Genomic DNA, 288,358 nt, shown 5'->3' with positions numbered 1-288,358 from the left:
TAGCCTTCTTTACATCTGTACTCAACGTATGATTGGTTGGCTAAGATGAGACCATTAACTTCTCTATGGACAGTGACATTCGGGTTGCTTCCATTTTGTATTGGCTGATCACAGAATTGCTCTGGCAAAGAGAAGAAAGGTTCATTTTTCAACTGAAGATTCTATACAGTATCCAAAATCAGATGTAAAATATACCGGTTATGTTGCCTACATGCGGATACTCAACCATACTATTTGCAGGTACAATAAATACCTATGCAGTAGGGAAGGCCGTCATCATTAGTCAACACTGGCTGACTAAGACAGTAACCATCGTCATCCTGTTCACAAGAGCAGTTTGAGATCACAGTTCCATTGTTATAGTAGCCTTCTTTACATCTGTACTCAACATATGATTGGTTGGCTAAGATGAGACCGTTAACTTCTCTATGGACAGTGACATTCGGGTTGCTTCCATTTTGTATTGGCTGATCACAGAATTGCTCTGGCAAAGAGAAGAAAGGTTCATTTTTCAACTGAAGTTTCTATACAGTATCCAAAATCAGATGTAAAATATACCGGTTATGTTGCCTACATGCGGATACTCAACCATACTATTTGCAGGTACAATAAATACCTATGCAGTAGGGAAGGCCGTCATCATCAGTCAACACTGGCTGACTAAGACAGTAACCATCATCATCCTGTTCACAAGAGCAGTTTGAGATCACAGTTCCATTGTTATGGTAACCTTCTTTACATCTGTACTCAACATATGATTGGTTGGCTAAGATGAGACCGTTAACTTCTCTGTGGACAGTAACATTCAGGTTGCTTCCATTCTGTATTGGCTGATCGCAGAATTGCTCTGGCAAAGAGAAGAAAGGTTCATTTTTCAACTGAAGATTCTATACAGTATCCAAAATCCGATGTAAAATATACTGGCTATGTTGCCTACATACGGATACTCAACCATACTATTTGCAGGTACAATAAATACCTATGCAGTAGGGAAGGCCGTCATCATCAGTCAACACTGGCTGACTAAGACAGTAACCATCATCATTATCATCATCCTGTCGACAAGCGCAGTTTGAGATCACAGTTCCATTGTTATGGTAGCCTTCTTTACATCTGTACTCAACATATGATTGGTTGGCTAAGATGAGACCGTTAACTTCTCTATGGACAGTAACATTCAGGTTGCTTCCATTCTGTATTGGCTGATCGCAGAATTGCTCTGGCAAAGAGAAGAAAGGTTCATTTTTCAACTGAAGATTCTATACAGTATCCAAAATCAGATGTAAAATATATCGGCTATGTTGCCCACATGCGGGTATTCGACTTTACCATTTGTAGTTGCAATAAATACCTATGCAGTAGGGACGGCCGTCATCATCAGTCAACATTGGTTGACTAAGACAGTAACCATCATCATTATCATCATCCTGTCGACAAGCGCAGTTTGAGATCACAGTTCCATTGTTATGGTAGCCTTCTTTACATCTGTACTCAACATATGATTGGTTGGCTAAGATGAGACCGTTAACTTCTCTATGGACAGTGACATTCAGGTTGCTTCCATTTTGGATTGGCTGATCACAGAATTGCTCTGGCAAAAAAGATTATAATTTTCTATGTCGAAGTTTTTGGGAGTACCTTTTTGTCTAGGAAACTTCCTCAAAGTATAGAAGATGGAAATGGGAATGAAACACTGTCAGCATGATCAAAAATGAAAATCACTCAAAGCTAAAAAATTACAGTCTTTCTTGTAAGACGCCGTGAAAAATTTCACATCAGTGCCAGTTCTAAAGAGATCCTAACTTACTTGTTTGCACCATATTATACTTTGGAAAATCTGTCTACAAAATGCTGGTTGTTGGGAGGCAGATTAACTTATATACAAAGTAACTGATATGGCGACTCTTTTTAAAAGGAGTGATGCAAAGTTTTTCAGTATTTCAAAAGCGAAATCTCTCATCACCTCAGCTTTTGAGAATTATGAAACATGGACATCTATATAACAATAAATCAAAAGACCAGGTTTAAGTTTGATTGATTAGGCATTTGACTACGCTAACAAATTTGTTAAACTTCAAGAAAGCTTGCAAGTGAAAGTAGGCTGACTGAAACAAATTTTCATTAGGCAGATCAGTTTTTAAACATATCCATCTTCACTATTCAATTGAACAAACCACTTTGGCCATCATGTTTTGCTAATTAGAGAAGATGTACTAGAAAGTTGATGTAGCCCACTGGCAGGAAATTGTTGAAAGTATTATGCGGTGCTAAAACAACAAGAACCGCTTCACATCTTGCTTCCGTTAGCAGAATTTGAATTTGTAAAGACTAATGGATATGTCTAAAACTACAAGTAGTTATATGCTCAAAGTAAATCATTTCAGAACTCTGAGCAAAGGTTTATATATATTTTAAAGTTATAATAAAGCTTCCATTTGCTAATGACATTTAATGGTAATCAGTCGTTAGCATAGAGCCTCAAAGTAGTTCATGGTAATTAACAGTAAAAACTGTCGATAGGCCGAAAACGATATTCAAGAGTTTTCCAAATTTCTTAGGCTTATCAGAAGCAGGAATAAAATATGTGCAAGAGAAGTTTGATAATTATCATTAAAAAATTGTAACTTACCAACACACTGAAACTGTGGCAGTTCCCAAACAAGTTGTGTAACCCTTCCACTTTCATCTACCTCCTCGACGCATGACACACTTAAGCTGTTATCTGTTTGGTTTGGATAATAGAATGGATGACAATTATAATAGACCGCTGTGTCCAAAGAAAATCTCCCTTCATGATGTTTTTTGAATAAGGCATTTGTAACATTCACTGTATAGTTGCTATTAGCAACTGTGGGAACTTCATCATTGCAGTAGCCATCTGTAAAAAAATTTTCTTACCCATTAATAATTGAGCACTATTTTACTTTCTTGATATACTTGACAATCCTGTTTTAATTGATAGCTGCTGAACATTTTAAGACTCATTGATACATACTCAAACAGTGAGGCTCAACAGCTGGCAATTGACTCCAAACTCCAGATGGTCCTTCGCACTCTCTGATCGCTGAGTTTGCTACATATAAATGATATGGACAGCGGTATGACGCTAGACTTCCTATGATGAGCAAGTTCTCAAATCCTTCTTGAGGCCAAAAAGAGGAATAGTTTACCGTGAGATTGTTATTGGACATGATGTCAGTGGCACAGTATGAGGCTGTAAATGTAATGAGTGCAAATTGAATTACAAGAACAGACACTTTTTTAACATCAATATTTGGGACTACTCAGGTCCGAAATAAGCTAGTTTATGACTTTTAAGTCATACTAAGGGGAGAATGGCAAGCTGTTTAAACACCTCCGAGTTGGATGGCTCAACACGTATTCTAACATTCATCTGCAATATGCTGCGATAAGGATGTTGTTTGCTGAGGGGCATTGCGACAAGAAGTGTTTGGTAAGGACATAGTGGCAATGCTTTAGTGGCTACACATGCCAACCATGCACGCTGAGGCTTTCCTTGCAATGTTTTTTTGCAAGCTTACTACTTTCAATAATGCCCACGCTGAAATGTTGCAAAAAAGTTTTGAGTTCAAGGTCATTTTTATAAATCCTTGCTTGTTTCATTGGTCACAAAAAATTATCACCATGACAGACTTGCCAGTTCTGGTAGTTTCATCACTAACGAATTAAGTGACACAAGAAGGCTATGAACAAGTATTGATATGCCAATGTTTTGCCTTGAGAAAACCAAACAAAATTTGTGGCTAATTTCAGAATATGAAGTTCGGAAAAGAATTTTTAACAAGCCTAACAATTTTGATTTGTTGAAAATTATGAACTTTTTTTATACCTAGATATTATGCAATGTTAGGATGTGAGACAAAAAGGGACATGCATGTATAGTACCGCTAACTTTTGAGGGCTGGGGTATTTAGGGGTATTTAGTTGGTAGATTTGGGAAGAATTAGTTTTTAGAAAATGAAGTATACAAATTCATGCGCCATTACAATAAACGCCTTTAAAACAAAAATATTATATTCCAAGAACGTTTACGTTACATGGATTTTATATATACATCATAAAAGACTCGAATATATGTAAATAACCTAATCCAATCCAAGATCTTTTCTAGCTCACCCCTTTGGCCCTTCAAAAAGAAAAAGATTAAACTCAGCTTGTCCGTCTGTCCAAAGCGAGGGTAAAAAGTTAAGATTAAAAGATTGCTTTCAACAAAACTCCAACTCATGAAATTCTCCTTGGTAGACAGACATCTAACACGTGCACAAATCGACTGCTTTTTGATATTTCTTATTAATTGAGCAACTGCTTAATCTCTGACCTTTATCATGACAGTCTCTCATGACACACTAGACTGCCAAGGTAATGGTGTGTATAATAGATAAAGCTGAATTCATACTAGCCAATTTCATTTAGATTGTCTGGATGATGTGGCCTAGATGTGGTATGATGTGGCCAAACCAACCCTAGACCTATTTGGTCTAAAGATAAATTTTATCAGACTGTGCCTGAATGGTGAAAGATTCTAAACCAATTTTCAATTTTAATTCTCAATGAAATTACTTTAATGGAGAACCACACATCGTTATTTAAAGTGAATGCCATATTTATTTTTACATTTGTGCACATTTTTTGGCACAGCTTCAAACACAAGTAACAATTCTATTGATTGATTGATCTTAATTTCTTACAGCCAATAAAAATTGGGAGCACTCTTGTAGCTAGGAACCCAGCTTACTTTAATTGCTCTGAATGAATGCCCAAACTTTGCTCTGGTTGCTTAGAAACAATACATAAATCTTAGTCCACAGATAGGAGATAAATGAGAATCACACAAAGAATTCACAACGTTTCCATGCTTAAAACATATCCTTAGCAGGAATCATTCCTTCAAAGCGATAATGCTGATGAATTCCTCATACATGTAGGAAGAGAAAATATTGGGTAGACCAACATTATAAACTATAATTGACTGCCATGCTGAAGCCCAATTTGTTACCCTAATCAATAATCCAGCGAGCTCAATTTGAGTTTTTAACCTATTCCAAATGTTCAATAAAATATTACATCAGCTTGTGTAAAATTATTAATACTTAAAGATTTGGTAGCGATGTGCTTCTGTTAAAACCAATTAATTGTAAATATTTTCAGTGGAAAACTGAAATGAATCGCTACCATAAAGATTACAACACGACAGTTAGTATGACAAACCAAATACCACTCATTGCGGTTTAAATCTGTAGACTGTCATATGCATTAAGCATTGAATCTTAGTAAAAACCAATCTTCGAGTCATGAAAACACAGCGATTGGAAATGTATTTGAAATAGAATTAGCAGTTATCTTTCGATTTAGCAATCCATGCTTTTACATTGCAAAACAGACTAAGAACCAACTTTAATGATCCTGAAAACTAACTCTACTCTATTACCCGAGCTCGTCAACAGCTTGGAACTGCTCTAAGTTAAAAATTGGTTTAAATACACAAAATAAATATTAAATTTAAACAAAAAGCACTACAATGTAAAGAACAAAAAATCGACAAACAGACATGGAAAAATACTTTGAATAAATGAATGAATTGTCTCATACCTTGACAAAACTCTGGTTCGCCTTCTCCTTTGTAAGTATAGCCATGCTCATCGTACTTACAAGTGAATGAAGCTGCAAAAGAGTCATAGATCGCTTCAGAGAAATCTAGCATTGAAAAGGTGAAACAGATCTACCATGAGTATTTGGTTTAGCCACCAATCAAAGATTATTGTCTCAGGATGGCTTTGCATTTCATTGTTGTTATAGCTTAAATTTAACACGCCAGCAATGCATTATAATTTTTATGCTTTTTTTTAAAGATTTTTGTGCCAAATTCATTTTCATATTGCGTCGCCAATGTCAACCAACAGTAGGCTATCGCACATTTAATTGTCTAGTTGCCCAAGAAACTAGCAGTTTGTCTAATTATACGCATTCTTGAAATAAAATAGAAATTATCAGCTTTGCCCTAGGTTTTTGCAAACGAACTATGATGCTTGTAAATTTGTGTAACTGCTGAAAGAGAAAAGCTTTAGCAGTTTAACAAAAAAAATGTTGACATCATATTACTATCACAAGCGATGCTCATTTTTATGAGCCTCCATAAGGGTTGCTTGCTTAATTTCACCCATTAAACAAGCTCCGATTTATATGCAGTCCTCCTAAAATTATAAATGTGGGAAATGCTGACGAGACTAATTATGTACGCTATAACACACAAAACATAAGCATAGCACAAGACATAATGGCACTAGGATCTCTATGAGTTATTCAAGTTTTAACAAATATCCACAAAAACTTTAACTGCACGTAGTGTACATTTAGATGTATAAAAGTTCATTTTCTGTGAACAATTTTATAAGACCGATTTAGAACTTCTGATGATGCGAATGTCAAATTCTGAAGAAGCACAATCTGGCAACAGGAAATTATGAAACTTTCAACAACTATTATAAATTTAATTCAGATAATATTTGTTTTGGCTAATACTTGAAAAAGCTATCATTTTAAATTTCTGTTGTCCTAAGTAGCCTAGAGCTATGCATTGAAAATTAACAATCTTTTTAGCAAAATAAAACAATATTTTTGCAATGCCAGCACATATTATGTTTTTAATAGCATTGACAAGTTGTGGGACGTTAGATTTTTGAAATATTCGGTGCCATAATAATAGTTAAATCTAGTATCAAAAGCTCGCAGCTAAAGCATTATAGCAACCTCTACTAGACACAATTCAGCTTTAAAACTGATTGATGACATGAACTCTTGTTAAAACATCATTTTGAATTTTGTTTAAAATCAATAAAGTGTAAACAACGTTGCAGAGCGCATATTAATGTATCATTTCGTTCAGAAAATATATTATAGTGCTTCTAGAATAAGTTAGTAAAACAAGGTCATACATACAATAGCGTTAGGCATGAAACTTTTTTCCGACAGGCTACTAGATAAGGCTCGCATCCTCATTATCTATTGGTTAAGAAATGAAACTCACTTGAAAAATGTGTTTCCTCACAACGAGGTATGTCGCATTTACTTAGTGATATTTCATTCAGATTGCCAACAGTATTATTAGTTAGACACATCGGATCTTCATGGCTGTCCCATTCTTTGATGTTACGACAGGCATTATCTGTAAGCAAGCAAACCATATGAGTTGATCAGAGCCTATACCTACTGAATAGTACACACCTGGCTATTTGTCATCAGAAGAGAACATAAAATATGTTTGTATTTGAAGCTCAAAAGCTAGGCCACAGGTGTCTAACGCGATATACCGTAAAACCTCTAATTGAATGCTGTTGTGCTCTATTTTGCAACCTTTCCCTATAGCGGCGGTCAATTGGAGGCGGCGTTCAAATAGAAGCTGGTGGTCTGTTTTTCAAATGGCTCGTCAGATTTTTGGAAGAAGAATTTAGCCTTATTACTGGCAAAGTGAATGTCGCCTATATTTTGCTCTCTTTTTTCAGCGGAGTGATTTTGAGCATTTTGGATAAAATAAATCTGCTAACTTACCTCCAACTTTTCAAAGACCTCTGAATAAATGTGCATCAAGAAATATCTCTACCAGTTGATATCTATTGCTTGCAATTGACCTGCGATGATATTATAGCCTGTGTCATTCTTTGCTATTTGTTGGCATTTTAAATTTTTATTTTATTCTAAGTTTGAAGACATATTTTTATTTAATATGTAAATTTAACATTGTTGAATAAAAAGCTCATTGCACTCACTGATATGTATGTTTCCTACAGTTTGCAGTCAAAACTAGCTTTTTATGTGCAATTGAAGTGGAGTTATGAGCATTGATCCATTGTAAGCCTTGTTAAGATAGCTGCAAGGATGCTATTAAATAACATGCTATAAATCTGCATAGTCATAAGGTATATAATAATAATCTATCAAATGATACAAATATATATTCATGAACAAGTGACATGAAGAGATCATATTACAAGCAGAAACAAAAATTTACGTTGTTAAAACAAAAATATTTCTATTGTTTGTTTGGATAGCTGCGTTCTGACTGCTGCTTTCCATGGAATGAACATCTTCTAGTTGTCCAATACTTTCCGCAATATCTTCTGGTCTCAACTATTCTTCTGTACTGCTGAACTAGTTGATAATAGCGTCTAAACAACTTTTTGGTAGAGCCAAACTTTCTCGGCATAATGCATTAATGCAACGCAAAAAAGTGTGCTCAGTAAACGTAGCCTTTGGTCCAAAACTTGTAAACCGGTTTTTATTTGCCCGTCCTTTGAATTATTAGGACCGTGTTAAACAAGGAACTACTATTAGCCTGAGACAGCTAGTAGTTATTTCTATGGCCTTGCTTTCATAGTTCTATCTACCATCGTAAATTTAAACTGGTTTTTAGATAAGCACATGTACTTCGAAGCAGAAAGACCGTGTTAAACAAGGAATCACCATTAGCCTGAGACAGTTATCATTTCTAAAGCGTTTCTCTGGAAGTTCATCTACCATCGTAAAATTAGGTCATTTTTTATATATGTGGGTTACTTAGAAGCAGATAGACCGCATCAAACAGAGCATTACTACTAGCCTGACATGGTTATTCATTTTTGCTATGGTGTTGCTTTCGAAGCTTTAATGAAAAAATCGGAAAGTTTTGGAATTGGACAACAAGAGAATTAATTGTTATTGATATAAACGTTATTCATTATTAATATGATTTTGTGGACACTTTTCTCCTGATCTGTTCATGTTATGGGCACGTAAAGATCAAATAATGTCAAAGTGGTCATCAATCGGAGGTGGTGTTCAATTGGAAAGTAGTGGTGTATTTTTCAACCCTTCTCTCCGTGTGGCGGTCAATTGAAGGTGGCGTTCAAACAAAGATGGTGTTCGATTAGAGGTTTTATGGTATATCCATTGCGATTAAATTTAAAATAACATACATGTACTTTAGTTATTAAAAAGCTTTATAAAGAATAATATTTAATATTTAGCCCCATCAGAGTTGGTCTCACAAATTTGAACATGGTTATTACATATTTCTAGTTGCCTTTACAGCAACAGAATAATTTTAATGAGCTTGAAGTCATCAAAATCTGCAATTTTCATGTGTGCTACAACCTTGACATATGACATTTTGAAACTAAACAAAAAAGGCATACATAATATTTTATAACTAAATCAACATTTTTATAAAGGTGTTATATGAAACATGGGCAGAACAGCTAATTATTTTACGCATAAAACTGCAAACTATGAAGATATTTAAAAATCGATTCTATGGCCTGCATTTAGCAGGAATATTGCTGTTTTACTCTTCGTTTTTGAAACTGACATAACGCTGGAATTGACCCTGTAAAACCGATCAAATGTAAAGAGGTGGAATGAAAGCCATTACTGAGGCTAAATTTGATCTCTTGTTACTAGCATTTTGGGAAACATGTGATGCTGATTTAAGAGGAATGAAGTATCACAGAGTTTATGATGCATAATACGGTCAGTGATGTTAGCAATAAGTTGAGGTGGGATAAAGCACTGTTATTGTAAATGGGTTCGATTTGTTTCCTTTATAATGCATTTATTCATGCAGTAACAAGGTCATGGTTGGTTACATGTGGTGAGTTATCAATTCTCGGCAATTGTTGTACCACTGGTTATGTATAATCTTCTTACACAATAACTATAATGAATTAAGTAAGCTACACCCAACTGCAAACAGACATACAAAAATTAATGTTGGGTTTCTGCTTTTATGATTCCTTGCATGAATGTGATTATCTCTTCAGAGTTTCATGCGAGTTGCTTATGGATTGGTTCGCATAGGTAAAGCATTTCGTAATTACTAATAACACTTTTTAGGTCATTTACAAAAGATTACGGTTTTATTCTATGGTCAGCCTGTAGAAAATACATTAATCAAAAGGAAAAAGTAACTTGATGTTTCTTATCTCTGCATCGTATATCAGAAAAGGTACAGGAGCATGATATGAGAAAACTTCACTTTAACATTCATGCATTTATAGTTCAGGGTTTACTTTTTCCAAGCAGCCAGAGCCTCCTTTGCTGTCCAGGCACTCCTGGCCAAGGCGATGAAGTTGGAGTTGCCCCGGCTCCTCACTCTACTGACTAACAAGAGCCAGCCGAAGAGGTTTGTGCATACCATTTGAAAATTGTGTGACCACGACAAATGATGGCATAGCGGCTTCACTAAAAGGTCGCAAGGATCAGTACGGCATTTGCTGGTTTACCACCATCAACCTGTGTTCTAGGCATGATGTGATGAAGCATTTTGTAATTTTTGTCTGCCCAGGTGCATTACAACAGGTATAATGAGATCACGTGCTACAACACCAGGGAAGCCACGAGACAAAAAATACCGAGCCAGTCATTTATTTGATAAACGGTCAAAATGGAGTCAATTCCAGGCGGACTGAAGTTTGGAGTTTGCTATTTACAAATATGAATTCTTAACAGAATTTCAGTAGTACAATATTACCGAGAGAAAAGTACATACAAAAAAACGTGTGAGTAAACATTGATACTACATACGGTTATCAGGTTCAGGAGGAGAATCTTGAAGGATTTCCTTGCAGATTGGTACACCACAGCAACTTTTTGTTATATATGGGCCAATTGTATCCGACACATCTTTATCCCACACATAGCACCAGGGCTCTGTGAAACTGGAGTTCTCGTAGTTTCTACAGTAATTGTTGTCTTCTTCAACTTGCCTAAAATTCATGTGCTATTTGTTGAAAGACAAGCCAACATGATTTGCATTGCACAACAGAGAATTCACAAATTTGGTCAGCACAAAAATATTGCCACAGTTGACTTAACACTTTGAGCAGCTTTGTCCATTATGTTGCTTATATTTAAAACTCTTCCAATGGCAGAGCGACATTAATGTCATCAGCGTCAGCATTACTTGTTTTTAAAGTTTGTTTTATATAGTTCAAGGTATCAGAGTGAGTCAAACAAAGGACTACTTCAATTTAAACATCATACTGATAGAATTATTACTTATGTAAATCCTGGTACTTTGAGAGTTGTAAGAAAAAAATTGAATTACTTTGGAGTTTGAAGACGACATGCCATAACAATATTGTCTCTAGACGTTAGTACATCATGCGCTGCTCCTGAAGAGCATTCTAATTTAGTTGTCCATCTAAACACTTTGAAGTCTACAGATTTGGCTGCAAACCCCTTTATGAATGGATCTGATTACCTTAAGTCACATGCAGACCTTAGTGTTTTCAAATGAGAGTGTAGCTCTGATGATTTTGATGACCAATATTTTCACTCGTCTCTGATAACAACAAAGAAATGTTTATATAGGTTTATGTAATCTAGTCGTTATTAGAAGCTTTCTGTAGAGAATTTTCAGCTGATCAATTTTTATCCAGGGTTCATAAATATCAAATGAACTGTTTTTTAAATTATGACCAAAATAGTGAATGTTAAATATATTGATGATTGTTTTAAATGTATTCATTCACAGAGAGAGTAAAAGCTGCCAACAAAAGGGTTAACAGTAGCAGCAGTAGTTAAAACGAGTTAGGTATTAAATTATAGAAAGTAACTCGCCTGTTAATGATATCGTCTAAGTCGGGATCCGTGAGCCAGTTCAGACACTCATTGTTGGATACGCTAGCATTTGCATTGCCAATATACTTTACTCCAAGATTATCATTTTCATAGCACTGTCTGTTTAATTTTGGTGAGCCTAAAAAGTATATACACATGTACAACCATAAACAGCTCACTAATGCAAAGGCAGCTCATGAGAAAGATCACCTCCTTATTTTAGTCTTGAAGCAATACAAAGGTGTTAAAATTATTCATCTTATGCTCTAACCTACTTGGTGCCAAACTACTTACTTCAGATACTCATTAAAATACAACTGCAAAGTAATGCAGCCTAAAATATTCTTATCACACTTTTTGCAAAAAACTGGTTTTTGAATTGAAATTTTGTAGCTAAACTTTATTATGCCTAACACTTGCTTCATCAGCGAGTTTAAGCAATACTCCTGCTTATCAATGCAATCGTAGCACACGCATATTTAGATAACTACATAAAAACATGACAGAATAGGTGAGATTACAAATGCTAATAAGATTCATAAGTCAGGTTTCACTAATGAATCTTAGCGTTTTACAGTATTTTACAAGGTCTAGTGAAAAGCGAAAAGGTGTCCGATGCAGGCCAAAGCCTTTGTGTTTTTAAACTCATTTCACAATAAAATATTATCCTGCAGAGCTTGGAAGGTGTGGTGTCAAGCCAAGGAGTACTTGAATCTGTTGATAATTATTTTCAATTATCTGCATGATCTTCATCGTAAGAGAGTGACTTATGGGGCCATTTTTTAGATCGCTATATTTTAGTTACCCATACAGACTTTGGCTGTATAGTACTGAACAATTGTGGATCCTTCAAAGTTGGGAATAAAACATTTTTAGTGAAGGTAAGAACAAGGTCTTTGGGCGGTTAATTGCAAACTGTTTTATCTTGGCTAGACAGTCTTGCGCAGTGGCCACCAACAACTGACTTATTACTAATACTTAGAGTGTCTAAATGCTTTATGGTTCTAAGCTGTCAAAAATTCTGAGTGTGTTGAACTGTGATTAGATATGTAGTTACCCGCTCTCAAAACTGTGTATAAGGTGAAGAAAGTTACAAGATTACCCACCTTGAGAAATAAAAGAAAAGGAATGAGAAGCATTGAGCTGTACATCATAGCCTTGAGACCAGGGAAGACAGGATTCATCATGGCTCATGCTCATATTGCCTGTGTAGAAGCGCTCAGACCCCATATGACAGTTTTCTGTGCCTGTAGAAAAACTATCAACCATTGTGCAATGTCATGAGATATTGATGGATGCTGCTGAGTAAGAACTTACTTGTAGCACAGTTCTATAACAATTATTACGGAACACTGTAGACACTCAATACTGCCACCACTGTGATACTCCAAAGCTAAGCTGTCTTTTGTTTATTATCATTGTAATAGATACATGTGAACACGCGCCTTGGCTTTTAAAACTCCCCCTAAATGCTCACCTGACCAGATAGGTAGTTAGGAGCTTTTGGGCAAACCAAAAAGGTCTCTTGTTAATGTTGAGCTAGGGTTGCATGTATTTTTATAACTAGCCACGTGTTTTGGTGTGCAGCTATCTGCAACCTTAGCTGGCAGAGGCGCCGGCAGAGCGGTCTGGTCCATTATTTAAGCGTGTTACTTGCTGAACATGCTTTTCAACAGCAAGTCAGGTTTATTAACAACTTGACAGTTATTGAATTTATGAAAATAGGCGTGTGTGGCAATTTATTGCGCATTTTCCGTTACCAACAACAGCATATTCAACCAAAGCTATTTTACGCAACAGAGCAAGATCAGCTTTCATTTGCAGCTTTTCAATGCAGCTAGCCGGTTATCTACTCTGTCAAAAGAATGGAAAATTCTGGCGGTCAAAGAAGCAAATACCATGACTAAGCAGTGGTTGGGGCCCCGTCACTTGCAAGAGTGCCAAGTCTAGCGCTTCTAACACGTTATTTGGCATATGCTACATGTTCGGGTATCAACTCTTATCAGACCAAATAAAAAACTGATTCGCTAACAAGTTTTATTTTGCTAAGTCCAACATCTAATAATAAACTAGCGTCATAGTCTTACAAGAACATTCAATACAGAACAGTAATTATATTGACTGCACAAGATAGAAACTTACCAACTTAGTATACTAGTACATCATGTATATTAAGGTAGGCAGGACTCACTCAACGGTAAGCAAACGGCTGGTTTCCCTGTCCAGCTTGAGTTCGCGAGACACGTTCTATTTCTGCTTCCAGCAATTATGCTGTAACCTTTAGCACAGCTGTAGGTAATTACATCATCCATGTTATACACTGTCTGTTTTGGACTAATTACAACGTCAATGCCCGGTTCTAGGTCCTTGCATTCTGGCACTAAAAAGAGAGACATCATACAAAAGACTGCTATGTGAAAGTAGGTTTATCAGGCAGTGAGAAAAATGGCCCAAACTTTAAACAAAATCAAAGTTGCGGTTATTTATCCACCTAGATTGTCAAACATTCTTGGAATAACACTGCTAATGTTTGGCCATGTATTGATTATTGATATTGAATACTGTCTGGCCCCCGTATTGGTCATTGGCAATGCTTATTAACAAGCCTATTTTTTGCAGTTGGAAAAACTAGTCAACATCGTCTCGACGTTCAAAACGGTACAATAAAAATTCATTTGATCTTGTGATCGTTAGTGATTTTTTTTCTGATCAGTATAAAAATAATTCAGATGATAGAAGTGAATTAAACTTTTAAGACTTTTGAATATACAGAGAAAAGTGATCGTTATGGTTGCTCGCACGGCTAAGCTGTAGCGTTAGACTCTACCGAAAGGAATGCTTTCAAACATTTCATACAGAGACAACTGTACATAGTTGTAGTTTTTTTTGTAGTTGTACATATGTAAATGAATGTTTATGTACAACAAAATTTTTAATAGAAATAACTTTAAGTTTGAGCTATGCGTGTTCATAAAATACCAATTTTATTGAATTTTAAAAAATAAATACACGACTTTCGGGTGTTTTTGCAAGACTTTAACCCAGCCAGAAAGTTAAACCAAACACTCTTTTAAAAATTACAGCAAAGACAGCTATCTGATAAATTTTTCTGCATTAGTCTGACGCCATTGCGATGAAAAAATGTATACTGAAAACATTTCTGCCTAAATTTCTATACATATCTGAAAACATGGTCTTTTTGGCAGACCTGAGCAGTACAGTGGACCCCGCCATACGACGTTAATTTGCTTCAGTGTTGGTATCGAAAGGCGAAAAGGTCATATAGAGGAGTATAGAAACACATAATAAATATAAAATACAAACTCCACCTGTTAAGTCATCAAAAGTTTATATAAATACTGTACATATTCATCTTTATTACCTGTTTTCGGTTTTGTTTTTGTTATAACTTATAACGAATAATGCTGAACTGAGAGAGAAAGCGAGCATCGTATCCGTTTCAGGCGCTGTAAGAGATTTAGGTACATAGCATATCGGCATCTATGTTATTCCAATATACTCAGCCCACAGACTGCCAAACTTGAATATCAAAAGATTTTTTGTTGATGTTGTATGACAAACTAAATTCTGTATGGAGGGAATGGAAAAACATCAGGCTTCACATTGTGAGGTGAAAAACCATAAAACGGGGACGCCGTCACCCGGGGGTGCATTGCATATGACTGTTTACACATTTAGATGACATACAGTTGTTAATATGACAGCGGTTGAATCATATTAACCCTTACAAATGAGTTCATCTTAAACAGCAGATCTGTGTAGGATATAATACTGAGCATGACTATGTATAAATACTCACCTCGGCACGGGGTCTCTGGTTCGCTCCACTCACCATTACTAAGGCAGGTCACATTATAGATTCCTGAAAGTGGGTGTACGCAATTATATTGAGCTAAAGTCCCAAAAAGGACAAACCCATCTTCTCCTTCATTTTGGTACAGTTGAAGATAAGTGCTGTATTCATCGACACACTTTCCATCTAATAAAATGAAGGACACATTTAATATTGCTATTGGCATATACAGGTAATCAATAATATGTAATAACTAGCTGTGGTACCCGGCGTTGCCCGGGTAATAAAAAAGTCTTTGGCCAGAAAATTGATTTGTATTTAACATATAACAAACTTTGCCATTCTAACTTTCAAACTACATATCATGAGAGAAATGTTTTGTGTAGTTGAAATAAATTAAAAGACAAAATGAAAACCCCTGTAAAGGTTTTCAATTTTTGTCAAACAACTGTAACTTTCAAACTTCATACCATGAAGAAAAGGTTTTTGTGCAGGACAACTAAATTAAAAAAAATAAAAGAACAGTAAAGGTTTTCAAACAACTGTAAGTTTAAAATTTCATAATTTTAACACCCCTGACCAATATGCCGTTCTAGCTCAGTGGTTTTGCGTCTGGATAAGAAGCTTGTCATTGCATTCTTCATGAGATCTAATTAATCAAAGTACAGAATTTTAATATCAAGATTTTAATAGTTATAGCTAGAATGCAGACAGACGACAGACATACGACATGCTCTGATAAATATATATAGAAATAGAAATATAGGCTAAGATTATCTTTACCTACCTCAAGCAAACTTTTCATTGACAAACATGTATGACATAAATAATTGAATAATGGTTGGAACACTACTACCAATCTATATATATATATATATATTTATATATATATATATATATATACATTTCCCAAACTTTGTCGTCATATGTGTATTCATAGGTTTGATTGTCCGGCTATAGTAATTATTTTAGAATTGCGCCCACCGTTACCAACACCTGATTAGAAAATTTCCCTCTATGGCGTTATCATATTTGATATATCATAACCACACGCTGATCATTTTAGCAAAGCGACCTCACATTACGAAGCTGCGAAGAAGAAATATTTTGGGACTTATGTATATGCAGCCTGATGCTTCTTCGTCTTTATTTTGTTAAGGCTAATTTGTTCAGCCCTACGATATTGACAATAATTTATCTACAAACTTAAAATTTGGCGAATTGCGAACTGATTATATACATTATTAAGAAGTTCAGTTTTTCGCAATGGCGAGTTCAGGGTTATTCATTACGGTAAAACACTTTCGAAAACATAAAATCATTTAATGATAACATTTCAGCTAAATCACGTATTTATTGAAACAATGCCCTCACAGGTCATTGTGTTCCCATAAAACACGATGCTTTTTGCCAGACTGTATCAACAAACATTTCTCTCTCGAAATAAATATTTGGCGACTGTTGTAGTGCTTTTCATTTGGTCATAACGATTTTTGTTTTTGAACTTTGTATTAATTGTATCATTACCAAATAATATGTTTCGTAGTTTACAAACTTGCTATTTATTTCACATCTTCATTTAGTTCTCTACTTATTTATTCCAGCTGCTTAGAATATTTATTTCCAGCTACAGTATGTCTTTTGGATCCTGATTTGGTACCTTACGCTCCACAAGCATAAATAGGAATAAATATTTTGTTCGTGTAAACATTCTTTTTACGTTAATTCTTTTAGTTCAAATTAAAACATATCTGTTTGTATGTTCCTATCAACGCTCGCTTCGTGTATTAGCTTTTACATCCTTCATTTTAAACTTTACCAATTAGTAATTGGTAATAGCTTTCACATTTTACAACAATCATTTGCAAGATTACCTGCTAGATTATCCGCGAGATTTATTGTAAAACTTATCGTGTAAGATTACAAGCATCAGTTATTCCTCACTCTCTTATATTCACACAAATTTACATACTTTGAGGAGTGTATATATAGATAGATCGATTTAATATATCTTACTACATTTATAAACTGTGTAACTTCTGAAGTTTATATTATAAGGCTTCAAAGTTTGTTGCAATATCTTTTTTATTTCAACTTGCATTTTTTAAACATAGTTGGAGTATAATGTCGTGTTTGAAGTTTAAACATTATTCATTTTCCTATCACTGTTTTCCTATCCTATTGCATAGTTTCCAATCTTTATTATTAATATTAATTTTTTATTCAACCATTTTTGGCCGACGTTGTTCTAATAAAATTTTAACTACAAAATACTACTATATTTTGTCATATTTTTATTAATCTTTTAAACATATGTATTCTCAGAAGTTACAAATTGTCTGATGCATCCAAATAAAGAACCTGTTTTGCACAAAATCATTTCCTCATGATATAGAGTTTGAAAGTTACAATTGTTTGACAAAGTTTGAAATTAATTAATCTATTAATTCATTTAGACTACACAAAACACTTCTCTCATGTTATGTTATTTGAAAGTTAAAATGGCAAATTTTGTTATATATGTTAAATGCGAATCAATTTTCTGTCCATTGACTTTTTTATTACCCGGGCAATGTCGGGTAGCACAGCTAGTAGTAGCTAGAGCATCAACCATTTATTGAAGCAAATATCTGTGCAAAAAATAATGAATGCCCAATAATACATTACTGCGCCTTACAAAAAGCATGCATTCCAGACTTGAAGCCAACACTATTGTCGATTATTCTTGGACTTCCAATACTGGATACAATACCATTAAATATTGGAAATTATATTCGAGCTTTAAGGTGCCTGTATTGATGTTGGATATTGTAATATCAAAAATTCAAATACAGTAGGCCCTCCCACAACATAAATGATTTGTTCTAGGAAAGTTTACGTTTTTAGGATTTTAAGTAATCAAAACAGTAAAACTCATGTGAAATTCCCAATCTGTTTCAAGATCCACAAATAAAATCATTTACAATAGAAGCAATTTTTACCACTACCATTATCTAAATTCAAAATTAAGGTTACATACAGTAAAGCCTCTATTTAAACACCATGGAACAGTATTTGTCAACCCTTCCCCTTTAGTAGCGTTTTCAGCTCGTCAAAATTTTGAGAAAACATATTTAACCTTTATACGGGTGAAGGAAAGCTAATGTTGCCTATATTTTTCACTCTTTTTTTCGGGAGAAGCAACATTAAGGCCGGCAGCCTCAACAATTTTGTTTAACTAGTCTTCATATATGTCAAAGTATCAGACCGACTTAAACATGGAACTACTGTGAGTAAAGCATTTTACCGGATACAATTATTAATTATTTCGACAGTCTCGCTTTCAAAGCTTTAAAGAAAAGGTTGTAGTACAGCTTAGGAGTTAGAAAATGAACTTCGATGTGCCATAACAATGGCTGCTATTGCATCATACAGTGTTCCTAAAGAGTAATCTCATTGTTTATCAAGATGCTCTAAGGTCATAAGGTCAGTTTGTAACCCACATTATGAATGAATCTGATGATGGATCGAATTTAAACTTTACTGACTTTCAATCGGAGTCTAGCTGCGACAATCGATGAGTGTGACGACCGATCTGCTTAGGTGAACCATCACTAAAACCATAGCAACCACTTTAGCACAAACGAACAGATTAATTGCTATTGATGTAACCGAGCCATAATTAGTACAATTTTCAGACACCTTTCTACCGATCACTTCCTGTAACGGGTTCGGAAAGATCTAAGAATGTCAAAATGGCGGCCAAATAAAGGCGGCATTCAATTACAAGGTGTTGCTGTTTTTTCAGCATTTCTCCTATAGTGGCGATCTATTAGAGGCGGCAGTTGAAATAAAGGTGGTGTTCAAATAGACGCTTTAGGATATTTATAATCTTTCAACCAGTTTGAAATGAAGAAATGAGTAATGGTCATTACAAAAAAGTAGAGAAGAGATTTAATTCTTTTGATATATACATGTACTTTGAAGTCTATGCTCTAACCATTTCTTTATAGTATGAGCACTCCCCGAAAAGAATTACAGTCCAATATAGTATTGTGATTCTAAGGAGATTACTGACATCACGCTTACAAACTTGTAAACCAGCTATAGTAAAGGTAATTTCACTTATCTTAATATAGCATATTGTCATAATTCAAAACCAAGGGTGTACTTAAGACATGTTCGAATATATGTTTGTTTAGATGTTTTGATTTGGTTATTTCAAAACACTAAGGAAACACTTCTTTACCATCTTTTAATGGGAAGTTTGAAGTCATATATAAAATCAGCATCTTCAGAATTACTCGTCTGAATACTGTACAATATTGCTATGGCTAGGAAAGATTGTGTAATGACAAACCAGTTTTCAGAGTATTATATAGTTCAAGAAAATTTATCAAATTTTTACAAAGCTCATTTCAAGTTATGTTCCAGTGGTATTTATTTGTCAAATTACATTTTCTGCCTGCTGTTCTTCAACTAATAACTAAGAAATATAATCAATCAAGTATTATATCCAAACGAGTAACTGCTTACAGGTTGACTTGCAACTATATTCACATTACAGTTATTTGGTACCAAAAGATTCACCTTGTCTTACTCTGCTGTCTTTTAAGTTCAAAATACATGGAAATGTGATTACAAGCTCTTAAAAGCTCAAAAGCGAACAGCTAATCGCCGCCATCACAAAACTGCCATGGGTTGGAATTAGTTTCTTTATCTGACGTAGTTAATCAATGTGGTTATTGCTTTTACACGTCATGTTCTCACGTAAATTGAGACGCTAATAAAAGGCTCAGTATAAAACTTATCGTAGCACTAGTTTATGACAAACACTTCAGGTTTTACGGAGATGCCTGTATCAAATGTAGATGCTCGCTACTTTAAAGTTTGGTTTCGGATTGGTCTAATCGTCTAGTCGTAATCTGATTATGGAACCCATACTTCCTGCCAAACAGCGCGATTAATTTCTGCAGCCTTTTTCGATTATCACAGGTGACCTACAGGCTCGCCATGTTTATCAGACAAGGATTCGTAGTCCTTCGAGCTAAGGTTAAATTAAACGAATTTTCACGATAGGTTATAAGATATCAGTGCTGAAAGTGACAGCATCACAATGATGGTGAAATAGACGCATATGGACAATAGACATTGTTTTATTGAATGCGTGAAGTATATTTGTAAAAATATTTTCACGAAGGAGGTTGCATGTAAGTGTAAACGGAAGCCATCTTGTTCAATTAGGTCCCATTTGAGCCATTTTGAAAAGAGATTCTAATCTACGGCGGTTTCGTGATGGCTGCGATTAGCTATTCGTTTTTGAGCTTTCAAGAGCTTGTAATCACATTTCCACATATTTTGCACCTACAACACAGCACAGTAAGACATGGTGAATGTATTGATACCAAATAACTGTAATGTGAATTTTGTTGCAAGTAAACCTTTAGGCATTACCATTGGCACTGCGCATGAAATTCTGAAAGAGGATTTCTTGCTCAGTAAGTGTCATGCAGAGAGCTTCAACAGTTGAGGAATGCTTACAAAAAGCGTCATTCTCCAGCATGAAAATGCCACACCACACAGCCAAAACCACTAAAGAAAAGATCACAAGTTTTAACTATGAGACTCGCGGACATCCACTTTACAAGCCGGATTTACATGTAGTCCCCGATGACCATCAACTGTTTGGTCACAGGAAGGATGCTCTGCATAGACATCACTTGTCAATTATAGAAGAAACGGAAGAGCGCGTGTAAAACTAGCCGCGCATTACTCAAAAATCTGTTCATTTAAACTTGAAATTTGAAACTTCTATTCTATTCAGAAAGCTAGTAAAATGTTAGAACAAGTGTATTAAGATGTAGGGTGCCTATGTAGAAAAATGAGGTACTGTACAATGCGATATTTTCAAGTAAAAACTTATAGATTAAAAAGTGTCTTTACTTATTGAATCACCCTCGTATGCACATGTTGTACATGGTAAAGACTATTATTTATACTCAATATATTTTTAGAAGTATGCAAAGAATGCTGGTTGGAATTACTTCATCAACGTTATAATTCACCCTCTTTTATTTTTACCCCAGCATGGTCTTTTACTGTGAAATTACAATGGCTGATTGAATATAGAGGTTTGCATCATGCACATACTTTAAAGGTTGCTTCAAGGTAACATTCAGTATCACTATATGGTTAGTGATAACGCATGAGTAGGTCCAGCAATATTATTGAATATTGATAGCGAAATATCGCTGATCATAGTATTGGACATTGTCAAATAATAAAGGATTGTAGATTGATATTGAGTGTTTTCATGTGGAGTATTGGATATCGGCATTGAGTATTAGATACTCTCACATAAAGTATTGAATCCTGTCAGACAGAATATCATATATTTGTACTGGACATTGTCAGATAAAATATTGGATATTGTGTACTGGATATTGTCAGATAACAATATTGGATATCGGTACTGATTGTTAGAATACAAAAGTAGAGATAATGGAAATATTTGTATTGAGATGGTGTTTAAGCATTCGCAAGAAACACAAAGAAGTTTCAGAATTTAAGAATTTTTCTGGGCATTTAATGTAATGAGAAGCCTATCACACACATCAGCTAATTACAGTCCAATACCACATATCTACTTCGGCAGCTGTGAAAGGCTATATTTAATAGCTTGAGATGGAGAGTTGAGCATGAACCTCTACAACACCCTTATTACACCGTACAGCTTCTTTGTCTATAATAACATAATACCTGAAGTTTAAGAATTAGCGAAGCCTTACTGTGACATTGGAAAACTTCTTCGTCTTCGCATTGGAATGTTAAGCTACCATTACTACAGTGCATTAAATTCTCGCTTCCGCTGCCGACAAAAGAGTTACTCTGACTTGAATTGCACGAGACAGACACTAAATCGTTGGCAAAAATAAAACCTCCATTTTTGTCTGCAGTGCTGGTGATGTGAGCTGCGACAGCGTAAGGTTGACTGCTGTTCATTGGACAGAATGTGTCTACAACAGGAAATATCGAATACTTACAATATAAACTGTTGCATGATCACGAGACCTATCTAAGCTTGCTAAGTGGTTTGTTTTGAACAAATGAACTTAATTTAGTTGAGTATGACATGAGAAGTTAAGGAAATTGGATGCGAATACGCAAAAACAATGCTTTCAGTAAAATTATTGAAAGCTACAATTGATAGTCGATAGGGTAAAATTACAACTGACACAGCATTTAAGTTTGCTGAAAAGAACTGTGGAGTCAAAAATCAAAAGTGGAATGAAACCAGCCGTGCAAACTGCAAACTAAATGATGCACTCAGATATTTTAGTAAAATGGCTGGATGCAAGACACGCTCTCTCTGTCTTGCATAGAATGAAATAGCTAGAAACTGGAAACATTTTTGATATGTTCTATTCAGTGAAGAGCCTAATCAATATTTAATAGTCAATTTTGAATATTTACATTAGCTTTCAATAAAACCTGCAAAAACAAATCAACATCATTGCTCATTTGTAACCAAAATCTAATGAAGTTTCTTAATTATCTCCGTGTTGAGGCTAATAACAATTATCATTGCAGAATAAATTTAGATCAAAGAACCTTTCAAACTATTATTGCAGCGGTGAAAGCTGCTTTCTTCACAACTATTAAAAGATTAATACTCAGAAAGATGCAAAAACATGATAACGATGCAACACAAGTGGTGAAACTAGCATCAACTTTTGATAAAATGTCATTGGCAGTATGCCAAATGTTTTCCTACTTCAATCACACTGACAGTATTTCTACAGTACTCTATTTAAATTGAACAATACAAATGCAATGATAAAGCAGTATTACACGATTTGAAAAGCATTAAAACATACCCCTGTATCGGATAATCTCCACATCAGCTAAATAGTTGTAACCGGCTTCAAGCTGCGATACCTGGATGTGTCGGCCAACCACAGGTAGACTACATTCCACTCGTTGAACAGAATCTCTTCCGTTAAGATAGTTTGCACAAAGGGTGCTTGCATCCTCTAGGTGACCAATCTCTAACGCAACATTCACTTGAAGTTGCACAACCTCCCCATCTAAACAATAGAGCCAACTAACAAGTTCATAAATACTAGAAATCCAGGCTAACTGTAAATATATGTAGAGTGACTTAAATTGTTGAATAAAAAATACATTAACTAATTTAGTAGATCTCATTTGCTTTTTACAACAGTAAAAATAAAACTGATGCATATGTGATTGGCTGATAATGAAACTGATGCATATGTGATTGGCTGATAATGAAACTGATGCATATGTGATTGGCTGATAATGAAGTATTTTGTTACAATTAACTTATCATAATCTCGATATCATTTTACTCCTTTTCGGATCATCCTGGTTTTCTATTTTAAGAATCGTGTTCACTTGTCATACATATGGCAACTGAAAATGTTAATGAAGACTTTCTTTTGATCATCACATCTGTTAAAACCAACTTGTATTTTGTAGTTCAATTAGTGTCATGAACCCAAAGTATTTTTCTACTAGGTTGTTCTCATTAGCTACGTGTAATTTAGTTTGCTCGAGGAAACATATTGCATAGGAAATAACTGCACAAATTTTATTGCAAACATAAACCATTGAGTGTTCATATCAGATAAATAAGTTTGCTGATAATGGTTAAACAACTGTTATTGAAAATTCAGTTGGTCTTTAAAATTCAATATGAGAATTGGTCTCAGCCTTCAGATGGCTGAGACCAATTCTCATATTTATCAGCGCGACGGATCATTAGTGGTGTGTGTGGGTGGCCACAAAAATATCTTGACTTGAATGAAGCTCAGCAGCCTTGTTTGAAAGCAAATCTCAATTAAACTTAGCTTGTAGAGAATGGATTCAGCAATTTCCAAATACACCATTGCTGGTCCATTTTTCAGGTTTTGGCTCATATTTTATCAAGCCCAGGCCTTCTGATGTTTTTCAAATTCTTTATTGCTTTTCCCACTTCTTGTGTGAAGACCTCTGTCATTTTCTTAAAGGTTTACTTGCAACAAAATTCACATTACAGTTATTTGGTATCAAAAGATTCACCATGCCTAACTCTGCTGTGTTGTAGGTGCAAAATATGTGGAAGACCTCCGTCATCTTCTTAAGTAAAATATTTTTGATCTCTTTGGTGTTTCTATCTGTGAACATCTTCTTGAAGAAAGCTGTCTCTATTTATGTTTGTTTCTGAGAGTCGAAGAGGGCTTTTTTTCATTCATTTTGGATTTCTTTTAGCTGTAAACATCTTGTTGGAGTTATTATTTCTTGCATCAATCGCCTATATTTTATTTTGTATCTTATCTTTTCCGATATTTATATTTCTTTGTGTATAGTATTTATCAACAGATTTTTCTCCTTGTTTGGTTTAGTTTGCTCTTCCCTGTCTCATGTTGTGTTTATCCGATTATGTAGCTGTTTCTGCTGATAAGATAGTACCTGAATAGTATCACTGCAATCTCTTCTTTTGATTTTATTTTCAGATTTTCTTCTGCTGCCTGATGATTAGCTTGAACAATCATGTCCCACACTTCCTGCACATTTGCTGCTTGTTTTTTCTCACAATTGTCTTCTGAAGCTATGATCTCCATTTCCACAACTACAGCAAATTTTATATCAATTTCTTGGTTTTGCAATTGTTTGATAGTAATAGTTCTTTTTATCCTGCTTCTTTCAATGCAGTCTCCTCATTTAGATCTTGGCTTTCACAAGGCGATGATCTGTGAAATTCATCAAGCCATAGTGAGATTGGAAGTCTATAATGGTAGGTCGTTTGCTCTTTCTAGTGATGATGTGGTCTAACTGGTTTTTATAGGGGTTTCTACAGTCATCAGTGCTGATAATTGGGTTAATCTCAAGTTTTTTAGTGAGCCATTTTGGTCTAAACAGTGTGTTTGTGAGTATCAATCAGACTGTGCATATTCCAGAACTGTGGTAGTTTCCTCTCGTTGCTGTTTAGCTTTACTTTTTCATATTTTCTCATGCTCTTAATAATCTTTCTACGCTTCACCTGTTTTGGAGATGAAATCACCTAGAATTATAAGCGATCTCTGTTGCTTACACTTCTGATCAGTCCTTCCAGTTTCTTATAAAAATCTTCTTTACTTCAGGTTTTCTTGTCTTACTGGTAATGTAAGAACATGGGCATCGATGACCGTGATTTCGTAGTTATTGCTTAGTTTGATCTTTATTTAGATTTGATTAAAAATTGGCTTGAATGTCATGCCGGTACCTTTTCCCACAATGATTATTGTTTCTGCTCGAGTTCTCGAATCTTTCGTATTATTGGTTGAATGGTAGACTATATCTCTCCACTGTCAATATCGATTTTTCTTTTGGAGGTTCATCTCCAATATGAGTCTTTTGCAAGCTAAGCATGTTTATGCTGTAGCTCCTCATATCTTCTGCAATTTAATGTCCCTTGGTGTTACCACTGCTTTTAGATTTCAGCCCTCGTCAGTCAGATGTTCCCACTTTTAGTTGACTGGGTTACTTTTTGAGTAGTATGAGTACAATTTGTGGTAGCCTGTGCTTTATAAAGTGCCAGTAAAGATTTTGTTAATTATTAATCAAATTTTAGAGTATCACAAACTTACGTTTCTTTTTCCCAATGTAGAACAATATATACACTTGACACATTTCTCTGGTGCGCGAATTAAGATTGTGTATTTTGCCCTCTCTTCGGTGGCTAAAAATTGTAGCCATGGGTAACAAAGAAAGACATTTAATATACTTACAACAACAGCTTTGAGGCCTCCAAAGGATGACACCAGTTATAGTCATCTGCTCAATGAGATTAAACCTTATCCATGCTGGCTCGTTAGATATTTCAATGGATTCATCTGAGAATGTAGCTGGGTCTTTATCAACTAGTAATGAGAGATCACCAGTGAAAAACCGGCTAGACTCTGGTGTGGCTGTTGCTGCAATGGATGGGATAAGAGGAATTTGACAACCGCATAAAAATTATGATAAAGTATATAACAATAATTAAAAGACATAAAGGTAATATGAATCATATCTCCGCATTTAAGCCAATTCTAAAACAAAAAAATTTTGCTAAACAAAGGGGTCCGGCCTATATACCCGTAACTCTGATTGAAAGCAAATGAAATCACTTCATGCTAACTTAATTATAACAACTACAACTCAAACCTTTATTAACTTATTTTTATTATTAAAAGTACAACATGACAATAATGGTTACTACTACCATTAACTCTTTTGCTACCAATTTACTTGTTTTATGAAAACAATTAAATATTCTATAAAACCGAATATTTGACATTGGTGCATATAAGTTGTCATAACATTTGACCAAATCAATTAGCATAAAATTTCACATCATCAGGTGCCATAAAAAGGCAATACAATTGTTGCAGAATTAGTTTAGACGTTTAAACATTTTTAGACACTTGAGCGTGTTTCGAATCAGACCAGTTACCACAATTACTAATACTTTGGCGTTATGGTTACTGTTAAAAATAAATACTCACTCACCTACTACTATTGTTCAATAGATAACCATCAAAGGTTTATTAATCTACTACTTGTGAAACCTACATAGCTACAATGCATCTGACCATTGGGAAGAAAAATAGCCATAAAATTGCGCCTTTACAAAGCAAACATAAAGACAGCGTGAGATGCAAAAATGTTTTCCATTGGCTCAACATGAACAGACAATTGTTTCTTTTTGATTGAGCAGAGATGCTATAATGGACTAATTATACAACTACTCGCCAAGTACAAACGTCTTGTATTAAGCCCACAAAAGCTGCTCTATGGCTGCAACCTTTTGCTTTGACTGGTATGTACGGTGTGTTATGATTTACAAGGTTGACTTATATGCGAGTTCAAATACAGTCATTGCTCGCCATACAAGCTTAATGCTTTCTGGGAGTAAGCTTGTTTGTCAATTTACTCGTGTCTCATGGCTTTATATCTGTTATAAAATAACTAAATACAAATTAATCATACAATGAAAGAAAACATAGAACAGGATATTATGATGGAAACTGTTGTAACTTAGCACATGCGCTATAAAAAAGTTAGCTTTTTAGTTATTAAAAATATGCAGTAAAATGTAAGATGACTATGAACACTAATATAAGTTTTTACCTTCGAGACAAAAGTAGTGGTTAACGGCAATCTGAGAGACTTGACAGCAACGAGCTCGGTAAACTAAACTTTTTCGACTCTGCGTAACAGAAACTTTAAATTTAATTTAAATAAATTTAGCTCAGATTATTCACACTTAGAGTTTTAATCTTTTACTAAACCTACTTTAATTTTGTCATCTTAATTTTTTATTATCTGTTTCAGGTTTGGCACCTTTTGCCTCGCGTTCACTATAAATTTTACCCAAACTTTTAAACACTTTTTTACAAACTGATTCGAGGAGAATGACCGAGTGATGTTGCTCTCAAAAGCGGTCTCTTGCGTACTTGGCCATATGGTGGCCATCGAGAACTTGCCCGTATGCTATTATTTTAAATACTACTTGTATCTCAAAAAGAAACTTTCTCAAAATGCTGCTCGTATTTTGATTTTTTCGTATGTTGGGGCACTTATATTTCAATAGATATATCAATATTATATAAGTTTCAGGCCTGCTTTTCTAGTCAGTTTATATGCAAGAGAGACTGATATGCTCAAATATATAGTAGTTGTTTCACCATATCTCAGCAGCTTATGGTTTGGTCTTTTGACAAATAAAAGGTATTCACGACAGTCATAAGTAGCATAAGCAGCAACAAGCATAGGTTTTCTTTCGTACCATCAACAGCTTTTGAAACCATCCAATAGATCAATAGCATTGAACCAATATTTCGGAGCAGAACACAACTCTTATGTAAACATTAGATCATCCAAGAGAAATATATATCAACAAAATAGTTTCAAACAACATTTTATGTTAAACTAAAGTGATGCAGTAATCATTTTTAATAACCATTTGCTAGTCTTTAACACTTTTGCTCTCCAACGGTTGGCCACATCTTTTCCTACACCACCGCCAACAATTTAGCTCATCCTACTTTAAAGATCATGAGCTTGTTTTATTGAACAGCAAGCAAATTGCTCCTTTAGGCAACTTAAATTTCATGTTTCAGTTACCTAACATAATTATAAATGCCATGAAATGCTAAGTTGTTATAACTGAAGTCAAATAACACACCAATGTTCAAATAGCTAAATGTATCTAACTTGAAATTCATACAACGGCTTCAAGGCGAAAAGCGTCTCAACAATGGTATCTGTCTAATATGCAATTACAATCCATTATATAATCCATATATTGAATTATGTAATATTATTATATTGATTAATACCTATATAAATGAGTTATCAACTGGTCAGAATTTTGTAATCTGATCACTAATTAGTAATTTTCTATTACAAAATACAATTCTAAGTTGTTGAACTACTACCAGAGTTTATAAAGGCTACCATTCAATAGCTTTTGATCTCAGCTTCAAATTCATCATGAACATGACCACCTTGCTACTTACTGTATAAACACAATGTCAAACTACTAAATATGGCAGTATTCAAACCAAAAATCTTTATCATTTTTTTCAGTTTTCAAAAGCAGAATGCATAAATATAATAATATGTTTTAATGTTTGCTTTGCTATATCATTATTTACCAAGAAAGTAACAAGTCACACAAATATCTCAACAGCACATGAACTTACTTATTAGTGTAAGACAAGAATCTTGTAAACAGTATATTATAGAAAACCTTTATTTTAAATGAAAATGTATAACCAGTCTAGGTATCCGATCACATTGCAAATCATTCAAGGAAATATAGTTGTACATTAAATAATGGTGACTGTGGTGATTGCCATTGTTAATGCATAATCTATATATATAAATCTAAAAGTTTGTCAATGTTGTCATTGTTAGTTCAGATGTCTGTCTATCTAGTTATAGGTATTAAAATCTTGGAATGAAAAACTTGTTGTGTGCTAAATTTGAACTCATAGAGATTGCAACAGCAAGTTTCAAACAACACGTTTAACCACTGAACTAATACAATCCTTAGCATTTAATTGTTCTTATCACATACTGTATACCGTATTCCCACGCTAAATGTGCACTTCTGATTATTAACTAATAAAACCTTTTGCATTTTTTATTTTTTGAAATTGTTTAAAAGCTAATTTTTTGCTACCATTACCTATTGTTTTAGTTTGTAGTTTTTAAATGTGCCGTTTAAATTCGAAATGTGCCTTTACACGTCTATTTCCTGTTTTTCACAAGGTTCAATTGCTAACTCAGTAAAGGCTAATAATTTTGACGCAGGCAATTGTATTATCTGAAGGAGGAATAGCCTGGACATTCTCTCTCTCTGTTTGGTCAGGCAAAGTACCAAATAAAGACAGTCCGGTATGTCATTATTGCTTTTGTACAAGTATAAGGAGGTTTCAGTATAGCTGTATTCAAAGTTGTGCTGTTGCTCAAACCTTTGCTGGGGTGATAACCATTTTTATACACACACTTCTATGCACAAAGTTTTATTCAGGAGTTATATGTTGTTTTCTCAGTTCGAATTGCAATTCTCAATCGAGGGTGCATTCCATTTAGAATGCAGTAAAGCAAGCAAAAGCATATGAAAACACCTCAGAAATATGCAGACTATTTTTGTTAAAAAAATATTAATATGTTTATGGTAATTATGTTTTAATTCTATAGTGGGGTTGTTCAAGGTACATCTTAACTGCTTGTCACTAGTAAATGAGTTTTATTTGAGGACTGTACATTTAACTATGTATATGAAACGAATAGTAATGAAGCTTGTTTAGTCAACTCTCACTTTGCTATATAAATATATATATATATATATATATATATATATATATATACAGGCTTACAATATCTCTTCCGTACAAATACCATCGCTAACTATATGAGATGTTAAGAGGTCAAGTCATGCCAATGTGCCGAAATTGTGCCGCCGGCTTTACAAGTCTGATGCTTTAATCGCATAGACGGAAGAGAACAACTCCCTTATATAGCAGCTGATGCATAAAGTGCAGTGAGTCTTGCGACAAGCTGCTGTTTTGCTCGCCCGCTCTACAAAGGGACAACTCTGCAAAAACAACAGTTTGTCAAGACAGGCTAACCACTCAGGCAGTGTACCACTATTCTACTAAGGCACACTACCACTATACCATTCAGGCACGCAACCACTACACCACTCAGGCACACTACCACTACACCACTCAGGCACACTACCACTACACCACTCAGGAACACTACCACTACACCACTCAGGCACACAACCACTACACCACTCAGGCACACTACCACTACACCACTCAGGACCGCTACCACTACACCACTCAGGCACACTACCACTACACTACTCAGGAACACTACCACTACACCACTCAGGACCACTACCACTATACCTCTCAGGTACATTACCACTACACCACTCAATTACACTACCACTATACCACTCAGGCACACTACCGCTACTTCACTCAGGCACACTACCACTACACCACTCAGTTAGACTACCACTACACCACTCAGACACACTACCACTATACCACTCAGGTACACTACCACTATACCACTCAGGTACACTACCACTATACCCTTCAGGTACACTACCACTATACCACTCAGGAACACTACCACTACACAACTCAGACACACTACCACTATACCACTCAAGTACACTACCACTACACCACTCAGGTACACTACCACCACACCACTCTGGTACACTACCACTATTCTACTCAGGTACATTACCACTACACCACTCGGTTACACTACCACTACACCACTCAGACACACTACCACTATACCACTCAGGTACACTACCACTATACCACTCAGGTACACTACCACTATACCCTTCAGGTACACTACCACTATACCACTCAGGAACACTACCACTACACAACTCAGACACACTACCACTATACCACTCAAGTACACTACCACTACACCACTCAGGTACACTACCACCACACCACTCTGGTACACTACCACTATTCTACTCAGGTACATTACCACTACACCACTCAGTTACACTACCACTACACCACTCAGACACACTACCACTATACCACTCAGGTACACTACCACTACACCACTCAGGTACACTACCACCACACCACTCTGGTACACTACCACTACACCACTCAGGAACACTACCACTACACAACTCAGTTACACTACCACTACACCAATCAGGCACACTACCACTATACCAATCAGGTACACTACCACTATACCCCTCAGTTACACAACCGCTACACCACTCAGTTACACTACCACTATACCCCTCAAGTACACTACCACCACACCACTCAGGTACACAATCACTACACCACTCAGGTATACTACCACTGCACTACTCAGGTACATTACCACCACACCATTCAGGTACACTACCACTATACCACCCAGGCACACTACCACTGTACCACTCAGGTACACTACCATTACACCACTCAGGTACACAACCGCTACACCACTCAGGTACACTACCACTATACCACTCAAGTACCACTATACCACTGCACCACTCAGGATCATTACCACTACACCACTCAGGTATACTACCACTGCACTACTCAGGTACATTACCACTACACCATTCAGGTACACTACCACTACACCAATCAGGCACATTACCACTTCACCATTTGTGCACACTACACAAAAAGATATAGTTTTCCACATATTGACCACTCATGACGATGTCTCACAGTGCACAGGACTGGCAGGCATATTAGTTTTATATAATAAAAAACGGGTTCATCGAGTCTGTGTCATTTAAACCAAGAGAGGGCAATTCACAATCTTTTCGGCAATTTTCTGTACCTCGATATACAAGTGCCCAACATACAAAATAATCGAGATAAGAGCCAAAACTTCAAGGAAGTTTCTTCAAGATACAGTCAACCTTTGAGATACAAGTATATGAGCTGGTACTCAAATGGCAATGCATGAGACCGTCTTTGTGAAAAACATCGCTTGGTCTTTGTTGTAAAATTAACTTGAAAAACTTATTATAAAGGTTAGTTAAAAATTATGGCAAGAGCGAGGCAAAATACACCAAGCAAAAAACAGATAATAAAAAATTAATATGAAGACAAAATCCAAATAAGCTTTAGTGGAATATTAAAACTCAGCTTTAACCCCACCATCCCAAACTAAAGATTAATTAAGATACTTAATCTTTCACTGCTATATACATCTATCTATACTTACATTTTATATTTTAAAAATTAAAGTTGTGGTTCTATATTATTACTAAGACAGCTTTTTATCATGTGTTATATATTAACATCTAATGAATGATGTCTCAAGCTAGATAGTTCTGGTGTTTTTAACATGTTACTTACAGTTTGGAGCGACTCAATAAAAAGTGCCCCTATGCATATGACTTGTTGTAAACCCACTAATTTCAGTATCATTTTGTAGGTAAAAGGTTAATGTTTCTGAAATAAGTGAAAGTTTTCCAACTAAATGTATGTTAATGGTAGGACAACTCTACAAAACTGTTTTACATGTATGCCACATGTGGTACAGTGGGTCAAGATTGTCTTCAGTAGGCTTAATTCATTTATAGTTAAATTCAAAGTTTAAGTTATATTACATAGTGCCACAAAAGTCTAGTATACTGAACACATTGCTGTCAAGTCTCTCACACTGCTGTTAGCAAATACGCCAGTATTGACGGTAAAAACTCTAGACGGTACTGCACAAAGTAATGTTACAGTGCATTTTATTGCAGATCATACTTGCTAGATAGTTATTTGTCACTTTGCAAGCATAGGTGGTAAATTAGAACAATCAAAAGCACATTTCTCTATCATTATATTCTGTTTTAGGTAGTTTTTTCACAGTAGGAGAACAGATTAACGTATTTAGTATAATGTTTTTAGTTATTTTATATAGGAAATTTTGCATTGAGATATCAAAACATTGACATGTGAGCTCAGTCCCAAAACACATTAAGCTTGTATGTTGAGGTATGACTCTTCAGTCTATTTTTATAATGAAACATATAACACTTTTTTCATTGTTGAAGTTGGAGACCTTGAACATTTTAAATTAGCGCTGCTGACTTGATAACCATAGTTGAACAAGAATTTCATGTTCACGATGTAAAGTTGTTGCACTGATGGTGTTTCGACTCGATGTATTATTTATCAAAAATTGTTAGAAGTGTGAATTTCCTATTTTGCTGAAAGTTTGTTTGGATGGAATAGTGAGGTAATTTATGTATTAAAGTGTCAGTGTTTGTCTGTCATTTTTGCGTTCATTTATAACAATAAAGTTTTGAAAAATAAAATTTACTTTGAAATAAAATTTGATTTACACTAAAATTTAACTCAGTCCTTCTACCTTTCTGCAAACAGGTGTGCTATCCACTAAGCTAAGCGGCTGCAGGGCCGTATCCTCCTATACTGCAGCTACTGCCATGGCAGTACCATTTTTTGAGGCTCAAAATCCCGGAATTCACGTCATTTGTGCTTGATTTTAACACTTTGGCTGGGGAAATGACCAAAATGTTGTTTACTGGTTGCGTGGGGAAGCGGCACTTATGTCGCTTTCGGTAGATGTTTATAAAGCTGCCATCTCGTAACGTTAAACAAAGGATATGAATGCTAGTAAGTTTTAAATATCATCAACAAGATATTAGCTGATAAATTCAAATATGAAACGATTATCCGAAAGGCTTTCCTTCTTGTTAAAGAAATCGCGCATTCTTGGAAAAAAATAAAAGCTGGAAATACCAGTCAACATCGGCTCGACTTTCAAAACGGTAAAATAAAATATTATTTGAACCTCCGACCGTAAGTGATTTTTGGTGTGATTAGAATAACAATAATTCAGATGATAGACGTGATGTAAACTTTTTAGACTTTTATTATACTTGGAATATACAGAGAAAAACGATCGTTATGGTAGCTCACACGGCAATATTATAGCGTCGGACTCTACCAAAAGGAATGCTTCCAAGCATTTCATACAGAGACAATTGTACATGGTTGTATTTTTTGTAGTAGAAGATATGTAAATTTATCAAATTAAATTATTAAAAGATTTTGTTCATAAAAATAAATTTAATTTTGAGCTGTGCATGTAACATGCATAGCTAAAACTTAAATCTACTACTACTTGCTCAGTATTATAGACTACAGTATAAGGGCATTATTTTTAACATGGTGCTCTATCAATTTTACTTTTTAACTCTACAATATTATTTAATTGAATTATTTCATAGGAGACTACTCCTCTCCTACACCATTCAGCATTGTACCCAGTGATAATTCTACCTCATGCTAGCTGTGGCCAACCCCTTTAGCAGTTCTCATTCACATTATATTTTTAATAAGCGTTGTTAAAGACAATCTCAATAAACAGTTTTATATTTAGAAAACTGGATTATAATGTCAAATTTGCTGTTAGAACATGTGCCCCATCAGGAGCCAATTGTGCTAGATTTGCACCATTTTGACTAGTTATACTAAAAAATTTTCCAGGGGAGAACCCCTGAACCCCCCTCCCGTCCCCCCCACCGAAAGGGCGCTTCTCTTGGACTCTCCCTGCAGTACCATTTTCAAACAGGTGGATACTGCCCTGAGCAGCTGCCTTGCTATTCAGTTGAAAAATTCTGGTCATACTTATTACACCTGCCAATATTTAACGCCGAATAGTTAAAATAAAAAGTTTCACACTTCTGCTAAAATGCTTGAAGATCATGGTAGCATGAGAGAACATGACGCAATTTTTTTCCTAACAAAGGGATAGACATGGCTCTTATTATACTAAAGATGCAGACGAGCTTACGTTACTCAATGTTACTCCAAGTTACTCGAATTCCTTAGGTAAAAATATTCAGCCAATCAAAAATAAATCCTTTATGCTCAACTTTGATATTACCTGTGCAACATTTGGCATTCGCCTAGTCTTCATTATAATAAAAACAGTTTTGTCTGTTTGTTGGCCGGTCCAAAAACCAAATAAGAAAAAAATTGGCTCGAACAGGAATTGAACTCGAGTATTCCTATTTACAGTCTGTCAAAGTAATTCCTACACCACTCAGTTGCCTTGCCACCAAACAAATCAATTATGTATATATAGTGATTACTCATTACGATCTCTCACAGTGCACAAAACTGCCAAGCATACTAATTATAATAATTTTACAAACGAACCTATTACTATCGTGGAGATTTTCAATGGCAAGCAAGAAGGTGTATTGCAGGTATTAATAACTGTAAAAAATTAGTGCTTGGAGATTAAAACGCTTGTGAATTATATTTAAACTTTAATAAAGGTTGTAACACTTTACATTCACTGTGTTTTTATGCATCGAATGTATTCAAAGTTTCTTCTACTATAGAATTTCTATAGAATTATAGAAATTGTAAAATCCGAACGGATTTAATTAACACCATTTAGGCAGAAGCATTTGCATTGAGAGTACTATTGAAAATCACACAAATTCTCACTTTTGGATGGACTTGAATCGATAATACCCAGTCAAGTTCTCCACAAAAGAGGTAAACAAATTCAGTGCATTTTATCACACTACCACGCAGGCGTATTATAACCACTATTGCCAACGATAGGCTGATCATGTAACAATGGTAATATAATTACCTTTTTATTTATTTCATTACCTTATTTATTAAATATCCTAACCCATTAATTGTAGATTCTCATTGCACTGGTGCCGACCTTTTCTTAGGCTTAACTTTTCTAGCATAGAAAAAGCTTTTTACTAAAAGAAATTGTCACTTCTGCAATCTTTGAAGCTGTAATTGTATAGCAATGTAGGAAATTATGTTGCTGTTTTGTAATATAGAGGGATATTAATATATTATCAATAATAAACAAATTTCTGATGAGGTAACCAGGCTGAGTTAGTGCAACAAGTACACAAAGCGAAATTGAGAAGTAACTGTGACCCGAAAACAAGTCTACTTTAACCAAATGTTTTGAGGAATACATCGCTAGTTTTGGAAAAATTAAAAAAGTACAACTCTGAATCGTTGAAACGGTAGGGTACTAGTTTGTCATCAAAGATCAACTCTGATTTCATGCGAATTATCCAAATCAAGTGTTTGAAAAATTTTTGAATTTATATTTTATTTTCATACAAAGTACAACAATGGTAACAGTTGATGATACCTCTGGATGCATTGCCATCACCACCTCAACGACCAATAAAACATTTATATAAATTTTATTTTTACGTTAATGTTTATTATATTATACAATGTATTATAGAATAAAATGTTGAGATTACGAAAATAAAGCATTTTTCTGTAAACTTACATGTTAAAGTAGTTTTATGTCAATTGTGAATAAGGTTCCAAAATCTGGTGATTGGCACACTAAAAATCTTACCTATAATCGAATGGTATTTTGTGAAGCACTAGAAAACAAGTCCAGCAACACACTGCAAATGTCACAAAATCAAAAAAATATTTTGACATTTTTTGGCTGAAACCATTAAAATCTATACAATTTTAACAAATTCTGAAAGTGTTTGCAGTATCATAATTATCCATCGAGCACAAGTCAATGATTGTTTTCTGATTCAGTCATCAAAAAAATTATTTTTAGTATCACACAATTTTTCATGTGCATCGCTATCATCTATCACATAAAACAAATGAGTCATATAAAATTTTGTACATCTAACTTTGTTTTTTCACATTTAGGTTGTTACATAGTTCTATATAATGCCTTTATTTAAATGATGTAAGTGATTACCTGAAGGATTCACCAATAAGTTTTTTGAGCAATCGAATTAATTAATTAAATACAACTTTTATAAAATATATTTGATTCATCGTGCAGTAGTTTCAACGTAAGAAGCGCATATTGAAAGTATATATTAGGTACATCAAAAATTGACTGTGTTTAAATAATTAGCCTAAAGTTGCTAACAAAAACCTCAACTCGACATGTTGATAAAAAATAAAGTGTGGTTGGTATATTTGATTGCTACAATTTCAAAGGTAAAAAAGGAGGCATGCCATTTAAATTTGTGTAAACTAATGAATGGGAATCGATAACATTTTCTGTATTTATAAAGATAAAGCCAATGCAGGAATCTCATTTTACGTAATAATTCATCGCTGAATGTTATGGTTTAACGAATTGAGATGTACCAGTCTCTAAAATATACATTTGCAAGTCATGTTTTTTTCCAAGAGACTGTATAGCTAGCAGAATTTTTTAAAGCTATTGATATTTATATGTAATTTTAGTACATAAAGATGGAACACAAACTACGTACCTTCAGGTCCGGTAAAGCAATCAGTGGCAGCACTTAGCATGAGCTCTTCAAATGATAAAGCAACATCAAACAGCTTAAAGCAGTGTAGCCCAAAACTGAGACCATTTGACTTGTCGATGTGTTGCCACCCAAGCTTAATTTGTCCTTTTGAGTCCCAGACATTTTCTAATCTGGCACTATAAAAAGTGTAACAGAGTCATTGTAAAATTTCAAAAACACAAACTATAAAACTTTTTTTAGATAACAATGCTGCAGCTTGCATGAAACCTGAATATTTTGGACGGACAAAAACTAACGAACAGATGCAGCTCACACATGTATATACAATATAGATCTATACACGCAATATAGATATATATATATGTTACATATATATTATATAGATATATATGCCATTTCAAAGAAATTGAGCTAAAAAGACAAATTCTAAGCTCAGTGAGATGAGTATATTAAAATTGGACGACTTTTGATTAAAAATTCGCTGCAGCTACAATGTGGTTTTGCGCTTAGCGCTTGTCAGGCTGTCAATTGCCAAACGCAAAACAACTTTGTAACTGATGCAAGAAAATTTTAGTCAAAAATAGTTTAATTTTATCTCTCATTAGTAAGCTTACTCAAATTTTTCATTGGCATTGTGCCAGGCTAATAGCGTGTGGCAGGCAACACTCATTACTTCTCATTGTTTATAAGCTACCTTTTAAAACCCAGCAACGCCAGGAAGCACAGCTAGTATATATATATATATATATATATATATATATATATATATATATATATATATATATATATATATATATATACACACATATTTATATATACATATATATATATACACACATATTTATATATACATATATATATATATATAGATATACCTTCCACTTCCATACAACAAGCCATGGTTGCTACTATAAACTTCCAACTCTCCGCTATCTAGCAAGACACTTATCATTGTCCAATCACCAACAGCCAATTTGAACCAACGAGACATTAAGTATTCTCCCATGTATATGTGCACACGAGCCAAATTGTCACCAGCTCCAACCAGGGCAATACTAAATGGTTGCCTAAAATAGAGAGAATAACATATGAAGATGGCTGACTTTGAGCTTTTAGATTGTTATACTAACACAATATCAAAATCAATATTGTTTCTGTTCAGAAATTCAAGAAACTGGTCACGCAGTATAATCACATCAGAATGCAGTTAAAACTTAAAATACAAAGGTAATCTGTGCTAATATTTGCTCTGTATGTCAACATCATCATATTTTGGAACAATTTTTCTTAATAAAATACATTTTCATAATTAATCAAACGTGGAACTTAAATAATTGATGATATTTTAAACAAAAACATGTAGAAAAAAAGCAAAATAATGTTACACAAATATATGTAAAAATCATACACAAAAACTTATTATCATGTAATAACCTAAACAAAAGTTAGAGACTGTTGGAAAGTGGTTCATATTGCCACATTGTAATTACATAAAAATAGACAAAATAAGTTGTAGGCTTGGCCATAAAGGAGACATGATGGTGTAAGTAGAGGTCGGAATAGTTATAGTGTTCAGCAAGCTTAAAATAAGTGAATTTTAAATTACTGTAACTAATTTTGATGTTGTTGATGTTTTATTTAATGTTTGTAAAATTCTATTATTATACCAGTCACTCTTCTTATTGTCACCCATTTTAGGTTTTCTATTTTGCGTTATTTTTTCATAATACCTACTAGAAATCGTTTTTAAAGAACTTTCAAAGAATTTATACAAAGGTGTTTGCTGAAGTTCCTTTTTAACATTTGTTGTGCAATGCTAAGAAAAGGGTTGCCTCCTCCTTTTTCTATCATTGCTATCATGCGCACAATGATTTTAAAATTAAATAAGAAAGTAGGGAGTTCTGCTTAACGCTGCTTAAAAAATGTAGAACATAACTAGGTAAAATAGTCTGCATTGATTTATCGAGTTACAAAACAGCAAGGTTTCAAGAAATTTCAAAACTGCTTCATATTCTCATGCAAATATTGGACAAAACTTTGTTAAATATTAAAAAGATTGTGACCAAAGTTACGGTTTGACTGTACTAACCCACCATACTTGTGAAACTAAGTTGAATTAATAGTTTTGTTGCTATATGGAGGTTCTTTAACCTTTTGGCTGGGTTAAAGCTCCATAAAAATACCCAAAAGTCGTGTAATGTATTTTTTAAAACTCAATAAAATCGGTATTTTATGAACATGCATAGCGAAAACTAAATTTTATTTTTATTAAAAAATTTTTTGTACATGAACATTCATTTACATATGTACTACTACAAAAAAAGCTACAATTATGTACAGTTGTGCCTTTATGAAATGCTTGAAAGCATTCCTTTCGGTAGAGTCCAACGCTACATCGTAGCCGTTCAAGCTACCATAATCATCACTTTTCCCTGTATATTCAAAAGTCCTAAAAGTTTACATCACTTCTATCATCTGAATAATTTTTTAAACTGATCAGACAAAAAATCACTAGCAATCGCAGAATCAAATAAATTTATATTTTACTGTTTTGAACGTCAAGCCGATGTTGACTAGTTTTTCCAACTTCCATTTTTTTTCCAAGGAGGCGCGATTTCTTTAGCTTTTAGCACAAGGCAATGCTTCTCAGATAATCGTTTCATGTTGTAATTTATCGACTAATATCTTGTTGATGATATTTAAATTTTACTAGCGTTTGTATCCTTTGTTTAATGTTACTAGGCAACAGCTTTATAAACGTCTACCAAAAGCGACATAAAAGTCATTCCCCACGCGACTGATAAACGACATTTTTGTTGTTTCCCCAGCAAAGGGTTAAGAATGGTCTGCAATAAATTAGGTGTAAGACATTTTAGCAGAAATAATCACAAAAAATCAAGTTCAAGTTATTTACTTGAAGTAAAGCTCAATAAAGATGCTATCCTTTGAAATTTGCTACTGCGGTATATTCATGTAGCAAGTTTCATCGGTGTCCTAGTTGGAAGCAATGTACACGTAACAATGATTGTGGTTTATTCTATGAAAAAGCTTTCTTTTATAATTGCATTTAATACCATTAAAAATGTTATTATTTTAAAAAAAAAAGCAATGAGTCAAGTTGTGTCACATAGATATGCAGTACTTATGTTATAATTTAAAATGCTTTCGCTATTTAGGAACTTTTATTTTTACTACATAAGGTCCTACTTTTACTCATTTAAGGATTAAGGTTCTTTATATTTTTGCTTTATATATATAAAACCAAGACTCTGATGTACTGAAATATATGATTAAAGTACTTATGTAATTGATGTGCTTTAAGGATTATGGTTCTTTATATTTTTGCTTACCTGTTAGAATTATCAGATGCTATCCATTTGATGATGGGGAGTCTGGTTGCTGAGGACAAGGGAGAATGAGTTGTAATAAATACGCTTATCGTGAATGTGTTTCCAACAGAGAAATACCCATACGGTAAAACAGAAATATAGTTTTCATTAACTTTAAATGTCATATGGGTGTGCGGTGCGGTGTGTGCTATGGTAATGTTATTGTGAAATATCGTTTTTGCATATCTGCCTACATTCACTCCAGCTGAGAGCAGCACTCTAGGATATGGAATGTCATTATGGTCGCAAGTAATGTTTTCCCTCAGAGTGCTGATGTTGTTACAACCAAAAACATTAGACAGTGTTGAGCTTATGCGAGAAGGTTTTCTGCCATCACCGCATACTACGGAAATTAAGTTGCTGTCATGTATCGCACCGGCCGTCAGCCTAACATTTAAATCTTGGTCATCTGCAGAGTATATATGAAACCCTTCTGTATGAAGAAAAGAAATGTCACAGTATTCCGAGCATACCGGATGTTTTCCAAGCCACACGCCATTTACACAGGATCTATTGAAATCACCTGAAACCAGGGAAGAATTTCTTAGGCAATGATAGCTATGGATAAGAAGATTTGAATAGCGCGTTTCTGTAACCACTTCTGCACCGACTGGAGCTTCTTCATAAGAGTAGTTTTTGTAGCACTCACTCTGAGCTAAAACAAAATCTTTAGGTTTTTAAATTGGTCAACATCTCATAAATAAAACTCAGAGTAGCAATAGCATGCACTTTTGAAGCTTACCATGCAAGAATTAACATAATAGATTCTACACAATACATAGCATTTTACACTTGAATTAGCGAAACTTACCTCTACAGTGACTGAATATCACGTTAATGTCTTCCGCTTCATCATAAGCTTCTTCAAAGTACTGCACGCATTGGAACGCAAGAGACGTACCAAATGTCACATAATTTGATTCATTCATCTCCAGTTGATTCAATTTGGTTGATATCTAAAGAACACAGCAGCAAATACTCTCAATGTGATACATAGCAAAAACTTAATTGACTATTTGAAATACTTAAACAGGCTTCTATGCGCTTGAAAACTGAAAGTTTAACCGGTGCTTTCAAAAGATTGTTGAAAGAACTTTCATTGCTGTAGTAAGATAGAACACCCCAGCCACCATCAATTCTATAGTGAGATCCAATTTGAAAACATGCTAATAACAGTCAACAACAGCTATATTTTCATCTAATAAATCAGCTTAAAGTGATTTGGAAACTCCAGCATAGTTATTTACATTTTATAAACTATTGGCAAAACTATTTACATAACTGCTCTGGATAAATTTCATTTGCAAGCATAAAAACAAAATGTGACAAACTTTAATCATTAGGCTATGAAAACTACATATCTCACCTGAGATCAACTAATGTACTAATTCTATTTTATCTAAACACCCCCTTTATTTGTACGCCACCTCTAATAGAAGATGAGTTAGAAAATACAATGCTGTCCTTTGATTGAATGTCTTCTATTTGCCCGCCACTTGTTTGACTTGCTTTGATGTTACGACCCCAGAGGCCTAATCAAAAGTAATGAATACTGACAATATTGCTGAACCGTTCAACACTGCTGCTGGATACAATGTATTACGCAAACCTAAATGTAACACGGCTCCTTTAAACAAAAGGTGTACATTTGTTTTAACATTTAGACACCATAGACCTAATAACTATACTAACAGGTAATATATATAGTTTAATATTTAGACACCATAGACCTAATACTTATACTAACAGGTAATAGGTTTAGTTTAACATTTAGACACCATAGACCTAATAACTATACTAACAGGTAATAAGTATAGTTAATAGATGGTAGTCAGGCTAGCAAATTTCCTTTTTGAGCAATTTTAAAACAAAATAACTTTCAAACACCTAAATTATTAATCCGTATCTCATTCACTGGGTTTTCAAGCTTCATAAGGATTCGGAGTTGGCCCATGCTGATCAATTCACATCCTAACGTTTTAAGGATTCAAAACTGCTCTTTATCGATTTTACATAACTAGTGGCATACTCCTCAGAACAGAACTTGTTAAAGTAGACTCGTTTTCCGGTCTCGGTAATTTTGCAATTCAAGCTTAGTGCATTTTTTGCAATAACTCAGCCTAAATACCTGATGAGAAATTTCTTTTTTATTAACAATATTAATAACCTTCTATATTACAGAACAGCAACAGAATTTACTACTTGTTATACAGTTGTTACTTCAAAGGGCACAAGAACTACCAACACTTTCAGTAAAAAATACTTTGTCTATGTTGGAAGAGTTAAGCCGAGAAAGAGGTTGGCATCAGTGCAGTGGGAATCTTTACAATCAATAGGTTCAGTTATATAATGAATAAGGTAATAGAATAAAAAGGTAATTATTTCATTATTGTTGAATCAGCAACCTATTGTTAGCAATGGCAGTTATAATATACCCGAGTGGTAGTGTGATGAAAGGCGCTGAATTTTTTACCTCCGCTGGAGAAAGCTTAACTTGGTGTTATCGGTTCGATTGATCTACATTGAGCGTTTCTGCGACGTCAAATGTATAGCTGCAAATGCGTTTGCACAAAATCTGTGAAGCGAAATGGCATCAAATTTGTTTGTATTTTACCGTTTCTATGACTTGAAGTGGAAGAAACTCTGAACCCTCATGGAAAATTAGTAACTATATCATTATACATTGTGCATATTTATTGCTAACTTGTCAAAGATCTCTAAATAGAATTGGCATTGGGAAGCTGAGAAATACCATTGGTTATCTATTGTTTGCAAATAATCTGCAATGATATTATAGCCTGTGCCTTGCGTTGATATTTGTTAGAGTTCTCAATTTTTTTTAATTCGAAGGCATAACTTTATTTTATAACTAAAATTTAACTGTGTTTCACAAATGCTCATTGCAATCATTGATATTTTTGCTACAGTTTTGCAGCCAAAACTGGATTTTTATGTGCAGTAGAAGAGGAGTCTCAAGCATCAATCGATTGTAAACCGCGATAAGATAACCGCAAGGATGCTATCAAATCATATGCTATAAATCTGCAAACTTACATGTTAAGTGATGATAATCGATCAAATGCTACAAATATATCTACACATGAACACGTGAAATAAACAAACTATACTTATATTACATGCAGAAGCCAAATTTAACAATTTTAAAGGAAAATATTTGCATCATTTGCTTGGATAGCTATGTTCTTATTGTTGCTTTTGATGGGACCAGCTTTTTCTGGTTGTTCAATACTTTCCATAATGTCTTTTGACCTCAACTCTTTTTTGGTAATGTCAAACTAATCGATATTAGCAATCAAACAATTTTTTTGGCAAAGCGATGCTTTTCCGTGTAGCATTTAGTACAAATGCAAAGGTATTTAGTACAAATGCAAAGGTATTTAGTACAAATGCAAAGGTATTTAGTACAAATGCAAAGGCATTTAGTACAAATGCAAAGGTATTTAGTACAAATGCAAAGGTATTTAGTACAAATGCAAAGGTATTTAGTACAAATGCAAAGGTATTTAGTACAAATGCAAAGGTATTTAGTACAAATTCAAAGGTATTTAGTACAAATGCAAAGGCATTTAGTACAAATGCAAAGGCATTTAGTACAAATGCAAAGGTATTTAGTACAAACGCAAAGGCATTTAGTACAAATGCAAAGGCATTAAGTACAAATGCAAAGGTATTTAGTACAAATGCAAAGGCATTTAGTACAAATGCAAAGGTATTTAGTACAAATGCAAAGGTATTTAGTACAAATGCAAAGGTATTTAGTACAAATGCAAAGGCATTTAGTACAAATGCAAAGGTATTTAGTACAAATGCAAAGGCATTTAGTACAAATGCAAAGGCATTTAGTACAAATGCAAAGGCATTTAGTACAAATGCAAAGGCATTTAGTACAAATGCAAAGGTATTTAGTACAAATGCAAAGGTATTTAGTACAAATGCAATGTGTGAAGGTTTTGCTCGCTAAACGCAGCCTTAACCCTAAAATAGTCGCTCATCTACCATCGTAAATGTAAACCATATGTCTATACATTTACTTGGAGGTATCAAGACCGCATTAAACCAGGAACTCCTATCAGCCTAAGGCAATTATTAATTATTTCTGTAGCAGTACTTTCAAAGTTTTAACGAAAAAAATGAAAAGTTGGGAATAGGACAATGAGAGACATAATTGTTATTGATGTAAACGATTCATTATTAATATGATTTTGTTGAAACTTTTCTACTGATCAATTGATAGTATGGGCTAGCAAAGATCAATTAATGGCGGTCCAATGTAGGTGACGTTCAACTAGAGAGTAACGTTCTATTTGTCAACCGTCGCAAAGAGTGGCAGTCAAATAGAGGTGGCGTGCAAATAGAGGTGGCATTCAATTAGAGGTTTTACAGTATACAGACATATATATATATATATATACATACATATACATATAAGTAAAAGACTAAGATCTGAGCAGAGTGCTCAATGATAAAATCAGAGCAAGTTAAAATCAATAAAACAGACTATAACTGTAGATAAAACACTTTATTACTATTAGTTTCATTCTTGGTAAGAGCCATCTTCAAATGTAATGTTAGCACCAGTTTTTGTTACTTATATACAGCTAAAACTATTAAAATTGCTAAAGCTTCATAGCTGGAAGATTATCGACTAATAAAAGCATTAGGTTTCAAAATTGGACAGTAGAAACTTGCTAGCATGTCTGCATGCGCTGACGAGTTCAGTGCGTTTGTTCAATGAACCAAGGTGTGGCCTGTATAGAATATAAAATTTTTCTTGTAGACACAAGGTACAGTTTTTAGAGGCATTGGCCAGCGGTATGGACTGCTCCTATATTCTCCAATTGATGAAATAGTTAGTGTTTGAATCCTTCAACTGCCATATGCGCTTGCTGAGTTCAGTGGCAGTTATTTTATTTCGTTGTGTAAATGATGCTTTGTGATTGTTATAGCGTGTTTTAAATGAAGTTTATGTTAAGCCAATGTAGTTAGATTCACCATCGCGGGAGGTAACATTGGCTTGGTAAATTATAGCAGACTGCAAACATTTCCCCTAAAGTGGGAAGTTGGCTTTTACACGACAGTTGCCAGCATTTGCTAGTGACTTTTTCCTGGTAGATTCTTTGCTCTTCAAGAGTTTTAGGTTGTGCGAGTCGATGAAGATTTTTACGTTTTTACTGTAGCTGATTTTTAGAGTGTTCTTGTTGAATATGATGTGCAGTGGGTGGTTCTCAGGAAATTCTTTTCTGACGATTCGTAAGAATTGACTGCCAATGTTGGTTGCGAATTGTTTGCTGAATGGGGGGTTATACCAAGTAGTGTTACACGCTCGGTTTTATCTGAAGATTGCTCTTACCAAGCATGAAACTAATAGTAATAAAGTGTTTTATCTTAAATTATAGTCTGTTTTATTGATTATACATGTATATGTATATATGTGTATATATATATAAATAAATATATATATATATATATATATATATATATATATATATATATATATATATGTATATATATATATATATATATATATATATATATATATATATATATATGTGTGTGTGTGTGTGTGTGTGTGTGTGTATATTGGTGCACTCTTGTAATGCAACTACTTGGAACCTAATTTTAGTATATATACAATGTATATATATATAGTGATGAGTATGGCCTTAATAAACCACAACACTGGTGGGAAGCTCCTGGTAAGGTCAATGAAAATGGCCGCGCTAAGATCCTCTGGGACTTCTACATCCAGACTGACAAGCATGTTCTAGCAAACCAACAAGATATGGTGGTGGTCGACAAAGAGAACAAGAGGGCTACTATATAATAGATATAGCAGTACCCAATGACTACAATATAGCCCGTAAAGAAAAAGAAAAGGTAGAGAAATATCTCACTCTTGGAGAAGAGATTGAAAAATGCTGGGATTTAAGAACAGCTGTAATTCCAGTAGTCATTGGGGCACTGGGCGCAATAACACCGGCGAATAAGATGTGGCTTGCCCAGATACCGACAGCAATCAACTCAGGTGAGTTGCAGAAAAGTGCGCTATTGGGAACAGCTAAGATCTTGAGGTGAGGGCTCAAACTCCCAGGTCTCTGGTAGGAGACCTGAGTTAGAGCAGAAGTTACTACCCATATGGGTTAACCGGGGTGAGGAAACAATTTTTTTTATATCTATATCTATCTATATAAATGTTTGCCGATCAAAAATATCTCACCTTCCCTCCTTTTGTAAGCACTTGCAATATGTGTTGTGCATAGTCAAATGTTACACCTAATAGAAACCAGTCAGGTGACAGCCAGTCAACTCTCCAGTCCAGCAGTCCTGAGTCAATTATTGTCCAATTGTTGTTGATTAGCTGTGTTATCTTAAACTCGCTGTCCTGTATAACAATGCAATATGATATTCATGTCCATGAATCTCAAATGAGCCGGAAGTATTTGGTAAGACGAATGGGTAGCACTAACACCTCATTTCGTTAATCCCATTTCTATAAGTAATTGTTAATGGGAACAGATATTATTAAACTAGAAATTCCACTGTCATACAGCCCACGACCAAAGTAATAATGGAAAAAATAAATGGTACTGTTGGTTGTTGAAAAAGTAGTTCTCAGCAGGAATTGACAGAGTATAATGTAAATGAGGTTTAGACCTGTAGACTGTAAAGCTGTAGACCTAAACTACTGTACGTAATTTAAATAACAACAGCAATAATGGAATATGTTTACTATATCTCTGAAATGCAATATTAAAAGTAAAATATATTGTAATATACAGTTTGAAAGTTGGTTGTGTTGAATGTAGAACGGTTTTGACAGCGATATGTAACAGAAATAAGTATTAATAAAATAAATATTTAACTATCTCAAACTTATGTATTACAATAATAAAATAAATATTAATTCAAGGTGTAGACCTAACCTACTGTACGTAAATTAACTAACAACAACATTGCCAACAATAAAGAAATATGTTTATTATATCTCTGAAATACAATATTAAAAGTTAAACGGCAAGCTGGTGTGTAATATACAGTTTGAAAGTTGGTTGTGTTGTAAATGTAGAATGGTTTTGACAGCGATATGTAACAGAAAGCAAGCGTTGGCATGTATGCGTCTGGAAGTTTTATGCAAACTGGAGTGAAATAAAGAAATATTCTTGTCATAAAAAGGCGTTGTAGTAACGCCCTACCTTGTAGATAAGATGTAAAGAAATCTGGCTGATGTTCTAGATAATTTGAAAAACCTTCGGTAATTGGACAAAAACGTAGGCTGATAAACTGTGTACCACATTTTCGTACCTGTAAATCGGTCTACACCTCAAACAGTACACAAACCTTCTTGGCAATTAAACAATGCCATAGACTGGTGAAATGAGCACGTTTTTCTCGTGCGGAATTGCACACTGCTAAATAGTTCGACTATCTGTCGCACTGCTTTATTGGCGTTTCGTAGGTCGGTCGAAACTATTAATAAACCAAGCTGTTCAAGCATTTTGTGGCGATTTTTGGCAGAATTAATCTGTCTATTTATGCATAATCCGATCAGATGGGTTAGTTTTAGAAATTTGCGGTAACCTTTCAAAGGCTTGGTAACATATTTAAATAGATTTATATGCTTTTTGTATTATTATTATACTTAAACAACTTTGCTGAAAAATAGTTAAATTTGATGATAGGATTTTGTAACAAGGGTTGGGTGACGGCCGTTAACGGATAATTTTTCGGGAGTTGTGTGCACATGTGCATTTATCATAAATCTCCCAATCAATCGCTTCGCTCTCGTTTGGTCGTGGGAATACTTCAGCGTATAAAAATTAAAAATACTATCAGCCTTTTTCAAATCTTCTTGGTTGTCATGGTAATTACACAAATCTATTCTATCCCCAACTACACTCATATCTGCACACAAGTGAAGCTGACAATATAGTCACTTTGACATTTATATAAAATATCACATATTCCTGTCATATATAAATACCTTATTAGTTTGAATGCAGAGCTTGGCATTCAGACACAGAAGCTCTTCAATATTCACAGCTTTGATAAACTTGGCAATGATATATATTGAGCCTTTTGCGTTCACTTGCCTCGGATCTATGAATACAGATGACACAGCTAGTGAGTTTATAGGCAAAAGTAAACTTGCAGCTGTTTATATCATATCACACAAACTTCCTAGATCGCATCGTTCTCCAACAACGGTTAATGTGGTAATGATGGACAGGGTACCAATCATTCAAACAATCAATTAAACAGAATCAAATTAACGACCAATGAAGCAATCAATTTTGAATGCTAATGTCACAAACGCACAAAGAGCTATTCTGTGACTTCCATGATGAGTAAGGGTTTTGAAGAAGTTTATGGAAAACCAATTTTAGAAACTAACAATTTCGCAAAAGATTTTAATTGCAGGTTTTATTTTTTACCAAACTACAATTTTTCAAAATTTTGTATCATGCTCAAAAGGCTTCTTTTAAAATGAAACAAATGCTTCATTGGGTGACTGACAGAATGGAATGCAAATGAAGATGTTGTAACAGCTCATGCATGTAGCCAAGACCAACTGCAAAAATAATTGATTTTCCAATAAAAACCAAAATCTATTAAACAATTTTGAGATCAATTGCTATTTCAATATTGATATTGTGAGCTGCATGCGCACTAATCTCTATTTGAGCAGTTTTCACTAAAAACTAAATCAGCTATTCATTCAGAGTAATTATTTTATTGTCGGCATACGAGATACATGTCAAATAATCACTCCAAATTTGGTCTCTATATATTATACATACTAAATATTTAGATAATTTTGTCATTACAATCAATTAGAAAAAACTCCAAAGCCCATTGAGCAGTTCCATTTAACAACGATCAGTTGAATTTGAAAACAAGTTTATCTATAGTCCTTTTTCATCACTGAGATATTATAAAAAGCTCACTATATTTGCACTTTTACATAGGACAAACTAGCCATCTCGATTTTTTAAAACACTGCAAACCATTCAGTTGCATATAATCGAAAATACAAAAATTATTATAGAGGCAAAAGTTACATGAACTAAATTATCACTACATGAAATCGGTTAAACTCTGTAGTCGACAGGTTAGCTTGGCAAAGTAAGTATAAGTAATGATTGTTCTTTATCGAGTTTTTATTACATAAACCGTAAAACCTCTAATTGAGCACCACGGCGCTCTATTTTCAATCCTTCTATTATAGTGACGATAAATTGGAGATGGAACTCGTATAGAGGGTGGCGTTGTATTTCTCAAATGGCTCGTCAGAGTTTTGAGAAGACAAATTTAACCCTTTATTGGGCGAAGCGAATGTCGCCTATAATTTGCCTACTTTTTCCGGTGGAGCGACATTAAACCTTTTGGATGCAATAAATCTGCGAACTTACTTTTAACTTGTCAATTATCTCTAAATAAAATTTGCATTGAGAAGCTGAGAGATATCTCTACTAGTTGTTATCTATTGCTTGCAATTAACATGCAACGATATTATAGCCTGTGCCAAATTGCTTTACCATTTGTTAAAGCTTTCCATTTTTTATTTCATTTTAAATTTGTAGGCACATTTTTATTTTGCATCTATATTTAACCAAGTTGAATAGAAGTTAATTGCCATCATTGATATGTTTGCTACAATTTGCAGCAAAAACTAGCGTTTTATGTGCGATGGAAGGGGAGTTATAAGCGCCGATTCATTGTAAGCCCTTTTAAGATAACTGCAAGGCTGCTATTAAATGATACACTATAAATCTGCAAATTTATAAGTTATATAATAATAATCAATCAAATTCTAAAAATAATGCAAAACCTCCAATTGAACACCATGGCGCTCTATTTTTAAACCCTTCTCTCAGGGTGGCAGTCAATTGGAGGTGGCAGTAAAATAGAGGTGGTTTTCAATTAGAGGTTTTACTGTATATCTATGAGTTAAAAAAACACTATGCAAATAAACATAACTACATTAAAAATTAAATTGTATTGCAGTATTTTTAAAATTTTACAGACAGCTATAGTATTTGAAACTTTAAATATCTATAAATAGCCTATACTTGGCTAACTTTAGATATTTGAGCATACCTTCAAGAGCTTAAAGGTTGACAATTACATAGCAGCACTCATCATTATAAAAATCATGCTGGCCTCTGTTGAAATCAACTGTCACTAGACAAAATTTTAAAAAGCTGCACATCTTTGACCTCAAATTGAATAAAATTAATGCTCTGAACATGCTCCTATTACATATTAAAATCAAGAAAAATTATGAGTTTAAAGAACAGTGTCTGTATTATCAACCAAACTGACCTTTTAATTTATAAAATGTTTTTGGCCAAAATCTTTAACAGCAGATTAGCGAGTGTTGTACACACAGTTTACGAATAATCAAAACGGAGAACTTTTTTATACATGTAGGTTCTAAAATGATTATCTATATTGGCTACTCTATAAGGAGAAACCAAGCATTCTATTTTAGTGTTTAAAGTTTGACCAATCTGTCTAACTGACTTTGCAATATAGTCTCGTGTGCCATGAGAGATCATCAGATATGCCAATAAAGCAAAGGTAATAAGTAGCTGCACAATTATTCAGAAATACTTAAACGTGGCAAATTTGCGCAGGTGTCAATGTGTCTGACTACCAATCTGAATGTCACAAATTGGAGTCTCATTGAAATTATTCTTTCATCTTAACCTTTAATCCTGGCTTCACTAAACCTGACACACAGGCAGGTACGGCTCTTACGATAGTAAACATACATTTTTTTAACTTTATTTTAGACAAAACACAATATTACACAATTTTATCTTTTTTCTACTAGAGACGTCACTGTTTAGCCAAAAGTGTAAAACATCAATTTAAACTGGCATTAAAGATGTGCGCTACCCTGACTTGACGTAAAATTACTGTAATCATGGAACATGAGCCAAGTGTAAGTGATCTAAATAAAGATGAAAGTTGTTGATACAAACCAATAACATGACAGTTACTGCGCAGTTATTAAGTTAAAACATTAAAATGAGTTTTTTTCTATTTGAAGGGACAAAAGGGTGAGTTCTAGACCACTACGCAATGGAATAGGCAAATTACATGTATTTTACTGTTCCTATGACGTAAAATCCCTAGAACATAACTGTGCTCGGACAGATTATTTATGTTGTAAGAGCATCTACTGTACTTTTCTACAAAATGAGAAATGCATGATTACTTACAGTAAAGCCTTGGAATACAAATATCTCTTGACATTCTTATTTGACCATCACTAATTATAAGTTCACACTCCAAAGCAGGTTGGAAGAGATTTAAACCAAATCTTTTTGCTTCAGTTTCGCCAGTCGAGTTCACAATAGCAGCTAGCAGAGCTCGAGGCCTTGGGTACCTTAGCACAGGACCTGCAACATTTAGAGGCTTCAAAAAGTGAGTTGGTTACAATTACCTATCAAATGATTGTCAAACTCATATTTATTATTGCCAAGACATCCACATTTTTCAGAATGTTGGTGAACTTCTATCAAATATTGGATTCTACACTTGAAGCAATTTCCAAGATATGAACAATGGTCGGTGTTTTTGAAACATCCAACTTTTAAAAGTGCTAGGGAAAATTGAATAGATAAAGAAAAGCAAAAATGCAGACGCTTTAAACTAAGTTAGGTTAAACCGCCCCTATCACAAGTTGTCGTAAATTATCCCGCACTTTGAGATTTTGCTGGCTTTGAGATATCAGTGCTCAAAGTGACAGCATTACAATGTTGATGAAATAGACGCGTAAGGACAATAAACATGGTTTTATTGAATGCATGAAGTATATTAATGAAATATTTCGACGAATGAGGTTGCATGAAAGTGTAATCAAAAGCCATCGTGTTCAACTACTTCCCCATTTGAGCCATTTTAGAAAGGGATTCCAACCTATGGCGTTTTTGTGATGGGTGTGATTAACTGTTCGTTTATGAGCTTTCAAAAACCTGTAATCACTTTTCTACATATTTCACACCTGCAACACAGTAGAGTTACACATGGTGAATCTTTCGATACCAAATAACTGTAATGCGAATTTTGTTGCGAGTCAACCTTTAAACAGTATTGTTGACGACCACATGCCATTGTCATTGATAATCACAACCGAAAAACTGAAAGGAAGAACATACAAATTTGCACTACATTTTTACCATTTGAAAACAAGCTAACATATATCAACCTTTACTGTCTAAGAATTACAATCGGGATAGTGCCATGGGCTAAAAATAGCTAAAAATGGCATACTGGAATAAAAATTATTAGTGACTCAGCTAAGCATTTGCTAGCTAGTTGGCACAGCCCATAGCAAACCTTGTAAAATGTTAACTCAATGATCACAAAACAGAAATAAAATCATCAAATAAAATGGGTTCAAGAAATACATGTAAAACTTTAATTTACTGACTACAAATATAAACATCTAGAATTCTAGACTATAATGACTAAGGCCCGGCCAAGGTCAAATCTAAAGCCACAACCAAAGCTAAAGTTGAGGCCAACGACTCGATCTTGTTTCGTTATCTCCTGCAGTAGCCAAAAAGTGTCTTTCTTGCTAGAATTTTCAATCTACAGGAGTGGCATTTATAAATATGTGTTTGTTTGTCTGTCGTCTGTCATCTGCCATTCCTGTGTCCAGTTATAGCGATAAAGTTGTAACAATGAAAAAACACTTTGTACTAAAATTAAACTCAGAACCTAGTTCTGCAGACAGGTGTGTATATCCACTACACGGCTTATTTGCAACCCAATGGAAAATATGTTCTCATACTTATTGCATCGGTTAAAATACGTAAACTTAACCCATTAAATCCTGGTCATTCTTGTTAATGTGTGACGGTAACCCTGAGAAATTTGTTCAATGATTCAAAGTTTTTAAACTTATTAAATATATCTACATGTAAATGTGCTCATAATACAATGATATTTGGTAAAACACTAGTAAAAAAAGTCAGGTAACCCATGTCAAATGTCAACAAACAAAAAACAGTGCTTCACCATTATTAGGGTTAAAACTACAAAAAATCTTACGAATTTAAAAACTCGTAAAAATATTTACAGTAATATCATATCTATCGAGCACACGCTCATCATCATGATTTCATGACTCAAAATAAACTGAAAAATTATAGTTAGTATCATAAAATTCTTCATTTGCATCGCAACCATCCATAACTTACCTACAGAAGAAGTAGATAAAAATATTTGAAAACTGTTACAAATGGAAGTGAAATTTGTGCTCTAACATCCTGTGCAAGAATAAATGTGATTAGTTTATGCTGTTGCTTAAAAACAGTTTTTGTTAACAAAACCATGTGAATACTGGTTTTCCGGCTGCTAGGGTTTCTGACACACCTTACGCAATGCCGAAATAACGGCCGTTACAGTTCAAAGTATTAAAGCGCTTGCCAAAATACTAATGGTTACTACAAGTACGCTTGAATATCATGATTGCATGAGAGATCATGATTGCTTGAGATCATGAAACGTAACGACTAATAACCAAAATTATTCCAAAATCCTTTTGTGGCTGTGTAGCTTAAAGGTTGACTTGCAACAAAATTCGCATTACAGTTATTTGATGTCAAAAGATTCACCATGTCTTACTCTGTTGTGTTGTAGATGCCAAATATGTGGAAATGTGATTACAAGCTCTTAAAAACTCGAAAACGAAAAGCCGCCGTAGATTGGAATCTCTTTATTTCTCTGATGTAGTCATGATAGTTTGGTTATTGTCTTGTCACGTGATGTTCTAACGAAAATTGAAAGGCCAATAAAAAGCTCAATATAAACTCATCGTAGCACTAGTTCATGATAAACACTTCGGGTTTTACCGAAGAACCCGTATCAAATATAGATGCTCACTATTTTACAGTTTTGTTTCGGCTTGATATAATCGTCAAGTCGTAATCTGATCATGTGACCTAATACTTCGCCAATAATATTTGCAGCACTTTTCGATTATCACAGGTGACCAACAGGCTTGTCACTATTATCAGACAATGATATGTACTCCTTCAAGGTAAGGTTGAAAGATGAATTTTTACGGTAAGTTATAAGATATCACTGCTAAAAGTGACAGAATTGCAATGACGATAAAACAGACGCGTAAAACAATAGACATAGTTTTATTGAATGCGTGAAGTATATTTGTAAAAATATTTTGACGAATAAGGTTGCATGAAAGTGTAAACAGAAACCATCTACCACATCTACGTCACATTTGAGCCGTTTTGAAAAGAAAATCCAAACTACAGCGGTCCTGTGTGGCTGCGATTAACTGTTCCTTTTGGAGCTTTTAAAAGCTTGTAATCACATTCCCACATATTTGGCACCTACAACACAACAGAGTAATCCATGGTGAATCTTTTGATATCAAATAACTGTAATGTGAATTTTGTTGCAAGTCAACCTTTAGTGGTTAGTGAGCTTGGCTTCACATCTCGGCTTTACGGTTTCAATTCTTGTGCGATTCAATCTTAACGCTCGCGGCAGGCACTTGGCTTGCATGTCAGTCATTAAATACAAATAAAATTTTGCCTCTTTTCTTCATTTACAATTTTAGCGTTATTTCTTTATTTATTTTAGTTGAAAATAATTTTATTTATACTTAACTAGCTTTAATTAATTTTATTTCAGAGATTGTCGTTTGCAAGAATATTGTCTATTTTTAGTTTAATACGAATATAGTACATTAACGTGTGCCATTTCCTTTCTTCAACAGACCAATATGATTTTATTAAGCATTTTCAGCATGAAAGTTTATTATAGTATTTGCTTTGTGTACTAGCTCACACATTTTTTTCGTTGATTTCCACAAATTCGTAATTCAGGATTTAATCAACCATATTTTAAAACAAACATAGCTACTGCGTATGGTATAATTATGAGTTATTCTTTACTATTTTATAATTGTTAAAGAATCACTACGTACATATAGACCAATAATGTTATTATTATATCAGAAATAGGTTTTTTTAAACATGTGAATACAGTTTTTCAAGTTTAAACGCTCCTAACTTTCCAATCACTGTCATTACGCTTGGTTGACTTTCAATCTCTTGCTATTGCTAAGTAGATAAAAAATTACAAATTCAATTACAAAATTACATCTTTATTCAATTTCATATGAAATTTTGGTGGTTGAAATGCCGAATGGGAAAACCCTCCTCTCTAGAAATGGGTTATGCACCATTTGTTTACATCTTGGTGGTGTGGAAATGACAAAAGTTTGTGTCATTCAGCCCAAACACACCGGCATAATATAAAATTAATCAAATAGATACCTGAAGAAACACATTCATTTAAAAGTTTGAATGGTAAATGTTGTGTTAAATAAAAAGGAATGTTCTGTGCAAACACTGTTTTATTACCGATGTAACCAGTCACGTATTCAACTAGTAGAATGCTATACAAGCATATGCTGAGAGTGGGCACTGCCTTTTGTATGTGTGAGCATTCCTCGGAGATTAAATATGATGTCTGTTCAGTTTACTGCAAGCAGAAGCTGATTGGGTTTTTTAAAGAATGTTTTTATACAAACAATGGTTCTGTGATCTTAGCTGGACTTGAGACATTGGCAAGGAAACCTTGATGACTGGAAACACGCTAAGTTACATAAAGCAATTTAAGGTTGTATGCCATTTTTGTTGGAACTCCAACCTGTTGTGTGCAAGTCAGGCGGTCTAGACCACCAGGCTGCATGGCCTGTTAAAAGTTAGCACAAATGTGTATGGAGTTAGTAGCAGAAGATACTTAACATTACAAATTGAGGTTTCACCATTTTTGGTCTAATTTGGATCAAATGCCAAGTTTTATTAACTTTTTTGAGATATAAAAATGGACTGAACGATTCACGAATTTTGCAAAATAACGACCGAAAACAGCTGCATATTATATAATTACACTGAGAAACTGCTCATTTTTTAACTAGATAATATAAAAATTGTCTGTTCAAAATCCTTATTCATGAAAGCAGAACACGCGTTGTTAGGTTTTAAACAGACATAGCTGTAGATTTTGATAATACATGTAGCTAAATTTTACAGACAAATTTTCAAATTTACTATTTGTGTGAAAGAAGTATTTTTTGCTGGCGCACTCCAAATGATGTATGAACAAGCCGATTGTGTATTTCTATATCCACAATTAGAAAATGAATGCAGGACGTATAAATCTGCTTCGCCCTTGTAGTTATTATTTGCCATGTTTGTTTGCTATAATCTCGAAACGTGGCGACTAAATGGGAAATTTTTTTCACGATGGCAGCCAAAAAGTGCTCTTGTCTCATGTTCAGGCATTGGCTGATTGCTGGCATTTACATCGTTTCGGCATATGGTATATTTACTTTATGCAGCTTGCATCAGGAGTCTTTTTGTCACCAAAACTGGTTCATCGTTTTTCTAACATCAAAATCACTGGTAAAACGAAATCTCTTTATTATATACGTTGGTGTGAATAAATATAATTTTAAAATGCTGTCAGTAAACCTTTAATGATCAACTAGCCTTTAGATGTTATTGCGCTGCAGTACTGTTAGTGATGAGCATATTGGGCAGCATATTTTTAAGTTTTGTGAATTTTTAAACTACCGATGAGAAGAAGTACGCACCTGGTGGTCTGATGAATATAGTAACCTGAAGCACTGATCGTGAAACATTAGTAGTCCAAGAGTTAATTTGAATGCGAATTGAACTCGTTGAGTTTGATGACTCTTGGAACACTTCATAAATCGGTTGCGTCTCTCCATTCAGAAAGAATATCTGTTGAAGATATAAAGCAAACATGGTTAAAACCAATGTGATAATTTAAATTATGGCTAGTGGTAATTAAGTAAAAATATAGATCTTTAAAAATAGTTATTACTTTTTATTTAAAAAATGAAAAGACCTAAAAAATTCCGATAAAACTGAAATTATTACAATAGAACAAAGCAATAAACAACTGGAAACCATTAACGACTACCGTGAAACATGTAATTGGTTGCCATGGCGCTTCATTTTTCAACCCTTCCCCTGTAGTGGCACTTGATTAGAGGTGACGTTTAAATATTGGGTGGCATTGTATTTTTCAAACACCTTGTCAGAATTTTGATAAGATAAACTTACTCCTTTCACGAGCAAATCTATGTCGACTGTATTTTGTGCTCTTCTCTAGACGGAGCTACACTAACCCTTTTAGATGCAAGAAATTTGCCAACTTAATTCCAACTTGTCATAGATCTGTAAATGTATACACTCGGGGAAGCTGATACACGTTTATACCAGTTGATATATATATATTACTTGCATTCAACATACAAATATATTATAGGCTGTGTTTCAATTCGTTGGGGCTTTCAAGTTTTTTTTATTCTGTTCTAAACTTGAACACATCTTCATTCTGTAACTAACTATATTTAAAAATATTGCATAAAAAATCATTGCACTCGTTGATGTTTGCTAAAGTTTGCACTCAAAACTGGCTTTTTATGTGCAGTAGAAGAAGAGTAACAAGCATCGATTCATTGTAAGCAAGTTCAGATTACCGCAATGGTGCTATCAAATAGCGTACTATAAATATGCATATTTATAAGTTATATAATAATAATTTGTCTAGTGCTACAAATATATATTCTTATACAAGTAGCATAAACAAACCAAATGAAACATTCAGAAAAAATCAAATTTTTGAAACAAAGATATTAGCATCGTTTGCTCAGCCTGTTGTATTCTGATTGTTGCTTTCATTTGGAACCATTTCACATTCTTCTGGCTGTTCAATACCTTCAACAATGTCTTGCAGGTTATAATCTTCCTCTGCACAGCTGAGCTAGTCGGTATTACCATCCAAACAATTTTCTTGCAAAGCAAAACTTTTACGCGAGGCCATTTAGAATAAACACTTCTTGCACAAATAAAAAGAAACCGTGTGTAATCCAAATAGCCTCAAATTTTTAGCCCTAAAATATGTAGTAGTAGTAGTAGATTCCTTTGTAAATGCTAAAAACTTTTTTATATACAGTGGTGCGCCCTCGCCCTCGTAAAGCTTTCAAGTCGGAATATGGACTTCAATATTGGCAGAAACAACAAACAATTTATAAATGTAAGTACTTTACTTACCACACAATGGATACTATCGTATGAGTAGCAAGTAGGCTCATCATTGATGGAGACAGCCGACCGACGGACAGGGATAGATGAGGAGATGCTAGAGATGATAGAGGAAGATGCTCCTGTTTGCTGAAAATGAAAGATAAAGCGTATCTTAACGGTTTTACCAAGGCCTATTAAAGCTGATGCTTTTAGATAAATTAAATAATTTACTATTCAAAGGATCGCTTATTTACAACCGAAAAAATGATGCAAACTGGATGTAATCAAGTCATTATTAGTACAGTTTTGTGGACACTTTTTTAATGATCTCTTGCTATAATTGGTTTTTAAAGGTCAAGAATGTCAAATAGTGTCAAAGGTCAAATCAAAGTGGCATTCAATTAACCGGTGGCACTCTATATTTTAACCATTCTCCCACAGCGATATTCATCTAGAGGTGGCGCTCCAATAAAGGTGGCATGCAAACATAAGTTTTACGATATGTGCAATCACTGGCCAGGTTATTAGTTTGCAAAACTATTTTAGTACCGGTACAGTAATCCACTAAAATTTGCGCAACTACGCTATCTAAGATCTTTTCTGGTGGTATGATAACTTGCCTAGATTTTTTATATAATATTAGCTGATATGAATAATATCTTTGAAGCATTGATATGAAATGATTGTGAGATTGCATACTGCGTATAGAATACTATTCATCAAATACGTGGAATACGATTGGTCACCAAAAATATCTAAGAAGAACTAGTTTCTATGAAGCATGATTTCATGAGCGTGAGTATGGCCCAGAAAACATACTGAATATTATCAAACCGATATTAGTAACTAATATATATTTTACTTACCATATCATTGTTACCATCGCATGTGGAGCAAGTAGGCTCATTATTTTTGTACATAGTCAACTGGAAAGCGTCAATGGAAGAGTTTTCTGTTTGCTGAAATTGAAAGATAAATCGTGTATAAATGGTTTTCCCAAAGTCTGTTAAAGCTGATGCTATAAGATAATTTAAATAATTTACAATTCATGAGATTGTTTTTATTTATAACTGAACAAATGAAAAATCTTTGCAAACTTAAAACAGACATAGTTCTTATCTTGAATTACACTAGTATAAAGTGTAAAATAAGTAGTGATAACAAAAAATTGCATCAAAAGGTATGTTGTAGACCTCTTAAAGGGTGATACTAGATGCCAAAGTCAGCATTGGTGAATATTTAGAAAAAGCCATAAAATTTATCATATTTAATTAGCTGAGGCCACAAGGTATATGTAAGAAACAAATTTATGTACTTATTGTGATCCTGGGTGCCAAAGAGGCATGAAAAGTGCCAATAGATTCAAATGTTAATTTAGAGTCGTAGCTTTTAGGAAAGAAACTTAAAAACAACATCAGTTGTTTTTACTTCATGTTGCAGAAAATTTGTAAATATAATCGGAAATTAAGAAAAACTTACAAAATAATATATTTTATTCAGAAAATCAGTTGAAAGGGTAACTTTATGCAAGAAACTGATTGTCTACATCAAAAAAGTTCCAATTGTTCTCGGGTTGTCACAAAACCTCTAATGTGGCGACAGTACCAGATTAAAAAAGTCTAAAAGTTATACACCTATCTGGATGGTTGACTAGTAGCTTTGAGCAAAAGATTTTCTTTTAACCTAGTAGTACAGCGTATGAAATCTGCATCAACAGCAACTCAAGCGTGTGTGAAAAATGATGCACCTACAGCGCATAAGAAATTTGGCCTTTGAAAAGCTTCATGTAAATAAAGCCATCGACAATTTCTGTGTCTTCCTTTTGTACATACCATAAAAATTGAACATGGCTTTCGGTTCAGTTTTGTGAGCTAAAATTGCAATATAAACATAGCAAATAGTTTAATTTAGCTGCTATTTGAGTATGTGTGTAACTAAATAGACTAATGAACTCAATTTTAAGCTATTCTTGTATGTTTTATATTTATGGCTACATTATGTAAGAAAAAGCATGTATGCATTATTAAAAATCTAATCACTATTAAACATCGGCTTGAGAGAGTAAACATAAAAAATTAGCGCCTGTCGTGCAGCACAATAATAGCAAATGCACGGAGTCCAAATATAATGATTAGTAAAAAGATATTGAATGATGTAGATGGCTGCCTCTCTAATTAGTCAGCCACTCATTATAGTTATTAATCACTGCCTCACTTAGATGATATGCTTTGTAGCAACTACCAAAACAGTAGAACAGGACTTACTTTGTCAAATAAAATTTAACACGCTGCACATAGAAGGCATCAAATTTAACAGAATCACATTGTAGTAGAAAGCTAACAAAAGAAACAACTAACATATATACATTAAACAGACTTATGCAATTGTATAGAAGTGTTAGAATAAACATTAATCAGTAAAGAATAAATTTTTAAGCAGACTTCCAAAAATCTGGTATTAAATCAAATTGGTAGCATCATTTTCTGTCTCCTCATTTGGAGGCAATAAATGGCAAAAATTGTATTTACATCTATGGTTGACATAAAATATAAATGTTTCATACTTTGATGGCCAGGGCAGTGATTTGTAAACCCTCCAAACCATAGATATGCAGCCAGCTGTCAGAGTTTGCATCGGATAATATCTCCCAGCCTGAAATAGAGAACAGGTTGTTGTATAACAATAAAAGGTTTTGTGTAGTTCAACCCATACACTACTAAATATGTTGCAAGTTCACTAGAAGCAAACTATGTTTAAATACTAACAAAGTGTTTTGCAAGTAACACCAATTGTCAAAGCAAACAACAAACTTAACCTACAATAAACTTCACCATACAATAAACTTGTTATAACAAACTAACAGCAGAAAACATTCAAGACTGATTGAAAATTCTTTTATGGATATAAAACTAATCATTTCTAATCTAGAACTTATAACAATGCAATAAACTGGTAAGAAGTTTGAGAAGGATAACTTGCCCTGAAACTTACGAGTAGTATACTAACAAAATTATTAACAATTTAGTTTTAATGAAACAACTTGAATGTAAATAGTTTAAAGTATTTCTTTGGAAATTAAATATTTTACCATAATGGTAGAAACCCGCTGACATCTCAGTATGTTGGTTAACTGGTACCAGAGTTATATTTGGGGAAGAAGAGTTGACACTGAATGGAGGTTCCTCATAAAACCAGTGAATAGGAAGTCCATATACTAGGGAACCTAAATGAGAAATAGCATTTTTGATGATGAGCAATCATTTAACAGCATAGTGAAATATATCAGCTTTAACCTAAGGCAATGTATAAATTAGAGTGACTAAAATATAGCTGCTGTCTATGGTTACATCTATTGAATTTAAAATTATTTATAAAACATTGAGTGAAATTTATAATCATAATCACGTCAAGGCTGAACGTATGATCATCTCAACACTTAGACTTTTTTGGCAAATGGCATGAACCTTAATTAAATATTGAGCCAGCATCTCAAGTCATTTCCAACATACAATGTTCAAAGGGAAAGTGATGCTAAGAAAACAAAGCCTGAATAGAAAGAGTAGAGAGTGTAGATAACTGTTGAACAAATTGAACAAAATGCAGTGTATTCTTATAGCAAATTAGGTGCTCAAACATACAATGGCTGCGACGTGAAAGGAAAACCTTTGAATGAACTAACTTTGTATATCAAGGTTTTACTATAACAAAGATATGATAGCAGACTTTGCTAATGTGAAAAGCAATGGTCCTTAGATGTCACTGCTAAGTTACTGTTTTTTCATGCAATGCCAACAACATAGAATTTGATTTTGTTTGCCTAGCTACCTACCATGGTAACCCATAGAAACAACCTATTCTTATTATTTTCATGTATCTTCTCTAGCAAAACCTTAGGATTTGGTGTCACAGTGAACGTGCAATGCCTTAGTTGGAAGGAATCTAGAGATAAAGCGATACTGTACCCGAATTGACGAAATTGTCAACCTTTTGACAATAGTAGTTGGCCGTTTCATTACACGATACTGCAATCGATGATTGAGAGATGGAGTTCCACTGTTCGCATGAATTACAACTTTGCGAAAGACACCCAATACCTGTGCATCAAGTAATAAACAGAACAGTGACACAGTTAAGGTTCGATAGATGATTCTAAAAAGTAGGTGATTTCATTTATAAATATGTATATATATATATATATATCTATATATATAAATGAAATCACCAACTTTTTAGAACACTGTATGTTCTAAAAGGTTTGCTCTGCTACTGTATGTATATATACACTGTATATACATACAGTGTATATACCATATATACAGTATATATATACCGTATATATAGTATATATGTATACGTATATACAGTCAAACATGGATAGCTCGCCCTCGGATAGCTCGAACACATGGTTAACTCGAACAGTTTTTTGGTCTGCTCCCACGTAATGATAAATTGCTATAGATAACTCGACCTCAACACTGTTAACTCGAACAGGTTTTTGCCCAGCGGCAACCAAAACAGTTTTTATCGCTTTAGAAAATCACTTTATTCCTAGCCATAGAGGTGAACCTCAACTTTTCGTAGTTCATAGGCTTCGTTATTACCTCCATCGGCAAAATATTTTTGTCAACGACTTTTCTAAAGGTTTGGTGAAATTTGAATTTTACCAAACATCCGCTTAGCGATGGCCCTTCGGAAGCAAGGAAAAGTGAGGTAACCTTCGCATAAACTTCAAGAAAAATGGGCAAAATTGATCTTGGTTAAAACGCTCGGTAGAAAAATACGTATGTATTTTTTCTGAGCGTTTTAACCGCGATCAAGTTTTGCTAATTTTAATCTGAGAACGTCCTAGCAGTCACATCACTTAAAACAACAAACAAATCTCAAGTGATAGAAAAATATCTATACTTTCTGATTAAAAATATTTAAAACTTCACACGAGAGATCCTTTAACTTGCAACAAGTAATCTATGCTTTTGATTGATATATAGTTTGTATATATAGATGAATCTACTGATAAATACGTGCACTTATGACTGTCCTGATAACTTGAACGCTCTAATAACTCGAACACTTTTGCTCGGTCCCTTGAAGTTTGAGTTATCCAAGTTTCACTGTATATATAAATATATATATATACGGTATATATACTGTATGTATATATATATATATATATATGTATATATATATATGCGGTATATATACTATATGTATACATAGTATATATATAGTATATATAGATATACCGTATATATACGATATATATATGGTGTATATTTACATATATATAATGTAAAAAACTGTATTTATAAAAACCATATACATACCGTACATATCTATATACAGTCAAACATGGATAACTCGCTCACGGATAGCTCGAACACATGGTTAATTTAAACGGTTTCTTTGGTCCGTTCCCACTTAATGATAAATTGCTATAGATAACTCGAACTCAACACTGTTAACTCGAACTCAACACTGTTAACTCGAACTGTTTTTTGCCCCAACGGCTACCGAAACGGTTGTTATCGCTTTAGAAAATCACTTTATTCCAAGCCATAGAGGTGAACCTCAACTTTTCGTAATTCATAAGCGTCGTTATTACCACCATCGGCAAAATATTTTTGTCAACGACTTTTCTAAAGGTTTGGTGAAATTTGATTTATACCAAACATCCGCTTAGCGATCGCCCTTCGGAAGCAAGGTAAAGTTTGTTTGTTTGTGAATATTTTTTATTGAGGTTTTCATGAGAAAATAGTGTTCTGTTGACCTCATAGTTAAAAGTGAGGTAATCTTTGCATAAACTTCAAGAAAAATCGGCAAAATTGATCGTGGGTAAAATGCTCAAAAGAAAAAGATGTCTTTTCTTTTGAGCATTTCAACAAAGATCAAGTTTTGCCAATGTCAATCTAAAAAACCTCCTGGCATAACATCACCTCAAACAACAAACTAATCTCAAGTGATAGAAAAATCACTATACTTTTTGATAAAAAACGTTTTAAACTTTACATTAGAAGCATTCAATTTGAAACAAGCCATTTGTGCTTTTGATTTCTATTATAGTTTGTATATGTACATGTATCTACTAATAAATAAGTAAATACATGGACTTGTGACAGTGCTCTGATAACTTGAACGCTCTGATAATTCGAACACATTCGCTCGATCCCGTGAAGTTCGAGTTATCCATTTTTGACTGTATATATAAATCTCCAAGTTTGTGTGTATGTGTGTACCTTGGTTTGTCCAGCCATAGCTATTAAAATCTTAGAATGAAAAGCTGACATCCTATTGGATTTGATCTCAGAACCTCCTATTCACAAAGCAAATATCTTACCAATTAGCTAATCTTACCGAGATTGATGGATTCATTGAGCAATAGAAATCGCTATGTGGGGGAAAGTAAGCATACCGCTCTGCATGATGTAACATGATTTATGCTTGCTCTCACAGCTTTTATTAGGTCGCGCAACACTGGGCGTTTTGCTGGTACCGCATACATATACCATATATATTCATATACTAGCGGAATGCCCGGCGTTCCACAGGTATTAATAATCAGCTTATAAAGAGTGATGCAATGCCACACTTATAAACTCAGCTTATAAACAATGTCACTTGCCATTAGCCTGACACATTGCCAATGGCTAATTTAAGTAAGCTCTTACTATTACAAAGAATGACGTTGCATCGTAATGGAGAGCAGTAGAGTATTTGCACCCACATAGCGACATATATCACTCATTGAATCCATCAATCTCGTGTAGCCAAATTGGTAAGGCATTTGCTTGGCAAACAGGAGGTTCTGAGATCAGATCCAGTGATATTCAATAAGAGGCATTTTCAGACTTTTACAAAGTGTATAAAGAAATGATGTTAGTAATGGCTTGTTAAAAGGCTCAGCATGACTTACCACTTTGATATAGCAGGCCACCAGACCAGACATCCGCATTAACAAATGGGAAAACAGAATCTGATATCCATGTATACATGACCATTCCTTTATTCTCGCATGCAAGGCTTGCTTTTCTCCATGACATAGGAGTAGATGAAGCTTCCAAACACTCAGATTTCAGGGATCCTTGGATAAGGACCTCAGCCTCAGAGCAAGGTGAGTTAGCCTCTGTAATTACTATGCATCATGAGCATTGGGTAAAAGCACTAGGCAAAAAGTCACTCTACTTGTGCTTGACCCTTTGACTGCCCCATTACTCATTGCTCACCAAGTGAGTCTCCAACAAAACGATCTTGTTGCCAAGCACGTGCAACTCATCAAAAATCCTGTTGCTGAGCAATTTCATTTCTACTTAATTTTTAAAATGGGAAAACCAGATTTCTATCGTCATGGCAATAAGAAATTCACCGCGTTCGTTCAATGCAGAGGAAGCGTCAGAAATGATGCGAGAGTGGGATTCACTAAAGATTTGTAGTCACTTCGTGTAAATTTTGTTCTGATTAAGAAGCAATTTGCAGTATCTGCATTGATTGTAACAATATCTGCATTTATTCTCAAGATATTGCATAAATACTAGCGGTATATAAAACTTCAAAAAATTTGAATTTTGAATTAATTTTGGTCAGCCTAGCGGTTTTTGTGCAGTAACGAGTTTGTAGTCAGTTTTATACCACCCTACTTTTAGTATGTCCTTCTTTTAGAGCCAGATATGGACTATGCTGCCAGTCAAACTACTATTACTGGTGGTTTGTACATTTGATTAAATATTTATTCCTTTGTAATAAAATCGAGAGTTGAATTGAAGATCACATACTTGATGTAGAAATCAAATCGAAATGATTTTAGTTGAAACCACCATGCAGCTCGGAAATGGTGCTCTGAAAAATATAAGCTTGACTAACAAATGAAGTTGTTACAAACAAAAAGTTGTTGAAACAAAATTTAATTATTGATAGCAGAACTCCCCCCACCTAAAATAAACGCCAATGAGTCCTTCTAAAAAGGTTTCGAGTTTAAACTAAAAGACATTGTAACAACATTAGACAAAAAATACCATACAAAAACGTAAGTCTTGGTTATAGCAGTGAAAGGGTTTGAATCATTGACTTTTGCAAAACATCATTTTTTCTATTGTCTAATTAAGCAATTACCAACAAATATAGCCTTTTTTTTAATATTTTATAGATGTATAGATGTTTATAGTGTGATGGAACTAGGGTTAAGGGAGATGTCATGAAGTTTTGAGAGTCTTGATAAATATTTCAAAAGCATTTGCAGCATCATAATAAAATAAGTGATATTTTGTTGTTATTCATTTCTTTTACTACTATCAATTAAATACTCGTCATAACTGTTTAAAACTACTTCATAGGAAATTTAAATTTAATTCTACTGTGAATATATTAGGATTGTCTATATTTATTGAACATCTAGTCGTTCACCAGTCATAAAATTTCATCGATTTTTAGCCACTGCAGATTCACAGAAATTCAAAAATGGCACTTGGGTCACAGTAAGCGCTTGTACAGACGTGCGAAAATGGCACCAAAAGGTTTAAAGCCACTGGCAAAGACCAAACAAAGTTATTTTTTCTTGTAGTAGCTAACTAAAATGGTTAAGTTTTTGAGAGCTGTTGAAAATTTTGCTCTTTGATGCACTAACTACGTGCAATGAATTAGCTCAAATATTAATTTAGGTTGATTTTGTCTGCAATCCGCAAGCACTGAAATTAGGTTAGGTTTATCAAGTTGTATCTACAGACAAAACGGTAGCCTAACAAGCTGCTATTTAGCACCAATGAATTAGATAACCATGCAAAAACCATTGTTAGAAATATATTTACATCAAATCACATTCACAATTTTGAGACATATATATAAATTGATAAAAGCATAGATGCCAAATTTAGTTACTTGGAGTCTGTTTATATATGGCTTCCAAATTATTGGTCTGCAATTGGTATTGTGGGAAATCATAGAAAAAAACAACAATGATCCCAGTATAAATTTTGTTTGTAGACAACTTTTTATAAACATTCTGATCGTTTTGTTAATTTTATATTACAAACAACACACTTAGTAGATGAGTGAAAATTCATGAAATATATAACATTTTACTACATAAAATGTATTGACTGTGTATTGGGTAATCCAGCATCAAGTAAAAAAGCCAGATGACGTTTAATTAAGACAAATTAATACACACACATTCAATATTTTTGGGAGATGTGCGTGACATGACTATTTCAGATTATTTATAAGAACGAAATACCGGTATACGGTGAAGGGGATAATTGCTATTGCTATTAATTTCTATTAATTGCTATTACCTGCTGCGGCAAAGCAGCTCAATTTTTAAATATTCTACATTTCCAACTTCTTGTTTGTGTGAAACCTTTTTAACAACTTGTCTAAAGGTATACCAAAAAGTTAGAAACAGAAGCTAGATCAGCATAACTGCCACTAAACTTGATGAAAGCATCATCAGCTCCTAGTTCCACCATGCTTTTGCCATTCAAAACCTTATCTGGTTTGCTATAAATTAGACATGAAATCAAACAAGTCATGCCACACAATCACCAAGGACCTTTGCATACAAAAGTTGTTAAAGCACCAAATATTTTTTTTATAAAAAAGAAGCATAAATAGCCTTGCTGTAGTTACTGTCCAATCTAAAAGCTGCCCATATTAAGCTCTTAAACAGAATAGATATTCAGCTATTTTTGGTGCCGAGTTCATGAGCTAAATTTATTTCATGATATAGTTTAATTTATGATTTTAATGCTAGTGTTTTATTAACTCTTTCGCTGAATAAAAGTCCTCTAAAAACGTTCGAAAATGCAATTTTTGTTGACAGTTCAATAAAGCCGGTATTCTATGAGCATACATGGCTTGAGCTGATATTTACTGAATGGTTTTGGATGTGCTGCTTTCTATTAAAGTGAGTTACTTTGTTTGAAGCTTTTTTTAAACCCTTGTTCAGAAACAGACCTATAACTTCTCTTCATCGCTATATTGTAGCACTTTCCCATAAATGCAGTTTGAACTGTGGCTGCATAACTCCAATCTTTGCATGGGCATACTTGTAATACTTATTGGATTCTGTTACTATAAGCTTCTACACATTACTTCCACCTCGCTCAGTAGGAAGGAAGAAATAATCAAATTATTTTAACAGTGGAGTCACAGCAAGTGGTGTGACGTTGGATCCTGAGTGAGAGAAAATTTTGTAGAGCGATGAAGGCTTGTCACCACTTTAGCCAGTAACATTTTTCTAAACATTAAAAGCCTGTGTGATTATATATGCTTCATCTTCTGATTCTTCAGTAGTAGTAAACGTTGTATTAGAGCTAGTAGCAGAGGTGTTGCTTGTATTGGAGTTGCTTGTATTGGAGTTGCTATTATGAGGCACTTTTCTAGTATTCACAACAACACAAGTGGATATAGCATTATCATGGTCCAAGCTACCATTACTATGACCTTTCTCTATATATTTCAACTGTTTATGAGTTGACACCACTATTTTCATGTGAAATATTATTGTATTGATCAGTCAAACGATCACTGACCAACACAGGATCAAATAAATTTTTATTCTTTTGTTTCAAAATCCTAATCGCTTGCTGACTGGCATTCCATTTTACACCTTTGCGATGGAATCGCAACTTTATATTTTTTCGATTTGTAGCAAAAAGAAATGCCTTCCAGATAATTGTTTCATATCGTAATTTATAGATAAATATCGTAAAGACAATATTTCAAACTTAACCACATTCATATGCTTTTTTATTGTTACTAGGCGATGGCTTTATAAACTTCTACCAAAAACGATACTTATGTGGTTTCCACAGAGCCGATAAACGACGTTTCTGTTAATTTCCCAACGAAAGTCTCAAGTAATGAAAGTAGATCAAAATTATAACTTCTCATACAATCAAAATTCTATTTCTGAAATCCGGAGGTTTCAAACTTTAAAATATTGTCGAGAAATTAGGAAAAACTTATACTTGCATTGAAATTTCTCTTAAACTAATTTTAACTTGAGTATAGCTTTAAAATGTTGTTCTGTTTTATAGCTGCATACCTTTTACCATAGTAACAAATAATTTAGGGCTGCCTCTTTTGCAATATATAACCTATTCATCGCTATCATTAAAAAACTCTATATCACGATGTTCTAAAAATACCTGCATCTACATTTTTCATACAAAAAGAGGGGCATGCAAAAATCCATGTAACTATATAGAACAGGTAACAGTCAGGGTCTCTAATCTAAATCATTGTGCCAAGAAGGGCAAATTAAACAAAAAATGGCATAAAGCGGGTTGTTTGACAATGCTCTGATAAGTACTAATTAAATTTTGAGATGCAACACATCACTTAGATTGAAGTGAAAATGAATGAATAGACATAGTAGGTGTGACATAGCAGATACATAGCAGACGTGAAATAGACATAGCAGCTACATGCAGTTTTACATAGTTGGGTCTTTTTGTAGCGATAGAAAAATTTCAGCTCATCAGTTAAAATAATTTTAACGGGTGCCAAATAAAGTAAGGTAAAACATTATTTTTGGGAAGCTATGATAGACAACAAATGTTTAAGACTAACAGGTTCTCCAACAACTCATCTGATGTTTAGCAGCTGTGACACACTGCCACCTCTGTGTAGAGTGACAAGCATGCATCAATTTTGTTGGATGTATTGACTTGGTAACTTACGTTGGAGGACAGTAGACCAATAAGCCTCTAATGGATAGTCAGAAGCCACTTGAGCATCTCTGGCATAGTAGACGATAGTCAGCGAACTTCCAGTAGAAATGATGGTTCTTGGAGAATTTGCATCACAAAAGTTCACTGGAAACACATAAAAAGAAAAAGACTAGAAACACTATAAAAACCATGCATTGATTCTCTCATTTCTTAACAGATCTTGAGTTGCTGAGCCTATTTGTCAATTCTAGTCTTCTTTCACGATTGACCAAACATTAGGAACTAACCATTTGCAATCCCAAAACTAAAATAGTCAATTGTAATCAAATAGTATACAAGGCTTTGTCACTCATCACTTCAACATTCAGCTCATTGTACTAAAATTTCTCAACATAGCCAAAACTTTTAGTAAATAATATAAAACCGGTATTTCAAGGATATAAAACATAAGTGGCATATAGGAACAATTTAAAACAATTCTGTACAGCATGTCAATCAAATTTAAATTTGGAAAAAATAAAAATGTTTTTGACAATTGCAAAAAATACCTGAACAGGTGTAAAAAAGGGTTCTTTAATTATAACATTCTCCACAAACATACTTTCAAACTATTTTAGATGCTATAAAGGCAGATTAGATCATTTTAGCATATATAGGCCTACATCTCAATTTTTGTCTGTTGGTCTGTCATTCATAATGTCCAGTTATAGCAATAGTTTTAGGAATGACAAATCTTCTTCGCACTAGATTTAAACTCAGCACATCCAGTTCTGCAGGCAGGCAAGCTAACCTACTAAGCCACACCGACTATTTTCGCTGCAGTTGAATAATTGTGCACATAGTTGTTACATTGGTTAAAATATGCATAACGGCGTTGCGTGACGCATAACGTCACCGAGCTAGATGGCTTCACAGCTTTCATTATAGTAGGTTAAGTAGTATAACCAAACCTAAGTTACTAGGTGAAGTTACTCAAATTAGCCAGTTTGCTAATTTTCATATTCGTTAATCAGTCATCTTGGCCAATGGTGACTGCATTGCCTGCCACTGTTTAAAAGCTCATGTCACCCATTGATATATTTGCTACAGTTTGCAGCCAAAACAGGCTTTCTATGTGCAATAGAACAGGAGTTTTGAGTGTCGATTCATTGTAAGCAGAGTTCAGGTTACTGCATTGATTCTATCAAATAATATGCTATAAATCTGAAAATTTACGAGTTAAATAATAATTTATCAAATGCTACAAATATATATTGAAGATTAAGTGACATAAACAAGCTATATTTATAATATGTTCAGAAGCAAAAATTAACATTTTTCAAACGAAAAGGTTAGCATCGTTTGCTCGACCGATTGCGTTCTGATTGTTGTTTTCCTTTGGAACCATTTTATATGCTTCTGGGTGTTTAATACCTTCCACAGTGTCTTCTGATCTCAAATCCTCTTTGCCCCAGCTGAGCTAGCCAATAGTTAGTGCTACTTCCATACTTCCATACTTTGGTACGAACAGAAACAATGAGCAAATTATTGTTATTGGTAAGATCGAGTCATTATTAGTACGTCGGTGTGGACACTTGTCTACTGATCACTTGTTATTATGGCTTCATAAAGATCAAGAGTGTCAAATTGTGGCGATCAAATAGAAGTGGCGTTCAATTAAAGGGTGCTGCTCTATTCTTCAACCCTTCTCCAATTGTAGTGATCAAATAATGGTGGCATTCAAATACAGGCTTTGAGGTATATTGTTTCAAAGACTGAAGAATGGTTTCTTGAAAACTAAATGATGACTTTTTATAAAAAAGCAAAACCTTTATAATTTGCTAAGACTTTTTTTAATGAGTTGTAGATTTGAATCTATAGAACGCATATGGTGAACTACTTTTAATACATGACTGTAGAATTCTTTGAAATGAAAAAAAGTTTTAAGATTTTAGTAGAGATTTTTTTGAAAGTTTCAGTCATAATTTACTGTACAAGTTTAGTTGGACAATATCAATATTTTTGGTTGCCAAACCTGACCGATAAAAATAAATATTCAAATCATTGGCATGCTTGTCAAACTTTTAAAAGAAAAGGGATTCAGTAAATATTTATCTGCTTGGATCTTTTATACATTCCAACAATAAAAGATAATGCAGCAGGCGCTCCTACAATAAAATAATCCTTCCTAAGAACAATTACATTATAGGGAGTTTACGTTATACGGACAGTAAATTATCCAATTCATTCCAAGATCATATCAAATTTACCCCTTTGGCTGCAAATAAGAAAAAAACTAAACCTATCTTTTGATTTAAAAACTGCACAGTAACTATGGTATTATTGGTTAGTGTTGACAACTTTTTCCTTTTTTCTCATCAATTTCACTTGATTCAGGGTTTCAGTGATTTGGTGCCGTAATTGGGGACACAAAAGTAGGCAGTGAGGTATACATAACTAAATTGTGTATTGGCTATTCATGGTGTATAATAAGTATGAGTGTTCGTGTTCGGTTCGAGACCTTGATAAATGGTCTTTTGTAAGCTACAATAGCTGAATGCTAGTCTTATAACAAACTCAGTGTACGATAAAACGCCTGTTTTGATTCATATGTAGGCTGCATGAGTGGCATTTCACTGAAAAAGGCTTATAGAAGTCTGCTCCAGGGATATATAAAAGTATAGGATTAGTCGAATGCATATCGCTTACATCTGTGAGTGACGTGTCTGTACAGAATCCGAAAGCACTTTGGATCACATAACATACAGATGTCGAACTAGTAAAATAGGAACATACACTTACCAGGGTCTGCTTGACTGCTTGTACCATGATAAGCTGTAAGCCACCTGTCTTGACAATTTGAGCCTTCCTGCCATCGATTATAGTCAATGATATGTAGCTTAATTCTCTGCAAGAGTTTTAGAGGTATCAACGCTCATTGTTAAATCAGTTTTATAAACTAAAACGATTAAAGGAGGACAGTTAGCATAAGTGTCATAATTTCAAAAAACATGCATGTATTGTTTATGCTGCTTCCAAAATTTAGATTTACTAACATGCAGAGGATAATACAACTTTCTAATGAAAACTGCAGACATTTTTTTAGCGAAACATCATTACAGATATTTTAAAAAATAGAATTTTCAAAACTTATTATGCAATAGTGTAGCGCATTTTACAATGTTTGCTGACTTCAACAATTTCATAAAAATTTATTTTTTAGCAACAGTGATATCCCATTTCCCAGTCCATATTTTAAAACTTTCAAAGCTCGGTGCTGTCTATATTGCAGAAAAAAGCTGGAGAACAAAACTTTTTTATTCAAACAATGGATGATACCGTCATGAGCAAAATTATATGGCACCAAGTTAACTAATGCCAGAAAATGGTAGGTATAATAATACAGAAAGTTACATCATTTTATATTGAACATGTTTATTAATGAACAAAGACATATTTGACACAGAATTAAAACCAGCCGTCATCAATTAAATTTATTAAGTAGTTCCATTAAAAAGAACAAAACCAAATTAGGTTGTTGACACTTGTACACTCTTTTCAAAGTCCGGTTTAATCAGTTTTTAATGATTTTGAACAAAGTTACGTTAAAGTAGAACGTAATTAATTTGGGTCAGACTCAACGCAGTTGAACAGAAATTATGACAAGGTGTTGATATGGTGGGATTCTGTTATTCCAGCCAATATTGCCGTTTGATTATATTTTAGACATGCTATTGGCAATTGATGAAATACCAACTATTCCCGAAATTTTTCTTTCAACTTCAGTACGGCTCACTAGGATCAGTTCTCATAGGTATTATTTAGTTTTTTATTTGCACACACATTTAAAATTGTGGCAGAATCCTCATCAAAAACGATCCTTAAAAAGAGAGATATGATATGGAGCTTTCATTTTTTATCCCCGCTCAACCAAACTAGTTTACAGTAACAGTAGTATAATAGAAATAGCAATTCAACACATAATAAACAAAACAGTGGATATTCCTGCATTCATAATTTTAGTTCGCCAATTAATCACATTTCACAACGAAATATAATCTTTTAATGTGAATGGTATGTAGTGAACAGAATAGCTAATAGCCAACAATCAAGCTATCAAAACTTCAACACTAAATGAAAATTAAACCAACTTGCTCAGGAATTCCGGTATGCTAGATCAGCATACCACAAAATATTTGTAAAGCATTAATCCAAACCTCGCCAGGTACAGCGTCAATCACCCAAATGCATGTAAGTGGGTAGGTAACATCAGAAATATTGTGTGTTCCAAAGGTACCTTCGTAACCACCTAGCAAAGCTTGGCCTCCACAACCTGATGGTTCTTCTAAAATTAACGCAATTAGAAGTCATACAACAATGTTTGGCATACAACAAGGGTGGCTGTTTCAACCACCCTTAAGTAATAGAGAACTGGAAATGTTGAAACTAGCTTTACTGAAGGAAGCGGCTAGTTTTTATACCAAATGCGACTCAAACAGCTAATAAAAAAATTAAGCACGGTAACAGTTTTCAAGAACCCAATGTAATTACATCATGAGCATTTTTAAAGTTGAGCAAATATCTAGCATAAAATAACCATTACGAAACTATTCACATTTTCCACCACTGTTTTGATGAAAATACTATTTTGGTTACCAGTGAAAAACGAGTCTTGCATGACAATATAAAATTCCAACTCAACCAAATATAAATTTTTGCTTACAAACAGTAAATCTTCAGAAATTTATTAAATAGAGTTTTCTTTCAAAAAGCTGTTTCAAGTCAAGAGGTAACATCGGTGCTTTAGTTTAATGTAGTAACAAGCTTTTCTTTAAATGCTCAAGATAATATAAAAATGTTCCTACCTGAAAGCAGTCCCCAGTTTATAGAGTTAGTCATTAAACTGATATATACTTCATGACCAGAAGATACGTATACTGGAAAAGCAGGGAAGGCCTTGTTGAAGTAAAATGAATCTAAAAGGAATAGCCAAGAACCTGTTAGATACAAAAAAATCCAAAATCATGAACTTATACATGTACTTCCAATTACGCGCATGACAAATGGATTGTTGGCAACTGCAATCTTTTGACATAGCCACCAGACGCGGCTTGCAATTCCCTGACTTGGTCAACTATCGAATGGGCTAGTGAGTTATTGAGCGATGAAGGAATTTAGTGACTGGGGTACAGGAGCAATCATGGCAGACACCTATAACAGCCTATTTGAGGCAGATGTTTAAACTAAGATAGTGTTCAAGTGTGTCAAGTAATTGGCACAGGTGTTGCCAGTTTCAACACTAAATTTAATAATCAGTTCAAGTAGGATAAATGCATGGATATTGACAAGTAATTTTTGATATGAATATTTTCAAGTACGCGTACTTCAATTAATCAACAATGAACAACAAATAGGAGTTACGAAACAATATCATGATTTTTATTCTGGAGCCTGGGCAATTTATGAAATAATGAACAAGAGTATGAAAAAATTTCATGTTGTTTGAGACAAGTTTGACAAAAACACATTCCATAAACTTCTAATTAACTTACCTCCAACTTGCCAAATATCTCATAATAAATACGCATTGTGTAACCAAAAAATATCTCTACCAGTTGAAATCTATTGCTTGCAATTAACCTATGATGGTGTTATAGCCTGTTTCCTGCTTTGCCATTTGGTCAAGCTTTCAATTTTTCTATTTTTCTAATTTTTCATTCTAAGTTTGAAGACATATTTTTATTTTATAATTTTATTTAACAATGGTAAAAAAGTCACAATGCATTCACTGATATGTTTGCTACAGTTTGCAGCCATAACTAGCTTTTTATGTGCAATAGAAGTGGAGTTATGAGCATCGATCCACTCTAAGTTGTGTTAAGATAGCCACGAGGATATTATGAAATAACATGCTATAAATCTATGTTTATAAGTTATATAATGATAATCTATTAAATGCTACAAATATATTCTCATGAGCAAGTGACATAAACGTACCATACTTATAATACATGCAGAAACAAACATTTTTATTTTTAAAACAAAAATATTTTCACCCTTTGCTTGGTTAACTGCTTTCGGATAGTTCCTTTTGATGTAATGAACATCTCCTAGTCGCTCAATACCTTCTGGCCTCAAATCTTCTTCTGCACTGTTGAGCTAGTCGATGTTATTGTCCAAACAATTTTTTTGGCCTAAGCAAAACTTTCAGGCGCTGAACTTTCAGGCACTAATGCAACGCGTAAAAGTTCGTTTGTTGAAAGTTTGCTGAAAGTTTGATTGCGTAACCTTTGGTCTAAGACCGGCGAGCTGGTTTTTATATGCATGTCCTTCAAACTAATAGGACTGCGTTAAACAAATAACTACTATTAGCCTGAGACAGTTAATAGGTATTTCTATAGCGTTGCTTATAAAATTCTATCTATTATCGTAAGTTTAAACGATTTTTATATATGTACATGTACTTTGAAGTATTAGGACCGCGTTAAACAAGGAACCACTATTAGCCTGAGTCAGTAATTATTTCTATAGCATTGCTTTGAAATTTCATCTACCATCATAAGTGCATGTCGTTTTTTATATAGTTGTAGGTTACTTTGAAGTAGAAAGACCGCATTAAACAGAGAGCTACTACTAGCCTGAGACCGTTATTGATTATTGCTTTCAAAGTTTTATCGGAAAAACAAAAAGCTCTAGAATTTGACAAGAGAATTAATGGATATTGATATAAACAATTAATTATTCATACCATTTTGTGGCCACTTTTCTACTGATCAACTGATATTACAGGCTCGAAAAGACCAAATAATGTAATAGTTTGTGGAGGTGGTGTCAAAAGAAGGTGTCGTTCAATTAGAGGTTTTCCAGAAAGTCATATTAATTGCACCTTGATTTTTTAATTAAGGGTGTTTGCTGTATCTTAGAGCAAAAACTCTTGTATATTTCCAAACTTACTTCACTACTCTACAAATAACAAGGTTATCTGCAAACTGAGCACAGCAGTTATTAAATTCAATAAGCCTATATTTCTCCTGAGACCATCTGAGAAAACAACTGAACTTAGAGCAAAAACTCTTGGATTTTTCCAAACTTACTCTACAGTTAACTGAGCACAGCAGTTATAAAATTCAAGAAGCCCATGGTTCTCTTGAAGTCATCTGAGAAATCAACCAAACTCAACCAGTGAAAATACAAAGCCTAGTTGGCAGCATTTGAATGTACTTTCACAAAAGGAAAACTGACAAATTCAAGTAAAGATGTAGTTTTGCAAACTAAAAACATATATCACTGCAAAAATCTACTCTATTTTTTAGCTCTTTCATAGTGGGGTTCTATTAGGGGGGTGGTCAAATAAAAATGGAGTTTAAATGGAGGTTTTGCGGTAGTTACAGGTTGTTTCTGGGCATCAACCCTGGTCATAATAAATGCAATTAAGATGCAGTCATGTGTAAACTGTTTTTAGTATATATGATGAATTAAATTTTGAATTTTATTGGTAATAAAGCAATTGAATTTAAGCTGTTTTAATAAATGTAATCATCTAATTACATGTATGATTGCAATAACAGATTAAAAACCTCAAATTAAATACACAGTGAAATTTATGCAAATGAATTTAATTGATTCTTGGACTTGCTTCAAATTTTTAAGACCATTTCATGTTGGATCAGATTATCTCTTAAGAATACACAATAATTTGCTGGATTCTTTGTGCAGTTCCAAAACCTACCTTTGGAGCTTTTCAATCAAAATATACGCAGAAATAAAACAAATGCATTATACAAGAGGTGAAGAGAACTTCATTAATAAAGAAGTAATCTAAAATCCAATCAAAACTATCCCTCAATTTGAAAATATTTTAGCTAAAAAATGAAGGCGCTCTTTAAAATCTTTAGGTAACAAATTGAAGCTTATGGCATCCAACCTAATTATCTTATTAAGTCATTTTCATGGTTTACATTTGTTATTTTTTCCATTTTCAGTTTTAGAATTTTAATTATCATAAAATTACAATGCTTCTAGAAACATGAGAAGCGTGCACTGGTTGGGAATGATTTCGAGTGTGAAGTTAATTACTCTCTTAATAAGTAAATTTGAAATGCAAGGTGATTCCAATCAATCAGTTCAATTAATGTTCATCAATTAGACCATAGCAAGAAGGTTAAGCATTTACATAGGTCAAACATAGGTCAAACATAGGTCAAACATAGGTCAAACATAGGTCAAACATAGGTCATAAATGCATGGCACCAACTTCTTTATGACAGTCTGTATGGCTTTTTCTTGAGGCAGTCACCATTGTTAATAATAGCCAATATATTATCCGCTGTAGTTATGGATTGAAAAAAATTTTTGCAGTAATTCATTCCTAGTTATAACCACAGAAAAAATTATTCTACAGACAAACTTATTAATTGAAGTAACATCACTGTCCAAAAAAGGCAACTAACAGTAACATAATCAGTAAAAGATATTGAAATGATGTTAAAATGCCATCTGACTGTAGGAAACACCCCAATACCTATGCAGCACCCCCAAACATCAGTCTCTGTACCCGAGGCTTATATCATGAGGTTATATATAGAAAGAAATGGCACCTTCATTTAATGTTAGCTGCACGTTTCAATAGATTATTTATTTTCATAAATGCAGTGACTTCATCGATAGCACTCTTGGTGTTAATTCAAAAATTTACACAAATATGCTGTTTACTTACCAGAACCCTCTCGTAAAAAGCTGCCATTATGGTTAAACGCTTCTGTAGAATGGAGAATTATTCGCTAAAACATGATACAACATGAATAAACAAATTTTAAGTTGCTTAGAAAGCAATTCGCACATGCACTCACAAGATACGGAAATAAAATCTCTAGACCTTCAACATCAGATTCTCACACCAAGCAAAGCAGACGTGCACTTGTTAGTTTTTCCAAAACGGAAACAAATAAATTTAGGTGCACAAATCACGGCAGTTCTGATATGATGATGCTTGTGAAATTTTTCCATCCTTGCACATAATCATGAAAACTCTGATCCATAGACAAAGGCCTACACATTCAACAATATGTTACCTTTTATAATCATTTGTAATGCTGTGAGGCTGTCTATGTCTATTACACGTATTTATGCCCATACAGCAGTAAAAATGTACAATAAATGTTTCTATCACTAATGATGCATTATGGGAGTTAAGTTTGATGAATTCAATAGCTAAGTGAATTCTCACCTTAGAAATTTGAATATGAAGTTCGCACCATAAGTGAGGGTGATGATGCAACAGCATTCCTGAACTGTCTGTTGAATTAGAATCGCAAACTGGTCGTGTTCTTGAGGCTGCAATTAATAAAACTGGTTTACTAATGTTGCACAACAGCATAATTTCTACGTTGCATGCATGGCAATTTATTGTAAAGTTTTTTAAGATGAAAACATATCACATATTCCATCTTTTGTTCTAAGCTAATCAAAATAGCAGCACACAACACTAACATTTTTAACCCTTTCACAATGGATACCGCCAAAATTGATAGTTCATTCATACAGTCAAGACGAATACTAAAAAGGTTCAGGAATAGATAGACCATTTTAAAATCATTTTATTTTAAACATTTGTATTATAGTGTAAAGTACAATAAAGAGACTTCAGAGGCATCTGTACAACATCTCCACCAGAGAGAGATCTGCCTGTAAAAACTTTGATAGTACTGTAGGCGCTCCTACAATGTGAACAATCCGTTCCAGGAACGTTTATGTTATAGAGATTTTACGTTATATGAACAGTAAAATACATGTGAATTGCCTAATCAGTTCCAAGATTTTCCCAAACTTACCTTTTTCGTCCTTCAAAAAAGGAAATAGTGTCGATTTAGCTTTTTAACATAATGATTGTACCCTAGCTGTAAAATTATTGTTTGTATCAACAACTTTTCTCCTTTTGCTTATCACTTCTATACTCGATTTGTGGTTCATGATTACAATAATTGTGCAATGTGTTATGAAAAACAAAGACTTTCAATGTCAGTTTACTTTCTTACTTTCTTTACTTTCATAAGTTTTTATTTTATCCTAGACAGCAACGCCTATTTTGCAAAATTAAAACAATAACAATGTGTACTAAGTCTAAAATAATGTAAAACAAAAACATAACTATACTATAATAAGAGCGGTGTCTATCTGTTCATCTGTCTATCCGTCAAAGAGGTTCAATTTTATGTTAAAATAGCTGTTGACGATAATCCAACTCTTGACATTCAGATCGCTACACCTAGACCAACCAATTGCATAGCTACTTATTTCCTAGTTTTGTCGACAGGCCTGACAATTTCTCACAGCGAACTAATAGAGATAATAAGGTAATAACATAATAGATAATAGAGATATTCCTATTTGTTGTTTCTTCGCTCAAGTGCAGCAAGGGAGGAGATACTTTAAAGGCCGACAACGATATGCCCGTTATGCAAATCGAATTTGAGATCTTGCGCCTACTTCAAACTTTACATTATATGAAATTTTTTACATAGTACAAAGTCAAAACTTTACATATATTCTTTACATAAATTCTTCACATTATATGGAGTTTACTTTATAGGATGTATACATTATAGAAATGTGAATAGTAATGGTTATTTTATGCTAGATATTTGCTAAACTTTAAAGAATGCTCATGATTTAATTACATTGGCTGTTTTCATAACCAGCTTCTCGCATACTAGAACACCTTGCGGCAGCATCGGGAGCTTCCTCCTAAGCTTTTATCTCAAACTTGTCTCGTATCTCATAGCAAAACTGCTCAGAACTTTTCTCTATTCTCAAATTTAGTGTATGTCGGAACACTGGTATTTCAAGGTATAAGTTTATATTTCAGTATGAAGTAAAGGAAGAAGCTTGAAAAAGGCCTTTCTTCAGCTGTAGGTCACTGTTATAATATGATTTTGGATCTCAAAATCATCTTTTAAGATTCCTGTGATTTCATCGACAACAAATTTTCTATACTTTTAATAGTTTTGCTTGAATGCCCTCATTGTGATAAATTCCTGGCTGTAGTGAATTTGCAAAACTGTATAAAAAACTTGTATAAAAGCTAACCATTTGATAGCTCGCACTGAGAAACCATATCTGGGCAGCAGCTGGAATAGCAAGGTCTTGTACATTTGCAAAGGTGAGAATCATCAGAACCACATCGTCCTGCACAGGAACCTGTCAACACAGGTTATTATTGGCAAATAAGCAATGCATTGTTTCAGTTCTGCTGAAGTCTGCATAATATAAATCAAAAACTCTCAAAGTGCATAGTTTTACCAACGGCATAAATTTGCATTTTACTGCGCATGGTTGTTATTATATGGCAAAAAGCCAAGTGTCAACTACTAGGTACCTAGTCCCTATTGTCATCCTTTCTCTTCTTTCTGGTGGTGGAAAAATAGCTTGCAAACTATTATTAAGCTATTGGACACGTAGATGCTATCAACTATTTCTCTTAAAAAACCTAACTTTGTCAACACAAAGTTAGGTTGTGTTGACAAAGATTTACATAAGTTTATATAAAGGTTTTTGGGTGTAAAGTAGTTGTTTGAACTAAAAAAAACCATGAGGTAGGCTACTACCTGTAGAGTGAAATTAATTCAACCTAAAAACCTGAGACTCAATAAAGACCATTTTAAGTAATTGTGAATGTACAAAATGGCAGAGTGAAGACGAGCTATGCAAAATACAGCATAATGGTATAGGCTTTAAGATGCAGGAATAGCTTTAAATTTGTAAAGACACAAGCTCCCTACCAATATCATCCTGAACATGATAAATAGATGCTGTAGAGTTCTCAACGCCACCACAGAAAAGAAGATTCTTGCTGTCGCAGCTGACATCACAATTGGTTTCATCGGTCTGTCTTAAATGTCCGTCAAAGCCATCAGAGCAATTACACATACCACCAAGATGGATTACTGCAAAGCGCCAGTTCCCTATAGGTAAAGAAATAGCATTTAGGTTAAAGCTGCCAGGCCTGTATTCTCTGGGGCGGCTAGGCGGCTGAGTCGTACCAACTTTTTATTAATATTCGGCAGCTGAGTACTAAGAATTGCAGCCTTAGCTCATTCACTTAGAACTTCCAACTACTAATTATTGGCGCCGTAGCGCTAGTTGCGCAGCTAGCAATGAAATGGAGAGGCTCACTAATCTAGTATCGGTTTTACCTGCCACTAATGCAATGAGTGAGAGATCTTTTTAACTTTTTTTGCATTGAAGCAAATCAAAACATCGATGAGGAGCACTATGGGGCAGGCTCGCCAAAATAGTCTTCTAATATTACACATATATAAAGATTTTGAAATAGATACAGAATCAGTTGTGAAAGATTTCTGCCATGAACACATTGACAGAACAAAAGCTATTGCAATAAAGAAGTAGGGGCTTTTGTTCTGTCAATGTTTCTTGCAGAAATCTGTAGTGTCATGAATTTTGTATTGTTCATTGAATAAAGACAAAGTTTTGCCTACCATGAACCAAAAGCAATATATTTATGTAAATTTTGACACTTTCAGTTGATTGCATTTGTGCATACTTTGAGGGTTGTTGATGCTTAAAGTTCCAGAGCTTCGGGACGCTGCCCCGAACCCCGTTGGGGGGCCTTCGCCGACCCTACCTAAACCTTCAGGTGTTCATAACTAGCCGCCTAACATTTGCAGCCCCAACTTGCAACCAGGGAATGCAGGCCAGAGAGCTGCCACAAAAAGGCAGTACACCACAACAACGTCTGAGCTGTCTGGGGTGTGGCTATATGCATCAGTGATTGCTCCTCATTAAAAGGATTATCATCATTAGCCTGTAAAGAGTTATTAGAAGGACTCATCCTCATACTATTATAGTCAATAACATCTGTTTGTAAATGCAAAATTACTACAGCAGCAAAATATACAACATACTATGCATGCTCCTACAACGCAACTAATTTGTTCCAAAAACATTTACGTAATAAGGATTCTACGTTATACAATCAATAAAATACATGTAAATTGCCTAATCCATTCTAAAATCTACCCAAACTCACTCCTTTGATTTTTAAAATAGAGAAAAAAATTTTACGTATCTTTTTTAATTTAATGACTGTACAGTAACTGCGGTACTACTGATTTGTACTGACAACTTTTCTCTTTTATCTTATTAATTTCACTGATTTAGAATTAATGATTACGGCAACTTTATGTTAAAGGTTGACTTGCAACAAAATTCACATTATAGTTATTTGGTATCAAAAAGTTCAACATGTCTTACTCTGCTGTGTTGTAGGTGCAAAATAGGTAGAAATGTGATCAGAAACTCTTAAAAGCGTAAAAACGAACAGTTAATCGCAGCTCTCACAAAAACGCCGTAGATTGTAATCCCTTTCCAAAACAGCTCAAATGGAATGTAGTTGAACACAATGGCTTCTTTTTACATTGTCATGCAACCTTTATCGTCGAAATATTTTCTCAAATATATTTCACGCATTCAATAAAACCATGTCTATAGTCCTTGCGCGTCTGTTTCATCATCATTGTAATGCTGTCACTTTGATCATTGATTTTTTTAAACTTACCATAAAAATTCGTTTAATTTCTTAACCGTAGCTCAGACGAGTGCATATCATCCTCTGATAAACATGAGGAGCCTGTTGTCATCTGTTATGGTCGAAAAAAACTGTAAAATCTTTCCGCACCATTTGGCAGGAGGTATGGGTCACATGATCAAATTACGAGTAGGTGAGTAGACCAAGCTGAAACGAAACTGTAAACTAGCGAGCATCTATATTTGATACGGGATCTTCGGTAGAACTCGAAGTGTTTGTCATAAACTAGTGCTACGAGTCATTCTATATTGTGTCTTTTATTGGCCTTTCAATTCATGTGATAACATCACGTGTCAAAATAATAGCCACAATGGTTGAGTATGTCATTGAAATAAAAGGATTTCAGCCTGCAGCGTTTTCATAATGGCTGCGATTAACTGTTTGTTTTTTAAGCTTTTAAGAACTTGTAATCACATTTCCACATATTTTGCACCTACTACACAACAGTGTAAGACATGGTGAATCTTTTCATACCAAATAACTGTAATGTGAATTTTGTTGCAAGGCAACCTTTATGCTAAAGGGATCATACACCTTCAATGTCACTTTGAATCAATTTTTTCACTTGTTTCCACACAAAAAGGTCCGCAAAGAAAAGAGAGTTTACATACCGTAAAACCTCTAATTGAGAGCCAAGGCGCTATATTTTTTAACCTTTCTTCTATAATAGCGGTCAATTGGAGGTGCCAATCAAATAGAGACTGGCGTAGTATTTTTCATCTGCCTTTCGGGAAGACAAATGTAGCCCTTTTATGGGCGAAGCAAATGTCGCCTATATTTTGTTCAATTTTTTGGTGGAGCAATATTAAACCTTTTGTATGCCATAAATCTGTTAACCTACCTGCAAATTGTCAAAGATGGAATCACATAATTATTAAAACAACGCGTGGCCTCAGGAATTTGTACAGAATCAAACAGATCACAAGTACAACACTAGCTACGTATCTCATATATTCCATAATAATCTAAAGTAAATTGTCAATGACACCATTTGAATACTGCGACGTTGACATACACAAATAAATTAATTATTCAATCACAAGTATTGTAATAGTCTTAGAAAAGATATGCGAGCACTGTTGGGGTGGGTCGTAGCTTGAATATTACCAGCTGACAGGAAATCGACAGAGCACCACAAATTTATTGCTACTTCTCTAACTAAAAGCATTTCAGCTTCTCCGCTGCTAGAAAATATAAATGCAATCAGATTTATTCTTTCTTGTACCAGATATTTGTTTACATTGTCAATTTCACTGTATGGAGTGTCAGCTTGCCTGCAAATATTCATCAGCGCAGCCACATATTTTATTACTACCATGAACAATTTTTTTAAGATATTAGATTTTTCATGTGGTGAAATAATTGCAAGATAGACTTAGATAATCAGCAACTTCTAATTATCAAATATGTCTGCATTTAATCACTAATATCGTAATCATGGCAATGCTTGAATAATGCAATAGCTCTAAAATAATGTCTACATGATGAGTACTCAGATTACCTACGCAAGATAAACATGATGCCAGGAATAGGTGGGTCAGCGCATTTCCTTCGATGGCAAGACCTGGGGTATGTATATGGAATCTGAAAGTCACCTTAGTCGCTGATATTGTATTTTGGGCAACTAATTATTGCCACATGCTGTCAATCTGTAAAAATGTCCTACATACTTGAATCATTTTATATTATTACTACCTGAACACTCCGAAATGCACTCATCTGGAGTCAAGATTCCTCTGTATGATCCATTAGACGACTGAACTTCTTCAAAGCATCCCAAATACTTCTCCAGTATAGAATCTAAAAAGTTTAGTATAGTCATTATTACTGTGTGTAGAGGTGAGCAGGCCTTAACAACTGTCTTACAATTCTAGTTACAGTTAAACTATAATTTATGATCAACTCCGGTAAACATTTTTTAAATACAACATAATTTTGTAGCGCATACTTGCCTTTAAATATTTAGTAATTTCCGACCTTAGACATCCAAAATTAAATTAAAAGTGTATTTAACAGTAACAAAAATATTTAGTATCAAAAAACATATAAATACATCGTCAAATATATCTTTGTAATAATACGCAGGTAATATTCCATATAATGTTCCCAGACAAACTAGGTACGAAACATCACAAATATTATTATTTTTGAACGAAGTAATAGCTCACCTCCAGCTTTACACGTTATCAGGCTTAGATCTACCTTTACATCTTCTAAATTCCCTTCCAGCTGAAATAGATAAACATTCTCAATTGGCAAAAAAGCTCCATCTGTTATAGTTATTGTGTCAACTCCAGGTTCACCAGCCAAAGACCAGAGGTTGCAAGGTCTTCTTTCATCTAAAAATAAGGAAAGCAGACCATAACTAAAACAAACATAATTCTAAAGTTAGCGGAAAAAGATGCATATTGAGGATGGGTTACAATCAAAATCTTTTCATATTTACATCTTCCCCTTTTTGTTTTGCTACAAATCGAGAAGCACAATGCTCTAAAGAATGTGACTATTGAATTAACAAAGGAAGTATTTCTAAATCTAGCTTGATCTGAAAGTAAAATGCATAAATTTAATTCATGCAAGTAAACAATTAACTCATTCCCAACCATCGCGAGTTAACTCGCGAATTTATATCATAGCTAGGCTACCAAAGCGAGTTACCTCGCCTTGGAAATTTACCCATTCTATGTACAGTTATTTCTAAGTTATAAAAGAAAATTTTTGATTAGTTAAGAAAAATTTCTGGCAGTCAAAAATATTCACAAATATTCCTCAATAATATCTCTGGCAAAAGTTATAACCAAAATTCTAGACCAATATCAACGTCTACATAAACCGGGAATCATCATGGTGACTTAAAATTTTATCACAATTCTGATAAATCTTTACCAACTCTAGAAGTAAATATGCGGATTCAGAAGTGGTAAGACAGTGAAAGACTGCGCAAATCCAATTAAAACATTATTTTTACTGTTTTAAAGCTTTTAATAACTTTTAATTTTGCCAAATAGAATCGTTATGATCGAATAAAAATGCACATTTTAGGCAGTCAGCCGTAATCAGACTAAAGTTATCATTCACTTTTGATAGGATCATATCAATTTTTAAAACTTTCTATGAAGTCCGAAACGTCAAAAACAGAATGATTGAACATACTTAGATTATTTGAAACATATTTATGAAAGTTTAGTTATATTGGCATGTAAATTTGCTATGTTTTGGTTTGAAGGATGATACTCGTGAGGAAAAGTTTTAATTTAGAGTTTCATAATTTCTACATTCATGACTAACTGTTATTTATAAAAGAATTATTTATAACTGTGTATTGTATGTAGCCAAACAATAATTTTAGCTGAACTAATGTTATTTTTGAAAATCCTTTTTGTAAAATTCCCACTTTGTTTCAGCAAGTAAAGGTTTTTGAAAATCTGATATGTTCAAAGACTACCTTCTTTGAGACACATGTCTACAGGTAAGTAATATAGATTCTCTATCTAAATCTTATACCATTTAAAAAAGGAGGCTTGGATGGTTATTTTGAAAATAGAATGGGTAACTTATTTCAATTCAGTTTCTTGTAGTAGTAAGTTAAATTATAGCATTTCTCTGAGAAATGACTGGTATTTGAGGTAGATCGCATGAAAGTTAGTCGGTTGCGAATGAGCTAAACTGATGAGTCCAAAATTATGAAGCGAATGATCCGATATTCTAGACATAGAAAAGTGTATTATCTACATTATGCTAGCTATCTATTCACTTTGTAAATAGGCGTCTAGGTGGCTACCGCAAAAAGGAAATGGCATATACTGGAAATTATCAATTGAAAAGAATTCAGCTGCCAACAGAGCAATCATATCTGATACAAACCCAATTAGAGTACAGTGGAACCTCGGTTCTCGAACACAATCCGTTCCAGAAGGTTGGTCGAAAACGAGTTGTTTGAGATCCGAAACAGGTTTTCCCATTAGAATTAATATACATAAGTTTTAATCCGTTCCAACACCCGGAATGTTTACCTTTTTAGTATTTTATACATTATTTTATGCATGAAATTGCACATTAAAATGCTGACCAACACATAAAAAGCAATGTATATCTCAAAAAATGTTAAGCAAAATGGCAAAGACACAAATCACATAAATGTAACCCAGGCTAATCGTACGTTCGCGTTGTCGTAATCTTCCAAACAAAAGATTACGCTAACATGAACGTGTAAAAATTAAAAAAAAGGATAAAGAAAAGAATTATGAATAGGATTTTTTACTCGGCTACAGGATGTTCTTTTCTTTTAAAATATCTATCCAATGACACTTGCTTCTGCCTTCTTTTTAGCACTTTTCGGAAGTGGTTCATGATAGTGTCGTTAAAGTCATTGATGACTCTGGTGGCTGCAGCTTTATCGGGGTGGTGGAGTTCGACGAAATTCTGTAACTCTGCACATTTGTTTAATCTCGGACAATGCGACAACAGTTGGTCACGGAGAGAGCGATCTACACCCGTACGCCGCTCAGCATCCCACCCTACATACGCACTCACGCGTCGTACCGGCGTTCGAACTCTGATTTTTGTTCGAACTACGAAGCAAGAATTTCTCAAATTTTTTGTTCGGACTCCTGATTTGTTCGAACTGCGAGTCGTTCGAAAACCGAGGTTCCACTGTAGTCAAAATCGGCTAGTGTGTAGCCAAGCGATATCCCACGCAACTCAATGCAAGCTGATCTATGTATGTCATCAAACAAATACTCTAGTAATTATGAATATAATTTTTTATCAGCAATTGTAAACTGCATTTTAATACTGTCAAGTCTTGCTTTACAATTACATCTTCATAAATCTTTTTACAAAATTTTTACTGCGCATTTTTATTACTGATTCAACTACCAGGTACGCATTGCTGAGTCAACAGGTTTATTTGACTGTCTCTAGAGTAAAGACACAAAAATCTTGTTTAACGGAGAAATACTTCATTACTTCAGTTTTAGGTTTCTAAATAAGTTTTAATATCATTTCATATAATGAATTCGTTTTTATGCTTTTTGTAATTATGTAGAATATTAATTGTTGTTTGTTAATCTCTGGAATGAATTAACTAAAATGAAACGTATTCTTAGAAGATTGTTTGCTCTAGCATCTGGCAATTTCAACATACAAAGCAAATACAGCAATGGATCAACATCGTTTGTCAAAGGTTAGAGAGCAATTTGTAATCAGAAGCGTATCTAGGGAGTTTTTAAAAATATGCTTAATACGTTTGAATTACAATTGCTTAACTTTCATAATTGTATAAGAATTACTATGAAGCCTTATAGTGCCCGTGTTCCATGATCTCAACCCGAGTTGTTGAACCTATTGAAGTTTTACAGTACATACATACATAGTTTAACTTCTACTAGCTAACGGGTGCCTGTCAGTGTACCATCGGGTGCCTGTCAGTGTACCATCGGTAATATAACCAGATCTACACTTATGCTACCGTAATACCAGTATATTGCACCTAATATTTACAACCCAGGGAAAAAGATTTTCCCCAGTTTGCAGTCAAATTGGTGTATAACCGGTGCGGTGCGGTGCGTTGTAAACTCGAGTTCCTGGCAAAGGCAATAAGTTCTAGTTTTACAGTACATACACACATAGTTTAATTTATATTAGCTAATGAGTGTTTGTCGGTGTGCCATTGTTAATATAACCAGTTCTATGGTTATGCTACCGTAATACCAGTATTATATTACACCATACTTTTAAAAAATTGAGTTTGTAAATATAACTCGGTTTATCAACCCTGGTTGCAAACTAGGGGCGCTCTAATCAGCCATAAATTACTGTAGTTTTCGCGATGATTTTGGTACACAATAACACGCAATTATTAATCCATTAACATCCATTGCTTTATGGTGCTTTGCTAATCCAACAACCATCCATTGCTTTATGGTGATAGGTAAGTAAATATACACCTTGGAAGCGGTAATGCGTGTGATCTTTATAAATAACTCATAGGCCTACTTGTGCAACAACAAATGAAGTTAGGATATTTTGCTTTATAAAACTATCATGCGATAGAAAACATATTCATATAGGAATACAATGTGTTGTTATGACAAAGCGGTGTGACTAGAGCTAACGAGACTGATTCCAGGGTCACCGGCATAGCAGGGCCAAGCATTCTTATTATAGGAGACTCGGTCGCCGGCAAGCTGGCTCAGGTGACCCGAGACAAAACAAAGAAGAAAGAGGCAAGGCCTACTATGAAGATACAGTATATAATGTGACCATCTCGATTGTTAAAGCAGAGTCGTACTGCGCACACGCCCTCTCCATGTTCATTTGTTGTATATGTATATGGCATTGACATTCATGTATATTTATATATTTTGTACAAATATATATTTTAGTGGTGCACTTAGTGTGCCGCTAAAATATAATAAACACACTCAGTGTGTTTATTATATTTAGCGGCATTATATATCATTTATTGTTGATATTATACATTAGCTATAGAAATACTCGGTGTGTTTATTGCTCATCGATCTTGTAAAAAGTCAAGGGCCGGGCAGAGTTATTTACAGTATTTGTTTAATTTGTCCAAACTGTCCAAACTGTCCAAACTGACTCTAACGCAGATATACTCTAGCTATATCTGGAATTGCCTCAGTCGGCCTATATATATTTTCATTATTTTTGTTTTATTATTATATCCAGCCATACTTTAATGTTTTAAAAAGTACAGTTGTAAGTTTAGGCATGAATGTAGTCAAATTGTGTGTAATGTGTCGAAAAAAGTTCAACGGATAACTAAATGAAGTCGATGTTTGGCTGTATGTTAAAAACACCAATGCTTTGCTGTGAAAACACCAGAGCTTTGTTTGCTTTGCAACAAACCAACAGTTTGTTAGTTCGTTAAAATACAATTTCTACAAAACAGTTTCTACAAAAAATTCAACAAATTATTCGCTTGATACCAATGATATACAGCCCAAAGGATAGCCGACGGCGCTCATATGGGCGGGGTTTAATGATGAAGCTCTGTTGGGATTAACCCGAACACGGCACCCGAACAAACAAATATGCTGAATAAAGCACCTTGTAAATTTATGAATATTATGTGGTTATTTTACTTATCTGTTGAATTCATTTTGTTGTCAAATAAATATAGTATCCCAATATTGTCACCGTTATGATCAGTCAGTTGCCATTCACAAGCATTCGTGATATTAATAGTCACAATCGTAAAATAGCTCAAATTCGGTTTTGCATTTAGATTTTGAGTATGAAAACTACACTGCACAGCTTTGCCTGCTGTCCCATCTTATTGGCAAGGTAAAACAATGTGAAACCGATGAAAGACTTTGTCATTTTATATTAGGGGTGGCAAAATATTAATCAAAAACTAGAAAAAAAATGCCGTTGTTCGGGTAATTATATTCAACTTTAGGCATATACTACAACCTTTACTAATTTTAAAATTACTAAAAGTAGGTAATTTGAAATGTTTTATTTTGAATAGATACATTATTTTGGTTAGATATTACCCCTACATTGCAGAAATTCAATGTTTGCTATTGTGACCCGCGGGGTCTACTGGCTGAATAAGCTAATGAAACGATAACAGCGATTCGTGTTTTCTAAAACCTAACAAGGCAACGCGACCGCCCCGCGAGAGTTGTGTTTGCTTTGAAACCCAGGCTAGCACAATCCTAATAGAGCGCCATCATTAAACCCCGCCCATATGATAGCAGTCGGCTATCCTTTTGGGCTGTATATCATTGTTGAAACGCAACCAACTTTTTCATCAAAACTAAAATGATTTCTTGCTAACAGGCAGGAGTATTTGCTAAAACAGCTAATTCTGTTTTAGCAAATGCAGATGAAACAAACGGCTTTTGAATTAAAACCGAAGAAGTGATGGCAAAAATAACGACTAATTGTTTGAAGTTTTTTACTCGCAGGAGGGGCAAACTTTAAAAATAGACTTGCCAGACAAATGGCAATGTTTCCCACATCACCGCTTTTGCTGTAGGGACGCAGGTAAAGGGCTAATAAACGCTATGCTATAACAATCGGCAAAGGAGAATAGGTAAAATACATTTGAGTGCGAATAAAATTTTTGCTTACCTGAAACATAACATAATTTAACCTAACAACGCATCTACGTGTATCAGTGTAAGAGTGCGCGTAACTTACCGCAGTCCGAGGCGTTGAAGCAGTCACATGTAACCAAAATGTTTGGACCTCCTATGTTGATTTCAGCAGTTGACAGAGATAGGCTACCAGAATGTTTAGATCGTATGTATAACGTCTGACTGCAAGCCCTTGAATATTTCATTCTAGTAGACAATATACTAGAGTCTTCATAGGAACAGTCAAGGCTTATCATACCATCTGCAAATATGAACTACATCATATCACGCTGTAGTTTTAATTCAAAATGGCGCCGAAGTCGTCTGCTTTATTGGCAACTCGCCAGCTGGAAGCTTGCCAGGGAACGGTATACCAGCAATTTGAGGGGCAAAAACGTAGCATAGATTTTGTGGAGTGCGTCACTACATACCTTAGGGTAGCGCTGAGCCGTATATAGCTTAACAAAGTCCCGCGACCAAAACCGGAAACAAAAACGTTTGTTTCCAAACAAACCCGATCGACACACATTTACTTATCTCTAATGGAATATTCTTACCTCGCTATCAATATCTCCCTTTTTTGCATTTACTTTACATTCTTACAAAATATATTGGTAGTTTGCTGTAGGAAATTTTGTTTTCATTCAAATGATTTATAATACAAAAATCAGTTTCAAAGTGCCTGCCAATAGAAGTGGTTTTTGTTGGTTAATGTTGCGGCCTCTTCATTATAACTTGGGTACATAAACAAATAGTGGGCGTGGCCAATTTGTTTGGAACCGAGCGAGCTCTTATATACGCTTCCGTTAGTCACGAGACTAGGAAACTATACAGCTCTACCGTCAGAGTCGTATTGCTCTACAAAGCATCAAGATAAAAACCAGAAACAAAAACTCCTGTTTCCAAACAAAAAAAACCGATCGACATACTGATCTCTAATGGAATATTCATACCTCAATCTCAATACCTCCTTTTTTTGCACTTAATTTACGTTTTTACAAAAATGTTATTAGTAGTGTTTTGTAGGAAATTGTGTTCTCTTTCAAATGGTGTCTGATACAACAATCAATTTTAAAGCGACTGCCAATGGGAGTAATTTTTGTTGATTAATGTTGCGGCCTCACCGTTATAACTTATATAAAAATAGTAGGCGTGGCTTGTTTGTTTGAAAATGAGCGAGATCCCATATACGCTTCCATTGGTCGCGGCATTCTGTAAAGCTCTATGGCTCTGGGGTACCTCAGAGCCATATGGTTTTACAGCTGTGAAGCTATATGGCTCTGGGGTAGCTAGGCTTGTAAGTGGTGCACACGTGGAAAGGCATGAGCAACTTGCTGGATGAGCCACCACAACTGTTCACAATGTATCAATATTATGTGTTTATTTGCCCCACACAGCTTACATAGGTAATGTCCAAGTATTCGCGATATAAGGAATTTTTTATGAGATGTATAAACTTGTACCGTCAAAATAAAAATACAATATTTCTCAAAAATTCTGTCTTTACAACTAGTTGACAATGTATAAGACAGCTCTCTCAATGCAGCCACAACATAGTCATTTGATGTTTTATGTATTTTCCAAAGCGATTAAGCAGTGTATAAAGCAAAGCTATGTAGAATATGAAAAACAAGACCAAGTCACTGTAAATGGGCACTCACAAATATTGAGCGGACAACTCCTAGCTGTTGTACAATAATCATTGCAATCAATAATCATTAGCTATTGTTACATAAATAATCATTTCTGCTGCTGAGATGACCTAGGTGATGCTAAGATATGAAATGATTTGGTGTTCAAAACAATAACGACGAAAAAACTTACAGGTTCCAGATGAAACTTGTTGGTCGCAAATGACTCTTTCTGCTACAAAAAAATGGAATTCCATCAAGTATGTTCTGCAAGTTCACCCTTCATACAGCAAGTTATTCATAAAAAAGCAAAAGAAAGTAAGAGAAAGTTAAAGTCAAAAAGAAGCAAGTTGTAATTGGCCAACTCTAATAATACTCAAGAAAGACATTGCTCTATAGCAGTGTTTTTACTAAATATTGATAAAGATTCTTTAGTAGATACCTTCAGAGTTTTTTGAGTTCAAAGCAAGAGTGTACAACAAGAAGGTTAGAGCTTTCACCCCTTCCATGGCTGCACGTAAAATGATCAATTACACACACCCAAGCTTGTCCATGAACGTCAAATGGTGACACGGTGCAACTGTCACAAACCATAAAATATTTACAAGTTGTCTGTCCATGCATAGGGTATGTTATACCCAGATGACTAGAGGCAACTGTTCATTATTTGAATCAATAATTTGTTTAATATTAATAGAGTTTCTATTTAAACAGTTGCTAAGTAAACCAAATATTGCTTTGTGTAGACTAGAAAACTGTCAAATCACTTTCATTGTTAATCTGTGAGTGCAGCGCTTCACGGATTGTTCTAGAACTTTTGAAAAAAAGTAAGCCTTTTGTTCCCCTGTCAAAGCTTGCTCACAATGCGAAAATATACATATAGTGTCAGAGGTGTGCCAAAGTGTTTTTCAGATACTTTAAATAAAATAGAAAGAAGAATTTTATGCCACTTTTTGAAATGAAAGGAGTACCTGGTGGTAAACCTTCACTGATATGGAGAGCCCTTTGGGCAATTGGGCAGCTTCAATGCATTAGTACATGCTTTTGTCCAAACATTTGGCACATAATTATGTTTGTAGGCTACAGTGATCAACCTTTGCCAATTGACGAATGTTTTTGGCAAATGCTCAAAATGTTGTTATTGGATCTGTTAGCAGGTTATCTTCTAATCAATTAATTTGCATGCACACAAGGCATTGAAATAGGCATGGAGAAGACAACTGCAAAATTATTCATATGCTACATAACCCTAAAGATATGCTAAAACAGACACACCAAAGGTTATACAGATTGGTTGACGTGTCACATCACCAACTTAGACACAACCTCGTAGCATCAGTGCTAGGTCCAGTCTGTCAATCGCTTTTTAGTAGCCTCTCCTTCCAACGTATTTCATTGGTAAGTTTGTTAGCGAAGGGCATATTTTTTGTTTTTCAGAATGTGACTAGAAATGATAAAACAGCATCGCAGTAGTTCTACTGACTATATGAGTAAAATATCATTGGGCAGTATACAGCCAGCACCTCATTTGAAAATCACTGATGTCAAAAACCGCCATTTACCAAAACTCAGTACCATATGACATCAGTGTGTCTTGGCATCAGTTTATGCAGGTAGAAATATAAATACTGTAATAGAGTTAATATTACCTACCTGCAACCATGGAAGGTCACATTAGTTCTATTTTATCAAGAATATATTGATGCTTTACTACTAGCTCAAGTACTTCAGAGAAACATCAGGTGAATCCATAAGTATTGGAACTGTAGAAAGGGTGGTCGTGAACTATAGCAAGTTGGAAGTACTCAATTGTATGATTATTCTGTTATTACTGTTATCAGTGTTACCGTATTATTAATTATGTCTATCGACTGCATTATTATTGTTATTATTAATGTTATTGTTTTTTATTATTTGTATTTTAATATCACAATTCTTTCTAATAAATGGTTTGTCTTTTTAGTCTCATTAGCATATTTTTCTTTTATTTTCAGATTAGATGATAATCCCTGAGCATATTATATGAGCTCTGCTCATACCAAGTCTTTTAACAGATTTCACCTATCATATATCCTCACATATGAGCCTATCTCGCCCACAAGCTGACCCTATACAACACGGTTGTATGTACCTACCAAAACAAAAAGCTGCAGAAGTGGAGTGACCTTTGTTGGCTTAGTACAAACAGTTTCTTTTTGGAAAGTAGTTCTATAATTCGCCTATCATGCCTGAGCTTAATCGAAAGTAATATAAGTAGTAATCAAAAGTTCATGTAAGTAACTCAATATCTACTTATACGTTTTACAATATTAAAAGTTATATACAAGTTAAACAGCTCCAACTACACTTTGACTTTATAAATGGAGGTTAAACTTACTGACTGCTGATGCAAGCTCAAAGTCCTTAAGTATCATCTCCAACGCATTCTCTGGGTTTGCAAGGCTGAGGTCAAGAGGTTTCTTTCTTAAAATACAAACAGTTCAAGTACATGTAAGTATCAGGATATCTATTTATACTTGCGACAATATAGAAAGTTTGTGTAGAGAGCTACATGCATGTCCTTCTACAATGTTATACACTTTTTCAATATTCAATTTTTTTCTATGTTTAACAGTTCTATCCGCAGTTTTATTTTGTAAATGTAGATTAAACTTACCTACTGTTGAGGACATTTTAAAATCTTTGAAGACCATTTCTAATGCATTGGCTGGATTGGCAAGACTAAGATCAAGTGGTTCCTCTCTTTTCATATAACAGTGCAAGTTATTAACATGATGTCTACTTACACTCGTTACAATATAGAAAGCTAATAATGAAGAGATTTGCAGGTATGTCCTTGCATAATATTAGGGCCTATATACTTCTTTACTCTTCAGAAAATGCCTGTTTCTTAACAAGTTTCAGGTAGAGTTACCAAGTTATACATTCATCCTTATGGCACTCCAACCAATAGAGTGCTCAATCAGCCATATATAAACCTTCCTGGTAGTCTTTAGTTGAGAAGATTTGGATAGCAATAGCATCAACTAAAATAAAAAAGGGAGATCTAAGTGAGGTAAAAAAATACAAATGTATAATGGTTTTTACATACTATAAATCTTATTCATACTGTGCGTAATTTTTTTTTAAGCGGGTTCTATAATATTGGCTAAAAACTATTAAAAAAGAATATCTTTGAGAAGCCCATGACAAACAATAGTATCTATTGCAATGTAGTTGGTGAAAAGGAGTGCTTTACAAAAGTTATTAAAAAATTTAAAACAAGTATTTTTTACATTCTTATGAACAGCTAGTCTGCTATTGACCTAAAACAAAGTTTAATAAATTATTTTAAAAAGTTTTAAAATTTTAAAAGTTTTATAAATTACTTTAAAATAAAACTGATAATACCATTAGCTGCTATATCATACGGATTGCGTAAACTAATCTTTTATAAAAAAATTATTTAGCACAAACAAGGTTTATATTACATTGCTTGATTGGTTTCATTATCATCTGTCTCAACACCCTTACGTAAATCATTTAAAGTTTGGTCTAGTTGTGAAAACCATCTGAAGATGTTTTAAGAAAATTCTTCATCTCTTTCAAAAACCTAATAGATTAGGACAAGCCTATCAAAAAAACTAATTTTTTTGGTTTCTGTACAAATAATTATTAGCAAGATCAAAAAATGTAAGGTATAAAATAAGCTCAATTTGGTAAAAATACTAAAGAATATTGATCTGAGTTTTATATAGTAAACATACAATAAATATAGACTTACTGCTCCTCAGCTTGGAATGTTTGCCTCTACTTCATCTCTCTTATGAGAATATAGTAGTTTATTTGTTGTAGGATTCTTAACCAACATTTATAATATCACAAAATATGACGGAGTAAAGAATACTGTTTGAAGGTCAGAAGCCTACTCAAGCAAGGAACAGTATTGTTGAGTCTGGTGTAACTTTTCCAGTCTTTTATACTTTTACAAACTTTTATCCTTCATTTAAACGTCAATAAAATCACAACCACCTCGTTCGCTAACAATGTTGTTTTTTTATAAAAAAAATACATATTTTAGAGCGTCAATTAAATATTGCCAAAATATGTTCAGAAAAACAAGCATGCAGCCAGTAATAAGTCACAAGAGACCAACATATTTGTCTTGCTTAAATATACAGTTAATTCTGATTAGTATATACATACAGCTCTATATCTATATATATAGGAGTATACTCTTTTTTGAAGCAGCTTGTTTTGGCATGCATACATGTCTCCACTTCAGCAGTCTTAAATTATATGTTGAATTGTTTGCTTCATCTAATAATCACAATAATTTCATAGTGTATACAAGTTAAAAGTATAGAAACTATGTGCATGTAAATTACATTTAAATGGGTTCATCCAAAGGTTATTTACATTAACGATACCATTTTTCCAACAGTGGAGAGTTCACACACTACCACACCCATGAGTATCCCATATTGTTTTTTAAATGGCTTTCATTTCTTTAAAAAAATCTGAAATCATATTTTTGTTGACAAAAATAGAAAATAGTTTCAATGGCTTCAGTGACATTTTATTTATTTATTTGTTTCGGTAAACTGCTGATCTAAGAAGCCTACTGCTGGGTCAGAAGCCTACTCAAGCAAGGAACAGTATTGTTGAGTCTGGTGTAACTTTTCCAGTCTTTTATACTTTTATAAACTTTTATCCTTCATTTAAACGTCAATAAAATCACAACCACCTCGTTTGCTAACAATGAGGTGGTTGTGATGGTCCCTTTTTTATTTTTGTAACCAAAATACATATTTTGTAGCATCAATAAAATATTGCCAAAAAGATGTTCAGAAAAACAAGCATGCAGCAGCCAGTAATAAGTCACAAGGGCCCAACATATTTGTCTTGCTTAAATATACAGTTAATTCTGATTAGTATATACATACAGTTCCCTCGAGTATACACTTTTTTGAAGCTGCTTGTTTTAGCATGCGTACAAGTCTCCACTTCAGTACTCTTAAATTATATGTTGAATTGCTTGCTTCATCAAATAATCTCAATAATTTCATAGTGTATACAAGTTAAAAGTTTACAAATTACATGCATGTAAATTACATTTAAACAGGTTCACCCTAAGTTTTTTACATTAACGATCCCATTTTTCCAACAGTGGAGAGTTCACACACTACCACACCCATGAGTATTACATAATTTGTTTTAAATGGCTTTCATTTCTTTTGAAAAATCTGAAATTATATTTTTGTTGACAAAAAGTAGAAATAAGTTTCAATGGCTTTAGAGTTACACTTTATTTATTTATTTGTTTCGGTAAACCGCTGACCATTGATGCCTTTTTGAAAAGCTTGGATATGCTTTAGCATTATATTGCACCCTCAATCTAATGCTCAAGGCTGATAATAGAGGATCCAACCATAGAGTGTGCGTACGGATGCGTATGCGTGTGTGTCAGACTATTTATATGGTTCGAACGAAACTACTAATCAATAAAGCTCTGGTATAAGTTAAATCTGAGGCAAGCATACGATTCATTTCTAAAGCCAACAATCTAGAACAAGCATAAATAAGCTAACGAGAACAGAAACAAGGCTAAAATAGGAGAGAAAAATGTAAACGTCTTTCACAGCCATGAGGGAATATTCACCTTAACACACCTGTTAATAATTCGGCCATATTGATTGACATACTGTGGCTCAAAATTATGTGACAAACAAACATAATTATGATGTGTTTTACCCACTTATGTAGGTAGACAGCTAGATAAAACTTACTAGGCGCTATGTGCTACCAATTCGTAATTGGAGTTGGTAAAAGATAGCGCAGCCATAGAAAAGCAAACAAAAATAACGGCAAAGACCAAAAACAACAAAACAAATGCATTATTTTTGTGCTGCATTTTAAACTGTGATTCAGGACAGAGTGTAATTGAATATAGCCAATTATAGCAATCATTTGGTTAATAAATAACCCATTGCTACCCGTGTACATGTTTTATTTCTGATATATGCAATAACTAAAATATTGATCTGAAAAAACGGTTGTTTTCAAATTCAAATATTCGATTCAAAATATAATAATGGAAGAACAGAAAACAACTGTGTAACATTTTAACAAAATATAAAAGATGGCAATATATATTGAGCTGTACAACATCAGAACCACTTACTTCTGGGTTGCCTTATACATGTAATAATAGTCTTGTGGCATGACTGAGGCTAATATTAATAACTCTGTGGTTTAGAAAAAGTCGAATGGAAACTAAATACATATGAATCATGGCCAGGCAGAATAAGAGTAAACAAGAGTGTACAAGAAGGATACTGAGGTTTTGTGAATGCGTTTTTAGAAACTATGTAATTTGAAGATTTTCGTAAACGTATAAAATAATGGTTTAACCATCAAATCAATTGCGTGAAATATAATAAACTGTTGCCTAGATATCTGTTATTGCACATATTCAATGCAATACATCGAACCCTAAGTCTATATTTAAGTTAATAGAGAAGTCAGCGATCAGCTAAGAATTTCCTCCTCAAGGCATCATGCAGCAGCCTTTATTCTGGACATCCTTCCTATAGTATCAACCAGTTATAATATAACAAAAATGCATCTGCCAAAATTTTCATAAGTAAAAAGTATCTGGGTTATAATCACATGCTTTGAGGAGACTAGTAAATGTACTAGATGATCAGCTGCAGATGCGCTGGGCTGACTTTGGGTCATAACGCGCTGGAGTGAACTTTGACTTCAACTCAGCAATGTTGCTTCTAGTCCTACAGAGGCTGCTGTTTAGTCCCATTTCCTGTCACAAAAACAACCTAGTTAAGAGTACTACAAAATCCAAGGCTGTCAGAAGAAAACTGCAAGAAAAACCAGGCAAGAAAGGCAATTTGATAATGAACATTTTGCAAACGCTAAACTTCGTCAAAATGTTAAGCATTTGTTTACAACAATTTTGTTTTTGATATGGTACTTTAATTAATATCTGCCTTTCAATAATACTAATAATAACAATAATAATATCAATAATAATACTATTATAATGATGACAATAATAATAATAACACTAATAATAACCATTTGCAATTAAGTCTTACAATAACTACAGCTTATAGTTTTATATATGAATAATAATTGAAAAATTTAGAGGGATGGAAAATAATGATAAATTACTTTATGCTTTCTGATAAAGTTATCATCCAGTTACTAGTTTCTATCAAAGGCTAATTTCAGCCGTTTGATATTATTTAGTGACAACTAGGAGACCTGTGAGTCATAGTGCAGATTGCTGGGAGACTCAGAGCAGATATGGAATTATCCTATCAGCAGTTTGGACTCTTACAATAGTAATCCCACCCTTTAGTATCCCACAAGCTCGTATAATAGGGTGAAAATAATTGTGATTCAGATTTGTACTTTTATTTAGCAAACAACTCAATCTTATTTTGGGTATGTCTTTCAAAAATTTTACTAATTGCGAGCAAAACTATTTATTTGAGCCAAATTTTGGCAAATCTTCTTTCAGCATTTTAACCAAGTTACTTAGCTGAACAAACAAGAATTCTAACAACTCGAAATGGTTGGTCTACTATTTTGTTTTGTTGGAGTCACAGAAGTTATGAGAGCAAGCTGTCTCTGAGAAGCTGTTTTTATATAATACGTTTTCCGTAAATATTTCTGCTTAAGCCACTTAAATAGTGTTTCTATAGATGGTTTGTAGAGCTTGTGTAAAAGCTACCAAAAGTTGTGTCATGCCATCAACTACTTACACTAGGCAACTGACAGTATCCGCAGAAGACGGCCTATATTCAATCATTAATAGTTCTGGGATTTACAACCAAAACCTCAAAAAGTGACACCAAAACCATGAAATGCAATATTAATAGTATAACTTGTTTATTCGTAGTAAATCTTTCACAACTAAACTATTATTTGCTGGATTTTTTAAGGTAATAATTATGTTTGGTTTTTGTGGTTCTGATAGCTGGTGTGGCTCTTCATTTGTTGATCTCGATGCAACTAACTTACATTCTATTTGTAATGAAAATAAGTATATATACACAATAACAACACACTAACTCAGGGATAGCACACAAACCAACAATATACAAACAACATTTAATCAACACTCTTGCAACACTTTAAAACACTCAAAAAACACTCTAAAATGCTCTAACAACACTCTAACAACACTCTAACAACACTCTAACAACATTCTAACAACACTCTAAAACACTAACAACACTCTAACAACACTCTAACAACACTCTAACAACACTCTAACAACATTCTAACAACACTCTAACAACATTCTAACAACACTCTAACAACACTGTAACAATACACTAGTAGCACTTCAACAACTTACAGCTATCCTCTGGTGTTTACGATGCACCTTGACATATATAAAATTATTGAAAGTATTTGTATAGCTCTATTAGAATTATAATTACTGTATGTCACAGCAATGAAGCTCACACCACCGCATATAAACTAACATGAAATGTTATTTATTTTCTTTTATATGTGGATTTTGACTAGCTAATTATTCTACATTGTGATGGGGAGTGATCAATGTCTAGGGCCAACCACTAGCTGGTTTAGAATGTTTACAACTACTCTACATACCGGTTGGTAAGACTTTGGCCTCTGCTGCCTTCTTTGTACAGCTGCATTTGACTGTGTAGCAAACTCTTCTATTCGAGTCTTTACTATAGATGGTGTCCGCACCGCCGCTGTCTGGAATGCAAGAAACTATCAGTTCATAACAAAACTGAGTAGTTGTGCATTATTATATCATATCTCAATTTTATAATCACTGTTATATTTTCAATTATACTTTAAACTTACTCGTGTGAGACTTCTTCTCATAACTACTGGCTGGCTGGTTTCATCAGAAGTACTCATATCTGAATGAGGTTCAAGCGAAGCTCGGCGGCTGATGGGTGTGGAATGAGGATCTTTGGTAGCAGCGACGTAATGATCATCCCAGTGCTTTACAAGCAGAGATGTCACTCTGTTGAGGCTAGACCGCTGCAACATATATGTAATGTAAATCTCAATTCATTTCAGCTAGTGTAAACTTAATCTTTCAGTGTAAAAAGATTATGATAGTCACTCTCTAGTTTCATAGGGAAGATAACTCTAAATAACAATGACTAGGCTAAAGTAACTCCAGTCTTTACAACCCTTGTAGCAGTGATCAGTAAAATCCATGATTTACCTGAAAACTTTGTGTTACTTAACTTCCTACTTTGAGTAGAATTTTCATATAAAAAGATAAATATTTCCTTTATAATTGTTTCCTTTATAATACTTTCATTGTTAGTGTTACAGTTTTGTATAGATATTCCTGTAGCATAGCGTTTTTACTTTTCCGTAATGAGAGTTGGTTTCTTCGGATGTAATCCTTCGTCGCGGCATAGAATAGTGGCGGTTCCATTTGTGTACCAACTCAGTCATTCGCTCATCTCCAGCAGCACTTGATCGAGGACATAAGCTCGTCTGTCAGACAAATGAATTGAGTACTGATAAAATATCATAAAGGCTTATCTATGACGCTATAAAATGACATATTGATAAGGAAGTTAGATAAAATGTCAGCTCCCAAATAGGTCATACAGAACAGCTGAACAACTCTCATTGGTGTATGTAATCCTTGAACCGAGCCAACAGCATGAAGTGCTAATGTGCATATATTTTTTTAAACGTGGGAAAGAGACAAACTACACATTTGCAAACATTTATAGGATGTTTATATTTATTTCTTTAATTGAAAAATTTGGTTTAATTTGTAGCGACATGCAAGTTGATGGACTTGTAATTAGTAATCCTGCTCGGAGCTCAGCACAGTTTTCTGCTCAATTCTTTATAAAGCTTTCTTTGTAGATGCTAAACAAGTTTCAAGTATGTACTAGTTAGAATGTTACTAAAGTGTTACCAGTGTGAGTATATTGCCAAATTATTTAAGCTGAATGTTTTTGTATCATTGCAAAACATACTATGTCTCCATTGCGACATTTGCAAGAGCTTATCTATAATACACTAAAGCAATTGAATTTTTGAAGGTTTTCGTACCATCAGATAACAGAGTATTGCGAAGGGCACAATCAGAGCAGATTGTTGTCATTACTTAATGTACCAGCAAGGCCTAAGAAGGTCAAACAAAGTGGAAGTACGATTTTTAAATTAAAAATTAACTTACACAACAAAGAATTGCCGTAGATTTTATCAGGTATTAACAGTTTATGTTATGCGTCTCTATTCTGTTTGACTTTCAAAAACTATAGGCAACATAATCACACTTTTGCTTGACCTGAGTGTGACCTTGACCTTAATGTTCCAACTACAATCAAGTTTTGGCAATTTTAATCTCAAAACATTTTGCCAGTCAGATCACCTCAAACAACGAAAACAATCTCAAATGTGAAAAAATATTTATACTTTCTGATAAAATTTACAAAGATTTTGTGTAAATTCATCTTCAAGTCATCTTCAAGTCATCTTCAAGTCATCTTCAAGTCATGATCAAAAATCAAGCTTTGTTAAAATTTGTCAAGTGCCTCATCGTATTCCTTTAAAAAATGTCAAAGATTTTAGGGCAGATATCTTAACATAATTATAATTATGATGAAATGTACCTGTGGCCTTTCTCGATGCTCTCTTTTCGAAGGATGGTAGAACAACTCCCACTTGTTAACTTTCTCCGTCAAATCTATGGAGTTTTCATCAATCTGCAGAATGTTATGTCTATTGAAATAATTAGTTATTCATCTACCTAAACTCATATGGCAATAAATTTCCAAAACACTCTGCGTACGTAATCCTTAATGGCTGAACAAATCATTAGCGTGATTGTATTCTAGTTCTTAGAGTGGGAAATACATTTACCGTTTTAAGATCTGTTACTCTTTTCTCTCCTGAACTCTGATTGGCCAAGCAGTGACCACTAGATTTATAGTGTTGATTCCATTCCATAACTTTTTGATTGATATCTATCTGAAAATAACAACAATTGCAACATTAACAAGTCATTGCTAATTTAAATGTACAATGTACAATGTACAATGTACAATGTACAATGTACAATGGTGTATAAATTGAAGTCATGGAGTAGTCAACACACTTTCAAATAGAAAAGGTTATTTATTTGCGAGCCATTTCTTTATGTCCTTCATTTCAATTCCTAATCATACATTCAGAGTTGCCGAGGGCAAAGTAACAACTGTAAAGTCAGATTGAGGTCGACGTTGAAAGACATTTAGAAATATAGAGAGATAGTAGAGATTGGATTTGTTAAGCTCAATTCCTCGACGCCACATCTGCGCAGTTACAGCTACATGAATGCTTTGGAGAAGTACCTCATCTACAGACAAGTGACAAGTGACATCTACAGACAAGTGACAAGTGACATCTACAGACAAGTGACCATTCATTTTGAAACAGAAGTTCTTTTAATCAATTTTTTTTTTCTCATCAAATATGACAATCGCTAAAAATACATCATAAAAATAATTGATGAATGCTCTCTATATGCACAATAGCTCTGTTAATCAAAGTACAAAGCCCAGTTAGCAAGCAGTGGGCAGGCAGTGAGCAGGCAGTGAGCAGGCAGTGGGCAGGGTATGGCTCACATGAATAATAAATTATTGTAGTCTAAAGGAAAAAAAATGTGAAGGCTCTTGAGTAATGTGTATAAGGAAAAAAACAGTGATTTGCTGATTTATTAAGGTTCATCATGATAAAGGAATATACTATTGATGGTATATTGATTGATTGGTACCATTCGTGATTGATCCCATATTGCAATTTATAGAACCAAAATTAAAAACGGCCAACGGCAATCAGCTGTGATCAGCTGCCATCCATGAAATAGTAAAAAATTAGAATGGTGAGAAATAACTATCACCACAAAACAGATGAACTGGGTCCTTTAACGTTTCCGCATAATACTTTTGTTGACATTACTAGCTGTAGTGGTAGTATTAGTGTGGTACTGTGAGTTTAGAGTACTTTAGCAGTACTAGCTGTGTGGTAGTATCAGTGTGGTACTTCAAGTTTAAAGTACTTTTGCAGTACTAGCTGTAGCAGTAGTATCAGTGTACTGCGAGTTTAGAGTACTTTAGCAGTACTAGCTGTAGTGGTAGTATCAGTGTGGTACTGCAAGTTTAGAATACTTTAGCAGTACTAGCTGTGTGGTAGTATCAGTGTGGTACTGCAAGTTTAAAGTACTTTAGCAGTACTAGCTGTAGTGGTAGTATCAGTGTGGTACTGCGAGTTTAGAGTACTTTAGCAGTACTAGCTGTAGTGGTAGTATCAGTGTGGTACTGTGAGTTTAGGGTACTTTAGCAGTACTAGCTGTAGTGGTAGTATTAATGTGGTACTTCGAGTTTAAAATACATTAGCAGTACTATCGCATCTGAAGGTGGCAACACTCAACAGGGCCATGAGTGAAGACACAACCCTCTGCAACTGGCTCAATGGCTTGAGCAGCTGGTACTGTGACTCAGCACATGCTGATGCAATGCATAATTCAACCCATCTCTCACATGTTCTGCCAGAGCAATCGAGGCAAAAAATGTTTAGTGACGATATCAAAGGATAGCCTGTCAAAATAAATATTCTTTATTGCATCATTTCTAACTAACCTGGGCGGATTCGTGTTGTAATCTATTCGCTTCTGCGGATTCAGCCTACAACAATGATGAGGCACTATGATCATTTGGTAGGGTCTTGAGGCTTGGTAACAGTCAAGAATCCAAAAAGGACAAATCAATGTAAAATAGATAAATTAAAACGCAGTATTCTAAAGCTCCGCACACAAATATGCTTGAATATAAGCAGCTGCAAGCCGATAAAGGTACAACATATATGAGGTATCCATTAAGCGCCTCAATTTAAAGCCTTCAGAACAAAAGTGTAACGACAGTCATGTTCCTTTTGTCTTCGGTATATCATAGAAATGTATCATAGACATAGAAATGTATCATAGACTTGGGTTAATAGCCTATTGAGCTAAAAGTGGTAGAAATTAAAGGTATAATTACATTTTGTTGCTCTTCCTCTTCTTCCTCTGGCAGTTTCTTTCCCTTCCTGTAGTGCTGGTTCCATTCATAAACTTGTTTAGAGAAGGATTTCTGTAAAGTGGCCATAGTTGAAGTTTGAGATATGAACCACATACAGTATGAAACTTTGAACAGTTAACATTTCAATAGCTATAAATATGACTAACTCTGAATCATAAGCTACAGTATTAGCCACTCAAGTTGAAACCCAAATCACTTTTATGGACTTGCAAGGTAACTCAAAGTTGCTGTATGAAATGTTCGAGGTTGGTATTCCGTTCTTAATATTATTGCATACTTCTCATTAGACTATGTTCCTAGTGTACATAAAATGGCTTAGTTCGGGCAGTTCATAAATTACATAATTCTACAAGATTTTTACTAAGTTTTCATACAGTGAAGAGGCGTAGTGACACACCCTTAAATGGGGCTACAATGCCATCATAAAACAGCCATGTCATTCTCATTGCGTGGTGAAAATGACATGTCGTTTTGGAACAGAGCACTGTTCCAGCGCTAGAAGCAAAACAGTGCGATGTTTCAGTGTTGCTGTTTAGAAGCGAAACTTCTGTGCTATGCGCCATCTTTGTGCCATGGGAACAGCCTTGGCAACCAACGGCGCCACACTTGATGCAGTAGCAACACAAGCGCTTGATTAACTAGTGTCAAGGGCATAACACCTTAAGTAGTAGTAGCTTTTTCTTTTCAACGTTCATGGCTTGTTTTGTCCTTCACCTCTTAAAAATACAACCTTGGCATCGTACAACATGATCTGCTTGTCGGCTCAGTTGACTTATTCACATAAGCAGTGTCGGCTCACACCTGTTGCAGACAACCTTTTTTTGGAGATAACCTTTCCTGTGGAAAGCTAATTCCGATATGCAAATGTTATGATTTTTGCCAATTGGAATCAATTCACATATCAAAGGCAAGTTGGCTATTTGTAAGACCAACCTGTATGTTTCGGAATAATTAAGCTATCGAACATCCTGCTATTGAAACGTTGGCATTTGCATGTTTACTCAATGTTGATTTTTCGATATTTGCAAATATCGCTCCATCCCAGTGGTGAAGGCCATACTGAGATAATGGGAGCCGTAGTGGAGGCTGGCTGGTACAGAGGAAGTACAAAAACTAATCCTTGAGCCGGCCATTTGCAAAATGTCAGCGATTATCGCAAGCCAGCAACACACTTGGACAAGGGAAGACAATTCTCACCTATGGAATAAGATTTAAAGATGAACTCATACAAAATTTTAGTGGGTTTAATCAGAAAGTATTGGTGTTTTTTTATCATTTGCAATTGTTTTTGATGTTTGAGTTAGTCTTACTGCCAGGATTGTTTAAGATTAAAATCGACAAAATTGGTTAAAATGCTCAAGTCAAGCGAAAGTGCGATTTTGACGTCACTAGTTTTAAGTTGCCAAGAGACCGACAGAATAGAGATTTGTAAAGCATCAACTTGAACGCAATAGCTGATACCAACTATGGCAATAATAACAACTAGTGATGTCATTTTGCACGTATTTTTCTTCTGAGCGTTCTAACCGCGATCAAGTTTTGTCGGTATTAATCTTTAAACATCCTGACAGTCAGATCACTTGAAACATAAAAAAACAGGTAAATGGTAGAAAAATGTCGATAATTTGACATAAAATCTACAAAAACTTTGTTTAAGTCCATCTTTAAAGAAACACTTCAATATTAAATTCATGTATTATCAGCAGTTGTGTTGAACTTCAATCAGCGATGTGAAAGTACATTAAATGCACATCATAACCATGAGCAAGGGCTCTGTAATTGATCAAAAGTTACTTCTCTAGTTTTATACAGCAGTTCGCCAGTGTCTATTCTCAACTCATCTAAAAGGTGAACTTACACACAATCTTGCATTTTTATAGTTTGAACAGGAATATGCTGTTTGTGACTTATGACATTTTTAAAGTTTAGAATAATCAGTGCGCGACCTTTTCAATAAGCCACTTTTAGTATTATTAGCACTAGGGTTATTGTTATCTTAACAATGCCTTCAGACTGCTCAGTATGCCCTTGAAAGCTTACCTTGGATTTGGGTACATCACAATCTGATTTGGCACTGGCTTCCTTCTCTACCTGCAATCATAAGGTTGAGTGCCAGACAACTTATCTCTAGGACATATTTATGACAGGCAGATAGGAATTGACAAGAAATATTGACAGTCGCTCTAGGGGTTATTAATAGGGCAACTCGCACGATACATGTATTTAACATCTATTTATAACCCCCTACCTTAGCTTCCTTCCTAGCCTTGTTTTTCTTGTTCCAACTTTCTAACTTTTTCGCAAAATCTTTCTAAAATCAAAAACAATTTTAGCTAATTATACAGTTCGCAGCAAAACCATAATAAGCGTACAAAATAATACAAAACCATAATAAGCTTACAGAAATAATACAAAACCACAATAAGCTCACAGAAATAATACAAAACCATAATAAGCTTACAGAAATAATACAAAAAAAGAAGTTAATTACTTGTATCTACGGTAGGTACTTCAAAGAGTAAGCTAGCCAAGGCGAGCGTTGTAAAAACACAGTAAGCTAGTCCGTGGAACCATATTCTGTCAGACATTACTTTGTAAATTAATTACCTTCATCGTGATCTTGCGAGCTTCTTACCGCTACTTCTTTCACAATGTGCACCTAACAACAAAACAACCGGTTCTCCCTTTTAACATGTTTATTTAAAGATAAACTTACGCAAAATTTCTGTACGTTGATATTAGAAAGTATCAGCATTTTTCTAACATTTGAAATTGTTGTTGATGTTTGAGGTGATCTGACTGCCAGGATGTTTCAAGATTAACATTGACAAAACTTTATTATGGTTAAAACGATCAGAAGAAAAATATGTGCAAAATGATGTGACTAGTTGTTATCGTTGCTATAGTTGATATCGGCTATTGCGTTTAAGTTGCAGCGTTACGGTATGTGTTTCTGTTCTGTCAGTCTCTTTGCAACTATAGACGTCGTAATCACACTTTTGTTTGTTGTGAGCATTTCAATCATAACCAAGTTTTGACGATTTTAATCTTGAAACATCCTGGCAGCCAGATCACCTCAAACACCAAAAAAAATGCAAATGATAGAAAAATACTGATATTTTTTGATAAAATCTAAAATTTTGTGTAAATTTTTCTGAAGATCATTCAAGCCATTGGTGAATATTATTGCCTAAGTAAGTAAGAGTCCAGCACGCATAACGGTATTTAGACCGAACTGAATGGCAGTATAAAAGTTGTCCACCACAAAGAACGATCAGGGCAACTCAACTAATGATGTAATGATTTAATGTAAGCCACTACCTTGGTTAAAATCAGATAGACTTCTTGCTATTAATTGAATGAGGCTATCTTATAGGTATTTGCCTTTCCAAGGCCATAAATACATCACCTGCACAGCCATAAATACTGTGAGTAATGACATGTCTTGCAGGTGCTATTTATATCATTTCCCATGGATCAACTTGAGGGTAAAATATAGAGACGGGAAGTCAGCTCACGGTGGTGTGTTAGAAGTTTCCTTAGTATTAAAGTTGGGCTAGTGGCATTGTAGCTTGGTTCTGACTCCCATTTAGCCTAGCAGTTGGTTTTAAGTAGCATTTAGCCTAACACTTACTTGGTATTAACTAGCACTAAGCCTCGCAGTTACTTGGTATTAACTAGCACTTAGCCTAGCAGTTACTTGGTATTGACTAGCACTTAGCGTAGCAGCTACTTGGTTTTGACTAGCACTTAGCCTAACAGTTACTTGGTTTTAACTAGCACTCGGACTAGCAGTTACTTGGTATTGACTAGCACTTAGCCTAGCAGCTACTTGGTTTTGACTAGCACTTAGCCTAACAGTTACTTGGTTTTAACTAGCACTCGGACTAGTAGTTACATGGTATTGACTAGCACTTAGCCTAGCAGCTACTTGGTTTTGACTAGCACTTAGCCTAACAGTTACTTGGTATTAACTAGCACTTAGCCTAGCAGTTACTTGGTATTGACTAGCACTTAGCGTAGCAGGTACTTGGTTTTGACTAGCACTTAGCCTAACAGTTACTTGGTATTAACTAGCACTTAGTTTAGCAGTTACTTGGTATTGACTAGCACTTAGCGTAGCGGGTACTTGGTTTTGACTAGCACTTAGCCTAAAAGTTACTTGGTTTTAACTAGCACTCGGACTAGCAGTTACTTGGAATTGACTAGCACTTAGCGTAGCAGGTACTTGGTTTTGACTAGCACTTAGCCTAACAGTTACTTGGTATTAACTAGCACTTAGTTTAGCAGTTACTTGGTATTGACTAGCACTTAGCGTAGCAGGTACTTGGTTTTGACTAGCACTTAGCCTAAAAGTTACTTGGTTTTAACTAGCACTCGGACTAGCAGTTACTTGGAATTGACTAGCACTTAGCGTAGCAGCTACTTGGTATTAACTAGCACTCACCAGCAGTTACTTGGTAGTGACGAGGGTCACATAGATAGATATATCGCGAAATAAAATTTTGTATATATATAGTCCGACCACAGTTTCCGTATGCAATCCATCCAAAAAGACTGGCCAAAATGTGAGTAGTTGGAATTCCAAAACAATTTTTTCTATTTCAAATAATGCAAAAAGTTTACATTCCTTACAACACTAAAAAGCAACACTTTGAAGTGTTTTTACATTATTTTGTCCTGTAAACTGTATACTTAAAATGAATGTAATATATAACATACGCTGAATTTCTCATATATGCTCTATTAATAGCTTGAGAATGTAGCCTACTACTGTATCTGCAGCAACTCATCTCTAGCCTTCCTCTCTTGTTCGTGTTTCGAAATGACTTGCGCTTTTTACTTTGGTAAAAGATAAAATGAAATAAAACACTAACTCACTACACAAAACACCAAATACAAAATACAGTATTTCATGAATGACACCGAACACATCTGCACACAATGGCTGAATATCGAAGATAGCAAAAGCGAAAGTAAGGGAGAAAGATAGAGAATAAGGGAAAAAGAGAGAAAATAAGGGAGAAAGAGAGAAAATAAGGGAGAAAGAGAGAAATACAAGAAGAGAAAGACAAACAGAAAGAGAATGAGAAAAAGGAAAGACGGTTGGTAACTGAACTGCTTCTTCTCGTTTCCTTCCCTCACCTCGAAGGTATACAAGTTTAAAGGTTTAGTTTAATCTCAGATTTGTTCAGGTCTGAGACTTTTAAAACTGTTGTTAGGCTGCTCTAACATAAATATATACATAAAGGATAAGCATAGCTGTCTTCTCAACCAGCTTAAAGTGCCCCATTGGCTGTATAGCGCCTACTTTTATTATCATTTTTAACTTTAAATTCACTTATTCATATTATTAGTAAAGCCTTAGTGTTTTATATATTTTATATGTATTATTATGATGGATTCTATTTTGCATGTTAAAACAATAGCTTCACTATTTGCTACTACTAGTTGCACGACATTGTTCGTGTACCAAAACGATTAGCTGCATTACCTGAGATACTGAGAAATGTCCTGATAGTGCAAGTTAAGTCAGAGTGCCAGAGAGCAAATGCTCAGCAATCACCCAGCATTGTTGTGTAGTTACATGATTGCATGGCTTTGTTTACAACGCGGCAGGATAATTACTGCCCGATAGCGTTGACTGCATTTATCAAGCTTTGCTGAAGTTAAGAAACATGCCCTGATGTAAGGGCCGACATACATGCTGGTACGTAAACAGATTGCTATAATCATAACTATAAACAACCACAAGCCAGCATACCTATAGAGTTATGAATGTATGATGAGCCGAATTATGATTAAACTCCTTGACAACTTACTGAAAATAGGACAAAAACTTGCTTTGACAGTTGAAGTGCGTCCATTTGTCCAAACTTGTCATTACAATGTAGCTACTCTAGCCTAAGCTTTTAATTAGACTAGACAAATTGTAATTGAATTTTACTTCAGTTGGCAGTTTTAGTCGAATTTTAGTTGACTTTTAGCCGAGTTTTAGCCAACTTTTAGCAAATCTTTCACACCTGTATGGCTGAATTCTTTAAAAAACCAACCGTACAGATGGGAGAAAGATTTGCTGCGAGAGATTTGCTGTGAAAATTTAACAGTAGCAACAAGACGATTAATGTTTGGCTGTTAATATAACATTAGTTTTACTCCAACATCCTCTTGGCGGTGGTTATGAACTTTTCGAAACAGTTATTGTTAGACTTCAGATATCTATGTGACCTCTGTGACCCCTATAAAGCTACCTACTAAATTTGTTGCGTTGCGTTGCGTTAATAAATTTTTCACGAAATAGCTCACTCAAGCAAAACCAGAGAAAAACACTTTATAATTTATATATGCAGTTTTTGTGATTTACAGTCTAGTAAAAATATAGCCTTTTTCTGACAGTTTAAAGAATAATCAGTTAACCAAAAATATGTGTGACTAGTCAAGAGAGGAACAACAATGAGACAAATATGGACTGAAACTAGACTAGAACTACCAAACGGTTTTTTTATATTACACAAAAATGTTAGCTACAAACCAACACATTTTAACAACATTCGGTTAACAATCAACCATTTTGTTGTCCGATTATAAAACGCACTATCCTTAACCTTTTAGGGTCTTTCCAAATATAAAAATATTGTAAGGGTCATCTAAATACTTGCCCGTTTTTGTCATGCGCTAGTAAAATAGTGCTTTTTATCTGAGTACAGCTTTTTTTGTGGCTACTGCATATGGTCAAAAGTTCAACCACCACCATTTCGTTGTAATTTTTATTGATATTTTTATGCACATTTGTCAGTCAGTATAACATCACCTTTCTATATGTAAACCAGTCAGTATAACATCACCTCTCTATATGTAAACCAGTCAGTATAACATCACCTCTCTATATGTAAACCAGTCAGTATAACATCACCTCTCTATATGTAAACCAGTCAGTATAACATCACCTTTCTATATGTAAACCAGTCAGTATAACATCACCTTTCTATATGTAAACCAGTCAGTATAACATCACATTTCTATATGTAAACCAGTCAGTATAACATCACCTTTCTATATGTAAACCAGTCGGTATAACATCATCTTTCTATATGTAAACCAGTCGGTATAACATCACCTTTTTATATGTAAACCAGTCAGTATAACATCACCTTTCTATATGTAAACCAGTCAGTATAACATCACCTCTCTATATGTAAACCAGTCGGTATAACATCACCTTTCTATATGTAAACCAGTCAGTATAACATCACCTCACTATATGTAAACCTAAAATGTGAACCAGTGAGTCAACAAATAATTCTAAAGTTAAAACCTACTAAAAACGATATCGCCGCTACTAACACAGCGAGTAAAAAACACAGCGTTTGTATTTTTAAATTAATCTATGCGCAAATGCAACCAAACTGACAACGCTGGTGATGCGCATCAACACACTCTGGGGGTATGCTATAATTTATTCATCTATCAATCAGAAATTTCAAGCTTCTTATCAGTTATGGTTTGACTGTGTACGGTTGTATGAAGGGCTGATCTGTATAATGAGTCAGGCGATTGCGTATAGTGGAGTGACAATCTGTCCGTATTCATACAGATGCCTTTCTATCACCATTAGTACCACTCTTTCCTAGTACTTCTATTGAAAAGTATACCTTTCTATAATTTACCATTGTGACAGAATGCTTTCAGACACCCTCCATAATCTACCATTGTGATATAACGCTTTCAAACACCCTCCATAATCTACCATTGTGATATAATGCTTTCAAACACCCTCCATAATCTACCATTGTATTATAATGCTTTCAGAAACTTCATAATTTACCATTGTGAGAGAATGCTTTCGGGCACCCTCCATATGCTACCATTGTGAGAGGATGCTTTTAGACAGACCTCCATAAGTTACCTTTGTGAGATGATGCTTTCAGACACCCTCTATAAGTTATCATTGTGAGAGAATGCTTTAAAACATCTCTTCTCACAAGAATTACGCTACTTTCCACATGACTCTCGCTTTAGACTCCTCAAAAAATTTGTTCTGGCTTTTTAGACCAAGCAAGTCCTTGGCAGCTAAAATTGGCCCCAATAACCAAAACACTATATTTGTTATCAGGCAGCTGCTCAGCCATGGAATATCTGCTGACATGGTATATAAGACAATTTCTTACCCGTTATGTTTGTTTAGATAAACCTTCTTTCAAATGCATGATGCACCGAAGCACGCCTCATTTTGAAAACGCTCATCTGGGTAGTCTAACCCTCATTCCCTAGGGTTAAACCACTCAACCTGGTTGCATATTTTTTGCAACGTGTCAACCCTGGTTTAATCTTCATGGAGATCTGCCTCTCACTCAACTCACATCATCATAGTTTAACTTTTCACCCTGGCCATACTTACCTTTACATTTATTACAATTGGGGTAGTCGTGTTGTCTAGAGTCTGCATAACATAGTGAAAGGAACGCTCTGTGTACCGCCCACAGAATACTCATCAATGCCCTGGCTACCAGGTTGACTACCTACATGACAACACACTCGAGATCATTGGCTCGGCTAAACCCAAATCCGTGTGAATAACTTGCTGAACCTGAGTAAGCCAGACAGACCAGGTCAGTGCAATATGCTTAACTCCTCTCGTGGCTATTACTAGCCCATTCGTCAGGAGTAAGAAGAAATCCGCTGGTTAGATTATGTTCATGTCTTCAAACTTTGAATCAAATCGATCGCCCAAGTAGCCCAAATTCAGATCATTGCCGTATCAACCAGTTCAAGTTTGAATTGCTACTAAAATTATATAATTTTAACTATATATATTTAGTTACTGTTACTACTACTAGTTACTATTACCAGTTACTAATACTAGCAGTAGTAACAGGTGATAGTACTATTAATAATAGTTACTATAACCAGTTACTACTACTAGTTACTATTACCAGTTACTAATACTAGCAGTAGTAACAGGTGATAGTACTATTAATAATAGTTACTATAACCAGTTACTACTACTAGTTACTATTACCAGTTACTATTACTATTACGAGCAGTAGTAACTGGTAAGGCCTAATAGTAAATACTACTAATAATAGTTACTATAACCAATTACTACAACTAGTTACTATTATCAGTTAGCTATAACAACCAGGCGCTGGTATTAGGTCTTTGTTAAGAGACAGAAGGTTGTTATTGCGTTCATCATAGTTATATAATAATAGTATTATCAATATTATTAATGCTATTATTACTGTTTTTACCGTGGAAGTTTCCCAGCTTGTGTTAATAATTATTCTGCTATCCTTGGATTTAGAACGGCAGCTCTTTTTTATTGAGTTTGTCAATTCAGTTACGATAGTTGGCTAGATGTTGTTTAGCCGTGTCGGGTTAATGTTGTTCATATTACTATTATCATTGTTATTGTCATTGTAGCAAGAAAGTTTTAATCACAATGCTAGTATTAGTGAATTGAATTGATCAGATTTTAGCTAAAAATGAAAGCAGCTATTTACTACTGAAACTACGTGTATTATTATTACTATCACTTAGACAAAATTTGCACATTTGTGCCGCCGATGTAGTAACTAAAAAACCAGAAAAAGTGTTTTCTTATATATCAGACTGTAATGGGGTGATGTTACTAATTTGAAACTAACTTTCATTCAGCTTGTTTAATTGACAAAATTATTTATATGACCAATCTGTGACTAGCAGCTGATCCAACACCTTGGGAAAATTGTTAACAACATAAAACACTACATTTAAGCCAAAGAGCAGTAACTTACTTGGAGGCCCCTATAACAGAACTTGAAGATCAACAATCTCCTTTGCCACGATGCTCTCTTAACGTCTCTCAAGATATGCCGCTTCTGGAAGTAGTGGTTTAATCAGATATGTTGTATCACCATAGCAACCCCCTACCAATATATTTCTCTCTGCCAATTGACGCTTCAATTATGATTGTGTATGAGAAAAGAAGTGACGACAATATGTTGCCCCATCGAAAGATAAAATAAATGAGACCAAAGCAAAATTGTTGAGATTTAGATAGAGATATGTAGCACGCCCCTTATAAATAGAAACTGGGTAGGATTCCGCAAGACTCTGTGAAGTGTCACGAAGAGGCTATCTTATCAGTTGGAGTAACATGGATGTCAGTGTCATCCCTGGCATGGGAGGGCAGGTGACTAAAATACCTACACTATTCGGAAGTATGTCACCGCGGAATTGCTTGCTGATAAAGTGACGACAGTTAAATGGATTTTCGTTTGCTTGTTTGACGATGTGGTTTGAATCAGCTGTTTGTTTAGGCTTCTTTTATCGTCACTTCTGTGTACGACAACAAAAAACATTATAGCTATTGTTGTAGATATTACATTTCCGTGGAAATTTAAACGGAGTGCAAGTAGACTAATCTCTGGACAGATAACAAGACTGTTGTACACAGTAATCAAAGTTAGAGTATAAACATCATGTCTGACTCATCAGCTGTCAAACGTGATGAAGTTCATGTAGCGGGCTATAAGCTTGACTCACACCAAGGACACCCTGTTGAGATTTCATCTAGGTTAAAATCATACTAAACTACCATTTATATGGACTCAATTATGAACTCAATTTTTAATAATTAAATTGCAACTTAACCCTGTGCAAAAAAAACCTTAAATGGTGTTGCAATGCCCAGCACCCTCGGCCTACCCCTGGCTGGCTCTTACTAAGGTTGCCCAATGAGTGCAGGTGGTGAAGGGAAACCTTAGAGAGATAAATAATCAGCCAATGATATTATTAAAAAGCGTTCTATCACGTCACGCAAACCATTAATAAATTTAACAAAGATATATAATTAATGAGCAAATAAGTCCAGTCTCTGCTCAGCTACAGCACGAGGAATACAAAAAAATTCCACTGCACATTCTATGCATGAATATATGAGATCGAGAGCGGTTTAGCATAATGCATGAGCAAATCTAACATGTAGTGTATGAAGAAGTGTACTATGTAGTGTATGAAGAAGTGTTCTATGTAGTGTATGAAGAAGTGTACCATGTAGTGTATGAAGAAGTGTACCATGTAGTGTATGAAGAAGTGTACTATGTAGTGTATGAAGAAGTGTACCATGTAGTGTATGAAGAAGTGTTCTATGTAGTGTATGAAGAAGTGTACTATGTAGTGTATGAAGAAGTGTACTATGTAGTGTATGAAGAAGTGTACCATGTAGTGTATGAAGAAGTGTACCATGTAGTGTATGAAGAAGTGTTCTATGTAGTGTATGAAGAAGTGTACCATGTAGTGTATGAAGAAGTGTACCATGTAGTGTATGAAGAAGTGTTCTATGTAGTGTATGAAGAAGTGTACCATGTAGTGTATGAAGAAGTGTACCATGTAGTGTATGAAGAAGTGTACCATGTAGTGTATGAAGAAGTGTTCTATGTAGTGTATGAAGAAGTGTACCATGTAGTGTATGAAGAAGTGTACCATGTAGTGTATGCAGAAGTGTACTATGTAGTGTATGAAGAAGTGTTCTATGTAGTGTATGAAGAAGTGTACCATGTAGTGTATGAAGAAGTGTTCTATGTAGTGTATGAAGAAGTGTACCATGTAGTGTATGAAGAAGTGTACCATGTAGTGTATGAAGAAGTGTTCTATGTAGTGTATGAAGAAGTGTACCATGTAGTGTATGAAGAAGTGTACCATGTAGTGTATGAAGAAGTGTACCATGTAGTGTATGAAGAAGTGTACCATGTAGTGTATGAAGAAGTGTTCTATGTAGTGTATGAAGAAGTGTACCATGTAGTGTATGAAGAAGTGTACCATGTAGTGTATGAAGAAGTGTACCATGTAGTGTATGAAAAAGTGTACCATGTAGTGTATGAAGAAGTGTACCATGTAGTGTATGCAGAATTGTCTAGTGCATATACAAAAAACTATGATTTCTTATGAGAATAACTGTATGTGTACTGTACTAATGGCTATAACATATACTGTATAATAGTTGTTTAGCGTATCATTTGGACTTTGGAGCCATATATCATATTGTGTCAATTGCTGTGTAGGTAGAGTACACCATTTAGAACTGTGTAGGATGTTGCACATCTTACTGAACTAGATGCTGTTCAGTATACTAAGGCAGAGATATATACTTGTTTACAAATGAAGCTGTGTAAAAGGTTCGTGACATACTATTTTTAGTACCAGACACTTCGCTGCGTTTGCTCAAAGATCAATAGTGTAGTTTTACATGAATGTTAGATCATTTCTTAACCGAACCGCAATACTCATACTTTTACAAATCTAGAACCAAGGAATAAATGGAAACTTTAGTATACTCATCCATCTAGGCCAGTGGTTCATAGACTTCGTTCATAACCCAATCAAACCCTGTGGAGTTGGTGTGTCTGTCTAAGAAAGGTGGAGGTCTATTAACGGCAACCGCAGAAGTCGCACTGACTTGCAAGGTCGTGTCTTTATGAAAAAATATGTATTTTGTTGTGAATTCATGCATTATATTAGTTTTGCCTATTGAATACAGTGATATTGATACACAGTTCATCGTGTGCATCAATAAAACATACATATGTATTGAATGTGAAGAAAGACATATTTATTTTATTAATAAAGAATGGTTTGGTAAAAGTGCATATGAAACCGGTGTGATTCAATATGTCTAACAAGGTTGAGAACCACTGATCTAGACCTAAGTTCATCGCTATGGTGCCCCACTTTAAATATGACCAGCAACTCATGGTGTTGTGTCGCCAAGGATATTTATTAAGAATTAATTTTTAAGCAACTCATAACTGAGAGTGTCTGAAAATTGTATTATCTTGTTCTAAAAAGAAAGGAAATGAAAATATGAAACAATAAGTGATATGATGTATTGTATCTGTTGACTAGAATCTCACCCTATATGAGCTACTACATTATATTCAAGTTTCCCGTTACTCCTTCCAAGAGTTGACAATCTGTTTAGGATAATCTGCTTTTAATCCAGGTCGTGTCTGCCGCAATGTTGGCTGATAAAAAATATGTTACTCACTAAAGTTGGTAAGTTCAGAAAGCTTTAAGTGATAAACTTTGCTCATTGCTAGCAACTAGCTAGTCATTTAGACCTATCTAGCTAGTCATCTATCAAGAAAAGCATGAGAAAATGTCGACGCATTGTCTAGGCTTGTATCAGAGCTTATGAATGCTAAATCAGTCGCTTTACAGGTATGACCAATTGTAAAAGCTTTTACAGTTAGAAATATAGTTTTTGATCGAATCTGACCTTATTGATGGTATACACCTAATGACCTTGTCTTTCAATAGCAAATATGTTACTATTTGTAGTAATTTTACTACTGTAGTATTTAATACTACAGTCATGAGTGAAATAAACTGAACCCCTTTGTTGGAAAACTAGAATTCTAATTTACAAGGTTGCTACTCATTGTGAACTTAATCAATAGTCATAAATTATATATTAAATTAATTCCCATTTTGTCCTGATTTAAAATATGTAAACCAAACATCTGTAAGATTATGCTTTTGAATAATTATGTAGTGTAAATTCTGAAGATTCCATGTGTTTAATGGTTGAAAATAATCTATAAAGATATGATCACACCACATATATTTTTACTTGCTTATTGCTAGTCATATGTGTGGATAGAGTTTTTGAGACTATATGAAGGGTTAGATAATTCACAAGGTCATAGGGAATATGCTAAGTGAGCTTTCCGTACCTCAAACCAAATTTTTCAAATACCTGTAATAGACCCACTGCTGAAGTAATAACTTCTTTAACAGTTTTCTAATCGTCAAAGAACCCAAATCATCACAACTGACTTTGGAATTTTTGATTTGGAGATAATGTAGTTGAGAGTAGATGTAGATCATTGAACAGAATTAGTCTACTTCTAGGTGCAACATTTATAATATTGCAACATTTTATGTTACTCTTTCCATATCATTGTAATCAGAAATCTGTGACAGGCTTATCAAATTGCAGCAATTTTTACTACCGTGTGGCAGGTTGGACAACCGCCAACTAAGGTTTTGTAATGTTTTGCATAAAACCATAAGCTATTCGAAGAATAAGGAAGCAATGTGTCATATACTGTAAGAGCAAAAGAGATAGATAACAATTCCTGCAATTTGAGAGATATTTCATGCTTGCTAAGAAAATCACAATACTAAGAAACGTTGTAGGTGTGACAGCACAATATTGAGGAGCGAAAAACAATCTTTAGTTATTACAAGAATGATCAGGGAGTAGCAGCAGTAGAGCTGTCAGAGAGTATGCAAATAGAGCAACAATGAAGAGAAGATGTAAACGAAGCAGGAAGATTAACAATGGAACATACATGTACACTAAAATAAAAATGAGCTGATGTAAGAGAGTATAGCGGCAGCAATGAACGTAGCGACGGCGACAAACGTAGCGGCGGCGACGAACGTAGCAGCGGCGACGAATGTAGCGGCGGCGATGAACGTAGCGGCAGCACTGAACATAGCGGTAGCACTGAACATAGTGGCAGCAATGAACATAGCGGCAGCAATGAACGTATTGGCAGCGATGAACGTAGCGGCAGCGATGAACTTAGCGGCAACGATAAACGTAGCGGCAGCGATGAACGTAGCGGCAACGATGAACATAGCGGCAGCGATGAACGTAGTGGCAGCGATGAACGTAGCAGCAGCGATGAACGTAGCGGCAGCATTGAATGTAGCGGCAGGGTTGAACATAACGGTAACATTGAACATAATGGCAGCAATCAATGTAGTGGCAGCAATGAACATGGTGGCAGCGATGAACATAACGGCAGCATTGCTAAAGCCTGGTTCCCATATAGATTGCGAGACTCCGCTGGTGATATTGCGCAGCAAGACGCTTGCGACGCTAGGCTCGGCGGCTAATGTTCACATAATGCTGCATCGCTGCTAATAACGGCATAAAAATTTTTGCTCACCATGGCGTTTCTATAATGCTGACCTTCACCTGTACAGTGCATTTCGGGAAGGTTTTGCCTGCGGCTCTTCGCAAAATTTGAACAGCGCTAAACTCTTGCGTTGTCACCGACAACTTTCGGTATCCTTGGTGGAATGCGTAGGTTCTCATTTCACAGCTAATAGCCTCCAGTGTTGTCGCCGGTGCTTTTCGACGTATTTGGGAACCAGGCTTTAGTCCCGCTTTAGTGTCCTCATTCAAACTTTCCGGTAAAAATGGCCTTTGAATATGATCAGCACTACTGATCTACAGACCAAGAATATGTGTATTTATTGCTTGCCCACAACAGCGACAACAGCTATGTAAAGTGTAGCGATTATAAAAACAATTACTAACCCTTACAGTGAACGCATTAACTATTACATTTTCAACCAAGAATCACAAATATGAAACACCTAGTTACACAACAAAATTATGCAGATTCTGGTTTTTATATCTGGTGCTAGATGTACGAGGAGTAAATCTTTTTCAAAATGGTTGTTGAAGTCCTACTGATTACAGGTTGCACTGCAATATTAGGGGCTGTAATCTCTTATTGAACTCTATGAATGCCAGTCTGTCACTCAACGCTTCATATCGCCCTGATACCCTAGGACACTTAAGTATTCGCGGCATCTAACTTTCGCGTTTTCGCGGAGTCATCATCACGCGAAAAATTCATGCGCGAAACTAAACTATCATAACGAACTAGCGAAAATTCGAAATTAAATAGCTATGTTCTACACAGGCCTGTATTCACTGGTTGCAAGTCGGGGGCTAATGTTAGACGACTAGTTATGAACATCTGGGGTGTGGAGAAGGAGGGGGGGTGCTGTAAGCTCCCAACAGGTTTCTCTTATGTAAGGCCTCAGCCGGGCCTCTCACGTGAAGTTTTAAAAAATTTTATTGGCAAGTATCAACATTTTTCTATTTTTTGAGATTTGCTTTGTTTTAGCTGATGTGACTGACAAAACGTTTTAAAATTAAAACAGGCAAAACTTGTATGCAGTTAAAAAGCTCAGAAAGAAGACATCTTTTTTTTTAAGCGTTTTAACAAAGATCATTTTTGCCGATTTTATTTCAAGTTCATTAAGTAGGATATGGGCAAGCAGATGTTTGCTAAAACTTGATATTTTGCAAACCTTTATAAAAGTCGTTAACAAGAATATTTTGCCGCTGATGAAGATAATAATGACGCCTAAGAACTACTAAAAGTTGATGTTTGTATCTATGGCTTCGAATAAAGTGATATTCTACAGCGATAAAAACCTTTCTATAGCCGTTGGACTATGAAATTCCTAAAAAGTTGGGGCGTCTTAGCCGGCCAGCTGTCCAAGGGAATACGGCCCTGTAGTTCATTGATATCCACAACAAAATCGTGATATTAGAAATGCAGATAATTTTGTGTGTGATTGAGCTCATTGGGAAATTTCTAGTAAATTCGTTAATACACCGAATGAGCAGCATGGCAAAGCAAATTAAGATAACAATTTTTTTTGGAAAAGCCAAGACAAACGAAGAAGATGATGATATCAGTTTAGTCACCGAATTTGTAACTGATGAGGATGAAAGTTTGGTAGGTGAAGTCATACAATTAAATAATACTTATTGTAGTGATGAATTTTACTGCCAACCAAAACCTATAACAACCCTCACCAGGTCCAACCATGTTATACAGTTCTGGTTGTGATGTTGGTTGTTATCTATTTTCTTTTTTATGAGACATGTACTGTATTTGATTTTTTTTAAATTTGAAATATTGTGAACTCAAAACGTGCCATGGCCATCGCTTGCTATAAATACTTGAGATCTAATATTGGTACTATATCGGTCACGACGGAAAGGACCGAGACGTCATTGATAGTCCAAGAAACAAATGGCAGCAAGCGATCACGTTGAATTATCGATTTCTGCCATACATTTATACCTGCGGGTTACAAATACAAACTAGTCGCAAATATAAAAACTTTTTTTACTAGAGGACCGGACCTGAGGAATCTAATTTGTTTGTTCCACTGTATTTATTTTCACATCACTATATTTTCGCACTCTTCAGAGCTGCGAAAATAAGTTGCAGCGAAATTTTACTCTGTGTGCTACTCACGAAACTAAATACTAGCGAAATATAAGTGTCCTAGGGTAAATCCTAACATTACCGCAGACACAAAGGTATCACCAGTAAACATGCGGATAACAAACAGTAACAACTCATTAACCAATAGTATTCAAGCAATTAGCAAGACATGTAATGCTAACCAAAAGGTAAACGACGCACTTACGTAGAAACACAAATATTCCTAGCAACAAGCTTTAGCAGTTGGAAAACAAAATCAAAAAATTTACTTCTGGAACAGTTTTATTTTAAAATTCGTTACAAGTGGTAGAAGCTGAAAACTACAATATTTTGTGGAAGACGAAACAGTGTGAGTGCTTACAACTTATCACAGATCTTACGCAATTAAACTCTTTTAAGCAGATTTTATACAGCAAGGCTCTTTTAAGCAACTCCTATTATACAGTTAAACATTTTTAAGTAGCTCTTGTGCGGTTAGATCCTCGCAAGCAGCTCTTATACAATTAGACACTTTTTAACAGCTTCTGTACAGTTAAACCCTTTTAAATAGCCTGGTACAGTTAAACCCTTTTAAGCAACTTTTATACAGATGCACACTTTTTAACAGTTTATGTACAGCTTCTCAATTAGACTTTTTAGGCAGCTTGGGTACAGTTAGGCTTTTTTAGGCAGCTTGGGCACAGTTGGACACTCTTTAGCTGGAGTTATTTGAGTTTTTGCCTATAATCTTGCATGGTATTAACTCAACTAGACGCATATATCAGATAGTCTCAAAAACTATAAAGATATCGCTCAAAGCTCCATTTTTTATGATTAAATGGAACATTATCTCTATCTTTAACATGGAAAAACTGATGAAGACAGTTTACATCTAAAATTTATGTAGCTGTTTTTAAAAATTATGTTCGCTAGTTTAAATAACATACATTATTTATGGTGAAAAATTAACATCAGACAAAATGCCATTTATAGCTTTACGCCTCATCAACACTCCTGTAACTGTCAGAAAACTCTAAGTAAGCTGTTGGAAGGTTGCTAGTGAGATTCTAAACCAGCTATTAAAGATGTGAGTTGAAATGATACCACCCTTACTTACAGTATGGAACTACGTCTATACTCACAGTGAAGTGTTGTAGTTCCTGTTTAGTCAGCTTCAAATGTAGTGCATCAAATATAAATTTTCAAACACAAGTCGTTCCGATCAATTCTGTGAGTGAAGGAGGCTTCAATAATCCTTATGCAATAACTCCGTGTCTAGCGCAAAGAGGAAGCGGGCAGGAAATCCTTCGAGGCGATGTGACCTTTAAGTGTGTAGTGAACAGACTGTCACTCACGGTCAACTGTCGACTCAATCTAACAACTATAGAGTCATAAATATAACTTGTTAGCGATAAGTAGAATTAATAGCTATAGCCTGTAGCCATATACAACAATGACAACTCATTCTGGCCACCGCAAAACAAATATTTATGTTCATTCTATAATACGTTAGCTTGCAGTGTTGGATTATATCAAATACTGCTACAATTGTAATAAACAAAGGGCCTCATTCAGTCTATTCAGCAGGTGTCCATTAGAGGAAAAGTCAATGAAGCTGCCAGCAGCCCAGCATATCTCAATTCACTGTAGCAGCCAGCAAGGGAATTCAGGGTTTGAAATTATATTATTAACGAAATACCAGCAAAAAATCTGTAGTTATGGTCAATAATCAAACCTACGCTACCTTGTTTGTGTCCAAGTTTCTATACTCATGCTTCAAGTAATGTGTTCACACTAAATTCTAGTCCTTGATATAGACTTATTTGTCCCACTAAATTCTAGTCCTTGATATGGATTTATTTGTCACACTAAATTCTAATCCTTGATACGGACTTATTTGTCCCACTAAATTCTAGTCCTTGATATGGATTTATTTGTCACACTAAATTCTAGTCCTTGATATGGATTTATTTGTCACACTAAATTCTAATCCTTGATATGGACCTATTTGCCACACTAAATACTCATCCTTGATATGGATTTATTTGTCACACTAAATTCTAGTCCTTGACATGGACTTATTTGTCCCACTAAATTCTAGTCCTTGATATAGACTTATTTGTCACACTAAATTCTAGTCCTTGATATAGACTTATTTGTCCCACTAAATTCTAATCCTTGATATGGATTTATTTGTCACACTAAATTCTAATCCTTGATACGGACTTACTTGTCCCACAAAATTCTAGTCCTTGATATGGACTTATTTGTCCCTCTAAATTCTAATCCTTGATATAGACTTATTTGTCACACTAAATTCTAGTCCTTGATAGAGACTTATTTGTCCCACTAAATTCTAATCCTTGATACGGATTTATTTGTCACACTAAATTCTAATCCTTGATATGGATTTATTTGTCACACTAAACTCTAATCCTTGATACGGACTTATTTGTCCCACTAAATTCTAATCCTTGATATGGATTTATTTGTCCCACTAAATTCTAATCCTTGATACGGACTTATTTGTCCCACTAAATTCTAATCCTTGATATGGACTTATTTGTCAAATTGAACACACATTGAGGCTCTTTATTTTATTTTATGTTATTATTATGTTTACGCTGAACTGTGATGTAATTAAATAAGATGTTTCTCAAAGTTTAATCCAGTTTAGAGCTGTGTACTCACATTGAATTCTCTTTGTCCACTAAATATCACCCACCTGCTTGTATTTACTTTGACAACAAAACAAATTTGCCTCACAGTAGCCCGTAGGCACTATATTCAGAGTAAGTCAATTCATGCATGTAAGAGACAGCCATGCCACCTACAGTGGCCATTCATTCAGCTCACGGTCTCAAATACCACTTAGTTTCATGACTATGTTACAGCTTATAAAAGAATGTTTATATGTTTATTCGTTAAATTGACTGCTCATTGGAATGAGTTTTATGTCGTGTCTAATTAGTTTTAAGTAATGCAGAGATAGTGTGGGTGTACTGAGCCAGATGTTGGTGGCAATAGTGATCAGCTTTGGTAAGTTGGGGTGTTGATGTTTAAAAAAAGTACTGATATAATACCATGAAAGATGTAAGCGGATACTCTCTGGAACAAAAGACATAACTGCAGTTATAATGATTACGAAACTAATATAAAACACTTAGCTAAACGTGCCAACTGAACTCACTAACAGTCATGCGCAACTTTTCACTTGTGTTAGTATATTCCATTTGACCTCACATCTGTCAGGGAATATCTATAAATAATCTACTGAGGTATAGCGATTTCGTAGATACTGGAAACAGATTTTGCCATGAAACACGCTGTAGGCAAATACAAAACATACAGGATTTGCTGCATTGGGGAAAAGGCAGCTGTTGCCCATCTGAGTCAGGTGAACAATATTTTATGATAGTAGCATCAAGGCGGACATGTACTCAAGCAAGTCATGATTAATGGCTTAGTATAGGCAGGAGGGGATGCCTGTTGCACATGTCAAGTCTTTGCCTAACTGTTGGTTACTGGAGAAAACTCAGTTACTTCCTGTGTATTCTTGTTGGTAATTAAAAAGAGCCTGCAAGGCGATGGTATCTATGTGCCCATAACTGTTTGTAGAGGCCACAGACCATCACAGTATAAAGTAGCATCAACTGCTCTGTGTGCAATGTCAAGGTTGGCTAATCTTTCAATACATTTTCATCAATGGGATGTTCCACATACACATGGGTTAATAAATGTTATTTTGCATACCAAGAGAATTATCAGTCATGAGTTGACCAACAAAGGGCGTACAACTGCTGATTTTAAATGTGTTAGTCCGAGGTTTTGACAACTTTACTGACTATTTGTCTCAGAGACGCGTATCTAAATATTCATGCTGTCAATACAGAAGTCAATATATAATCCTGCAAGTTACAGCGAAATTAGAGCTATTTTATTGATTATTATCAAAGACAACCAGTGGAACAATTAACTACCAGACAACATACAAATCAAACTAAAATCCTGAAAGTTGAGACACACAGACCCCGAGTAGGCATTTAATATGACAAATAGAACCATATATGCTACCACAAAACCATTCTTATAACCTGCCATCGAAAGGGTCGCACCTGCGGAAAGCTTAATAAATCAAAAGCTAGGAGCGTGTGTCCTTGAATGTTTCTGTTTGCAGGGAAAAATGCAAGCACATAAATCAAAAGGAACACTTGGCTGCAGCCTACGAAATTAACACTTTTGTGTCACTCACAATTTCAGCTGGCAACATAGAACAACACAAATATCACTCACTACACACTCTACTGGGAAATAAAGTTAATGCTTATACTGCAATACTATGTGTCTTCAAGTATCCACCAGCCGGCAGATAATCCATTGAAATGGTTTTATCCAAGTTTAGAACAGGTGAGAGCGACTCCCCTCTCATAGAAGTTGTGTCCCTTGACAGGCACATCCACACTGAATTTGAGGGTAAAGAGCAGCTGAGCTCTACTTGGGTTTAGGTAGACAGGTAAGGTAACCTTTTCACCAGCAGTTTCCTCACCTTGTAGCCTGAATCACATACATGAAATGATACATACCACTAGTCAGATTATAAGCTAACACAAACAGCAAGTAACCTTTGCAGACAACAAGACAAAAGCTAAAAAATGCAAAAAAAAAACGAACAACTAGCCAAATCTATAAGATGGCAAACATTTGTCCAAGTTATCTTCCATAGAGTGAGGCATCACACATCAAGCCTATTATGATTGCATAGCCATATGAAATAACAGCTTTTGCATTTGCTCCTTGGAGTGTTTGTTGTACTATAGCAGATTAATAGATCTGGCTGATCCAACAACTCCTATTCAGTTATCCAATCAAGTATGCACTCTTATTCAGTTATCCAATCAAGTACGCACTCTTATTCAGTTATTCAATAAAGTACGCACTCTTATTCAGTTATCCAATCAAGTATTCAAATAGTTACTTCTAATGAATTCAGAACAGTTGGCGGACCTAGAAGGTCTGTTCACACCCTAAATGCTTCCTTTGAAACTATATGCGGCTAAGTAGCTATACCAACCAACATGTGGCATTCTACTGAGCAGGTAGTAAATCCCAAAAAATGAAATCACTAGGCCTTACTAAAATGAGAGAATAAAAATTCAAAAATCTTAACAAATATATTTTGTGTGAAATACAATACATGTAATGTACATGGTAAGAGGGAGACAATTTCAAAAGGCTATAAAGTTGGTGAATATAAAAGGAGGCCTTACCTGACCCAGCTGAGTAGGGCGAGTGGCAGTTCCGATTGGATGGTGCTTGACACAGAGAGCACGTTCTTATCACATGTAGCTCCGTGCAATGAAAGGCCTACAAACACATACATGTAAATAGCTAGAGGCAAGGAAATATGATGAAGCAGTGCAGTGATGAAGGAGGCATCCGTAGACATCCTACATATCGACATACCCAACAAGCATCGAATGACCGGAACAAGTAAACAACATGAAATGAATTACGTAGGTAACAATGACAGCTTCTCAAATGACTGCCTGTAGAAATGAAAGGGACCGACTCGACCAGTGAACCAAGTATCTCATGTATATACCGCACAGACACTTAATGACACGGAGCTAAAACAAACAAAAGATCATGTTGCTGTAAACATATAGGCAATGGAGTAAGTTGCACATACCAGTCACTCCAAAGCTCCTATCGTCCAGCGTAACCTTCTGTTGGCTTGGCTCTGTGACAGTCACCTGAAGAGACAACTCTTCAAGAGACCAATTGTTAGCCTGAGCCACATACTGTCTTGTAGCAGTGATGTAGGCCTCGGGTATAAACAGGCCTCCCAACCAAACATTCAAGTTCTGTAAATTGAAACACAGAGTTGGATAAACGTAATTATGAAACATCCACATACCTTGCAGACCACTTACAGTAAGGATAACAACCACTAATAAGAAAATCAAAGGGTGGTCCAATACAAAAGCTGGCTGGTGTAGAAAGACACCCGCTACCTTGAGCATCATAAATGGTAAGGAGAATTAAAAAGGTTGACGTAAGACATTCTCAGGGGTTAGGTGAGGGCTAACAGCGAGGCATAAATTCAAACAAGTTATAGCAAGTGTCAAATGGGGAGTAGGGATGGCATTTGTAGTTTGGAAAGGTGTGATCGACTATCGTTGGAGTTGTCCCGCCAATAGCGATAGCTATCGGCGGGACAATAGCGATAGAGAATTATCAATGAGCAGACAGAGTTCACAGATAGTTAGGCCATCGCGTGATTTGGCAGCTGGTAAAACTATCCTATTATGGTATTATCGAGAAGATAACTTCACTAGCCAGATGACCACATGTGCCTGAAAAGATCAAGGATTGTGGGAAGCGATGGAAAAAGGAAAAGCTGCAAAAAAAATCTGCAGAAAAAAACAACAACTATCTGCAAAACTATCGGGTTATATTCTTTTTTGTTACTCGATAACGATATATAAGTTTCGGATGTTTTGATAGGCTAAAAATAGTCAACATATTCCTGTCGAGAAGACAACTACCAACTATCACAGTCGACTATCGAGCAACCCTAATGGGGGAGTAATAGCGAATTGTAAGTAGCGGCAATACTAAATAATGGATAGAAACAAACGCAGACGATACCATCTACCATGTAGTTGGATAGAGACAAACGCAGACGATACTATCTACCATGTAGTTGGATAGAGACAAACGCAGACGATACCATCTACCCTGTAGTTGGATAGAGACAAACGCAGACGATACCATCTACCCTGTAGTTGGATAGAGACAAACGCAGACGATACTATCTACCATGTAGTTGGATAGAGACAAACGCAGAGAATACCATCTACCATGTAGTTGGATAGAGACAAACGCAGACAATACCATCTACCATGTAGTTGGATAGAGACAAACGCAGACGATACCATCTACCATGTAGTTGGATAGAGACAAACGCAGACGATACTATCTACCATGTAGTTGGATAGAGACAAACGCAGACGATACCATCTACCATGTAGTTGGATAGAGACAAACGCAGACGGTACCATCTACCCTGTAGTTGGATAGAGACAAACGCAGACGATACCATCTACCATGTAGTTGGATAGAGACAAACGCAGACAATACCATCTACCATGTAGTTGGATAGAGACAAACGCAGACGATACCATCTACCATGTAGTTGGATAGAGACAAACGCAGACGATACCATCTACCATGTAGTTGGATAGAGACAAACGCAGACGATACTATCTACCATGTAGTTGGATAGAGACAAACGCAGACGATACCATCTACCATGTAGTTGGATAGAGACAAACGCAGACGGTACCATCTACCCTGTAGTTGGATAGAGACAAACGCAGACGATACCATCTACCATGTAGTTGGATAGAGACAAACGCAGACAATACCATCTACCATGTAGTTGGATAGAGACAAACGCAGACGATACCATCTACCATGTAGTTGGATAGAGACAAACGCAGACGATACTATCTACCATGTAGTTGGATAGAGACAAACGCAGACGATACCATCTACCATGTAGTTGGATAGAGACAAACGCAGACGGTACCATCTACCCTGTAGTTGGATAGAGACAAACGCAGACGATACCATCTACCATGTAGTTGGATAGAGACAAACGCAGACGATACTATCTACCATGTAGTTGGATAGAGACAAACGCAGAGAATACCATCTACCATGTAGTTGGATAAAGACAAACGCAGACGATACCATCTACCATGTAGTTGGATAGAGACAAACGCAGACAATACCATCTACCATGTAGTTGGATAGAGACAAACGCAGAGAATACCATCTACCATGTAGTTGGATAGAGACAAACGCAGACGATACCATCTACCATGTAGTTGGATAGAGACAAACGCAGACGATACTATCTACCATGTAGTTGGATAGAGACAAACGCAGACGATACCATCTACCATGTAGTTGGATAGAGACAAACGCAGACGGTACCATCTACCCTGTAGTTGGATAGAGACAAACGCAGACGATACCATCTACCATGTAGTTGGATAGAGACAAACGCAGACGGTACCATCTACCATGTAGTTGGATGGAGACAAACACAGACGGTACCATCTACCATGTAGTTGGATAGAGACAAACGCAGACGATACCATCTACCATGTAGTTGGATAGAGACAAACGCAGACGATACTATCTACCATGTAGTTGGATAGAGACAAACGCAGACGATACTATCTACCATGTAGTTGGATAGAGACAAACGCAGACGGTACCATCTACCATGTAGTTGGATGGAGACAAACGCAGACGATACTATCTACCATGTAGTTGGATGGAGACAAACACAGACGGTACCATCTGCCATGTAGATAAACATTAAGATAAATTAAATGAATAACCAGAATAACAAAATGCGTGAAAAGTAAAAGCAAGTTTTAAACAAAACCAAATGATTGAATGGAAATCATATCACGACGAAACTGGGACAATATAAAAAAATAGACAAGTAACACCTTGACGATAAAAATAACATTGAATGATAAATAGAGAGAAAATGAAGGGGTTGATAGAGATAATTTGCAAGAGAAGTGTACAGAGCAGAAGATATACCTTGAGTGCGAGAGGACCTCCAGTCTGTGAGGCTTTGCTCAGACCTTGGAACTGTTTAATCCTTTCAGTAAAGTCAGTGATCCATTGAATGACAGTGATGTCAGCCGGTATGGTGTAGCGCTTCCACGACGAAGGTATGATACCTGCATCAGACAGACTGATTCCAACAAGCTGACTCAACTGACATGTGTATTAAGTATATAGCGGATAGAATTAGCTGCGAGTAGTGCTGAATTTAGCGACAGCATTATGTTCCAGAGAAGTACTTCACTTCTCTGGAACATAATGCTTTCAGAGAATATTCCTGTGTGAGTATAATGAACCCAAACAGGATAGCAACAAACATAGTTGACATTTAACCTCATGAGACATCAAATACCCTCCCAATACCCTACTATTGATGCTGTACATGTATGCTCAGGGTGACAGACAGTCAAGAGCCCTACAGAAACACAAATAATGCTACATTGTGCCATTGATATGATTCGTGCTTTAGAAATGACAGCATATTACAAACACTTTCACTGTAAGCTTGAACACAGGGCTGATGAGCCACGGTGTTGAACCTCCCAAAGGTGAGATTAAAACTTAAAGAAAAGCGTATGACAACTACAAGTAATGCAGCTCATAGAAACCTTTGGTAAGATCCGAGTTCATCTGCCGAAGATAATTGGTGGCTTTCTTCTCGCCTTGACAAACAAGAATCACGTCCTGCATATCCCTACGCACATCAGCGAGCAACTTTGCTCCACTGTACACTTCCCGTTCAAAAAACCGGAATAAGGGGTCTTTAATGTTTTCTGCTGTACGCCTAAGTAAGGTCAGACTCTGAAATATCAGAATGAAAAGAAACATAAAAATTAATGAAAACAAACCTAAAGCAAAAACTTGCAAGGAATGTGGTCTAGCCAAACAAAAGACCTCTTGTAACTTTGGCTGTTGCAAAGAGCAGACTTGTTACAACAAACAATGAAGTCTACCTGAGGAACCATCTTCAGCCAGTCAGACACACTCCTAAGAAGTTGTCTCATCCATGCAGGCCGTGCATCTGGTATAGAAACCTGTCTGTGTGCCATCTTCTCCTTCTTGCTTTGGTAGGCCAACTCCTCCTCATCTTCCAATAGTTGCATCTTCAAAAGCTGACTACAAAAGATAGTGACCAACCAACACTGAGTACACAGGATAGTGACCAATCAATACTGAATATACATGATAGCGACCAATCAATACTGAATATACAAGATACCGACCAATCAATACTGAATATACATGATAGCGACCAATCAATACTGAATATACAAGATACTGACCAATCAATACTGAGTACACAGGATAGTGACCAATCAATACTGAATCTAAAGGATAGGGACCAATCAATATTGAATATACAGGATAGTGACCAATCAGCTGAAAACAATAGACCGTGACTGTATGATGTGAAAAGTTGTCAGAAAATTAAAAACAATTTTTAAAACCTACTCCCAAGCAGCCAACTACATCTAGCAGTTCCAAGCAAATATAGATCATCCGAAGCGTCTTGAAAACTGTTGAACTAATCAAAATGCTCTCACAAGATTTTTTGAATGCACATTGGTGTGTGCATTAAAGCTGGAGGCTGTAGATTTGGCTGTTGCAACCACACTCCAACATACACACCAGTAATATAATCTTAGCGGAGTTCCGAGTCCCTAAAAGGCAATATTGAGGGTAGACGAGCCACGCCTTCCACCTACCTAACAAGATAAGCGCCCTGATTGGTGAGCAACAGCTTCTCAGCATTGTTCGGGAGTCCAAGCCAGGCTGGAGTCTGGGTATCTGTCAGGTTGTCAGCCCATTGTACAAATTGTTCCCTCCTGTAAACAAAGGGAGGCAACTTATTGCCAAGAGTTACTGCAAGCGCAGTAGATTATGACGTGCGCTACAATGAGCCAATATTGGAAACCGCTTAATTGCTTATTGCCTTTTATCGGCAAGACTAACAGATCATAGCTATTTTATATTTACAACCTGAGTGTAGTGCCCTGAGTGTAGCATATCAAATGTGATGCTACTGAGTGTAGCATACCAAATATGATGCTACTGAGTGTAGCATACCAAATGTGATGCTTTTGAGTGTAGCATACCAAATGTGATGCTACTGAGTGTAGCATACCATATGTGATGCTTTTGAGTGTAGCATACCAAATGTGATGCTACTGAGTGTAGCATACCATATGTGATGCTACTGAGTGTAGCATACCAAATGTGATGCCACGGAGTGTAGCATACCAAATGTGATGCCACTGAGTGTAGCATACCAAATGTGATGCCACTGAGTGTAGCATACCAAATGTGATGCTACTGAGTGTAGCATACCAAATGTGATGCCACTGAGTGTAGCATACCAAATGTGATGCCACTGAGTGTAGCGTACCAAATGTGATGCTACCAAGTGTAGCGTACCAAATGTGATACCACTGAGTGTAGCATACCAAATGTGATGCCAGTGAGTGTAGCATACCAAATGTGATGCCACTGAGTGTAGCATACCAAATGTGATGCCACTGAGTGTAGCATACCAAATGTGATGCTACTGAGTGTAACATACCAAATGTGATGCCACTGAGTGTAGCATCACATTTGGTATGTTTAAAATTCTGGATATTTTACTAGCAATCATCAACAAAATGACATTTTTCCTTACATGACAAAACAGAAACATAAAAACAAAATCAGGAATTAATGAGTGAGTTGAATAATTTAGTACTTTAAAAGTTAGTAATCTAATAGTAAAGCGGAGGAGTCGGGATAGTGGATTGAAGCTTGTAGTAACAGAAAGTTTAAAAACTGAAACATACGATGGTGGGTGTAGTATGTTGGTGTCATAGTTGAAAGTTTGTAAGCAAATTGGAAGATGAAACTAGTTGTGAAGCTTGTGATGGTTGTACATCAACATTATGGTGCCGGTCATACTATTAACAAAAATCTCTCATAAATTATCTTTAATGTTTCCAGGATTCACCCAAGCTGTAACCAGAGTGAGCCCTTGTACAGAGCTAGTCCCACGTTGTTACAAGAAACAGGAGTGAAGGTATTAAAGGCACCTGATGGCATCTGGAATAGCGATACCCTTAGTAACTCCATTGCCTTGAGGAACAAGGGTGAAATCTGAGCTGTACGTCTCTGCTGTGAAAACCTTGTCGATGAAGGAGTCAAGCAGTCTCTGGTCGAATTCGTTGTCAATTCTACCTCCATAGATGGACATCCCTAGCAGAGATCTAAGCGCATCCCATGGCACTTTCTCTGGAGGCAGGTTGCTGCGTCCCTGAATTGTGAAGAGAATACAATTAACCAATAAGTAATGGTAATAAATCACAAAGGGGATAAAATTAACCAACAAGTAATGGTAATAAAATTAACAACTAGCAAATGATAGCGCATTTCCAGCCATTTCATTAATTACTGAACAACCACAGTGAGTACAAGTACCTCAACAGTTTATGAGATCAGAACTGTGAACACTAAATCTATAGATAGCATCTCCAACAACATACAATAAACATTTTGTGCTCCACAATAGTACGTTCTTCATATAGCATCAACCGCTATAGCAACATCTCATCTATAGCATAACAGTAACATGTAAGAGAGTGCTAAGATAAACTTAACCTACAATAATGACAGCCTTCATTTACTAACACCTCAGTGACAACCACAGCAGGTACCTTAGCTGTATCATCTATCCATGTGTCCAGGGTGTCGCAGGCGCATTTCAAGTCAGATTCATTAAACTCGTACTTCTTACTCCAACCAAGCGGAGTGTATGTCAGACGTTCCTGTACTATGGCATGGAACCAGGCTAAGAGGAAGTAGAGCCGGGCTCTCTCATTAGGTGCCTGAAGTGGTACAGCTATGCAATTAGTACAAAAAATACTTGTAAACAAACAGAAGCGCAGATTAATAACAAACATGAACTATAGTTGTTATGGCTATGTAGCAGATTATCCATTTGACTAACTAAAAGACGCATGGGAATGCATTATTGCTCAATCATTTTATTTTATTCCATGCTTTAGTTAATCTATGTTCAAGATTAACTAATAATCGCAATGAAAGAAAATCTTATCACTGAAGGCGCAAACACATTAGGCGATTTTATTGCCTGCATCATGAGTGCGGGGATATCGCTGGCGTGAGGATGCTGGACATTTGGTCGATTCACCACGAGCGATAACGGGGCACGCCCGCAAGCAACCAATAAAATTCTGTATCAGCAGTTTATTTGGAGTTGTTAATAAAATTAAAAAATATGGCGCGTTCTAGACAATGACATAAACAACTTCTGCTTTTGTTAGGCCTATCTCCCTTTCACGAATTGCACACTACAAGAAAACATAAGAAAAAACGATTCTTATATTTTTTACGATAATATTTAATGATTTTTATATATAATTTACTTTATAGTAGTTTGGAATTTTTAATATAATAAATATTTACCATTCTTAAGATGGTCAATCCGCGCAACTGTCGACTCCCAAATGTTGGTTTTTAACTGGGGATATTTGTAATTCTTGTGTGCTGTGCCGCACAGAACTAGGTTTGCTATTATTAAATCTATGAACAATTCAGTGTTCATTTTAATGATGTTTCAATAGTAACAAAATAGCAATATCTTGTTGCTGTACGTTGGTAAACCTTGAAACAAACAAATTAGCAGCTAGAGCATTGCATTCGGGAGAAAAATGACCAATCAAAATTCACCTTGTGAACCATGAAGTCCTGATAGAGCAAGTCTAGCGTTATCGCTCAGCATCGACTCACTAGGTGGGTCCAAGCGCAGATTGGCTCCATGCGATATCGGACTGCATATCACCTAATGTGTTTGAGCCTTAACCCTTTCGCAGGCAAGTTGTTTTGGAAAATTTTGGACCCCTAGGCAGTTTAATTTTTCACGAAATTGATTTAAAAAAAAATCATTGATACACTTTTATTTAAGATATTGTATATGCGTAGTGTGTTTTTATTATACAGGTAAATACAAATAAACATTTATAAGTCCAATTCTTATATAAGTGTTTCTAAATTAACATCGTAACAATCAGGAAAAAGGTTTTATTATCAATGTAACCTAATGACATGTTGACAGAAGCGCAGACTCAACAATGCTGAGATGTTTGATGGTAGAGAGTGACAAAAATAAACGGGGTAACTCGATAAATATAGCCTAAATTACTTTAATTTGCATAGCATTTATAAATTTTAAATTGTACTAACGTTGTTACTTTTACTAACCAACATGCATCATTTAAAAAAATTAAATTATCATATGTTGGAGATTAGTATGAATCTCAAGGTGATTAAAAGCCAAGGTTTGCCTTCACATACTGTCAAGGAAGCTAAAGTTACCAATACCATGTGCCACTGCCTCATTATTACAATCAGTATTTTATCATTACTGCATTACTTCAAAAGCCAGCAATTTGTTACTACTTCACTTCTAGTTTTGCTTGTATCAAACCTGTTCAAGTACTATAAGAATAGTTAATGTAAAATGTTCATTAGTATTCCGTATGACTAATTCTTTACTGGTTTGCTATATGAAGCAGTGTGCAGGCAGCAAAGGAAAAACATAGTAACATATGAATGCACCATTGCTCAAAAGGGCAGATAAAGTAAAACACATCTGACTGATATATACATCATGTGTTGATGATACATATGATATATACATGCATCATATGTTGACACATACATGTATGTATCAACATAGGAAACAGTTATTATTGTATTCAGTTTGTAAAATTCTCATGCCCCACACCTTCTACAAGGACTGATTCTTCAGTTATGGCAAACAGCTTGGGTTTTTGCTTTAAATATTTCGTTTAGTTAATATAGTAACATAATTTGAGTCTGTGACAGATGTGCAACTGATCCAATCAGATTTACTGTAATTCAAATCCTACCCTGGCCATTCTTTGAGCAGGTACTTGGCTGAAGGTTCGCAGAAGATTGGCGCGAACACCGGGTGGTGGTTCAAAGACAAACACCCTCCCGGCTCTGAGCAAGTTGGTTGGTAGTTTAGGATTGATCTCCATGGTAAGGAAGAGCCTGAATGCTGGAGAGGGTTGCAGACTGAAATCAGTAGGAAATTATTGAATGAACAAGAGAGAAAATATTTATAAATTGTGTTTAAGATGATGTTTCACGAAACTAGACCATTGGCTATACATTTACTGGTTTCATTATAAGCAAGAATGAGCTTCTGACAGACCGAAATCTAAAAATGGCTATACGAAAGACTGCCAGAGCACTGCTAAACCACAAGTTAATCAAATTTGGACCAAGCAACACCATGTCTCTCCTGCCTATTATAGATGCGAACACAACTGCGGGTTTAAGCTGTCAGCAATTTGTTGCATTAAGGTAATTTTCAGAATTAATGAGATTAAGAGCCAATAAAAAGCCATTATATAGAAAATAAGCCAATGAAACACTCAAAATTATTTTCAAATAAGCTGACAAACAATAATTATTCCACAAAGCCAACATTGTTGATGTGTATGAAAAGTCATCCTATGACCTACCTTCGTCCTTGAGAAAATGCCCTGTTAGTTAACAGTGAACATAGTGTTTAGGCAAGTTGTATGAACTTAAGACAAAACAGGCCTGACACCACAGAACACTTGAAAAACCTGACTCAACATCTGTTCACCAAATATACATTTCAAGTCCGTACACAACTTACTGCACTTGTATTTTTTAAAATACAGGACATGATAAGGAGAAGTTATCATGAAACTTATCAGATACTTATCACGAAAAGTAAAAAAAGATTCAGCAAAGGAAGACATATCGTGGTAATGAACCCAATAAACAACAAACCTATGAAGCTTTTTCTCTAACTGAACGAGCCAAGAAGGTGCGAGATGCACATTTTTCAACATGACCCAGCGGCCAGTCTTTATGGCAGAGTTAATGGCCTTGTCCGCTTGACTGAAACCTTCTGCTGAGCCTGTGAACGGAATACAATAAAACATCAGAGTAGGCGGGCACAGAATCTGAGCGAACATTACTGAATACGTAACGCAAAAGATGAAAACCTAAAAATAATCAGTACAGATTCTGCTATACAATGGGAGAACTTCCAGTACATTGACAGCCAATAAGAGAACAGGACAGTACAGATTCTGCTATACAATGGGAGAACTTCCAGTACATTGACAGCCAATAAGAGAACAGGACAGTTCATGATAATCTAATAAGTTGTGAAACTGTTTTTAATTGATTATCAGTTATGATCCAATAAACAACAGATAAAATCCAATAGATTTGCTGACAATGTTAAGATAATGATCAGCTGAAATGATGTTTGCTGATAATCCAGTAAATAACAGTAAACAGAAGAGAGCTCCGAGGATAATCTGGGCAACTAAAAGAAGAGCATCAGCCATGTCGAGAAAGAACACAAGGGCCTTGGCAATGCTGATGCTCTCTCCCAACAATAGCCCGTTATTGATACCTATAAATATCACATTACAGTTGTTGATGACCTGTAAAACAAGGCATGTAAACTGTAAGGCATATACCTATAGCGATATCTGTTAGTTGCCTTCCTAACTCCGCTGCCAAGTCCATGACACGGCCAGAGGCATCATAGCCAGGCACTGAGCACATAAGGATGGGGGTTCCACACTTTATCTCATTCTCAACGATATCTGCGAGGTTTAGCTCTCGCTCTATGTCATGAAGGAATTGTGGACCAAGGGAGGTGGAGACATACGAGTGACACATGCTCACCAGCCTATCTGGTCGGAGAGCCTGCAAGAATAACACGCCACATACAATGAGAACAGTAAAAAGGCACAGAGAATGGCAGGCAAATTGACTGAAAAGAAAATGAAAATTTCATAACAAACACACGAACACTGTCTAACATCAACTCAGCATGCTATGAGTTACTGGTTTACAGAGCAGTCACAGCGCAGTTGCAAGCTCGGCCACACAGATGAAAGTTGCGTGTGAAATGGACGCAATGAAACCGTAAGCATTGCGTGGAACAGCAAGATGCTGCCATCCTTGACAAGTACCAAGCCTTACTTCAGTTTTAAGGATGAACTTTGAGTGATTTCTGTTTTGATTAGCACCATATGACAAAAGTTTATCGCTATCACATGACAGAAGTTTATGACTATCACATGACAAAAGTTTATCGCTATCACATGACAAAAGTTTATCGTTATCACATGACAAAAGTTTATCGCTATCACATGACAAAGGTTTATCGCTATCACATGACAAAAGTTTATCGCTATTACATGACAGAAGTTTATGACTATCACATGACAACAGTTTATCGCTATCAAATGACAAAAGTTTATCGCTATCACATGACAAAAGTTTATCGCTATTACATGACAGAAGTTTATGACTATCACATGACAACAGTTTATCGCTATCAAATGACAAAAGTTTATCACTATCACATGACAAAATGTTTTTCGCTATTACATGAGACGACTTCATCCGTATTCCATCACCTTTAAAGCAGCCACTGCACCACTAGCATTTCTATCTCTGGATAGGGATGCTATTGGTGCACCAAAATAAATTTTTAAAGGGCTTGACACCAAAATGAAGTTAACATCGAATCATTAAATAAAATACAATAAAAATGCCTTTGCACTGCCATCTCCAAGTAAACAGCTTTACAAGCATAAAACCTACTAACGTTACTAAACCATTATAAAAGTTATAAAACCTCTATTGCAGAGCAATAGATGTAAACCACAATAGAGACTCACTTGTATGATAAGAAGTCTATGAATAGACTCGCCGACAGAGGTAAGAGTCGTGGCCACATCCCAAAGAGCAGGCACATTAATTTCTGGAGCATCAGTCTGGAGCCAAGCTTGCGCGTCAGGAGAGGACAACCTCTGTATAATACCCTTGAAGACAGGCAAGCTAGCGAGCTGGGTCACTCCCTTGAACTGGGTGGTTGTGAGACCTGCTGGAGGTTTCTGACTGCTGTCTACCATTGCACTCTGTCAACAACAATTATTGAAATGCTAAAGTTTTAGGATTTACGCCACCAGTCTCCAGCAAAATGTTTTTTTTTCTTCAAATCAATTGAGGCCAGCATTGCGATAATTCCAGATGGTTAGATCAGACCAGACCACCACAGACTACCACTGACGCGTACATGTACAAATTGCAAAGGGTTATAAAAGGTTTAAATTAGAAACAGTTAGACATTGCTGGTGAGTGGATGGATGGGTAAGGATTATCCAACCATCACCACTCAGAACTGCACCGGTGGCTAATCATTTACCACCAACCCTAGCTGCACGGACAAACAGTAATTTGTAAATCACCGGAGCGCTTATAATTATAACCAGATACATGCATTGTATTACAGAAATCAATTAAATATCCGGCAAAGATACACTTACCGAGGAAACCTAAAGAGAAAAGATAGAGAGTTAGTAATCATTAACTACTTGCATTGGTTAAACTAGTGACTAACATGAAACACCAGTTAAAAGAAACATGTCAACATGAAACATTAGTTAAGAGAAAGACGTTGTCAACAAAAACTCTAAATTAAATGAAAGTAAACTCTAAATTAAACTCAAGAAGCTACTGGTTAATATAAACTACCGCCATATGCAAGTGTGAAGCCACTTTGAGTGATATAATATTTTAAAAATAACCCAATTTTAAATTGTTTTGAAAAACAGAAATATAAAAACAAATGTGGTATCATTGTGAAAAGTCCAGGATGTTCTCTATCATTATGTTATATCCACTAGCCCTGGAGTGATATTCTGGCGAGTATATCAATAAGCGGTGTCTAGTATCAATATTTTTACTAAATGCAACTAGCATTTACGATTGCTTAAAACGCATAGTATTCTTGAAATAATGGTGAGAAACAGAAACTTCAAACAGTTGAGAAAACTAAAAGAAATCTTAATATGACATCCTGAAGGCAAAAATGAATTCCAATTAAAGCAATTATACTTATGCTGCTATAACACTGAATGGACCTTAAAAGTATTGTAGAATTGGAAAAAGTAATATTACAACTCACCAAAACAATGACATCACGACAAGAACTTATAATATTAATAATATGATATATTGTTGTGTTTCAGTCAATCTTATTAGGTATCACTAGTATCAAAGTTCATGCATTCAACAACAGCTATGAGGTGGCTTCATACTTTAGCACAGGTCTACAGTCAAACCTTGACTTACGAGCAGCCTGATGTACGAGTGTTGTTGATGCATTAGCTCGGCTCATGCTAATTTTTTATACGAGCCAAAATTTGAGACATGACCTGTTTCAGAGAAGTTGCCACAAAGTATATGGCACGCACGATGAACAAGACCTGGAGTACGTCACATTTTTATTCTGCATCGAATACTCTGCTATTTTGTCTACTTCAATAATGTAATTAAGTGTCCTTTTTGTGACACGATAAGGTGACAGGATAGGATGCCACGATAGGGTGACACGATAGGGTGACACGGTAGGATGACACGATAGGGTGACACGATAGGGTGACACGATAGGGTGAAATGATAGGTCCAGAAAACGCAGTGGTGTGAAGAACAGCGGTTGTGAAGAACAGCGGTTGTGAAGAACAGCGGTGACGCATCAAATAGTATCAATTAAAATGGTATAGAAATAACCAAAACCTGGCCATGGTATATGAGTCAGTTATATATATATGAGTCAGTTATATACGCATAACTGACTCGTATATATGAAGCTTGTGAGCCAGTCCAACTGAAGTACTTCTATAATTTGTACTTGATGATGATCAAATAAAAAATATTAATTTAGTGTTAGCAAAACCATGTTTTTTTTCTTCTGCAAATACGTATATGTAGAAGCTTTTGTTCATTCATGCAATGAAAAATTCATTGCTATCATCATGGTTTTAGACATCTAAAAAACTGGCCTTGATATTTATTGTTACGAAAATGTTCTTTCTCAGCCATGCTGATACCACTAGGCCACATTCATCAGTCACTAGAGTAACACTGGGTCACATTCAACAGTCACCAGAGTACACTGGGTCACATTCATCAGTCATCAGAATAACACTGGGCCACACTCATCAGTCACCAGAGTAACACTGGGTCACATTCATCAGTCATCAGAGTAACACTGGGTAACATTCATCAGTCATCAGAGTAACACTGGGCCACATTCATCAGTCACCAGGGTAACAATGGGTCACATTCATCAGTCATCAGAGTAACACTGGGTCACATTCATCAGTCACCAGGGTAACAATGGGTCACATTCATCAGAGTAACATTGGGTCACATTCATCAGTCACCAGGGTAACAAAAATTAAATGAAATGTTTCTTTTATTTAAATTTTTATTCGCTTTTATTCTGCATCAGTAAAGCATACACAAGTATTTATAATTTTATTATAACTTGTATTATCAAAAATATACTTATTTTGTTTTAATAATTTACAGTGATAACAACATACTTTATAGGTTTGAAATGCATTTATTCCATTGTTGTTACTTGACACTATAATTAAATTATTTAGTTGACTGACGCATGAATGGGTTGATACACGAACTCTATTTCAATCTCGTACCTCAAGGTTTGACTGTAGATACATTGACTAACTTGATAGAGCAGTAAACAGAGGTTATTGATTGACAAGTTGAGAAATGCAACTACAATGTAGTTATTTCTTCTATGATAGAAGCTCACATACTCTAACATACCACCTCGACTAGCACTCGGGCTACAACAAGGGCTGCGATCATGGCGCCAAAACACAACTTAAGACGTAGCCTTAGTTACCTGAGCCCTGAGGAAATGTTGAAACTCATTCTCGTACAGCTGCCCAGCTGAGGGAGCATTCTGCTTGAGTTCTATTCTGCTAAAGTGAACAGCGAGCCCTATCTGGTCATTGTGCAGCATGCCACGAGCCACCCGATTAAATGCTGCCTGGAAGAGTGTGTTGCTGATCACCTACAAGATTAGTACCATCTTATCAGGATTGATATGAAAGAGGCTTTCAACTTTTATCGATATAATGCTTAAAAATGAAAGAACACACCAGACACTTGCTCATCTAGTAGTAAAGTCAAGATTCTCTGTCCAGAATGCTTAACAATTTTCTAAAAGTATTTTTCTGTCAAACTTGGCAAAAAATATGAAAATTTGCTTAAAGGTTTAATAGCCATATTTAGCTGCAAACTACTAGCAGCGACAAAATGTGGAAAAAACATCATTGATCACTTCTCTAAAAGAAAAACGTTTGGTAACTTGACACAAAAGTGTAAGAGATAGACCGTAGGCATTATTCATTTGAATTTTTTGAAAAGTAGGGGAATGCATACATGCTGCTGCTACCATAGGGAAATGAAATCCTATATATGCTGCCGATACCATAGAGCAATCCTATATATGCTGCCGATACCATAGGGAAATCCTATATATGCTGCCGATACCATAGGGAAATTCTACACATGCTGCCGATACCATAGGGAAATCCTATATGCTGCCGATACCATAGAGAAGTTCTATATATGCTGCCGATAACACTGGGAAATCCTGAACAGCGTATTTATTAGCCGATGGTGTCTAAAGTGCTAACAATCATATCTTCAACTCTGCTAGTAACACATTTAGTTGGATTATATATCAAAGAGTTAATAGGCCCATCTTTAGCAACAGTAATGGAAATTATTCTTTACCCTCAACCGCTCCTGGTGCCCCTTGATACCAATAAGCTGGTCACTGGTGAGAGAGGAGTCGAATATATCGAGGAAGAATTGCAGAGAGTACTGGTATAGGAAGTGAACCTGGAACAGACAAAGACGTAAAAATACACTCAGTTAACTCAGACAAACAACGTAATGCAGAGTCAGATACGCAATGGAATGCAGGCTGACCTGCAATTGTATAAAATTTCAACTTGAGTCATAAGCTACATTTTCAAGATTACAAAAAAATCCCTTTGAAGCCGCTTTGCCAAAGGATAAATGCCTCTTTAAAACGCTAGGGGGCTAATCAACAGACTTCATCTAGTCTTACAAGTTTGGAACCAGACACTGCCAGCACAAATTACCTGGTTGAGAGACTCGAGTGTAAAGTAGATACTGCTGCAACTGTTAGCCAGAGGTATGTACTGCTGTGAAACAGACTCTACTTCTGCCATAACAGTGTCTGTCTCTTCTACTTTAGTTGCTACCTGTAAAGACAAGACGATTGTTCATACTTAACCGTTTTAGCATACAACTGAAAATGATAAGTTTTAAATTGTTATACAGTTTATTCAGAAGTGCAAAAACAAACGATTAGGCTAGCGACAGTCAAGGTCTAGGAACAAAATTTATATTTCGAACTACTTTTCGCTTTTGACAGTAAATCCTGGTGCAAAGTGAGATATCAGATATCCACACTCACCTCTCGTGCCTCTGTCTTCAGGGTCTCCAGATGGGTTATGATGCTGTCATCATCCAGAATTCTACCTTTGACATCATTGAGAGCTTGCAAGAGTGACTTCTCAAGCTGTCTAAGTCTCAGCTGGAACTCTCCCTGCAGGATGGATAAGAGTGAGTCAGTTATGTTTACATAGCTGAACAACAACTGATACCAATTCTGAACTCACCAAACTGTATATTATTGGCTAGCTAACAGCCAACAGGTCTAAAGAAAGGAAAACAGTAAGAAAAATCGAGAGTGATTATCAATGTGCAACTCAAAGAAAGACCACATTTCGAGCTGCGTTATCTGAGAAATAAAGTTCATGCAGTTAAAGTAGCGTTTTCATATATTTAAATTTTTATAAAAAAAACTTAAAATGACATACTAATGATATGCATTAATAATACATATTAAAATAAAATTATATTAATAAGTTTAAGAAAGCTGGTGCAAAACAGACAGCATAATAGCTAAGGAGTTAAGTATGTCTTCAGTTTAACTGCTTAGATTTGAACATGAGGAGACTATTTACCGTGTCTTACCATTCATTTTAATAGATTAAACTGCTTCGAGATGAAATGTGCTAATGATTAGCCAGTCGTACTTTATACATATGAAGCTACTAGGTTTACTCGAGTCTATATTAATAGCATAACAATTAATGCCAACTATCAGTGAGGTTAGCTAGTGCTCTTGGTTAACATGCCCAGAGAAGATAACTGCAGAAATGCTACCTACGATGAGCTGTGATGGAAAGCTGGTATTACACTTAGATTACCTGGAGTTTGAGGAGGTCGGCCTTCTTCTGGTCAACATCTGGTCTCTCAGACTTGAGCACCTTGTTTAGACACTGTGACTGCAGACTAGCTCTCGTCACCGTAAAGTTAACAAAGCAGACTCTCGAGGCGATATCTGGTGGAAACTCAACCTGAAGTAAGCAGAAGCAGAGCATGATCATCACTAAACCCTCAGCCTGTTGACAATAGCAACTTGGATGCTTGCATTATGATGCAAAGAAAGACCTGAGGTTGATTTTACTTAAAAACTTCAGCTAGATTATGACTGAAAAGCAAAAAGTAGTTTCACTGATAATTACATGTCATAGCTAAATGTAATAGTGCTCAACCAATCGTTATCAAGTGTATAAATTGGCTCAACCAATCATCATGAGAGCTGTAAGGGAGGTACACACCGTGGGGTCTCTTGTGGTAAGGAAGATGGTAAACGTGGGACTAAAGTCAATATCTTGGTCACCGAGAGTTATCAGCACTCTCCCACCAGTTCTACGCAGCTCATGGTTCAGAACTGGGTTAAGGATGGGGTCATAATTCTCTACATCCTGTACGAGCAGTGGGTTGCCAAATCTTAGCGCTGACTCGAGATTCTTACGGAACGAGTCATCCAAGAAACTGGAAGAAACAAGAAAATATACTATTTGCGTCCTACAAGCAGTTTATCATGCAATATGAACTATCTGATAAACTGATGACATTGCTAAGGAACCGACTTGTATATTTCAGAACAATATAATACCATTGCTCTGAGGCTATTTTATTAACCTACTAAAACGCTGTCAATTCTATTAGCAATAAATAGGATCAATCAAATTAAAAGCATAGTCAGATATATCTTAAAAAGGCAATAAGTAAAATATCTTCCACCAGAAATATGTTGCGCCTTATCATTTTTATAGGGCTTTTTCTCACAACTCAGATGACTCACCTGGTCTTTGTGATCTTCCTCTCTCGGAATTCATTTTCGATAAATGTTGTTGCCTGACCTGAGGGGTCAATGATGAGAGGGAACCTGTTGAACCTCTTCAGCATGATAGCATTCTCGACACAGAGGTCATCAGTAGGCAGGGCATTGGCTGTCCACCGAAGCCTCTCGTCAGGATTACACAGGTACTACAAGAGAGATGAGTACACCATGTATGGCTGCCACACATAAACCCAAATGAGACTAGCGGAGTCCTTGAGATGACGATGTGTTTTTCATTATCGAGTAGCGCTGTCTATGTCGTCTATATGGTTTAAGCAGACTATGTCAGTGTTTCACTGTAGGACAAAGGCCTCAGCTATACTAGAATACAGGTGAACACTTTCATGTCGAGGAATGTGGGTTAACAGAGGATGTTCAAGTTCGAATTCCCCACGGATAAAGGATAGACAAATGTGTACACGTGAGGCATTCATATTTTGATCCCATACCCCTTACAACGGTAGAGAAAAATATGGTAGCTTTTGGCTTGATTATGAAGTCAAAAAATTTACATTGAAATTAGATAAGCACATACTTAGAGATGACTTAGAAAAAGTCATAGCCTGAGATCTTTATAAATAAGTTTATGGATACGCTTGTGACTAAACAAATGCTTTACGCATAGCCCCTAGATATTTTTTCAACATATTGTCATGTGTACCACTCTATGGTATGCATAAAGAATTTGAAAGTGCCCTTAAAGTGACACAATAGAACTAGAAAGCTGAGGCATAAACACCAGAAAAGCCTGAAAATTGGCACAGGAGAGAATATACAGGAGACAAACAGCAATGCAGGCAACGGGCGCTATTTGAATGACAACACAACCTTAGGAGAATAAGTTTAGGCTAGCTGAAACTACCACAAGAACAGTAATAATGCAAATATAGAAACATAATTACACTTTTTGTCTGATAGATTTTTTAAAAACAATTGATTTGACAACTATAAACCCTTGCAATATGATTGAGCATATTTAAGCTGATCAGACACTCAAAATTAATGAAAAAATATTATGTAATATTATGTATTCATGGAGGCTTTTCATTGCAATGCATTCATTGTATTTTGATTTAATTTAGCTCTAAAATTTAATGAAAACTATTATATTGGACTGACACCAATACATAATTTTTTGGCAAAAGTTATTTCAATACAAAAGTAGCTATAGAGCCTAATTTTGTGTTTCACAACTATCACTTGTAAATGATCCAAGCTAAGTTAATTCTCAAACGCCTGAGCTAATACTAGAGCTAACACTAGAGCTAACACTAAAGCTAACACTAGAGCTAACACTAAAGCTAACACTAGAGCTAACACTAGAGCTAACACTAAATCTCACACTAAAGCTAATACTAGAGCTAACACTGATGTGAGGCACACCTCGATTCTAGCAATGTCATCTCTATACTTGAGCCGAGCAAGGTGGAGGTGGTTGAGCCAGGAGGTGAAAAGACTGTCCCTCATATGCTGGTCGTAATAGCCTGCATAGGCGAGGAATGCTGCTGATATTAGACAGTCAGATAGGATTGTGGACATTTGTTGCTTGAACCCCTCGCTACCTTCATCCCAACGCTCCTTCTCCTGACTCAGCGAATCGAGGAGAGCCACAGACCGCATCACCTGTTGCGGATATGTACATGTATATACGCATTGCATATCATAAGGTAAGATAACCCAGTGAGAAACCTTCTGAAAAGTTGAATTTCTAACTGTGCTAAATTAAGCAAAGGCTTCCGCAAGGCGATTGACCGATACCATTGCTAAACAAATTCTGCACAAGCACAAAGTGGAAGGCTCTGTTAAGAGAGCCACGATTTTACCTTCTTTTCAACAGAGGCTAGGTCAGACTTGATGGCTTGTACATCTGCAATGAGTATAGCATACTCTTCTTTATACCTGGCTATGCTTCTCTCCAGCTCAGAGATAACCTGCAATAACAGATCACATCTGCACAACCTGTCTCTAGCTCAGAGATAACCTGCAATAACAGATCACATCTGCACAACCTGTCTCTAGCTCAGAGATAACCTGCAATAACAGATCACATCTGCACAACCTGTCTCTAGCTCAGAGATAACCTGCAATAACAGATCACATCTGCACAACCTGTCTCTAGCTCAGAGATAACCTGCAATAACAGATCACATCTGCACAACCTGTCTCTAGCTCAGAGATAACCTGCAATAACAGATCACATCTGCACAACCTGTTGCTCCGGAGATGTATGTAACAGCGAGATATCAAACACAATAAGTAAGGTTTTTGGTGAAATAGCCGAGTATATGAGAAAAAATACGCATCGAAACAATTTAATAGTAAGCAAACATTAGTATTTGAATACTACCGGCTTTAAAAAAGTAAAAAGATGTTTTCCTGGTTGGCATGAAATCCTTTGCAATAAATGAGTTAAAGCTCTTTACTTCTAGTGACAAATGATCATAAAGCAATGTTATTACTATAGAAGCCTGTATTCAGTCCAGTCTCTGCTCATGAGTATGTCCCATACCTTGTCAACTTCCTGACTCTTGAGCTTGGCTATTTTTTCAGATTTTTCTAATGACCTCATCTCCAAGCGGAGGGGCTCAACTCTTCTGATCATGTCAGCGTAGCCGAGCTGAGCGATAGCCCACTTGACCATAGGACCACAGGCTAGACTAGCCCTGTTCACCTTCTCGTATGTAAAGTCTGGGTTTGTCAGATACTGATTCCTCATCTTTGCTGCCACCTCATCGCTACAAACACAACAAGTACATACGGAAAATGAGCACAAGAAACAACTGGCTGAAGTACGTGTCAACCAGTACTGGCTAAAAACACGAGTCACATAAAAGTCAGATAATAACATAAGGTTGTGAAAAGCTGGAACTAACAGAGTTTGTCATCATATTATTGAAGCAAAGCTCAAGGGTTCTGTTATCACCCTGTATACTGTTACTAAAAGATATGTGGCGGCGAATAAACGAATATCAACATCAAGTAGTTTGTATATGCCTAGATAAAGGCAGTGACTACGTCAGCCCACCTCATTTGCTCAGTGTCAAAGTTGACTATAGTGGAGATGAACGTCTCCCTCATCATGAGCTGTCGAAGGGCCTTCCAGCCAAGATCAGTCTCACCAAGCATCACTGCAATGGCCTCGACTGCCAACTTGATTACAGGAGGTGGATTGGGCAATGTACGCACCTCTGTTAGTTGCTGCTTCTTTATAGATTTCACAGCTAAAGAATATACATGTAGAATGATGTATCAGAAGCAGATTGCTGTGACGGTCTTAGACAAGCATTCTACACTAAAGTATGTCTCCAAAAACAAACATTATTTGTTTGTGGGATTCTGAAAATGACACAAAATTGATATAGACACTGCCCAGAAAAATAAACACAATACTTACCTTGTTGAGCTTCTTGTACAGCGGGTTCGACTTTGGCGAGGTCCTGCATAACTTCTGTTTGTTTCTGAGCGATCTTTCGTTGTTGTTCCTGAAGATCTCGATGCAACTCTTGAGATGTCACCTTTCTCTTTTCTGCCTCTTGCTGATCGGCCACCATCTGCCTCAACTTTTGATTGGCTAGAAAAACATGAAACAAGTGTGGCTATTGGTTGTTAATGCATGTATGTTAGATGTCCAGCATATTTATACAAGATCTTAGCAATTCTTTATATTGTTTTCTTTCGACAAGCTGATGTTCTTCAAACTCATTAAAGTTTGTGATTTGTATACTAAAAGCCTGAAGCAAGGAAGGAATTAGCATTCAGCGTGTTGAAGATGAAGAATAATTGTGCAGCAACCAGTATCAACACTGGACTGCGCGAGAAGAGCTCATTTTATGAAGACAACAAAGTTTTACTAACCAAGTTCATCCTTCTCCTTCAACTGTCCTCTCTTCACACTCAGAGATTTTTGCAACTCCTCCACTTGACTGAATGTGTCACGAATTTTTGCGAGGCCAACATTCAAATGCAGCTGCTGCTCTTCCAGTTCTGACCTCTTCTCGTTGTAGAGCTTCACCTGCACAAGACAGACAAACAGGAATTAGCATGTCTATTAACGTATCCGAATCAACTGTACAACAGAGCAACAAGTAAGCTCTTCAATATCGCGAACAAAAATATGTCTCTCCATTGAAGGCTTTGACATGCGTCTTTAACAAGATGTAACAATTCGCGTGTTCAACGGTCACAACAATGATTTAACAGTGAAGATAAACCGGGTATGTTCAGAATGATTGTATATAAAAACCTCCAGACTTATTTACATACATATTGGTTGATGAAATCAAGGTAGTGTCGCGGGGTAATGGCAGTTGTCCGACCTCCCTTTTTAACAATCCTCTCATTGGCTGCAAACAGAGTCTGGTGGACATAGACCATAGCATTGATGATAGCATGACGGTGTGTGGGATTAGCTGGCAGCTCCTCATAAGCAGTTGGAAAGTCATCAGGAGCGACATACTAAAATGATGCACACCAATTTTATCGGTTTAGAGCTAGACAGTAAATCGTCTTTGACTATCAGTATGATAACAACAATATGGGTCGCGATCACAGAAACCATGGTTATGTCGCGATCACAGAAACCATGGTTATGTCGCAAATCACGAAGTTGAGTTATCCGACTTTGAAGCTGCACTAACTGAATTTATAATATTGGTAACGATTTTTGTAACACGTGCAACTGGACTAATCAAAAAGTGATCTTTCTGAATCTGAAGTCTTTAATCATCGGAAAAACCCCCTTAAAGCCGTTGCTATGCTAAACAGGAAGTACTGAAAAATAGCGTCCGATAAAAGTAATCGTTTCTTTTTTGCTGATTTTAAAGATAACTCTTACAATTTGGACACTTATAATGAGTAATTTGGTATTCTAACTGATGTCAAAAGCAGTAAAAGTAAAGAGAATGGCGATGATATTTTTTAACGATTCTTATAAGATTATTACAATATTTAATTACAAGGATAATTATTCGATTTTATAAGATTATTATAAGATTTTATTATAAGAATAATTATTCAAATTTACAAGATCGAAGTATATAGTGACCGATGGTGTACAATATGTTACTGTTATTATTTTTCTAAAGATTTTGTTGATGATACTACAACTGTGCCCAATATCGCGGTACTGCCAAGCTGTTTTTAATATCTGCAAAATTAAGTAATACTTTTTATTATATAGATATACAGCTATTTCTTTGACAACCAGCTAAATTTGTTTAGATTTTTAAATTCAGCATAATTTTTGGATATAAATACATAAATCTAGATAAATATCACAACTTCTTGATATTGGTTGCTATGACGTTTTGAAATGTAAACAAAATTGTGCATTGGTTTTCGTTTCTCAAACTTTAACACCAGTTTTCTCAGAACTATGTTTTCGCAATGATGGTAAATATGCATTCAGTTTATCGATCATAAAATCTGCTGTAATTAAGCTAGAATCAAAAAATTTTTGTACATTAACTGTGAGAGTTTTCTCCTTCTGCTAGTGTAGATAACTCCAAATCGCACACACCCGACTTAACCATGGCTCCTGTGATCATGACCCATATCTATTGTATCGTCAATACAATCTAACAATATGATTGGTTGACTGTATTGAGTGTTACTATTGATTACCTTTATCTGCACAAATGTCCACTGACCCCGGAGCAGTGATGGCAAGCATGCCATACTGCACAGTAAGGTCAGTGATACATTCTGCCAAGCAATACACAATCCATAACCCTCCTGAGATCATAAACTGTTTCTGAGCTGGCATAGTATTTGGAACTAGACTGCGCATTCATAGTAGTGACATGTATGCCAAGTGCAGTGCCAAATCATTTTAATAAGGTTGATGGAAATATGATTCAATGCAGGCTAGGGTGCCTTCTACCAGACAACAACAAAATTTAATTGAAAATAAAAATAACACAGAACTAAGATTTTTGCAAGCATTATTTAAGATTAAACATCAATTTGCATTAACAAGGGAGACAATTACAAATATTTACCATTTCCCACAAACTTATGTACAATATACATGTACTTTTAGCTATGTAATAATACATAACAACGTACATTACTGTTTTCGAGGTCAATTCTGTTGGTGAACTCGCGCGCCACTTGATAGAAGGCCCCAGTGCTCCAGTCTCCAAACCAGTTGAGCACACACCTGTTGAAGAGTGCCGGTGAGGTAGATGCCCTGTCCTTGAGACCCTCTGTAGAAGGGTTCATCGTGAAGACCACATGAAGATTAGATATGACCTAGATAAAGAAGAACGAATGAGCAACAGACAAGTATTAGGTTTAGGTAGTCGCTATGAAGAAACTGCAGAATGACCTGAAAGCTCTTACTTGACTGGTGAACCATTTGTAAAGCTCTTCCGAGCTATCCAGCATCAGGCCACTCCTTTGCGCTCCCTCCTTACATTGTGTCATAAGAGTCGTATACTCATCTCCCTCAAACAGTCCAGGCACCTCACCATTGGCCAAAAGTGTGTTCATGCGCTCCAAAAATCCCGCATCCTTGATGTTCGACTCATCCATGATGAAGGCTATCTTCTCACCCTACCAGAACAGCATATAGATATACTTACCAATTGTTTACACGCGTAGGAATCAGCTACACGTTCATGGACCTTTATGAGAAGCATACGAGTTACGAGCGAGAGAAAGGTGAAAAAGAGGACTGACCCGACAGCCAGACCGGCGCAGCACAGCCCTCAAGTCATCATCGAAATCAGCACCAGTGTATTTGTTGTGCATCTTTATCTGGAAGACACTTAACCCATTCATCCAGGCTACAAAGCGTGAGAGAGTTGTCTTTCCGGCTCCACTACAATACAATATATGCATACAGTATATCCTCCTACAATGTAAACAATCCGTTCCACGAACGTGTATGTTATAGAGATTTTACATTATACGAACTGTAAAATACATGTGAATTGCCTTATCTGTTCCAAGATCTTCCCAATCTCACCCCCTTGGCCTTTCAAATAGGAAAAGAATTAGACATAACTTTTTAATTTAATGACTGTATAGTAGCTGCAGTATTAATGGTTTGTATCAACAACTGTTCTCTTTTTTATCGCTTTCCCTTGGTTTAGGGTTAATGATTACAGTAATGTTAAATTAAATATAACCCACATCCGTGTCTATTTTGCAGGAGTCACAGTAACCACCATCATAAAAAATACATGCAGAGATTTATGAATATAGCTACAAGCTGACAGCAGGAATGACATGTAAAAAGGTTAGTGACAAGACTTACATGAGCTCACACTGACAGCTACTAGTGTTAGCTAAGAACATAAGTCCCAATAGGAAGTAGCAATACTGACTGCCAACACTAAGCAAGCATCTGTCCATAATCTCACCTGACACCAATCAACAGCAAGTGTCCCTGAGGCTGCCTGAATATCCGGTCAATCCTGAGCACATGATCCAGCACCTCATTGAACAGCACAAGTGGAACATCCAGTTCTTCCTCGTAAAACACCTTTGAAAGCAAACATCAAGGCTGATTAATGGAGACTGTTCAATTTTAAAGGCAAATCAAGATAAATTTTTATTGTTTTCACAATTGATTCCCTTGCAAAAATGTTATTACCTTCAATCTGGCCTTGACATAGTCTCTCAGCTCCTCCCTGTCAACTGGTACATAGTCCTTACTCAGCCAGTTAGAGTAGAGGATAGGCCGAGAGAGAGCCTTCTCAAAGGCTATGTTAGGGAAGTGCTTCATGCCCACCTTATCAATGTTAGCATCAGTCCATCTCCTCTCATCATCTGTCACCAGCCTGTAGCAAGGCACACAACAATGGTCTCAGAGCCTCTGATACAACTCAACTAAGTACCATGCATTTGGCTTCATATAAGGAGCTTGGTAACTACTGGCGCCAGCAAACTAATCACTCCCAAGTCAGGAACACCTATAAACAACTATACTACAGTACGCCCTCGCCATTAAATTATTACCGCTGTTCACACAGAAAATGCGGAGCTGAGAGATCGGTCATCGCATCTCTTTCTGGTGTTGTGAGAAAGTTTTCGACGAACAGCATATCGGCATATTTGTCATTTCCACGTAATAAGAACACCAACTGCCGAATTGGGATTTCAAGCGAAATCTTTGGTTGAATTCGAATGGCGAAATAGGATTCAAATGGCAAGTACGAGAAATTGTGTTTCACGTTGTAAGGCAATAAACTTGTATAGCAGGGACATCATAACCCGAGGGCGCACTGTACTATAGGGTTCCTGATTTCCCGTCTGCACATCCAACCATAGACCTTAGTTACAACTTCGATGTTATATCAACATTTTCGTTCTATTCTTATAAAGCAACGATGAGTTATTACATTCCCTACTTTCTGGTAAACAAAAACAGCAAAACGCTTAAAGTCTTGATGTACAAACCTGTCTTGGAAGAGTCTGAGACCTTCGTGTGCCCAGATTCTCACCAAACCCTCGACGGAGAGACTCTCCATTGGTTTGAGGGCCTCATGGATGCCCCTAACCCAGCGTGTCATCTCACGAGGCGAGTAGATGTAATGAGGCTGCATATCCTGGGTGAAGTTCTCCTAGACAGCAGAGAACCAAAACATGTGATGATAAATAAAGATGCTAGCATATTTTGCAGTGGTGAAAACTACCATCTCAGTGTTTCAGCTGAGATGCAAGAATAATTGAAGTATGAGGTGCAAGGATAGCTTGCGAAAAGTGAGAGCCAACCTGAGACATCATGTAGAAGTCGACCATAGCATTAGTCAGGGGGTCTGCATAGGCCCTCAGCTCTGGTATGAGTCTCATCATGGCTCGGTTGAATGTGCCATAGATCTGCTTCAGCGATGGGGCTCCAGGGTAGTCAACATAAATGACGGGCACGTGTCGTAGAAACCTATCACATACCAGTACCAACTGAGACTTGCCAAGACATGTCACCTAATGGGTCGCAAGTTATTCACACTAATAGATTAAGAAGCTGTAAAATTCTGCATCCCATAGATGGAACATATAGCTGGGCTGAAACTGACACTTATCTAGATATAGCATGGCTTCTGCAGCTACTAAAAATGGTCAATAAAGCAGAAACCTGCAATGCTGAAACCTGTAATAGTGCAGAAACCTGCAGTAGCGAAAAAACCTGCTGTAGGGCAAAAACCTGCCAATCGCATGCTATGAACTATTAAAGGTCCATCAATACCCAAATTTTAACACTAAGCGCGATATTAACTAGAAGTTGAGTCACAGACCAACCCAACAACATTTTAGATTCAACCGAGCATGGCTGTTATATCACAGCCTACAAGTATTAATATTGACAGAGATATCAGGTGGTGATTTTAAGGTGAAGTGCCGCAGAGGCCCATATTCATAGCAATATTTGAATCCACAAACTGACTAGAGTCTCAAGTACAAGTGTATAATATTAATTATTAATTGAACTGCTGTAATTCTGAAGGGTACACAATGGGAATCTAAATATCACATACATGTACATCCAACAATGCACTGAAATGCTGGAAGCACAGTAATAGTAAACAGAATTTCGCTGAAGCCCACTGATTACATTCGACCACCTTAGACACAACATTAAAAAAACAGGCATGCGGACGGTTGATACGTAGCTGAAATGCATCATGACACATTTATGACGGACTAAGCAGGTTTTTAATATACAATCTAAACACTTAACTACTGTGAACTATATGTTACCCCGCTTACCTGTGGGTCATTGGCACTCGACCAGGGTCTGTTGGAGGATTGCAGGCACCCACGAACTGAATTCTCTCCAGCTTGACAAATGTCTGGTCAGAGGTTCTGTAGAATCCACCGTACTCCAACATTTGGCGGAGAAAACTGATGACCCTCTGAGTGCCATACTACAAGAGGATTAATAAGGAGGTGAGTGCGGATGTCAAACAATTTATCTAAAAATAGCTGGTTATTGCCCTAACAACAATTACCGGTAAATTGCCGAGATGAGAAATGTGTTTTAAAATAAGGTCATGCCAAAATAATTATTCAGTTTATGATGTTGTAATAGTTTTCATATCATACCACAAATTTTCAATTTTAGCCGGTATACTAACAAGTAAATCCAGATGTGAAATGTAAAAAATAACATTTGTAAGGCAGAGATAAAACCAATGGATGTATGCATAGTTGACTAATGAGCAGTCAGGAAAAACAATGTTATTTTTATGTAAAGCTGTTCAATGCAAACAGCATACAACCTAAAGAAACGCTTTTACACATGAAGTCAAATTTACTTGTAGCTACAACCAAAGCAGTCATTGAAATCAATCTGTGTATATTGTAGAAAACAGTTTAATATCTAAGCAGTGATTGGCCTCCATTTTAACACACATTCCCAGTACTTTGACTAGCAGTAATTTAGTGACTACATATCAGACTCAACTACTAATACATGATCCATAATGATAATAGTAATAATAACAATAACAACAAGAGTCATGGTCTTATATAATGTGTACACAAATCATATAACAAGGCTGATCAATAGCCGCTCTAACCAAAGTGTCGGAAATTCGGGTGAAGGTCATTATGATTAGCTGAACTCCGTACATAGGCAATCCTACAAGTTCACAACTTTCCCTACACAATGCCGGAAGCAACCAGAAAATAGATCATTTGGTTCCCGATACTAGTAACTACCCCAGCTTCCTTGTGATGACCGACTTCAACTGCATAATTCACTCACCAAATGACTCATAACTAGCATTATCAACTATATAATATTAAGCATTATTATTAGGCATGCGAGTTGAGATGCAGTTGAAGAATGAAAAATGAGTACCTTGTCAAGAGATGGCAAGTTGATTTCATCACAGAATACTATGAGCCACTTGTTCAGCTGTACCGGAGAGAGCACAACTCCATTAGGAGTTCTCCTATACTCGCAGTAGTGATCAAAAGTTTTGAGCATCAGTTCTGGAGTCGTTGCACTAGAGAAATTGAGGCCCACAACCTGTCAACAAGAATAATAAGGTTATTTCGAGCCTGCCCAGAGGTCTGCCCAGAGGTCTGCCCAGAGGTCAGTCAATACAATAGAAAACTGAGGAATTAGTCTTGTTCCAACAACTTTTTTAGACTAAAAATATTTTTCTAATTCAAACAAAACAACATGTGAAGCCTTTGGAGTGAATTGGACTTTTCCTATGATCATAATTTTAGCCTCACAAAACCTAAATGGTTTACAAGATTACAAGCTCTAGGGAACATAAAACCCTGTGAAACCATACAGTGTCACATTTTGTAGCTTTTTGCAGGAAAAATACCGCAATGTTAATAATGTTTACAGTGTAACCGACAAACAATGTGAGCAGCAAGCGCTCTGAGTAAAATACTTATAGCAAAGCAAACATAGTGTATATTTGCAACTATATTTCAAAATCATTCTGATTGGTAATGTTGAAAAAATGGCTGTGCTTGGCTGACTACCAACCGAATAAGCAGACAATTTCGACTAGATAAAGCTAGAGTGGATACATAGAATGTCTGACCAACCTCCATGTCAGGCAGGCTCCTAAGAGCAGAGAAGAGTGTCATTGTCTTGCCAGATCCAGGAGGACCACAAAGAACTATAGGCTTATGCTCGGCGAGCCAGCTGTAAAGGAGGTGCTCGTGTCTCACTGTGTCTACCGTAGGCACGACAAGGTCAGTTGCAGCCACTCTGTGTGTTTCTATTTCAATCTGAGGCACGCGTGATGACCATGCCATCCACTTGCCCTCAAGCGTCACCTGTCAGTCACAAGTCATTTAACATTGAAAATGATATTTTTGGTGGGATATGAGAAAATAGAAAACAATGTGCTTACAAAGTCACCAAATGGCGAGTAAGCAGACGAGGTTTACATATTTTTGGACGCATGTATACAATTATGAGTGAGAGAGAGCCTTAGCGCCTGCACCCACCTCATGACAAGGTATCGAAGCGATTTGCTCACCTCACTGGCAGCAAGGTGAGCAAATCGCGTTGATGCCTTGTGATCACAAAACAGGAATATAACGCACCTCATGCTATCAGGCCTAAATGAACATTTATTACAACGCCACTTTCTGTCCTATGAGCCACACATAGATATAATAAACCCTTTATTATATCTATTATTATATCTATGGGTTTATTATATCTATGCAGCCACATAACAAACCTTTGAATTAGTCTTAGCATCTGCACCCACCTCATAGTCTATGATGTCTGTGTTGGCTGGAGGCAAGGCTATAGTCGTTGAACTCCTAATGAAGTCACTGAGTTCATTTCGCACTTTGAACTTGCCATCACCGGTAAAGGACCAAATCAGGGAGAAGACGAGCCACTTGCTCATGTATTGTTCAAGCACATCCTACAGCCATAGACAAGTGAATTACTCCATTTAATCATACATAGATCGATGCTCTAATAAATATCTAAGCTCACATATGTGCAGCTGGTTTAGTCTATTACTAGTACAACTTATAGGCATGAAAGATGACAACTAGCTGGCTAAATTACTAAATACTGTCGGCGCAAGGCTAACCAAACAGCACAGAATATTGAAATCCAATTTGACCAGCTTGCCACTCTAGCTAGAGATTAAGGGTAACGATAACTCCTTACAGTAGGGCACACCTAGATGAGCCTCAAGAATAGTGTCAGAGGGAGAGAAGATTTTTTGACAACAGTACAATTTATTCAGAAAGTCAGCATGTGGGTAATAAAAACAGAGGCAGACAACCCATAGGTTTGAGTTACTTACCTGGCTCATAGGAAAGTCACTGTGGGTCGAGTTATAGTTAAGAATACTCCGCACCCCATCATTGACCATAGAGAACAAAGAAGTGAGAGCTCTCAGCCTGGTGAAGTCCATAATATGCTCCAGGTTGGCAGCGAAAGAAAGGCAGCGGTCCACGAGACAATCAGGCTGTAGAAAAGGCTCCAACACGGTAGCTGCATCTCGTTGAGTCTGTGAAAAGGAAAACAGAAAGACATGTGGTGATATGTGTAACCATCAACATGTTCGAGCACAGGCGCAGTTCAATGTATCTTCTCAAGTCTCCACTGACTTAAAAATTCATGTATAGTAAAACCTTTTGCCATAAAGAGTGCGATAACCAGAGAAGAGCTGTGAACCCACAAAAGTACCTTGTTTTAGTAATATGTTACCAGAACAACTAGAGAATTACTAGAAAGTTGATGTAGAAGAAAAGGGTGAGAATTATAAGCTGCATATGAGATAGTTAAGAATTGAGGTCAAGTTAAAATTGATGTGAATAAAAATAACACACTAGACCGCATGTAACAATAGTGACAGATTAGCCCAATGGTTACTGAACCAGAAATCCATACGATGGAAGTACTACGTGGACGTACATCCAAACTAACATAAGCCCAAAAAGCTTGCAACCAACAAGCTTTGATCATGCAATTTGGTCAAATGGAACCAAGGCTTGCATTTGATTGGACAGCTTAGCATTAGCAAATCAAATATTCACATTATTTCTTCACATACGGCTTATTCAATTGTAATTTAGGATGCAAAAATAGGAAATATTTTTCTTATGTAGTTTCAGTAGAGGTATTCACACTTCGGTGCGACTACCAACTGGGCACCACTTGATAATACACAATATTTGCTATTTCACAACGGTCAATGCTGAAGAGCTCGTGTTATCACTGAAAGCAGACAATGAAATGTCAATTCATAGCCTCATATTAGCAATTTAAACGTGAACTCACTGAGAGGGTAGGAGAGACCTGCTCGTCACCCTTTTCCGACTGGTGAGACTTGCTCCTTACATCCTCTTCAGTCTCTTCCATGGGACTGTTGCGCAGCTTCAGTAGGAAGTTATCAAATATCATCTGGTTGGAGAGGACCTCCTCGGAGAACCATACCATACCGCAACGAGAAACAGTGGCAAGGGTTGCATAGCGCAGGTCTTGTACTTCAAACATTATTCTCACCTAAAGAATAACATGCGAGAGCTATCAACAAAGCATTTAACATTCAGTTTTCATGCTTTCAAATAGCACTACCTCACAAGCTTACAGAAACATGTTTGGATAAAGTGAGAGAGGTGGGAGTTCATTTAAGAGCAAATGTGCGCGCGCGTGTGTTTACTATTGTCACAACGAGCTGAAATGATTCATCTTTCCATGGCAACGTCATACCATATTGCAAGACAAACTTGCTTATTTGGAATCATAAATAACTATACACCTATCAGCCAACTATGTGAAAGAGAAGCACTTGCTCAATGTGCTGTCGCAGCAGAGAAGAATAAACTGGCGTAGATCTAACAAATGTCGCCCTGACAGTGGAAACCAGCTGATGATACAACCACACATAATGCACAAAAATACGCACATTGGGTGGAATTGCCAGTCTTTCTCCATTCGGCAGTGTCAGCAGCTTGTTGTCATCCAGAACTGAGTTGAGGTTCTCCACCCATTCGGGGTCCACATCACCATCAAATATTATCCACTGTAAATGAACGAAATAATATATATTATAATCATTCAAAAAAAATAGATGAAGCTTTCGCGAGAATCCTGAAACTTCCCAATTTCATGTATCTACCAGTAATTTCCATGACAGCCTGATCATTGGACATCACTATATTTATCAGCACACCCATATGATATATATGGCTCACCTGTCTCTTGTTGATCTCTCCTCTCACATTGTCTATGATACGTCTGAGAATGTGAGTGAAGAGACCGTCTGTCCACTCCCTAGTGTTGGGATCCATGCTACCATACAGGTGATCTTTGCTGATCGATTTAGGGTCTAAACAGAGTACAACAACAGTAATGATGCTGAAACGCACAAGATACGCTGAGAGACAGTGGAGAAGCAAAACTAGCTATATAAATCATTAAAAGGGTTTGAGCCATCTCACAACCTTCAAGTAAGCAAGGATTAGACAACTCCAAAGGAGGAATGTGAAATAACCAAACACATACAGCAAGGAATGAAGAACTAACCAATCACATGAGAAACACCCTCGACCCCCTCTAGTCTTTGCAGAGCCTTAAGAAGAACTCTCCAGGCGCTTGACTTGCCGGAGCCACTTGGTCCGACCATCATAAGACCATGGTGGAGTTGAGTTATTTGGAAGAGTTGCAGTACCTTCTCCATCCACTGCTGGCCTGATTCACCACAGACCTGCAATACGGTACACATGAAATAATTATGTTGTGCAACGCGGTAAGCGCATGAAATAATTATATGTTGTGCAACATAGTACGCACATAAGATAAATTACATGTTCTCCTAGCAGACAGTATCAAATTATACACACGAGGTTAATTTCATCAGCCAAAGATATGCTCAAGGGAGTAAATTTCATTTTAATGCTACAACGCTTTGCTACTTAGCTTTAATAAAAACCCTCCAACTCCTTGGTTCCACCACAGGAGCGTAGGTTTCAGCTATCTAAAATAATGGTTGGCTAGGGCTACTTCTAGCCAATGCTATCAGCATGTAACTAGTGCCTCAATACGATGATAACATATGTTTATAATGACATCTTCCAAATGTGACCTCGTCATCTCAATACACACTGACCAGATGCTCTTCAGCGCAGACTTTAGCGATCTCTGCTCTTAAGGCCTGCATAGCTGCTGGAGCGTATTGGATTCCGGGGAAGACATCGGTAAGGAGGCTGTGCAAGAGAGGGATATCGTCTGCTACGAGCTTAGGCACCACCGTTTCCATTACAGACTGTATAAGTATTTCCTGCTCAGGCAGTCGCTCAGCTGTAATCAGTTGCCGATACAATAGAGTTGTGTAAATAAAAGTAATCACACAGAAAGCAATAGAGTCGTGCCATTAGACAATCGGATAGTAGACCGAGTACTACCAATAAACCTGTGACATTGAGCTACAGCGGTCTCCTTTAGTAAAACTAAAGTTTATGGCAACTCAGCATGACGTATTGATAGGAAATGAGGAGACGACCTACCAATGTCCTGCTCATTGATGGTCTCGCCTCTGATAGAGGCCTGCTCCTTGATAGTTTGAATTCGTTCTCTCTTCACATTGCCGGCAGAGATGAGGACAGACTTGAGAGCTCGCAAGCCAAAGTCATAGTGCGACTGAGAGCTAAGCTGTTCCAGGCACAGCCTGTATTGTTTTACAAAATCTTATATTGCATCTCATTCCACACAGGAGATTACAAGACAAGCAACACAACTCATTGTCTGCTTATTATAAGAAATGTAAAGCGCTATAATGTGCGTTTTCAATACACAATAAAGATTGCGGTGAGTGGGATACACTGAAGCGCGTGTTAAACAGACATCTATCAATGTTGACATGATCTTTTTATAAAGACTTATCTGTGTGGCCATAAACATGTATTGTTGTATACTGTATGCACGCGTATAATCCATAAACTATGCTTCGCTACTTAAAGTATAGTTAAATTTATCAGATTCATTGGAACCATTCTTTTAATAGATTTAATTAAGAAGTCAAAAAGCTAAACTACTGCCATCAGAACTGTAAAATACAACTACTAAAATGATATAAAATAGTGAGATGTGGACACTATGTACTGGACTATTAATTGACCATGACGAACTAAGTGTTTTAATGTAAAACACATAATCATGGCAGAACCACAGAAGTTCTCACACTGAAGCATTTTCAAATGATGCAGGACAACAAACCGCTGCAGGTACAAATTGTTAAGAGAAGTCAATTTCAGTGGTAGGAATTTATAGGATTCCGGTGCAAGCATGACTTGTAAAAATAATAAGCGCCCAGCTAACCACAGCTGCAGGCATGACTTGTAGAGGCATGAATGAAGAGGAATGAGACTCACTTGAAGAAGGGAACAATCTTGCTAGCGAGCCTCTCAGCAGTCTTAAAGCCCTGAGAGTAGAGCATGACCTGAGCGATGAGCTGCCTGTCAGGTTGTGTCATCGCAAGACTTCGGAAGAGCTTTTTCAGATTGTCTGGTAGGTTTGACCGACCGATGTAGCCAGGGTTCATGGTAATGAAGATGGCCATGTCAGGATTGACTTTCACCTGCTTCCCTACCAGCTCAATCACTATCTGAGAACCTAGGTTACAAAATTTTGCGGGGATAAAATATTCAAAGATACACGTATGTAGAGTAAAAGGTTTAGGACTAAATGGATTTGCACCAATATGTCTCCAGCCTGCATCCCTTCAACCTCCAACGTAAACCGCCTCAAAATACACTTTTTACACCAATCTACTTCTGATTATTCAGCACCTCTTGAATTGACTTACACTGTCCTACAATCCTCGAGTGCTTTCAGAAAAGCTCATAATGTAGCAGTTACAAACATATGACCCACGCCGAGCATTTAGCGTGAAACTAACAACAGTTTCATTTCATACGTCAGCTATGTTTGACATTCTGTTAACACAGCCCCAGTTCAACGGAAAAGGCGAAAGACTGGGGACACAGGCTAAAAACGGTCCAATGCAAACCTGGTTTAAAATACAAATTACGTCTTCATTATTTACCATCAGAGTTGATTGTAAAGGATCAGATGATTAAACAAAAAATTCGTACAAATTCTAGTAGGAGTCAACGACAGAGCGTAGCCTCTATGGAAAAAGCAACACAACATAAAGTCACATCTGCAAACTAATGTCAACAGGTGGCACTCGGGTGAACATGGGTAAACCACACAGCAAGCTCGGAAAGTATCTTCTTTTACCGAACACGAATTCCTGCACACACACAGTACAGACGATGAGAATATGAACAATAGTTTTTACAGGTCCTCATGGATGCTAGCCCTCTACTAGCCGTTTTCTTGATAAGCATGTTGTAAACTACTAGTCTTAAGGGATAACTAGCCGTCTATGTTAATAAGCCTTGCTTCAACTACACACCTCTACGGAACTCAACACACCTCTACGGAACTCAACACGCCTCTACGGAACTCAACACGCCTCCACGGAACTCAACACGCCTCTACGGAACTCAACACACCTCTATAGAACTCAACACACTTCTATGGAACTCAACACACCTCTATGGAACTCAACACACCTCATTTGAACTCAACACGCTTCTACGGAACTCAACACGCCTCTACGGAACTCAACACACCTCCACGGAACTCAACACGCCTCTATGGAACTCAACACACCTCTACGGAACTCAACACCCCTACTACGGAACTCAACACACCTCTATGGAACTCACCCTCTAAATTATCTCGCATGTACACTAATAGCGGTAGGGTGACTTGTATCACCAACCATTGTATCATTAACTTCCTTCCTCTCCAACCTTCCACATTACAATTCTAAAGTACTATGAAGCGTGAAACAAAATGGAAGCAACTCTCAAACTACAAGAAATACTTACTAGCAGAGTTCTCTCCATTTTCTACAGGGTGACAAGCATACCGAGTATGAAGATAAATCAACATGCTTCATGCCAGCAAACCAATGTACAGTTGAACACTAGTAAGTGACACTAGTAAGTCACGAGCAAGACTTAATCGTGAAATTACTAAATAAACAAAACAATTAAAATTCCAACAAACATTTGATGAAGGTTTAGTGATTCCAACAAAATATCTAACTCGTCGTGGTTTTTAGAAAAATTAGTAGCTGAGTGAAACTCGAGTAGGTAAATCTCAGGTAACTCATGAGACATAAAACTCATGTTTGTATTTGTGGAGCCCAAATTTACATAGATATACAATCTATTACCGATAATACCAGAAGACACCGTCTATTATCAGAGAAAGGCAATGCATGCCGATAGGAGCCATGTGGCAATGCTTACCCTTGCTCTTAGGGATGAGGTTAGAAGCGGCCTGAGTAGTGAGAGCTTCTTGGATAGTCTGAATCTGCTGACTGCAGGCAGACAGCATCCTTTCTTCCAACCTATTAAACTCATCGAAGCATCCCCAAGCTCCAACCTGCGCAGCATATAGGGTGTAATATGACATTTGGTAGATAGACAAGAATCAAAGGCACTAAAAAATAACTAAAACCGAATTTCTCAAATATAAAACAGCCACACCATCTTATCGAAAAACCAGGAGAGATGGTGGTACCTGACAGAGTCCAACAAAGATTCGTCCCATCGCTTGAAAGTCAAACGTCTCATCACAGTTAAAAACAAGAACGAATCGACCAAGGTTGTTGCCGAGAGCTTTAACAGACTCGGTCTTTCCTGTGCCAGCGGGTCCAAAGGGAGAACCACCGAGTCTGGCATGCAAAGCCTGGGTCATCGTCAGATAACACCTTCAAGGAAGAACAAACTTACTGAGTGGATTGAACTCGGGCATTGAGGAAAAGTCCCAATGAACCACCACAAATACAAATGTGTGTCAACTTTTCTGAAACCATCTTTGAATGCTGATTGCAAACAAGAAACATGCATTGCGCAAGGCTTGATATGTCAGGATGTCATGTGTAAAGCTTGAACAAAAAATTAAAAGAGCAATAAAAACTCGGCAGCGTTAAAGAATTATTAACTAGCTGTCTACAAGGTGACAGCACAAGATTACCAAAACAAAGTAGCAAAAAACAATTGGTAGGTAGCCTGAGTGTCATCAGACCAAACAAACCTGTCAGTAAGGGGCGTCTGCACAAGCTTCTCCTGAACACCGAGGTATTCAAATCCATAATTGAATTTAGCATTCGCCATCTGTATGCTCAGCTGCTCAAGCACATCGGGGTTTTTTGGGTCAAAGTAGAATCGCATTTGGGCAAGCCACTCGAAAGACTTGTTTGAATTGACCTTGTTTTTAATGAGAGTTCTTGTCACATCCCGATGGTGCACAGACTCGATTATCTGTAGTGAAAATCAGAGTCCTATGATTAGCAAGTAATTACCACAATGCCATAAACAACTGCTGAAATCTATAAACAACAGAAAAATATAGGTCCTGCGAGTGCCTCAGGCTACACGCATGAGGGAGCTAGTTCTATTAGGAGATAACTGTGGACAGGCTACAAATTCTAATCTACAAATGTTGATGCTACAATTCTAGCAAACTAAATGGTTTAGTCATTTAGATGCCAGTTCAGAGTGTCATTTAACAAACATATGCATGAAAAATATTGTTAAATAAGCCCTCCTACACAACAAATAACCTACAATAATGTTAAATAAGCCCTCCTACACAACAAATAATCTACAATAATGTTAAATAAGCCCTCCTACACAAAAAATAACCTACAATAATGTTAAATAAGCCCTCCTACACAACAAATAACCTACAATAATGTTAAATAAGCCCTCCTACACAACAAATAACCTACGATAATGTTAAATAAGCCCTCCTACACAACAAATAACCTACAATAATGTTAAATAAGCCCTCCTACACAACAAATAACCTACAATAATGTTAAATAAGCCCTCCTACACAACAAATAATCTACAATAATGTTAAATAAGCCCTCCTACACAACAAATAACCTACAATAGTGTTAAATAAGCCCTCCTACACAACAAATAACCTACAATATTGAAAATAAACAAGAACCAAAGCTCAACCGCAACATTTTGTTAGCAACTCTTCCAGTTGATCCAGGGTCAAGGGTCAAGTTTACACTACAACATTTTTAAAAGTTTTTGGCAGAGGTTACCTTTTAAACAAGTGGAAAAGACTGACTAAAGTTTTAAAATAATAAAAACTATAGACATCACTAAGAAAAGACGAAAGTAAAGTACAGACCAGTTGACGAACAATGACCGCTCAAGACAGCTAATCAGTGCACATTCTGAGTAGAAGTGAATACATTGCTTTTCTTTATTATCATTGCATTAAGGTTGTTTATTATTTCACATTTCATTTTATACTTCAGATTTCACATTTCATATATCTTTTTATATATTTCATACACAAAAAGGTGCATTGCTAATGACACAAACTGAAGCGACTCAAAACAAACCCCAAAATTCGCAAAGATCGGTGAACATACACTATAGCTTGAAGAGACAATTGAAGAGCGGATAACTAACATGTCAACACGAGGCAGATAGCTGTCAGCAGCTAACATGTCTTACCAGGTGCTCTAGCTTTCTTCTTCTTACAGGGGGCTGCTCGTGAAGCACAGAGTCAGCAAGGACATTGAGCATGCTCTGCACAGAGTCAAGAACACTTTCAAGGGGAGAAAAATCACTGGAGCCAGGAGAAGCAGCGACTTTAGCCAAAGCGCCATCACATTTCTCACTCCAAAGTATTTGAAGACTGAGTACGATCAGTTGAGACTACAAACACATGGAAGTTGTGGAAAGATGAAATTAACCTATCATGATAGCGGGAGTGCGGAAACAATCTATCACACCTTCTTGCCTTAATACTCACAACGCAAAATCATCTATGCCATTATGTCCGTCATATTTCTACGAAAATCACCTAAAAATGAGCATTTTATCCTTAAAAGAATAAAGGAAGCTAAAGTTTGCTGTTTTGAAGGTATTAACTACATAAAACAGAATTACCTTTGTGAGCCATTGTAAATCTGAAATAAGAACCGCATAAGAGTGAGAGAAGACAATCACCAAAAGGTTTGTACCTGATATGCATCGAGCCATTTGTTAAAAACATTCGTGTCTATCTTCTCTTGCAGGAAGGTAGCACAGTCCTGAACAGACTGTGCGAGGTACCTTGCTAGAGAGTTTCTCATTTCTTTCTCCACCAGAGTCAGCCATTCGTTGATCTTAGGGTTTTCTGTGATGGACACAGGCTTGTGAAAGAGTACCTACATTAAAATCGGCCAGCTTAAAACAATGTTTTGTCAATTGCAGCAAACTTACAGGTCCAAAACAGCCAAGCTTTATAATAGCACACACATTTATAAATGGCTCATTAATCTTTACAAGTTACATTACAAGAACAATAACAATTACATTAGAAAAAAGTTCCTTTACGACGTAAAGTGTCGAGCTAGCACGAGGTTATGCAAAAGAACCTTCAACATATGACCTAGGCATGTGTTAAAACAGTTTCATTACATGCCACAGACATATAAAAAAGGCTTATACTGAGTTGCTACAAGCTGGTTAAGAAAGATATTCGTTACAGAACTCAGACTACTAGTGAAAGGGGTTTCAAATCCACTAAATATTTTATTTGGTCTACAAAAAACTATTTTGGTCAACAGTTGATTGAAGTTTATCAAAAATCTTCCATCGCAACCAAATCTGGGATACTATGCAAATGATGCACTGGCATGAAACCAAACCAGTATTTAAAAGCTATCTATATCAAAACCAGTTAATAAAACAAGCAGGAAAACCAGTACTTAAGTGTAAGGATGTGTACACATGAACAACGTTTAATTTATATTACTGATGGTGTAAAGTTGATGCTAGAAGATAAGGCATGGGAAAGAGCAGATGAGGGAGCAAACAAAAGTGAAAGGAATTATTAACTAGCAGGGCTACTACCACAAAGTCATAAACAACATATAATTCTAAGATGCTGGTGTTAGTCCTAGCTTTAACCGTCATCGCAACTGTTCAGGCAGATGTTGATTCGCTTAGCTCTACGAAATCAAAGCTTTATGTCTTTCGTAGACGAGTCGAGTTTTTACGCATCGCCTTAGAGAGAAGCTGTCCAGAATATGCATCAGCATCAGCAAAACTGTCAACCAAAAGAGAACTGGAAGACTCTTTTCTTCTTACCACCAGCCTCGAGGTAGAAAAGGAGACTTACAACCACATGCTACAGTTGCTAGCGAAGTGTCGGCTTTCACTTGCTAATGTTGTAAAGACAACAAAGGCCATCGGTAAGACAACAACAGTGCCATGGACCACAAAGAAGCAAGCGAAAACTCCTTTTCCAATAAAACTAACTACTAAATGGACAAGTCAAGGTATAAAACCGACAAAACCTCCAACTGACGTGACATTGGCTACCAGACTGTACCAATGCTTCTCACCTACAACCCTGAACCTGACTGACAGCTGGAGAAATAATCTAAAAACTGTACTATCAAAAGATGCGAGACATGATGATACTAAGCTTCTTAACAAAAATGTTTGGTTCCGAATTACTGGAGCTGCAGGAAATCTCATCAAAAACACATGTCCCTTATGGTACACATGCGGATCATCTGCTGGTTATTGGAGCGATGCTAAGATGCCAGAGAAAGTTGGGGAGATGCAGGAATTTCAGCTATATGAGAGCTGGTCCAAGAATGGACATTCAGCAGGCTGCAAGATTGAAAACAGAACTTTCAGCGCTGTTGCAAAAAGGTGCTCAAATAAACATGGCGATTTAATCTATAAATTGACAACATCTCTGAGTGGAGGAGCTGATACTGTATGTGGAATGAGCTAGACCTTTCTTTTTATCTATTGTTCTTGTAGTAGAGGGACAAACAGCTCAATTATTCTTGCTAGTATTACTGTACAACTAAAAATATTGTTAACTCATAAATACTTTGATTTGGCTCATCTAGAAATTGGCCTTTTTTATCACTGGTTATCAGGGAGGCTAGTAGAGCACACTTTTAGCTTTCAGGGATGGGTCACAGTCACCAAATTGACAAGAGATCGAGAGATATTAAGGTAGGAATATGAAACTAACAAGAATGAAATAGATGGAGAATAAGCATAACATGAAGATCAAATGTAGGTTCAAATGAAGATACTGTCAAACTTCTTTAAAATATGGTCCAGCCTCTACTTATAACTTTTATACATAAAAATGTTCTAAAATAAGAGTAAAACTCCAGTGCATATTAGATTCTATACTCAAAGTGGTTTCCAACATTCAAAGTTTATCAAAGATTTTAATTAACTAGAAATTCCACTGTCATACAGCCCACGACCAAAGTAATAATGGAAAAAAGAAAGGGTACTGTTGGTTGTTGAAAAAGTAGTTCTCAGCAGGAATTGACAGAGTATAATGTAAATGAGACTTGTTTGAGATGACATAAAATAAATTTGAGGGAGCACGACTCTAAAAAGGCGCAACAGAAATGTAACAGAAATAAATATTAATAAAATAAATAATTAACTATCTCAAACTTATGTTTTACAATAATAAAATAAATGTTAATTCAAGCTGTAGACCTAAACTACTGTACGTAATTTAAATAACAACAGTAATAATGAAATATGTTTATTATATCTCTTATTATATTGAAATGCAATATTAAAAGTAAAATGGCAAGCTGCCGTGTAATACACAATTCGAAAGTTGGTTGTTGGTTAAAATAAATATTAATTCAAGCTGTAGACCTAAACTACTGTACGTAATTTAACTAACTACAGCAATAATGAAATATGTTTATTATAGCTCTGAAATGCAATATTACAAGTAAAATATATTGTAATATACAGTTTGAAAGTTGGTTGTGTTGAATGCAGAACAGTTTTGACAACGATATGTAACAGAAATAAATATTAATAAAATAAATATTTAACTATCTCAAACTTATGTTTTACAATAATAAAATAAATATTAATTCAAGCTGTAGACCTAACCTACTGTACGTAATTTAACTAACAACAACAATGCCAACAATAAAGAAATATGTTTATTATATCTCTGAAATGCAATATTAAAAGTTAAACGGCAAACTGATGTGTAATATACAGTTTGAAAGTTGGTTGTGTTGTGATGAATGTAGAATGGTTTTGACAGCGATATGTAACAGATAGCAAGCATTGGCATTTACGCGTCTGGAAGTTTTATGCAAACTGGAGTGAAATAAAGAAATATTCTTGTCATAAAAGGGCGTTGTAGTAACGCCCTACCTTGTAGATAAGACGTAAAGAAATCTGGCTGATGTTATAGATAATTTGAAAAACCTTGGGTAATTGGACAAAAACGTAGGCTGATAAACTGTGTACCACATTTTCGTACCTGTATATCGGTCTACGCCTCAAACAGTACACAGTAAACAGTTCTACTATCTGTCGCACGGCTTTATTGGCGTTTCACAGGTCGGTCGAAACTATTAATAAACCAAGCTGTTCAAGCGTTTTGTGGCGATTTGTGGCAAGACTTTATCGTTCTATTCTCTGTCGCTCGGCGTTTCAAATTCCGGTCTTAACTTTTATTAAACGAAGCTTTTCAAGCGTTTTGTGACAATTTTCGTCCTAATAAATCTGTCTATTTATGTATAATCCGATCAGATGGGTTAGTTTTAGGAATTTGTGGTAACCTTTCAAAGGCTTGGTAACATATTTAAATAGGTTTAAACGCGTTTTGTATCATTATTATACTTAAACGACTTTACTGAAAAATAGTTAAATTTGTTGATAGGATTTCGTTGCAAGGGTTTGGTGATGGCCGTTAACGGATAATTTTTCAGGAGTTGTGTGCACATGTGCATTTATCATAATTCTCCCAATCAATCGTTTCACTCTTGTTTGGTCGTGGGAAAATTATGAGATTGCTAAATCTATACAACTAAAAAAACTATATAGGCTAATTTAGTTTTTACTTCACCTAGTCTAAGTTAGAGTAAGTTAGGTTATGTATCTCTACTAATGCCTCTATCTTCAAAGCTATGCATTTCCAAACCTAAACTCAAGTTTAAGAGCCTCTAAGATATGGTAAAAATAAATTATATATACCTTCTTTTACTAAAAGGAAACTTGCTCCAACATAAGATGGTTTCAAAATATGAAACATATTTCACAATCAATTAATGAAAATGTGTGTTTATCTGAAAAATATAGATTGAAGCATACTAAATTGTATAGAAAGAGTCTGTTATGTTCTGTTACATTCGTAATTATACATTTCATGTAGACAAAATAACTTTATTCCAATTTTTGAGCCCAGTATGACAGATTTGTGTCATACTGTGTCAAAAAAATTAATTTTTTGCAAAGATGATTAAAAGGTATGCTTGAGAGGTGAGATGAGTATTAAAATACCAGATGAAGCAGCTATTAAATATCAAAATTTGTAGCGTAACAGCAACTTTATGGCACAGCTAATCACAACTAGCTGACCGAGGAAGACAATTTCAACAAATTGCATGAGCGTAATCATGTCAAAATCTTAGACAATTTTAGACAAGACTTTTCATTAACACCAGGACACTTTACTTCCTATGTACACACATGGATCAAACCTCAATGGAAATTGTTGAAAAAGCGACGATCATTGCTAAAGAATCTAACAATGATCAACGCTCTTGTTAACGATCATTAACCATTGTTTTAGTAGGCTTGTTAGCTTCACATTGTATACACTATACAGCCATAAAAATTTAATGTATTGAAAAGACGTTGTTTTAGCTGGTTTCAAAACTAGTTAAAACCAAAATATGCTAGGTATATTAAATTTTATGGCAGCATATAATTACGACTCAAAGGGCAACCCAAATCTAAAAACTCAACTGGGCAAAAAGAAGATTTCAGTGGATTTTTCAAGTACGTTTACTAGGTCATTAGTTAGCTGCACAATGCGACAGACCAGGAGGTATTTGGGAAGGAGCACTGACTACTAGCAACCTGATCACGGATGGACACACATGGGAACAAACAGATGTGGGACGCTTATCTTTAACAAAATTTCAAATCCAACACGGGTGAGGAGCTAACGACCCATATCAACAAGAATGGCAAGATTGTTCATACAAATGCTGTTACTAGTAGCGATCACTTTTGGTACACCCCTAGTATCATTTGGTGACCAACATTCCAAACTTTACTCAATACACAAGCTAGTAACATCTCTCCGATTACAGATCACAGAAAAATGTCCTCAGCTGATCACGGAAACAGCACTGTTTGTAACAAGGGAGCTAGATGAGAAGTCTGTGCTAGAAACCATTCAAATCGACACCGAAAGACAATTGTACGATCTACTAAAACGCCTCTATGACAGATGTGAACAGTTAGTTGGGACGACTTCAAGCAATAAAACCCTTCCTAAACAATGTACATCAGAGAAAACCAAGAACCTGACAGAAGGTTGGAGAAACTCATATCCCGCTAAAACTGGCATACACAGCGACCACGGACTGTTAGATAATGGAAAGATCTGGTTCAGATTTGCTGGAGAAGCGGGAAGGCGATTAAAGGACACATGTCCAACCCAGTTCAGTTGTGGATCAACAGGCGCCTACTGGAGTGACGAGAAGATGCCGGTTAGTGCGGGTGAGACCATCAGTTTTACAATGTACGAAAGTTGGGCGAAAACCGTCAAGACAAGTAGTTGCAAAGCACGGCAGTTTCGTGCCACAGTAACCAGATGTTCACAAGATGGTGACTTTGTTTACAGACTAGATGAGAGAATGAGTGGAGGGTTAGACACAGTATGTGGAATGGCATAAAATAAATGTGTCTACTCAAACTAAATCATAAAAAGAAATTTTGTGATTTGATTTCTTCTGTATACATGTCTGACTAGAAGTTATGGTTGAATCAAAAGTTCATTTGGGGGCTGTGTATTACTGGCGTTTAAGAGCGAAAATGTATGCATATTAAGAGGTATATAGTACAGAGTTTTGATCCGCATTAGATGACAAACAGAGGTAGATTCACTTAAGATTCACTTATTAACAAATAAGGCTTACACACAATCACTCACTTGATTAGTAATCTACCTTTGCGGATTCTATCATGAGAAATATACGACGGCAGCAAGAACAAGATTAAAACAAATAAAAGCCCATAAATGCATGAGATAACAATTCTGTAGTCTGCTGAAATACAGTAGAAAAAGTAATCATTCAGTCATTTAGAGTAAAATTAAAGATAATATATTACGATTAAATAACCTGCAAATGCTAACTTTTCAAGAATTCAGTGATTTTAACAGCAAATACCAACAAGGATGCAGCACAAATTTGCAGCCAAGATAGAATTTCTAAAATAGATGTCCAGCACCTTTGATATTATATAAATTCCACTTGACTAACCTACATGTGCACTTTGTCTATCAGAACAGCTAGAAATACTTACTGGTAACCAGGCTTACCATATAATACAGGCTCATTGATATAATTTTATGATTCTAACAAGACAAGGGTTGACAGGAATAATTCATGTGTCTAATTTGCACCAAAATTATTTGATTTTTGAAAAGTAATAACGATTTGTTAACAGCTCATCAGTGTTCACTTTGTGCCACCTTGAATATTCACGAAACACGAGGAGTATCTCTGTCATACCAGCGAAAGGACTGTAATAATAAATAGGATCTTATCTAGATGATGATGCTAACCGTATGATCTATCAATTCTGCACACTAGATTAAATAAAAGAGTGCGAGTGAAATACACGTTCTCTGTAGATTCAATGTATGATCTGATTGTTTAGGCTAATTGTAATTGTTAGCCTGATCATTTTTTGATCTCAAAATTATGGAAGACTTCAACAACGCAACGATTTAGATAATAAAGAATGGTATCTAACAGAATACAGTCATAGTGATCAGTAGCCTACAGAATTCACATTTTAAATAAAAAAGATCAAAGAACTCAGAAGTTTTCAACTCTGACTACAAGATTAGATATTACAATTTGGGCATGTTTGGGCATTTAATAGCCCTTCCAGCCTAGTATCCCAGCAATATCACTGAAGGCAGTAGACCTTTTTAATAGTGACATGTGGCATCATAGGAGTAATTAACAATACGAATAATAACAATGAACACATTTGGATCTTGCAAATAAATACTATAAAATATTATAAATAATAAAAGTAAATAGGTACACTACTAGTAGAATACCTTATAAATGCAATATTTGCCAGGATTTCTATTCTGGGCTGATAGCTTTCAATTACCATTAACTGTTACCATACCTGGAACTGTTATAACAATGAAAATGGGGAGAAGAAAGGACAACTACCAATTGAAGCTTTACTATCATGACCACAGGAACTGCCAACTATGAGCAGTGGTTAGAAGTAGAGTTATGTAACCTGGGAAAAAGCAGCTGCAGAAAAAGACAAGCCCTGAGCTGGCCCCAGTTATCACAGAGAATTCGCCATGACTCGGCTACACCTTCTACTGCTCTTCCTAACTTTGCAAACTCATGTCGCCACTGATATCACTGATGATCAACGAGTCAAATCAGATTTTTTTCTATCTAAACAGCGAGTAGAGATCTTGCGGACGATGTTGGAGAAGACATGCGCACACATGCTTGTAACCGACCCGTGGCAGACAAAAAGAGACACGGAATCGGATCTTCTTCCACATAAAGTGAGTAACGATGTTGAAAAAGAACTCTACAACCGGCTTTTACGGTTATACATTACTTGTCATATGTCGCAACCAATAACAACCGATTTACCGAAAGTAACTACCGTGATGAACAACGCTCTCCCACCAGAATGTACATCTCCTATGACGTTGAACCTCACAGAATACTGGCGAAACAACTACTTTAGGTCTGATTTAAGAAACAGTGATATCAACATTTTGGGAAAAGGTCAAGTATGGTTTCGCTTTGTAGGAAAGGCTGGTAAACAGTTAAGAAACACATGTCCAACATGGTACCGCTGTGGATCCTCTGGTGCTTACTGGAGTGACAGCGTGATGCCGTCTAAGCTAGGCCAGACGGTCAGCATAACAATGTATGAGAGCACTACGAGTGATAGAGGAAGTTCATGCAAGATGGCTAGCTATAATGCATTTGCTACAAAATGCTCAGACATTCCTGGTGGCTTTGTTTATCGAATGAGTGATTACATGAGCGGTGCCAATGATACTGTGTGTGGGATGTAGACTTCTCCAATACCAACTCATTGTCATAATCTCAAAATAAAAAATTTCAATAAACTGTCCATCTTTCTTGAGGTCTAACCATTAGGAAGTAAAGATTTTGTCATCAAAGAACTATTCATAAGCGTGCATTGCGACGTAAATGTGAAATTTTAAATGATCATTGTGAATGTGAAATGATCGTAAATGTGAAATGATCGTAAATGTGAAATGACCATAAATGTGAAATGACCATAAATATGAAAGGATCATAAATATGAAAGGATCATAAATATGAAAGGATCATAAATATGAAATGATGATCATATATGTGAAATGAAGATTGTTAATGTGAAAAGATGATCGCATTGAGCTCATAGACAAGTAGAGCAAACTATTTGCTTATGCCGCAAAAAGTTGCTCAGGCAGTTTAATGATTAGACTCAGATCTGGATGCTACAACCAGCAGATTCAAAAGCACTTAGGAGTGTACATGTTTATGAGATTATTTTCACCAAGCTCCTGATAATTAAATTAGCAATGTATTCAATGTTCACTAAATAAAATAGTGAAAACCCAAACAACCCTAATAAGATGTCCCTTTGTGATGGCAAATGAAAGCAGGAAAAAGGCACATATGCAAGCTCTATTTAATTAGGATGTATATTGGTGATAAGCAGTCTAGTACTTAATCATAGAGAGCTCCTAACTGACCAACAGAACAACCTACTAAACACTACTTGATATTGGAGCCACAATGTCAGGGTGAACACAAAAATAAAATTTGACATACACTAATCAATTTGAAAGCTACAAATCGAATGCGCACTGCTAACTAATCCTTTATAGTTGCTGAGGATGCTATTAAACAGGCTCAATAAAAATTGTTGAGGTTCTCTACATGAAAAAACAATATTTAAACCGTTTTCACATTTATGAAAGCAAACAAAACCTTTTTTTTCATATTTTCAAGAATGGCCAATGATCTATCTTTAGCCTGAGTTTGAAGTTAGACCAGTGTAAAGATACTTGCAGAATTATAGCAGTAACTTAATGGAGAACAGCGAACCATTAGGCAATTCAATATTTCTACAGCCTAGCTAGTTTATATATCTGAAGGTTCAGAATATATATATGTATAAATGTGTCTGGAGTGTTATTATCCCACGACCAAACGAGCGGAGCGAATGTTTAAGAGTTTTATGATAAATGCATGTGCACACAACTCACGAAAATTATTCATCAAAAACGTCGCAAACCCTTGTACTGAAATCTCATCAATAAATTTAACCATTTTTGTGTAGAGTCGTTTAAGTATAATAACGATACAAAACACATAAAAACATATTTAAATATGTTACCAAGTCTTTGAAAATTGTCGACATATTCCTAAACCTTACCCATCTGATCGGATTATACACAAATAGACAGATTAATTTGGCCGCATATCGTTATTAAAACTTGCCAAGCCTTGCTTTTATCAAAATTAAGACCGGCAAACGAACCGCCGAGCGACAGAGAATAGAACCATTAAGTCGTGCGCATTTCACGAAAGAATAACGTGCACATTTCACCAGTCTATAGCATTGGCGAATTGCCGAAGGTTTCTGTAATTAACGTAGAAGTACTGAAATCGTTTCTTTTTTGCCGATTTCAAAGTAACTGACATTTTGGAAACTTTTGAGTACTTTGGTTTTCTAACTGATGTCCAAAGCAGTAAAAGTAAAGGAAATGACGATGATATGTTTTTCGATTTTTACGATTACGATTTTTATGAGATTATTACAATATTTAATTATAAGTTTGGATGACTATTGAAGTGTTATAGTCACACTAACAACATCGATGATGGGCAATATTTTACTGTTATTATTTTTTCTAAATAGTTTTGTTAAATAGATTTTCTAAAAATCTATATAAATATCACAACTTCTTGATATTGTTAGCTATGACGTTTTGAAATGTAAACAAAATTGTGCATTGGTTTTCTATTATTACTATATTATTAATGTTGGTTATTTTAATAATATCAGTGCATTTTACTTCTAATATTGGCCGATATTGCATTTTTACTATTGCAGGGGGAGAGATATAAACATATAATCTTTTCCTTTCATTATTGCTGGTTGTTGTATATAATAACACCCACACCCAGTACATTACAGCTACCATTGCAGTTATCCTATTGCACTGCAGTGCCATTTGACTGCTAATATTGAATTTCTCAACCATCAGTAAGGACCCTTTCTTTTTTTCCAAAATCACTTGGCCATGGGCTGTATGACAGGGGAATTTCTAGTCATTATTACACCTACAAATTTAGAGCTGTAACCATTTCAGAATAGTTTTTTTTAAATAGCTAATATCTTTTCCACTCATATAACGATTACAGCACTTAATCTTCATGAGGTGCTTGTATAATGATGTTGATATGTATAAATATGTCAAGAAGCTAACACACGGATTTTAGGCTATTAGCAGCATTAATATATGTGGTAACAACAAACAGTATAGCTTTTTATGCTCTGGCAGTAAAATAGTAATATATTTAATTTGTTCAGGCTTATTTTAAACTTGACAAACTTTCGTTTGCTGCACACCTGGCAAGACCGGTCTGTAAATTACTTGATATGAAACCCACATGATAAAAAAACCCTCACAACCGAAAAATAGTAATTTTTCAATGAGATTTGTTTTAGTAATAGTTTTTACCTTTCAACACTGACTTATAAATACATACATGTATATTACAAAGTTAAATGCTGGTACATGTATGCATTTAAGGGTATGCTTACAAAGATTTAGTCATTTCAAAAAGTAGGTAAGCGCTACTAATATAGCCATATGGTCTGATTGTAATTGCAAGCGATAGCTCCAAACATATCCGGAGTTAGGTCCTCTTGATTGTGTGAAATAACATCTGCACAAGCAGCTGGCAGATAATTTAGATCAGAATCTTTTACATCATCACATACACCATGACCGGTCTGCTGCTAATAACTGTCTTTTTATCGTCGATAGTTAGCGTGCAGGCGGATGCAGTCTCTGATAGCAATGATTCATCTAATCTTCTCTTAATTGAACAAAGAGTTGAGCGACTGAGAGAAAAACTAGTAAAAAAATGCCCAAACATGCTTGCTGCGAATTCGTGGCAAGTAAAAAGGGCAACAGATGTTGAACAATTACTTATTGGAGTAAAAATTCGTGTTGAAGTCGAGCTCTACAATCAACTGTTGAAACTCTATGAAGAATGTGAAAGACAAGCCTCAAGTTTCACTGCCACACTAAGCAAGCCGACAGTCCCTGGAGCTTCTACAGATACAAAGACTCCCCTGGCTACATCGTCGGTGTCTCCTATCTCCACAAGGAATATATTAAATACCGTTTCTGTAACTTATTCTTCCGCCATCACTCCAGGTTTCAATCCTCAGGTATCTAACAGGTATTCAACTTCAAGAGCTGAACCAACAGCTTCCATTGTTTCAACATCTCAGACAACAAGCATACCAATTACTTCATCAACACCACAAACAAAAGATACTTTAGCAGCTTCTGCAAGTGCGAAAACCGAGCTGACCACATCTACCGCATCCAGAGCCATTTCCTCCCCTTCTACACAAGACACAACTAAGCCAATGACTTATACAAGCTCTATGAAAGTTTCCTTGCCTTCCCAGAGTACTTCGCTCAAAACAACTGCTTTGGACTCTCTGGATAATTTGGGAGGGTTGACAACTTCAACTATAATCACAACTAAAGCTTCAGCAGTCACTTTACAGTCACATGAGGTAACAAGTTCAAAGGAGCATGTGTATCTTCCACCGCAATGTACCTCACCATTGACATTAAACCTCACAGAGCACTGGAGAAACAACTACAAAGGACCACCTTTAAAACATAAAGACATTGACATTGTGGGAAAAGGGCAAACCTGGTTTCGATTTGTAGATCAAGCTGGAAATCAATTGAGAAACACATGCCCTAATTGGGACAGCTGTGGATCATCAGGCACCTATTGGAGTGATGATAACATGCCTTCCAGAGTAGGACAAACAATTGATTTTATCCTATATGAAGCATTTTCCAGTGATGGGAGAGGCTCTTGTAAAATAGCCACTTATCATGCATATGTTACAAAGTGCTCTGCTGAAAGAGGGAGCTTTGTGTACAAAATGAAGGATGAAATGAGTGGAGGAAAAGACACACTGTGTGGGATGGATATATGAACTACTGCTTAAAACTACAAATTCAACATTTCAAAAAATTATCTGTTTAAAGACACCAGATAAGAAAAAAATATCGTGAGTCGGCCAAAACCATTCATTAGATGTATTTGGCCAAATGAAACTGCTGATCAATATGTGAACTAATAAATGATGGGCACATTTTCACAATCCAAATAGAATTCCTGATGACTTTATGTCTTATTGAATGCTGACTTCATCATCTAACAAGATACAGTACCTGTTTCTCATCAACTGAATGGTTGAAAGCCCCAATGGGCAAAATTAAATAAATGGTAGCTTGGCATAAAAACTGTTAACATTGCCGCCTTTTAAAATACAGTGCACCCAGAGTTACGATCACACGTTATATGGTTTTCACCTTACGACGTGGAACACAATGTTTTTTCGCCCCCCCCCATACGATATCAACAGAAATTTCTCTCGAAAGTGAAACTTGGCAGTAACTATGTAGCAGTAACTAACAGTAAATATGCCGGAATAACGAAAATGCCAAATTGCAATTCGCCAAAATCCCTTTCACTACGCTTCAAAGAGATACGATGTCAGCTCTCTCTCAGTTCAGTATTATTTGTTATAATTTATAGTGAAAACGAAACCGGAAACAGATAGATGATAACATTTTAGCTGATGAAAAAGTTGAAGTTCAGTAAAATAGTTAAAAATACATACTAAAATTTAGCTTTAAGTATGCGTTTATTCATTCATTTATATTCTGAATTCATTAAAGTTAAATTCAATGTTCTGTTATAATTCTGCCTTGAAGGTAAGAGCTCCCTACGGTATGTACTGCACATAGGACATTGTAATGTTACATTTATTGCATATTATATCCACTAAATACACTCAAGTTACTGTAGTTAACTATGGTTACTAAGATTAGCATATTATTTTGTTACTAATTTTTAATATAAACAATACGTTTATAAAATTTTGATGTTTTAGCAGAAGGTGTTTGCATTAGATAATTACTATGGGTTTCTATAACCCTCTATACAAAATTTTCGCCTTACGATGCCAACACTGGAACGAATTATAACCGTATGACGAAGGTTCATTGTCCAAGTTTTCTCCATGTAAAACTTGTGGATGTCAAGTGGATGATTCTCTATATCGCTGATTAAACTTATATTACATTGATCTAACATCTTAACAACATCTACAAGTCATCCTAAACAGTGTATCAAAACATCTTATGGGTAGATTGCAAATAATTTCATGGTATGAGAAACAGCAGCGCTCGGTCGCGAATCACGAAAAGAACTCTGCAAAGTATGGTTAATTAATATGGAATACTACTCCATCCAAAGTTAACCATCAAAACCATCCTCAACTAATCAGAAAAGCATTTTGTGTGGTTTAGAAAGCTCTATCCCACAGTTGAAGGCTAAGCGAAACCACAAAAATTAAATGGCTAATAATGACAGATAACAGATTTTGTAATTTCAACCAAATTTTGGTTTAGCAATATTACCAAGTCATAATAATGGACAGAAGAACTGAAACATTTTCAGTGTATCAATCAGAAACAGCTGTGACACTATAAAATCATACCAAAATCAGAAAGTTTTTGAGTGAGAATATCTAAAAACTGTCAATTCGAAATGATTATGTATGGAAGTGGAGCATGTATTCACTGGTTCTGAAAATAACTTTTGATGATTTTTAATTTGATTTGTGTAGATGAGGAGTTTGCTAATCACTCATTCCAAAAAGATAAGGTAATCAAGTGGATTGAGCAAATTAGATTTTGGTTCACAGGAAACTTAGCATCAAAAAGATGTTTTAGAGGATTTCATATTGATTGTTTACAAAATTATTTTCACAAAAATTCTGTGTCTACAGTAAGTAAAAACAAAAACACAAATGGCTAAGTTTGGCTGTATTCTCATCTTCTGTTCTTGTACAAACTGACGAGGAGTATATATTGTTACTAGTGATACAGGGAGGAATGAATACAAACTGGCGAGGAGTATATATTGTTACTAGTGATACAGGGAGGAATGAATACAAACTGACGAGTATATATTGTTACTAGTGATACAGGGAGGAATGAATACAAACTGGCGAGGAGTATATATTGTTACTAGTGATACAGGGAGGAATGAATACAAACTGACGAGGAGTATATATTGTTACTAGTAATACAGGGAGGAATGAATACAAACTGACGAGGAGTATATATTGTTACTAGTGATACAGGGAGGAATGAATACAAACTGACGAGGAGTATATATTGTTACTAGTGATACAGGGAGGAATGAATACAAACTGACGAGGAGTATGTATTGTTACTAGTGATACAGGGAGGAATGAATACAAACTGACGAGGAGTATATATTGTTACTAGTGATACAGGGAGGAATGAATACAAACTGACGAAAAGTATATTTTGTTACTAGTGATACAGGGAGGAATGAATACAAACTGACGAGGAGTATATATTGTTACTAGTAATACAGGGAGGAATGAATACAAACTGACGAGGAGTATATATTGTTACTAGTGATACAGGGAGGAATAAATACAAACTGACGAGGAGTATATATTGTTACTAGTGATACAGGGAGGAATGAATACAAACTGACGAGGAGTATATATTGTTACTAGTGATACAGGGAGGAATGAATACACTCATTTCTAAAACCTCACTTTCTAATTGTCTATAATTTCAGACTTAGTACACCAATTTTTTAGTCACCAACAATGCCTGATAACTGTCCATTGAACTAACATGTGACGCTTCCTCTAAGCTCAGTGATAGCCAAACAACTAGCTGTCAAATTTCAGTAGCTCACAGTTTTCAAGGGTCTGGGAAATAATTTGCAGTACTAAAACTATAAATAAAATTCGTTCCACTCAATGATAGTAGCGCCAACGTTTATGTTGTTGATAGAATATGTGTCGATTTATTTAGAGGAAAATCAACCTGTTACATATATCAGCGATGCACAGAAGCAAATCATGGCAATCGATGAGACAGATTAATGCGCAGGTCTTGTAGACATCCTTGCGGTAAACACGCTAGAGATCCCTTAGCATTGGTTGAACTAGAGGTAACCGAATCTACCGCCAGTTCCGAGCAATGACATATGTATATAGCGTTATCAGACAATCCAACTGTCACTTACCTCTTCTCCCTCCTTGCTAGCAATCCCTGTCACAACCGTGTTGTCGTCATTGAGTAGAATCATTGCCACACCAGCAAACATCTTCTTAAAGTGCTTCTGAAGACGAGGGATATTTTTGCTATTACCAATGATCTCCAGAAGATCCTCATCACCAACAAAGTAGAACCTGTAACATTTTACAGAGAGAACTAAAGATCCAACTTGTCTCCAATGATTCACTTAAAATACACTAAAGTTCCAAACACAGTAATAAAATTACAATAATAGTGAAGCATTCTTTATATGAAAACATATTTTACTTCTTTGATGACACTAGGCATATTGTTAGTGTATTTTTAGAACTAATTTGATTTATCTCGTGCACATTTATCAACATACCAGAAAGAAGTGCACCACGCTAGTTATCTTCTCTTGTTTGTAGTTGTAAAACTGCTGAACACAATAATGAGAAGTTACGCCGGGGTCATGCACTGATGGTACCTGCATTAGTAATCTCCAACCAAAACACCCTTTCGATCAGAGAACCAGGTGCATATTTGAGTGATAAAATTTCCAACAAATTAGAGCGCAGAGCTGTACTAAGGGGAGCAGATGGAATGTTATGCAGGAAGGGGAGATAACCGCTGACCTTGGAAAGGAAGCTCTCTCCCTCTCAAGATATTCTCCAAGGGCTTTTTGTATCTTATTGAGAAGCTCGGAGAGTCTGTCAAGCTGCTTCTGCACATTTGGTATGTTTACAACCTCTAGCACAGCCGAGTTCTTCGCCACTTTCTTCATGAGCCCAAGAAACTCCGTGCCAACTCTATAGCGGATTTACATAATCAGAAACACTGACAGATAAACGGTAAAAGCAGACAATGTAAGACTGGGTCCAACATGTATAGTTAATTAACTAAATGGTCTACTGATGTGCAATACCTGCAAGCACCACGCAGTTGTTGTCAAATACTCCTTTATAACAGCATGAGATGATACAGCCATCCCAGGGTGGTTTACACCTAAAACTCAGTGAATGATTGAAATAGACATGCACCTGAAGATGTGAATACAGTCAAAATAGCTGTAACTCTTTACTTTTTTTATTCTTGCTATTTGTAATGTTTTAAACTCTAGCGGTTTAGGTTAATCCACTTACACTTGGAAGCGGGAAGTCTCGACAGGAAGAAGGTTTTTAATGTCAGCACTGCCGCTGAAAATACCCTCAAGATATACCCAGCGACGCTGAACATCTATCCAGATATCAAAGCAATCATGGATACGATTGAGCTTGTCAGACCAGCTAACCGCCTCCTCCTCAAACTCCTAAAAGTAAAAATAAACTTATTTTAAATAATCTCCGTCTAAATAATTAGAGAAGGAATTAATCTAACTATCTGAGACAGTTACGACTTCTAGAGGTAAAACAAAAACAAATCTTGCACCACACAATCAACTCTACACGCATATGACCTGCAGAGAATGATCAACCCTACACATATACGACATGCAGAGAATGATCAACTCTACACATATATGACCTGCAGAGAATGATCAACTCTACACGCATATGACCTGCAGAGAATGATCAACTCTACACATATACGACCTGCAGAGAATGATCAACTCTACACATATACGACCTGCAGAGAATGATCAACTCTACACGTATACGACTTGCAGAGAATGATCAACTCTACACGTATACGACCTGCAGAGAATGTTAGAATAAAATAAACAGCACCTTATAGTAAGGAGAGAGTTTCATCGCTGTGACTGAGTTGATATGCTCTTTGACCTTCTCGAACAGCTCATCCCATCCCTTGATGAGTTTGCATTTGTTCTGGTAGTTGATAAGGTCCAGGTTGTATGTCCGCCAGCACTCACTCACCTACCATTTGATTAAAATTAAAGGTAGGTTGAGGATACATCTGTCATCGCACAACAAACATGTAGATTAAACGAAAAGTACATCTTTGAAAGGCGAGTATTATTTGGTTAATGAAATGCCATACTAAAAATATATAAAATAAAAATATAAAATCGAGATAAAATGAGTTGAAATGTCCGACCTGTCTAAGAAACTCCTCGAGAGCTCTCTCTCCCTGAGCAACAAGGAGCACATCTCTGATTATCTTCTCATTCCTCTCAACATCTACATCCCAGACGTGACCGAGGGTCAGCTCTGAGAGTGTCCATCTCACCCTCAATTGTTTCATGAGGGACTTCCAGTGCCGATCCTTGACAGCATCTGACTTCAGCTCCGTTATGATAGAGTTTACCTGTATAAAAACATCCATGTTGGTCACCATGGCAGAATAAACGGAACTTTTGTAAACAGCAATTCATGGGCAGAAATTAGAGCAGTTTTATTAATGATCAGAATTATTGCACAATAACCCCCTCGCTACTTTGGGTCTTACCTTTTAAGGCTTCAGTACTTCACGAGGTGAAAAACATTCATGAAAAATTAACGAAAATGGTGAAAAATAAAATACATGAATGACTCACATACTCTGACCTAGTTAGATCCCTCCGCAAGTATCGTTGTAATAGCAGCCGTCAAAGTTCACTATTTCTATGTTACATTTTGTGAAGTGTAAAAGTGCCATGTGCTTCTGACGACCTTCAACATGCTTCTTAACCGCTCACGACTTAAAATTATCTAATGAACTTAAGAAAAAGAAGATGCTTACGATTAATAAAACAGCGACTTCATTAGACAGGAGTTTGTCAGTTTCTATTCACAGATTCTAACTTATCGCGAGGAGTTGTCAGTCCTAATTAACGCACAAAGTGAAGGATTATTGTAGCGACAAGAAAGACTGGTTACTCTAGTCCTGATATAGGCTAAGAACATGAAGGTGTCACGCCACCGTGGAAATTACAAAACATTGTAGACAAGCACTAGATGAAAGCACAATACTTAACCTTGGCATAGCTTTGGAGGACCTTCTTAACGAACTCGTACGAAGGATAGTGCCGAAGTCGGGCAGGCATGTCTCTCAACTGACTAAGAAGTGCATCAAGTTGAGTGCGAAGCTTTCTCGGGGCTACAGAAAGCCAAGTCTTCTCCTTCATTTCATCTATCTGGTCCCAGACCTTTGATAGCTCCGACCAAACTCCCTGAAAATCATATTTGGCTGAAACTGAGAATAGGAGGCTTTCGAGGCGTGTCTCAAATATAGCAGTCAAGTAGAAACTAACCAATAAGACAGGATTTGCAAATTTAAAAGCATTAAAAGTTTAATGAAACTACACAACAAAACTTTATTTTTTAGTTTGAATTTAACAAAAGGATCAAGATGAAAACCGCTGCAACTGAGTTTAAGATGTCAGCGATCTGACATAAAATTTCTACCGCCAGTAGTAATACATGTAATTATATAACCAGCATAATGGCCTGTCTATCACAGTTCCTATAACATAGCCTCAGTATCATATCTTGGTAAAGGGTAATAATCAAAATAACAGACCTTCAGATCATGCAGCTCCTCAAGGCCAACTTGCATTCTCTCATCACTGCTAGAAAACTGGTCAGGTTGAGACAATTCTAAAGCCTCTTTCGCTTTCCTCAAGTTTTCCCTCTCCTCTTTGAGACGGCCCATGCGGCCCTCGAATACCGCCAGAACTTTCGACGCTTCATCAGGCTTCAGGTTACCCTTGACAACCACAGAAGCTATGGTAAGTTATCGAGGCTCAGAGGAAGAACAGTTTATAAATGCTAGTTACACTTTAGTAAGAGTCGCAGATAGCCTGGAGAAAAGCAAAAAACTGAGACTAGCTAGCGTTAGTCAGATGGCAGTAAATCATTGGCGGTAAACAATATAGTGGTACAGAATAGAAGACAGTCTATGGGGGTGCCATATATCCCAGTTATTGTATTTTAAAGACGCGACTATCTCAAAATCCACCAATAAAACTATCAGCGATTCGGTCATAAACTTCTATTCTGTACACAGCATGATGAGCAAGCTTAGACGCTAAACCAAAAGCTTGACTGGCAGGAGTGATCTCTCATCTCCCCCTTTCTTGTCTAACTGAGCTGGTTTAAGCCTCAACTATCTTACACTCTTATCTCGTCTCCACACTGACTGCAAGAGTGATATCCATATTTTGACACTGCCTCATCAAACTAGCCTATCAATCACCCGCTGGTTTATGTCTATCTCATTTGTGGCTACACAATACGAAGCTTTTAAAAATCCATAAAAGGTCCAAATACATGTGTCGTAAACCACTCATCCTTGTACATATTACTGCATATTACATATCACATATTTTACTATGATCATTATATGATAATATATGATACATTATAATAATTTTTTTACGATTCATTCCCGTTCTGTTTGCACTAATGAAGATGGCAGTATGCTTCAAATGAAACCTTGGAGCATATATTATATGGTATTACATAAAACAATCTATGTTATTCAACAAAGTTTATATGTATCACAACATATTATGAAACAAAGGCGGTGCCTTATAGTCAAAAGGTATCACAGCAATGTAAACACTAGTGATACATATAACAACAACCGACCATGTTATTATAGGTAATAGTGTGCTTAAAAGCGTAGGCAAGTGTCTAACATAAAATGAAAAGCATGAGAAACATCTCAGTCTACGATGAGCATAAATCGCTAACTTATTGCAAGAGAAAAGTAGACTCCAAAACAAAGATAGACAAAGGTAACTTACCTGTACCGGCCGCTGTACGTCCCACTCAGACAATAAGCTAGCAGTCTTCTCCTCCACCACCTTGTCTTCAGCGATAATTTTACTTTGAAGTGCAGCGATTTGTGTCTACAAGAGCAGATACTCCGGTGTCAAACCTCAACCTATTGGTGTTGATTGAGTGCGTTGAACAAAACATGTGCAGAAACAGCAAGCACCAGCTTTAGGGCATACTGTAAAACCTTTATTTGAACGCCACTTCTATTTGTCTGCATCTTTGACATTCTTTGATCTTTACGTACCCATAACAGAAAACTATCTGTAGCAAAGTGCCCACAAAAAGGTACTAATAATGACTTGGTTACATCAATAACATTTAATCATTTCATTGTTGTTGTTTTGGGTGCCATGATTTTAGTGACGGCATACCTGAGAAAAACTATGGCCACAGTCATCAGAACTCCACTCCGATTCAAAATCGTTAAGGCCTAAATCATATTCATTGTTTTCAGATTCATGCCTAATGTGGTTTACAATCTTACCTCTACTAAAGCGTTTCGATGAACGATGAGAATACTCTCCAGGAACACCGTACAACATAATAGCAACAATTGTTTTGATGTATTTTAGCTTTAAATATTGAAAATGATTTTAAAACTTAAAAACATTTTGTCCGTTTTCTAACTCCAAAGCTTGATGGCTTTTCTTTAAAACTTTAAAAGTGACACCATCAAAATAATTAATAACGATATATCCTGCTACAATTTATAATCAAAGTAGTTCATTGTTTAACTGGGCCTGATACTTCGACATATATGAAAAAGATGCTGAGGGAGGCAGCATCAAATGCTGAGGCCGTCAGGGTCAGCTGATTCTGATGCGCCCGAAAGAAGGGTGCAAAATGTACATGTAGGTGAAATTAGGGTCGCTTCACATGTAAAAATGTTAAATTTACCTTTTCAAAAATCTGACAAGCTAGTCAAAAAATACAGTGCCATCCTCTATTTAAACGTCACCTCTAATAAAACCTCACTGTCAAGAAAAGGTTGTAAAATGAAGCACTATGGTGTTGAAATAGAGGTTTTACGTTATATTAAGGTGTGAATTAGGACTTATTTTTAACCTTCAATCTTGAAAATCATTGATACATCGCAAAAATATTGCCTGATTATTATTTATTATATATATTGCGTGTATATACATTGCGTATATATATACAGTCAAACATGGATAACTCGAACTTCAAGGGACCGAGCAAAAGTGTTCGAATTATCAGAGCGTTCAAGTTATCAGAGCACTGTCACAAGTCCATATATTTGCTTATTTATTAGTAGATACATGTACATATACAAACTATAATATAAATCAAAAGCACAAATGGCTTGTTTCAAATTAAATGCTTCTAATGTAAAGTTTAAAACGTTTTCATGAAAAAGTATAGAGATTTTTCTATCACTTGAGATTGGTTTGTTGTTTGAGGTGATGTTATTGCCAGGACGTTTTTCAGATTGACATTGGCAAAACTTGATCGTTGTTGAAATGCTCAAAAGAAAAGACATTTTTTTCTTTTGGGGTTTTACCCACGATCAATTTTGCCGTTTTTTCTTGAAGTTTATGCAGATTACCTTACTTTACCTGGGATTCGTTAAGAGCAACACTCCGAGGCAGTTCAATTAGAAGTTTTACGAGGTTTTACGGTACATTCTATATCACTCACGCTTTTTTAATAGATACTTATTGAATGTACACACGTATTCTGTGTTTAGGTCAAACGATGAATAGTTTTTTGTAGCTCAGACAACGTATACGTTTAATTACAACATTTTTTAAGACGTTTTAAACATTCAACATTCCGACGTTGATTCAACACGGAATCAACATCGGAAAACTATTCATCACGGGCTAGCCGGGTCACGCACTCAAGGATTTTCGCCACGCACATACAAAACAACATGCGATTTTTGTTTTGTATGTGCGTGGCGAAAATCCTTGGGCGCGTGACCCGGCTAACCCGTGCTATTCATCGTATCGCAGTATAAATCAAATTTCACCAAACTTTTAGAAAAGTCGTTGACAAAAATATTTTGCCAATGGTGGTAATAACGACGCTTATGAATTACGAAAAGATGAAGTTTACCTCTATGGCTTTGAATAAAGTGATTTTCTAAAGCGATAACAACCGTTTCGGTAGCCGTTGGGCAAAAAAACAGTTCGAATTAACAGTGTTGAGTTCGAGTTATCTATAGCAATTTATCATTACGTGGGAACGGACCAAAGGAAATGTTTGAATTAACCATGTGTTCGAGCTATCCGTGGACGAGTTATCCATGTTTGACTGTATATCCTTATAGCAAACATGAACATAACTGTTTTGCTTGCTCTGCTCTACAGTAAGGAAAGCAGTCATTTTTAATGTTAATAAGACAAGTAACTGTACATGATAAGAAACCTCTGGTGCAAATTGATTAATATAATGGAACTCGCCTTGAGGTGCAGTTGCATTTCTACATACCACTACATGTTAGGCAAGTATCCAGTCAGCGAGCAAACCCAAAACTGCACATTTTTTTGACTGCCCAAAAGTCTGGATACAACATTAGAGCTATAGATGTAATGCTATCAGCACTTAGAGCTATAGATGTAATGCTATCAGCACTTAGAGCTATAGATGTAATGCTATCAGCACACATTCACAGGAAAAGCTCTAACTGCTTGTCAGTCGTAATATGTTGTATGACATTATATAGCACTAGCTATATTCAAAGTGACTACCTAATAATAAATCTTCATGTCATGCCGGAACTGCAGACACACGTTTCTTTGCGCACATTTGCCATAGCTCCGATTTCTTTGAATGGTAACTTTATGTCCGTGGACAAACACACTGAGAACCACACGGAATCTAAACCATTCAAACTCGTCACAGGGCTACTATATTAAATATAAGATAAGTTAGACCATTAGCACTGTTCGCCTTACACTATTATTTGCTAAAACTATGTGGAATATCCTACCATTTTCAAGAAAAATACCTCAAGAATTGAGAGCTAACCTGAATATTGGCCTCCTTTCTCTTCATTATGTCGGAGAAAGCACCCCACTCTCCGGCTACATTCTCAGCGTAGAGCCACTCAGAAGGAAAGGCATACCGGTGTCGCTCAAGCACCTGTTGCCCATTGCCATAAACCTGGAACGGAAAACCCGATGCTCGATGACAATAACAGATACCCATCTACTAGAGAGATGAGATATATTTGAAATATTACGACTGCTAATGAAACAGACAATAGAATAACAGAATTTATTTAGAGATTAGAAGTGGTTTGTAAAAACAATGTTTCAGCATGTTTCTTATGTTTTGAAAAGAAAAGGGAAAATACCTGGATGAGCTGAGATAATAAAGTATATATATTGGTAAACTGTTATCCAAGCCAACATCGAATAAAGAAACTACTAACCGAGACAAGCTGATCCCAGACAGTGTGCTTCCTCTTGAGATTCTGTACGAATGTGATGAGATGAACTGCATCAGAAGTGTTTGATGTCTCCAATGTTTGCGACTCCAAGTCAGTCCTCGACTATAAATATGAATTATTCCTCAAAAACCAGCAGAGTAATATAAAACTGCGGTCTTAGCAGTAAAAAAGTAGATATGTATCATTCATCCAGCGGCAACCAAACACAGCAAAATACACAAATGACGAAATACTTTGGTTAAGTTTTCCGTTTAAGCTTGTCAGAATTGTGTCAGGGAGGTATCGGCATTCGAGGAACATCTCAACGCAAATCAATAAGTCACAAGTCAATTGTTTCAAACTTGACCAGCAGAGAAATATGGAGAAAGATAGAACTGCAAACCTTGGCTATCTCTCTGTGGAAACCAATCATCTGCTCGTTGAGAAGTTTTCCAAAGTTGTTCAGCACCTCTTTGTGCCAGTTATCAAACTTGAGCATCACCTTGCTCTGTACCTTACCAAACTCAATAACGACAGGCCCAAAGCACCTCCGTACATCCGAAGAGTCAAGCATCTTACGGGAATCGCTGGCAAAATGAAAAATAGCAATCAATTAATTAAGATGCAAAACGTTTCTTTGATGAGAGTAAACCAACTATGATGTCAGTTCACAGGTTTGTTATGACCATAGGAATTAGTGAATATTCTTTACAGAATATCAAACTTTAATCTCAAGAGTTGAACGATCTGCTTCTACCTTTGAGATCAAAGGATCAAAGCTGTATGAGTACCAGTTTCAGATATCTAAATTGGCAATCATCATTTCTTATACTTATAAAAGAGATATATATTATTAGACTTATATACTTATAAAGAGATGTTACTAAAGCCGAAGAGATATTTACAGATGTCAGAAGTTCACAGCCACCATCACTAATAATCACAGAAAAATGCTATCAATGAGAAATAGATATTCCTGAAAATACAGCCAAATTTAATGGAGAAGGAAAGTTATAGCTCACCGAATGCCCTGTAGGGTTGTCATCCACTTCTTGAGGCGAGTGCTGAGCTTGCCATACAGTTGGTCAATACTAGCACTCCAGAGAGACTTGTATCTCTTCCACGTCTGTCAAACAGAGTGATATAATGTTACTATACATTCTCATAACAGTACACATATACACTGTTTCACTGTTTCACTCAGACAGCCTGGCACCTGATCTAGAGCTTCACGTAACAGGGCACCTGTTGGCATTCTAAAGAATGCACTTTTACAGATGAGGAAATTGGTAGCATAGGGTTGCTAGCGACTACCAAAAAAGAATAAACAGAATAAACCAGCATTTGTGTGCTAAAAGGTATGTGAAATCACATTTACAGCATGAAGGATAGCAAAAGTAAGTTTTTTGTGCAAAACATGACAGAGCATATACAACTACCGCATTTATCCGAGTATAAGAGTATGTGTTACTCATAAGTAAACACAGGTAGCTGCCTAGCGGGTCCAATATGTCAAATTTACTAAGAATGGCTCTCCTAGGCATTATCTGATGATTTTTGCACGGATTGTTTAACAACTTGTCGAAGTTGGTGTGACAGAACAGATGCATCAATAGCGACATTTTACAAGTTGTAAAGCGAGGAAAATGACTGTTTTTTGAAACTTTGTCAGCTAGGCGCAAAACATTAAAACTTTTCTGATGACACTGTAGCCGTCAAAATGTTCCCTGAAGGCTAGGAGTTACAGGCATATAAAATTGTAAACGCCTTGTTGATAGGTAAAAAAATCGCGGATCATTACATTCAAGAAATTATTTTTCATTCAAAATTGTTTTATTGTCGCGACATTCATGAGAATATAGAGAGGTGCGCAACTGTCCGTCAGTAAGTTAAATATTTGTTATAGATATTTTAACCGGAATACAGTCTCTCACTCTGATGGTATACAGTCCAAATATAGACAAGACTAAATGTTAAGTAAAAAACATATTTTATACCAATTTTCATTCAATAATTAAAGGTGTGCATTATAGTATATTATTATACCCGAATAAATACATATTAACAATTTTTAGCGAACTGTTGAATTCAAAGACACCAATATCGTACAACTACAACTCACATCTGTATAGGCAATGACCTCCTTCATGATCTTATCCATGGCGGCATAGCTCTCCTCCAGCACGATCTGTCCACCAGGCAGCTTAGCCAGCAACGAGCGATATGTGTCATTGCTCGGTCCATCCTCATTAAGCAGGCCAACCTAGCAATAGTTGGTACTCAAGTTTGGGCAAAGCGTATCAAAAATAGTGATTGACAGTGACATAGCTGCACATCTGAGTCAGCTTACCATGAAACATGCTAGAACAATTCACATGGATAGATACTGCAGTCTGTCTCTACGGCATGTATGCTATTTAGAAGACACACGAGAGGTATTCATAAATGAAGTCCTGAGACTTACATTTAAAGCACATAAATTACATAATGTTTTAATGTATATTTCAATACATCAGAGTCTTGGCTTTCGAATGAGCTATTGTTTGCCATGGTGAGACAGACATTGGTTGGTGTTTATAGGATTTCCCCAGAGCTTTACCGCGAAATAGTTTACTGGCATAGTCTCGAAAATTGTGACGTCACAATTCTCATATTCATTGTTGTGTGCTCTTACCGCTTATTTATCAACCACGATAATGACGATAGTGGCGGGCGAAGGTAGGACAACTCCAGAGAACGAATGAAGATGACAAAGGAATCAGTGTCATTAGTTCTCCATGTACGTATTATTTCTATGATAAGTACCTCAGACTCCAAGAACCATGCTATATTTTCCCGATTATATTATGCACTAGCTCTTTATTTTTAATGTGATGTTGAGGGTGACGACTGAGACTAATTAATTTCAAGCATTGCGTGATCTCGCGAAAGTGCGATTGACGTTTAGTCCTAGGGCCACGCAACCGCAGGTCATATTTAATCGATGTGATTTCATTACCTTTATCAACGACAGTACATTTATTGAAGCATAATTAATTAACCCAGAACATGTGTTTGTATTGGTCGGGCGTTAGCACGATCGCGGGCATTGTTGATTATCTAGAATCTTAGTTTATTATTAGCGCTCTCCGGGTTTAACAGCACCGAATGTCACAGAAAAACGCAGCCTCAATGGCAGCGAAAGGGATCGACGACCTAAGGCTAAATGAGAATTATGACGTCACATTTTGAGTACCTGAACCAAGTGTTTTTTTTCTGCAGGACGTACTTTTGACACACCGTTTTTCATAGTTCTATTATTCTTTGTGTATTGAATATAGGCTCATTCGAAAGCCAAGACTCTGATGTAGTCTAATATATAATAAAAAAATTAAGTAATTTATGTGCTTTAAATGTTACACATTCCCACTAAGCCTAGGACCTTGCTAATTGATATCAGGAGTCAATGGTAATGGACACCAGCGAGTTACAGACTACACCTCATCAACATTTAATGAGCTCAACTATGGCATAACTAACTACAATGTCTCAGTACTATAAATAACCTAAAGGAATTCCAAGATAAGATAACTCCCGCTACTAGCCTAGTGGTCAATCTAGTGTTACCTGGTATCTCTTATGGCTGATGCGGGGTAAGTTGAGTATTATTGCCTCCCAAGAGAACAACTCCTTCAGCATCTTCTCTCTAGCTTCTTCTACTGCAGGGTGCAGTACAATCTCACCATTCTAAAGAGACAAGAACTATTTCATTATTCTAAACAGAGATGAGGTAGACATGATATTGAAACATTTTAGAAACTAAACTCAATTTGAACACTAAGTGAAAATTATAAAAGCTGTTTCCTTTACGTTTTGGGTTTTTAGCATGTTTATTTGTGTCAGGACATCATTAACTTCATACTAGTAAAACCTAACTAAACATCTCTGGCCAGCCAACCTCAATATGTTCTGCTTGAAGTTGACCCTATTAGCACATATGGTTCAAATCACCCAATGTTGGAGCTACCAATGCTATAGAAGCCAATGCTGAGGCTACCTTGCATTGGCACCCCAAATACTGATAACTCAATGAATCACAGCTATTCTCCAACAGATGTTCACAGTGATAAAACTAACTAACATGAGAAATATTTTTGAATATTAATTTATTATTATTTTATTTGAAGACAGCATGTGGGTGGCACACACACACATATATATATATATATATATATATATATATATATATATATATATTACTTACCCTTTGTTTCTAAGTAACACAAGCACTTGCGTATATCACATTATGGGAACTTCCTACATAATTAAGTTGCAAAGTGCCCATCTACAGGTACTATTTAACCCTTTCGCGGGCGAATTTTCAAAACTAAATCAGACTCCCAGGGGCGAATTAATTTTCCAAAAAATCTATTTTTTTAAAAGGTTCATACACTTTTCTGTGTGCTATTATGTGCATACATCTATGTTTAAAGGTGCATATGTATACATGTATATGTCCATAGGCATATATATATTATAAACAAATAAAAATGTATAACATAAAATATATGCTTTTCACAATAATTGTCTATTTACGAATGATATTTTCAAAAGCATTCTCCTTTACAAAGGCCCACATCACAGTCTTTGCACCATGTACTTGTTTGTGTAACAAAGAGCTCCCACAAAAATGTACTTCCTGGATTGACAGGCTCAAAAAACCTTTCAAAATACTCTACTGTTTGAGCATCTACTAGAGTAAATACTGGGCCTATCACTGCTATAAACTGCTGAATTGTAGGAGATTTATCTCTGTTTATGTTGGTTATATTCTGCCAGGCACTGGCATCACTCCTACTCACATCCTCATCATTACTGCTACCAGCCTTTTTATCACTGTCACTTCCAGATTTAAAGTCATTACAATCACAATTCAAACCTGATTCACTGTCATCTCTTGCTACTAAATCTAAAAAGTCACTGTCAGCTCTGAATCTCTTAGTAATTTCGGTAATAGTACTTGCTTTATTACAATAATCTCGGGAGGTTCTTTTAAAAGTCGCCATGACGGTAAACTAAAGTCAAACTCTCAAAAAATTCGGTAAATAAAAGCTAAAACCGAAGCAAGAAAAATAAAAGTGGATAAATTATTTAGAACAATTTTCTAATTTTTTTCGAAGGTTTATTTATTCATCACTGCTAAAAACGATCGTTTTTTTTCAACCTTGAAGTCAAATTTTGAGGCTAACCTAAACTACTATATCGTAGCTTGCTATTGGTAAAAAAAGTAAACAAAAAACGGCATTTAGCTAACCAGAAACGGCAATAATAAAATACGTTACCGAAACGACAAAAACGTCGCACTGCCCATTAGCAGCCGTATCGCAAAGCGACAAAAACGTCGCACTGCCCGCGAAAGGGTTAACACAATGAAGCAAACCTGCATTCGGAGCTCGTGAACCGTTCTCATAATCTTTGGATCCCCTCCGAGCTTGTGATGGGCAGACTGTTTGTCCTCTGTATCCATTGTGACTTCCTGTTCAGCATCCAATCCAAGTAGAGCGCTTGTCCATGCCTTGATGGCTGCCTCAAGCCGCACAACAAGTTTCGCTTCTATGTCACTGTCCAACCTATGAGAAGAGAACTCGATGCAAAACATTTATGGTGAAAAATAAATTTTATTTACTAGATCTTGTTTATGAGCCAAAATTCAAAGTAATTTTAAAAAGACAAATGTATATACATTGTATAAGAGTAGATATTACCACCAATAAATTAATATTGCAAATGGCCATCATGATTTTTGTAGTGACGCTCAACACAACAATCAGCAGCAGTAAGAATAATCATGTGCGACTTGCAGGAGTTTTACAGAGCAATCCGACTCTCTCAGATAAACAAGAGCGCAGGAGTGCTGAACATACCTCTCGACCCACTTGCCGAGGTTGGAGTACTGCTTCAAACTGAGACTGTCAACAGCCTTCTGAATCTTCTCAATAGTGTCTTTGAAAGTGTGTGCTGAGAAAGCACAAGTCTCAAGAGCCCTCACCTCTACTGTAATCTACACAAGTGAGTGAGCAGTTACCGTAAGCTGGCATGGCAATATTCAACAAAGAATTTGTCAGAAGCGATAATGAGTAAAGACCTGATGCCCATGGTCAGTAACATGTTGTAGAAGAATTACCATGAGAATAACCATTACAGTTGAAACCTCGACTTACAGCCATCTCAATGTAAATGATTTTTTACATTACACAACTAACAATAAACAGTGCTTTATATACGCATCATTGTCCTTAGAGTTTTAGAATCATGCAGCCCAAGCAGACTAGCGCAAGTGGTAGGAATTGTTAAAAAATGGCAATGCTTTTCTTACAATTGAAACAACAAACAATATAAAGACAGCAAACTTTCCAATCAACTCTTTAAAACAAACTCTAAAATCATCTAGTATGTAATACAAGGAAGAAAGTGATGTCCAAAAAGCAGAAGAATACATTAAAATGGATAAGCGAACTACGACAAAAAAATTAAAAACACATCAAATATGAGAACTCTTATAAAAAAATTTGCTTCAAAATACGATGATCCTAACATATGAAGAAGATATTTGAACAAATGAACTCTGCATGTCAAGGTTTTACTTTACATCGAATAGATCCAATTGCTCACTGTAAAACACATTGTCAAATGATTCGATTTACAAAAATTGAAAAAGTGCAACTATTGAAAAAATTGTGATTTAGTCAAACTCTACATCTTGGAATCTTTTATTTAAAAACTTGAAATTAAAAGAATATCAAAATAAGCATTATTAGATTTGGAGTTGTGTTCCGATTCTCCAATATTGCAAAGGAGACAAATCTAATTTGTGCTAAGTTTTGAGTTTAATTTCTTTTGTACCCTAGGACACTTATTTATTCGCGTCATCTAACTTTCGCGTTTTCGCGGAGTCATCCTCTCGTGAAAATTTCATGAGTGAAACTAAACTATCATAACGAATGAGCGAAAACGCGAAATTAAATAGCTTTGTTCATTGATATTCACAATAAAATCGTCATATTAGAAATGCAGGCAATTTTCGTGTGGTTAGCTCATTGGGCAATTTCTGCTAAACTCATTATAGCTAATATGCCGACTGAGCAGCATGGCAAAGCAAATTAAGATAACAAGTTTTTTTGGAAAAGCCAAGACAAATGAGGAAGATGATGATATTAGTCTAGTCACTGAATTTGTAACTGATGAGAATGAAAGTCTGGTAGGGAAAGTCATAAAATTGAATAATAATTATTGTAGTGATGAATGTTATTACCAACCAAAAACAATAACAACCCGAAGCCATGGCCACCGCGTGCTATAAATACTTGAGATCTAATATCAGTACCACATCAGTCACGGCGGCAGGGACCTTGACGTCATTGATAGTCCAAGAAACAAATGGCAGCAAGCGATCAAATTGCATTATTCATCTCGCCCACACATTTTTACCTGCGGTTCACAAATACAAACTGATCCCAAAATGAAAAAAAATTTCTTACCAGTGAACTGGACCTGAGGAATTTAATTATGTTTGTTCCACTGCATTTATTTTCACATCACTATATTTCGCACTCATCAGAGCTGCGAAATTAAGTTGCAGCAAAATTTTACTCTGTATGCTACTCACGAAACTAAATACTAGCGAAATATAAGTGTCCTAGGGTATTTAGTTCTTTGCGGTATATGTTTGATAATGATGAATGTGCTGGATAACAAGTTCTACACAAAAATACTAAACCACCTTCACACAAGATTTACTGTGATAACAAAAATTAAAAAGAAATAATATGTATTGCAAAAATACAAATAGAACAATTAGCAGATTTACATTAGTAGACTTAAGTCTCTCAGGAGTCTCATGTGTAGCACATAATGCGTAGAGCTGAGATTATTCCTAACATCCATTTTAGCTTTACGCACATTCGCGGAGCTCTTCAGTGGTAAGATAATCCCTAAGACTTTAAGTTAGTCATTCCACGATACAAAATAAGTAGGCCAAATGGTTAGTTTAGCTGTAATGATTTAAAACACTCACCGCTTCATCAATTTGAAGAAGCTCCTCAACCTTGTCCTGAAAGGCGTAGAACTGCTCAGCCATCTTCTTGACAAATGGGTCAACCTTGTATGACTCCCAGACAACCCCTGAGCAGCCTTCCATTATCACATCCTGACAGTCACGCCTCAGCCCAGCAACCAACAGAGCCACCTATTGGAATGCAACATGGCAACATAACAGACTGATTGTATATTATTGATGGTTTGAAGAAAAAAGATCAATGAAGGCCGAGTGGACAGGAGTGTAGAGGTGAAGGTCAAAACAGAAAATGTCATAAAATTGCAAGTTGTCCACGCAATATATTACAACAAGTTTGTACCACCTATAAAATTTCACTTGCATTTTTCAAGTTGTTAGCAAGAGATGGGTTGCATGCGCATTGGGATAAGTGTGACGTTATGATCATTCTAGACATGCCATCAATAAGTTTGCCATTGTAAGGTTGTAAATGCCCTAAATGGTACAAGCGCTTTCATGAGAGGAAGATAATGTCTCGACCATATAGACATTAAGAATAGACGCCAAATATTGAAAAATCAGGAAAAATAAAACTAAAAGTACAAAAACGAAGCTATGCAATCTTTCAAGTGAAATGCAACTCAGGGTACAGTGAGGTTTTTAAGCATCTGCTCCTATTCAACATACATAAGTAACATTAAGACGGAATGCTTTGGATGGATAAACTTTTAAGCGTAGCTAATTAAAATCGTGTCGACTAACTTTTATTGTAATTCTAGAATTTTAGGATTTGCCTACCCTCTCACGCTCATCCACCTTCTTGCATGTTTGTTCATACATGCGCATGCTGTCTATCATAGAGATGGCATTGGGGTAAAGCTGGTTAGCCTGGTGTGCTTTGTTCACTATATTCAAAGGCAGGCGAAATCCAAGGCCTTTTAGGTTCCTCACCTGTAGTTAAACATGACATAGGTTGGCAAGTGGCTGAGATGACGTACCATGGTGAACAGCGGAACACACCCAAATGTACTGGAAAGAAAGGTTTGATACAACTTCACAGACTTTTTAAAGGGTGTGACAACCCCCGACATATGAAACTAAAAACATACTTAAAATAACTATGAAAGTGAGTTTTTGCAGAGCTTGTAACAAACTGCAATTTATGAAAACTGAAACTCCTGAATCAAGCACCAAGATGTCAAATGATATTTAAAGGTCTCATTACTGACCATAGTTATTACTCATGTAACACACCTTTGATAAGATCAATAGAGCGCTCATAGACAATATAGAAGAGTGCACCTGTCATTGCTGAAAGGGAATTAAGTGATGAGACAACATGCAGATTTTTATTACTTTTTTTAAATTTGATAGCTAACCACAGCCATACCTACTGTATAATGGACAGTTCTAATTTAGGGATACCGAGCTTGGAACAGATGAGAAAGTCGTTCTCAAATGAATAAAACCGAGAGGAGACAAATCCTTGTAAGCAGCCGAACACTAGAGAAGTCAAAGCAATTAATACAATTAGAAGCTTCTGCTAACCTCTTTGCTGAGGGTGATGATCTCTGGGTGAAAGTTGACTCTTAGTTTCAGTTGGTTAGGAATCCCGGCAGCGCGTGACCTCACTGACTCAATGACAAATATGTTACCATTGATGCTAAGCTGCCGCTGGCCCACCTGTCAATAAAGGTAATAAATGACTCAAAGGCTGTTGACTGCATCTGTGACATCTATGACAGGTTGGGTTAAAAAATTCAACAATAATAAACAAAAATTACAGAGCAAAATTGAAGGAAGCGTGTCCTTCAGAATGGATGCACTATTTCCTTGTTAGGAATTAAGTCATTTTCTTCATTACAGAGAAGACCTGATGGAAGAGAAGAAACAAATACTGACACAATATACCTATCTTGTGTCAGTATTTGTGTAAGGTGGTAGAAGTGAGGGTGACACAGTAGTCTACTAGTTAATGGAACTTTAGAGTATACCTTTCTGCACCAGTCATCAAACAGGTCATTGGTATTCAACTTCACTTTGAAGCTGTCTCCATCCTGTTTCAGCTTCTGTCCATCGACATGCTGGGCCCAGTCCTTGCCGAGTACTGCTTCCACTCGAGACATCAGTGCCTATCAATAAATTGATGTGCATTTTAAGTTTAAAAAGTGAACATACATTACTGACAGGAAAACAGAAATAACAGAGCTCATTATATCTAGTTTCCAGAAATACTGCCAAACTTCAACAATGTAGAAAAAGTTTTGCATGAATAGGTTTCTGATCTCAGAACAACTAGGAATATGCAAAACGAGATCCCCTGACTAATCAATGAATTGAAATATTTATTAAGAATAGATAACTGACCTCTAGCTCGCCCTCAATCTGTCTTAGCCAGATGATCTGTCCTGAAACGGGTGGGACATCTCGGCCACCTGACATGAGTGAGGACATGCTGTTGTTATACTGAATCTAAAATAGTGACCATAATAATAAAAAACTCAAGAACAAGGATAACGAGTGAATATTTTACAAAAGCAGCATTATAGAACTATATAAGAATGTATTATTAATAATAATAATAAAGATTTAAATGTGTTAAAAGCCAAACTACCAACAAAACAGCTGAGAGACAACTTATAACAAGAATGTGAAATAATCTCTCATTAAAACCGATGGAACAAAGATGTCAATCAAACTAAACCAGAGAAGAGGCCCGCATTTCAATAAATCCCGCAGCCTTCACTCTCTTATACATATAAAATTTTATGACAACAAAAACCTGTACTTTGCTTAAAAGCAAATAATAATAAAAATCTATTTATACAAATTATAACCATGTGAGAGTGAGAACCTATTCTACGTATAACCATATGATAACGAAAATCTGTTCTGCATATAACCATATGAGAGTGAAAATCTAGTCGATATTTAAGCATGTGATAGTGACAGTAAAACTATTTCATGACACATATAGTGTAGGTTCAACTCTACGTTCAATGATCAATCTGATTGCACATAATACAAAATCAAGAGACTAGTCGGTGTGAAGTGAGAGGAAGCATATAGAAACACCTACCGTGAACTTGTCATGCAGCACCTCTATGTCATCTTTAACTCTCTGCATCAGCTGTGTCTGATACTCCCTGATGGCTCCTCTGATGTGGGGCCTCACGAATAGTGCATTGAACCGAGAGAATATCCTAAACATCTCATTCGCATTCTTCGCGAGCCCGAGTTGATCTCGGAGCCGAGCTGTGATTCTCGTTTCGACTCTGTCAATTCTTTCATCATATCTACAATGGCAGGTGAGAATACGGCAGCTTGTACAAGAGCGAAGATAAGTTTTTATTCACACCGCTCAGGCTAACCATCATTCGTGAGCCTAAGTTCTGAAGCTAAATTTTAATGCTCAACAATTCTAGATGATTTGAAACTGCTGCGATCTTCAACTAAAAATGTAATGCATATTTAGTAGACAGTTTCCACGCTGCTGTGCAATCATATACAAGCAGACATTCTACTCACCGTTTCATCGCTGCCTCCCAAGCCTCGCCGCCGTCCTTGCTCACATCCAGACAGTCTACTTCCTTTACATTCTCATAGGCTAAGTTCACTTCTTCTATAGCCTGAGCTTCAGTGGAATCAAGAGGAGCCTACAATGAACCATGAAGAGATTATCGTCAAAGTAAACATCAATTCTTATTTTAACAAGCAATAATCGACTAATCAGAACAGCGATAAGTAAAACAGTTAACAAATTAATCATGCAGAAATGCAAATACCGTACTTTTCGGACTATAAACCGCACCCCTACATAAGCCGCATCTGCTTTATTTTCCAAAAACCGATAATAAAACAATACATAGGCCGCACCTTTGTATAGGCCGGAGAACTCAGGACGGTGCTTTTTAAAGCGGCAGCAACTTTCCTGTTTAAAACGGAACAGTGCCCAACGGCACTGTTTCGTATTAATCGACGCTTTTTAACCTAGTGCCTAACGGGACAGTACCGTTAGGCATTGTTTCGTATTTTCTTTCATCGCTAGAGGCGCACTAACCGGAGAATGCACCCTAGCGGTGAAAGAAAAAACCACAGAATAGCCACACCTTTATATAAGCCGCATGGCTGAAATCGTCAGAAAAATGTAGCGACTAATAGTCCGAAAAGTACGGTAGTCAAAAACATGTATTTCTGTTAAACAAATACTAGCAGACAGCGAAGAGACCTGTAGGTCTGTGACCTTGATCAGAGGGGTTTAAGACAATCTAATGTAAACCACCTTAATGCTAGTTATCTAGAACAGAAAGAAACAAAACGAGCACCTGTTCTGCAGAAGTAGTTTGAGAGTCAACGGGGGCTCCCTCAATCGCTTTAGCTGTTGAAGCGGGCTTGAGAACCTTAGCGATGACTTGGATGAGCTGGTCATGCTGACGCCTGAACTTCCTCATCTGTTCCAGTCTGCTCTGCAGCTTCTTGTGCACCGGGTTCAATTTCCAGACCATACGCATCGACTCATCTCTCTTCTTCTTCATTATGTCTCTCAGTATAACTACAAGTCAACCTCCTAGTAATAAGTCTCACTAATGACCATGATAGCTGTGAGCGACACTGACTTTACAAAGTCAACCTCCTAGTAATAAGTCTCACTAATGGCCATGATAACTGTGAGCGCCACTGACTTTACAAGTGCTTGGTATGATTAAAAGTCAATCTATTGGTATGACTCCTAAAGCAATTCTCGGTATATCTGTAAACATGGCATCAGCGATACAGCGGCGCAGAGATAACCGACAAGAACCGAACTTACTGTTGACCTTGTCGTAGTCTTCTTCCCAAGTGGTAAATATGACAAAACACTGCACGATGATTTTCTCAAAGTCCTCAAAGGAAACCAGAGTAAGTTTGGGGCTGGCCAAGACTTTCATCATCTGGTTCATGAGGTCTGTAGATATGGCCTCCACAAGCCTCAAAGCTCGCATCTACAGGTAGTCAGCACATGAGCTAGTACAGTTCAGTGTCAGCACTCGCTGCTAATTTTGGTTTTCTGGTTATTATTTATGAACTTTTGTTCCTATAAATACGGGTATGAACAATCCTCTAGTGCAATGGCCAAAACTGTAATGATACTTCACCTTCTCAGACTTCTATACCCAATAATAAAGCACATCACTATTAAAACAAAAGACTATCATCCGTACAGAGCCCGTAGAGTTAAACGCGACTCACCACAGGATAGCGTGTGTTCCTAATCTTCTTCAGGTGATTAAATATGGCTTGAAGAGCTACATTGATCCTGTCGAGCTCAGAGGCAGCGAGCAGGTCATGCAAGGGAAAGTCTTTCATGAGAGGATTGTATTCATTGACTTTCTCCAGAGCCTGTTTTAGACCTAGAGAAGCGAGTTAGATGTATAACATATAAGGTAATCCCGATGAGTATACAGTGATGTGAGATATAAACTGGACCTGTTTGTTGGATAGAATTCTCTAAAAGTCTAAAACTAAAATTCTCATTTACAACATTACTACTCATTGTGAATTTAGTCAATAGCTATAAATTATATATTAAATTAATCTTCATTTTTTCCTGACTTCAAATATGCAAGCCAAACGGCTTTAACATTATGTTTTGAGTAATTGTATAGGCTAATATCTGACCATTTTATTCTGTTAATGGTTGACGATAACAAACTGTACAGATATGATCACACCACATACCTTTTTACGTGCTTATTTCTATTCACATACTGTACAAAAGGTGAAAAGCTTCATACATGCAGAGTCGAGCTTCAAGTTTTTACATATAGTGTATCAGCTTAGAAGTTGTGAGCTAATTGGTGTTAAAAACAAAGCTTATGAATAAAGCATTCTAGCCAGAGTTGCTTGAACTAAAATCAACAGTCTAAACTGGTTTGTTTACTCATCTTGTCGACAGTAAGGAATAGGCCGTGCAAAGATACTGCTGCTAAAACAATTCTTGAGAATGGCCTTCACGCATATGTAGACAGAGAAAATCAACTAGTCAGGCAATGCCTGTTCACTGAATCTAGTTATCCAAGGTTAACTGACAACACAAAATACTGCATTAATAGCAGATAAAATTATAGAGTGGGGTTTCAGTAGTATTTATGAGCGATTGTGCCCAAATAATACCAGACCATGTTTTCTCAACACTTTCAAGTCGTGAAAATGGATGTAAAGATTCACGATCTTTGTAAAATAACAACCAAAACCACTGCGACGTTATTTACTTATAATAGTTAGATCATCTGTTTTTTTTAACTAGGTTACCCAAAGATTTTCTGCTAGAAAGCCTTAAGAAAGCAGAGCCTACTTTGATAGGTTTTAAACAGATGGCTTCCAAGAATAGCTAATTTGTACAGACAATTTTTTTAATTTCCTAATCGAGGGAAGGAAGAATGTCTTGCTATCTTGTGTCTTGCTAGCGCAAGACACAAGATAGCCAATGAGTGCCAATTGAGTTCAAAACTACTCAAAAACCGGACTGTAGGACGCACAAATACTTTTTTAGTATTTGTGGCAGCTGCCTCGACCTTGTGGCATTGCAAAACATTTAACATCCCAGCTATATGGAGAAAATGTTTTGGAATGACGGCCAACAGAAGTCCTAGGTCTCGTGTTATCACATTGGCTAATCATCGGCATTGACATAGATTACAAATCTGTTTTGTCGAAAAAATGATCTCCTTATGTCACAGCTTAGAGCTTACACCGTGAGTGTTCTTTTCTCCACAACTGGTATTTTGTTCTAACACCAAAAGCGTCGCTGAAAAACGAAATATCATGATTATTGTCATATAAATAGATGTAATTTTAAAACGCTGTCAGTTAACCTTTACTCTGAGAAGCTTATAGAGCAAGCTTCCCTTATTTGCTTCAAATTGTTGTTGAATTGATGCTCAACTTATCACTTCACCAATTTACAAGCGATAGAATGTGGCTGTTAAAAAGCTCAAGATGCAATGGAAACACAAAAGATGAGGAAGCACCAAGTAGTGAGGGATATAACCAAGGCAGTGTGATCTGCAGCATTTAGTTTGTTTAGTTTATGCTGTGTGTCATGTTGAAAGAAGACGAACTTGACGGTTTTACAGATTTCTGAATAAAAGATGAATGCCGAAGAGAGGTTTTAAACAGCGAATTACCATAAAAATGTAGCAGCTGTAGCATTTCTAAAATTACCTGTGTCCGTGTCAAAACTGAGTGTAGCATGAAATCTCTTGCCGTGCTTTAAAATGTCAAGAGTGAGTGCTATCTCCAGACTGTCCCGTTTCTCCTGTATTCTCATGAGAGCTCGCTCAAGGTTCAGCCAAAAGCTGATTTCCTGAAGCGCTGTGCCAGATGCAGGGTCTCTGTCGAGTTTGGTCACCTTCGAAATTAACATGAGCATTCAGCAAACAAACTGAGGAAAAATGATGCCGAATTTTAATGCTTCGCTTTAGAAGATTTTACGATACAAACTAATCAGAAATCGCACAAAAAAGAACTTGAAGACATCTGTGCTGTTGCATGAAGAGTATGTATGAGGAGCGAGCTATTACTACTAACTAAATCTTACGGTTATAATTACGATGAAAACTGGCCAAAGCTCAAATACACATTTATTAACTTCAGGAATGACATTTTGTAACTTGAAACTCGTTATAAATAAATATTGACCAATTTTTTTTGGACGTTTTGTCAGGTAATTTCATGTTCGGCTTTGCTGAGTGTACCATTCTACAAACAATTATACATCAAAAAGTCAGATGTTGGCAATAGCTTTTACTTCAGCTAACCTTCTGTATCTCTCGAATCCACTTGTTCACGCCTGACTGGAGAGCATTGAGAAAGAGTGGATCTTCGACTAGCTTGTCAAAATCTGCAACTTTCGCTTTACGATTTGCATCAGCAGCCTGTCGTATGTACTGGAATGAACAGAAATAACCTTATTATATAGTACTGAAGGGCAACAGTCAACCATAAGTTCATCTGCAGCAATGCATAAATAGCCAAATCTAATGATCCATGAATAAGCATGAATATATAAATCTGCTACATTTGCAATTTTAAATGATTTGAACAATAATCTGTTGATCATGGTACCAAAAAGGAATTTTATACTTTTCTACTAATAAAAACTGCTGTGTTATTCTTCAACACCTAAACTAGATGCGATGCAAAATTAAGGTAAGGTTTAAAACTATTAGTGACTTCATCACAAATTTAACCTGTTGTCAAATCTCTATATACGAGTGAAGTTATTTTGTTACATCTTATTCCAATAAGAATAATACACTGTAATCCAATTAATTCATTTCACAAACCAAAACCCTACAATAACTCCTTACACACTACATATGACTACTCATAGAAATGAAACCGATTCATCATGAATAATATAAAGAGATGAATAAACATCAATAGAAAAATTATCAATAAAAAGATATTTTATTATTACTTTGCCTTAATGCATATGTTTTGTCTATTACAATAGAGTTGTGATGTAACAAAATAGGCATACTTTGTGACATCACAACAAAAAACAGCTCATTTTCAGCCCTCTCCATATACATATAGACTCTAAGTTATGGGCAATATGCTGCTGTGAATAACTTGATGTCCAAAGACAATTCTTTTAAAATCCTGGTCCCTACAGCTTTAACTCAAACGCTGAAAAAGTTACCTGAAGGACAGTAGGGTGTATAACGAGATTGATCTCAGGAATGCCTATGTTCTGTTGCAGATGAAGCAAGCCCATTTCCAATTCTGACATCTTTTTCTCCACTGGTAACACCATCTGCTCATTCTCTCTGAGAAACTCGTTGGAATTAGTAATCAGGCAAATATATTTTGATCAGGCGTTCAAGCTTTAAGTACATACCCTACAGGATGAATTTATTCGCGGAGTTATATTTGCGAAAATTGCCATTTCATGCACATTCGCGGATTAACTTATTCGCGGCTGAAAACTGCTACTCTCTATGAAGAGTTAACTCTGATAAGTCTACCAATAGAGTTAACCCTATGCATGCGCACATTGCGTGTTTCGTTTTCTATTTAGCTTACAACTATGGGTGGATTGTGCCAAGGCGGGACAGCTAAGCTATAAATTTTTTGCTGCGTTCAGAGGTTTTTACGAATATTCATAGATTTGAAGGTCTTTGATGAACCAACAATTTGTGGTAAGTAATGAGTTTTTTCAAAACCGTTTACTAAATTAGTTGAATTTTACTTTGGGTCTTCGGTAAAACGCAATATTTATTTTTTCCATCCCTACCGCTTAATTATTTGTTTTAGTGTGAGAGAAATTTTTCATCATACACGCAAGCACAATACTGCAAGGGTGGTATGTCATTCTTAGAAGATCACGAATCATTCAGGGAAGTCTGGAAATTGAGGTAGACGTGACCGCAGCTACTTACGAGGAGAATATACAGTCAAACATGGATAACTCGAACTTCACGGGACCGAGCGAAAGTGTTCAAGTTATCAGAGCACTGTCACAAGTCCATGTATTTATTTATTAGTAGATACATGCACATATACAAGCTATAATAGAAATCAAAAGCATAAATGGCCTGTTTCAAATTAAATGCTTCTAATGTAAAGTTTAAAACTTTTTTATCAAAAGGTATAGGAGATTTTTCTATCACTTGAGATTGTTTTGTTGTTTGAGGTGATGTTATTGCCAGGACGATTTTTAGATTAAAATTGGCAAAACTTGATCGTTGTTGAAATGGTCAGAAGAAAAGACATCTTTTTCTTTTGAACGTTTTAACTGAGATCAATTTTGCCGATTTTTCTTGAAGTTTATGCGAAGGTCATCTCACTTTTCCATGCTTCCGAAAGGCGATCGCTAAGCGGATGTTTGGTAAAAATCAAAATTCACCAAACCTTAAGAAAAGTCATTGACAAAAATATTTTGCCGACGGTGGTAATAACGACGCCTATGATTTACGAAAAGTTGAGGTTTCCCTCTATGACTTGGAATAAATTTATTTTCTAAAGCGATAACAACCGTCTCGGTAGCCGTTGGGCAAAAGTTAACAGAGTTGAGGTCGAGTTATCTATAGCAATGTATCATTACGTGGGAACGGACTAAAGAAACTGTTCGAGTTAACTATGTATTCGAGCTATCCGCGGGCGAGTTATCCATGTTTGACTGTATCTGTTTTAAAAAAGGAACAAAAACGCCTTTACGAGCACAAAACTTTGGCCAACCGGCGGAACTTTGCAATAGTAAGCCACGAGGAGAGTTCTGATGATAACTTCCTTACCAGCCATGTGGTAGAGAGAGAATCGCCTTTAACATCGCCTTTAGAGCTGCTATTACCAAAATAACTAGTCAGAGAGCACCCTTACACGCTAGTATTCACTTATCAAGAGTATCAGTTTAATTTTATTGCTCTAGACAACCGCCATATAGACTAAACTGTTTATATTTACTCCATTCATCATTTGTAAAATTTTGTATTTGAAATATTTTATTTGTACACTCAAGTTTGCAATAAATTCTAATATATCTATACATGAAATAAAATACATAATTTAATCATGCTTGCTGCAACGATATCAAGGAGTTGTTGTCGATGAAGGGGTCTAGGTTGACTGGTTGCTTCTCTGCCAATATTCCTGCCTTGATGAATATTACTACTTGTCTCTAGTTTTCGTAATCGGAGTAGGATGTTTCATTTTCAATCTGCAGTAAACACAAAAAAAAATACTAATAAGTGTTAAGGAAGTACAAAAACAATAGCTGAAGTATTTAATGAAAGCGATCAGTTTTTAAACAAAAGAATTAACTAATGCAGTTAATTATGGAAAAACATATCTGAACTGCAAATCAAATACATACCATAATGTCCAGATCAGAATCATGATCATCCTCAACTTCGGTATTAGAGATTGAAGGGGTTGATTTCAATGTAAAAAGACTAGGAGAGATTTTTTGCGATGACGAAGCCATGGCGAATAACTTGTGAAAACCTTGAATAATTTTATAAAGTTTGATGCAATGGCAATAAAACTCGAAGCCCGGCGATGATTTTAAAGAAGTTTTGGAACTCGGCTACGTTTAGTACTTCTGCCTAGTGGCTATTTTTGCGATGACGCCATTCTGCATATCTTGTGACAACCTTGAATAATTTTGTAAAGAAATGTGATGCATTGGCAATGGTGTTAGCTCAAAGCCCAGGCAATGATTTTAAAAATGTTTTGGAACTCAACTACGTTTAGTATTTATAGTAAAAACTAGCCTAGCAGCTAGTTTTTAATTTGATGCAGTAATTATTCTCCCTTGTGATTAAAAATAGAACTAATTATCCACGGAATTTAATAATTCGCGAAATTGACTGCTCGCGAAATCGCGAATTTTTATAACCAACAAATATTTTCATCCTGTAGGGTATTAATAACTTAGCTACAAAAAAATGCCTAACAAGAAAAATTAGAAAAATCGTTAGAAGAAAAATCCCAAAGCCTGGACCAAGAATAAGCTAAACTTATGCAGAGGACAAACTACCATGAAAATTAATTTCAATATATCATGCCTTTGATAAGTGTAAACACACTGCCAATCAATACAAAAATAACTTTATTTACTATTTCACATATCTCAAATCTCGAAATTCGTTTATGCAAAAGTATGAATGATCATGTACCTGGTTGTCCTGCCTCCACCTTTGATGAAAGACTTGAAATAGGGAGACATCGTGGAACTGACAAAGCTATGGAAGTACTGGTATGGAGAACCAGGGTTCAGCAAGTGTACAGATAGTTGACTTGAGATCGATTTATCCGCTTCAACCACAGCTCCCAATTTACAGAACACAACTCTGTAAAACAGTGAGTACCTAATTAAATTGAATGCTAACATTAAATTTTCTGTTTTCAGCCAAACCACTTCCACTATAACTAAAACTACATAACTTTCCACTACCACTAACAACCTAATCTTTCACTACAACTAAGCTATAACCTAAAATAACATATATGCATTTCGTAATAATCAAAAAGATTACCCTGTCGCTTTTGGGCCAGCATAATTGATATCAGTGCTGACTTCATAAGTCAGAACAGCCTTTTCTCCCTCATCAACTGCATCGTCATCTAAATAAAGAAACAAGCTACTATTTTTGTCATCTGTCGTATATTAAATTCAGGCTTTGCATTCCAAACATAGATGAGTATATGAAAAGTACACTTAACGCACCTCGATTAGCAATGCCTCGGATTACTAGTGCTCGAACCTGAGTGTCACTAACAAATCGTTTTATCGTTTCGTTGTTAGCAGGTTCAGCCAATGCTGAATCCAATGGCTGTGTGACGGCCACATACTCGTCGTCATCAAAAAAGGGTTCCGTGATTCTTTTGAGATATTTCTTCAATTTGGATAATTCCACAACAGCTTGTGGTTCATCTTCTCTGTCACTTTCCTGTGACGAATCCGCCATCGTCTTATATCAGTTTGTAATCATCCAATGTTACTTAAACTGTAGCGTTACGTGAAAATAAATGGAGATATTTTTATGCAGGTCAATCTCGTTCCGGTGTTTTAACCAATCAGTGTGCGTGAATAAACAAAGTTCATTAAACGTATTTTCATTGGATATTAGTTTATATACGCACTCTGAAGATCGTTCATCATTCAAGATCATTCGTCAAAGTCCCGTCTTAAATAGTTCTGAATAACCCGTTTTAAAAGCAGCTGTGCCGCTTTATCGTTTTGTAAACTCGTCGTAGTTTTAGATAGTGACATATAAAGTCGTATTAAGTAGCCATGAAAACACTGAAAAAATTATTATTTTTGCTTATAATACAATATTAAGTTACTACAGTTACTTTGAATAATTATTAAATTTTTTGGATGCTAAACTCACGTACAATTTAGTTCGATGGCGCGAGTTGAACTAATTGGGACGAGTTGTCATGTTTAAATTCTGAAAAAGCGATTTTACAAGAGCTTTTCATCGGTAGAGGCTGTCTAGGATTTACTTACACGACGGCTGCTTGTATCTATCTTAATGTTTCTTTAATGTTAATTTATGTTGGTTAGAAAAATTTGAGTTTTGCAATTTAAACAACACGTGTTACATATTTTATGCTTTTGTTGGTTCACACAGCTCTATGTAAATCTAAATAAGTTTACTCATGTTTGATAAGGGTGGTGACAGCGACTGTTTCACCAATTTTTTACAATGTAAATCGGTATTTTTTCTGTAATCTACGTTTATATGTGTGTAGCGTATGTAAATATTATTTCAAACTTTATATAGCACAATCATTCAAGGATTAATTCAATTAATGTTGTTTTGCCATTTCAAGAATATCCAAGGAATTGTGCCTCAAGTGCCGATAATGATATTATAGTTTAAATTCGTCATGTTCCTTATGTAATTTGCTTTGTCGATTCATGCTAGATAGCCATCCTGTGTAGAGCATCAGCTTTTTATGTACTTTCGGTTGCTTTTGTTGAGCATTGTGGATGGTAGCCTAGCAAAACGCTAGTTGTTTTGAGAGGAGATGGTTTTGCTTTTCTTACTTTCATAGCCAATGATTAAATAAGCAGTATAGTATCTTACAATACGAGTAGTGTTTACAATAAATTACTTTCTTTTTGTAGGCAGTATGAAGTCGGTTTTTCTCAGTATTCAAATTTTAGCTAACATTCTGTTGCCAGCTGAGAGGAAAGATTCTAACATAAATTGAAAGATATAACCCATTTTACATGAACAAAGTTTTTTTTCAGATATTTGTCATGATGTGCAGACATACTGGTTGTTATTTGTGATTTACAAATCAAGCTTATAGCTCATGCACAGGCATAATGCCACACATATTTCTGCTACTAAAACTTAGTTCTCTAGGACCTTGCCCATTGCATCGGTTTCAATCACACACAAGGCTGGCATGCACTAAATAAATGAGACGAGACACAAATTCTTCAATTGCTTGTACACTAACATGCAACTAGTTGCTTAACAGCTTTTTAAAGACCATTGGTCATGAGTTAATACATTGTTTCTTGATTTGGCAGGCCTAAAAATTCTTGAGATGGCTGATTAGTGAGAATGTTATGTCTATGAAGAAGTCATCGAGTGCTGGCTCCTCTAGGGCGGGAAGTGGTGGAACACGATCAAAGCCTTCTTCTGCTTGTTCTGTTGGCAGCGATGTGAAGAGCAGCGGTATGTTGAGGAAATCTTTTTTACAAAGTGTCGTAAAAACATATGTTTAGTTTCATGATGCTGCTGTTATTAAAATTGGACAGGATTGTTGACAGGCTTTACACAGTTTCTTTAGGCCTTGGTTACAATCAGGAATGACGTGGCGATTATTCTTCGTTACATCACACTAAATCTTGTCACTAATAACACGCCTATAATACATATACTTTTCTATGCCCTTAGTCAAATAAAAGGCAATAAAATGTCGGAAGCTCAGCATTCAGTCATTCAGTGTTTTTATAGCTATTATAATTGGTATGTAGAGTGCAGTGTTGATAAATATTTTTGGTATTACTCATTTATGCAAATTGTTGCACTACTGTTCAGGAAACAAATGCTATGGCCCCAGGAAGCACAATCACCGAGACGATATTATGACTTGTCATTTTAGGTGTGAAGTCAAAGCCTTCTTCAGCAAACTCAGACTCTGGGCGAGTATCCAGACCTTCGGATAAACTTAATCCAAAAACATGTGATCCTTTTAATGACAAGAAGAATGTTTCTGCATTTGTATCAGTATACTCGAATGGAGGCTTACCCTGCAGGTACACTCTACACTTGATCTTACTTGTCATAACGTATATTTTTTGCATCAATTGGCCACCCAAGAGCAATCTGTTTCAGATTCTCTGGTTTTTAAGATTGAAAGTGTTTGGATTGCTAATATATTGTGACATTAACCTAGTCCATAGAACACGAGTGGTCTCGAGTGGACCGTTAGTGATTACATCGCTGCGGCTGTCCAGTTATTGATTCTAGCTATAACGCTAATAATCAATGCTTTGATTGCAAGTTTTCTTTCTCTAGACTGCGCTGTTGGACTTATTGTCCTTACATGTTGTAAAGGCTTGTCACAGTAGCATGTGTATAAATAAAAAAGTGTGTGACTTTAAGCCAAATGTTTAATATTGTGTATGTTTACATTGACAATATCAGATTCGCCCACTTGGTCTGTGTCCTTCCCTCGCTTACTTGGCGATACACTGAAAGACTTTGTAAACTTATAAAATTTACTTTGCTCTTGAGCAGCTTGTATTTCATTTTACAAAATAGGCTCCATAAGCGTTGTCAAACAACTTCTGCTCATGTATAATTGCTCTATGGAGTACCTCGGTCTATTTGGCTCTTAATCATCGAACATACGGAATAACATTTTTCTTGTGATAAATATCAGCAGGGTGAACTTTAACTGTTCTTTGATTTACATCTGGTAGTTTTGAAAGAACCAAACCTTTACCTTTAGATTAGCCGGCAAACTCAAATAAACTCCGAGTAACAGAGCATGTAGCCCATTTTTCTTACAGGCTCATACATGGCTCTGTCAAGCACAAGCTCGCCTGGAATTCTCCACCTGAGCAGACACCTTTTGATCCGCTCTTGGTGACCTTAGCCGAGGGGCTTAAGGAGACTATGCATCCCTACTCTTTTGTGGCTAGACAAGGTTTTGTGGAGCTTCTTTCTATACCCGATGCTGGGCCTAAGGCTTTGCCAGTTCTCTCCAAGGTTATAGGGCCCATTCGTACGGCACTAAATAATGCGGATAGCAAGGTATTTTTGTTCGTGTATTTGTTAATACCTTAGGGCTGGTTATATATTTCCTTAAAGTCATCATCGGTTTTGCGTGTGCAGCGTTTTCTATGTGCAAACACATAAGTCGGGATTACATAGACATAGTGATTACATAGTCGGTAATCACTATGTCTATGACGGGGTTAATCTGCAAAGTTATCCGCAAGTCAAGCTAGTTTTGTTAGTCGCAAATTCTTATCGAACGTTCTACACTTGCGAATGATGGAGCCGGCACTTGTGAATGATGGAACCGGCACTTGCGAATGATGGAACCCGCACTTGCGAATGATGGAACCGGCACTTGCTAATGATGGAACCGGCACTTGCGAATGATGGAACGGGCACTTCCGAATGAAGGAACCGGCACTTGCGAATGATGGAACCGGCACTTGCGAATGAAGGAACCGGCACTTGCGAATGAAGGAACCGACACTTGATGCGAAAGAGAATGCAGTGCAAGCTGTTCTATTTCAAACATTTTCTACACTTCAGCCATTCCTGTTTTGATTTGACGATGCAGGAGTGCACTGCTATGACCTCTGGAATAAAATTCCTTTAACAAAGTGCCCGTGTTAATCCGCAACATGCGAATGTTCATTGAAACACTTATCGCACGGTAACTCAATGTGCACACAATTTCAAATGCGCATCATCCCACTACAGAAACATAGTGAATAAGTTACAATGTTTAAGCAATTCCATTTGGGTTTTGTTCCACATTTTATGTTGGCATTGCCCAGGCCAAACCCAACATGCAGTCATTTCAGTCTTACGCGGTGACTTATGAGATGCGTGCGATTCAGGCTTGTCAGAATTGTCATGTTCGCATTGATGAGATGGTTGAAAGCTTTTTGACTAGGTTACAAAATAAATTATATACATGTATATATTTTTATTGCTTACTTGTCACTTTTTGCGATATATGTGGTAGATATTGTTACCCGTGTCTAATCAAACATTTTCTTACTAATTGGTTGTATTTTTATTTATCAATTGAAGGTGTTCGAGGCCGGTCTGGATGCGCTGGCTGCTCTCAGTGCAGCAGTCAGAGAATCTCTTAATCAACATCTCAAGCAGTTCCTCGTGCCTCTCTCTAAACGCCTGCTAGACACTCAATTCAGGGATAACATCATTAAAGTACTGCAGGCAATTGAGACGAATGGAGGAAAGGAGGCTACAGGAGTCATCAAATCTAAGATACCTACATACAATTCTATTATGGTTGGATACGGCTAGGCTGAACTTTTAGTCGGCTTACACTTGGCAGCATACCAAAGCTTCTATATTTATCATAGCGTTTACACTCATTTATTTTGAGGGAAGGTTGTGAGGACAATGGTGTGTAATATTGACTATTTATTTTTCATTGTAGAGGTGCGCTCGAAAAAACTGGCACCGTCCGTCCGTAGTCATGTCGTTTTTTTATGTGCATTTTATATTAGATTCGTTTGTTAAAATCGCTGCTCAGTGGGTATTTCTTGTGCATTGTTTTCTGCACCGTAAAGGTTTCATTTATGCTGTGGGCAGCCGGGTGTATGGCCCCGCACTCGACGTGACCCTTGTAGCATACAAGATGCTTATTGCATAGGTAATGTTAGGTTCAACTATGTGTGTCTCTCATTGATTGTCTACGGTCATTCAATAGACATAAAAGCATGTAAGACTAGGTTTTGTTAAGTTCACTGCTCAATTGGATAAGTCTAATAAAAATTGTGGCTCGGCCAAAGATTACTAGATGTGCTTTGTTGTTAGAGGGCAGCTATAATGGCTAATTACGAGGCCTGAATTAATAGCGCATATTCAGTGGAGATCAATGAACCGCTTGCTGCAAAGCAATCTTAACTCTATAGTTGCATACCATTTTATGCAAACCCAACCTATGTAGAAAATGGTTTTAGCATCTGTGAGTGGTCAACGCTGCTTCAGTTCGCATTGTTAGCTCATAGACAGAAAGTTCAAATATAAGTCATGAAAAAAGATATGAATTACGTTGCAGACTCCAAAATGGATGTAAGTAGTAAAATGTGTATATCACAAGAGAATAGAGCAATTGGTCAGCCATATACCAGTGATTGCGGCTTTGTCTTCGTTGATGCATTTGACAAAAAAGATTTGTGAAGTTATAAAATTAGCAGAAAACTCCGAGAGCGCATGTATTGCACTTACATCATCTCTTTTAGTGCATATATTGTATTTAAATAGTTTATCTTAGTGCATATATTGTATTTACATGGTCTCTCTTAGTGCATGCATTGTATTTAAATAGTCTCTCTTAGTGCATATATTGCATCTACATGGTCTCTCTTAGTGCATGCATTGTATTTACATGGTCTCTCTTAGTGCATGCATTGTATTTACATGGTCTCTCTTAGTGCATATATTGCATTTAAGTAGTCTCTCTTAGTGCATGTATTGCATCTACATGGTCTCTCTTAGTGCATATATTGCATTTAAGTAGTCTCTCTTAGTGCATGTATTGCATTTAAATGGTCTCTCTTAGTGCATATATTGCATTTAAATAGTCTCTCTTAATGCATATATTGCATTTACATAGTCTCTCTTAGTGCATGTATTGCATCTACGTAGTATCTCTTAGTGCATATATTGCATTTACATCGTCTCTCTTAGTGCATGTATTGTATTTACATAGTCTCTCTTAGTGCACACGTTGCATTTACATGGTCTCGGTCTCTGCTAGTACATATATTATTATTGTAATGTCTCTGCTAGAGTTTCTTATAAAATGGCACAGCTTTTAACGTAAAACTGGCATAGTAGCACTTTTATATCGCTTCTTAGAATGCGAGATATCTATCATGGAGAACAAAATTATACGGACTTAAATTATGTGCGTCAAAAATGACAACTGTTAAACAAAATATCTTTAGTCTTTTTTGCACAGTCATAGACTCAATAGGCAACTCCTGACTCACTCATCCCAAAGCGATTATCAGTCTCGTTGCACGAAAACTAATTACAAAAGTTCGCTAGACGCTCTTTTTCATGCTGTTTGACTTTGGGCCAACCGTCGAGCCATTGACCTTGCTTTAGCTTCCTGTTCTAGTCGTAGCTTTTCTTCTTCTTGCTTGCTTTTTTCTTGAATTTCACTAACTCTTCCTAAAAACTAAATGCAAAAATGGGCTGAATTGTATGATCTAGAAAGAAAACAAAACTGCAGGTTGGATGGCTAAAAGCTGGTTTACACTACATCGGCGTTGATGCCAAAATAATTCAGTAATGGTTGATGATAACGATGTTCACACTGTCACAAACCTATCCGTGTTTGCATCAGGAATTACTCCGTGACGTAGTGTTCTCTTTTTGAATTTTTGCGAAGAAACCTTTTTGTTTCCGCATGCTGAAATCAAAAACTAGTCCCGCAGCGACTACCACAAACGGATATGAATAAATCACGCCATCCATGAATTACCCTCGCCGAAATGGTTCACATTTGAAAGGCGGTCGTCGATGTTCGGCGAAATAACGGTAAAGTTTGAAAACATTTCCGACTTGTACGCGATGCTTCATCGATGCCATCGGTTCACGATGAACGACGAAAGGAAAACACTGACTAATGGCGATATAGTGTGAACCAGTTTTAGGATGATAGTTCGACGCAAGCACTGGAATATTCAAAGTTAGTGATAACAATGGCCACTACTTCAGATCGTATTTAAAGTTGAGTCACAATATCAAACATATTTGTAGGAAGGTTGAAAAGGCAAAATCATTGTAAAGTATATGAAAAACTTGAAATAACATGATTTCAACAATATTTCGATATTGATGGACAGTAAAAGCAGAATTGTAATGACTGGTTAGGCAAACTTACCTCTGGCCTCCTACCATTCTTTTTGTCGATAAACTCCATAAATGCACTCGAACCGTGTATCGGTGCTAGCTCTGCATCAAGCAAGTCACTTTTTTTCTTCATCTCCGTCTGATCTTGCTCCTTAGGTAATAAAGAAACAGTATTATTTAACAAAGTTAGTTGCTTGCTATCCTCTACTACCTCTACACCAAAAAACATGCATTTGTTAATTCTCACAAGTAGCCTCAGTTCCTTCAGGTCAGAAGATACTCTAAGTAATTTACTTCATCATAATTAGAGTCAGCTATAATGTAAGAATGAAAAATAATTGATTAGGTAACTAGTATAACATTAATTAAGAAGCAAATGACAGCGCATGACAATACCAATCAGCTTTGATTTAATTATACTAATAGTATTGATTTAATTATATAATTATACAACTGTTTATGCAGAGACTTGAGATATGTGAACGCAACCAATGTCAAACGACATCAGACTGTTGATTATTCCTAAGGAACAAAATGCACTTGATAGTGTCAAGTTGAAGTTGGCAGAGTGTTATAAGATGCCAATATAAACCAAGTTTTTTATTAAAATGTAGCCATCCTGACATGTGCTGAAGTTGTGCATGATATACAGATTTTTAAAAAAACATACAAAAGAAATTTTTGCGCATAATGTTTATACCACTTTGAAGCTTATAATTTACTCAAAAGCATCCACGCAATGAGTTACAATATTACAGGATGCAGCTTGTCTAAGTTCTTCGGAGTGAACACAAGAAAAGATAATTTCTAATGATTCTATTCTCTCCACGGTGATTACCGTGCCACCTATGAAATAAAGACTTTGTCCCAATATCTGCATCTGACTACCTTAATACCTGTATAAGCATATATTCAAATATCATTCATAAGAAATAGAGTGTACAATGATGCAGCAGTTCTAAGCAAGAGGTGTTGGAGTTACAGTATCTGTTCAGGAGGAGACAAATCCAATGCATTTCTAATTGACTTATTATGTGTTATAAAGTCTGAAATATTTGCATACAATGAATTTAAAATCAGCTGATAGTGAACAAACAGTGCTTTACCTTGAGTTGCTTAGGGTCCACCAATGGCTCGTCTAAAGCTCTCTTTTTCCAAGTCTTTGCGGGCAGGTACCAGGCACCATAATTGAAACCAGCCCAACTCGGCTCATAATTTCCAAAAGTGTATGACTAAAATGACCAAATAATGTGTAAATGTAAAAATATTGTTCTAGAAACTTATTGGTATGAACTTAAATACGTATCAAAATTAATACTTTGATAGAAAACATAGTGCAATAACTTAAAATAAATGGCGTTACAATTGTATATAAAATATGAGCACACTTAGAAATAAAACAGAGACTAATATGCATAAGCGTATATAACATTGGTCTAGCTACTAAGTTTGGGTACCTGATCAGGCCTCTCTGATGTGGCTGCCTACAGAGAGTGAGAATCTAATTAGAACGACTAAGTTCTATTCATCGGCTACTATCAATATCTAAATAATTACACTTATTTCCTGAACCATTTTATGCAAATAAACATTCTGGAAACTTAGATGATAACGTCAGATTGTCAATACTTTCGTGTGCAATAAAGCATGGCGAGTGCTAGCAGGTTTCACATAACAAGCTGGTCTGTAGTTTGAGCATGTTTGCAGAGCCAGCAGCTAAGATATGAGTTATACATACGCTGTCATAGAAAATGAATCATAGCATAATGTGTCACCATTAAAACATGCCTACGAGTTATCAAAAATTTAAGATGGCTAAATAGCATATAGAAAAAAACTGTCAAAACACAACAGATGTTTACTCGCTTAATGGGAAGCTAACATAAATCGTGTCAAGAATTTAGAATGTATTTTGACGAAATCATTTGACATTATTACTTAAGGCTGTTTTTGACTGATACATATTAACAAAAAAATGTTTACTTGAAAGTGCATAATTGCAGCTGTCAGTCTATGATTTCTTACTCAGGTACATGTATATGCATGATGCAATGTCATTTGGTTATGTTCAAAAATTGATTTAGCACTTTTCACTTATAGAAAGCTAGAAATAGGAAGTATTCATAATCAAAACGGAAGCATTCGTATGACTCATACCCATTCTTTCTTTTTTGTTTTGGCTTTAGGAGGACTTTTCTTAGTCTCCTCTTCTTCTGAGGCTGCCGCTGACATTCTCAGCTCTGGAGGTACGTTAGTAAGTTCCACTACATGTATGGGCACTGATAGGGCTGGCTTTGTCTCATACCTGTCATCATAACGCAACAGCTTATATTACATCAGCATTATAACAAGGAAAAATTAAATGGCTTCTAATCACTGAAAGTAGAGAGTGTCATGTAGTGGACACAGCGCATAAGATGCAAACCAAATGTAAGAATAGATATGATATACCGTTATAACTAAGTACCTAGGTATCAATCACTATGTGAAGAGTTCTTCAGATAAAGCTCTCGTAAAGACTGAGCACTTGTCTTACCCGCTAGCAAAAAGGGAGTATATGGTAGACTCTTCTATATTGTTAGACTCTCCGCCAAGATCAGCAACCCATGAACAGAAGTCTTGAGTCACATCCTACATAGAAGTAACTTTTATATGTTCACAGGCAAGATACAATTGGTATTCGGGTGTAAGATATATCTATGCTTCTTACTTTCTAACAATAAGAAACCTTTCATCAGTAGTTCTGACATGTCTTTGCTGGTAGTAACCTTTGTCATAAATAAAAGTTTTTTAGAGTTGTCAGACCATTATGGTAAGAATAGGAGATCCACACATTCACCATCGCCTAACAACATTCCTTAAATTACGGTGATTTTTCATCCATCTCAGTCACACCCTTTTCACTGACCACCAACTAGACTCTGCATTTCGATTAGTCAAGCTATTGTGTATATGGAGTCTCATCAATTATTTTTAACGTTGTATTTCTTAGCAATTGTCTTACCTGATGAGAATATTGACGGTGTCTGTATACTAATATCTCGGTAATGTGATACAGTATAAAGTTTAGTCAAGCTCAATTACAATAATATAAAAAAATTAGAATGTGGCTTAGTTGGTTTTAGCTGTGAGCAAATATTTCAACACAGAGGGCAATTCCTGGGAAACTGATGTAAAACACAGCAGTCATATCGGCAGTGAAAGTTAAAAGATAGGCTAATGAAAAGATCTTTTCAGTTCTCAGTCTGTTGTAGAAATTCAAGTCTTATTTAAGATGAATTCAGGTTGAATTAAAAAGATTTTGTTACCTTTATGTGTTTGTCTTGTGACGGTGATTCTGGTCGTTGTTCTTGAGATTTCTTTTTATTTTTTTTCACCGTTTCATCTTTTTTAGGCAGCCATTTGTATAGGTTTCTTATGGTGTCTTGACTTCTGAAAAATGATGAATGTAATCTATAACGCTTTCAAAAGTTCTTATGGTGCTTACATTGTTATGATAGCCAATCCTTTCCACACTATATTTATTTTATGTAAACCCTAAAGTTTACAAAACCCTTGGGTTTACAAAAGACAAACAAAAAACATGCGAGGCCTAAAAATAGATGCTATGAACAGTAATTGAAAAATTGATTTGTATTAACTCACAAGCTGCAACAAAATATTTAAAACAGTACAAAAAATTCATTTTTTACATACCACTGTTAATTTTTTTAGTAAAAATTCACTTTGCAACATTCAATTTTTGTGTGTAAAAACATGTTGAGATGCATACTTTTCAAGACACAACTGCGATGTTTGAAAGCTTAAGGACAAACTGAATGCAACATATTTGACAGTTTCAAAACCTGCTCCCACTTGTTGGCATGCATCAATGAGTCGTCCACAATACTCACTCAGGGGCTTTAGTTTCTACGACTGGGTCTACTGAGGCCTCAGGCTGTGCAGGGTAATCTAGGTTTTCAGCTATAGAATCATCATCACCTGCATCCTCATCGTCTGATGCCATGTTCATCTCTGGATCAAGTAGGTCAACGATGTCTTCAAACAGCTAAAGGAAATGGAACATGTGACTAAGCCAAATAAAATTATAAATCAAATAAAAACCAGCATAAGAACATAATAAAATAAATAAGAAGAAACGCAATTAGAACAAATATTCAAAATGATTGATAACTGCAATACAATTCTGCTTGATGCTCAATTCATGCAGAAAATCTATTTCAATATTGACTTTATAATTTAATGCTGTAGATTAGTTTAAATTTTGTCCAATAAAATCATCTGGGAATTATTTTTTAAATGTCAAGTAAATTCATATAAAATGATAAATATAAAATTGCACAAAATTATTTGTAGATACATTGTTAATACACAAATATTTTAATATACCGTATATAGCATTTGACCAAAATTTTATTGAAGAACAAATTTTAATGTCTATGCATGTTCATATTTAAAATTTTTTAACTATATTCTCAGAGCTGTAACAGAATAAAAAGAAACATTTATTATCAAGCCATCATGTCCACCATTTTTTTTAATACAAATGTTTGCAGATAACTCTTGTATTTATCAACAAGCTGAAAACATTTAGTTTTTTGCATAACTTTGGTAAGAAATTAGACAGTTTATTATAAAAACTTAGTTTTTCAAAGCTTGCTTTGTGACAGCATCATGACTTACATCTGGTGGTACGCCTTCTTCTAAATGAGGATAAAGGGCAAGAGGATGCTGGATTAGCCCAAACTCCATCTCATCGATGTGTTCTCTTCTTTGTTTTTGCAGAGGTGTCAAGCTCGAGTAACATATATCTTCTTTAGTAAATCTGCGCTTGTTGACAGAATCCTTGATGTGAGTCAACTTCTCTTCACTACCTTTTCCAGTAAGACTTGGAGCTAAGCCTCTTGGTCTCTAAAATTATGTCCATTTTCTTTAAATAGAATTGTTTGTTTATCAAAATTGAAAATTTTAATAAACTTATTAGTAAATATTAATAATATATTAATTACTTAATAAACTTGATAAATTCAAAAATTAATGTTAATAACATAAAAACAGATCATTATAGCAAGCAAAGTCTTGCACCAAGTATTATTAATGAGTTTTAAGTATTAACAGAAAACTGTGCTTAACCTACCTGAATAATATCACCTCCAGGTGCTGCTGGAGGCAGACCGTCTCTAAAATCGTCTAGACCGTCTTTTACAAATGTCCAATCTTTGGTGTTGAGAAACTTAGAAACACTATTTGGATCCATCGATTTGATTAACTTTGTTCGAATTCGTTCTTTGTACCTATATAAAAACGCAAATAAAACATCAGCTGAAACAATCAACATGGTTTACTGCTTTACAATCAGTTTTCTAAAATAACATGAACAGAATAACAACTTGTTAATACTTAATATGCTTTAGATCTACAAGTTCTGCTTAATAATTTTAGAAACGCTAATTTTTGATAACATTCTACATATATATATTCAAAAACTCAAATATAACCTCAGTTTTTAAAGCTATGTACTAGCTAGTAGTCCAGCCTCATAAAAACGATGAACTAGTGTAAATTCACTCTATGTTGTGCTACACAGTGAACCACAACTATTATTAATTGTTAATAATTATGCTAAACCTTCTTACACAGCATGGAGGTAACATAAAAAGGATAGCAGACGGAAAAAATGCAAAGAAAAGAAAGGGTTATAAAATACATCAAAACTTGTGACTAGCAAATATTTTTAGCGCAGCTAATCATAATCTTTAGTATTATAGGTTGGAGACCTGAGCTGACTGTGAGACTAGACTGACCAATATAAAGCAAAGTTTTTAACTGCAGTAACTGTGCTAGAATTTGGCAGTTTTCAGAAAATAAGAAGCTGATCTCATAATTCTTACCAATGAATCGAGATCCCCTAGTTCAGTTATATCAATCTTATTATTTGTGCGTTAACAACTTACCATGGCTGCTCTTGAATAGCCTTGTCTTTTAATGTGTTTACTAGCAAAAGATTGTATTTTTGTTCTGCCAAAGACATGTTCACAGTTTTTCAGGTTTTATTAAAACCTAATGCTGGAACAAATACTGTAAAAAATTCTAATGTCTCTATTCGATATTTCGTAAAACCACTTTGCGCCTAACGAGTAAATATAATCCGCTTTAAAATATAATATTCCGTTAAACATAATGTCAAACTCAATTTTGTATTTTAACAATATTGTGTACAGTATATATTTTATTTGTTTATTTTTATAAAAATTATTAAATAATGTTGTTTTTAATTTATAAATGCTTAATAGTTGTTTCGCGGATTAATAATAGTTGTCATAACAGCGACAACTATGACATCGTTCCATAATTCAACATATCAGTTGAAACGGTTTACGACATAAATGTAAGAAAATGTAATAATGGGATTTCTACCAATATTTACGTTGTAGGCTAAATGCTAACCGCTAAAAGTAACGAAAAATAATCTTTACGCATTACTCTACGATAGAAATACATTGATGAAATAGTGTCACGAAGAGTTTTCGATACATTTAGGTTTGCCAATAGATTAGGGAAATTTCCAATATCTGTTCACTCTATAAGACGCTCAAATCCTAATTATAACTCCAAACCAACTCACAAAAATCGATTGAGGCGACATCTATCGGTATCGTTAGAAAACAAATGGCGGTTCATGAAGAATTTCTGAAGCGAAGTAAGTAATTGGTTGTAATGTCTCTTTTACTGATTTATTTTGTGAGTTAAATTTCAAACATGTTTAACGCAGCATTAGTTATTTGTATCAAAAGTTGTCACTTATGATGCTTTGCTGCCCTCACAGCTCGAAAATTTAGTCATGCAGCTCTTGAGATTCTGCATTTGGTATGCCAAATACATGCAAGTCCTTTTTCAAATGATTGTGAGCGAGCTATGTTATATACTATTGTTGTGATGGTGTTAGATAGGTCCTTTGAGGTTGTGGAACATGACTGCCATATAGCTGAGTGTAGACTTACTCATCGTCTAGGTCTGGAGAGAACCCTAAGACCTTAGAAAAGAAAGGTCATTGGGGAGTAAAATATAATACTAAAAGGAAAGGCAGAATAAAATAATAAAATACAAAATGTTGTATGACAATCATCATGGTAAGTTGATACCTCTGAACAAGGGCTGATGTAACCTAAAATACAAATGTTAAAAATAAACATGTCAATCTTAATTATTTAAATAATTGAAAAGGTGCAATTAACTGAACACCAGAGTGCATTAGTCATTTCACAAATGTGGTTAAATGTATTTATGTAGCGTGTATGATTTGTTGTTTGTGTTTGTTCTTTACAAAATGAATGTTTTAATTATAATATCTATCATTTTATTGCGGTAGGTATGTGCTTTTTAACTCTTTTAGCCTTTTTGTTAGTATGAATTATCCTTCTCAAGTTTAATCTAATTTTTTCTACTAAAGTAAACTTGGAGACCATATAATACTTATATTTATTTACAAAACATTTGAGTAACCATAAATGAATCACCATTTAAATTGCTACCAGTTTTGGTACATATTATGGGTGTGCCTCAGGGTTCAGTGCTCGGACCACTACTTTTTCTCATTTACATCAATGACCTGCCAGATGCTTTAAACTGTCCATCAACATCTATACGCTTATTTGCCGATGATGCCATCCTTTACAGGCCTGTTAGTTGCGTGTCCGACAGCCAAGCATTGCAGGACCAGTTGAGCAGAGTTGCTGCGTGGGCCGGATCTTGGCAGCTAAAATTTAATGTAGCTAAATGCACATCCACGTCAATGGAGCCGGTTAAATTTTTGCATACATACAGTTATGGAGGCACTCCGCTTACTTCATCCCATTCCTTTGTATACCTGGGCATACAGGTTTCTAAATCGCTCAATTTTAGTGATCATATAAATTTTAATATGCGTAAGGCTAATGCCACCCTTTACATGCTTATGCGAACTCTCAAAGGAACTTCCCATGCTGTTAAGAGAACGGCTTATTTTAGTGTATGTCGTCCTTTACTGGAGTATGCTTCAGAGGTGTGGAATCCACATTTTATGTACATCATTAGGGATTTGGAAGCCATAAACAGAAGAGCGTTCAGATGGGCAAACGGTTTTAGGAAGTATGACAGTATTACATCTTCAATGGAAAACATGTCTTGGCACACTCTTGAAGAGAGAAGATGCACTAAGGATAAAAACACTTTACTGAAAATTTTAAATCAAGACCTTATGGTCGATTTTAAAAAGTTTACACTGTGCAACTCCGCGTATTTTACTCGTGGGTCTAATATTAGGCACACTATTAATACAGATGCCATGAAGTTCTCATTTTTTAACCGAGTCATGAAGTTTTGATATATATATGGAACAGGCTCAATAGCGGATTTTATTTAACTCTCGATTTTACAAGAATATCTGATCTCTTTTATCGTTATAGTCGCATCTTATCTCTAAAGGCTTATCGGGCCACAAGAGATATTTTATCGAGATAGATAGATAGATAGAAATGCTAGTTGTTGTATTAGTTTAAATATTTGCTTTATTGATATACTTCAAGGTGTGTCGCCATGTAGTTTACATGTTTAGTAGTTAAGTTTAGCCTAATGGTTAGAAAACTCTGACAAGCTCTAAATTGATCAATAAAGGGTTGACGAGGGTATTTAACAAAACTAGTACTGGATATAACCGAAATGATAATAAAACATTTGTTTATTTATTGTTAGAGTATGATTTCTGTATAATAATCTGAATAAGTATTAAAAAAATAAAATAAACGAGCCAAATAAACGAGTTGCACACTGTCCACTCATTTCAAAACTGTAACTCTGTCTATATATGTGTCAGCTGAATCTGTTGATCGTATAATCTGCCAAACCACTACTACTACCACAAGACTACTTGAAAATTTTTATGTAAATGACTGACTTTCCAGCTAAGGTTTTAGAATTTTTTTAAATCTTCCAAACTTTTAAAAATCAAATGACAATATAGTTTTCTTGAGCCGTTATTATTGAATGTTTTTTGCAAATTCTTTTGAATTCATTTCGAATTCTTTTGAACTTTTAAAGATTTACTCTGAAGGGGAGTCTGTGTTTGTTTCCAAGATACCGTTCAGTCCTACTGACTTGCCTTTGGAGTTCAAGCGAATTCAGTTTCTAATCAAGTTTTACTTTGCCATTAGCATGCATCCGTTTGCGTGCATGTGTGTGTAGGCTTATGTGTGCATGCACATGCAGGTGTGTACAAATGTGTGTATGTGCATGCATGTGTGTCCATGTGAATGCATATGTGTACATGTGCTGCAAGTGTGTGTATGTGCACACATGTATGTGCATGCATATGCGTGCATGCGCTGCAAGTGTGTGCCGGTGTGCGCTTGTGCATGCAAGTGTGTGCATGTGTGTGTGTGCCCGTCATATTTATATATGATGCGCATACATATGTATATATATACATATTTTTATATGTGTGTGGGGGTGTGTGTGTGTACACACATATATATATGCATATATAGACATCGCTCAAGCAAATAGACTTTCAGACAAACGTGGACAAATGCATGTATCAGATAGATTGATAGCTATACGCATAGCATAGACACGAATAGATGCAGGGAAGAATAAGTTTAAAGCACATATTTCTGGGCAACACTGGTGCCTATTTAAAGTTGTTATAAAATATTAAATTTATATAATATAAATATTATAAAATTATTATACAATTTAACATCTTTCACCTGTCGATGTGTTTGCTTATAAACTGTTGTTATAGTTTTACAGATAGAATGGATATATTTTGTATAATTTTGTAACATTTTATATTATAAGATATAACTAACTTGAACAAGTATTTTACCATGTTTATTATATTGGAAATTAATGCAGTAACTTCTAACTTGAAGAGAATACACTCTAACTGGCTCGAGTTTTTGTTGCTTATATGTAGGTATATAAACGTAGTCTACTATATACTAAACAAGTGTACAACTAAGTATCTATGCATTTGTGTTAAAATTGAATAATTAATTTCAGCTCTTTTCAACATTAAAGAGATTGGTAAATATTCCACTTGCTACTTTAATGAAATGTATTCATAAACTTGAAAAAATATTTACTGATTTGCTTATTAGAACAATAATGTTTGCACGCTTTATAAATTCCATATTATTTTGCTGTATGTTAAAATACATGTTTTTCAACAAATACACAAAAAAACCATAAGCAATCATAAAATTTGTATTACAACTATAACGGTACGACCTGAAGAAAAAGTTTATTACAATTTAATATACTTTTGAACAATGCTTTTGGTATAATTATTTAAACATTATACATTTGGTAATTGCTGATGTCAACAAGGAAGTGCGCTGAACGGAAACATTTACAAATAAGAGTGTAGTGTAAAATATTAATGTGCTCAGTACAAGTGCTCTTCATCTCTCGCATGAATACATCCAGTTTGCTGATATATATATATATATATACACAATGTATATATATACGCTTCATTGTTTTATTGCTATTTAAATATACATATTTAAATAAATATATATAATATATACCGTATATGTGTATATAATATATATAAGACTTTTGGTAAAAAATAGAACATCACAGATTTTTCTAAGTTCGTATAATCTTGCTTTGGGTAGTTTAAACAATAAAATGCAATAGTTCATGTTACTGTTGTACTTAAGAGAATTCACAAGAGGTGACCATTGCTGAGGAAAGTCTTGATAATTTGTTTTTAAACTTTGGTTTTTTATGTTCTAATCTTTTAATCGTCATATTACAGTAAAAAATATTAAATTAATGTGTTTTGGAATTTTTATTTAAGATGTTTTATTATAATATTAACTTGGTTTTCAGCTTTTCCTTGTGTTATATGGATGTAGATCTTATTTCCCGTAATCATTAAAATACTTTTTAGAAATGTTGAGCTGACAATGTTTGGATAGAAAACCCATACCAGATGGACATTAAATACACCTCGAGGCCCCATCCAAGTGGTACTGGAAGCTGCATTACTCAGACTCTCTTATGGTAAGACAACTCTCCAAGCACTGCCCAGTTTAGTTTTTCTAAGGCAATAAATTAATAATTGTTACAGCTAAAATACAGTAAGCATTTGCACTATTTTTTATTTGATAAGTAGGTAAACCAATTGTATGCTTACAGCTGGATTAGATTAACTATCCGTTATAGTAAATGAGCTTGGTAGGTGGAGGCAACTGCTTGTTGTTTTTATAAAAATGTTGTATACCGGTAATTACATTATGACGCTGGTGGTTACTACCTCAACAGAGCTGTCATCTACTGTCTTGTTAGACATATATTGCAGGTGTATCTATAGATGCTTTTGGTTTAATATATTTTCTATGGCAAAATGTTCTTGTTCATATTTTCAGAGCTTGTAAGCATCTAATACCATGATTCGGAAAGAAATCGAAACTTTAAACTCGCCCCTTCTAAATTTCATCAGTCTTTGTTTGATAGTGCAGTAAAAATAAGGTGTCTTGAAGTTTCTTCACATAAAGCTTCATATAGAAGTTTTTAAATTATCGCATTAATCATGAAACATGCAGTAAGATAATAACAAAGGCAAGTGAGTATTAAAGGAATTGCAACTTGTAGGTAGATTTCTCTAGAAAACTCGTAATGCGTGTTGGTACGCGGTTAGAATATTTGCTCTTACAATCTGTAAAGTCTAGTCATTCTAAATCCTTGCAACACTGTGTCGGTATCCTGCCATCTTATTACAAAACCATTATCATGGATTGTGGGCTTAAGATCTCTATCTAAGGAAAAAAATCAACCTGTTTTATTTGTGTACTGCTCCTTACCATGATAATCAGAGTAAGTCAGAAGAGACTGGGTGATCTCAGCGACGCCTCAGGCACTCGTGCGTTCTTTCCAGAAGTTTCTCTGGTGCAAGTGAGGTAAATTACACACAATGATCCCTTACAAGGCCTCTGGTTACTCTTAAACTGGTAGTTGTCCTTTACGCATTGCTTTCAATGATGAGTGGTCAGTCATTATCCTTCTTGGCCACCAAGGTCAGTCATTATCCTTTTTGGCCACTACAGGTTAGTCAATATCTCTCTTGGCCACCACAGGTCAGTCTTTATCCCTCTTGGCCACCTTAGGTCAGTCATTATTTCTCTTGGCCACCACAGATCTGTCATTATCCCTCTTGGCCATCACAGGTCAGTCATTATCTCTCTTGGCCATCACAGGTCAGTCATTATCCCTCTTGGCCACCACAGGTCAGTCATTATCTTTCTTGGCCACCACAGGTCAGTCATTATCCCTCTTGGCCACCACAGATCAGTCATTATCCCTCTTGGCCACTACAGGTCAGTCATTATCCCTCTTGGCCACTACAGGTCAGTCATTATCCCTCTTGGCCACCACAGGTCAATCATTATCCCTTTTGGCCTCCACAGGTTAGTCATTATCCCTCTTGGCTACCACAAAAACTCGGGTCAGTTGAACTTACTGCGTGATGTCTCAGAGTGAATGAGTCTTCACCTACATGTATTTTACAAGTCATGTATGTTTTTTTGTCTACATCCTCTGTGTGATAGGTTAGAAAAATCAGACTTTTTTATAATCCGCTTATTTTGGAATTTTTTCAACAAATTTGTTAAAGAAGAGCTAATGTTACTACAGAAGTAATGCTTGTTTTAACCTCTAACTGGACTTTCATAGCTCTATTTTATGTTCACTCGCTGTTCTATTAAACATTCTCTATGTATTCGCAGCTTGGTCTCGACACCACTCCGCTTTATCCATCCTAAATCCTTGAGGATTATACAGTATGGCCTCGGCTCTAACAAGACGTCATTGTTTTCTCTCTATTCTATTGTAATAGGGCAGCAATTTCAATCAAATGAGCTGAATTAGATTTGTTGCTAGAATGAAACGTGTTATTGAATACAGTTGTAACTAAACTATAAAGACAAGGCATAAACACTCGATGAATAGGGCAGTATATGATTACCACGCTCCTTTGGTGATATCACTGACTAGCGCTTTCATTCCGCTGCATTCGACGCTGCCAGAAGAGTATGCTAGCATATTGATACCCAGTGCGAGATGCCTGGGATTTGTGACTCCCGTTTTTTGAGGTAAGTCATATCGCCGGAGACGCTACTTTTGCATAGTTGGTTTAAGGTGAACAGCGACTATAGGTTACAGGAATTTTTTTACGTAATGGTCATCATGTCGAGTCCGCTTTAGGGCTAAACATTCTTGAACACATCATATTGATGAATATGTTATTTATGAGAATTAGTAGTTATTCACTTGTGTAGACGTCTGAAGGTTTCTGCTATTAATTAGGATCTTTAGAAATGTAACAAATCTAAACTTCTATTTTGTCAGCCATTTTATAGCTCAGTTTTTCTTTAGTTTTGCTTCACAATGGTTTGCCAGTTCATCGTCTCTGCTGTCGTTATATTGGCCAGTTCATCATCTCTGCTGTCGTTATATTGGCCAGTTCATCGTCTCTGCTGTCATTATATTGGTCAGTTCATCGTCTCTGCTGTCATTATATTGGCCAGTTCATCGTCTCTGCTGTCGTTATATTGGCCAGTTCATCGTCTCTGCTGTCGTTATATTGGTCAGTTCATCATCTCTGCTGTCGTTATATTGGCCGGTTCATTGTCTCTGCTGTCATTATATTGGGCAGTTCATCGTCTCTGCTGTCATTATATTGGCCGGTTCATCGTCTCTGCTGTCATTATATTGGCCAGTTCATCATCTCTGCTTTCGTTATACTGGCCAGTTCATGATCCCTGCTGTCGTTAAATTGGCCAGTTCATCATCTCTGCTGTCATTATATTGGCCAGTTCATCATCTCTGTTGTCGTTTTATTAGCTAGTTCATCGTCTCTGCTGTCATTTTATTGGCCAGTTCATCATCGTTGCTGTATTTTGATTTGCCATCCTTTACCATTGATCACCTCTGCATCCTTTTCCTTTTTACTTTACTCGCTGCTCTCAGGCACTTGCTGCATCCTTCAGTCTATGACTAAAGCAGGAAGTACGTATATACAGAAGATGATATTCGACAGTCATTTCTATTACTCGGTTCAAGCAATCAATAGGCAGGCTGCTCCCGTTCAATTTACTGTACATACTTTTAGTTTGACTCATGTTTGTACCTTAGCCTATATCATCAAACTATAACATTGACCTTGTCTATCGGCATGAGATGACCCAAACAACACTTGGCTGATATATTCATAGCTGAGGCGGGTGTGTGCCCCTTTTCAGTTATATCTATTGTCTCTAGACGACCAACTATTGATTACTCCGTTCTGTTTGTTTCTGCTTGTTTGCTCTATGTATGAAATGTGCAGGCCAGTAATGGCTCGATAACAGGTGTTTCTCGGCATCGTTTTCAAATTTGTGGTCCTTACTTAGCTATTTGTTTGCCTTTAATTATATGTTACACGATTGCCATTACTTGTTAGTTATATATGATCACTCGCAACAGAATTGCTGACTCAGTCTACGATCTGCGACTCTGGTTTGTTAATGGTATCAACTGAGGGTGGGCTGAAATAGAAGTACTTTTAGATTCCCTATCTGTACCCTAAAAGGTACATTTAACAAAATATTGAACAATTTACTTTCATGGAACGGGGTATGTGATAATCATTAGTCTAGTCCAGTGTTTCTCAAACTTATTTTATTGTACACTACCCATTTCATTTTTGCAACACCTACCACCTGGCTCCAAAATAACTTATAGTGCTCAACTACTAGTATTTATTATATCATAACACCGATAAGTAAACAAATATAATTTAATACGATATATGCAACTGTTTCTCCTGCACAAGCTGGTCTATCCGAGGCACAACCTTACAGCACATTTGAGATCATGTCTAGGCTCTGTTAGACAATGGCTATTCAACCCAAGAACCCTTGTTCACATTCCCATGTGGAGGAGAATTACACTAGTAGCTGACAAAGAGCATTTCGAGCTGACGTCGGATAAGTGAAGCCCATTATCTGCCAGGAATCTATTGCAACGCATTCCTTGTGCAGCTGAAGTTGTCGCCACATCTCGGTTGTAACACAGAATGGTCACATGAAGGCAGATTGTAATAGAATAAACACGACCGACCAATATACCGCTGTACTAGCGATACTACCAAAGTACCGCTGATCTAGTCCTATCAATAAACTCGGAGTTATCTTTTTTATGCTGCTTATAGCTGTAGCCGACCAAGATACTAATTACTCTATCAATCACCTGCGAATTAACTCCATAAAATATTTTAGCGCATATACTAAATGTGTTTGTTTGTTATAATGAAGGGTTCGGTTATCGTATCCTAAAACACTAAAATATCTGTAAAGATTCGTTGCTATGGCTTTTAATGATGTATTTACACGCATGCACATATCCACTTGGTTATCATGCACCCTCACATGTCCTAATCAAGGCCAAAACTTACTGTAATTCTCCTAAATATTGAGATTTTCGGTAGCACCCTGGATGATGACTTTTAATTGTCCTTATTTGGTAACGTGGTTTGTATAGACAGTTGTGACCTAGTTTTTGTTGACTTAGTTAGGTCATACTTATGTAGCAAACAATTGTTTACAACTTAACTATTTGACTATTTTATTCGGTGGAGGTTTTTTACTTATTTTATAAGAGGTTGGTCGTTTCTTGCTGCTTCTAGTTCTCTCACACTGATGGAGCAGTAGTTAATCCGAACTTTACCCCCATAATATGAATAATATATTATGTAATATTTTAGTTGCTTTTGTTGTTTCATAACAATCATCAGCCGATTGGCAGGGATTAGGTCTAGAGAGTTGTTGACTAGGGAGCCATAGTCAAACTGAAAAAAAGTTTGTAGCCAGGCAGTTCATGTACAGAAATAGTGACGTCGCTGATATTTCTTAATGCGGGGAGGCGACCTTGGAAATGTCAATTCTACCGAGGGTGTTTAGCTGCATGGAAGGTTTTTGAAGGAAGTAGGTCTCATCGGCTATTAGTTGAGTAATTGTTTTTGCAGGTGGGTGGGAGGTCTGTTTCGGCAGGGCTATCGAAAGGGGCTGGAGGAGGTGGACATTTACGATGTTCTCCCAGAGGACTCGTCCATCATGCTGTCGACAAGGCTCGGAAAGTAAGTTCTCAAGGTCACTTTGTATGTTTCTCTTTTCTTCAAAAACAGTCTGACTACTTCACGGAGATGTATCAATGCTAGTTGAATAGGATTAGCACAACAATTCCTAGTTCCTACTTTATGGTGGTTTGTTTCTGGCCTCCTAGAGACGTCTGTTCTTTTTATAGGGAGTGGGACAAGGAATTGTACAAATGGAGGACAGGAGGTCGCCCAAGACTGTGGATGGCATTACTCCGTTGTCATGGAACAAGTATACTTGCCATGGGTCTGCTGCTTCTTTTACAGGTAATCCTCTCTGTAAAATGCTGCTTCAGGGCTTTTGAAAACATCACAGATATGCATCAAATTATGACTAAGTAGTGTTGAGGCATGAGGCACGCCCCGACTAAAAAGTTGGGGCGGCTCAGCCGGCCAGCCGCCCCAGGGAATACGGGCCTGGTTGAGGCATGAGGCCAAATTTCATTCGCCATTGATAACTACTTCTTCCTAAAGCGGTGAGTGCTCACGCTTTTTATTTGAGCAACCCTAAGAAGCTTGTGAAAAAGGTTGGTGCCATTTACTGCTGTTCTGTAAGCTGAGCCTCTGAACTAATACATGCTGATGGGCTGATAAATGAATATTTGATAGATGAGTTGTTTCCAAAGCTAGTGATTGTCATTAGTATTATGTTATATTAATAAGTAGATTTATAGCTAATTGCAGAAGAGACCCCAAAAAGACAACTTATTATTGTAGAACTCAAATATGTTTCTCATCGCTATGGCACAGTTTGCTTTGTAACCCAATAGACAAAGTGTGTCATGTGACAATCTGTTTCATTCTACTGCAAATGTTACATATTCTGTGTGTCATTTGCAGTAGAATTTAAAGAGAGCAACATTGCTGAAACAGCGTATGGGTGGGCGCATTCATGAAGTTTGACACGCAATCATGATGTTCTCTTTGAAACTGCATGAACAGACAACTACTCGCTTCTGTATTTTTGGGGTCTAATTAGTTCAAAGTACTAGGTTTCGCAGGGATTTATTTCAACTGTATATGGTGATCTCATGTATGGTTTAGTCTGAGTTTCTAGCCAAACAACCATTTGGCAAGCGTGCAAGTTATTTATTTCTCTAATGGCTGGTTAGTCAGAAGCACAGGCCAAATGATTTCTAGCCTAGATTGAATTTATTGTTACAGTTTAATAGGGAAACCATTATTCTCTTGACACAGTTTAATTCTCTTGCAATAATATGTAGGTACCTGCATAGCTTCTTTTTGTTTTTATTATTATTATGTTAGCTTCTCAAGAGAGCTTAAAGGCTGAATTTGTTGGTATTTGGGGACTTAGAGTTGTAGCACTATGTGGATGATATGACACAGTATCGGGCTCCGATTATTTTGGTGTGCTGAGCACATTCAAGTCTTTCAAAACAAAGTGCACAGGGTCTTGAAAAGGCTTTAGTCACTTTAGTCCAATCACTTCTACCATTATTTGGGCAACTGTTCCTCATACTTTTAACATCATCTCTGGTATTTCATCAATTTTTCATAATAATAATAGATTTTATGATCTAATAGATAATATAAATGAATGCACAGTTTTTGTCTGCTATAAGTTTAATTAGTTTATGCTATAAAGTTGGTACTATATATACATATATTTATAGCATTTTGGGAAAATCCGAGGTATTTTTCTTCTAGTAAAATTTTTTTAGTAAATTAGTTGAAGTGTCAGTATTTTGACCCATTGCCATTTGAGATTGGCAGGTGTAATAACTATGTGCATAATTATTCCATTATATTGCGAGTAGGCCGTGAGGCATTAGCAGATAGAATGTGTGCCTGCAGTCCTGGAAGTTCTAAGTTTAAATCTATTGCGAAGCGGATTTTTGGTACTTAAAACTTTGTCGCTATAACTGAACACACAAATAACAAACACCGAGATTTATATATATATATATTATTGTTGTTATTATACTCATAGCGACCTTTAGCGACCTTTAGTATGCTGTATTTGAGCTATTCTTTTCTTGTGGCCAAGTAGAAACTGTCTGTTGCAGGAATGTCTACGTCTAGTCCAAGTATATCTCATTGGAGAGCTTGTGTCTTTCTTCACTGGGATCACTACAGATGTGACCCTAGCATATGTTTATGCTGCCTCTCTTAGTGTTTCCTATATCCTTATCACAGTCCTCGCCCACCCAACCTTTCACACCAATTATTTACTTGGCATGAAAATGCGGGTGGCCTGCACCTCCCTTATGTACCGAAAGGTGAGCAGAAGAACACACATTCACCTCCTAAGTAATGGAGGCTACTAGTCGGGCACATTGACGTTTGTGGTCTTTTTGCAGTGATGCATCTTTGCAAGAATATAGATTATTAATGACTTGTGGAGTCAGAGTACATCGGAGTTGTTAGAGTACATCACCAAGGACTGGTATTATTGATAGCGTCGATCATAGATGGTTTCTGTTCAATCACTCGTTGCTTCTGTTAGCCCAAAAATGGTTTCTTGTCAAATTGCAAATGTTTATTTCCTATATTGCTGCTTACGGATGCAGGCCATAGCAAGTTTTTGTGATAGAAAAAAACCCAGAATAATGTGGTTTTCTATATTGTAGGCAGTAAGCTGATAATAAAGTGACACAAAAGGGCTCAGCTCTAAGTTTTCATGTTGGCAGAGTTCTTTCTTAATTTAAGTAATATAAGTTTTGATAAATTAAGCGAAACTTTTTTAAAATAAGACAATCTATAAATTTTTTCCTATTTGAAACTTGTTTTCTGATAGATTTGTTTCTGTTTGGCAATGATCAGTTAAGGTTTATACATGGAATAATTCTTGAGCAAGCAGGGAAGTTTAACTGAATAAACATCGGCATGAACTAGAATCACTCACTACTAAAGGTTGGTTGTCGTCTTGTCAGGAGCATATGCTAATTTCTGGGAAACTTTAAATAGTCTGAGAACAAAGCTTCTTTATTACATTCTCTTGTGATCAAAAGAGAATTTAGAATTTGCTCCATGCTTGTTCAACTTGTTTTACCACGAACAAACGAGCGGAGCGAATGTTTGAGAGTTTTTATGATAAATGCATGTGCACACAACTTACGAAAATTATTCATCAACCCTCGCAAACCCTTGTATCGAAATCTCATCAACAAATTTAACCATTTTTGTGTAGAGTCGTTAAAGTATAATAACGATACAAAATACATACAAGTCTATTTGAATATGTTACTAAGTCTTTGAAAATTGTCGACATATTCCTAAACCTTACCCATCTGATCAGATTATACACAAATAGACAGATTAATTTGGCCGAAAATCGTTATTAAAACTGGCCAAGCCTTACTTTTATCAACATTAAGGCCGGCAAACGAAATGCCGAGCGACAGAAAAGAGAACAATTAAGTCGTGCGCATTTCACGAAAAAATAACGTGCACATTTCACCAGTCTATAGCATTGTCGAATTGGCGACGGTTTCTATAATAAGTTAATAACGTAGAAGTACATAAATCGTTTCTTTTTTGCCGATTTCAAAGTAACTGACATTTTAAAAACTTTTGAGTACTACTTTCGCATTCTAACTGATGTCCAAAGCAGTGAAAGTAAAGGAAATGACGATGATATTTTTTCTAACGATTCTTATGAGATTATTACAATATTTAATTATAAGTTTGGATATTCTTGTTGATACTTCTTGATATTGTTAGCTATGACGTTTGAAATGCAAACGAAATTGTGCATTGGTTTTCTATTATTACTGTATTACTATTACTAAGTTTGGATATTCTTCTTGATACTTCTTGATATTGTTAGCTATGACGTTTTGAAATGTAAACAAAATTGTGCATTGGTTTTCTATTATTGCTGTATTACTATATTAATAATATTGGTTATTCTAATAATATCTGTGCATTTTACTTCTATTATTGCATTTCTCCTATTGCAGGGGAGAGATATAAACATATAATCTTTTCATTTCATTATTGCTGTTTGTCATGACCAAACACTTTTTTAAATAGATTTTCTAAAAATCTATATAAATATCACAACTTTTTGATATTGTTAGCTATGACGTTTAGAAATGTAAACAAAATTGTGCATTGGTTTTATATTATTACTATGTTAATAATATAGGTTATTCTAATAATATCAGTGCATTTTACTTCTAATATTGGCAAATATTGCATTTCTCCTATTGCAAGGGAGAAATATAAATATATAATCTTTTCCTTTCATTATTGCTGTTTGTTGTATATAATAACACCCACACCCAGTACATTACAGCTACCATTGCAGATATCCTATTGCACTGCAGTGCCATTTGACTGCTAATATTGCATTTCTCAACCATCAGTACCCTTTTTTTTTCCCAATATCACTTTGGTCGTGGGCTGTATGACAGTGGAATATCTAGTTTATTTCTTTACAACCAACACAGAAATTACTCTTAAAAACCCACTTTTTCTGTCTTTCTGTTGCTTTAGTTGCGTGTAACTAGAGAGTTGTCTTCTTTTCTTTTAGGCATTGCATCTGTCTAGTCATTCAGTGCAGAACACTTCTCCAGAGAACATTATCAAACTCATGGCCCAGGACTCACAGAAGCTGGATCAGAGCCTCTTTGCTATTCACTATGTCTGGCTCGGCCCATTATCCTTAGCCGCCGTTTGTGTCTACCTCTATTACACATTTAACAGCGTTACTTTCCTCGCTGCCATTCTCGTCATCGCTGTTCTCGTGCTGCCTGTACAAGTGGGGATGACGAAGTTGTTTTCAGTGCTCAGGTATAGAGAATAAAAAATTTTTTCAACTTAGATCATGCTCAGTAGATAAAGTTTGGACGGCCCAGACGGCTGCTTATGTGTGCATTTGATCTCGTAACTTGTAACTGCTTTTATTAAAATCAGGTATCTTAGTAAAGGATATTATGCAAAAAGAACGCAAAATTTTAAGTATATACATTCAAAAAAATACTTAACAATTGTGATGTTTGGAACTATATATTTCTTCTTATGTAGCTACTGTTGTAATATGGATTTTGCGAAAGTTTGTTGGAGTTGTCAGCACCTGAGCAACTTCAAGGAAATATTTAAATTAGGTGTTAATCTGCAATTTCCTTCATTAGGAGGAGCTACAATCTTTAGACATATAATAGTTAGTTATTTTGTAAGTGCGTGACCACCCCTTCTGTAACTCGGCAGGCTCAAGATTTCTCTCGCTACGAACACAAGAGTGAAGATCATCCATGAAATATTACGAGCTGTCAGAAGCGTTAAGATCTACTGCTGGGAGAGTACCTTCTGCAAGCAGGTGCAGCGCTTGAGAATGTGAGTGTTCAAGAGACAGCCATCTTTGTTCCTCTCTCGTGAGATTGTCACTGCCATGAGTAGTTGAGGTGTTTGTGCCGCCAAAGTAATTTTCATTTACTCTCTTCATTTTTCACAAATGTAATTATATGTAATTTCCATTTTGGTTTTTATTTTGCCCTTGTGTACTCAGCCATAACCAAAAGGTAATGACAACTCCATTGGTTGCTATGTCATGCTGTTTGTTAGTAAGATCTCCTTATTTTTAGTTCAATGCATAAAAATATTAAAAGTTCATGGTGTAGTATACGTAGTGCTTAGTGTCTAGAGCATAGTGTAAATAGTGCATAGTGTCTATATCATAGTTAATTAGTGCATAGTACCTATAGCATAGTGTAAGTAGTGCATAGTGTTTATAGCATAATGTTAGTAGTGCATAGTGTCTATAGCATAGTGTATGTAGTGCATAGTACGTATAGCATAGTGTATGTAGTGCATCATACCTATAGCATAGTGTATGTAGTGCATCATACCTATAGCATAGTGTAAGTAGTGCATAGTACCTATAGCATAGTGTAAGTAGTGCATATTGTCTATAGCATAGTGTAAGTAGTGCATAGTACCTATAGCATAGTGTAAGTAGTGCATAGTACCTATAGCATAGTGTAAGTAGTGCATAGTGTCTATAGCATAGTGTAAGTAGTGCATAGTGTCTATAGCATAGTGTAAGTAGTGCATAGTGTCTATAGCATAGTGTAAGTAGTGCATAGTACCTATAGCATAGTGTAAGTAGTGCATATTGTCTATAGCATAGTGTAAGTAGTGCATAGTGTCTATAGCATAGTGTAAGTAGTGCATAGTACCTATAGCATAGTGTATGTAGTGCATAGTACCTATAGCATAGTGTAAGTAGTGCATAGTGTATATAGTATAGTGTAGTGCAGGGGTCGGCAACCCGCAGCTCCGGAGTTGCATGCGGCTCTTTCGTCCCCTCGCTGCGGCTCCCTTTGACTTTGGATTGTTTTTCCTTTTTTACCATATGCCAAGTAATTCATAAAAATATAGAAGTTTTATCACTAGATTTTGTAAAATAATTTAAAAAATTGAAATTATGGTGATAAAACATTGTCGCTTGTTATGCGTCATTATTTATGTAATATTATTATTAGTACCTTATCACATGATCGTCACGTGGCTTTAACTTTAACATAAAAGTACAGAAAAACGTACTACTGGAATCGCGTGGAGGACCAGATCGCTACAAGATACCTTCTGATATTATTTCAATGAACTGGGTTAAACAATTAGTAATCTAGTAAGGCTGACCAGCCACTTTGGTCTGCAATACCGTCAACAACACAGCTGACAAACAACAACCCTAATACAGGTAGTACACCTTATAATAATTTATGGGCCAATAAAACCACCAAAATTATTTTATTGTTCTTTGCAAAACTGTAATTTTGTTTTCTCAGCAGTTAAATTGTTATACATACCACACCTTTTCGTTTTATGGTGTAAACATGGTATAAAAGCATTGAAAGCTAAACAGAAACGTTACATGCAGTGTTTATTATTTTGTAATTTAAAGTTTCAAAGATGGTTTGTGGCACCATTGCGTTCTTGCCTGCGGAAAATGGGACCAAATGGCTCTTTAAGTGGGAAAGGTTGCCGACCCGTGATACAGTATATGGTATTTATGACAGTGTAGTTGCGCGTTTTATATAAACATAAATAGGTTATTATATGGGTATCCAGTCAGCAATTTAATCATTGGCTTTACCTAATTTCATTGACAGTGACAGCAATAGACTGTCTACATGCGCTCTTATATCAGTAAAACTGACCTCAATATTCACACTAGGTCTATTGTTCACTTTGATATGATTACAATTTGCTGTGAGGTTCATGCCGTGACAAAAACGGAGGCTCAGTCAGCTTGTTGTAAATAGGGATATTTTACAAATATTGCATGCTTGTTATGTACTGGCAGTATAATTTCTAGTATGTCTGGAATGGCAATATGTAATATATATTGCCTTGTTTTCTAGACAAATGGCTGAAATGGGTATTTCCTTCTATTATCTGAGTTTCATTGGTTTATAACCTGACTCTATTTTAGGCACGAACTAAAGAAGCTGCGTTCTTTAGCATTTGGGAGGGCATTCCAGCTAGCCTACTATTTCTCTTACAATAAACTCGTTATGTTGGTTCTTGCTACAGCACTCTATCTCACCAATTCTAACCTCAACATGAAGATGGTACGTCTGCTGCTCTCAGCATCTACTCTTGATTTACTGAACCCTTTCTCTGAGTCAGCATTCTCACGACCAAACACAAGCGAAGCGATTGTTTGGGAGATTTATGATAAATGCATATGTGCACACAACTCATGAAAATTATTCATCAACGGCCGTCGCAAACCTTTGTACCGAAATCTCATCAAAAAATTTAACCATTTTTCAATGGAGTCGTTTAAGTATAATAACGATACAAAACACATATAAACCTATTTAAATATGTTACCAAGTCTTTATTATTTGTAGAAAATTTCCTAAACCTTTCCATCTGATCGGATTATACACAAATAGACAGATTAATTCGGCCTAAAATCGTTATTAAAACTTGCCAAGCCTTATTTTTATCAAAATTAAGACCGGCAAACGAAATGTCGAGCGACAGAGAATAGAACCATTAAGCCATGCGCATTTCATGAAAAAGAAACGTGCACATTTCATGATTTCACCAGTCTATAGCGTTGTCCAATTGCCGAAGGTTTCTGTAATTAACGTAAAAGTACTGAAAAGTAATCGTTTCTTTTTTGCCGATTTCAAAGTAACTAAGATTTTGGACACTTGTGAGTACTTTGGTATTCCAACTGATGTCCAAAGCAGTGAAAGTAAAGGAAATAACGATGATATTTTTTCTAACGATTCTTATGAGAGTATTACAATATTTAATTATAAGAATAATTATTCGATTTTATAAGATTTAATTATAAGAATAATTATTCAAATTTACAAGATCAAAGTATATAGTGACTGATGTTGGGCAATATGTTACTGTTATTATTTTTTCTAAATAGTTTTGTTAAATAGATTTTCTAAAGATCTATATAAATATCACAACTTATTGATATTGTTAGCTATGAAGTTTTGAATTGTAAACAAAATTGTGCATTGGTTTTCTATTATTACTGTATTACTATATTAATAATATTGGTTATTCCAATAATATCAGTGCATTTTACTTTTAATATTGGCCAATATTGCATTTATCCTATTGCAGGGGGAGAGATATAAACATATAATCTTTTCCTTTCATTATTGCTGTTTTTTGTACATAATAACACCCAGTACATTACAGCTAGCATTGCAGTTATCCTATTGCACTGCAGTGACATTTGACTGCTAATATTGCGTTTCTCAACCATCAGTACCCTTTCTTCTTTCCAATATCACTTTGGTCGTGGGCTGTATGACGGGAATTTCTAGTGGATACATATCTGAAGAATTATATAACAAGTTAGATACATATCTAAAGGATTATATAACATGTTAGGTACACATCTGAAGGATTATATGACATGTTAAATACACATCTGAAGGATTATATGACATGTTAGATACATATCTCAAGGATTATATGACATGTTAGATACATATCTCAAGGATTATATGACATGTTAGATACATATCTCAAGGATGATATAACATGTTAGGTACACATTCCAATGTTTATTTATAAAGTAACATATTATATTATGTTCATATCTGAACAGTGTTATAGTTTGTTCTACACATATGAATGAATATTTGCATGCAGCCACAACTACCAAGAATAGCAATGTAAAATTAAACTTATTTATTGCAGATTTGCATAGCTTTGGCTCTATTTGATATACTCAAGATCAGCATAGTCCTCATGCTACCTCTTGGCATATTCTATGGATCTCAGGCCCTCAACACTATAAAGAAAATTCAGGTAACAGGTTTGTCCAGTTTACTGATGGAACTGATAACAGAGTCATTATTTAAATATATTTTCAGTTGCAAACTGCTAGGGAGTCTATCACATTTTTCCCTCTGCATACATAGTAGCATTATTTTAGCTTATTTTGTGAAACAGAGTACACAGGCTACCTCCTAATCCTAATCCTCCTAATCTTTCTTAGTTTGATATGATCGGTTATACAAGCATAGCCAACCTTTGTTCCCTCAAGTCATCATATTTTTTTATTGTATTCAATAGTATTTGAAGATGTATAGTTTTGTTCTATTTCGGGTTATTAACGTCAAATTAAATTGTTTTTTTTATCAGTTATTGATGTAAAATCGAAAACTATCTGTTCATACATTCCAGTTTTTTCCGTGATGTAATTTCAATTTTTTTACCATTCTTGTATGATGAGTTTTAGTTTTAATACGAAACATTTTGTTCTCTGTAGTTGAGATACAATCTATTGATCTAAGGCTATGTGTTCCGACGCTGGAGGAAAAATCATGATCATCCATCATTATTTTCAGGACTTTCTCCTCCTAGAAGAAAAGTCACATGACGTCTACTCGTCCTGTGGGATAAAATTGCCTGAGGATCTCGTTGTGTCATTTGAGAATTTTTCAGCGTTTCCTCCTGCTACGGGAGACAAGATTAGCTACGCTGCCTCACTCCAGACTCTCACTTTCAGCATTCACAGGGGACACCTGATTGTCATTGTCGGCCCTCCCGGCTCAGGAAAGGTATTGTGATCTTTTAGTTTGGCTGTTTCGAAACCCGGCAGACGTTCGTCTTTTCTTTCCACTGTTTTATCTTGTATCATTGTCGCTGATATGTTCAAATGTGTGTTGACTCACATTCGCTGCATAAAAGGACCTCATATGTGCCAAAACTCTGCTACTTTTTTTACTTGTACTGTTTCATGAAAGGTGTGCTTTTCCGTCTACGATAGTAATATTATTTACCTGATTTGGAAAGCAAGTTGTATAATTTTACTGGTTAGTTAGTCTAACAGCAAGTATAATTAAGTTTAGGGTAGGAACCCCACTCATAAAGCGACAAACAGCTCTTGCTTGCGACCTTGACATAAGATAGCTAGATACAGCCTTGACATAATGTGTCGCACACCCATCGCTCTACCATAGCGCCCCATGCTAACATGATCTGCTTGTCAGCCCAGTGTAGCACTTCGGAACTGGAACTCTCAGGTGTCACTACACTAGCACTCTATGGAAACTTAGTATATAAAAATCAGTTATAGATTTACATGTACCTCCATTAGTCTGCCTTTGATGCAATGAGCTGTTGAAATATTGATGATTACATATTTAATTTGTTGATTGTACAATAATTCATATACATATACATGTAGTATATGTATGTGTTTATGCATACACATGTAGTATATGTATGTTTTTATGCATATACATGTAGTATATGTATGTGTTTATACATATACATGTAGTATATGTATGTGTTTATGCATACACATGTAGTATATGTATGTTTTTATGCATATACATGCAGTATATGTATGTTTTTATGCATATACATGTAGTATATGTATGTGTTTATACATATACATGTAGTATATGTATGTGTTTATGCATATACATGTAGTATATGTATGTGTTTATACATATACATGTAGTATATGCATGTGTTTATACATGTACATGTAGTATATGTATGTGTTTATACATATACATGTAGTATATGCATGTGTTTATCCATATACATGTAGTATATATATATATATATATGTATATATATTAGAGCTGCACAATGATCGCGTTAATTAAACGATTAACACGACTAATACAAATAAACGATTAACTGAGTTGGGCCAATTAATCTTCAATTAAAATGCAGGTGGTGATCTTGATGTGGTTCCTTTCCTTTGTACTGTTTAGTACCATACGTTAGTATTCTAACGTAGCAGGTTACTACCATTTAATTTACTAACAAATAAATATGATGACAAGACACTTTCTTTACCAATAAATTAAACCACAATTATTTTGCACTCAACTATGAAAACATAGTGAGTCTCTAACATTAAACTTGTTTATACAACACAATGCACAAGCGCCGTGCCGATCCAGCTGTAAGCGGCCATGTTGTTAGTTGTTTGAACATGTTTCTAGGTAATAGCATTAAAAGTGATTTCAGTATTATTTAATATCTTACAGTTTATTTTTGTTTATTTTTAAAAGCTTTTTAAAGTAAATTATACATGTATTTTCATTTTTCAAAAAAACCACCATCATATTTCAGCTTCAGAATATTAGTAATATAAAATTGACACTTTATTGGAACATGAAAGCAGAAAAATGTCTTCCAACCTAGGTAGCGCATTTCTGTAGGTTGTTGGAAGCGTAAACAAGAAAGCGAAGTGCAGTATATGCCAGAATCATACCTGCCAACTCTCACGCATTAGGCGTGAGACTCACGCAATCACCCCAAAGAAAAAATAAAAATGCGTGAGATTTTTGCCCCAATTTCCATAATTTTATATATACTATCATTGATACATCAATTGCCCCAAAACCAAATCTCACGCATTGCCCCACTCTTGGGTTGGCAGGTCTGGCCAGAAAAAATTTGTTTACCACCACAGCACATCATCATTAAGATATATTTTAACTAATTCTCATCCTACCGCGCAGAAATCATCACCAGCTGTCGCAGACAATAACTAATAGGCTACTAGTGACAACCGGCACTACTGTCCCCTATGAGCATACCTGCCAACTCTCACACATTGGGCGTGAGACTCACGCAATCACCCCAAAGAAAAAATAAAAATGCGTGAGATGTTTGCCCCAATTTCCACAATTTCATATATACTATCATTGCTACATCAGTTGCCCCAAAACCAAATCTCACGCATTGCCCCACTCTTGGGTTGGCAGGTCTACCTGTGAGCGGCTATTCTCTAAAGCTAGCAATGTTGTATGTAGGAAGAGGGCATTTCTTTATTCAGATAATGTGAATAAACTGTGCTGCCTCAACTCTTGGCTGACTTAATTATAGACTTTCATTGACCGTTTTCATACTCATAATAATAATTACATTGTAACTTATGTACATTGTACATAACATGTACTACTGCTAACAATTGTTTAAAATATAATTAATCTATATGTAGTTGTATTATTTGTTTTTGAATATGCAGGTTTTTGCTAGATTAATTCTAAGATTAATCGAAGATTAACTGGTTCAGACAAGTTATTAATCGCGATCAATTTTTATAATCGTTGTGCAGCTCTCTCTCTCTCTCCCTCTCCCTCTCTCTTTCTCTCTCTCTCTCTTTCTCTCTATATATATATATATATGTGATTATGCATATATATGTAGTATATGTATATGAATAAACACATACATATACCACATGTATGTATATGTATAAACATATACATGTGGTATAGGTATGTGTTTATACATATGCATGTAGTATATGTATGTGTTTATGCATGTACATGTAGTATACGTATGTGTTTATGCATATATGAAATATTGCACACATGTGTAAACTTTGGCTGTTTTTATATTTTTGCTGCCGCTAAAAATGAGAGATTTTACATGAGGAGTTTTTTGTGATACAACAATAGCAAGTTTAATATAAACAACATAAAATCAATGAATAATGAACTTTGCAGACTTTCTAGGTGTTGTAATAGCAGTGTAATAATTAGCATTTCGACTAATTGCGCCCTGTTTGATCGTACATAAATTTTGCCTCTCAAACTGCAGCGGCTACAGCACTTACTCTGGCCCACTTGACTATGGGGATTCACCTCAATGTGGTGTCGCTCCCACTTACTGCAGCATATCTAATGGCGTCTAATTGGTCATGCCCATTTGTTATAGGAAAGACGATTGGCCAATTGAGTGATTGCTAGCTTCACACCTTCCTAAACATTACTCTATAATTTTAGACAAGAAGCAGCTCGGTAATGTTTTATGGATAATACACCCTCCTTAGTGCCGGTGTGCATCGTAATATCGTAATATCGTAATATTGGATATAACATGTCATGTCGAGTGCGACACCTATATTGTTGCTATCTGTTTTTATGTTACTCTCTGTAAGCGATTTAACAAAGGTCTGTTTGTGATGCATATGGTAGTTATATTAGGTTTATTTGTTTTCCAATGCTCTGCTTAGACCATTATTAGCTAGAAGACAGGCTAAAATCTATATGATATGACTATTCATGTTACTCACTGTTTGTTTAGAGAGAAAACAAGATGATGTTGACTAACATAAATCGCATTTGTTTTCATTCGGTTGTTACAGCTGGTTCACACTATATAGCAGTACACCGGGGTTAATTCCACAATACATCGGTGATCAGTGGGGTTAATTCTATGATACGTCGGTGATCGTCAGTGATTACATAGTTCACACTGCCACAAACCCTTTCACGTTTACATCAGTGAATAGTCCGTGGTATATCGTACTCATTATATAATAGAGTCACCGAAACGATGAATTATTAGTAACAACTATCATGAAAGGAAATATAAATCAAGAAATCCGTGACAGTCAATCACTATTGCCGATGGGCTGCCTGCCCATTGCAAATACTGTCATGAATGTTCGGCCAACTATCACAAAAGCTTGACAGCTGCGATGTTTTCTGACATATTGCTGATGCTTTGGCAAAGCCATCAGTTTACGGCGTACATAGTCGACAGATCACAATGTAGAGGACAACTCCGACATAACGTGATACAGTGTGAACCAGACTTCAGTTGGCATCACAGTGTTCATTTTCCGTCAAGCAATTAATATGAATACTATATTATATAAATATATATTGTATAAATATATATTATATATATTATATGAATAAATATATTATATAAATGAATATATACATATATTATATGATTATATATATTATATGAATATATATGATATATATTCATATAATATATAATCCTATAATATATATGTTTATTCATATAATATATATATTATATAATAATATAATATATATCCCTATTCATATAATATATACATTATGTGAATATATATGATATTTATTCATATAATATATATATTATTCATATAATATATATATTCATATATATATGAATAATATATGAATAATATATATATTATTCATATATATTTATATAATATATATTATATGAATAAATATATATATTATATGATTATATATATTATATGAATATATATCATATATATTCATATAATATATATATTATATGAATATATATTATATATGTTTATGAATATATATGATATATATTCATATAATATATATTATACGAATATATATCATATATATTCATATAATATATATATTATATGAATATATATTATATATGTTATATGAATATATATGATATATATTCATATAATATATATTATACGAATATATATGATATATATTCATATAATATATATTATACGAATATATATCATATATATTCATATAATATATATTATACGAATATATATCATATATATTCATATAATATATATTATATGAATATATATATTATATATGTTATATGAATATGTACTATATATATTCATATAATATATATTATACAAATATATGGTATATATATTCATATAATATATATTATATGAATATATATTATATATATTCATTTAATATACATTATTAAAATATATGAATACATATTACATATATTATATATAATATATATATTATATGGCTGCACATTATATGATTTTATATTATAGGAATTATATATATTGTATGAATGCTGTTGTTATACAAGGTCGGCAGCATGTCTCCTATGATTTATAAACATGAGTTTTAGCCTCAAATACTTGCACATAGTCCTAAAATTGTTATCTCTTTTAGACTCCTCTGTTGATGGCAATGCTAGGAGAGATACCGAGGCTACGAGGCTTCCTCAGGCTGCAAGGGAAGATGAGCTACGCCTCACAGGCTCCCTGGGTATTCACTGCCAGTGTTAGAGACAATATTCTCTTTGGTCAAGACTATGATAGGGGACGTTACAATAAGGTGGTCAAAGCCTGTGACCTCAACAAGGTGATCTATAGCTATTATCTTTCCCAGTGTCTTGTAGCACTTGTGTCTTGTAGTCTGGTCAGCACTCTCCTTCTCCAATCCAGCCATGAGTTCATCATTGTCATAATGCTGTCACTATTTAGTTTTTATTTTGTGTACAGTTTCTCATCATTACTGATTCGTTAGTTTCACTGTTGTCCTATTTTGAAGGGTTTTTTGTGCTTTTTATGTTTGAGCTATCCATCTGTCTAAGGGATCAAAAACTGGTTTCTTTGGCTTTTGTCTTACTCTTGGCCTACAGTAGGAATACTTATGCAGAGATGCAGTATTAATATCTACCAATAATATTGCATAGAAGTTTTAATCTCTTTTCAAGTTTTTTTCTTGAGTGCATAAAATAGATGTTACCCAGGTGTGGAGTCTATGGAGCCATCCAGAATATGCATTAAATAGTTAGTGTGCTAAGATAGCTATTGTTAAACTGTGTTTATAGAGAACTTGTACTGATGCTCACAGAATATATATATATTTATTTACTAATATATCTAGTGGAAATCTTTTGACTAAAAAGTGCTCAATGCCATAAAGGCAGTGCATATAGAATAATTTAAAATAATTTAAAAGAAGATAAAAATTTTGACTATTATATTTACACTACTAATAGTTTCGTGTTAAAAACACTCATCAGGTGACATTCATTTATGCGCAGAAGCTTATATATACGTAGGAACATACAAGCTAGGCAGTGATCTTATAATGAGGCATGCAAGCACTGTAAATTCCCAAATTGATGGCAGTAGTAAAAGTGCAAAGGCTAAGCAATAAAATTGTAAACAATAAATGGGATGAAAAAAGCTAATCTATTAACTGTTTATTAGCAAAAATTTACTTGAGTGTCTACACCCAGATACCATTTCAGATTTCTTATTCAGTGTCGCCATATGTGGCTTGTACATAATGTAGAATTTTTCCCACAGACATAGTTCGCACTTCTTGGCACGATTATTGTAAGCTGCTGATCTGTGGATAATATTCCATTTGATGGTATGCATGATGTTTTTCTCTTTGAGGGACCATACATGTTCGCTTAGCCTGGTTGCTGATCTTTTGCTGGTATTGATGAAGGAAGACTTGTGGTTGGCGTACCTCTTCTTAAACGTATTTTCGGTTAATCCGATGTAGGTCTAGTTAGTCCGATGGAATATTATCCACAGATCAGCAGCTTACAATAATCGTGCCAAGAAGTGCGAACTATGTCTGTGGGAAAAATTCTACATTATGTACAAGCCACATATGGCGACACTGAATAAGAAATCTGAAATGGTATCTGGGTGTAGACACTCAAGTAAATTTTTGCTAATAAACAGTTAATAGATTAGCTTTTTTCATCCCATTTATTGTTTACAATTTTATTGCTTAGCCTTTGCACTTTTACTACTGCCATCAATTTGGGAATTTACAGTGCTTGCATGCCTCATTATAAGATCACTGCCTAGCTTGTATGTTCCTACGTATATATAAGCTTCTGCGCATAAATGAATGTCACCTGATGAGTGTTTTTAACACGAAACTATTAGTAGTGTAAATATAATAGTCAAAATTTTTATCTTCTTTTAAATTATTTTAAATTATTCTATATATTTATTTATATATATATATATATATATGTACTAGCGGAATGTCCGGCATTGCACTGGTATTAAAAATCAGCTTGTATACAGTGACAGGTCATGTAGTTGTTTGCCATTAGCCTGGCACATTGCCGTTGGACACTGAAGTGTGAATGTAAATGTATAAAACTGTCAGTAGCTGACGAAGATTGACCAAGAAAATGGACTTAGATACTTAATCTTTATTTAAAATATATTATGTTACGCTATTTTCTCATTTCTGTGATCTTCAGTGGAATGGTAAACCAACTTCAGCTCGCGTTCTTTAGGAGAGACCTCAGAGTTTAAACGCGTGCCTCAAATGTTTAACTGATGAAGACAGTTGCGTCACCACGTTTTCTATTAGGTTTATGTTGTAGGATATCGAATCATTGCCCCAAAGTGACATGACTATTGTTGGAGAACACGGCTTTGAGCTTTTCTTTGGGCAGAAAGTGAAGATAAGTCTGGCCAGAACAATATATAGACACGCTGATGTATATCTTCTTGATGATCCCTTTGGTAAGTCTATCAAAAGTACATAGTAAGTATACGGCTGACTGTCAGCACGTTCAATACCCAGTATCCGTTTACAAAAAGTCACAGCCATTATTTTCAAAGATCTCAATCTTCTTTCCTATAACTTTTTTTCTTTTTGATGTTGTAAAAATTTATTTATAAAAATCAGAGAAGCAATATTCATCGTGCTTTTTGTTGACTGCACCCTACAGGCTGTGTGGATTCCTACGTGGGTAGGACGATCTTTAACAAGTGTGTGTGTGGTCTGCTGAAAGATTCAACGGTCGTCTTGGTAACCCAGCAGCTGCCATATGTCAAGGTTGCTGACAAAGTTCTTGTCATGCAAGAGGTAGGTGCAATATAATTGGTTCGCATACTTGAATCTCACCCAAGGGCTTGAGGTAGGTGGAATTTGAGGACAGTTTGAGATGAGAGGTGCAGGCACTTTTAACTCCATAATATGATCACTTATATATCATTTTAGGTTAGAGGCCATCTTTCTTCAAAAATAAACTCTCTAATCCTTCCTGACTCTGATATTATGATTTGTTTTAAGCTAAAGCAAACGCTATTAAACAGTTTTGTTGTAAGAAGCTACTATTGATCGTAAAAATATAACAAAGATATCATCATATATGACTTAGTACCTTGATTGTTTTTTCTTGTTGTAGCATCGTTACCATTGCCTCTAGATGACGCATTGTTATAGTACCTGGTTCACGGAGACATAACTCCTCAGTTTGTAGCAGAGAGAGGCAATGTTGATTTGTAGACCAGGTTATGTTGATTTGAATCGATCTAAAGATTTGTGACCGTTGAAACAAATTTTTAGATTGATGCTAACTTTTTTTTGAAATAGCAAGAAACTGTAAGTGGTACAGCTTAATAAAATAATAGTAATTTGTTCGTGGTAGTAAGGTGCCAGCAGACATTTAGAGTTGATGTTGACAGGAAGTACTTCTGGCTGATGGGTGATGAGGTGCTGAATTCAATTTTTTGTTCATTAAATTTATAGGACAGTCAGCCAATGAATAGCTCTGGAGTGGCTAAACCAGTGTCCCATCACAAAAACAAAATATATTTTTAAAAGTGCGTAACAATATATTATAAAGCACAAAAACCCCAGCACTTAATAGCATTTGATATCAAGTCACGAGCATTTTTTTATGTCTTTGCTCTTTCCTCAATGACCAATATTTTTCATCTTAAAATATTTTACTTTCTGATCATAAATTTTTGTATCATTGCTCATTGAATTTCTTGGTTGTAGAATTTATCTACTTTTGTTCTATAAGATCAAACCTTGAAGATCTTTATTCATTGTCTCTATTCCTTCAAATCAAATTATCTGTAACAAACTACTATATAGCTGTTCTCTTATTGACCTGGACCTTGGTGAACTGCCACAGGATAGAGATCAGATATATCATACATTTTCATCTATGAGGCCTATTTGAAGCGTGTTTTAGTCTGCTGAACATTAGAGAGTGGACAACTTCCAAAACTGCAGAATTTTTTTCTTATTTTCGCAGGGTAACATTAGCTCTCAGGGAACATATGAAGAGCTTATAGCCTCAGGAGTGGACTTCTCCGCGATGCTCGCCGAGTATGAGGTGGAGCGCGCTCCAACTATAGAAGCTAGCCTCGCCTCCACTGCTGGCCTCAGCAAAACAAAAAGGAGAGTCTGTGGAAGTCAGCAGCTTTCCATGGAAAGTCTGAATGCCAGCCTTGTCAGCATCAACCTTGATGGCACTGAGGCAAGGAATTAAATTTGTTTTGCTTTTGTATTGGTCGTGACAAAAAACAAGATGCGCAGATATTTCACTATTCTAAGGAGTTGTTCCCACTTATATTTATGCTTGCTTAATGAGATTGGTAGAGCAGATTAATCCTGTTTATTGACCTGCTGACAGCATTAGGAAGACCATTTCATGGCACTTTTGTAGACCAAGTCCTTACACAGCTTGCTGATATCGGACAAATCGGGCTCTAGGCAATCAAATCCAGGGACACCATGGAGTGTGTATGGAGATTACATAGCAATGGCTGGAGGAGGAGGAATGGTATTCGCTATAGTCATTCTCTGGTTCATCACTCTTGGCACATATGTCTTCAGTGATTGGCTTATAATCTACTGGTGAGCTCCCATGGACTGTTTTAATTTATTTATCAGAACGCATTGAAGGCCATGCGTTTTTATGGGACAGAAGTTTTGCGTGACAAATGGGTTCATCATAGCACGTTGAAAGCCAAATATTTGGAAGCATTTTGTCTTGAATTCGCTCTGTGAGGTAATTTCGATTGAATTGAAACACAGATGTCAAATTCAGAGTTACTGTGAATGTGATAAACTAATGTTAGTCAAACAAATGAGACTATTTAAGAACATTTAATAAATATGCTTCACTTAATTCAGCTGTCACTCGCATCACTCTCCAGCTTAGCATCTTTTAGCTTATCGAGTGCTTATTGAGTGCTTAGACCTCTATGCTATACTGTAGCCTAAAACAGTAACTCTCTTCCATTTTTGCTTTTATCGATTTTAGTATTTGTCCACTCGACGACACTGAACTAGTTGTTTCTCATCGATCATATTATTAACTAGTCCTTGAACAGTGTCACAAATCGGCTTAAAGTTTATGTTATTGTTATTTCACTAATACCGGCTTAGTATCCACCGCCATGCTGGAGTCGAAGGGTGGATGGTTCCCCTTGGCTTTTATAGAAGGGAAGATGATTTGCTCAGTAGTTAACAGTTGTCCACCTTATAGCATCGAGCGTCACTTTAGTTGATAACTGATTTCTCTTAGATATATCGGCACTGCCTTTGTGTTAACGCTAACACGGGGGGAGAGTTCCAGCAAGAGAATAGTAGATTAATGAAATAACCAAGCATATTTCAGTTCTCTGACAGAGTTGCTCACTATAATATACCATAGTTTTTCAACATTAGTCATACTTATAGTATGTATAATCAACCAGTCATGGTTCTATTGTGTTTTGTCATCTATCCACACATAGGAAAAATGTTGTATGGGCTTTTACATTGTTGTACTTGGGGTTTTGCTGGCTGGATTTGGGCAAACGATTAGAGTATTGGCTTTGATGAATGGAACACTGTAAATCTTTCTCTCCATACCATGGTATTATGCATTACACAATGGCACTATACATTACACAATGGCACTATGCATTATGCAATGAAAATATGCTTTATACCATAACACTATGCATTACACCATGGCATTATACATTATACCATAACAATATCCATTACATCACGACACTATGCATTACACCATAACACTATGCATTACATCATGGCACTATGCATTACACCATGGTATTATGCATTACACCATAACACTATGCATTACATCATGGCACTATGCATTACACCATGGTATTATACATTATACCATAACACTATGCATTATATCATGGCACTATGCATTACACCATGGTATTATACATCACACCATAACACTATGCATTACATCATGACACTCTGCATTACACCATGGTATTATACACTGCACCACAATGTGGATGGTCCTTATAAATATTCAGCATCCTATTTTGTTGTTTTGACTATGATATTCTTTATTACTTTTGCAGGTCCAATTTATGGGTGGATGCAGCCAGTTCCTCAACCACATATTACTTCCTTTATATAGGCATCAGTCTCTGTTGTATTTTATTCTCTCTTTTAACGGGAATCACGTTCTTCCACTCAATGCTAGCAGCCAGCAAAATCCTTCACTCTGACCTATTCAAGGTTTGTTATATCTCTTACTCTTTTTTTCATATTGTACATCCATCTTACCATTGCTGGTTTATTGTTGCTGAGTCACACATCATCTAATCAAGGTAGAGCTGTAAAGTACACTGTAGCCATATTTTGTATTACACCAGGTTATAGTCCGGGCTCCTCTCTCAGATCTTCAGAAGGACCCTGTTAGCGAGATTTTAAAACGCTTCTCTCAGGACGTTGTGCAATCTGATGACCTCCTGCCAGCCACCACATTTGATATGCTCATGGTAAGCTCTAACTTATAAAGTATTAGTGCTGGCATGCTGATGACTCTCTCTCCCCCTCTCTCCCCTTTTTAATCTCCCCTTTTCCTCTCCCCTCTATCTCACCCCCTCTATCTTTCTAATCGATAGGATTATTATGACTACAACTTAAGGCATTAGTAGGGTTTCACCTGATAAATCATGTAGTCTTCAATGGTGCCACTCCTAAAAGATTTCTGTAAGCATTCAAATCTATTGAGTTGTTTTTCTGAGTAAATTTAGCTTCTCTTTGTACTGTCAGCAAGGTTCTAAATTAACTCAGGTTGTCTTTCAGCTGACGTTTTATCATTTCTGTTTAAGTTTGATTTTATCTCAGACCAGTGAATGCACTAGTCAGACATAAAATCGGTTTTGCACTTTATTGCAAATTTGAAAAAATAGAATATTTATATTCTAACAAACGCAATAGTATAACCAGAGTGACTTTTTGTTGATCCTGCATGATTTTCAAAGTTGTGGTTTCTCTTACTAATGCTTGATAAAAAAATCAATTCAAGACAAGACAAATCTATGTGAATCTTGGCTAGGACCAGCTTTTGGTAGTTTAGCACTGTTGTTATTTGGAGCTGGCTGAATGTATTTGGAGTTATATAAAAATTCTGAAGTACATTGATGTGTTTGCAGACTTTTGGTACAATAGTCGGAGCTCTGGTTATCGCATGTGCAGGCAACTTCTGGATGGGCATCCTACTCATACCTTTAATCGCATTCTTTATTCTAATCAGATATTACTACTGTCACTCTGCCAGGGATATCAAGCTCATAGAGAGTAGATGTGAGTATTTCTAACTGTTAGGGCACACAAAGGGCAGACAACTACATGTCTCTGTTTTGGAATTACTTTAAATAGTTGTGTCTTGTGTAACCTTGTGTCATCTTGTGACACCTAAGGTTAATTGATGAAGACCAATGGCAGCATACAACAGCTTTCATTGACTATTTAACAATTTGACATAGTTTTGTCTGTGTGACACCTTTGTAAGCCTATTGAAAAGGGATCACTTAGCCTACTGTTCGTTTACTTCTGAATGAGACAATTCTGTAATATGCATAATAATAGTAATAATGTAATATTGATTTGTTTAAACTAGTAAGACAAGTGCATTAACTATCATATGAAGATAACACAACTTTTGGCATGAATGTAAGTTTTCTATTTTGGCCTTGTACATATCTCTATGAATACATCTATTGCTTATTAGATCACTATGACTCCTTAAAATTGCTGTTTTTCAGCCCGGTTTCCGGTTTTCAACCACCTATCCACAACTTTGGAAGGCCTCTGGACAATTCGGGCTCTCGGCTCAGAGGACAGATTCCTGCATTGCTTCGATATCCTGCAGGATAAACATACGGCTGCGTGCTATACATACATCGCATCCAATCGTTGGTTCGCTATCGTGCTCGATATTATCTGCATGGTTTTCGTTACTTCCCTTGCTCTCATCTCCGTTGTCGTCTCTCAGCACCCAGTCACTAGTGAGTTAATTATTATCCTTTAGCTCTCTGAGTATGAACCATGTGAGAAGTGCATGCCCTCAACCATTGAGTATGAATCGTACTAGCTCATTTGCCTTTAGTCGAGTTGTACGCTCCGCAAGATGACAAGCTGGTCTTTTCACTGCAAAAAGGAAAATGTTAAAATATTCAAAAGTATGGTTCTATATAATTTTACATCGATAAATGATGTGATTGCAGGTCCATGTTTCATGTAGTCGCTAACAGAAGCATGTTTCATGTGGTCGCTAACAGAAGGCACTTAAACTGACTTGGTTTTGGTATGGTTTGCTTCAAATTAAAATATGAAAAAAATTTTTTTTTCACTAAATCCTCCCTGTAAAGTTTTGGTATATTAAATGAAGTAAATTATTTTATAAAATTCGGTCTATCAAGTAAGAATTTATAGTTCTTATTGTACAATGTGGTTGAGGCAAAGCTGTACAACACATCAAAGTATGAGCATAGCACAATAAGTCTTGTATATTATTAATATTGCACATTCATTAGGTCTATCTGGCCAATTCCCTTAGCTTTTCTTCATCGTGCTTAGCAAAGCTCTTTTTGTTTTTGTACCCTTAGGTCATTTTTAGTATTTTGGTGTGAAAAATTCAGTTTACTACTGTGTCATTCGATTGCATACATAAAGGAAATATCTGTATTTTAAACTCTACTTACAAAATTAATTTGTTTCGGAAGCGTTTTGCAAGTAGAAAATTTTTCTAGTAGAAATGCATGTTACCTTATAAATGTCCTAATCAGATCTAGACCTCCACCAAACTTAGACATCGTTTTTATATAAATTATAAATAATGATTAAAACCTGTAACAGATACATATTAGAATTATATTACTACATAATAAATATAGAAAAAGTATACATGGAAAGAAGAAAGAACAGAGAAATAATGAGTAAATCTACACTCGGTATGTTTGTTTACTTTTGGTATTGACCATCTAGACTAGGTAATCAAAGACCACTGGGAGTGGAAATATGGTGAATATACTGGGAGTGGGAATATGGTGAATATACTGGGAGTGGGAATATGGTGAATATACTGGGAGTGGGAATATGGTGAATATACTGGGAGTGGGAATATGGTGAATATACTGGGAGTGGGAATATGGTGAATATACTGGGAGTGGGAATATGGTGAATATACTGGGAGTGGGAATATGGTGAATACACTGGGAGTGGGAATATGGTGAATATACTGGGAGTGGGAATATGGTGAATACACTGGGAGTGGGAATATGGTGAATATACTGGGAGTGGGAATATGGTGAATGTACTGGGAGTGGGAATATGGTGAATATACTGGGAGTGGGAATATGGTGAATATACTGGGAGTGGGAATATGGTGAATATACTGGGAGTGGGAATATGGTGAATATACTGGGAGTGGGAATATGGTGAATATACTGGGAGTGGGAATATGGTGAATATACTGGGAGTGGGAATATGGTGAATATACTGGGAGTGGGAATATGGTGAATATACTGGGAGTGGGAATATGGTGAATATACTGGGAGTGGGAATATGGTGAATATACTGGGAGTGGGAATATGGTGAATATACTGGGAGTGGGAATATGGTGAATATACTGGGAGTGGGAATATGGTGAATATACTGGGAGTGGGAATATGGTGAATATACTGGGAGTGGGAATATGGTGAATATACTGGGAGTGGGAATATGGTGAATATACTGGGAGTGGGAATATGGTGAATATACTGGGAGTGGGAATATGGTGAATACACTGGGAGTGGGAATATGGTGAATATACTGGGAGTGGGAATATGGTGAATGTACTGGGAGTGGGAATATGGTGAATATACTGGGAGTGGGAATATGGTGAATATACTGGGAGTGGGAATATGGTGAATATACTGGGAGTGGGAATATGGTGAATATACTGGGAGTGGGAATATGGTGAATATACTGGGAGTGGGAATATGGTGAATATACTGGGAGTGGGAATATGGTGAATATACTGGGAGTGGGAATACGGTGAATATACTGGGAGTGGGAATATGGTGAATATACTGGGAGTGGGAATATGGTGAATATACTGGGAGTGGGAATATGGTGAATATACTGGGAGTGGGAATATGGTGAATATACTGGGAGTGGGAATATGGTGAATATACTGGGAGTGGGAATATGGTGAATATACTGGGAGTGGAAATATGGTGAATATACTGGGAGTGGGAATATGGTGAATACACTGGGAGTGGGAATATGGTGAATATACTGGGAGTGGGAATATGGTGAATGTACTGGGAGTGGGAATATGGTGAATATACTGGGAGTGGGAATATGGTGAATATACTGGGAGTGGGAATATGGTGAATATACTGGGAGTGGGAATATGGTGAATATACTGGGAGTGGGAATATGGTGAATAAAAGTTATAAAAAGTTAGAAATAAACACTAAATCCTTAATGAAGATAGACACTTATCATTTACTGACTTTCACTAGCAACTGTCAGTTGCTGAAAGAGATTGAAAAAGATAGATGCACTTTTATACTTCATATTTTTTGAAGTCATATCATGTTATTTCTACACATTGTATGCATTGTACGTTCTCACGGGAATCAAACAGGCCAAAATACGAAACAAGCGAAACATTACAGAAGGTCCAAAATATGAAAGGCCTGTCAGCCTTTTGTGTCTCGAAACATCTTTCGCAAGTCGCAGCGTTATTTCTACTAAAACACGTTTCAGAGCTTGGAAATTTTACATCCAGGATCTTTCATAAGCAGACATCCTGCTGTATATATATTTTGTACATCTTAATATGCGTGTAGCTCACTTACGTGTATCTTTGTTTCTGTTATTCAGTGAGAGGAGAAATTGAGACCGTGTGTTTATGCCTGTCTCTTGTTTACATTGTCAACCTTGTCTGGACATTCCAAACTACCGTCAGAAACTCTATAGAAGTAGACCACCAGATGGGAGCAGTAGATCGGGTATGTGTATATAATATTATTGAGTCCACATACTTGGACAATGTTGAAGTTCTTAGTCTAAAGTCTCTGACATCTAATGTAAACCGCATTAAAATTCTAGTTGTAGTCCCAGACAATGTGAGCTTTTGTTTCAGGTTCTAAAGTATAGTCAACTAAAATCTGAGACATACCCAGGCACGACAGGAGCATCAGTAGATATGCCTAGTACCTGGCCCACCTACGGCATCATAACATTCGAGAGTGTTTCACTTACTTACCCTGACACCGGAGTCAGGGCACTCAGGAATATTTATTGCTGCTTTAGGGCATATGAGAAGGTATGCCTTCATATGTCCTTGACATCATTCGGGATTGACAGTTGCAAGCCTTTCACTGAATTTGTGTGCACAGTAGATGCTCCTACAACATAATATCCATTTCATGTAAAGAATTTTTGTAAAGCTCTTGCTTGGTATTGTGTAAGAAATTACATATAACGTAAAGCGTCAAATTAATGCAAGTTTAATAACGAGAGTTCCATAGCTAGCCTTAAAAATATCAGCTTTTCACTTGCCGCACTGTGGAGAGATACTATGTAAAATGACGTATAGGGGTATCTCTGATGTATATACCAGTACCCTCCCAGTTTATCGTGCTGTCAGAGATCATCAGGCGGGCCAATAAAGCAAAGAGAATATGTAGCTGCACAATTATTCAGAAATCCTTAAAGGCAGTCCATTGGTGCAGGTGTTACAGTGTCGGTCTACTAATATGAATGCCGTGAATTGAAGTCTCATTGAAATCAATCTTTTATACCTTAGCCCCAACCTAACCTAGCTCCGACCTCTAACCTTGACATCGAAAAAGCGCATAAACAGACACGATACGATAGTAAATATACTTTTGTTTTGCTTTACTTAAGACCTATATAATACTTTTTATTTTTTTAATTCTACCATAGACCTTTTGTCTAGGAAAAAGTGGAAAAATATATTTAAATCGACTTTGAAAGTGTGCACTCCCCATATTTTGTTGTGAAATTACTGTAATCTTGAACTCTACACCAGGTGAAAGTGATAATAAAAATGAGAAAAGTTGTCGATACAAGCCAATAATACTACAGTTACTGTACAGTAATTAAATTAAAAAGTTGCTTTAATTTGTTCCTATCTCAAATGCCAAAGGGGTTAGTTTGGGATTATCTTGAAACAGATAAGGCTATTTACAGGCATTTTACTGTACATATAACGTAATATCCCTATAACATAAACATTTTTGAAACGGATTATTCACCTTGTAGGAGTCTACCGTACTTTTTGTGACAATAGAACTAGAGATCCTTAATAACGCATGACTTCAAGTTTAAATCAATGTTAACAGCCTACAGTAGTAGTACTTAATACTTCAATAGTCTCTCAGCATTGCTGATGTCTATGATCTGTGAATTAATCAAACTAATAAAATTCTTATTTTATCCAAACCAAAAGTTCTCAGAGCCACAGAAAGCCAAAATAATATTAAATGCAAACATTCCTAAAATTACCACAATGTGTTTTTGATTGTCTAAAGCTTTTTAGAAAGTAAAGTGTAGTTATTCACTTGTTCTGTAACCGCTTTTAGGAGAATGACATGTTTAAATTTATATATAATTATTAACACCAACTTACTCACCAAATATGCCTTCATTCAAGGCATCTATCTATGGAACTGATCACATTTTGTGTGAATGACGATAGTGATGGCATGGCTGTCTTATTGAGTAAAACTTTTAGTTTTCTTTTTAGTGTTTATAAATAAAACCATATTTTATGAGATATTTAATATTTACATAAAGTATATATTTATATAATTAAAAACTGTGTGGAATACCATTGAATCAGCTGGTATCTCCGCATCTCTGCTGATGAAGCGTGATCGTTATTCTTTGTAAGGTTGGTGTTGTTGGAAAGGCTGGTGCAGGTAAACATTCGATGGTCGCTGCAATACTCAGACTATACGAATCTAAGGGAGTCATAAGAATAGATGGAGTTGACACTGGATCACTTAGTCTCAAGGTAGGTGCCGTCAGCTGACGGACTCCGTAACTACGTAATTTGCATCAAATTCCTCAGTTGGGTATTATTATTATCGTTAAGATGTTTATTAGTCATAATCACATACCATGTAGTATTAATTATAGTATTAATCCATTCTTACCGTCTGCGATAAATCTATTTTTAGTAGAGTAAAATCTTTGTGTCTTCGTGTTTGCATCAAGACTCTTTAGTATACGTGAATTTCTAAGAAACATTTAGAGAACTGGATATCCCTTTGTTCTGCCTTTATTCGTCTGTGTTGTTGTGTGTCAGGAATTGAGGGAAAAAATAGCAGTGGTTCCTGAAGACTCTCCTCTGTTCAGCGGGAATCTGAGGCAAAATCTTGATATAAATGGAAAGGCATCAGATTCTGACCTTTGGAGGATATTAGAAGAGGTGAGAAACCTGAGTCAATCCGTCTGCTAGCTTTAAGATATTTTTCTGCCGTTAACAGTCTAGGATTCCTGTGTCTGGCACACTTGCTATCAATAGTACTTTATAGGAAATACTAAAAATGTATTTTAACCAGTGTTGTTAGGCCTACAGTAAAACTTACTTCATCTCTAAACACAAAGTTTAAACACATCAGCTCTCTTCTCAATTGGTTTCTGTCTTTTATCATGAGGATACAACTCACATTCCCTACTTATCTTGTACGATCTAAATATTTTATGTTGCTCTTATTGTTGCTGCAGGCCAGTATAGATCTGTGTTGGTAGGTAAACCTGTTACGTTAGTACGTAAACTTGTTGTGTTGGTAGGTAAACCTAAAGCACAAGATAGAGAGCCTTCCAGGAAGGCTGTATGCTGACATGTCTCACCTACAACCACACCTCAGTGTAGGACAGAAACAGTTGCTCTGTCTCGCACGGGTCTTGCTCAAGCCAAACCCTAAGATTTTAATAATTGAAGAGACAATGGACAATGTTGATCCGAGGTATGCCTTGACATGCAAAGTTTGTCTTAACGCACAATGTCCCAAATACGCCTTATGCCGCACGACAAGCATGGCTATGCCTTACGCGTTATTCATAACGTTCTAACAGTTGATTATACAGCTGAGAGCTCAATAGTCACAGTCTCCGTTAGCTTTGTTTGTCTGTTTACCTGTTTGTTCTCTTGTCTTCCGTGCCTCCAGATTATTCAAAGGTCTTTAGAATACGTTTTTACTATTATTATAAGCGGCAGGAGGTAGGGTGTGTACCTTTACATATAGACTTAGACTGGAACGGAACTGACTAACTGTTTTATATATATATATACGAGGGTCAGTCAATAAGTAGTGGGGATTTTGTCATAACATTTTATTACAATAAGATATAGCTACAATTTTTTGTTCACTTCTCAACATAATCCTCTTCGTTTTCTATGCACTTGTTCCACCTTTCTGGAAGTTTCTCAATTCCTGTAGAATAAAATTCTGGCCGCTGGGTTCTAAACCATTCGCGCACAGCTTCCATGACGAGCTGCATCAGTAGTGAAGTGCTTGCCTCTCATGTGGTTCTTTAATGGTCCAAAAAGATGAAAATTGCTTGGTGCTAGATCTGGACTATAAGGAGGTTGTACTAACACCTCCCAGCCCAGTTCCTCAATTTTGGCCATTGTATGGGCAGCAGTATGTGGGTGGGTATTGTCCTGGTGAAACACGACATCTCTATTCTGGAGGCCTCTTCTCTTGCTCCTTATGTCTTGCCTCACCCCAGCCAAAAGCTCACAGTAGTTTTTAGAGTTAACAGTGTTACCTTGGCTCTTGAAATCCCAAGTTTTAGGATCCTTTCTATCCCAGAATACTGTGAGCATTACTTTCCGTGTCGTTCTCTGAGATTTGAACTCCTTCTTTACCGGAGAGATTGTCTTCTCGCCCATTCTTGAATGAATCAACCCACCAATAGCAGCTTGTTTGTGACATACAGCTTTCCCCATATTGTTGTTTCATTTTTTTGTGTATGCCTCTCGTTTTTACACCTTCAGCTCTCAAAAATCTTATAACAGTTCTTTGCTCTATGAGTGCACATGTTTTCAGCTTGGCTTCCATTTTGAATATAAATAATATTAAATAGTTGAATCACTAAAATGATGAATTTTTGGGTAAGTGATGAGAACTCCCATTTATAACAATCTAGAAAATATTAAATTGCTAAATAAAATAGAACAAAAGTTATGACCAAATTCCCACTACTTATTGACTGACCCTCGTATATATATATATATATATATATATATATATATATATATATATATATATATATATACAACCATCTCAACTGACAATACCATCTATCAAGGAATTCTTCAACATCGCTATAAAATTTCCAACAATATGGCTCAACATACCAAGTTTGTCTTGACATACAAAGTTTGTCTTAACAATGTCAAAATATTTGTTTGAATCATTATGATTTTCTAAGTGAAAAGGTGGTGAAAATAAAATGTAATAAATAATATTTAGATTAAACAAATGCAACTTATATGTGGTGTAAGTTAGAGTAAGTCAGGCTGTGTCGTTCTATCACTCACTCTACTACAGAATTTAAGTATCACATTCCAATTACATGTCTCTCAGGTGAAGTATCAATAAAACCTTTGTTGTTTTATTAATTTAATTTTGTAAATATAATTTAGGTTTTAATATTTAGCTTTTTACATGGTTTTAGATAGACTTTTTGTTATGATGTTATATGGACTTGTTTATTAATAAAATCGTAATGAAAATTTTTTATCATCGCTTTTGGGCTCAAGAATGAATCAAATATAATACAATGTAACCTTATAAGAATGTTCGACCCCATTTACGATGGTTTGACATATGAAACAAATATATGCAGGGTAAATTACATTACAGGGTAAACAAATTGTTGGACCCTGTAATGACTCGCCATTGATAAATGATTCCTTTGGCCAGTGCAGTTATTTGCTAACATGATTAGAGGCATGCTGAGAGTGTCTAAAATAATCACTATGCGATGTCAGCCACTTGTGCTGTGTTATATCTAATAGGAAGAGCTTTACGATGAGCTGTGTATTTGCTCAAAAAATATTATTAGCCATATTTAATGCGCAATTATCTGGATTTCTTTTGTCGCACCTAACTTAGTTTTTGTAGGAAAGAAATGCGCATTTTGTCTTATGTTTTTGTAAGAATGAATATGACAATCCTTTAACTTCGAGTCGCTACAACCCTACAATCCCTCACAAAAGGCCTACAGAGAGCCATTCTTGATTTGGTTTGTGTATAAAGGACTGGCTCCTTGTACTTGCCTATGAGTTGAACTAATTACTTTATTTATAGTAACAATTAGCAGTTCAGGACTGAGTTAAACTCCATCTGCTCTATCCTCTTCTCTTAAGTGTCTCCGCTCTGGTTCATTGAAGAGTTATCAGATGCTGGCCCTTTTCCAAGGTTTCCTTTTAGGGGAAAGTCTTGCGTGAGATTAAGTTGCTGCAACCCAGCAATCCTTTGCAAAAGGCCAACATAGAGCTATTCTTAATTTGGCTTGGATAATAGAGGACTGGTATTGCGACAGATTAACTTGACACATTGGGGATTGACAGTATCCATTAGAGGCTAGATCTTTTTCATGACTGTTATATTTTCATTCTATGTTTGCTTCAAATAAGCATATCATCCTGAAAAGTTTATTCTTGCTATTATTGTTGTTATTATTATTGTTGTTTAAATCTTCAATCTATGATCATACACGCAGGTCAGCGGCTCTCCTGCAGAAGATAGTCAAGAGAAATTTTGAGCATTGCACAGTCATAACGATAGCTCGACGACTTAAGACAGTTATAGACGCTGATCGCATTATGGTCATGGACAATGGCAAGATCAAGGAGCTAGACCCGCCCCATGTCCTTCTACAGAATGAAAAGGGAATATTTTACAACCTCGTCAAGCAGGTAGCCTTGCCTCCATATTCTTCGCTTTATGCTGTTACTGTGCATTTTTAATGCTACTTCAAGGCTATCTCGCTAAACAGGATGGCATAACACCTCTATTTGAGCGGCACCTTTATTTGAACACCACCTCTAATAGAACGTCACTATAGGAGAAGAGTTGAAAAATGCAGCATCACCCTTTAATTGAATACCACCTCTATTTGACCGACACTTTAACGTTCTTTGATCTTTACAAACCCGTAATAAAAAGTGATCAGTAGAAAAGTGATCAATAGAATGGTACTGATAATGACTCGGTTCACTTAATAACAATTATTTCCTCCGTTGTTGCTGTGGTGGTTGCCAGGGCTTTATTGATGATGTACCTGAAAAGGTCAACAGTCACAATCATCAGGACTACACCTTGATTCGAAGTCACAAAGACCTAAATCGTATCGAAGTCACTAAGGTTTAAATTTGATCAATTGTCTTCATATTCATCTATAATGTATAGTTTACAATCTTGCCTGAAGATTTTAAAGCGTTCTGATGAATGATGAAAATACTCTTCATGAACACAGTATGACGTAATAGCAGCCATTGTTATGGCACATCAAAGTCTGTTTTTTAACTCCAAAGCTTCACATTTTTTTCTTTAAAACATTGAAACCGACACCATCTAAATAATTAATAACTGTATCTAGCTAATATGTTTTACTCATAGTAGTTCCTTGTTTAATTCGCTCTGATACTTTTAATAAAAAACATTTTAGCAAAAATGCTGAGGCTTTTGGCTTTAATGTTGTTCCATCCGAAGGAGAGTGCAAATTATAGGCGACTAGCATCGCTTCGGCATTAGCTTTAGCTTCGGAAAACACAGCGCCCCCTCTGTTTGAACATCACCTCTAATAAAACGTCGCTATTATAGGAGAAGGTTTATAGGAAAAGCGTGGAAAATACAGCGCCATGGCATTCAAATAGAGGTTTTACGATATATATAAATTAGAGTTTGTGTACCTGTCCTTCGGTATGTACAGTTATAGCTATTAAAATCTTGGAATGAAGAACCCAAATCGCGGAAAATTTGATATCAGAACCTCCCTTTCCCCAGACAATATGCTAAACCATTGAGGAACGCGAGATCGATGGACTCGTTGGGTGATATATATATAGATATATATATATATATATCGGTGCACCCTCAGAATACGATTACCCTGATAGACGATTATTTTACGGTGTCTCGTATATATATATCCCTTACTACTGATATCAATGCTAATCCCTTACCACTGATGTCACGCTGTTTACATGAAAGAAAGGGAAGTTTACTAGCTGTTGGTAACCTCTAACCTCTGGCATTGCGGTTGAAAACTCATTCCAATATTTTTAGCGTGGAAATCAGGAATCAGCTCTGCTGCGTGAAATTGCCAGACACAAGTATGAGAATAAACCTTACGTCGCACCTGCCATGAAGGAGGCGGAAATGGCATCAGCTGTTCCCGCACGGAATCCTGGGTATTATATTCCGGCGTTCCAAAGTAGTCGACTAACAGCAGCTTTTAACCATCTTTTGCCCAACAAAGAAGCCAACAAGTACCAGAGGAAGTTTTAGAAAGAATCTCATAGACATCACTTTTGTTACCCAAGACTGTCAGAGCATAGTAGGATACGATGCACTCCGTCCCGCAATAATTGTGATACTGTCTCTACTACTACATCTCATCTTCATTGATCTTCACTTCTCAAACAGTTCTTTTATTTAATGCAGTCTATTTATTATAGCGATTTCTTACGTATACTTTTGCAATTCTCTATCAAGTTTTATATTATATTAAGCATCCCTTTAATTTTGACCAAATTTATGCCGTCCGCTTTGTCATTGCATAAAGTTATATACGTATGAAATTCGTAAGATGCCTTTTATGTTTAGTATTATGTCATTTGTAGCTGTATCTATTAATTTATGTTTTTAATTGTTGGAATCGCTAGCAGTTTTTTCCTCTAAAATATGACCTATGTATTATACGCAATAGCCTTGACTGTTTGTTTGTATATATTCCTTTATTTAAATTGTTGCTTTTTAATTTTTCCTCCAAAGAACAATAAATAATTTTAGCTCACTAGTGGTGCTAGCGGCATGCCTCACCAAATATGTAAAGTTCTGTAGCTGAAAGGGTTAGTTTGCTGTGGTTCGACAAATTTAAATTGGGTCAAAATTCGACCCAATTTAAGCTAGTGCTCATTGTCTGGTTAAAACTTAAATGTGATCTTTCCGGAACAACGTAGTGCTGGAGTTTTGAGACATGCCATAACTAGTTATTTTACGTAAAATTAAAAGTAAAGTAATTAATATGTTCATTAAGTTGTCTAAAGCTTAAATTTTCGAATGCGGTAAAAAAATTGGATTTAGTTTTTTGTGAGTTTTGACAGAGATTTGTATAGGTTCAAAAGTTAGGCTATTTTTAGAATTTGTTAATATTTTGGAAGATGAAAAGCGGTAAAAGACTAGCTGGTTTGGTGTGTATTCAAGGCTTTCACAACAGGTCCTGTGATAGCCCGAGTCCCACTAAACTGTTTAGAATGCTTGAAGTTTTTAGAATGTTATAGTATAAAGTAGTTGATAAGCATATGAATGTTTCCAACATTTAATGCATAAGATCAAAGAATCATAGCATGCAACCATAGACTAACGTATCATGTACATTTTGTGTTTGATTTTGTAGCTATAGCTCGAGCCGTCATAAATGTGTTTGTTACAGCTTTAAAATATCATTAAAATGTGAAATCAACTCAATGTTTGTAATGGCTAATTGACTTCCAGTGTTACAAAGTTTATGCCCTATTCTATGCCCTGTTCAAAAATTGAGAAGTTAGTATACTAGTAACTTCAAACTTTAATATACTTCAAACCTGTAGAAATATATTTAATCAATTTCTCAACATAAATTATTCAAGATAAGGGCAGATTCATGTTAACCGTCAGAATGGAGCATGTTGCTATATTAGTAGTCAAAAACATTTTTGTATGCTAGTATGAAAATGCAAGAATTTATCTTTTGTTTGTCTTCATCGAATTTTGTTTATTATGTGGTTATCAGCTCAGCTGTTTATCTATTCACAGGTAAAATTTTGGAATTCATTTCTATAGCATATAGTTACATTTGTACGTGGTTACGTAAACAAATTAACTAAAATAATCCTGCAGAAAGTGGTGCTTGCATTTGTTTAGTTAACACATTATTTTAAATTATAGTATAATTTATATATCACATTATTTTACCACAAAAGTTTTTGAAAGATGAGCTCAAAGACGTTCTTGGAGGAAGATATTTGAACACTCTTCCAATGCTACCTGGCTCTACAGACAATCTGTAAATATTTTTGATTGCAGACCTGACTAGTCTATAGCATACTTTTGCTGGCCTGGTATTTAAAATAATATTTTATTCAAGTCAAGTGCAGTCAAGAGCATATTATGCTCTTGACTGCACATTAAGCACATCTTGGAGTTGCCTAGCCTTGAATAAAGAAAGGAGTTGACCGCTCTTTGTGGAAATTTTAATTCACCCAGCTGGTTTGAGTTTCACGAAGGTCGCTATAATTAGTCATTTAGCTGCTGTGTATCTCCGCACCAAAATTAAAAATAAACAAAACCGTGCTTTTAGATATTTTCTTTTTAGTTTTAAGTAGTTTATTAAATGCATAAAACTTAAAACAACTTACATATTTTTTATCAAAAAAATTCATTTTATTCACACACTCTTTTATAATAATCATAATTTTTTTAGCTCTTCGCGCACGATACTGTTCTACATCCGGATACCGTGATTCCATCCTTTTATTCCCGCATTGAGTAGGAAAATGTCAGAAGGTTTCGCCAATGACGATTCGAGGTAAAATTGTCTTGTTCCAATCATTTAATACGTCTTTTGTTTATATCGAAAGTTTGTTGTTATGAGTTTCTCGTGTACTGAACGCAGAAATAAGTAAAATATTTACAGACAAGTGATCTAACGCTTCACAACTGCATGACGTGTTCGATTTTTTCATCTCATTCATTCTGCCTTTGGCTCATCTCAACATTTTTGTTTTATACTATTCTGATCAGTTTGTAGTTTATATTTTGTCATAACTATAGATGAACTCAAATATCACATAACATATGTTGTTACAGGTCTGGACCGCCTCATCATGACCCAATGGCCGATGAAATTGAGGTTGGTTATTCATTACTAATTTCGTTTGTTTGACAACGCAGACATACCTGACAACTTTCACGCATTGGGCGTGAGACTCACGCAATTGCCCCATGCCTCACGCATCTCACGCCCGTGTCACGCAATTGCCCCTTTTACCCAAGCAACCCTGTTTTTTGCCCCAATTTTCAAGTAGTAATCATATACTGACTTCTAATAAACAACTATGTATTAACATATTTGTGGCATTCTCATCTATCCACAACCTCCACGACATGTGGTTTCCATATGGAGTTATATGATCTTTCGCTGTGGTGTTTTTATATGCTATGAAAATTTACCCCACTTATCAAATCCTCCCGTTTTTATTGCCCCCCAAAATAGACTCTCGCTCCTTTCCCCACTCCAAGGTTGGCAGGTCTGAGCGCAGGTATATATCCTATGATATCGTGTTTTCATAGTTTGCTTGTAGATATCTTATTGATTGCTTCTGTAAACTGTCTAGTATTTCCTTCAATACATGTCAAATATATAAATTGCAAACTATTTTATGCCGTTCATTTAGACGAACCTTGACGAGGTCACAAACAGTTTTGATGACATGGGTCTCAAAGAGGATTTGCTGAGAGGAATATATGCTTACGGTTTTGAAAAGCCATCGGCCATTCAAGCGCGAGCGATTGTACCTTCATGCACTGGCAGAGATGTAATTGCACAGGCTCAATCTGGAACCGGCAAAACGGCTACATTCTCTATATCTGTCCTGCAACAGCTTGATGTAAACCTGAGAGAGTGCCAGGCATTAGTTCTTGCTCCAACCCGTGAGCTCGCCACTCAGGTTAAAATGAATTATCAAGCTGTCTTAGATTTATTTCATTGTGCATGCATGTTTTTCATTAATGCTTTTTCAGTTCTATTATAGTTGATCAAAACATTTTAGATTCAAAAAGTGGTGATAGCTTTGGGGGATTACATGAGTGCGGAATGCCATGCCTGTATTGGAGGAACCAATGTGAGAGAAGATTTGGCAAAGTTGAACAGCGGTGTGCATACCGTTGTTGGTACTCCTGGCCGAGTGCACGATATGATAGGCCGCAAAGCCCTCAATCCCAACCATATCAAGATGTTTGTTCTTGATGAAGCTGATGAAATGTTGTCTCGAGGATTCAAAGATCAAATCTACAATGTCTTCAAATTCATGCCATCCGATACCCAGGTGCGAATATTTGCCGTTCTCTAATTTATTCGTAGTTAGATCGCTTTTAAATGGTTCTAAATTGACCGTCGAAGGCCATGTCTGTATTGTCACACTTTCAGGTCATATTACTATCTGCTACCATGCCGGAAGAGGTATTGGAAGTTACCAAAAAGTTCATGAGGAATCCCATCAGAATACTTGTTAAGAAGGAAGAGCTCACTCTTGAAGGTAAAATTTGCTGTCTAAATGAGAGTGATTTATTATGCCCCCTATACGAGTTTTTGCGTTTACAAAATTAATGAAAAGCTGTGTTGAAACTGCTCATCATATTTATATATATGTATATTTATATAAATAATTTTACTCAATAGAAACTACAATCAAATACATACTTAGGTTCACCATTATATGGATAATCAGAAAAAAATATACTTTTCACATCCCGTGCAATTTCCATTACTTGATGTCTGAAATTTCTGTAAACGGCAGTTTTGTATGTAAAATTGCAGTGATGATCATGGGTTGTCGGACCACTGAAAATAAAACCACTATTGATTGATTCATAATCAAGTATTTAATTGATCAATTAAGACATGTACATGCCATAATTTCCTCTGATGTACATGCCATGTAGCATGTACACCAGAGGAACGCTAAGAATGTTCTACACTTGATCTATTTTTTAAGATGAATTGATATTTGCCTTTTAGACACGCTTTAGTATAACGGCCGTACTTGCACGTTTTGACGAAACATTTGAATAAACAAAGTTTATATTTGTCTACAAAGTTAGCCCAATTTAACATGGTTCTTTAACATATAAATTCATTTAGCTGTATGAAGGTAAGTTATTAGCTTTCGGAGTATTAGCAGTGTCTTAATATTTAGTTGGTAAGTTATTGTCAATCCCAAGATACGAAAAATGATTGCTCATTACATACATTATTTCTTAAGAATACTTATAGTTGCAGACAGAGTACCTACAAAACTTGTTTCTATGCTATGTCTGGTCAAATATACCGTACTTTCGGACTATTGGCCGCTACTTTTTTCTGATGATTTGAGCCATGCGGCTTATATAAGGGTGCGGCTATTTTGTGGCCTTTTCTTTCATCGCTAGGGCGCATTGACTAGAATCTCCGGCTAGCGCGCCTCTAGCAGTGAAAGAAAATACGAAACAATGCCTAACGGTACTGTTCCGTTAGTCACCAGGTTAAAAAGTGTCGATTAATACAAAACTGCCGTTAGGCACTGTTCCGTTTTAAACAGGAAAGTTGCTGCCGTGTTAAAAAGCACCGTCCTGAGTTCTGCGGCCTATACAAAGGTGCGGCTTATGTATTGTTTTATTATCGGTTTTTGGAAAATAAAGCAGATGCGGCTTATATAAGGGTGCGGTTTATAGTCCAAAATGTACGGTAATGCAAAAAATAATTTAATGCCATAAATTACAAAGAAATTAAAAAAATTGTCTGGCGGACCCATAATTATGATCGCAGCTGTAACAAATTATAAATGTACTACTTAAGATAGCAACGTAGTTTTTAATAATTATATGTATGCTCATTGCTGAAGAATTGAAGCCTATCCAAATAAGGAATATTTTACCGCTATTGCAATGCCTTGAAATTCAGCCGAGACTAAGATTGATCAATTCTAATTTCATAATTTACTAGCGGAATGCCCGGTGTTGGATAGGTAGTAAAAAGTTTTTTGCCCAAAAAATATCTTTATTTAATGTATACAACATATACCATTCTAACTTAATTGAAGGTGTCTGTTTATTTTTGTGTGTCCGGCCAGTGCATGATTCAAATATTTAAAAGCTCAAAGGGTAGCTTAAACAAATTGTTGTAAAATATTTCTCACGTATGCTACACACTCATTGAAGGTTTAAAATGGCTTATAAACAGTCGCAGGCAATGTAGTTGCTTGCGACTAACGTAGTTACCATTGGCTAAGTTTCTTTACCCTATGAACTTGAGTAACTTGAGCCAATCTAAATCTTTACTATAATAAAAGCTGTGTCCTTCTGTCTGAAGCCATCAGTAAGGCTTGATCAAACTATATGATATGTAACATGATATCATGGCACCAATTGTCCAAGCTGAAACTCGTCCAACGAGTTGATGCTGAGCGATGACACCAGATTTTCTTCATCAGAACTTGATCGCACAAGGTGCATTTTAGATTGATTGTTTGTCCCAGAATGCATTGCTCTGGCTGCTAAATTTTCGTGTCAATGTTACCAACATACCGCAACAACGTTTTGCTCTTCTATTACGATTGAAACAGTAAAAATGAACACTGAATTGCTCATAGATTTAATAAGGCCAAACCTAGTCCTGTACGACACAATTCTAGAATTACAACGATAGTCAGTTGAAAACCAACATTTGGGAGTCAATTGTTGCGTATGTTGACCATATTGAGAATGGTAAATATTAATATATATATTAAAAATTAGAAAAATTTAGATTTAAAATTAGAAGTAAATCATATACAAAAGTTATAAAATATTATCGTTAATACATTCATCAGATGCACAGATGTGAAGCTAAGCACACTACCACCAAACAACGCTGCAACCTTGTCACATTTTGGATTAATTGTGCATATAATTGTTACACGTCATGATCTTTCAAGGCGCATGGTACTTTAAACGTGCTAGTAATAAGAATAGTATTTTCGCAAGAGTGCCTATTTTAATCAATCGTTATAACTGGACATATGGGTCGCGATCTCAGAAACCATGGTCAAGTCGCAAATCACGAGGTTGAGTTATCCGACTTGGAAGCTGCACTAGCTGAATTTATAATATTGGTAATGTTTTTTGCAACACGTGCATCCTGACCAATCAAAGAGCGTTCTTTCTGAAACTAAAGTCAGTTTAGCCAATAAAAGTCTCCAATCCTCGGGGGAAAACCCCTTAAAACCGTCGCTATGCGAAACAGAAAGTACTGAAAAATGACATCTGAATAAAGTAATCATTTATTTTTTTGCCTGTTTTAAAGACAACTCTGACATTTTGGACACTTTTAATGAGTACTTTGGTATTCCAACTAATGTCAAAAGCAATGAAAGTAAAGGGAATTACGATGATGTTTTCCTAACGATTCTTATAAGATTATTATAATATTTAAATATAAGAATAATTATTCGATTCTATATGATTATTATAAGATTTCATTAAAAAGAATAACTATTCGAATTTACAAGATCGGAGCATATAGTGTCCGATGGTGTGCAATATGTTATGGTTAATATATTTTTTAAAGGTTTTATTGGTGATACTACGGCTGTGCCCAAAATCGCGATACTGCCAAGCCGTTTTTAACATCTGCAAAATTAAGAATGAGTAATACATTTTTTGATAGATATACAGCTATTTCTATAATAGTCAGCTAAAATCTGTTTAGATTTTTAAATTCGGCACAATTTTTTGTATTTAAATACTGAAATCTAGATAAATATCATAACTTCTTGATATTGGTTGCTATGACGTTTTGAAATGTAAACAAAATTGTGCCTTGGTTTTCGCTTCTCCAACTTTAACGCCAGGTTTCTCACAACTATGTTTTCGAACTAATGTAGAACATGCATTCAGTTTATTGACCATAACATCGGCTGTAATTGAGCTAGAATCAAAAAAATATTGCAAAGTAGCTGTGAGAAATTTCTCCTTCTGCCAGTGTAGATAACTCCAAATCTCACACACCTGACTTAACCATGGTTTGTGAGATCATGACCCATATGACAGACAAACCAACTCTTAGATTTATGTATATAGATTAAGTACTTGTGATGAGATTTTGGATTGTAGATTGAATTACATATTTTTATAGCAATATTTGCTTAAATGTTTGACAGTTTTAACATACAAAGCAGATCTTGCAAAGAACTCCAAATGTGGAGGTTTAGCAGTCCATTTTTTATCAAGCATCATGATGTGAGTATTTCTCTGTGTGAAATGTCTTGTGAAATTTTTGTCAGTATCGCCTAATACAGTAGATGCTTATACATCGTAAATAATCCCTTCTGAAACAGTTTACTTACAGGAATTTTACATTATACGAACGGTAAAATATATGTAAATTGCCAATCCATTCAAAGATCATGCCAAACTCATTCCTTTGGCCTTTCAAATGGGAAAAAGATTACACATTACTTTTTAATTTAATAATGTTACAATAACTGTGGTATTAGTAGTTTGTACCAACAACTTTACTCTGTTTTCTTCTCACCTTTACTTCGTTTATTGCTCACAATTATGGTAATTTGATGTTGATTAAGGGGAGTGGGACACTTTCAATATCAATTCAAACTGATTTTCACTTCTTTTAGAGAACAAGGTTCTTTGATGCAAAGAAAGTAAAATTGTATAGGTCTAAAATAAAACCAAAATATATATTTACTATCAGAAGATCGGTGTGTCTGTTTTTCCGAAAACATGGTTAGAGGCTAGGATAAAAAATAGATTTTAACGAGACTTCAATTTGTTACATTCCGATTGGTAGACTGACCCTTAACACTTGCACCAATCGACCCGCCTTCAAGTATTTCTGAATAATTGTGCGCCTGCTTATTATCTTTGTTTTATCTGGCGCACCTGGCGGTATTTCATGGCTCGCTAGATTTAGGCGGTACTAGTATACATTATAGAGATACCCATGTACATCGTTCTCTCTCCCAAGTGTGACAAGAGGGAAAATTATATTTTCAAAGTTGACTATTCAAACTATTTTCAAGGCTGCTAGTCAAATCGAATTTGAACACCTCCTCCCACTTGATGTTTTAAATTATAAGTTATAAGTTTATGTTATAGGAGTGTCTACTGCGGCTCCTTTTTAAACCCTGAATTGGTTAATTATGTACATAGAGCATTTGAAGAGGGTATTACAAAGTTGAATGAATTGTAGGCCTTCAGATTTTACAAAGCTCTTGAGTCTGATGTAATTTAATTCAATTTACATATGAAAGCCCTGAAAATCTCATTCCCTGTGTCTAACAAACGAACACCAGTGTTCCTGGTTAAAAAAACAAGTGAAAAATTGGGCTAATGTTTGTGTGTAACATACTAAAAAATAATAGTATGTAGTTCATTGGTTTTTCATGGACCATGTATTCATATTTAATTAATGTAGCAGAAAATAAAGTGCGAATAACTCAACTCCTAAATTGATGTAAATACAATCACAATCTGAAGATTCTCTCGTAGGAGCTTGCATTTATTTTTTGGTTTATCATTTTTGTCATGCATATATTGCTGTTATCTTGGAAGTATGCAAGCTATTCTTTCAATAAAATTAACATTTAATTTGAAACTTCTGAAAATGTTTGTTACCAAAGTTAATAAATATATCATTGTTTTGTTTCCACGAACATTTTTTTTGCATTGTACTAAAAAGTAAAATTATTAAAATTAATATACGTGATCTATTTATGGCTAGTTTAGAGCACCCGGTATAACATTTTACCAGTTAGTATACTTTGCTTTTGTGAACATTACTCCTGGTTCATTGCAGGTATCACTCAGTTTTACATAATGATTGAGAAGGAGGACTGGAAATTGGACACTCTATGTGATTTGTATGAGACCCTAACCATTACACAAGCTGTAATCTTTTGTAACACAAGGAGGAAAGTAGATTGGCTTACAGAAAAAATGCAAAGCCGAGATTTCACAGTATCAGCTATGGTAACTAGTCACATTTTCGCATGTGTAGGGTATCCCCTCGCAAGTACTTTATGGCTTGCAATGATACAATGTTCATTAAAGAGTGCCACTTGTGTCCTGGCCAGTTAGGTTAACCCCAAACATCTTGGGTTCCTGCAACTAATAATTATGCCAATCTAGATTTTTCTCCTACAAATCAAAAGCTGATTCTTTAGCTCTTAAATTTCCAGACTGCATGCTTTACCGTAAAATCATGAACATTGGCAATACTTGCGATACTGGCATGACTGATGCATAGCGTTACTGTAATCAGATAGTTGGTCTCACACATGTCCTCATCTTCAGCATGGTGATATGGACCAGAAGGAAAGAGATGTGATCATGAGGGAATTCCGTACCGGCTCATCACGAGTCCTCATCACAACCGACTTGTTGGCAAGAGGTATTGATGTGCAACAGGTTTCCCTGGTCATCAACTATGACTTGCCTGTCAACCGAGAAAATTACATTCACAGGTAAGGAAAGATTTTTGTAGCATGTTTTAGTGGGAAAATTGACATCGAAAGTAGATACTTTTGCATATCGTCTTTATGTAATTATTTTAAGTTCAGTAGTACACTCCGCTTTGGTTTGTGGTTATAGTTAAGAATTGTCTTCTATTCGTTGCAGGATCGGACGATCAGGCCGTTTTGGACGTAAGGGAGTAGCCATTAACTTTGTAACTAGCGAGGATAAGCGTGCACTCCAAGACATAGAGCAATTCTACAATACAAGCATCGGTGAGATGCCGATGAACGTTGCTGATCTTATTTAGTTGCTGTACATGCTTGCTACATTTGTTGGAAATAAACAGTTTATATGAATTGTCCTCGTCGACATTTAAACTGTACATTTAATTGCCTTTGCTATATGACGATTTGCCATTTGCTCTGTCGCAGACTCACTCTCGCCGCTTGCTTTCGTTGCATGTTTCCCCTTTGAATGCGCGTTAATTCCCATGTTGGTTACGCACGACATAGCTGCAATTGCTAACATGATCTTGCTGCTAGGAGTTGTTATGGTAATAGTTCTTCAGTTGTGTCTTCGGTATTACTATAACTTTTTGTTCATAAGTTATTCGTTTGTACACAATATATGTTGGTGGTGTCATGAGAATATAATAAAACATTATAATATTAGAATTATTAGATAGAATATTTTTCTTCCAAGGTTGTGATGAACCGTTTTGTATGGAATATTTGCAACACTCAAGTTAACCTTTACATCTCAGTTCCGCCAGTTACTAACACTGCTTATGTCGGTGCGTTTCTTTCCTCGGAAAAACTGCACAAAACGGTGTAAAATTCACTGGAGCTCGTAATATGCCCATCTTGACTTGTGACTGTTGACGTAGAGTTAGTTGTATATTATGTCTGAGAGTCTTGTTAAGATTCCTACTTCGTATGCTTTTTGCTAGTGTGAAAGAGATAGCAAAGCAAGCTGATGATACATTTGAAATGCGTCACCTTTTTGTTATGTTATCTAGTGATTTAGTCTAGTAGGAGTGCAAGCTACTCAGAAATGGCTGCAAAATCAATGTGTGAGCGCAACACTCCTGGGTTGTTCGCCAATCACCCTATCACTTCAAGATTACTGGCATATTACTAATGTCTTCTTACTAATTCTAGATAATGGGCAGTGAATTGACTTCGATTACAATGTGGTTATTTAGCTTTTCAAAGGCAGCTCAGCGGTATGTTTTGATGCCACTAATCATTGTTTTTCCATTTGCTAATACTTAGCCAAAACAGTCAAGTTGATAGTAATACAGTTTCCTAGTCAATGGTAATGCTCCAATGACCTGAACAGCTTCAGAAGATAAAATTCAAACTGTCAGTTTTGTTTATCATGAGAAAGTATAATACCATTCACGTCGCTATAGATCTCCATCACAGCTGTCTCCTGTGAGGTCCTGCATTACTTATAAATGTATGTTCAAAACTGTTTAATATGTGAACTTTAAAGTCTAGAAGCATTTAGGATTTATTAAAATATAAAATTTGTAAACGAAACAGCACAATTTGTATGGGAATATGTATAAAATGATATGCAAAATTGATTGAGTGGTGGAATTTGGGTATACATAAGAGTAATGGAAAATCCTAGTATCATCAGGTAGTTTGGCAAATGGTGAAGCGTGATGTTATAAGATGATGATCAAACTTACGACGAGCAAGATGACAAGCAAGGTTACGAAGGAAGAAACAGCAAATGGATATAGCGAAAATCGGCTGAAAACCATGTCATAAGCTAACAAGGGAGAGTGTTGTTAAAAGGCAGAAACGGCAAAGCGAAACTACATTCTGTCTATCTGTTGTTCAAATGACCTGCAGATAGACAAAATGGCAGCCAATCGATAGTCACAGAATGCACAATTTTTACAATTTCATGTAGCGGGTTAAGTGACATGCCAGTGTTATTTTGCAAACGTATTCTAATCAGTGGGTTTCGAACAACTATTCTGTTATCTATACCAATGAAAATAAAATATTGGATTTGCCACTCTTAAATAGGTTATGATACCGTCAAATGGCTTTTAAGATGTGTCAAGAGTTGTTTTGCAAGGTTTTGATATACAGGCAATTACATTAATTTTATAAATATATCGAGAAAAAGTAAATAAGTCAAGGCAGAATCCAGTTTGTAACACAGTCTAAGATCTCACATTAAATGCTAATGTGAGATCTTTTTATAAACGTCTATTAATGTATGAGCTGGTAAATAAACCAGCTTGTACATTAATATACATGTACAAAATTAGGCATCAAAGTATTAATGAATCTTCAGAAGGTCAAAGCATGTTGTTTCATATAGAACATACCATCTTACATAGATGTAAACCAACATTAGACCAACTAGCCCAGGTGTCACATCTCAGCTTTAGTTTAGCCACCTTGTTCATATAGAGAGAACCTTGTTGGAAGTGTTAAAATGTTCAGCAGCTGGGCACCGGTGAGGAAATGAGCATGCTGTCACACTAGCAGACTTGTTAAAGCAACTGTCACCATCGGCTTCGGGAACCAAATAACATCTAAATTACCTTTTGAGTTAGGAGATGCTAATGCTTCACTTTCGGTTTAGAATTAACAGTATTGAGAGTTTTTAATTTAACCATTAGGATTTCTTAAATGTAGTATTGTTAAATTACTTTCTTATTAATGCATTGCATTTAGCATTATTGCAATTATTACTTCTTTATTGCATTACAATTGGGAATACTATTTTTATTTCTTTTATGAATGAGCTGTACTACAGTATTATATTGTTTTTATTAATGCATTAGTTTTAGTACCATTATCATTACGAGTATTATCATGACTACGACATAAAGATAGCATTCAATGTAAAAATTTACCTTTTTTTTCATACACTGAGCAGCATGGTTGATAGGTGAAACTGCAAACCTCCTTCACACTGATCACCAGGAAATGGATTCATTGTTTCATCTGTAGAATGTGAAATGTAGAGAGTTAATATCATGTTGCTGCTTTAGTCTTTTCAATTATAGCAACGCATGTGCTTTAGTTTCAATTAATAACTTATTGTATATTTTTATCAATTAAAAATATACTTGCGTTGGTAAATATATCAGTTAGTTTATATGTGTTATTGATAATTATCGGTTATCAATAACTGATATAACTCAAATAATCACTTATAAGCAAATATTACTTACTGTAGTTAATTGGTGGAGTATTGAGAGGGTATTTTATAGTATGACAACTCCCTCCCCAGTGATCTCTAGCGCTACTTCTTGTTAGTACCAAATGTGTGAGCCATACCTCAGAGCAGGGTATCTGCTTTGCTTACTGCAGCATTGTTATATAAACATTGTCTCTGTGATATCTAGGAACATGTCTGAGACCTGTGGCAATGGGACCTTTATGATAGGAGACCTAGCTATTCGCAGAGAGCAATTTAAGGTTGATGTCATTCCTGTCACTATCAGTAGCCTTCTTTAAGAATTAAACCCGGACCTGTTGTATGCGATGCGGGGTTTCAGACTATTAGGTCACAGCCACTTTCATTAGAACTCTCTTGTTAGAATGCTACTCTTTCTGAGTTAGCTCCATAGTTCAGCGAGTATAAGTGAAACATGTGTCAACAATCTATATCTTATCCACCCTCTTTCTAAACAAACCCCAGCCCAACCGCCTAATATTTACCCACCCATTTTATTACTCGCCCTTCCTTACCAATAAAGAACACCATAGTGAAGCCGCTATGGCTCATGTAACACACCTCGACGTTGAGCACTGTTTTCAAACTTTTAAAGTAGTTGAAACTTGATTTGGAGAAGTTTTTATATCTGATTTATAAAGCGATTAGATGTGTTATAAGTGTTATTAACACAGAATACTCAATGGTTTCAAGGAACTGGCTATCAGGGTGCATTTCCTTAGTTTTTTATCAGCTTCTTATCATCTACCTACTTTAGTTAGACTTGTTTATCAATCACTGCGCTTCACTCTCAGTCGCACCCTGTAGCTCCGTCTGCCAACACCTAAAATGAAAGACGTAGAAAAACTGGGCAGCTGGTTGAATAAAATATCAACCTTATTGGCTGTGCTGATATTATATAATATTATATTAACTGGAGTTCTAAGTTACGGAGGATACTACACTCTCGTTAATATACACAGTTTGGCTAACACACAACAAACTTTGCAAGCGGAACTGGAGGAATTAAAGGCAACAATGGTGGGTGGGTGAGACTGCTGTTACTGCTATTTATTTTAACCTATTTAAAATATTTAACATGGTTTTATTGTTCTTATGTCGTTTTCATTAATTCAATTTTCAAAGTATTTCATTGCATTGGTTAGGAAATTTCATAAAATGTGATGTCTATATGCCAGATAAACAAAACGAGAAGAATAAAACGAGATTTGCTTCCTCTTGCCTATCACCCAGTTGAACTTGTTGCAGAAAAGGCAGATACACCAATATTAAATGTGAGTATTTACTTTCTGCTTAGTTGTAACATAAACATAACATTTATTGTATTATTAAGGACAATTATACACGCTGTATTACATAGTTTCATTTAACATGATTTTGACTTTTCGATTGTGATTTGTCATTGAAATATAAACTCGAGGTACTTTGAGATTAGACTTACTGGAATGTTGGTAGCTGTCAAGTATTGTGATCAGATCAGCAAAGTTATGAAGAAAGTTTTGCGAACTGAAACAAGTATTAAGGTTACTTTTTACAAGTTTCCAAACAAACTATTACAGTAAATAAAATACTGAATACTAAATAAGTTATGATGAACTTTTACATAAATATAATTTCTCAATGAAACACATTTTCAAAGTGTTTCAATATGAGCTATTTTGTTATGTAATGCATGTTCACCAATAATACCTTTTACATTTACAGTACATTTAGAGTACGGTATCAAAGTTTAATCTCTCATAAATTGTACTTCATTATTTTTGGCCTACTCACAGTTAACTTGGTTAAATGTTAAATTGATCAGCAATGAACATATTTTCATGTGCAGTTTAATTTGGCTGTTGCTACCTATACTGTCACATACTTGCAGCTTTACTGTCACATACATGCAGCTATACTGTCACATACATGCAGCTATACTGTCACTTACGTGCAGTTATGCTGTCACATACATGCAGCTACACTGTCACATACATGCAGCTACACTGTCACATACATGCAGCTATATTATCACGGTAATGTTCATTTGTTACCTTCGTGTATAACAACTTTGAGAAACTGGATAACAAGTAACAACATAGAAACCTTGATATATGTTTGCTATAATTATGTGAACCATAACAACTATATAAAATATATCAACTATATAAAATATATCAACTATATAAAATATATCAACTATATAAAATATATCAACTATATAAATATATCAACTATATAAAATATATCATCTATATAAAATATATCAACTGTATAAAATATATCAACTATATAAAATATATCAACTATATAAAATATATCAACTATATAAAATATATCAACTATATAAAATATATCAACTATATAAAATATATCAACTATATAAAATATATCAACTATATAAAATAAATCAACTATATAAAATATATCACCTATATAAAATATATCAACAATATAAAATATATCAACTATATAAAATATATCAACTATATAAAATATATCAACTATATAAAATATATCAACTATATAAAATATATCAACTATATAAAATATATCAACTATATAAAATATATCAACTATATAAAATATATCAACTATATAAAATATATCAACTATATAAAATATATCAACTATATAAAATATATCAACTATATAAAATATATCAACTATATAAAATATATCAACTATATAAAATATATCAACTATATAAAATATATCAACTATATAAAATATATCAACTATATAAAATATATCAACTATATAAAATATATCAACTATATAAAATATATCAACTATATAAAATATATCAACTATATAAAATATATCAACTATATAAAATATATCAACTATATAAAATATATCAACTATATAAAATATATCAACTATGTAAACTACATATACTATAATTACTGTATTCTTAAAACTGAGGTATTCGACTTTTACAGAATCATTTCCATTTTACCAAAAGATCGTTCTATCTTTGTTTTATATTAAACTATCAATGTTCGCTCAATAACGTTCTTCTGGATAAACTCTGTTTTTCAAAGTGTGTTGTAGTCAAAGCTAATTTTATGCAAATAGAGGTAACTTATCTTTTTTGAAAACATTTACTGTTCCTATAGAATACATACACTTATCTAACTTTCTTATAGGATTGTGGCTGATACTCAGTATACCATTGCTTACCACTGTTTTCTGAGGTATTGTATGGGCAGCTCTATGCCATTTGTTAACCACATTGCTTATCTTCTTAACTTGTGCTACAGGGTATGAGAGAGGAAACGCGTAGACCACCTGAATTTGAATATGAATCTGTTGAAGGTATGTTGGTGAGATCTACCCAATAATCTCTACCAACTCTTGAATCTAATGGTAGATACTGCATAGTCTCTTGAATCTAATGGTAGATACTGCATAGTCTCTTGAATCTAATGGTAGATACTGCATAGTCTCTTGAATCTAATGGTAGATACTGCATAGTATGGTAAATGTATAAATTTTAGTTGAAAAAATTCCGTTCACTTTATAACCTTCCACCTTGTTACTATAATTATTATTATGGGTTCAAATCCTGTATGAAGTAATCTTTTCTCATAACCTTCAACCTTGGCTTCAGACATACGGATAGTCATAGATGTTACTATAGTAAAGAATGGTCATTGTCTGTCTGTTCCTTTTACTATCACAAAGCAATCTTTCTTTTCTGATTGGCACACGAAATTATTTGTAGGCTTTGGAAGGTGCCTGATTAGCTCAGTTGTGTAGAGCATCAATCTAATAAACTACATGTATATGTCACGGGTTTCAGCCCTATATTGACCAACATCTAATACATATTTTTATTGCAGGCTGAATGATAGCTATATTATCTCACAGCCAGTAATTAAATTTAGTTTCTCTAATACATCGTGAAAATAGAGATTTAGAGTTTCTAATATCTTTTGGACTAAACTTGAGAACATAAAAAGTTGACTGAAGTAAACATGGACTGTATATCGAGCTCACCGGTACCATCTCTTCCATTTATATACATTGTAGTTGCTATAACCTTACTGCAGTCAGCTCTATGTAAGGCTAGTGTTATGATACTAGTACGCTGGGAGTCTCATGCGCGGTGAGAGATCATCATGAGTAATAAATATGTGCACAATTATTCCTAGATGTAGCGAGATGGTGGAGAGGTGCAATTAATAGTCTGCCCGGCTTCAAAACAGAATATCTGAGAATGGTCCCAGTGTGAAGCCATCTTTTTTCCTAATGCTCTTAGTATAGCTTTGAACAGATGAGCGAACACTGCTCTTACTATTATTATAGTAAAGACTTGTACGCTGACAGACCCGAGTGCCGTGAGAGATTGTCATGTGTAATAACTATAACTTTAATTATTCTGTGATACTGCAAGGTGGTCAAATGGTGCAGTGGTAGTGTGCTTGGCTTTGAATCAAAAAATCTGGGTGTGACTCTGGTGCGGTACAATCAGTTTTTTCCTATTCATTATAGCATAGCTTCAGACATT

General features: G+C 35.7%; 7 protein-coding genes across 8 annotated transcripts; 3 read left to right on the top strand and 4 right to left on the bottom strand.

Moving 5' to 3' along the window:
- Nucleotides 1-100,212: 100,212 nt before the first annotated feature.
- On the bottom strand, nt 100,213-125,515 carry LOC137406188 (uncharacterized). 2 transcript variants are annotated; one of them, XM_068092722.1, is made up of 12 exons: nt 125,477-125,515; nt 109,930-109,981; nt 109,571-109,633; nt 109,363-109,413; nt 107,284-107,373; nt 106,885-106,929; nt 105,128-105,235; nt 104,878-104,970; nt 103,610-103,741; nt 103,088-103,270; nt 102,866-102,976; nt 100,213-101,039 (listed from the first exon to the last, which is right to left on the bottom strand). In XM_068092722.1, the coding sequence occupies exons 2-12, from the start codon at nt 109,933-109,935 to the stop codon at nt 100,926-100,928; spliced, it is 996 nt and encodes a 331-aa protein (XP_067948823.1). In that variant the 5' UTR covers nt 109,936-109,981; nt 125,477-125,515; the 3' UTR covers nt 100,213-100,925. The 2 variants fall into 2 exon arrangements, with proteins under 2 accessions (XP_067948823.1, XP_067948822.1); XM_068092721.1 differs by lacking the exon at nt 125,477-125,515 and adding an exon at nt 117,099-117,230.
- On the bottom strand, nt 118,228-119,151 carry LOC137407073 (uncharacterized). The gene has a single exon (XM_068093679.1). The coding sequence runs from the start codon at nt 119,149-119,151 to the stop codon at nt 118,228-118,230; it is 924 nt and encodes a 307-aa protein (XP_067949780.1).
- A 2,734-nt stretch (nt 125,516-128,249) lies between the features above and the next one.
- Nucleotides 128,250-213,784, bottom strand: LOC137407345 (cytoplasmic dynein 1 heavy chain 1-like). The gene is made up of 84 exons (XM_068093969.1): nt 213,544-213,784; nt 213,353-213,440; nt 212,993-213,166; nt 210,016-210,142; nt 209,129-209,257; nt 208,533-208,719; nt 206,559-206,719; nt 206,140-206,311; nt 205,655-205,881; nt 204,858-204,985; nt 204,409-204,625; nt 203,697-203,801; nt 203,324-203,461; nt 202,878-203,012; nt 202,128-202,280; nt 201,351-201,521; nt 199,201-199,337; nt 198,717-198,906; nt 195,420-195,560; nt 194,320-194,423; nt 193,701-193,884; nt 193,301-193,420; nt 192,895-193,029; nt 189,867-189,971; nt 188,639-188,824; nt 188,094-188,288; nt 187,235-187,444; nt 186,907-187,053; nt 186,322-186,479; nt 185,815-185,988; nt 185,187-185,352; nt 169,704-169,889; nt 169,192-169,395; nt 167,744-167,970; nt 167,228-167,417; nt 166,954-167,089; nt 164,998-165,238; nt 164,471-164,472; nt 164,134-164,241; nt 163,737-163,927; nt 163,154-163,334; nt 162,823-162,956; nt 162,534-162,650; nt 161,906-162,130; nt 160,926-161,132; nt 160,371-160,532; nt 159,694-159,927; nt 158,984-159,154; nt 157,888-158,045; nt 156,895-157,060; nt 156,580-156,743; nt 155,774-155,960; nt 155,541-155,662; nt 154,855-154,996; nt 154,516-154,728; nt 154,240-154,425; nt 152,437-152,628; nt 152,029-152,185; nt 151,568-151,744; nt 151,199-151,394; nt 150,683-150,908; nt 149,997-150,104; nt 149,557-149,796; nt 148,135-148,319; nt 147,605-147,821; nt 147,191-147,340; nt 146,392-146,523; nt 146,054-146,176; nt 145,680-145,787; nt 144,781-144,951; nt 141,743-141,982; nt 140,528-140,759; nt 139,824-139,953; nt 138,905-139,073; nt 136,667-136,837; nt 136,046-136,266; nt 134,696-134,815; nt 133,943-134,105; nt 133,884-133,898; nt 133,598-133,790; nt 132,963-133,105; nt 130,024-130,198; nt 129,602-129,698; nt 128,250-128,888 (listed from the first exon to the last, which is right to left on the bottom strand). The coding sequence occupies exons 1-84, from the start codon at nt 213,782-213,784 to the stop codon at nt 128,723-128,725; spliced, it is 13,776 nt and encodes a 4,591-aa protein (XP_067950070.1). The 3' UTR covers nt 128,250-128,722.
- Nucleotides 213,785-215,372: 1,588 nt separating this feature from the next.
- On the top strand, nt 215,373-218,615 carry LOC137406012 (PACRG-like protein). Its single transcript, XM_068092515.1, has 4 exons — nt 215,373-215,515; nt 215,946-216,099; nt 216,859-217,102; nt 218,123-218,615. The coding sequence occupies exons 1-4, from the start codon at nt 215,407-215,409 to the stop codon at nt 218,357-218,359; spliced, it is 744 nt and encodes a 247-aa protein (XP_067948616.1). The 5' UTR covers nt 215,373-215,406; the 3' UTR covers nt 218,360-218,615.
- Nucleotides 218,616-219,909: 1,294 nt separating this feature from the next.
- Nucleotides 219,910-226,974, bottom strand: LOC137406241 (protein FAM47E-like). Its single transcript, XM_068092778.1, has 10 exons — nt 226,879-226,974; nt 226,062-226,218; nt 225,608-225,835; nt 224,818-224,972; nt 224,233-224,356; nt 223,461-223,555; nt 223,082-223,229; nt 222,031-222,156; nt 220,956-221,075; nt 219,910-220,247 (listed from the first exon to the last, which is right to left on the bottom strand). The coding sequence occupies exons 1-10, from the start codon at nt 226,953-226,955 to the stop codon at nt 220,125-220,127; spliced, it is 1,353 nt and encodes a 450-aa protein (XP_067948879.1). The 5' UTR covers nt 226,956-226,974; the 3' UTR covers nt 219,910-220,124.
- A 4,886-nt stretch (nt 226,975-231,860) lies between these two features.
- LOC137407072 (ATP-binding cassette sub-family C member 4-like) lies at nt 231,861-271,160 on the top strand. The gene is made up of 25 exons (XM_068093677.1): nt 231,861-231,973; nt 236,973-237,083; nt 237,251-237,368; nt 239,129-239,341; nt 241,600-241,859; nt 242,277-242,402; nt 244,504-244,642; nt 246,255-246,365; nt 246,908-247,120; nt 252,251-252,442; nt 254,451-254,592; nt 254,802-254,938; nt 256,122-256,346; nt 256,536-256,726; nt 258,208-258,367; nt 258,505-258,630; nt 259,291-259,441; nt 259,903-260,145; nt 263,012-263,139; nt 263,274-263,456; nt 265,050-265,172; nt 265,467-265,589; nt 265,955-266,130; nt 268,898-269,093; nt 270,466-271,160. Exons 1-25 carry the CDS (start codon nt 231,903-231,905, stop codon nt 270,685-270,687), a joined length of 4,080 nt encoding a protein of 1,359 aa, XP_067949778.1. The 5' UTR covers nt 231,861-231,902; the 3' UTR covers nt 270,688-271,160.
- Nucleotides 271,161-272,889: 1,729 nt separating this feature from the next.
- Nucleotides 272,890-281,011, top strand: LOC137407363 (uncharacterized). The gene is made up of 8 exons (XM_068093996.1): nt 272,890-272,968; nt 273,250-273,292; nt 273,837-274,109; nt 274,212-274,487; nt 274,589-274,697; nt 279,992-280,164; nt 280,489-280,658; nt 280,813-281,011. The coding sequence occupies exons 1-8, from the start codon at nt 272,937-272,939 to the stop codon at nt 280,955-280,957; spliced, it is 1,221 nt and encodes a 406-aa protein (XP_067950097.1). The 5' UTR covers nt 272,890-272,936; the 3' UTR covers nt 280,958-281,011.
- Nucleotides 281,012-288,358: the final 7,347 nt, after the last annotated feature.

This window comes from Watersipora subatra, chromosome 10 (assembly GCF_963576615.1).
Source record: "Watersipora subatra chromosome 10, tzWatSuba1.1, whole genome shotgun sequence".
In the NCBI taxonomy this organism is placed as follows: Eukaryota; Metazoa; Bryozoa; class Gymnolaemata; order Cheilostomatida; family Watersiporidae; genus Watersipora; species Watersipora subatra.
Note: the sequence above shows the minus strand (reverse complement) of the source record. Positions and strands in the feature narration are given on the sequence as shown.

What these genes read in the sequence shown, in the direction of transcription:
- LOC137406188 (XM_068092722.1), bottom strand. An exon ending in AAGAGGAAGAGCAACAAAAT is followed by an intron (nt 106,930 to 107,283) that starts GTAATTATACCT and finishes TCATTGTTGTAG; the next exon opens with GCTGAATCCGCAGAAGCGAA. An exon ending in TACAACACGAATCCGCCCAG is followed by an intron (nt 105,236 to 106,884) that starts GTTAGTTAGAAA and finishes TGTTATTTTCAG; the next exon opens with ATAGATATCAATCAAAAAGT.
- LOC137407073 (XM_068093679.1), bottom strand. Translation starts at nt 119,151, where the DNA reads ATGGTACACTTCTTCATACACTACATGGTACACTTCTTCATACACTAC.
- LOC137407345 (XM_068093969.1), bottom strand. Translation starts at nt 213,784, where the DNA reads ATGGCGGATTCGTCACAGGAAAGTGACAGAGAAGATGAACCACAAGCT. An exon ending in ACAAATGGTTCACCAGTCAA is followed by an intron (nt 154,426 to 154,515) that starts GTAAGAGCTTTC and finishes TTCTTTATCTAG; the next exon opens with GTCATATCTAATCTTCATGT. An exon ending in TTTGACACTGAGCAAATGAG is followed by an intron (nt 150,909 to 151,198) that starts GTGGGCTGACGT and finishes TTGTGTTTGTAG; the next exon opens with CGATGAGGTGGCAGCAAAGA.
- LOC137406012 (XM_068092515.1), top strand. Translation starts at nt 215,407, where the DNA reads ATGTCTATGAAGAAGTCATCGAGTGCTGGCTCCTCTAGGGCGGGAAGT. An exon ending in AATGGAGGCTTACCCTGCAG is followed by an intron (nt 216,100 to 216,858) that starts GTACACTCTACA and finishes TTTTTCTTACAG; the next exon opens with GCTCATACATGGCTCTGTCA. An exon ending in TAAATAATGCGGATAGCAAG is followed by an intron (nt 217,103 to 218,122) that starts GTATTTTTGTTC and finishes TATCAATTGAAG; the next exon opens with GTGTTCGAGGCCGGTCTGGA.
- LOC137406241 (XM_068092778.1), bottom strand. Translation starts at nt 226,955, where the DNA reads ATGTCTTTGGCAGAACAAAAATACAATCTTTTGCTAGTAAACACATTA. An exon ending in AAGAAGGCGTACCACCAGAT is followed by an intron (nt 224,973 to 225,607) that starts GTAAGTCATGAT and finishes CATTTCCTTTAG; the next exon opens with CTGTTTGAAGACATCGTTGA. An exon ending in AAACAAAAAAGAAAGAATGG is followed by an intron (nt 222,157 to 223,081) that starts GTATGAGTCATA and finishes TGGTCATTTTAG; the next exon opens with TCATACACTTTTGGAAATTA.
- LOC137407072 (XM_068093677.1), top strand. Translation starts at nt 231,903, where the DNA reads ATGGACATTAAATACACCTCGAGGCCCCATCCAAGTGGTACTGGAAGC. An exon ending in AAGCCTGTGACCTCAACAAG is followed by an intron (nt 252,443 to 254,450) that starts GTGATCTATAGC and finishes TTTATGTTGTAG; the next exon opens with GATATCGAATCATTGCCCCA. An exon ending in TCTTCTTGATGATCCCTTTG is followed by an intron (nt 254,593 to 254,801) that starts GTAAGTCTATCA and finishes TGCACCCTACAG; the next exon opens with GCTGTGTGGATTCCTACGTG.
- LOC137407363 (XM_068093996.1), top strand. Translation starts at nt 272,937, where the DNA reads ATGTCAGAAGGTTTCGCCAATGACGATTCGAG. An exon ending in TTCGCCAATGACGATTCGAG is followed by an intron (nt 272,969 to 273,249) that starts GTAAAATTGTCT and finishes ATGTTGTTACAG; the next exon opens with GTCTGGACCGCCTCATCATG. An exon ending in CCCGTGAGCTCGCCACTCAG is followed by an intron (nt 274,110 to 274,211) that starts GTTAAAATGAAT and finishes AAAACATTTTAG; the next exon opens with ATTCAAAAAGTGGTGATAGC.